At 39.3% G+C, this 281815-nt stretch overlaps 2 protein-coding genes across 10 annotated transcripts; one reads left to right on the top strand and one right to left on the bottom strand.

Annotated features, from left to right (window-relative positions):
• Positions 1 to 28781: 28781 nt before the first annotated feature.
• CD36 (CD36 molecule (CD36 blood group)) lies at positions 28782 to 71252 on the top strand. 9 transcript variants are annotated; one of them, XM_064444029.1, is made up of 15 exons: positions 28786 to 28918; positions 30025 to 30076; positions 46698 to 46931; positions 54064 to 54224; positions 56354 to 56498; positions 59930 to 60109; positions 60243 to 60334; positions 60777 to 60823; positions 63094 to 63163; positions 64835 to 65022; positions 65812 to 65930; positions 66755 to 66828; positions 67592 to 67646; positions 67840 to 68004; positions 68800 to 71252. In XM_064444029.1, the coding sequence occupies exons 3-14, from the start codon at positions 46812 to 46814 to the stop codon at positions 68002 to 68004; spliced, it is 1416 nt and encodes a 471-aa protein (XP_064300099.1). In that variant the 5' UTR covers positions 28786 to 28918; positions 30025 to 30076; positions 46698 to 46811; the 3' UTR covers positions 68800 to 71252. The 9 variants fall into 9 exon arrangements, with proteins under 9 accessions (XP_064300051.1, XP_064300099.1, XP_064300072.1 ...); XM_064444002.1 differs by having other exon boundaries at positions 46695 to 46931; XM_064443981.1 differs by lacking the exon at positions 30025 to 30076 and having other exon boundaries at positions 28782 to 28918; positions 46695 to 46931.
• A 22984-nt stretch (positions 71253 to 94236) lies between these two features.
• SEMA3C (semaphorin 3C) lies at positions 94237 to 221690 on the bottom strand. Its single transcript, XM_064443947.1, has 18 exons — positions 221211 to 221690; positions 218007 to 218147; positions 150295 to 150455; positions 147784 to 147846; positions 142217 to 142336; positions 138399 to 138489; positions 134611 to 134730; positions 133228 to 133370; positions 131108 to 131222; positions 128006 to 128075; positions 125167 to 125311; positions 119881 to 120103; positions 110114 to 110202; positions 107900 to 107941; positions 106481 to 106638; positions 103461 to 103528; positions 100063 to 100193; positions 94237 to 98128 (listed from the first exon to the last, which is right to left on the bottom strand). The coding sequence occupies exons 2-18, from the start codon at positions 218107 to 218109 to the stop codon at positions 97715 to 97717; spliced, it is 2256 nt and encodes a 751-aa protein (XP_064300017.1). The 5' UTR covers positions 218110 to 218147; positions 221211 to 221690; the 3' UTR covers positions 94237 to 97714.
• Between the last annotated feature and the right edge of the window lie 60125 nt (positions 221691 to 281815).

Here is a 281815-nt window from a genome sequence, read left to right as displayed (position 1 = left end):
AAGAGCATTCTCCCAAGTTATACTTTCCAGGTTTATTTTGCTGCTACCGGTGTGCGACCCTGATCTTTCAGTTTACAGAACACTGCATACTGGAGCTCCTTCTCTCTGTAAATGTGGCAAGTTGCATGTGATTATGCCTCCTTACATTCCTTAGGAGCCCTCTGACTTGCAGCCACTTAGCCTTTTGCTGTTCAGAGAAATGGCCCTCTGTCCAGCACAACCAGCAGCTTTTAAGTTCCCACTGATTTTGTTGGCATTTGCACACTTCCTCCTAAAGACCCTAAAAAAATTGATCAAACAGACCTTGAAAGATTTATTTGTTTCTTTAAAGGAGTACTTATTTCAGGATAATCTGGAACTTTTCTGAGATAACACAAAAATTGGGGAAGGGGATATGTTATTGTTAGGGTTTTTTTTGACACTTTCTGAATGCAATTGCGATCTAAAATATACAAAACAGTGATCAACATGAAACTTCTATTTGAAAACAGGTATTTCTGTGACCTCTGTAATGCAAAAAAAAAATCCAAGTCAGGAAAGTCTGAAAAGATAGAGAAGGAAAACTTAGCAGTGCTTTGCTAAAATTGAAAAATGGAAGCCTGGTCCTGGCTTTTGAACTACTGTAATAGTGGTATTATTCTACTGACTATAGGGAATATATTCCAAATCTGCTCTGCATCAGTGTAGAATATCCTTCTGTGTACTTAACTGTTAAGGCAAAAGAACATCAATGGTGTTGCTGAGGATGTGCAATACCAAAGCTGCAAGAACAGCAGAAGGCATTTAATTAGCCTTAACATGCTTTTGTAAATGTAATGAACCCAGTCATGGAGTACTTGGTTGTGTCTGTTTTCTCCCTCATGCTTTGTAATTATAAGAGTGAATTTGAGAAATTTGTTACACTATAGGTGGATATAAAAGGGTGTGAGATCTAACAGTAATTACTTTACTATGGCAAGGTGAGCAGATTGTTCTTTGTAGTAAATTCTTGCTATCACATAGTCCCACAGATAGTGTTTCAGGGGAGCAGTTATTCTGGTTTCCCTGCATTTCCCACAGCTATGGTTCAGCAAAACTCAGGGATGTTACTAGAGCACAGGTCCTTCCCCCTGATTGCTCACTGATTAGATTCCACGTCCGGCTTAACTTGCACATGTGATTATCCTTCAAGATGCAGGAAGGCTCAAATTTATACACAGTTGGAAACTGCACAACTTTTTTCCCCAGTAAAAAAACAGGGACAAACTGTTTATAGAAATATTGGCACGATGTTCCTGGCAGCACTACATAAAATGCAGCTGGCCGGCTGGCAGTTCTGTACTGCTCCCAGAGGCACAGCTGGAGACTTAGTAAAGAAAACCTGTTTCTACCAAGAACTACAGAGAAAGGAAGCTGCTTTCATGGCCACAGCAGCCATCTATAACATTTTCTTTAAAGGTAATAAAACCAGTTCAATTTTGTGAGAAGAACTTTAGTCCAGAGCTCCTTTAAAATAATTATTATTTTAGAATAAGGCTACTCATGCAATTGCTGGACTACACATTTCAAAACCTCTGACACAGCAGTAAGTATATGTTATGTTCTCCATAGTTCCTCATGCAAACAGTTCTTACTGGCTATGACCCACTACAGCCAGTGGAAAATTCATTGACCAATCTCAGGGTTTGTGAACAGCTTTTGCTAATCGCAGGAGGTCACAGAAGAAGTTTATCATACTTGGATGACTGAAGAACCGAATTCTTCAGCCTCACACATTTAGTCCTAAATCACTCACCTAGGAAACTTTGATGTAGAGTATTTCAGTCCATGCAGCAGCACATAATCAACTCTGTCTTTTTTAAAGCAACAGGCTCGTTCTGGCGACATTCCATTACACAAACAAAATATCTAAAGACAAACCTTTGAGCACTTTAATCTATAGTGTCACTTTGCAAAGCAAGCAGTGCACTGGATTAATAATTTAAAAGATTGTTCATAGCATCTGTAATTTTCTGTTGTAACAGAACACTGGGAAAAAGCTGATGCTGTTCGATGAGATACTCTTCAGTTAGCTAGCAAGTAGGCGAATGGCTGGGCTTGCTGGGCAGGGTGCATTCAGGCTGCTCAGCTTGCTGGCTGCCCTGCCTTCAGCCCAGCTTTTTCTTGCAGCAGTTCACGTCCATTTCTTCTGTAGCAGATTTTTCAGAAGTTGCCTATATATACATTTAAATTTTACGTATATATATTTTTAATCATTCACTTCAATAATGACAAATGTATTATAAATTTGTACTTCTAGATATATGTGTGTATTGCACACACTTTACAGTGTCCTGTCAAACAAATGTCAAAACTCCATATGAATTATCTTTTTTTTTTGCTCTTGATGAACATAAAACATAATACACACCTCTTATATGGCATATGCACACATATAAAAAAGTCTGTCACAAAATATTCAATAACAGAATGTAAATACCTTTTTCCACAAAAATGGTCTCATTTCTTGATCAAGACTGAAATGCCATTTATATGACCAAGTAGTAAAGGTCATGTAGAAACTGCAAGCAATATTCGAAGTGCACCTTATTGCTTGGCAGATTCCCTCTACCTGATAAGCTTAGTTAAATATTAAAAAAGTTTTATCTGAAATTCTCCTTGCTAGATTTTTTTTTTTCTGACCTGATATAAAACACAGGGACAACTAGCATGTTCTCTGTGCCACTGTAAAATTTAAAGCTACCTATTATTTCTTCATGTAGTAATATGTTCAGTGTAATCACAAACAAAAAGGTGGGGGAGCATTGGTCTCACAGCAAAGGGAGGGAGTTTGGAGGTTTGATGTCACTGCTGGTACCAGCTGTTTGTGTTCTGGACCAGCAGGTCCTGGTTGAAGCTGAGGCACCCTGGTGAGCCTAAGATGGGATTAACCAACCAACTGACCCCTGGCATATTGGAGCTACAGAATTGAATGTGGTTACTTTTGAAGATAGCAGAATGATTTGGGCTTCATGAGAACACACTTGGTTTTCACGAAAATATATGTATCTTCAAAAGTGGATTTCTGGGTTAGAGCAGAAGAGAAAGTCCAGCAGCATCTGGAATAGACACGTCTTTGGCTGCGAGCCAGTTTTGAATCATGTGTTGCAAATGCACCAGTGATCGGTAATCAGCTTTTTGGCTGAGGGTTGGCTTTAAGATAGCGCTTGTTTACAGCTAAAGACTGAGGTCATGATACTTTATCTAAGTCATGCACATTAAACAGAGGAGTGAATGATAATGAAATTACGAAAACATGTGGAGGCAAATTTAGCTAGCAACTCTATGCCACTCAGTTGAACTGAAATAAACGTGTAGCCATACTCACTATCCACTCTTCTTGAATCTCTAAGAGAAAGGAAGAGCATTAGAAACAGGAAAACTGATTCCACAAAGCTCTGACTGGTTTTCATGACTTTCCTGCATGCATTGTCATAGCATGGGCAGCAGTACAGTTTACAGACTGGGTATGCTAGGTGCTTACCACCAAGAGCTTCTGTTGGAGCAACACCAAGTTGCAAGATTTTAGTCTGTCAGCATAATCTATGCCTTTACTAACACAATCCTGACAGAATTAGATGTGCCTAAATTGGAAGGCCCCATAGGCTTCAAAGCCTGAATTGAAAAGTGGGAAATGGCATCAAAACTAGTGCAGAAGTCCTGATCACAAACTCATGTTCCCATGGAAGGTTTTTGGTCGGAGGCGAAGATAGTATAGTGCAAACAAACCAAGAAATTTTCTAGTATAAATGTGTAAAACTGCATTTGGTGTGCCCAATTCGAATGTGACACCTCACGTATGTGAATAGAGACTTACTCTTGCAGTTCTATAATTTGCATCCTAGCCTCTCCCCTTGGTCAGCATGGGCTAGTTGTGAAATTTTCATGACATCTATTTAACTTTCTGCCCACAAAAAACTGATGGTAAATGTGGTTGTAGATGGTAGTTTGCCCTGTAGTGATCATGAGACAGCTGAGGTCAAGATTCAGAGGAAGGTGAGGAAGAGAAACAGCAGAGTCAGGACTGTGGACCTCAGGACAAATCACTTAAGCTTGTTTAGGGAGCTTCCAAGCAGAATCCCCTCAGAGGGTGCCATGAGGAGAAAATGCACTCCAGAGGTCTGGCTAACTTTTAAAGAAAACTTATTGAAAGCTCAAGAACATCCCCACACACCCCCAGGCTGCAAACTGACCCGCTGAGCTGTAAACTGGCTGAGAAGGCTATGGTGGACACCAAGTTGAATATAAGCCAACAGCGTGCTCTCATTGTAGGTAAGACAAACCACTTATTGAATAGGAAAACATGTCCAAAAAATCGAGGAAGTCATTATTACCCTCTGCATGGTGCTTGTGTGGATGCATATGAAATATTCTGTACAGTTTGGGGCCATCTCACCCAGTCTGGAAACTGGAGAGAATCCATCCAACCACTAAGATGGTTAGGGCCCTATGGCGTATGACTCATAAGGAGAATTTGAAGTAGATGGGCTTATTTAATCTAACAAAGCGGAGGCTAAGGGGCGATGTAACCATAGCTGAAAACGACTTCAGAGGGAATTGTAAAGCAAAAGCCAAAACCTTCTCTATAGTGGCAGATGTATAACAAGAGAAAAGAGGCAGAGGCTGAAAATTTTTGAACATTAGGAAAAGCTTGTTTACTTAGTGGCGGTGGGATAATGCAGCACTGGAAGACTCTATGGAGAATCTGCCCTTGGAGGTTTTCAAGGCAGAATCAAAGCCGCAGCTGATGCAATATAGCATTGATGAAACTCTTGGTTTAAGCAGGAAGTTGACCTGAGACCTCTGGACATACCCATCCAACCTAACATTTCTGTGATTAGCTTCTGTGGTCGATCTATATTCTGTTCAAGTTCAGGTGAATGTATATTTACTTGGTCTATCTAAAGATATTACACTGAAAAAAAGGAGTAGGAATTCACTTCAGTTAGTAGGAGATTGTCCTCTGACTTATATCTGACTGCAGCTTGCCACTGTCTTAACGCATTTTGCAACATGATCTGAGAACACATTACATTACATACAAAGGCAAGAGTCAAACAGTAGTGAGAAGGTACTATAAATTCAAAGTGGGAACCTCTCTCTGTTTAAACCTATGACAGTTTCACATGCCTAATGCTTGTGGGGAAAAAAAAAGAAGACTAGACACTAGATACAGTGTAATCTGATTATGAATTCTTCTGCCTGTTGCCAGCAAACAAATATTGAGCCATACCCTTCATGATCAGACAATGCAGTTGTGTGATTACGCAGTACTAGTTGCCCAGATCTCTTCTGTGCCTACATAATCCTGTGTGTTCCTTCAGAGCTATGAATGAGAAGAAAATATTTGTCATCTGGTGTCATGCCGCTGTAGTTAAGGAGGTGGGGAATATTGCCAGTAATAATTAAGCTGTAGTGACACTGCAATATATGCCATTAGCAACTCAATCCTATCCTTTATTTCAGTCTTTGGTTTTTTGAGTGGTCTTGGAAGTTGCTTTGATTTAGACTTTATTTTATTTTATTTTTATTTTAATTTTAATTTTAATTAATATTTTTACTATAAATCCTCTTGCTGTGCGGATAACAGTTTCAGGGGCTGTTATTTTTACTATATCAAACTTTGACTCTGGCTCATGCAGCTGTATTTCACTTGACAGATATTATTGCTGAGTCAGTTCAATCCTGAATTCCAGCATACCTGGGCTGGGCAATATGAGCTGGTAGATTAACCATAGCAGCATGAGCAGGAGTTTGGCTTTATGAAAATGATCCTTCAGACAGTCTTCTACAACATATATAGGTATGGCTTTTTTTATTCCCTGGGTGGAGACAGGAGAGAGGTGGTGATATTTTGGATCCAAATCTCTTTCTGGATCTGATCCTTAGCTCTGCAACAAAATGTTGCCCTAAAGGGGAGCTGTGATAAAATGAAATAGAATATGAGCTGTGATAGAACTACAGTTTAATCAATAGCGAGTGATGAACTGATGTTTAAAATGAATTGTCACAACATGGGTATCCTTCCAGATGTCTAGAAAGCCCTTATTGATTTTGTTTGATTCTGAAGAAGCCCTACAATTATCTATACTATGTTGCAAACCTAAATATCAGGATAGGGTTAACTTGACTGTTCAGCTGCTGGAGGCCATGTTTAGATATTTGGCATAAATATTAGATATGCATTTAAACTAATTAACCAGCTCCTACACTCTTACCGTCCTATGTGTTCCCTTTGTTTGTACTGCTTCAAGTTCACTGTTTTAGGGAACATATCCGGCTGGAAACTAACCCAGAAAAAAAGGATTTTTGTTTTAATGACCCAGCAGAAGGGACAGATCAAGGGCTGAGAACAACTACTGGGTGACAGATGCGAAATTCTTAAAATAACACAGCCAATGAGGAAACGAGTGCTCAGGTCTTCTTTTTGTACGTATGTGCTGAGCTAGTTTTCTAGGAGACATTTTGTTACAGAAAAGACACTTCAATGTCCTCCCCTCTGCAGAAACCCTTTGCTGCCCAGGAGAAGCTCATTTTTCAGTTCTGAATTGCAGCAGTTAGTGAGCTGTACATCTGCTGAAGGGACATTCTCATCACTCAGGAATGGTGTTCAAGCTGACCATCTGACATGAATAGTCTCACTGTTTAATTAACAAAAGTGTGGCCATCACCATCTAAACGCTTGTAACACACAGCTGCAATGTGTATAACCTCTTCCTTCTTAGACAGATCCTCTGTGCTGTTACCTCTTTACGTCTATCATCCCTTCGACTTAGTACTTAGAAGTCAGAATTCTTAATTTATTCCCTTCAGAGAAACTGATTGTTTTTAAAAGCACTTATAATTTCTCCACTGAGCCTTCAGGTGAATATATGGTGATAATAGTAATTAACTAAGCATGTTCTTTCTGAAGTTCTAACAGGTTACAAAAGCTTTTAAGAAATTAGGCCTTAGAACATCAAGGTGATTTGGGGAAGATCTATTACTTTTTTCTGATTAAGAACATTAAACTTGTAAAAGAAATCCCTTGTTGAAGGTCCAGAAACAAATTCTGACTGAGTACAGATTTGGAGTTCCATCGGAAACAATGAGTTTATCCATATGCTGTTCATATCAATAGAAACAAGCTTGCCCAGACTTTAGTTGGGCTGACTTCATAATTTGACTATAAATTCTTAGAAAACTAGAATCCTAGATAAAGGCTTGGAAAGATGCATTCAAGTCTTTCTCTTCAGGATTTAGTCTTGCTCTTGAGTACAGAAAGCTGTAGGATTGTGCAATCCACAAAGCTGTAGGATTGTGTAAAGGGCAACAAAAGCAATCATTTTTTAGGGTGGACAATTTAGGTCCCTGATCTGTGAAAGAAACTGGAATAGCAGAGTGTAGATTGAAGACTGTACAACTCAGGTTTCCACCAACTCAGGAAACTGCGGGATCGAGTCTTTCAGTATAGTGTAATAGAAAAATTACTAATTACCAAATGGCAGTCTTAAAGGCATAATAATAACAAAACACTTAAAGGGAAAGAGAGTTAAGAATCACAGTAAAAGAGCACTATAAATTGGGACCTTTTAAATAATGGAGTGGGAGTGAACAGCGAGATGAGCGTGATCTCGCTTGTGAATTTGGTTTCAAACTGATAGTTAAGGCTTTCTTGGTGATGGGAATTTAGATTATCTTGCAGAATAATTAAATCTACAATTGCCACATCCTGTGTGAGTACACAGATTGCTTATAGAGACACCCCTACACACATATTTACGAGGAAAAGTACTTATGATGGATAGCGTTGAATTAATTTTACGTGATCTGTAGATATTCACACAAATCCAAGACTTTTCAGGATCTCAGTGTGAAACAGACAGACACATATTCATCTTGGGCAAGGCAACTGTGTTCCTAATCAAGTAAAGGAATTTAGCTTCTGGTATTCCAACATATTGTAGCAGGGCAGTAGGTTGCTACACATCCTCCTTCATATGACTGTATAAGGAGATTTATTACTCCCTGTGTAGTAATTCAGACCACGTAAAGAGTCACTCTAGATGACACTGGTCTGAAACCAGCGTAATTCATTTTATTGTCTTTGTTCATCAGTGGCTAATTAGCTGTTGTGCACAAGTGCCAGAGGGGGTTTGCTATTCTCTGGGTCTGTAAAGGTTAAAATGAGCTACTAGCCCCCATTATGTACTTTCTGCCATGGCCCATCTGGTTGAAAGCCAACACTAGGCATACCTTGATCCCTAAAAGCAATTTTTGCTTGAGTTTAAGCTTATATACTTTTTGCAGTTAAGCTAGGATGTCTAAATGATCAGCTTTGAGTGAAAGATATCCTTGACTGTGTCTGTAAGTAGTTTCATATGTAAGTGACCATTCACTGGTGGTTTTCCTGTCATGAGTCTTACTCATAATGCACAAGCTGTATTTGTGCCTTTTCTGATACTTCCTCTTACAATTTCTTCTTTGTTCATTTACCCTAGAGATCATTTTGCTAGAGCAGATTTCCTTATATGTGCTTATAAACTTTAACCTCAAATCTGGCTCCTGAGGATTCCCAGGTTCCCATGATGTAGTTGGTACAGATTCTGTCCTGTGCCTCAAGTCTTTGTGATACTGTAAATCAAATTTAGAAAGTCACAGATAGATTCAATCTTTTCTAGCATCTTAGGACTCCTGAAAACAGGATTTGGATGCAGCTTAAGCCATGCTGCATGCTTGCTGCATTTTAAAATGTTGTAATTATTTTTATTTTTAAACTTTGGCAGCTAAGTCCCATGTTTGTTATCAGCACAGCTGAAGCAGTCAAGTCACCAGTGCACAGGATTTAACTTCTTTTATCTATTTAACCTAGCAGAAACTACGGGATGCTCCATAACCACCGAAAGTACATTTTAAAACAGGTGGAGAAAAATAACTTACATTGGTTGTGATTTGAAGTAGTTCAGGGGATCACAAATATAGTTTTTGTATATAGGTAATAGAAGATAATTAATTATGAAACAGAAAGGTTTTACACTGTGGCTATGTCAAGCAAGTCAAGTTTTCTGACCTTCCCCAAAATACAGCGGTTTTGTTTTTGAATACCAGTCAATTTTATGCAAAAATACTTTTGCCTGACCAGGTCAAGTCAAAGTAGAATCAGTGCAATTTTTGCTGGAGTTAGAAGGTTTTCAGCCTCCATGCTCATATGGTGATTCTTGATTTACTGCAACTTTTTTTTTTTAAACTCTGTAGCAGAATGACAAACATCCCATTCAGTGTATAAAAACAAAGCTGTCAAACCTAATTCATGGTTGCTAAAGTGTTGGTGTTTATTTGGTTACTAGTATGAATTCTGAGGTGAGGTTTTGAGATAACTGGAAACTTTTAAGTGATTAATAATGACATGCTACCTGTAAAGTCTCATAGTGTGAACCTAATTGTAGGGAATATCAGGAGTAAGCCAGCAAAACTCCATGTATGTTACAGCATCGTTCTGTCAAATAAATGATGACTGAAGCAGAGGGAGAGGATGAGGGGTCAAATGAGGCTTGGGTTTGAGGAGAAAGGCTCTTCAGGCTGGGCAAGGTCTTTCATCTTCATCACTCAGAGCCTTGCACTTACCTCTGCTCCTTTTTTTTTTGCACCTCATGCTTGTTTTGGGGGTTGTGACGCTTCCAGAAGATGTTTCAGCCTTGTTTCCCTTCCTCTGCCCATTTGAACACAAAGGACATACTTCCATGTGTGAGGTGGGAGAGGAATGGTGGAGTGCCACTTCTCACAGGGGCAGGTCGATGCATCACAAAGGATGGGGGACTGCTTTAAATCCTGGAACTAAACCAGAAGAAGGTCTGTGGAGGTCTGCAGGTGGTTTTTTGTCAGGATCCTGAGGACACCAGTAGGCCTTATTGTCCTTGTCCAACCCCTCCTGGGGCCTCCCCCACCCTGTCTGTGGCCCAGATCCCCATTCCAGCTCAGCCCAGTGCCATCAGCCCCTGTCCCAGCCCATGGGGAGTTGACCTGCACTGCTGCAAGATCTTAATTATTTTCTTTGTCTCTCTTGAATGCATATTTTAAAGAGCTGGAGCTTTATGAAAGAGTCATTGCATACAAGAGGATTTAGGGATGCCACCTCCTTGGAAAAAAATAACACAAGTGATTTTTGCATTCTTCCAAAGCTTTCAATGTTAAGCACTGCCTTAGAAGGTGCCAGGTTGAGAGTTGCCATTTCTACCTTTAGCTGTAGGCATTGGTACAGCTTATGAAACATGCAAAAGAAAAAGCACCCAAATTAAAACAAAAACAAACAAAAAACTCCCCAATAAAACAGTGGGCATTTTCACCACTGTCCTCAAAAAGAGCTGAATCAGGATTGCAGATTCTGTACCGTTTGCCAAGATGATGCTCTGAACATGGTGAAGGTCCAGAACATGCAATCTGGGTAGTGGGGAATATTTGGTCTGTACCCTGCAGTTCTGGATTAGGGAGCTTTGTGTTAATTAAACCATATTTTGTGCAATGTTCTTATTAGGAACATTTATGGCTTTTTCTTAATGAATAATTATAATAGAGTAATTAGTTACTGGGAATACACTGTTTTTTCTAAATTTTTTTAAACTATTATTAGTATATTTTGTAAGAACAGTTTATTTCATGCATCTTTTAAGAAAAAAAAAAAAAAAAAAGAATGGATCTTGCGTTCCAGCTCTGCAAAGGAAAAGAAGCAGGTTTCAGCACTGGAGTAAATGAAGTCAAAAACTCTAAAAAGAAATAATATGATGAGGCCTTCATATACTCAGAAAGATCCCAGTGGCTTTTCTCCACAATGAAGGTACAGAGTGAGAGTCCTGGCCTCATTGCCAAATGTTACAATATTAATCTTTAAATACATACACAGCACTCATTCTCTGCTCTAGTCCCAGTCACTCTGCTTCTTATACCTATGTATACATTTATCCCCAGTGCTAGCGTGAGGAAGGAAATTACCCGTAAGTGGATTTGGAGGCCAAATCCAGACATTTAGTGGATTCAGTGAGGTTAGGAGGTTAGTCACTTCAGCTCCCCCCTGCAGTTTATAGAAAGCAGAAAAGGACTAAAGGCCCAAAGATCAGAATTTCTTCTCCAGCTTCCTGACTTTCTCCAAAGAGCAGAGAGAAATTAATGTAGCTACGCTAGTGATGTCTGGGGTACCTTTTGCAACTATTTAGACATCACAAGCATCCTAAAAAACTTCATTCACCTAAGGCCTGGAGAAGTCTGTTGATACTGCCAAATAAAAAGGCATCAGAATCAAGTGAGGACCACTGAGGCCAAGTGGCACTGATTGTCCTATATCCACAGGGTTAGAGCTAGTTGGACTGGTTCAAAACAGTCAAGGAACGGTTACACTGACAAGTGCTAAATATAGACAAGCAATGCTCACACTCACTCTTGAGGCTACCCTGGTAGCTGGTCTATGGTCTTGGTGCCTGAATTTCTTCTGTCAGAGTATACATGTTCAAACCTGCCAAGATATAAGGTGGAGTCTTAAGCTTGGTAAATCAGGTAGGTGAAAACCGTCAATACCTGATCCTTTCAGTATCCCCTGAGCAGCACTATAACAAAAGACCATCTGTTACTCAGAGGTAGGCAGGGAAGTATGAATTGATTCAAATCTTGAAATGGGGGTGATATTGACTACAGTCCTACTTAGAAGGAACAACTGCCCAAGGAGGAGTCCATCTCCAAAGCTGAGAGTTCATGGTTAAACATCCTATGTTGAATGAGGCATGTATCTAACCTGCGCTCCCTTTCTTCTGCCTTTCTTGCTTGGGTAAGTTATGCAGCTGTTCCCTTGTTTGTGCTTTATATGAGGGACACAAAGTTCATGCTAGGAATGACATGAGATGTTAAAAATTAGAGCATTGCAACACTTAAGTGTGTTATGGAGGTATGGAGTTGAGCAACTTGCGAACGTCAGTCAGGAGATCTGTGGAAAATCTGGAACTTAACTGGGTCTCCCAGAGCACAGGGAATCCTAATTCCCTGTTCCCTCTTCTCAAACTAAGCCAATACTGTACCTTCTTATGTACCTCACACTGGGGGTCTCTTCCTTCTTTAGTGCTTTTCCCAGTCTTTGACACTTCAGATGCTTGTTTGATATTTCTGGGATCAGATGAAAAACCAAAGTATTGGGCACCAGAGAGCTCAAAGGCAAAAGGATGGCAAGTGGGAAAAGGTATTCTAGTGGGAAAAGTCTGGAGGATATTTTGTGTAGCCAGGGTCTGAATGAGCTTCTGGTGATCCTGTCACGACGTTTCGTATTAATGTCTGTGCTACATTTATAGCATCCTTCCCATCAGGGACTGATATAACAGTCAGTTATCTTGGTCAAAAATCCTGATGTACTTTGCAGGAATTAAAACTAAGGGAAGCATGACTTTGTGAACTCAGAGCGATTCACTGAGTGAGTGAGAAAAAGTAACAAAACATCATACTAGTATGAAGACGAAGACAAGGGGATTACTACTGCAATACAAAAGAGAATAAGGAAAATACTAGGAAAACATGTTATTGTGCAGAAAAAAAAGTAAGAATTACTTTAGAGAAAGCCAGATTTCTTTGTAGATTTCTTTTAGAAGGAAAACTAAAAATTGGGAGGTGATAGGTAAAGACAATATGAATGGCTATTAGTAAGAGAGAATCATGGAATAGAATAGAATAGAATAGAATAGAATAGAATAGAATAGAATAGAATAGAATAGAATAGAATAGCTTACATTGGAAAAGACCTTTAAGATTATCAAGTCCAACCATTAACCTAGCACTGCCAAGTCCAACACTAAACCTTGTCCCTAAAAAACACATCCAAATGTCTTTTAAATACATCCAGGGATGGTGACCCCACCACCTCTCTGGGCAGCCTGTTCCAGCGTTTGACAACCCTTTCAGTGAAGAAATTCTTCCTAATATCCAACATAAACCTCCCCTGATGCAGCTTGAAGCCGTTTCCTCTCGTTCTATCACTAGTGACCTAGGAGAAGAGGCTGATCCTCACCTCACTACAACCTCCTTTCAGGTAGCTTTAGAGAGCAATAAGGTTCCCCCTCAACCTCCTCTTCTCCAGGCTAAACAACCCCAGTTCCCTCAGCTGCTCCTCATAAGACTTGTGCTCCAGAGCCTTCACCAGCTTTGTTGCCGATCTCTGGACAAGCTCCAGCCCCTCAATGTCCTTCTTGTTGTGAGGGGCCCAAAACTGAACACAGGATTCGAAGTGCTGCCTCACCAGTGCTGAGTACAGGGGCACCATCACCTCCCTGCTCCTGCTGGAAACGGTTTAGAAAACCATTACAGAAAACTAGTAGCAGGGTACAGAAATTAAACTATTAGTCATATAGAAGAAGGATCTATTTTAAATAAAAGTTCTTTTGATTTTTAAAGGATTAAACAACAGTAGAAAAGCAAAAAGCAAATTGGAAAAAAAGTTGATGGGGATTACTTGTGAATATTAATGGCTCATTTGAAGGCTACCAGAATATTTCCTGAAGACTTCACTCACTTTTGTAGGATTTTTCTCTTCTCTTTTTAAGAAAATCTAAATAGGAAATAAAATTAATCACAAAAGCTACACTCTTAGAGCCTTGAGACTCTCGACTTATTTGTCAATTGTATTTGTGAGTCCCTCTGAAAGAATCCCCTGTAACAGTGAAAAACTTCACTCTACTATTAAACATCACATGTGGCTCTGTTTTGTAATTCAGAATCAAATGAGATATTCAAACAACTAACATACTCACCTTTCATTCATGTGTACTCATGAAGAAACTCTTTGTGACTCCTTTAATTAATCCACTCAGTTTGAATACACTTGTCATAGTCTCTAGGGGTAGAGATTCCTTATCCACTATATACATGAAGAGAGGCACACCTCCACGACAAATAAACATTGGAGTGCCAAACATCTAGCAGCAGTCAGAACATCTTCATACAAGACCTACCCCACCAAGTATTTGTATCTCATAATTTTCTTTAGTCAAACTCCTCTTCAGACTACCCCAAAGTGAAATGAGTTGAAATAACAGAAGGATGCCTGCAGAAGAAAAGAATATCTGCAGTGAAACAAGCGAGCAAAAGAGACAACAAAAAATTCGTAAAGAATGTCTTGCTTTTAGCTCTCTCCTGTTTACATCTAGAACTGCTTCTCTGTTCTGCTGAACTGTGACATTTTACTTGTCATAACTGGGAGAGGACTGTAACTGAGAAACTGAAAGCTCATTTTACTCAGTTTAATTTGAGTAGCCAGGATTGAACCAATGAGATGTACAGTCAGACTCGCTAATAGGATATGAAATATCCAATTTTTCATAAGGTTGTAAAAACAACAGAGCAAGATCAAACTGGAAGTCCATCTAGCCTACTATCCTGAACACTGGCAAATAGGAAAAGCCTACAGAATACTATAAAAGAGATTTCTCTTCAGTAATCCTTCAGCCTATACCAGGCTGTAGCTTACTGAAAATGAGCTTTTTGTGCTAAATAGCTTTAAATGTGGGTTGTTGTTTTTTTCAAGAATCCTTTTCTGTTACTTTCTGAACCCAAGTAAATTAATAGCAGCAAGTAATTCTACAGCTTAACTGTATAAAGGCACACCTCCTTTTATTTTTACCTTTTTGTTTTGTTTTGTTGTTGTTTGTTTATTCCGCTTTAAGGGGTAGTAGGTTTCATTCCTTTATTGGAAGAAAGAACATTTTCACTTTTATCATGCTACTTACAGAACTCTCATGTCTTACCTCAGCAGTCTCTTTTGCAGAATAGAGAATTCAGTACAGTTCCTAACATTATGTTTTCTATTCTGACTGTTATTCAGAGGACATGTTCATGGAACTGCCTAATCTGGCCAAAATTGTTCATCACTTATTTTCCTGACTGATAACAGCTCAATTCCAGCATTTTTAGGACTCTTTTATGTACATCACTTATATTTTAAAAAAAAAATTATTGCATCGCGTTTAATGTCATAACATTTTTCTGTGACTTTTCACACACAGTTTTCATATTTCCTGCCTGAATAAGTTTTTATTATCACTAAATTTTTCAATTCATTATTCCCCATCTTTGCCTAACCTTTAAAAATTTGCTGACCTCCATAAGCACAAATCTAGGTGGAATTCCTACTTTGTCAAGATCATTACAAAACTGATTACTTCCTCTTGCTGTCTGTTGCCTATCTTTTGTGCAGTTCTTCATTTAAGCATTTTCCTTCTCTTGCTTTGCCACTTTGGTTTCTTCAGGAACATCTAATGGATGGTTTTGTTGACAATTTTTTCAAACTGAAGTGACTAAGTACACAGGATTTCCCATGTCCACTTTTGTTCACTTCTTCAAAGAAAACTCTGAGGCATGACTTGCCTAGACAAAGGTGAGGCTTTTATTAACTCTTCCCTGCTATTTACCAATTTCCTTAAGTTATGTTAGAACAGAGTTCACATCATCTCCCACCTTCAGATTAACACAGACATTTTCTGAGTACTAAGTAAGATTGGTATCAGACTACTGGGTTAGGTACTTGCATGTGGACCTGGAAGACTGGATATTCAAAAAATGGTCAGCCTTTTAAAAATAATAGAAACCATTTAACAGTTATAATAAAGTTCCCCTCAACCTCAGCTACTTAAATATAAGGTAAGAAGCTAAGAAGAAGAAACATCAGTAGTCCCAGAAGCAGTTCTTCATATTCTGACACAGGACCAGAATATAAATGAGATTTTCATCCTTTCAGATTCCAGAACCAGTTGTAGGAGTGGGATTCATTATACTGGGATATACACTTATTGAATGGGATGAAGCTAAGCCTGGGTGCTAGGCTGTGCTCTTGGCAAAAGTAGTTTCCTTTTGTGTAGGATTCTGGTGGTTAAGGATGTAGTGTTAGAGACTGGACATCAAAGTTCTGATTCTTTCTCAGCCTGTCCCATTTCGCTCCTTTGCTGTCCAAAACACCATGCTGTAGAACAGCAGAGGGGAAGCTGGGACTTAACCATCATACAGCCAAGTCAGAATATTCTGAAGACAAGAATCCAAGATTTTAGAATAGCTGTGAAGTAGTTCACCTTGGCAGAAGACATGGTTACTAACAGGAGATGACTGCCTATTTTTACCACCTTATCAAGCCTTCCCCAGTTTCTCATTGCTGTGGGTTTCCTTCCCTTTTAAGTTTTCTGTGCAGCCCTTCCCTTTCAGATCTCTGCTTATAGCAGCTGTCTTCTTTGGCTGTGTTTGCGTGTTAAGGTTGAGGATTCTTGTATCTTTTCAATGAAAGTTTTATTAAGGTCCATGCTTGCACGTCTATGCTACTCAGTGGTAATGTGCTGTAATTTCCAGTTGAATTTGTTATATCTTGCATTGTAGCTGGGCCTCTCCTCTGCACATTTTCCTCTTTCCTTCCTTCCTCCCTCCCTTCTACCTGCCTGTCTGGACTACTGCCCAGCAGCACTTACTATGGGTTGAAATGTGCCCTGGATTGCCAGTTGTGCTGGTGTACTTTCCTAGAAAATTACTCATCTCCACTGGGAAACTGAGAACCTGGCAGACGCCTACAACCAGAAGAGTTCTGCTTAGTTATTCCAATTGCAGCTGTAAAGTTATGACTTGTTTCTTCAGCATGCTTTCAATTGTTGGTAAAATTACTATAATTATTGTATTTCACTGATTTAAAATAGAACAATATTAGCTTAACCCCCTACCCATAGAAGTTGGACTGAATTCTAAACAATGGATTAATCCTTTACTGTTTTGATTTATTTCTATGACCAGAACCATAAAAAGATAAATGTTCCAGAGCTTTTCTGCATTGTATTTTTAACACCTTCTACTCCATGTAAAGCAGAATAAGCTAAATTCCATGTCTTTACAATGACATGGAATATTGGAGGATAACACAACTGTCCTGGCTCAGATAGAGAATTTTTCTGTTAATCATTTGTGATCATGTTTTTTCCCAGACTCTGAAAGACTTTGAGCACTCTTTATTGTATCCTTTCTCAGATAAAATCCTGTTGCTAGAGAGTATTTCAGGCTTTGCCTTACAACTAATCTTTTAAGTAAGTACTGTGTCCAGTTTTGGGCCCCAGTATAAGAAGGATGTGGAACTCCTTGAGCAAGTCCAGCAGAGAGCTACCAAGATGATCAGAGGACTGGAGCATCTCCCTTATGAGGAAAGGCTGAGAAACCTGGATTTGTTCAGACTGGACAAGGGAAGACTGAGGGGGGATCTCATCAATACCTATAAATATCTAATGGGTGGGTGTCAGGATGATGGGACTGGGCTCTTTTCAATAGTGCCCAATGACAGGCCAAGGGGCAACGGGCACAAGTTGGAACACAGGAAGTTCCACCTCAATATGAAGAAAAACTTCTTTCCTGTGAGGGTGCCAGGGCAGTGGCACAGACTGCCCAGGGAGGTTGTGGAGTCTTCTTCCCTAGAGACATTTAAACCTCACCTGGTTCCTGTGCCCCCTGCTCAAGCAGGGGGGTTGGACGAGATGATCTCCAGAAGTCCCTTCCAACCCCTACCATTCTGTGATTCTGTGATTCTGATTCTGTGATTTGTTTAACTATATAAATTTCACATTCTCACTGAACTGGAGAAATCCCAGTCACTCACCGCACTAGGTGTTGGACTTGCTATTGTGCGTTGAAGCTTCTGCCCCAGCCAAAAATAATGTATTTTCCTACATGCAAGGGACACAAGGACATACTGGTATACTTCTCAAAAAGTGATTCCATTTGTGCACAAGTTTTGGTCTATACAAACAGGGCTCATGTACTTACTAGGATTTTGGTGTATATAATTTAGCATAGAAATCACAAGCTAGACACCCCAAATAAAAATTTTAGTTTCAACAATTGCCCACAGCAGTTGCTCAATTAAAAAAGTGCCTAGCTCCTCTCCCTCCAATCAAACCTGAATACAGAACAGACTCTTCAACCATAGGTCACATAACTGAGCTTTCAGCTTTCTTCAAACATAAGTTGAACAGCAAAATGCCAGTTCTCACCCTCCACCTCCCATGTCCTTAACTTATATGTATTCAGAGGTGACACCAGCTGCAGATGAACAAAACTGAATCTGTGTTGGAGCACCCTATTAGCATTCATTCTTCATGCTGACTATGAGAAAGAAAGAATCTATTAAGTCAGATTTTGTTCCTATCTGCTGAGCCTCACTTGCTTCAGTGGTTTCTCCATCACAGCTGTCAGGAAAATGATCATTTAAAACAAGCGTGTTAACGTGGGAGGGAAGGAAGGGCAGGATTTGCAGTCATCAGTCAGAGCTGTCAGTTCAGCCCAACATTTATATTTAGTTGAAGTCATGACTTGAGATATGAGGAGAAATGGTTTATACAATGTGGAAACCTTGGAGTATAATAACATACTTAATACTGTTCAGCAGTTCCGATAAGTCTTTTTTTAACTAATCCAACACAATAGAGGAGTTCAAAAAAAGTAATAATGCAACAATGCCAGTGCCATGTCATGGAAAACAGATACTCCTGGAAGCTCTCATGACATGGCAAAATTAATATAATTTCAAAATTCTGTTCACTCCCTTGTCCCTTAGCAAAACACCAGGATTTACAATGAAAACATGCACATATCTATTTATCACACATGGATGAAATTAATCTTTTCAAGACAGTTGCAGAGTTGTATTATCATCAAAATTAGTATGAACTGTCTTGTAATAATACATCTATACATACACTTGATTAAAGTGTAAGTAAACACTTATTGAAGGAAGTTTTATTGCTATTAGAAGAGCTTTTTCTACATGTAAACACAGCCTACACTGAAGATGTTCAATTTCAGCTACTGCATTTATAGGTTGTTTTTTTCATCAAGCCTTTGGCTGCTCTTGAATTATTCTTTTTAAATAGAACTATACTGAATCACCTACATGGTTCGAACTAATTACTGATTCAGGCAGCAATTGCAAGTGACAGAATTTCTAATTGCTAGATGGATGGCAAGCTGCTAGAAATAGGCAATGCACAAAAACCAATTGAGAAATCCTCTCTCACACTTTCTGTCATCTTAATGACTGAGACAAGGTCAGGCCTGTCTGCTTCATGATTAAGGGCCATGTTCCTCATTTTTTGTCATGTACTTCTCCGTGCAGAGAAACTTTGTGACACTGGGGAATCATCAACAACATTTTCCTCATAAGCAATGCTTTTTAATTCAATTTCATTCACTTTTGTTCACAACATTTTAAAAGAATAGCTGGTTCCTTAGGTGCTATTGAAATAGATGCAATCTCCAGAACATTTTCTTACTTTTTCTGTTAGATTATTGCCAGAAAAACAGTGCAAGGTTAGAAGAATCAGAAGTGCTAATCCATCAAAACAAGGCTGTTTATAGAACATTTATTATAACAATTTCCTGCAGCTGTGTGATTAGAAGTCCGTAGGAAAAGGAGTTCATTTTCAAGGGCATTCAGAAGTGGTGTCCAAAAGTCTTCTGAGTAAAAAGAAATACAAAAGTTGAAAAACAGAACCCCCCACTGAAATGTAACAGATCTTCAGTGAAACCAAAGGAGGCAATCTGCCTCTCCAGGCACTTTATGGAAGTCTGTAATAATGTATTTTAAGTAAACTTATATGCCTTATTTAAGAACCTCTAATACAGCACCCACTCTTGTAATCTGTTTTTCATTTCTTTACAAACAAACTGTAAAAACCGGATGCCTTTCTGTGTATAGATCTCAAATTATTACCACCCTGTTAGAGTTATGAGAAACAGGAAAACTAATTTAAAATTATTTGGTCTCAAGGATTACATAATAATAATATATTTCAATATTTAAAATGTATTACTAGAGTTCCCACAACATTGATAAGACCTTGCAAACATTGGAAATTTTCAGCACACACAACCCCACCACACCACCCAGAAATAATAAGTTAACCTTGCTAGAACTAGGAGATTGGTTTCACTGCAGAATTATTTTTTTTTCTCTATCTATAATAGCTAGAAATGGTTTTTTAGGAATGAAAGCTGATACTAACACTTGACTCTATAAATAGTAGTTTAACTGTGCCAAACATTGTAAGAGCCACAATATAATGACAATAATATTGGGTAATGCTGATTTCATAAAAGTCAAAGTTACGTAAAATATTTCTATTGGTTTGCTCTTTCATATGCCCACAATAATATTTTTGCCTTTTTTTTTCTTTTTCTTTTTTTTTTTTTCCTGTATTGGGTTTACATGGCAAGGTTATTGTAGCTGGAGAGGGAAGGCTCTGCGAGGTGGTTTCTGTGAGAATCTGCTAGAAGGTGTCCCCATGTCTGACAGAGCCAGTTGCAGCTGGTTCCAAAATGGACCGTAGTACCTCTGTGATAACATGTTTAAGAAAGTGTAAAAAAAAAGCTGTGCAACAGCAGCTGGAGAGAGGTGTGAGAATATGTGAAAGGAACAGATCTGCCGACACCAAGGACAGTGAAGAAGGAGGGGGAGGAGGTGCTCCATGTCCAAGAGCAGAGATTTCCCTGCAGCCCCCAGTGAAGACCGTGGTGAGGCAGGCTGTGCCCCTGCAGCCCATAGAGGTTACGGCGGAGCAGATACCACCTTCAGCCCGTGGAGGACCCCACGCCGGAGCAGGTGGATGTGCCCAAAGGAGTCCGTGACCCCATGGGAAGCCCGTGCTAGAGCAGGTTCCTGGCAGGACCTGCAGCCCTGCTGGGGACCCATGCTGGAGCAGTTTGTGAAGAACTGTAGCCTGTGGGAAGGACCTACATTGAAGAAGTTCATGAAGGACTGTATCCCATGGGAGGGACCACACAATAGAGCAGGGGAAGAGCATGAGTAGGAAGGAGTGAGAGAGATGAAGTGCTATGAACAGACCACAACCCCCATTCCCTGGGCTGCCTGGGGGGAGAAGATAGAAGAGTTGGGAGTGAAGTTGAGCACAGGAAGAAGACGGTGGGGGGGAAGTTGGTTTTCGATTTGTTCTTATTTCTCATTATCCTACTCTGTTTAATTGGCAATAAATTAAATTATTTTCCCTAACATAAGTCTGTTTTGCCTGTGATGATAATTGGTAAGTGATCTCTATGTCTTTATCTCAACCCGTGAGCTTTTCGTTGTATTTTGTTCCACTGTCCATTTGAGGAAGGGGAGCGATAGAGCTGCTTGGTGGGCACCTGGCGGTCAGCCAAGGTCAACCCACCACACTTGTTTAGTTTTTTACTTTCTTTGTTATTTTTAGTACATTTTTTGAATCTTTACTTTTCTCCTAATTTCCTGCCACAACACAGTCATGCTTGAGGATTGTTAGTCTATTTGCTGTCAAGTCCCTTGAGGCTGTTCAGATAATACTTAAGGCTGGGTCTGCCTTTTTAACATCAGAGTTTCCTTTACCCTTTTACATACTCTTTAGAGTTGAAAATTGCCTCCCAGCTTTCCAACAATTAGGTATTGTTTATACATGCTTGGAAAAAAATGATTAAAAATTAAGAGAAGCCAAGCATCTTTGGGCTACTGGCCTCTGAATAGTCATTCTTGGCACTTAATTTAAGTGACTTGTGCAGCATCAAGACCTTTCTCAATCCCAGTATGTTTCTTGCTCTTGACTTCTTACTTTCTGGCACCACATCAGCTGCTCTTCTTCCCACAGTTTCTGCCAGAGCCATTAGAGACCCAAAGTGCATGTGTGGTTCCAAGTACTCACAAAGAGCAAGAAGCATTCTTGTGACATTTTGTTCGTATCTTCCTATTTTAACATGGATCTTTGTCCATTACAGCTGCGCAGTAGGGTAGATACTCTTTGAGCACAAGATACGGACATTTCCATTCTTCACATTGGAGTCTGCATTCTGACCCTGATAACAGTGCAAATACCAGAGAATTTTGGCTTCTCATTCATACCAGAGGATTTGGGCTTCTCATTAATTAGAAAGTCTGCATATTCCGTAAAGGAAAAGTTCATTCAGATGTTTAATCTTGCAAACTTTGAAATAACAGAACAGTTATTATAGATATAAATAAATCAAATTCTTAATGCTGGTCAATTCACAGGGGAACACTGCCTCAAAGGAGCAAGAACAGTTCAGGCACTTGTTTAGCTTGTTAAAGGAGCTCTTATTTCAGAAATGCAACAATCAGAACAGTGAAGCTTATAGCTTCTATATAAAAGCTTAAAAGATACAAGTTGTAAAGAGTAAATTCACATATTAAGGTGTTAGTATTAATGGTATTCTCATAATGATATGATGATACACCTGTGGCCTGATTTTTAAAATAATGTATTTTGAGTGGCTTTATTTTTTTTAGAGTATGTCTTCTACTGAGTGTAGCTTCAGATGCAAAGGCTATGAGCTATTCTATGAGACCTCTATGAAAAATCTTGTTTTCTTGCATTTGACATTGCTTTTTCATTTTTGGCAGGAAAAAAAAGGTTCATTTCAGTTCTTTGGGACAGCAGCCTGTTGCCTGAATTTTGATATCAGGCCTTCTTTCATCTAACAGTGTACATGATTTGTGCATGATAAAGTAGAAAAGAACTGTTTGTCAGTCCTTTGTAAAGCCTATGGCTTTATTTGCTGCACCTTCCTATGCCCTTGAAGATATATTTTGCAAATCAAGAACTCCCAGACAGAGATGTTCCAAGAAAGGATGTGGTAAAACACACACGGGATATACTGGAAGTCAATGCTTTTTCAAAAGACGTAAGGCATGCTCAACCTTACATTTTCATCAAAAGGTGTTTTACAGATATGGTTCTTGTGCTTGGAAAATAGAAACGAGATGCCAAAGAAATGAAAGCTAATTAGAGCCTGCTGAGATGAAAAACATGTTAGGGATCTTTCCAGTACAAGAGGCGCTAAGCACTGTGAGTGTCCTGGGAACACTCTGGCTGACCCTGGTGGGCAAAATTCTGGGTGATGTGCTGGGCTAAAAAAATGACAGAAAGTCTTTTTGCTTCTGTTTTAAGAGATAGCAGAAAACTACCCTCCTGTACTCGGCACTGGTGAGGCCGCACCTCGAGTACTGTGTTCAGCTTTGGGCCCCTCACTACAAGAAGGACATCGAGGTGCCGGAGCGTGTCCAGAGAAGGGCAACGAAGCTGGTGAAGGGTCTGGAGAACAAGTCTTATGAGGAGCGACTGAGGTAGCTGGGGGTGTTTAGTGTGGAGAAGAGGAGGCTGAGGGGAGACCTTATCGCTCTCTACAGCTACCTGAAAGGAGGTTGTAGTGAGGCAGGGGTCAGTCTCTCCTCCCTAGTAACAAGTGATAGGACGAGAGCAAATGGCCTCAAGCTGCACCAAGGGGAAGTTTAGGTTGGATATTAGGAAAATCTTCTTCACTGAAAGGGCACTGGACTGGAACAGGCTGCCCAGGGAAGTGGTGGAGTCTCCATCCCTGGAGGTATTGAAAAGAAGGGTAGATGTGGTCCTTGAGGATATGGTTTAGTGGTGGGCTTGGCAGTGATAGGTTAGCAGTTGGACTCGATGATCTTGAGGGTCTTTTCCAACCTTAACAATTCTATGATTCTGTGACTCTATCCACCTGAACAATCTAGATCTGAGATTTATATATCTTGTTGATTAAAAACAATTGCTATTTGGCAAGATTAAAATAATCTAAACCAAAAACTTTATTTTTCACAATGTAGACACTATAAAAAAACTTCCATTTTTTAAGTAACCAACAATTTTGGGTTTTTTGGGGGTTTTTTTTTGGTAATACTAATCTTTCTGTTTTGGAGAACATGGATCTGATTTTCCAAAGGACAAATAGCAGTCTTCATAAACCATCTATGTAAATTTGAAGGCATCCAATATAATTTGTGACTTCCAAGAACAACATTTTTAGGATTCACGTACATTAGGATGTTGCAGTGTTTAGTTTACAGAAATAAAGCAGAGATGCTGTTCTCAGCCATGCTAAGATTTTAAGAAAATAGATGGAAATAAATGAGCTTTATCTGTGAAAAACTGAATAATACCACGGAACTTCCGATTTTCCACTCTCTTATATAACTTCATTACTTAGGTGATGTAAGATCTTTTGGATTACTGTGATCTGTCATTTGGTCTGGCTCCTGCTTCTGAATATGTCCAGACTCAGCTGGAGCGTAGGACAGTTGCTGGCACCAATTCTGGGCATGTAGACAGCAGGCCTATGCAACTGGCCTAAGAAAAATTCCTATTCTGACATTTTGCTTTGAGACATGGGAGTTTCCAGTCTCACCACCTAGACTTAGCAACGATGCCAACTCTCCCAGCTTCCCTGCAGGGTCTGCAGGGATTCACTGTGAACACTCAATTACCTGAGTAAATCTGGCAGGGATGGGTTGTCATTAAACAAGGATCTACGCCACTTTATAGTTTCTAAATTCAGACTAACTTTTAACTCTTGAACATGCATAGAAATTATTAACACTGTATAAGTTTCTGTTTACATTTTTGTTCATTACTTTAGAGACTGTTAGGCTCTTTATTAACAAAAAGCAGTTAGAATACTACTTTCAAGGGCTCTGAATCTTTATAAACTCTATAAAAGTCCATTTCTTATGTCAGAGACTGAGCCACTGAACTCTTCAGGAACTGTTTTGATTTTTCATTTTTAAAAAATCTTGTTATCCTACTGTTTTACTTGAGGTGTCAATTACTCATGCAATGTACAGTGTAGGCAAACTCAGTGCTGTTGTAGTTTCTGAACAGAAATGCAACATCCTACAATATCTCCCATCTTTTCTTGTTATTAGAGGTGCTATACAGGAAGACATGTGTGTCAAATATTAGTTAGTGTAATACTTTTTCATTAATATCACTAAACATTGCATGGTGTGTCTAGATTAGTGTGCTCTTGCTAAACCTTAATAATGAACTAATTTATATCTTAATATCTAATTAATTAAGAGCCACAATTATTTAATTCATATGGTGGCTCCTTTATGTGCTTCTAAAACTGCTTGAAGAAAACCACTGATTAGGATTCCATCAGCATTTCATGAAGCTTAGGCTTCATGCATTGCAAGCACAGAGTTTTAATAGTTCATTAATTGTGTATTAAATTAATTTTTACTAATTACAATATAGTGGAATAAAGAATATATAAGAATACAATAATAAATTAAAATAAAAACCAATCAGGCAGAATAAGACAATTTTGTGTTGTGATTATTTAGTAGAGACTCATACAAGCCCTTTGAACTGTGATGAAATCCACCCTGAGCAAAACCCAGAAACAATGCCTACAGGCTGCTAAATTCAAGTTATGCCACTGTATCAAGTCTCGCTAACTACAGTCACTTTTTCAGGATAAAACTCTCCCTATAGCAAGTAAATCCCAGAATCAAAGAAGTCCAGATTGCAAAATGGAGACTAGGTCATATAAAGCTTATATTATAATTTTATTTGCTTCTGCTCCATTCTAATGCCTTATAAAGTTGAAAACAAGTTAATTCTGAAATCCTGAAAATCCTTCAAGATTTTTGGGATGCATCTTTGCATGTCTTTCTGAGGGTATTATATTGAATAATACTAATAATTTTTTTGCTTAGGGTAAAAGGAGAAACTTCATCTCAGTGGGAAATTTTCTAAGCTAAATTTTTGCAGAGCAATAGACAGTTGTATCAGGTAGCTCAGGAGAGTTACATATCATATAGTAAGGATGAAAGGACACAAGTCCTAGAAAGGCATATTTTTCTCTGTAGACAGTGAAGGGATGTCTACGTTCAGATGTCTACAATGTGGACAACTAAATGTGAAAAGATGAAGTGTACCCAGAACAGTAGTTCATTTCTTTTGCTCCAAAAAATGCGTATTGATTCAGAATGCACTAAATATTTAAAAAAAAAAAACCAAACCACTATGGTCTGCTGTATGACTTTTGTTGGTATTGTGTTTTGTTGTTTTTTTTTTTAATTTAGATTCGTTAACTTTTAGTCCTGAAAAAATTTACTGAAGTTCACACACAGAGGAAACAGTACAGTAGCTCAGTCCTCCTGGGAGGCTTGAGAGTTGCATATCATCTTCACAACAGGGAACAAAAACAGCGTGAAGATTTCCTGCAGTAAGGTGGAAGACATCACATATGGAGACAGGTTTATGCTGGATTTTGATCCTTAGAGCTGTAAGATCCAAACAAGGATCAGGCGATCCAGAAAGATCTGGAAGTGAAATCAGGTGATGCGTTGAGACAACTGATTTGCATTGTGTCTTTACTTTGGAAGTTGGTCTTGTCCCATCTATAGAATGTGCACTGGGCACATGCCCGATGTGTGATGTGAATTAAACATGAACTAGCAAAATAGTATTTAGATGAGGCTGTAAAAGTGGGAATCTGTTCATGGATTAATTTCCTCATAAGAAAAGGAAGGCTACATAGAAATACAGCAGCCACATTAAATAGGGCTGTAGCACCTCAGAGAGCACCTAGGCTTAAGCAATACACTAAGAGTGGCAACATGCCAGAGAAATAGGTCTCTATTGCTGCGCCATTCTTCAGGTGAGGAACCTGAATGGTATGAAAAGTATGACTTGGTTAAGGCTGTGCAAGGAATTATAACACAATTTCCAAGGTCTGTGTAGGCACAAATCCTCCCAACCACATGAATTTCAGTGAGACACACATGGAAGTTTCCAAGGAAAAGGTGGTATTTTTCAGGGTGTTTACCTGATGGAAAATGGCAATAGGCAAGGTTGCAAGAGGCAAAAGAGCTCAGCTACACACTATGTTTCAGAAGACATTCTTTGAAATTGAAGTTGAAACAAGGCACCTGCATGTGTGCTCATGTATACATGCAAGCATGTATAAATGCTTAAATATTTCTTGGGTCAAAAATGGAATATTATTGTCCTTAAAGAAGAGGACCTTTGCATTTACTTTGGCATAGGAAAGTAAAAGATCCCCAGGAATATATGTTCTTAAGTTTACTATACAAGAAAAGACAAGACCCTCTCAAGCCTCACCAATTCATGAGGCATGACATAAGCCTGTCATGCCAAGATGAAAATTCTTATTACATGCAAATGAAGAATCAAAATACTGGGATCTGCTGTCTCCAAATGGCAAAAAAGTTGTCTTTTACAAGGTTTTTTTATAAGCCTAATGAATGAGAGCTGCCTGTTAGGAAAGCTGTTGGGAAGCCCTGAAAAATCATCTCCACTGTAGATATTTTTGTCTGCTATAGGAAGACTCATACACACTACTTAAATGTGCATACAGACACTATTTAGGCATGTGTACATTAGAATCACAGACACATTAAAACTATAGACAGATGCATGGTAGGTAAACAGACAGCAGCTGATAGATGTTCACGGTGTTCAGTCAAGATACTGGCATGCTCCCTTGGGTGCACGGACTTTGGAAAATGCAGTGTTCAGTAAGACCTAGAATGTGTAACTGTTTTTAAAACAGTGCTCACACGCATAAGCTCAGTGGAAAACACTTCCCCATTGCGTGAAGGGGCAATGCTGAGATGAGCATGTCAGTCTGCACATCTAAGACTTTTAGGGGTACTGTTCTGATACAGTCAAGTTTTATTTTCTGAGAGGAGGTAGGCAGACAGCCTGATAGCAAGGCTTAGGGGAAGGGGAAGAAGTAGAGGAAGGGGGGAGAAGTCTGTGTTAGAGTCTGGCAGCTGAGAAAAGGAATTGTGAAAGAAAGACTGGCAAAAAACTAACTAGAAAACCACTAACAGAGCAGAGCACAGCATGGAAGAAATGGTTGCCAGAAGCTGAGTGACTGAGCATTTGTATGTCTGTAATCCTGTGGCTGTTACTACCCAGAAAGTCTTGGGAGTGTCCTGCTGAATCCTCTCCAACACCATTTTGGGGATCTGATAAGTGACTATTGTTACTTTTTACCTAAAACCGAGAAGCCTGAGTATAATTAGACGGAGGGTGTGCACTCTGCCACAAACATGCCTAGGGTGTTTCATGTTGTGATGGCATGTTTACAATTCTGTAATCTTTATCCTATGTAATTTTAAGGGTTGCTTTTAAACGCTAAACACTAATGAGTGCCCTCACTTCTCAAAGCATAAGAAAGAGGTGAAGGATACATCCCATTTCTAGCTGTTGTGAGGTGGAAGGAAGGGCACAGCACTGGTTTTGGTAGTCCAATACGCCTGCTCTGCCACCGAACCTGTCTGATCCTGCATTCAGAGAAGTCTGAGTTGTTTCCAGTCCCATCTCAGATCCTCTCTCAGTTCTGGTGCAGGTAAGTCAAGGATAAGGTTTACTTTTCCTTTCCTGGCACATCTGCTGCTTTGAGTATGGGTGAAGCTGTTCAATATTAATTTTCTCAGGAGTGGGAGGACTTCAAAAAGAGTGCTGAATGACAGCTGGGCAGGGAAAAGATAATGGGCAGGAATACCATGGGCTTTACTGTTATGAGGCTTTAGGAAGGAACACAATAACACATTACAGGATTAAGTTACCAAACTTAAATTGTTATCTATAACCAAGAAGCACTGATAAATCTGGCTTTCAGTTACAACCATCTTTTTGATTAACTGATAGTGTGAGATTATATACCAGGACTTCAGGCAGAAGGAGAAGGGGAGTAGGCGAAGAAAGAAAAAAGATATCATGGGAGATCTGGGGAAACATAAACGTTAATGTTAAGGGACAAGGACAGAATTGAAGGAAAGCTGTAAATTCTGGGGAAAAAAACCTACAGGATAATCCAATGGGGGAGGAGACAAACCAGAGGAGATGCTTGGTGGAGGAGTGACTGCTGAGATGATAGGGTGGAAGGTGGGAGAGATATACAAAGAGCTGGAGGAGGGAGGAGATTCTTGGGGAAGGAACAGGAGTAAAAGGAAGCACATGGAGAAAGAAAGGCAGAAGGGAAGTCTGCTAACAAGCTGGAAACTGCAGCTGCGAAAGACACACAGGAAGAAATCAACAGGACTCCAAGACGACCAAAGGTAGAACAACAGCATTTCCATAAGAGGATATGTCAGAAAATATCCAGATTAATGGAAATTTCAGGAATGTTTTTGTTTCCTTCCTTTACCTTGTCACTTCATTTTCTGACTAACTTCAGAGAAGGAGAAACTTCATAGAAAGTCAGGCTAAGAGGTTTATGCCATGCGATGCCACTTGAGTTACTACATGTGGGGCATAGCCTTATAGCTCCTGTCATACTGGTTTGCCTCGGGGTCCTGTTAACCCTCTGGGACAGCTTTTATCTTAATTATGAAAGGCCTTGGCAGAGATGCTGCTCACTGTTGCTATTTGTCGTTACTGTCTGGAAGGAGGCGTCTCAATCTGTTGTTTAAATTAAAAAAAAAATACAGTGCTTAAAATGTTAATACTTTAATAGTTTTTTAAAAGTATTTTAAACAAATAATCACTGCTATGATAAAAGGATCTAGCAAGGATCCAAAAGGATAGGCAGAGGAAGCAATAGCACTGTCACTTGGCTCAGATGTTCATTTAGACAACAAAGTTCTGAACCAAAAGAATCCCATGAATATGAACAGCCCTATTCACAGCTGTGTTCCCTCATTCTGCTCCTTCTCTGTGTTTTGTGTAAACAAGTATAATAAGCCCAAATCTGAAGAGTCATCTCTAGTATGAAACTCCTTACCTGGCTTCCAGTGTGTTTGGAGGATTAACTGGGATTAGACTGTGTTTGCAAAGAGTTATTGCAATGAGCAAAGTCAATTAAGCTTATTCTGGACAGGCAACAGGGACCTGATACATTGCCTCCAAGTGCTGGGCTATTGCAAAGGGTAGAGAGATCAGAGGCACAGGCTGGCATTGAAAGACTTTCTTAGAGCTGGTCTTTCTTGAAATCGTATGTGAGAAAGAGTAGTACCTTTGGCTCAAAGGTCCTATAATTCCTTATCACTAAGACAGCTTAGCTACCAAGGAGTTTAAAAGGTCTCTGAAACTTTCTGTTTCTCTTTGTGGCTGATGAAAGATTAACAGACTTGTAGGGCACTGGGCAGCCAGGGTTGCTACAGCATTGCTACAGAAACTTGATTTTTCTGTGAATAAGGAGCTAACTTAACAGGTTCTTCTGCAGCTCTCCAGTTCCTGGTGGCAAGAGTAGTGAGAGCAGCTCTCCCTCCATACAGGTATGTGACCCTGCTCCTGGATTAAATGCAGTTTCTCAGCACACAGTTGGACATTGTATTCGTTTCTTGTGAGCAAACTATTGCACTTGGCTGCTTATAATTCTACGAAAAGCCCATTCACTAAAATTTAGGAAGAGTAAATATACAGATAATCAAATTATTTCACTTGCATATTAGTAGCTTGATAATATATTGCTAATATTTCACTGTACATTGCAATTAAAGATTAATGTATTCATATTTTAAACTTAAAAAGTGTATATAATCATTTGTCTGTGGATCATTATCTTATATATAAAAGCCTGTAATATAAAAGATTATATACATTTATTATAAAAAATAAAAATTAATCAAGAGAAATACCAAGTGTACAGCTGATCATAAATGCATATGCTTTATACTTCTGTTATAAATGAACATCTGAAAATACTGTAGTAATTATTAATTATAGGAAAAGGCATATATGTGCATTTCTGTGTAGATTTAAAATTATAATTCATGTTCAGTAAAGACATTGATGTAACATGTCTTAAATTAATTTTGATATGTAAGCCCTGAGATCAACTCAATAAATATAGCATAGTCATGTAAATACTAATAACTTGTGCTATTTTCGTAATCTGTTTCTCTTTAACAACCGATACAATAACTATGATATTAACTCAGTGATTTAATTTTTTTTACTTGAAAAAAATGTCCTGTTCATAAAAAACGTGTAGTCTGTAGTTGTCTAGTTTTGGGGATTTTTTTCTGTCCTCAAGTGATACTTCAGAAGCATTTATATAATTGGCACAACCAGGAGAATGATCAGAAATGTAGGGGTCTTTCAGTTAAATTATAATATTTTGGAACTACTTTTTCTGTGTAGCTGACAGTTATATGCATTTTTCTGTAACATGGTTTCATTTGAAAGAATAATGCCATATCTTAGCATCAGAAAATGACATAACTTGAGAAGTTCAGGGTATCTAATAGTTGCCTGCTTCATTAACTGCTAGTACACAGAAATCACCACTAGTACTTTTTCTATTGCTTTGTTCTTCATAGCTGTTAATGTTTTTAATATGCAATAATACTACAAAATTTTCCTTATCTCTCAAGACCTCCAGCTGCTGCCAAGGTACTTCTTGTGGCAAGCATGGTTTTATTTTTCAGTTGTTTTTTTTTTGTGTGTGTGTGTTACCTATGTTTTAGACTTTCAGTATAGCAATTAAATACCGTGTCAAGAAAATATGAAAAAAGTAAAAATTCTTTTTTTTTACGCATACAAGAGTAGCATATTCTCACTTAGAATTATGAAGAGAAAAAGCATCCTCTGCTATAAGAAAATTTGTATAATAAAGTTTTTGTATAATAACGTAGTTTAAATAAAGCCTCGCTCACCACATCCATAGGGAAAGGCTATAAAAGGTAAAAAACTCCATGTAGGTCGGCGCATATTTTCTTGAAAATCTGAGCATTGCTTCTTCACCCAGACCAGTAGGCAAGAGCCACATGGTCTGTACCTCCGCTGCCAGCTAGAGGGGACAATCTGCTTTTCTGAGAGTGTTTCCATCAGGTCCATCCATCAGTGCTACCACTGCTGTAGTCTTTGAGATTTCCCCTGAGGGAGAAAGCTTAATTGGGAAGGGCTTTGGCATGTATTAATTCTCCAGATTATTTTCTATGTTGCCCTTTCTTTTGGTAGAAAATATGCGTCTCACTGGCAGAGGCCTGGATCTCCTGGTACTATTCCAACCACCGATTCTGATTCCCAAAGTGGGGCTGGGGAACTGTCCCAGGACATGGGACTGGTTAAGTAAAGCTTTCTTCTTGTGCTGACCTGATAAAAAGCAGGTTTTGTTCTGGCAGTAGGCTCATAGTTTGGCTTTAACACCTTGTGTTGGAGGCTGAACTGAAGTCCCAGGTAAGATCTTCTGCATGTTGCTCAGGCCAAGGACATGTCTCCAGGTCTGGAACATGTGAACTGAAAGAAAAGGGTGTCAATCATTAGACAGGTCTCGAACTCTTGAGAAGTCACCAAAAAAGTTGACCTTAAACTTACCTCTTCATTAACTGGAAAAAATTCCCTGTTCATATGTTGTTCTTAATTATTACACAGACAAAATTATGGTGTAGCTGGTAGGCAAATGTTAACGTAAGGACTACGTAGTCATTCATCAAAGCCACTGCCATTTCTTGTTTGGGGTGATTCACTATGGTGACTATTTGTAAACCTGGTATTGCACCAGCGAAGTTTTGAATTACTCCATTATTCTGTGACTTCTAGGCCAAGGAGAAGAGTTTTGCAAGAAGCTGAATATATCCAAGTAGGGACAAGATTTATTAAATTTCTCTTGACTTTCAGAAAACGTCTGCTTTCAAAATTTGTCTCCCCTAACATTGGAGCCTCCTCTCTGTGCCCTCCTTAGGTTTCAGTAAGAAACGTCTCTAGCATTAATAGACTGACCCAGCCCTTTACGTAACATATTTCTATGGCTCCTTGCTGCTTCAGACTCACCCAGAAGCTGAAGTTATTATATTACATTTCTGTATTGGGTTCAGTTCTACAAAGTTCCTTCCTATCTATGTTCTGAGTGACTCTCACATGAACCCACAGGAGTGGAAGAATCAAAGTCAGCTCTACCCCTGCCTCTGTTGTGCTTTCTTCACCTCATTCCCCTGCTAAAATAATTTGAAAATAATTTTTAGAAGTGATTTTGAGGACTGAGAAAGGCAGCAGTTTATGCATGCCATAGTCAGTGAAGAAGAGCGCAGAATCAATATTTCTGTGCAGAAAATGAACAGAAGCAGCTGCTGGGTTTTCCATCATCAATTTTCCTTCAAAGAACCTAGTTACAATATGACAGAGAAACTCATAGAATCATAGAATCGTAGAATAGTTTGGGTTGGAAGGGACCATTAGAGGTCATCTAGTCCAACTCTTCAGCAACGATCAAGGACATCTTCCACTAGATCAGGTTGCCCAGAGCCCTGTCCAGCCTCACCTTGAATGTTTCCAGGGATGGGACATGTACCACCTCCCTGGGCAACCTGTGCCAGTGTTTCATGACCCTCACCATGAAAAATTTCTTTCTTATATCTAGTCTGAATCTACCCTGTTTTAGTTTGAAACCATTACCCCTTGTCCTATTGCTACACATCCTGTTAAAAAGTCTGTCCCTATCTTTCTTATAAGCCCCCTTTAAGTATTGGAAGGCTGCAAGAAGGTCTCCCTGGAGGCTTCTCTTCTGCTTTCTGAATAACTCCGACTCTCTCAGCCTGTCTTTATAGTGGAGAGGTGCTCCAGCCCTCTGATCATTTTTGTGGCCCTCCTCTGGAACCACTCCAACAGTTCGATGTCCTTCTTGTGCTGAGGGCTCCAGAGCTGGACACAGCACTGCAGGTGGGGTCTCACCAGAGCGGAGCAGAGGGGCAGAATCACCTCCCTCGACCTGCTGGCCACACTTCTTTTGATGCAGCCCAGGATTCGGTTGGCCTTCTGGTCTGTGAGCACACATTGTCAGCTCATGTCCAGTTTTTCACCTACCAATACCCCAAGTCCTTCTCTACATTGCTGCTTTGAATCCCTTCATCCACCAGCCTGTATTGATACTGGGGGTTGCCCTGACCTAGGTACAGGACCTTGCACTTGGCCATGTTGAACCTCATGAGGTTCACATGGGCCCACTTCTTGAGCTTGTCCAGGTCTCTCTGAATGGCATCCCGTCTGTCAGGTGTGTCAACTGCACCACTCAGGTTGGTGTCATCTGTAAATTTGCTGAGGGTGCACTCAATCCCACTGTCTATGTAATTGATGAAGATATTAAACAGTACTGGTTCCAATATGGACCCCTGAGGGATAACACTCATCACTGATCTCTGTCCTGACATTGAGCCATTGACCACAATTCTGGATGCAACCATCCAGCCAATTCTTTATCCACCAAACAGTCCATTCATCAAATCCATATCTCTCCAATTTAGAGAGAAAGATGTTGTGCAGGACTTTGTCAAAGGCCTTACAGAAGTCCAGGTAGATGACATCTGTAGCTCTTCCTTTGTCCACTGCTGTAGTCACTTCATCATAGAAGGACACTAGGTTGGTCACGCAAGACTTGCCCTTGCTGAAGACAGTAGAAAATATATTTATTTTCGATCAGTGGAAAGAAGGGCCTATACCGCATGTTTTAACTCAGAAAATTTATTTTCTATGGCACATGCCCTGCAAATCAGCAATCTGTATTTTCTTTGCTCTATTTTGACTAAGCTGTTGCCAAAGATGAAGTCCAGTAATGGAGAAAACACTTAATATCAAGTCCCACTGTACATGACCTGTGAACTGCTCCTGTCTTTCAACAGCTTCATACAAATGCTCACATTAAGTCATCTAGGAGTTGACTGACCTTGATTCTGGAGAGCTCAGCAATCTTGCAGGTGATTATTTGGAGCTACATGGGTACTCCCCATTGACAAATGCCATGGAACTTATAATTTAGCATCTGGTGTGTATCAGTGATGCACTTGGATTCCAAAGCAAGTGACAAAATACAATAGCTAAGACCCAAATGGTCATAGAGTAGTTATATTCATTCTAGATGTACTAGATTCTGGTAGATTTTGTATTACTTCCTTAGAAGCTGGGTAAATACTCACGCAGTTAGGTTTTATTAATATTCATTATTACATAATTCAAGTGTTAGTAACATGTGAGCTGCCTCATTTAGTGCCAGTATGTCTACTTACACTGTATTCACAGAATCACAGAATGGTAGGGGTTGGAAGGGACCTCTGGAGATCATCTCCCCCTGCTTGAGCAGGTACACCCAGAGCAGGGGGCACAGGAACCAGGTGGGTTTGAATGTCTCCAGGGAAGGAGACTCCACAACCTCCCTGGGCAGCCTGTTCCACTGCTCTGGCACCCTCAACTGTAAAGAAGTTTTTTCTCATATTTAAGTGGAACTTCCTGTGTTCCACCTTGTGCCCACTGCCCCTTGTCCTGTCATTGGGCACCACTGAAAAGAGTCTAGTCCCATCCTCTTGACACCCACCCTTCAGATATTTGTAAGTATTGTCAAGATCCCCCTTCAGTCTTCTCTTCTCCAAGCTGAACAAACCCAAGTCTCTCAGCCTTTCCTCATAAGGGAGATGCTTCAGTCCCCTGATTATTGTGGTAGCTCTCCGCTGGACTGTCTCCAATAGTTCCACATCTTCCTTAAACTGAGGAGCCCAGAACTGGACACAGGACTGCAAATGCAGTCTCACTAGGGCAGAGTACAGGGGGAGGATAACCTCCCTTGACCTGCTGGCCACACTCCTTTTAATACACCCCAGGATACCATTGGCCTTCTTGGCCACAAGGGCACAGTGCTGGCTCAGGGTCACCTTGCTGCCCACCAGCACTACCAGGTCCTTCTCAACAGAGCTGCTTTCCAGTAGTTCAGCCCCCAACGTGTACCACTGCACGGGGTTGTTCCTCTCCAGGTGCAGGACCTTGTACTTGCTCTTGCTGAATTTCATGAGGTTTCCCTCGGCCCAGCTCTCCAGCCTGTCCGGGTCTCGTTGGATGGCAGCAGAGTCTTCTGGTGTATCAGCCATTCCTCCCAGCTTGGTATCATCAGCGAACTTGCTGGGGTTACACTCCATCCCATCATCCAGTTCATTGATGAATATGTTAAACAGGACTGGAGCCAGCACAGGCCCCTGGGCAACACCGCTAGTGACAGGCCTCCAGCCAGACTCTCCTCCATTGATCACGACCCTCTGAGTTCTGTTGTTGAGCCAGTTCTCAATCCACCTCACTGTCCGCTCATCCATCCCACACTTCCTTAGCTTGTCTGTGAGGATGCTATGGGAGACAGTGTCGAATGCCTTACTGGAGTCAAGATAAACAACATCCACTGCTCTCCCTTCATCGACCCAGCCAGTCATGCCATCGTAGAAGGCTATCAGGTTGGTCAAGCATGATCTTCCCTTGGTGAATCCATGTTGACTGTTTCTGATAACCTTCTTTTCCTCTACATGCCTGGAGATGACCTCCAGGGTGAACTGCTCCATCTCCTTCCTGGGGATGGAGGTGAGGCTGACTGGCCTATAGTTCCCCTATAGTTCTCCTATAGTTCCTGTCCTCCACGACCTTTCAAAGATGATGGAGAGTGGCTCAGCAAGAACATCCGCCAACTCCCTCAGCACTCGCGAGTGCATCCCATAGGGGCCCAAATTTGCCAGGATCCATTTTGCATAGGTGGTCTCTGACGCAATGCTCCTCAGCCAAGGGGAAGTCCTCCTTTCTGCAGATTTTTCCTCTCTTCTCTGGGGGCTGAGGTGCCTTAGAGCCAACCTTAGCAGTGAAGATCGAGGCAGAGAAGGCATTCAGTAACTCTGCCTTCTCTGCATCCTGATTCACCACGGCCCCTTCCTTTTTCAGTGTTGACCCCCTGTATCCCCAGTCTTCCTTTTGCTGCTGATGTATTTAAAGAAGCCCTTCTTGTTGTCTTTGACATCCCTTGCCAGATTTAATTCCACATGGGCCTCGGCCTTCCTTGTCACATCTCTGCCCACCCTGACAACATTCCTATATTCCTCCCAAGTGGCCACTCCCTTTTCCCACATGCTGTGAACCTCCCGCTTCCATATGAATTTCTCTAGAAGCTCTTTGCTTATCCATGCACATCTCCTGGCTCCTCTGCCTGATTTCTTCCTCCTGGGGATGCACTGATCTTGAGTTCGGAGGAAGTGGTCCTTGAATACTGTCCAGCTCTCTTGGACCCCCCTGCCTTCCAGAGCTCGAGCCCATGGGATTCCTCCTAGAAGGTCTTTGAAGAGGCCAGAGTTGGCCCTCTTGAAGTCCACGGTTGTAATCCTGTTTCTACCATGCAGAATCCTGAACTCCACCATCTCATGGTCACTGCAGCCAAGGCTACCCTCAGCTCTCACGTCCTCAAACAGCCCATCCTTGTTTGTTAGGATAAGGTCAAGCAGCATGTCTCGTGTCCTTGGCTCCTCTACCATCTGCATCAAAAATTTATCCTTGATGCTCTGCAGGAACGTCCTGGAATGTGTGCGTCTCGCTGTGTTGCTTTTCCAGCAAATATCTGGGTGGTTAAACTCCCCCATGAGGACCAGATTCTGCGATTGTGAGGCTACTTCCAGCTGTCTGTAGAAGGCTTCATCAACTTCCTGTTCCTGATCAGGTGGCCTGTAGCAAACACCCACAACAGTGTCACCCATATTTGCCTGCCCCTTAATTTTTACCCACAAGCTCTCAGCTTGTTCTCCTTCCACCCCCAGGCAGAGCTCGATACATTCCAGTTGCTCCCTCATATAAAGAGCAACTCTCCCACCTTGCCTTGCTGGTCTGTCTTTCCTGACAAGCCTGTAGCCATCCATGACAGCATTCCAGTCATACGAGCTGTCCCACCATGACTCTGTGATTGCAATGAGATCATGGCCCTGTGACCGCACACAACCTCTAGTTCCTCCTCTTTATTCCCCATGCTGCGTGCATTGGTGTACAAGTATTTCAGGAAGGTGCTTGACCACACAGTTTTCCCCAGAGGGGTGTACGAGGACCCACTATAGCCATGCAAACCCTTGAGATGGTTGGTCTCCTGGTTGCCATCGCATGAAGCCACCATGGCACCTTTATCACTGCTCAGGTTGTCCCGCCTTATTCCGCATTGTGTGTGATGGCATTAGCATGGTCAGTTTGTCCCCCTCCCCCCACGTTCCTCAGTTCATCACTGCCAAGTTCGTCACTGGCAGGAGCCAAATATATCACACTGTTTCCACTGTACTGCTGCCAAGTTGGCTTTAGCCAATGGTATTTTAGGATGTTTTCCGTATCATCAGAACACATTGAGAATCACAAGGGACAGCACCTTATGTCCTAACACTTCACAGACCTGGGAAAACTACAGCTGGGAGTCGTTAGTGGGCAATGAAGGAGCTACACAGCAGTTTGGAATGAGTCTTCCAAGCTCTTGAGGGGAAATCAGGTATTAATGAATCTTTGGGAGAATCTTTTTTCAGGGGGCAGAGGACTGCTTTATTGGGGTATTCTTCAGGGCATATGCTGGAAAGTCTTGAAAGCCCATACCTCTGCAGTAAAAGTCTGTGACGTGAGGTGGGCAAAAAAATGCTACACCACCTCTGCAATCTTTGACCAATCTTTCCGTTAATGTCAGGTGGTAAATATTTTGAAATTTTCTCATTGCATTTTCTTCTTGCTTAACAACCTGTTTGTGCTTACCAGAGCCTTGTGTAGCTGTCCTGGTATTGTCAACATGGTAGACAGATGAGGGGCGGAGCTGAAAGACCTTTCTGGGCAGTTTCAGTGGAATCATTTTAATTTAACTTTTACCTTCTAAAAGTTAGATGTCTAACTTAAATGAATCGTTTAGATCCTTTGTATTTAAAGGATAGATATCAGTACTTCCAAAGGATATGATACAACTTTGCCTGAGATAAACATTTCAAGTAGATGGGATGAGTCTGTGAAGTGCTCATACTTCTCCACTCAGAGGAGAAGAAACCAGCCTATCTTCCTGAGGCCAGATGCCTACTTTTTACCTGGATAAAGTTATTTGCAACAATATTTGTAGTTAACTTTAAACAAGAAAATCATTATTGCTGTGAAACTATGTCTTTCTTTTCTTTTAGGTCCTTAGAGATAATATATTAAAAGCAAAACTGAAACAACTGAAATATCTTGATACTCCCTTCTTTTAAAGTGAGGTGACTATTCCTGCCATATAACTCTGTTCTTTCCTGTGGCTTTTGGAAAATTAAGTGGTAGAAAATAGCAGTCACAGCGAGACTACCCAAAACAAAGACAGTGAACATACTATTTAGAAAAAATTATTAGTTCTATATTATTATTTTTGTAATTTGGGTGTTATGTGTTGAAGTTCTTTATAGGCAGTACCTGAAGATAGGCATGTTCACTCCGGTGTTGGCTTTTATGCAACAGAAGTGAATTGTTGAAGCTGGTCTGGGTGGATAATTCATGACCTGCTTCTTACACATTATATGATTAGGTGATGCATAGAAGGTTTTCATATCCTTAGGAAATCAAACTGTCTTTCAGGAATACAAAATTTCACTCCCTATAAAGGAACACCTCCTAGTATCTCCAACACATGCGGAGGGACAGGAGTCTCATCCAGCTGGTGGCATATTGCACATTTTCTACTGCAGATGATTCATCATCCTTGTTCTCCTCCTCAGCAGAACTAGGTGCACATGAGTGAACATGAGTGTGTTGAATCAGAAGGAGCTTATTTGGGGACAGGAGCCGCGTGTTCTTATTTTCTGTGGGTTTTCTGAATGCTACATCTTTTACTACTGAGCAAGATACAACACTTCGTGTGGGACTTAATAACTGTGGAGAAGTCAGAGAGGACCGCTGAGTGGTGGCAACAGGATTTTGGGTAGGGAGTGTATAAGATCTTGCTAATAGAATAACCCAGATAAACAATAACTTTGTGCTTTTACTTACCGTAGAAAGGAGGTAAACATAATTCCTCACACATTTATTTCAAGATAGGAAGTGTACTAAATAATTATAGAAAATCATGGTTTGAATGCTGAGAACATTAATCTTCTCTTCTGCCCCAAGACTTGGTGCTTTACCTAACAACTAGAAGGGGATTTTTTTATTTTTGTTGCTGTTGTTGTGTTTGTTTGTGGGTTTTTTTTTTTGTTTGGTTTTGTTTTCTTTTTTTTAAAGGTTAGTGTCCTCTGAAAAATTCAGAGGGTGCAAAAGTCCAGAATGGGGTTTCCTGGAATTTTCTAATCTTATTTCTAACCTCAGCCACGTATCCACATCTGACAAGGTGTTGTCATTTAACCCCAGCTAGCAGCTAAGCCCCACACAGCTGCTCACTCACCCCCCCCACCGCTGGATGGGGGACAGAATTGGAAGAGTAAAAGTGAGAAAACTCGTGGATTGAGATAAAAACAGTTTAATAGGTAAAGCAAAAGCCTCACTCACAAGCAAAGCAAAACAAGGAATACATTCACTCCTTCCCATGGGCAGGCAGGTGTTCAGCCATCTCCAGGAAAGCCGGGCTCCATCACGTGTAACAGTTACTTGGGAGGACAAATGCCATTGCTCTGAACATCCCCCCTTTCCTTCTTCCCCCAGCTTTATATACTGAGCATGATGATTTATATACTGATCTGTACTGGCTATGTCCCCTCCCAGCTTCTTGTGCACCCGGCAGAGCACAGGGAGCTGCAAAAGCCCTTGACTAGTGTAAGCACTACAGGGCAACAACTAAAACATCTCCGCATTATCAACACTGTTTTCAGCCCAAATCCAAAACATGGGCCCATACTAGCTACTACGAAGAAAATTAACTGTAGCCCAGCTGAAACGAGGACACAAGGGATTAGTGTTAGGATTGGTTTTTACAAGTTTCATAATAGGCAAGTGAAGAAAAACACTGAGAGTGCCATTACTGTGGAAACACAGGAATATAAAGCCATGGTGTGCTGTACTGTACATAAGAGAATTCCCACAGGAATGTGGGATCATTTATGTGGGCATCATCAAAATTTAAATTATATATACCATAAGGGTATGTCATCCCCTGATGGAAGGGATCTTAAAGGAAAAAAACAAAAGGGGGTGGGTGGGTAGGGTATTGGTTGTTTAGGAATTTCAGGGCATATAGGAAGATGATAACTCTCCTCCTTTGTTCCCTCTTTGTTTAGAAAACACCCCAAAGAAAGTGATTTCCAAAAGGCCCCATCTATGAGATGTCTAGAAAAGCCAGGAATCACACTCATCTCTTCAGCATTTTCTTGTCAATAGTATGTTTATTGCAGGAAATGTGGGCAATCTTCATTTGGAGTTAACAACTGCATTTGTCTTTTTCTGCTTCCTGCGGTTTTCTGTGTCTTCATCAAGCATGTGAGTGTCATTTACACTATTTCTCTTTCTCAACAGTTCCTCCTTGTAGGGTAGTTTGTCTGTTGTCGCACCACTAGGGACTCCAATAAAGTACATAATTTTTTGCTTTTTGTATCATCACTTTGTATTTTCTCCCCTATAACCTCTGAACTCTGATATGAAGCCAGAGAACACAGAAGGACCATTAAGAACTTATGGTTTGGTCCACTTTGTTTTTAAGATACAGAAATGATATCCAAAAGTGCACAACTTTTCTCTTAGCTTCAAATTATTTCTGCAGTTGAAGCTGGCAGTCCTCATATCACTTGCCAGGCACTGCTTGCTAGAAGAGATTGCTTATATCATACCTCACAAAATTTGCTGATGTAACTCAACATGTATACATTGAAAACAGAGATCCATTACATCTGCTTTAGTGCTTTGAGAATTCCACCAAAAAGACAGCAGTATGTATTTCCCTCCCATACAAATGGTGCACACTGAATCCCATACAATGCAAACAGATAAAATGAGCACAGCTGGGAACATCTCCGTGGGCAGGTGTGAGTAACTGGAATTATTTCCTCTTAGAAGAGACAAATCAGCAGTGAATAAGGCAGTGCAGCCTGGTAGGAAAGCTGGAGGATCCTGAACAAGAGCGTCTTCAGGAGAGCATCATACAAAGAGATGTCCAATAGAAATAATTAACGATAATATTCATAGAAGTAGTGCATGGGAACCACAGTGTGGAGAACTGCTTCTTTCAGCAGTTAAACTCCACTCTTTAATTAGAGATGAGAGGAAAGCAAATTTACTGCTCTTTTCAAGGTTGTGAAACTGAGGTTAGTCAGGGTCATCAACTTTCCCTGGCAGTGAGCCTCGTGCAAAGATTGGCCTACAGGTTGCTTTCAAAGGCCCAGGCTCACTTTCACTCTTGCTTTTACTATGAGGCAAAACTTCAAATTCATTAATCTTCATCCACCTTAGATTTACTTAGCAGAAGCAGATTAGAAGAAGGGACCTTCTTCCACAAAAGTTTAACTTTCAAATAGGGAAACATACAAAACAGAACAGTAAACAATCAGTCAAAACACATAGCAAATACTGAACATGTAGATCACAGCTATTCAGTGCTATACCCTGACGTCTGGACCCGAGAATCTATTCTTAGGAATACTTTCTCTCTTATAGTTAAATAAGCCAAATATAAATCACTTCCTCTTGCTGCTGCCAGAAGAATCTTTTAAAACAATCCATTCATTTAATTCACCTGGGATGAAGAGTTATTTTAAAAATATTTGTGCAAAAGCTTGCCAAACTGATGATTGTTCGTTATTAGTAGACACTGTGCTGGAGTGACACTTTGGTCTACACAGATATTAGTGTAAAAATAACTGAATTTTAAATTCATTAAGAAAAAGAAGCTTCTGAGATGAAGTTCACTGAACTTGCAGTAAAAGAGGAAGAGCCTTTGCACTTCATGAGGAAATGTTGTAATCCAACCTGTGAAACAAAATCCCTTTTAAAAATATTCTGACATTTCTTTATTTTTTGTTACTTGAAAATATTCTATCATGATGATTAGGCTGAAAAGGTGTTTAGCCTGTACTTTGGCAGAGGATGAGTGCAATAGTAAGGTTTTATTTACAGAGCAGAGCATGCTATATAGCAAAGAGCATTTGAAATTATTCTGTATCTTAAAGAAGCTGTCAGGATCTGGTTAGTTGTAACTTCCTGATATAAGAAGTTTTAAAGCAAATGGATATTAGAGAAGTGACCAAGAACAAAATAAGTAAGTTAACCTTTTGTCTCCTTGATCTTTGACTCACTTGGATCAAAATTTGACAAAGATTGCAGCTGCTAAGTATATTACCACGAGATGTAGGTAGTGGCTTTTAGTCAGACTGTAAAAATAACACTCACCCACCCACCCACCCAGCACCAATGCAACTTAACTTTTTCTTCTGGCAAAAAGATAAAGAGGGAACTGACGTCTCTTGGAATATATAAACACTCCCTTCGAGTTTAGAGGCTATGTGCTTGGTGGGGAGATTTAGCTGCTTGTCCTCTCGTAACTTGATGCGAGTCATGTGTTAAGTACTTTACGTTCAGCTGAAAAGTCACTTGCCCTTATTCAAGGTGAGTCATATGATACAACATTTAAAATCAGAGGGTTTTCCTCAGAAATACTTTTAAAATCAGTTGGTGGAAAACTCTTGAAAATATTTATTTATAATATAAAATAAAATTATAGGATTTTGCAAAGCCGTTTGCAAGAAACAGTGAAATTTTACATGTATTAATGAAATGCTTCATTACTATGTTAGCAATTGTATTTTATGCTTAGTATTGCTGGCTTTCCCAATTGCATTCTGTCTTTTAATATCTCATATTCTTGAAACTACAGTTCTGGAGTAATGTGAATTTATGAGAAATTCATCTTTTTAAAGTGATATTTGTAGCATTTACTATTGCAGATAAAAACCTCAAAACTGTAATTTCAAGGTATGTATGTCAAAGATTAAGAAAAAAAAGAAACCAGAAATAACCTCTTCCCTACAAATGTATCTCTTCATAACTTCAGCATTTTTAATCCCACTATCTGACCTCGCAGAAACTGGAATTATATTTAAAGAAACACCATGGTTTTGGGTTGAAACTCTCTTAATAGGAATTTTCAAAACCTGTTTTAATTTTCACTATACACACTGCTTCTTCCCCATGTTTCATTTGAGGCAATAAATCTGCTTCTTTGTCAGAATTAAAGTAATGCCATGTCAAGCAATGTTTAAAAATTGCTTTTAGAGCTGGAGAAATCATTAAGAAAATACAGATAATCTTTGATTTTTATAAGGATCTGCTTTAAACTGACATGTACGGAAATATAATTTAAGTAGGGAGGAAAAAGTTTAATAATATTTTTCATCTTTCCCCCTATTAAGTTGCTTATAAATTGTCTTTTCAGAGATTTGAATGGACTGTTTCCATTGCCAATATTCTATTGAGGACATTTGAAACAATATGGAAAAATTCTTACCCAAAACTCCAGAATGGGGTGTTTATTCTTATTAATCCTGTGGTCCAATATATGTTTAGTTGATACTATAGTTTCATAGACAATATCTCATTTTGTTATGGTACATTCTATTCTGCTTAAGGTAAAATATTTTTGCTTGAATATGAATTCTGAGACACAACTGCATTCTTATTGGAAATTTCTACTTTCATCTTCATATTTTGCATTCAGTTGTGATAGATGCGAATAGCTTGTTGACTTCTATGTGAAATTGAGTGTTATGTTGTGAGTGCTCTTCATTGCAACTGTGTAATGGATAATTTGTATTGCACAAAATGAGATGTCTAGACTGCTATTGCATTGTGTTTGGTAGGAGAAGGGTGAATATTTTACAATTTACAAAAGCTTGGAATAGAAACAAATTATTAGCAGCCAGTTGCTTTGTAGCTGCTTATTGTTAGTGCTCATGAGAGATACCTAGTCTGACTGACACAAAGATATTCTGTTGAAACAGCTTGTAGAAATTTAGATGGAAATATATTTTGGTGGAAGGTGTATATCTGTTGAATTTTAAAAACTTCAGTATGTAAGCCAAGGAAGAAAAGTCTGACAATGTCCAAAAGCTCTCTTTAAACATTTATGGAAGAGGCAATTTCCATTTTTTAATTTTGAAATGTGTATTTCCACACTTTTTTAAAAAAATCTGCAAGAATAGATAACACTGGGGGGAAAATTTGACCTGAAATATGTACTTTTCAGAATTTGATTTCTTTGAGAATTTCTGCTTCTCCTTAGATATATTACAACGGGTAACATCAGTCAGATTTTTAAAACCCCACATCTTCTTGTAAGGGAGAGATTCTTCTCAGTCCCTAGCCAAAGTCAAAAACTTTAGCCAAACCTGGTTTCTTTCTTTGGCCCTGGTGTGTGCAGGAAAAACAATCAAAGGGTGAAGTTTCAATGTGGCAACCACAAGGAATCACCTGGTGGCAGGTGGATGGTCTGGCTGGCTGACTTTTATAGGAAGGGTATTTTTCTGATATTGCAAGCAGTCTTTTGGTCATTCTACTTACAAGTCTCCAAGGAGAAATTATTAAAATACTCATTGTATCATGTATTAATGAGCTCAAATGTACAGAAATAGTCATTGTTAATGTCAAGGGACCTGTAAACTGCTACTAGTGCAAAAGCAGGCAAAATGTGGGTTTACAATGCAGATAAAAGGAGAAGTCTGGGCTCAGGTGCAGACATGATAGGTTTGTGAGTTTGGTAGGGCATGGGAGGAGACATTAGCCTGCTGATCATGGTACCTTATATGTCAGTGCATGATGTATGTGTCCTTTTTTTAATAAAAGGACCTCATAACTGCATTTATGAAAACCCCTACTTTACTATTTAGAAATCCATGAAGATTTTTTAACACTTTAATCCTCATGAGTAAACTGGGAATTCAGGTTGAGCTGTTCTTCCACTCCATCTCCCTGCTTTCCTTTGCTCTCTGTGTTTGGCCTTGAATGTGTAATTAACTCTGCAACTAACACCTGCTTTAAAATTTATTTAAGGAGGATCACAAGTTAAAAAACTGAAATTCATAAGAATAAAAAGGATAAAGACAGTGACATCTAAAGTAGAAAACAGCACAATTTCTGTTAGCTGGAGCTCTAAAGCAAATAACAAACTTGCAAATTCGGTGGACATGATTAATTCCTGAGCAAGAATAAATTGCAAATTAGGCAGTTCTTTGTCTCAGTTATTCATAAACAGTAAGAAATAGGAAAAAGGTATCACTGGGAGCTTATGTTTTACCATATCTCTCAACACTGGTATCATTCTGATTTTCTTTAAAATACCTTTCATAGAAGCCAGATCTTAAGATACGTCAGCACGTATCTTTCCAATATTCTTTGCAATGTTCTTTTCCAATGAGTAATTGCACACATTTTTTTTTCCTGAGACTGAATGATCTTGAAATATAAGGTGTTACATCTTTCAAATATCAAAATCTAGACTCATTTTAAGAAGTCTGCCTTTCTGTAAGGCAATTGGGATTGATGAAACTAGGTGATAGCAAGAATGCAGCTCTAAAAGGAAAATCGAGTCGTGCCTTTGTCATGAAGTTACTGAAGCAAAGTTTTATCCCTTCAGTAGTAGACTGTGAACTGACAGAGAACTGGAAAGACAGGCTTCTCATGGGTGCCCTCTGTTAGAGGCTGCCATTCCCACCAAGGTGCTGATGGACCTTGATGACTTCCTTACTGGCACAATACAGAAACAGCCTGGGTAGCTCACACTAGTAGCGTAAGCTCCTAGTTTTGCCTGTAGTGGGAGCCATGGGCATTGCAGGCTGTGATAAAAGCAGAGACCTATAGCCTCCTCTTCTGGCACAGGGAAATTTTAGAGAATGTGTGCTTCGGGAAGAGTGTCATTGGAATACTGATTATGTCAGTTTGCCCTAATGCAAGAGAGCACGCCCTCCCCACCAAAAAAAACCCACAACCAACCCCCAAAAAAAACCTAATGAAAGAACTTATCAGTCTTTTAGAGAATTGGAATAAAAAAAGATAATGATGTCTAACAGGTGGCTAGCTCACCACAAGTACATGCAACCTTTTTTTTCTTTTGGCACTGGCTGGTTTTGACTTGTTATCTTCCTACCTGCTTCACGTCATGCACTTTGTTCTTTGAGCTTTGGAATGTGATTTTTGTTCACTCTCTCCTTATGTTAGCAGCTTCTCTCAGGAAGATCAGTGAGTATATTGGGACCAAGAAGTGAGAAAAAACCATCAAGCCTTACAGCAAGGATATTTTTACATTGTTGGTCTGCACCCTGACAAAGGAGAGGAATGGGCTGTAACAGAAACTGTGGGCTCCTCACTGGGGCTGTCATCGGTGCTGTGCTGGCTATCTTTGGAGGAGTTCTGATACCTGTTGGAGATAACCTTATAGGCAAAGCAATAAAAAAGGTAAGAATTTTTTCTCTTTATTTCAATCTAAATGGTTTGTGGTTATTGAATAGTCATTATTTCTAAATCTTGTATTCTTTTTCTGTTTTTTTTTCCTTTTTTTTTTTCTTTATTAAATCTAGTTTTTGTAATATATGCAGCCAATCTTCCCTGAGAATAGATGCTGCAGCAATTTTTAAATATATTAATTATATTGTCATGTTTACTTGCTGTCTTTCATGCTTCACATGGGAAGCCAAAATATTGTTTTCGAGATGTGGTTTCAGTAATGTAATTTAGAAGTAAGCATTTTTAATTTTTCTATTATTTATTTTAGTTTCTTTATTTTTTCCCCATGATGATCCACTTAAAAAATTTTCTGGTTTTTTTTGTTTTGTTTTGGTACTTGCTCCATGCACGTATATTTATGTACTGCAAATAAACTAAATAAATTTATGATGCAGAATCTCATCTTTCACTTGCACTTGCATTCAGCTCACATTCTGTGACAGTATGATTGGGGTCAATGTGCTCCACAAGGCTAGAGGATCTGATCATATACATCTCCTTGATTCAAGTAGTGTGAAGCGTAATTGAAGTAGAGTGTTGTAGACCTGGCAGACACAATATTTTTTCTTTTTTTTTAAAGACTGTTTTACTTCTCTAAAATCTAACTTTCTCATGAAAGAAAAATTGAAAGTTGATTTGTTAAAACTTCGGTGAAAAGTGTGTATCACTGAGGGTCTAAATCATGGAGTAGTCTGGAATGAAAGACCATGGAAGTCCTGGGCTGTCCACCATGGAGACATGGAGTCTCCTTGGGGTCACTGCAGCCAAGGTGGGCTCTCCTACAGTTAAAAATCTAGAAACCTTAAGGTCTTTGGGTGATGGTTAGACTTCCTAATGATCTGCTGCGGCACTGAAGACTGTGGAGATCTTGGAGATACTTATTCAAAGGCCCTTCTGGAAGACTGCCCTTAACTCAACAGCTACTGAAGTCAGTTGAGGAGGTGGATATATGAACAGACAGGAAATGTTAAATTGCCTGTTGAGGCCCTGCCTAGATTCTAACACCACTTTTTTAAGAAATTGAAAAAAAAGGCTTCTACATAATGTATTAATTTTGTCAGCAAACTCTATAAAAACCTAACTCTAGCACAATTTTCCAATTCTTATTGTATTTTTAATTATATTTACAAATTTATAGAGAACAAAAAAGTAATACCCACTAGATAATGCCTCACCCACCTTGCAACATTTTACAAAAAAGTCATGCTCTCTATATTCGCAAATAATTTTAATTGACTGACATATTGAGGAAATGGCAGATTTTCTAGAAAGCTCACAGTTTTTGAAATGTTTATCTCCTTACATTAAATATATATGTTGAGTTAATCCAGAGTGTTGTCATATGCCATTAAGTATTTTCAGAGCAAACTGCAAAAATTAGCAATGTTATGTGTTCATCTGTTTACTTATAATAATGAACCAGTTATACAGCATGGTTTGCAAATGTCTACATATGAAATTATACCTGCATGAGTTCTTAGTGGTAAAGTATTAGAGTAATTTTTTTCCTCAACCTCTTTATAATTTTCTGCATTGTTATCATGTTTCAGATGCTTGTACCTATTTCAAGGCATCTTGTTTGATACATATAAAAAGGAAAATTTCTATCAGTATTCATATAAAATATAAAAGCAAATTTGTAAAGGCTTTATTTATTTAAGTAAATGGATACTTTTTTTTCCTGAGGACAAATCATATGAGATTTTTTCCTATTTATCATGCTGACTATTTAGTGAGACTTTAGGACAGGAAAAAGCTCCTAATGAGTGAGACGTTCTCTCAGATACGGCATGTAAATATTAAAATTCCCTTTTCCTGTTGTTGCAGCAAAGAGAAATTATCTGCAATTGTATTAACAATGTCAGTTGACATTTGAGATAAGACAGAGACTTTCAGTGTATAGGCTGTCATCTCATAACAGGCAGGTGCTGTTCTCCATCCAGCAACAGTCCAAGGGCGGACAACGCGAACAAAGTCCATGTAACATCTAACACCAGGATTTCACCTCTTGCCAAGTGCCGGGTGCTGGGGCCTGCACTTGGGTCACAACAACCCCGTGAAATGCTACAGGCTTGGGGAGGAGTGGCTGGAAAGATGCCTGGTCGTGAAGGACACAGGGAGCTGGCTGACAGCCGGCTGAACAGGAGCCAGCAGTGTGCCCAGGTGGCCAAGAAGGCCAACAGCATCCTGGCTTGTACCAGCAATAGTGTGGCCAGCAGGAGCAGGGCAGTGATGGTGCCCCTGTACTCGGCACTGGTGAGGCCGCACCTCGAGTACTGTGTTCAGTTTTGGGCCCCTCACTACAAGAAGGACATTGAGGGGCTGAAGTGGGTCCAGAGAAGGGCAACAAAGTTGGTGAAGGGTCTGGAGCACAAGTATTTTGAGGAGCAGCTGAGGGAACTGGGGTTGTTTAGCCTGGAGAAGAGGAGGCTGAGGGGAGACCTTATCGCTCTCTACAACTACCTGAAAGCAGGTTGTAGTGAGGTGGATGGTGGTCTCTTCTCGCAAGTTATTAGTGCTAGAACAAGAGGAAATGGCCTGAAGTTGTGCCAAGGGAGATTTAGATTGGATAGTAGGAAAAATTTCTTTACTGAAAGAGTGGTCAGGCACTGGAACAGGCTGCCCAGAGAAGTGGTAGAGTCACCATCCCTGGAGGTGTTCAAAAAACATGCAGACGTGGAACTTACAGCATGGTTTAGGAGACATGGTGGTGTTGTATTGACAGTTGGACTTGATGATTCTTGAGGTCTTTTCCAACCTTAATGATTCTATGATTCTATTCTGTGATTCATGTGTTCGAGTTTATTAACATACAGTTGTTCTTCAATACAAAACACATTGTTGTCTTCTCTAACCCCAGACTGCATTACCTGTGTCTCAGATCTTTTTGGGATAAGCTGTTTCTACTCCTGCCTCCAGGAGGTTTAAAAAATTTCAACAATGCATATACGTTCTGTATCTTTTCAGAGGCTCTTTAAAGTAACTGTCACTTGAAGAGCACACGCAAAATGACACCACCACCAGCATCTTGACAGGGATCCACTGAACAAGATTAGTACTAAGCTATTTCAGCTCTGATACTATTCAGGGAAAGGAGACTTCCCCCTTAAAAAGTGCCTTTGACTTCAGTACCAGAGGGCAAAAATCCTAGTTTCCTGAAACACTGAATCTATCCAGAGGTCAGGGATGCCTTTCCATGATGGTCCTAGGGGCTTAGAAAACTGCCCTTGGTAAGTTAGAAGTGAAACATGAAAGCCTCAGAGCTCTTTACAAAAAATATTTTGTTTGAGGCTATCAAAATGTACCATTTTAACTGATTCCATACATTTTGGCTGCATATTATCATGTTTATTTTCATTATTATTAGACAATATCATGACTAACATTAAAAAAAAATCAAAAGTAAAGGTGAATTCAAAACAACAAATCAGAATGCTTGCATCTGATATTGTTGAAAGGAGATATTTTGATATGCCTTGATTATTACTTTCTGCTTTTCCCTCCGTTAAAACAATATTATTTATTTAGGCAAACTCCCATCATTTCAGTTATGATAAAACTTTTTTTTTTTCCACAGCTGATCAGCTTTTTTTTTCCAGCTAGGTCTAACCACTCAAACCCATTGATAGCTGATTCATTTGCCAGAAAATCTTTATCACCCCTTCTCTAAGAGCTTTTTCTTTCTACCTGAGCACATCAGCTCAGGAGGTTAACAGAAGACACATAATGTTATTTAATATATTTAATTCATGATGGATTGATAATTCAGAATGGTGTATGATTTGTCACAATACCTCAGTGCTGCATTCTTTCTATAGAGTCCTCAGGGTTAGTCTCTCCTATTTTTAGAAATAAAGCTATCAATTTTAGCTATGATTATGTTTTGTCATCTGTCTCTCTACATATCTGTTATCTGTGATTGGCCAGATTGTGTCTCCCCAGCTACTGGAAGCATAGGAAACACTTCAAATTTAAAATTGTGTTTCTGACATTGATATACCACTTCTTTATCTAAACTAATGAAACTAAAGCAACTGCTGGCTCTCAGCAGAACATAAGTGATCTAATCACACATATTCTAGCATTATCAATGATAAACTTGATTGGCTTCCATAATTTTTTACAATCAAGGACTGAAAAAAGACTAAAAGTTTTGATCCAACAAAGCCTAAATAGAAAGGCTAATAATAAGCTAATAATCACCACTTAAAAAGTAATAAATGGCTACTTGTACTTTCAGGTGCAAAATGGAAGAAGATTATTTGCTTTCCTGGAACTTAACTTATTCGGTTTTACAGAATTGTAGTTGTTTCCTCCAGCTTACATATTCAGCCCAACACATAGAGATAAACTAGTAACAATTCTGTTACAGCCTGAAGTATTCATGGCATCTCTCAGTTCCCAGAAAATGGCATCTTTTGTCCATCTGGCTAGATCCTTTGTTAAGACAGCAACTTTTTCTTACATTTTGTATTTCTTCATCAGAAATCATGGTGCCTGAATTTAGCATAAAGCAACAAAGTACAGCAAGCTTCTATTACTGGCTGCTCAGTGTTTCTTGAATTTATGTATTGGCAGTTGACCCACCACAAATGAGGGAAAAATTGTGTCAGAAACAAATAGTGTTAAAGTTCCCATTGATTTCACTCAGTCTTGCGAAGTTAGGTCAGTAGATGAACTTGGATGTGTAGCAATTACATATTGTATAGCTACTTTTGCTAACAATAGTTAACTATTGCATAAGATATTGGAGCTGATGTAGGTTGACTAGGGAGTTGAGAAGTATTTCATATTATCAACTGCAAATTAGCAGGTTCCCAAATTACCCTACCTTTCATAATATGACAAAGTATGGCAGTGTTACTATGGGAATATACAAGTGACCAGCCATGGAGGGTGGTATGTTTAGGGCTGGCCTCACCAGTGAACAGACAGCCAAAACCCAAGGGCTTGCTGGTGTGAGGATATTAGTTTTATTAAATAAAGGCATGAATAAAGACAGAGCTCTAGATTTTGTTCAACTTTAACCCACCTTTTGGACTCTCAAAGTATGTGACAGAGAATCATACACACCTCCTTTGTGAAAGAAATATTATTAACAATAATGGCTGAATGCCACCAGAAATAATGATCTTGCTCCCTTCCTACCCCTCCCTCTTTTGTCCTTCTGCTTCCCTTGTTTTAACCCTGGTTCTCATCTGATCCTTCCCCCTACCCACACCACTGAGCCAAGTGGCTCACTGGTAGAAAGGTAACACAGAAAAAAAAAAAAAAAAAAAAAATCTTCCTCCAGTCCAGCAGGCAGAAATTTCCAAATCAGGTAAACATTTCTCTCTTCACCAAGGAAATGGCCTGTCCCACACTGGATCACAACTTTAATAGAGTCTTTGGCCTCCTGAGGTTTACAAAACAAGGCTGAAGAGGATTTTAGCTGTTGGGTTTGAGTGCAAGACCTCAAGATGATAACACATTTGCTGTGATAAGGTTTCCTTCCCCTCTCACACAAATGCACATAAATTAGAGCAGCTGTTCAGACAGCAAGCTCAGTGCTTTACACCACCAGCAAGGCATTTGTAACTCCACCACACAGGCTTTCCACAGACAAAGACCTGTCTGTGTTATGAGTTCTCCAACCCATGGTACTCATTTGTAACTGCAGTTGCTCTTAATTGGTAGTATCCTTTTTTTTTTTCTTTTTTCTTGGTGGTGCTCGCTATGCAAACTCTGGAGGCAGAAAATTAAATTAGAAAGAATGTCTAGCAACTTTTAATTTAAAATGTCTTTTCTTGCTATCTGGAGGGATTCCAGCCTTTTGCTTCCTGGGGCTTTCTGAGCCGTGCAAATTAACTAATTTATATCGCACAGCTCTAATAAAAAAGCATTTTATATGTTGGAGCCAGGCAGCCTAGATTTTTCTTCTTATTGAAAATAATTTTTCTTAATTTTTAACATCAAGAGGAAAAACACTACCCTAGTGTAGGGGAATAGACAGGGATCGGCGACCGGAAGATCACGGGCTGTGACGGAAAGATAGACTCCTCCCCATAGGAGTGGCAGGAACAGGAAGCGCAAGAGCTATATAAGCGTGTGACGCAGCTAAATAAACGGACATTTTGTATCCATCATATTGATGTCTGTGCATCACTGTCCCCAGGGTGGGTAGAGCCCTGTGTCCCGGAGATATGCGGCCCAAGATAAGTTCTCCCGTAGAAGCGTACAGCTACACCCTAGGACTCTGTGAAAATCATATAGAAAGAGGCCTGATGTAGACCAGGCAGAGCAGGCACTCCCCTGACGATACAGGAAGTATACCTTCAAACTCTCCTTCTCACTGTACAGTCACAAGGTCTGAATAGGCATTTACCATATTATAGCTGAGTGCCACAGGCATAAAGGTGTTGGTTACTCTAGAGTGACTCCTGGTGTCCTGTCTTGTCCTTATATCCATATTTTTCCCTCTTTCCCTCTACCTGAGAAACCCTTCCTAACAAAAGGTTATCAAAACTGGAGAGATTTCTTAGAAAGTCTCAGTATTGGTAAGAATAGTATTCTAAAAAAACAAAAACCAAGCCAAAAACCTAACAGTCCTGCAAGAATATTATTTGCTTTCTTTGGGTGCAAAATTACTTAGTGCCTGAGTAGTGCTCCAAGATAACTCTCATTTCCCTCCACCCCCAACCCCGAGCTATTTACAAATGTATGAAAAGTGGTTTATGGATTATAAAAACTGCTAGGTATCATTCAGTTATTAAAGGTTTTCTTTTTTACAAATGATCAGTGGATTTGGCAAGTATTTGGGAACTAAGGCAGTGCCTGACCGCAGCAGTAGGAAAGTTTTGCTACCGGCTACAGAAGCAATTATATCAGCTTTGTGGTTACTTATTTGAGAGGGACTCACTTTTGCTCTCACTGAGCAGGAATGTCAGGCTGCCTTCAAATGTTGGCCAAAAATGTGTGCTGTGTGCCTCATATTCATGATAAAATAGCTTTTTTTTTCCTGTTTGTTTGGGAATCTTTGACAATCATCTGCAGCTTGTCACTCATCTTTTGTGGTTAATTTTAGCCTTGGTTTTTGTCCCTTTAGGAAGCTGTCATTGCAAATGGTACCATTGCTTTTGAAAATTGGCTTGTGCCAGGAAGTTCAGTTTACAGGCAATTTTGGATTTTCCATGTGCAAAATCCTTCAGAGGTGTTAGACCATGGAGCACGTCCAAAACTTGAACAAAGAGGACCTTATACATACAGGTAAGCAAAACCCCCTGAATATGTGACATGTCATATCACAAGTTTTGCTACAGTCAGAGAAAGTTTTGCCGAGTTAAAATTTGTTTTTGAAATTCCAGTGTCATATTTTACTCAGACTTGACAAAAATGCCTAAATCGCAGCTACACATAGCAATCTCAGACACTTTCTGTATTGGGTCTCCCATTGGGAAAACACATATAGAAATAGATAGTTGGGAGTGAAGCTGTTTGCTCTTGTGAAAAACTATTGCTCATTAGCAAGGTGTTTGCCACAACAACACACAGGAATGGTTGCATTTATTGCTGTTCAGTTTTTGCCAACTTTTTACATAGAAGAAAATATGCCAGATGTCCTAAAACTAAGACCTTTTCTTATCATCCATGTATCACATATTTATTTTAATATGCTTTGTTTATTTGCGGCTTTATGACTTATTTTTAATCTATAGCTTTTCCTTTTTCAATTTTTCCTCTGAAAAGCATTCCTTTTTCTGAATGTACTAGCTAGGGCCTAGATGCAGCGGTCCATCTCTGTTCAGGGAAGCTTTTAATCACTTGGTTAGTTTTAAATGTGATGTTGACATAGGACTAGTTGATGCTTCTTGCGTCATTAAGCCCAATACCCAGCTATCACTGTCACCCTTGTTATGAAATTGCTTTCCTTAAATGACAAGATATTCCTTTCTTGATATCTTTCACAAGATGGTTTTTCATTGCAGTATCTACAGCTGACATACTTTGATGCCTAAAACATTATTTCTCATTGGAAATAGAGAACTCTTGGTTCATAAAGTACCTGGGAAGACATAGGAAATGGTTACATGGGAATCAGGAAACTAACCAGTTAAAAAATACTGCAGAAGGTGAATTCCCACTAAACAGAAAGGTTTTACTCTGGTGGTGGCGACGGTGATGATTTTCTCAGGGACAAATCTCTGCCAGAAACTTAGATGGGACTATGTAAGAAGTAATGGCTATAGCTCTTCTCACTGCTGCAGACATACTCACCTGGGATATTGGGTCTACCTGAGACACTAAGTCTCTCCCTCTCAATCTCCCTTTAAATATTTAATTATTTATTACAATATCGCACAACTGGTCTTGAAAATGCAACTGTGCCTGCGATTCTGTTGGGAAACCCCGTTTTAGGTCTTTTGTTTCCAGTTAGAAGTAACATTAATTAGAAAAAAAAATCTCCCAAGTTTCAGGTAGGTGCTCTACACATTAAACTCTTAATTAAAATTACATGCTCACAAACCAATCTTGAGAAGCCAAGATCCAGATGTTTTTGGGGTAAGGTGCATCTGCACGGGCTACATCTGTACCATGGGGAAATGTTCTCTGAACCCTAGGCCCAGGCTGGAATATCTGATAGAGTACCCTGGAGATCCCTTCTGGGATGGAGCTGGGACAAGCCTGTGGACCCACAGTGTAGACTAAGTTATATGATGCCTGCTGGATGCTGCCCCCACAGAGGGGTCAGCAAGAGGATGGAGACTTGAAGAGTTGAGATAAAGCTAGAACTGCAGCAGCTCAGAGATTTGTACCGTAGTGATCTGCTGACAGGGCATGCTTGAGAGGCTTATGGAAATCTCAGTGGAGCTGAAAGACTGCTTATAAATTTCCACATGCATATGAAATGTTATAAAAGTGACTCCATTATGGATTTGACCTGTAATCTGTTTTGTTGCAACACAGGCTTATCAAATGAAAATTTAAGAGTGTTTATTAACCATTATGAGTCATGCCCTTCTAATTACATGCAACCATGAGAAAGCTTAGACAAAAATGTGACAAAACATAGTTAATTTAAAACAGAATATAGAGGATACAAGGTACATTACTGAAATAAAGATAAAATAGAAGTATTTGTTTTCTTTTTAGTATCAAGAAAAAAAAATCCACTAGGCACTAAGGAAATATTTCCAAAAGAAAAATACTTTATAGAAAAAGGACTTTTTACATATTTTCACCAAAAAGTTTAGAAAACTTTCAGTGGTTATGAAATGCTCAATATTCATCTACAAAAATGCTCATCAACTTTTCAAAAAACTTCAGTCAGGCATGGCTATGCATTGTCTCAAAAATCAAGTGTTAAAAATGTTCTATGTTTTTATTTGTATTTCAAGGGTGCGATATTTACCCAAAGAAAATATCACAGAAAACTCTGATGGCACAATATCCTACATGTTGCCTAATATTGCTCATTTTGAACCTGATATGTCTATTGGGACAGAAAATGATACCATCACATGCCTCAACCTTGCTGTTGCTGTAAGTAAAGAAACAAAACCAAAATGTTCACATTCAAATGTTGAGATACTGGAGGAAACAGGGGAGATGTTAACATTAGTAACACTGAAACTGCCACAGGATAGGTTTCTTCTCTGACATGAGTGTCAGCTACACTGAGGATAACTGTATTACTATTTAAAAAATATATATTCTGAGGACATATTTAATGTATTAAGGTTTCCTTATATTCCCAGGGTAATCTTAATGGTAAATGAAAATTTGCTTGTTCTTGTCAATGGAAGCAAAGTCATCACTTTGGATGGGATGTATCAAAAAGCAGCCTACTGGTCAATTTTACTGTGGGAATGAATCACGGGTTTGTGGATGGATTCCCTTTCTCTGTGAGGTACAGCATGAACACGCACCAAGGCACCACGCCTATGCGATTCAAGAAGCACTTGGACAACACCCTCAAAGACATGGTGTAAATTTGGGGTTGTCCTGTGCAGAACTTGACAATCCTTGTGGTTCCCTTCCAACTCAGGGTATTCTATGATTCTATGAACAGTACAAGAAAGATTTGTCTTATTCTTTCTATAGTATCCTCAGTCCTGCTTTGCCAGGGAGGCTATATTAAATCCCGTGCTTGGTATATCCATGGCCTCACTGCCCCAGCTACTTTCTTCCCGTGGTGTCCCTCAGCATCACACAATGGCATCCCCTGAGATGTCCTGTCATACCGAGACCTTAGTCCTTCAAAGAGAAGCATAGGGGTCCCCACCTTGAGTAGTGCTAAAGCCTTTTCAGTCCAGATGTTTTTGTGTTGTCACAGGCTGAGAATGTTTGCCTTTGATTGACATTTACAGTTTTCATATCTATATTCAGTCCTGGTTGTGTTACCTGATTGTCTTGCACTAACTCTGTGGTGTCTGCATGTGAGTGTTCAGGGTCACTGTGAGAGGGTGGGTGCTAGGGGCAGAGTGAAGAGATGCTTAGTGTTGGCACAATATAGAATCATAGAATCAATCACAGAATCATAGAAGAGCCCATGTTGGAAGGCACCTCAAAAGATCATCTGATCCAATATTTTCTGAGAAAGGGAGCCGTTGTGTTTTAGCCCCAGTGAGCAAGTCAGTCCCACACAGCTGCTCCTTCATTCCCCCACCGTGGGATGGGGGAGAGAATCAGAAGAATAAAAGTGAGAAAATTCATGGGTTGAGATAAAGACAGTTTAATGATTAATTTAATCTCATAATTAAAGGAAAAGCCGCATGTGCAAACAAAGCAAAACAAGGAATTAATTCACTCCTTCCCATGGGCAAGGAGGTGCTCAGCCATCTCCAGGGAAGCAGGGCTCCATCACGCTTAATGGTTACATAGGAAGACAAATGCCATAGCTCCAAACATCCCCCTTTTCCTTCTTCTTCCCCCACCTTCACATGCTGAGCATGAGGCCATATGGTGTGGGGTATCCGTTGGGTCAGTTGGGGTCGATGTCCTGGCTGTGTTCCCTCACAGTTTCTTGTGCACCTGGCAGAGCATGGGGACTGGCAAAAGTCCTTGACTAGTGTAAGCGCTACATAGCAACAACTAGAACATCTCTGCATTATCAACACTGTTTTAGCACAAATACAAAATATAGCCCCATACTAGCTTCCATGAAGAAAATTCACTCTAACCCAGCCAAAACCAGGACAGGAGCCTAGGTGAGATTTTCTAGAATGCTGTCCATTTGCGCCTTGAAAACCTCCGGTGTTGGGGACTCTATGACATTCCAGTGACTGACTGTTCTTACTGTACAAAATTTATTTCTTCTATCAAAATGAAACCTCTCCTAGTGCAACTTGTACCCATTGTCCCTTGTCTTCTCCATGTCACTCCTTGTGAAGAAAGAGCCTCCATCCTCTTTCTAGCCACCATTTAAATACTGGAATATTGTGATGAAGTTTGCCTGAGCCTATCTTCTCTAGGGAGAAAAGGCCTAATAATTAAAGGTAAATGACCTTATTCAGATGAGATATATTCTGCCTGTGTCCTAATTTAGGCTTGCATCTCTCTTTTGGAAAGTTGTTCTTTTTTTTCTGTACTCAGAGTCCTTCATGTCATGTTATTAACTAACACTGCCCAGCTCCCACACTTTGGACCACATAGCTCTTTATGGGCCTAAGCATAGGCTCATGCCTGGAAGCACCATGTCAGGGAAGATGGGAACAGAGGATCTAAGCCCCATTTTGCTGTTGAGAAACAAACTGGTGTAAGTCCAAATTCCCGGACAGGCCCTGCCTGTCTCAGTTGATTGCACTGACTTCAATCCAGTAGAGCCCACCTTTTATTTCAGATCCTTGTCAAAATACTCACAAGGGAATTCACAGAGATGTTTTCTATGCTTTCATAACCCTGAGGGGATTGAACCCACATCTCTGTCTCATAATCTAGTCATATCCATACTTTCTGCTTACTCTGTGTTCAAGTTCAGACGAAAGTGAAAGATTCATGGGGTTGAGGAGGGCAGGAAATGAGAGAAAAAGAGACTCTTCTGTTGCTACCCCTATAGCGATAAGTACAAAGAGATGGTCTACTAAAGGGCTGAGCACTTGCTTGAAGAGAATTACTTCTTTTTACACAGATTCAATTGCTACAATTTCCTGCTGCACCAGACAGGGCAACACAGATAATTTCTGTTTGCTTTCCACAAGCTATTCAATATCTTTAGGGACTTGACTTTGTGTTTATGCCTCTGGGAACTTTTATTACAATTACAGCTGGTAAATCTACCTTATTCTTCATTGAATTAGAAAAAGTTATCCATTATTTAGAATTAAAGCTGTTCAGAAAGGACTTGTTTGTTGCAACTATATATTCTAAGTAAAGAAATAATGGAGATTCAGCACTTGGTCAGTTTTATGCAGATACAGTTGTATTGCTGCTTGTGCAACAGCATATCTAACCCCTTAGGTAAGTCAAGTAACAAGGCTTGTATATTTTTATTTACATGTTTATAGTGCAAGTGAGTCTGAAGTATGTGACATATGGAGATGACAGAAAAGAGGTAGAAAACTGAAAGTGATACAGCCCATGTGATATAGCTAGGGATTTAAGATTATTGCTTGGAGATATTCAAAAGCTGTCTGGCCATGGAACAGGGCAACTGGTTCTTGGTGGCCCAGCTTGAGCAGCGGGGTTGGACCTGTTAACCTCCAGAGGTCCCTTCCAATCTCAGTTGTTTTGTGATTAGTGATGATCTAGTGAACTCATGTAAGCAGTAAAAAAAGCCCCGTCTGCCTTTGTGTAAGTTATGCCCAGTATTTGTTTTGTTAAGGAGTGTCAGTTTTAAGTAGAAATTTAACTTACAGTGAGCTGCAGCTCTAGAAACTGCCTTTTCCAGAGATTTCTTGGAGTTAGTCTCTGTAGTTTTGATCCAAAGCACATACAGAATTTTATGTTAAACATTAATCTTATTGCTGTTGTAGGCTGTACCTGCTTTGTATACAAACAATTTTATACTGCTGCTGTTAAATACTTGGATTAAAGCTTCTAAGTCATCCATGCTGCAGAACAGAACAGTGAAAGAATTACTGTGGGGATACAAAGATCCCTTCTTAAACAAGGTGCCCTTCCCCTTGGACCCAGTTCTGGGAGTCTTCTACCCGGTAAGTGAAGTCAATGAGAGGCAAAGCCTTCAGTTACCGTTCTGTGAATAAAAAATAAGGTGCCTGCTGTGAGGTAGAAAAATGTGACAATGCTACAATGTCGTTCAATTCCTTCTTCTTGTGTCCTTTACAGTATAATGGGACATTCGACGGACTTTACAAAGTCTATACTGGGAAAGAAGATATTAAAAAAACAGCAATAATTGAAAGCTATAAAAACAAAAGGTATCATAGCATTGTACAACTAAAAACCATATGTATTTTCAAGGTATGGCTTTTAAGGCTTGATTCACTAAGAGCTATAGATAAATGGAAAATCTTCAACAATTCAAGGAAAGCTGGATCAAGCCCTGGGCTTAGGAAAACCACCTCTCTCTTTTAGCTCTTCAAGTTTCTGTTATGAGCTGGCATTTAAGACAATTAATGATTCTTTGATACAAGTAGTTACTTCCATTTTGCTTACTTAAGTAGCCAGATCCCTTTTATCCTATTCTAATGCATCATATAATATGAATATAGATATAAATGAATAGATGAATACACTTCTCTATCCTCTTACTTTGCTAAAGGATCGCACTTGTACTGGAGCAGTTATAGTTAGCAATACACGGATTACATGGTGTAATATACTACATGCAGCGTGACTTTTCTTTTTTTTATCTTAAAGGAATCTTTCATACTGGGATGGTCACTGTGATTTGGTTAATGGCACAGGTGAGCCTATTAAAGATTTTTAAAACTTCAAAACCTTTCTAGGTATTGCAAAGGAATAATGAGATAAAAAAAACTTACTTCCCCTGAGCTTTGACAGTCCTGTATTCTGTATATTAAATGTCTATATAAGTATTAATGTATACATACTACTACTGTTGTGCATGCACATATGTGTATGTATTAAAATATATCTATTATATGTTATTGTATGTTATTTTTTATATGCATATATACACACCATCTTCAGCTAGAGTAGGTGGGGAAGAGACACAATAAAAGAATCCAGCTCTCCGTTTCTACTAATAATCTTTATGGTACAATATAACTAAGGTTCTTTTTCTTTGCTATAGCATTGCATTCTAATAATGTACATTCATTTACAGTGTTGAAAAATAAAATTAAATGCACCAGAATGGACAGAAAAAGTTTTTACTGATATATGAAAAGAAATTGAGGTGACAAAGGAGAAGGCTGTCAGACAGGTGGCTTGGAGGCCAGTAGCAAGTGAAAAGGGATGAAGAAGAGATGTAGTTTAGCTTGGGATGAATAAACTAGAGAGAAATATTTTTCAATTTGCTTTTGGAATGCGTATGGAAACAGTCGTTTTGTTTAAGACATTTGTGCAAGATGATAGTTTTCTTCTTGACGAATGAAAGCATCACTGTGAGGACACCAGAATCTGTTGAGCTGAGGCTGGCAGATGTGATGGTGGAGGCTTTTGCAGAGAACAGTAGGTCTTCAGTGAGCGAGCATCAAAACAAGCACAGATAATTTTCCTTGTAACGCAGAGCACATGGCAAGTTATTCTGAAGTATTTCAAATAGATCACAAAAATCTGACTTTCCAAAAGTCTGTGAATCAGGAAGGAATAGTTCCTTTTTAAACTATGTAAGTAATTTTATAAGAGGCAATATTTTTTTTAGGTTCTGGGACTTTCCTTCTTTCTTGTGGAGCCTGAACCCTTTTCCCAGGGTCAACTTTTTGTTTTTTCTTCTTCCTCAGCTGATGGAATAAACATACTCAGCTAACCAGACTAAGTGTTCCAGTACAGTGAAAATGTGGAGGTTTTCCTTGTTAGCAAAGCTTATCGCAGTGTATGAGAGCGTTCAGTGTGACTGCTCGGGAGAGACCGTGTGTTTAGAGAGCAGCAGGTTTAAAGAGTCTCATAAGCGTGAGAATTCCTTCTTATCTTGCAAGCTTTCACACCAAAGCACAGCATGTATAGTATAAGTAAATATCTAGATAAAAATATTAAGCAGTATTCTTGTATAGGGTTTGAAATGAGTCCATGTTTGCAAACTCTCCAAGATAGCCAAGATTTAGAAATAGTGTGTCTAGGATGATCTTGGATCTTCTTTAAGAAAAAGTGCTTCTGTCAGCAGTGGGCAACTGGCACTATGTAATTTAGCTTTCACTCTTGCCAACTAGATTCAAAGATATCACAGATGTTTTCAATCCCTTGGTTATGTCTGCTGACTAAGAAACTAAACAGAAATTGTAGCAAGAAGTAACAAATGTACTGGTTGCAGGTTTGTTACAACACCTTGTTTGGGAAAACGGCAGAGTCCTCTTACTTAACTCTGGATGCTTGCAATGCCAAAATATGCGTCTGAACTGGCTGTCTCTGGGGTTTTTTTTATCACAATCGGAGAAAAAGACATCACCAAAGTGCTATTCCTCTGGCCTATTTTGCATGTCTACCATGGGGTGAGATGGGTTGTGCCCTAGAAGTGCTCCTTTCTCTCCATTAATGATAGAGGGGATCTCATCTTACAAAGAAGAGGCCCCCTTGAGCAATCTTTGGTGAAAAAAGGTTTAGCGCTGATTATTAAATAGGGAGTTTTGAAGTCTAAAGCTGTGTTTCTTGTAAGCGCTGAGTGCCATAACTGCAGGTGAACCAAGCATCTCTAGAGAGGTTTAGGTCTTTAGACTGCATAAACCTTGAAGCAGTGGCCACAGGTACTGGGATTTGTATTAAGCAGGATTGTTTTTTGTAGTCTGCTTTTAATGGGCTTGATCATATAGCTTTGCATCTGTGAAAAAAAAAATGTCTGCCATAATTTGGCTCACTTTCAAAAACAATGCAATCTTACCTGTGGAGTGCCTGTCACTATGCAATAACCTACATCAATATTTTCTCCAAAGATGACTCATGTTGTTTACCTTTTTCACAGCTTTACGGGAAAGTAATAGCTGAGTATTGAACTAGAAATTACATAATGTCTTCTAAGTGTAATTGCTTTCAAGTTCTTGTTTTATTTTATTTACAGATGGGGCATCATTCCCACCATTTGTTAAGAAGGATCAGATATTGCGCTTCTTCTCCTCTGATATTTGCAGGTAGGCTGGTCCCTTCCCGGTGTGCGTACACACCTGCCTGTGCCACCCACAGGCTGTTTTGTTTCAGAGGGCAGCTGCAGTGTTTCTGCTTGGACTCAGGTCACCAAGGCCGTTCAACATAAACGTTTCACCTAAACACAAGTAAATCCATGAGCTGTGCTTATGATTCAGAACCTGATTCTACTACTTTTTTTTTACATCAAGTAGCAAGTTATTTACTGTGTATTTTATTTCAGCCAGTTACAGATGTATTATTCAGGAATATCTGACACAGTTGTGAGCTGTTACAGATCTGTGAAAGACACTGAGGGCCACAGGGTTCAAAGTCTTGAACTTCTAAGATCAGGACCCAGCCTACAACATGTCTTATTTGGTCTGAGAAGGCAATAGGTACAGCAGGGGCCAGTTAAGTCCATATTTGGCATTTCTGCAGAACATCATCTATGCAGAACAGGATTTACTGTCATCTACTAGATACTCAAAACTGTTTTCTCACAGGTTATTTTTGCGTATCTTTTTATGTATTTACAAACAAACAAACCTGCTTAATACATCCCATACTGATGGCTTTTCAGCCTGCTGCTTCTGCTGTGGCTATCCAGTGCCTTGAGCTCTCCAGTGGGATAACCAGGAGCAATGTTAAAAGATTTAAAGTACACCACATGGTATTTACTTTGGGAGGTTTGACCCCTTTATTTATTTTGCTGCCTGGAAACAGCTGCTTCCTTTTAACTAGGTTTAAAGTGGTCATTTACTCTGCAGACTGTTTGTTTTTGAAGAGCAGTGTTTTTACATGAAGTTAAAGTCCTTATTTTTTTTTGTAAAGTAATTGTATCCCCAAACTGGAAAGCATTTCACAAGTCATGAAAAAAAATTCTATGCAGAGGAGAAATGATAAAATTCTTTGGATTGATGGCACACAGTTTGAGAGATCCCTCTGGCCATTTAATTCTCAAAATTAATGAACAATGAAGAAGGACAGTAACAATCGCCCAAAGGTCATGCTGAAATGGGGTAATGGAAAATGGTTCTGTCCATGTTGCAAAACCCAGAACCCTTCTTTTGTTTGGCTGCAACACAAAGTGTTGCTGCCCTGGTTACATTACTGTGTAGCAACCACATCTCCATATCAGCAAAAAAAAAGCTTAAGTGGTATTCTGATTCATATGCAATGGAATAAGGTTGCATGCAGAAGGTTGCCTGCATCATAAAGCTTAGATTGGTATCATCAGGTCAGAAAAAGCCTATAGCAGACCTTAAATGAGCAGAGCAGAGCAGAGATATGATAAATATCTCCACTGCCACCCAAAAACTTTCCAAAATTTCATAATAATAGTAATTATAGAAGTGTGTAGGGAAAAGAGCTCTTAATTAATTTGTTAGATTTGTCCGTATTGCTTGTTAGTAGCGTTAGTATTTTGTCTGTCTTCTTGTGTATTCTGATGCTCACTTCTGAGCTTGTACATCCTTTTGTGGAAGTGTGGAATATTCTCCATTACAGAAGAGCGCCCCTGCAAACTGCTGAACACTGAAGGAGGCCTGGACATTGGCTCTCTGGAGTACTCATTTCTTTTAAGACACAGACAGTTGGGGAATCCTTAAGGAGTATTGCCATGAATTCAGATTTTTAATCCATATGGCCAAAACATGTTTCTCCTCTTTTATATCCAGATCAATCTATGGAGTTTTCCAGGGCAAGCAGGACGTGAAGGGAATCTCACTCTATCGTTTCACAGTTCCTCGTGAAGCATTTGCATCACCTACTGAAGTCGGAGATAATTATTGCTTCTGTAAAAATCAGGCCGTATCAAAGAACTGCACATTAGCTGGAGTCCTAGACATTAGTGCCTGCAAAGGAGGTATAGTAGTGACACATTACTGCCAAACAATCCATTTAACAGGGGAGAAAGCACGTGTCCTGTAGCTGAGGTGTTACTCTAAGATCCAGGATGTTCGTGTTTGTCTGTGAGTTCTTCCACAGAATGCCTGTGAGACCTTTCACTTTTCTGTAGCCTCATTTCCCAAAATCAGGACTACGGTGTTTCTCTATTTTGCATAGTGCTATGCAAAATGGTGATGTTACAGATTGTATACTGAAACTGAAGGAATGCATGTATAGAAGGGAAACAAGAGGATTCTATGGGCACAGTCCTTGTATTTGTGATAATTCATACACACTGTGTGTGTGTGTGTACACACAACTATATACACCTGCAGAGATTGAGAGACACTATTGGCTAAGGTTAGCATTGGTTTAATAAAATAAACAGCGTCTGTGTTTGGTGCAGAGTGGACAGCACAGGTTCCCTTCAGGCTTATTTTTTACTAAAACGAGATCATGAGGGTCAGGGGAAACAGTGACAGTCAGGTCTTCACCTCAGCATGAAACTGGGAGCACTGCCAGCTCCACAGTGTGGACACAGACAAGCAGGAGTTAAAACTACAGTTTATTTCACCACACAAATTTTCCTCATGATAGTAGAATCACAGAAATGCTCATTTAAAAATGGGGAGGTGGGTGGGACTATAAACATTTTTGTTGGGATTGTGTGTCTCTATAAAAAACTATGTTTGCATGGAAAATGGCCTCAGAAGATGAGTACTGAAACAAGGCTTAATGATTCAAGTGAATTTGTTTTTTCAAACAGGAAAACCGGTATTTATCTCTCTTCCACATTTTCTTCATGCAAGTGATTCCCTATTGCATGATGTTGAAGGCCTGAGCCCAAATGAGAAGGACCATGGGACGTTTCTAGATGTAGAGCCTGTAAGTCCAAATATTTAATAATTGTAACACAGTAAACTTGCAATGTTTAAATTTAATGGTAGTAGAGTAGGCTGCTTACTAGAGGGATGAGCAGAGGATGCAGGATTTTCATGCTTGCTTTTGCAAGGTTTGCTCACAAAAGTGTTATGGCTTTAGCAGGGGAGATTTAGAGCAGAACTTTGTCTCATACTGACCTTCAAAGTTTGGAAAATAAGTTTTATACTGTTTATTGAGAATGTGGGATTAAATAGATTCTGCAAACTTCGAATTATGCTATAGCTTTTCTATGACTTTAAAGTACTTTGAGGAAATTCTTTTCTATGAAAGTTCTTCTGTTGCCTCTATACTTTTTTTTTTCATTTTCTATAACTAGCAATTTTTGTAATTTACTATCTCAACTGAAATTAAATAAATATAGATCAGTTTATTTCCAATAAAATTTCTAGAAGTCTGAACAGACTAGTCTAGAGCAGACCTAATATAGTTTTTGTGTCTTGGCTTGTCCAACGGAGCTCCCAAAAACAAAACCCTAAAACATTTTTATATGAAACGTTTCATGACTGATTTAATAGTTTTAACCTTGTTTTCTTCTCCCTTCAGTTTTAATTGCAAATTACAAAAGTAACTATGGTAAAGCCACAAAATCAGAACTTCTATGAGAAATGAGAGACCCTTAGAAACATTAAGTTTCATAAAAATGGAATCCTTCAAAACAAAGATAAAATGATGCCAAAGTGTCTTTTTTTTTGACACAGTCCCTATTCTAGGCTTAAGCATCCAATTAAAAAATTAAAAGTAATGTTAAGGTTGTTTTCTGGTTTTAGATCACTGGTTTTACACTACAATTTGCGAAAAGGCTGCAAGTAAACCTCCTTGTGCAGCCTGCAGCAAAGATTGAGTAAGTACAACTTAATTGTTTGTTTTGTAAAGAGTTTTTTCAAAAGGGCTGGTAGGTCTACAAGAGTGTCAGTAGAAATGGTTGGGAAAAGAAGGAATAAAAATGCTTTCCCAAGGCCTTTTTGTCTTTCTTGCAAAAATTTCAGTCACAACTTTTCAGAGAACATACATTTTAGCAAAGGAGCAAGGCTTCTTGAGCAAGGCACTGCCCAAGTATTTTAACACACATTTGATTTCACCACAGAAGCTTACAAGGCAACATGTTCTTAAGAATTACATTCTTACAGAACCCAAATGGGGGCCATGAATGTATTTTCTGTAATAAATCCAATGAGAGAGAGAATTTGTGTATGCTCTGTCACTAGATGGGTATCATCACAAGGGTTGATAGGTCTCTAGCTGCTTCTTTTCTCTTCATTGGCCTGAATGTACTTGTAGAGATGTGCACTTTGGGATCCTGCACATCTGGCAGGTGAACACCACACAGATCTTCAGACCCTCCCACCAACACCTAGATGTGTCCAGCCTTTCTTCTTTCTGATTACTCTGACTACCCATATATGGAAGACTAGACAGAAAGAGATAGTTGCCAGTTATTAATTGTAGGGTGCGGTTTGTTTTTTTTTATTTCAGTCCAAAAGTATACTAAAAGGGTACATCTGGAAGTTAGAAATGTAGTTAGAGGGGAAGAAAAATGTTTAAGTATAGACTGGGTTTATGCACCAAACTAAAGGTAACATGCTGTACTTATTTTCTCATTTCAGAGCTTTATCAAAAATTAAATACCCTTATATTTTTCCTCTTCTTTGGCTAAATGAGGTTAGTATAATTTTTGTCTATTAACCCTCACTGTTAAAAAAAAAAAAAAGAAAAAAAGATTACCCAGAATTTCTTGGTGCCCAGAAATTGGGCAATTAATGTCATGCTGTGATTTGCACATGCCAAGAATGTATTCAGCAAGTGAGGGCTTGCATACTTACCTTTCACTGACATTTTTCGTGCGCTGTTTCAGTCTGCTGTTATTGGGGATGCAAAAGCAGAAATGTTCAGAAATAAAGTCACCGGTCGGGTCCAGATGCTGAGTGTGCTGCAGATGGTGTTAATGATCACAGGTTCTGTGCTGTTCCTGGCATTCATGGGTTCCTATTTCATATGCAGATCCAAGAAATTAAAATAAGTAAGTATTAATGGTTAAGTCCTCAGCAGTAGCTTTTGCTCAGGTTTTCAAGAAGTTCAGAACCATTACCTATGTAGCTGTTCTTATTTTTTAAGTGCTAGTAAATTCAGCAGTTGCGAAATGATCCAGATAATGTAGCTAATGTTTGCAAAGTCTCTTCCCAACCTTAATCTTTCAGGATGCTCTCAGCATACCCAGGAGGGGCTACTGGGAACTATATCAGAAGGCCAAGTGGTTTTTTAATCCAAAACATAACATGATTGTCATGAGTTTATGAAAATAGACATTTTATCCAAGAATGCTAAACTGTTCAGAAGTGCCCTCCAGTACTTCTCTGGGACAGAGGTCACACAGCTGCAGATTCCTGTGCTCTTCAAGGACATACCCCTGTCTGGGGTTCAGAGAACCTACTGTATATGGCAGTTTTTATTGAGTATTGGATAGGGTTTCTCACTTGTTTCTCTCAGTTGCGCATCACTGTCACTTTAGTCTAAACATCTGAAACATCTACCTAGGCCACTATGACTAAATATACTCCCATCATGGGTAGAATAACCAAAAGGTGGATTAATGCACTGATATCTAGGGAAACAAAAACACTGATTTGATGACATGATTCAGGATTTATTAGGATTTTATGATGATTGTTATGATTATGATTTATTCAAGTCATGATATGATTTAAAAGAAGTGCAGAGACATGAATGTTATGGTGGAAAGTATGCTGTAGCATAGGGACATTTTTAAGAAGACTTACATCATCACATGCTGAATTCTGATTTTATTTCACTACAGGTAACAAAAGACTTCAGAAGTAAGCAATGTTTAATTGAAATTTCAGCCAAGCAGCATGTTAAAATTCAGAGCAAAAGGTATGATTCAAGGCACAGTCAGTCCACATGCTATGGAATTCAACATGCTTTTCTATTTTGAGAAGACCTACTCACTAACCCAAGCAAGTTGATGTTTCCAAAGGTCCACACTTCTGACATCACTAAAGATGCCACCATGGAAACTATGCTTTCAAATGACTTGATTATTTGAACCATTTTACAAATTTTAAATGACACTCAAGCAGACTGAAGTTGAGATGCAGTTGGATTTTAGTCCACCCTCTGCCATTTATGCGATTTGCTACATTTTTTCTTCTGGGATTTGCAAGACTAGTGAAAGCCATTTGCTGATGTTCTGTCTCTGAGCACAGGCTGGGAATGACACACCTTTGAGCTCATGCTGTGCTCTAGATGCTTTCATCGCAACGTTTCTTTCTGTTCCTTCAAGGAATGGAAGCTGCTGCAATAGAACTGCTCTCTGTCCTCTATTCAGGGATGTGAATTGCACTGAATGTGAAGTTTATTATGTAAAGTTACTAACTGTAATACATGAAGTTAATAAAAGACTTACTAAAATAAGTGGTTTATACATTTTATATGGAGGTGGTTCATAGACACACCACAGTCACTGTTGTTGGAGCTTATCAATGTTTGGCTCCACAGCTGTTTAGTCAACTGAGCTACTCCCTACTCCATTACTCTTACTGTTGCTTCCTGTGTTCGTTTCTTTCTGGCTGTTCCTTGAATACTAGCCTCTGCTCTGCCCTAACCCCACTTTGCCCAAGGCCTCCCTTAGGGAATGATCTCATACGTCATCTTTAGGGTCAAGAGAAAATATTCCAGAATACTCCGGACACAGGAAAGACTGAGATAGTGATTCTGGCCAAACATCAGAGGGTTCCACTTCCTTGCTATAGAAGAAAATAAATGAAATCAGGTAGACCCAATTCTTTACTGATAAACCATCTTCCACAAGGAAATCTGTGCAACCATTAGTTTAATGAGGTGCATCAGCCTGTAGACAGGTACCGGCGACATCTTCATAAATGGTTTACTTTTTCATTTAATCTAAATGCCATATCTTAGAAATGAGAGCCAATGAGGCAGATGTTGAGTGTTGTGGGGTCTCTCCTGCACTCACTGAATTCAGAACAAGAGCCTAAGTTCAGAATTTTCAAAGACTTCTTCCTGGATCTTTTGTCCCCTTAAATAAGAGCTACAAAGAAAAGGAAAGATCAGAAATGGCCAGCCTTTCATACCCTGGTGCTTGGAAATAGTGCTACAATGGACTTTAAACCAGAAAGATTTGTCTTGCTATTATATACATATTTGTCTTGCTATTATATATATATTTCAACAGGTATCTTTAGTAAGGTGTTTTCACCCTTTGGAAATAAAAGGAAAGCTCCATAATAAGTTTGTTTTAATCCCATGTTTCTTGTGGACAAAGTTATGTAGCTAACAATAGAGCTGGTGAATCACAGAAATCCCAAGAGATTATTCTTTAAGGCAAGGTCTATGTGGTACATGGCTACAATCTCTTTTTCCAGCCATGAGCAAAGTAACAGGGCAGGACATGTGAAAGAGGCATGGCACTCAAGAGCAGCTCTTCTCTCACTTAGAGAGCCAAAGCATTGTGCATGCAGGTCAATGAAAAATAAGACCTTTCTCTCATCTCTGCATTATTGCTGCATTATTTGATGCTCTGTTCTCATATTAGTCTGGGGACAGTTTGACACAATTGAAGGCATCCCTAGAGTCCTATGGTCCGGTCAAAATGGTATGAGGACCACTAAAATCATCAAGTCACCTTATCCTCTGATGTACAGCTCTGCAGTACAGTTCAAGATCTGACACCAAGTTTTCATAATAAAACTAGCCTTTTATGCCAGAATCTAAAAGTGAGATCTTTTCACCAAAGGAATAACAACAATGCTCCTGTCATTTTTGATACACTATCATTTCAGCTTCATTTTGGCTTCAAGTCCATTGTCAGCAAGTTAGTGTTTGCTCTACTAGTGTTGTTTAGTGCTATGTGGTGCTGCAGCAGCAGCAATCCAGCAAGTCAGGCCATGATTATAAACGTCTCAGGGCCCAATTTTGCATGCACACAAATATATTTGTTCATATATATAATGTCATTGATCTCAATGCAGGTTTGGACTTTTAAACTATGTTCAGCACCTAGACTGCACTTGAATTATAATTAGTATTTTGTCCAAAGCATTGGTTACAGTTGTTGTTAATTCATGTTGTTAAGGTTAATGTTAAGTATTTACATTTGTTCAAACAGTGCAGGATAAACATTTATTAGAAATGTTAATGAACTCAATACAAATGAAATAAAGCTGAAACTCTTATTTCTGAGATCCTTATGTCTAATTGTAAATAAAATCTTCTGTGTACGATAATGAACTCCTTGTGTTTCTTTTCTTGTCATTTTAGGTGTGTTTTCCTTTCCTACAGATTGATTTTTATAAATTGATGAATACATGAACTTTTAGCTAACCTTGTTATGTCATTGTACTCTGGCTCATCACAGCTGCTTAGAAGTGCATATCAGGTTTCTTGTTGTCACATGATATATTATAAATACCAGTGACATACAACATTTATGCTCTGGGTTACAAAAAGGAGAAGACTTTGTGGGCAGAGCTGAGCACCAGCATGTTTAAACTGAAGCAATTCTGAAGCAATTCTAAAGCAATTCCAGGAAAACAAGCTCAGAAAGAGACCTGTTTTCAACTCCCTTGAGCTGGAGGTGCTGGCAGGATGGTGTCAGCACATCCAGCATCCTCAACTGGCTCTGCTGGCCCGGCAGGTTGGGTGGGAGGGGAGCCCGGCTACGTTCACACCTCATGTTCCCCACCCACCCGAGGTCCTTATGGGTGAAAATCACTGGTGAAAGCCAGCTCTGACCCAACATCTCATAGCCCACATACTTACACCCCAGAGCAGGTGTGCCAGCTTTTGATCTCTAATTATGTTTTCAAAGCGTTTCATAAAACCTGTTCTTCCTACCTCGCTTACCAGTGCCTGTTAAGGTAATGTAAACATGTTACTACACCCTGAAAAAGAAAGAAAATTGATGCTTTCTCTGTTCTTTTAACTGTGAGACTAGGCAAGGACTTGTTTTATTCATAGGTGTACACATCAACAGTATTAAAAAAAGAATAAATTTAATTAATAAAACTGTTAACGTGTTTATTTTTGTTTTTCAGTAGTCATATAAAACCTAAACCAAAGAGGTAAATGACTCACACCAAATGCAAACTGTCTCTAAAAATTTTCTGCTATTCATTTTCTGTTCTCTGTCCACTCTTTGCATACCAGGTGTCCCTGATGCTTTGTGGTCGCACTCTCTCCTAGCAGTACCTAAAGGAGTCAGAGACTTAAATATCACCCAGACAGCGCCAGGCTGGGACCTTTCTCAGCTCTACTGTGTAAGAAAAGAAACCAAATGCTTTGCAGTAGGCGCCACCCAAAGGACATACAGTTTTTCACAAGTTCTCCTGCTTCATTTCAGCATAGGTTGTCAAAAATAATACTGGCTAAAAATCGTTGTTCTTTCCTCTGCCAGGTGACATCAACAAAAATAATTACATCACTTTGAAAGCAGTATAGGAAAAAACACATCGTAAGTGTCTGCTGAATGACAGGTTGTGAGATGCAGCACTAAGACAGAAATTTTGGTGCCTATTAATATCCTAGAGTGTTTTGCTAAGGCCAGGGTCTCCCCTGAGTTCCGTGACTTGGTCTTTTACGAAACACATCCTTGACGTGACCAGATGCACCCAGATTTTTCGGGACTCTCTTTCTTGCCCAGCATGACTTGTACAACACCAAGGAATTGTAGACAAATCAGGACTTATGTGTGGGTCCTTTTATGTGACTGAGGTTTTTTATGCACCTTAAACACATTTGCAGTTTCAGCCCCGCTAGAATATTTGCGTGTAGAATGGGGAAAGTTGCATTTTTGCCCTTGCATTTTCCTTGGAATTTTCCCAAATGGAAAGCCCACACACATGAATGCTTCTAAACATAAATTTTTCTACTGATACTTTCTTTCATGATAGGAACTAAAAATTGATTGGCACCTCAGAACAGCAGCAGAAGGTAAAAGCTTGCTGGAGGTGCAGGTGCTTTTGGGTACTGACATATAAAGCCAGACATTTCCTGTGTTTTTACCACAAATGTGGAAGCATATACTTCTTTGTGCATTTACTCTACAGGTATAATTATTTATCTTTGCACTGGTCAAGCACTGGATCTGCTTTGCAAAACAGAAGTTATCACTAAAATTAATGTATGCACGCGCGCGCGCGCGCACACTGACTGATGTGGCAACAGCGGCATTTTATTCTGTAGTCTTGACAACCTCAGCCTGGTTGTCTTCAGCAGGATAAATTGAAGAACACTGTTGACATTCATGGACTTACAGTAACAGAAAACAAGGACAAAAGGGGAACCAGGACTTTCTAATTATTTCTATTTTTCCTATGAGCAATGGGATAAAGCACTAAGAAAGATCTTTTGGCAAAGCATATACTTTAATTTAGTGACATGTCAGTGCAGTTAAGTTAATTCAGGAAATCTATTCCAACCGCCATCTAATCTTTCAGGCAGCAGAGACTTCCCTGAGCACCCAGGAGCATCACCTGTTTTGCTGAATGAATGTACATACATGTCTCCTGTGTAAGATAATTTGGCACTTAGTACAATCCTGAAGGAGCCACATCTGATAGATGTGCACAATGCTTCTAGCAGTAAAAACAAGTTAATGACTAAAGGCAGCAGCCAGAGTGTGAAATACATGGGTTCCAAAAGCTCCTATTTTTATGTTAATCCATTTAGATTGTACTAATTCAGACTAAGAGAGTGCACTATGATTCAGGTTATTCCTTCAAATGAAGCTGAAGTCCTAGAGGAAGATGGTTGCTAATCCACAAAGATGAAGGGGATCTTGGCTCTACTTTGGATGCAGGTTGAGAGATGGAGGACTCCTTTTGTGCTGGTTTTAATTCTTACTGGGTTAAAACCAGGAAGAGTCAAAAAAATCGAGGACTAGAAACTCTCGTTCTCGCTTTCTAGCCAGGTACAGGAACTATAACATAAGTGCTAAATGCATCTTCTCCTTAAGGAAGGAGAAAGATGGATCACTTCTTGGAGTTTAGATGATCTGTTTCTTAGAACACCAACTTTTACCAATCCATATAAAGAGCCAGATTTTACCCTGTGTTTCACCTGAGTGCCTTCCTGGGGTCAAGCACCCCTTAGGCATTGCAGCACCATCTATCGAAACATTTAAGAACTTCTGTTTAATGCTGCTTTGACCTCAAAGGGGAGTACCTGAGTGAGGAGGCTAGAGGTCTCTCAAGTCTGGTCAAGTTTTACACAATGATAAAGAAAGGCAAGAATGCAGAGATGGTTTAGCATGGCAATGCCTCATACATCTGCAGAACACTTTCAAGAGAGCATTTAGCTCAAAGTCACCTGCTAGGAGTGCCAGTCCTGCAATCTGTGCTTCATGGTTACACAGACATGAGAGTGGTCAGCAGCCCTGGCTGCAGTGGTGGAGGTCAGATCACAGCACATCAAGCCACCCAGATAACAGGTGCTAGCTGTTATTCAGTAATATCTAATATATTTTTATTCATGAATAACTGAAAATTGAACCTTATTAAAATTCACGCATTTGACTGAGGCAGAACAAGTCAAACAGATGAGTTTAAAGCAATCATGTTGGTACTACCGAAAACTGATATGTTTGACTTTGCATTTCAAACTGTCTGATGTAGCACACACAGGAGAGGGTTTAAGCAACTATCTCTGATCAATCAGACCTGTTAAACGGTTCTCAGTATTGCACTAAGGGTGGTGAAATAGGTTTATTTGTGGGGTCTTTAACTCATAGTATATGGCAACTATAACAGTAACTCTTCCATTTGGGCAAAACAAAAAACAAATGAATATACAAGGAGGAGGAAGGGAGTGTGCTTCCAAGGGGCCAGCCTGGATGAAATGTGACAGGTGTTTCTTCAGATGAGCATCCTCTTCAGGGCATCCTCTCCAGTGAAGCACTGCCTGCTAATCCCATTTTCAAAGTAACTGCAGTTACACCTTGATCTCACTGTTGCTTTTCCTCCCTCGTTGTGCTAATAGAGTTGATTGACACATGCTTCAATCAGGAAGAGATTTTGGAGCTCAAGTAGGCTGCTGAGCCTTGCATGTGTACATTACTGGGAAATTATATTTGTCTATCTGAAAAACTCTTATCTGCTATGGTCTACTTGCTCCCTAATATATGGCTTTAAAGTAAAAATTACGAAGTGGGGAATGAAATGTAGAGGGAGGAAGGAAGGTCAACTCCCACAGTGATGGCAATGACTTTTGACAAACCCAACTGAACAGACATAACAGCAATTTCTGAGCAAGGCAATGAGGATGAGAGCACTCTGGAAGATCAGGACATGGAGAACAACTGCAGATGCAGGTAGGGGTGTGTAGGAGGATGGCTATAAAGGGAAAGGCAGGCTGCAGTACTCCACAGGAATGACTACAGGGCTGAACACTGTAGGCTCTGGGCATTGCACAGGTTGGGGCACTAGGAACATGATCTCACTAGTGAGTTTGTTGCCCACCATCCCCCAAGCTGCTGACCTCTGATATGTATTTATGTAATTTTGTATTTAAAATATTTGCATAGCATTCCTCCCAGATTTTCTGTTGAAAATCAAAGCTCTAACCATTAACTGATACACTGCCTTTATTTCAGAACGTGTTTTGCTTGTTGAGAAAGAAGGTTATGTTTTTGTGTCTGGGAGGAGAATACATATTAAAGGAAAAGTGGTTAATGTCATGGTTGAGCCCCAGCCAGCAACTCAGTCCTACACAGCCCAGTGGGATGGGGGAGAGAAATGAAGAGTAAAAGTGATAAAACTCATGGGTTGAGATAAAGATAGTTTAATAGGTAAAGTAAAATCCGTGCACACAAGAAAATCAAAACAAGGAATTTTTTCACTCCTTCCCATGGGCAGGTGGGTGTTCAGCCATCTCCAGGAAAGCAGGGCTCCATCATGCATAACGGTTACTTTGTCTTAAACGGCATCACTCTGAACGTCCCACCTTTCCTTCTTTTTTCACCAGCTTTATGGACTGAGATTGATGTCATATGGTATGGAATATCCCTTTGGTCCACTGGGGTCAGCTGTCCTGGTTGTGTCCCCTCCCAGCCTCTTGTGCACCCGGCAGAGCATGGGGAGCTGACTTGTGACCTTGACTAGTGTAAGAACTACTTAGCAACAACTAAAACATCTCTTCATTCTCAACACTGTGGTTAGCACAAATCCAAAATATAGCCCCATACTGTCTTCCATGAAGAAAATTAACTCCATCCCAGTCAAGATCATAGCACGGTGATGTACTGAGATACCATATTTGCACTAATATCCAATCAATAGGGTGCCCATGATAGCAGCCCTAAGTAACAGGAACTAAAAAAATAATGTAAACTGCAAACTTGACTTTGTAGCTTACCTTCAAAAACGTTTCTATAGAGTGTTCTGTAGAGTTTACTGAGTGAGCAGGATATAAGCCATTTCTGATCCCTATTGCCAGGCTAATAGTGCAAGCCCTGCTGAGTATCAGCACCTCGGCAAGCTGGTTTTAAAAGTTAGATGACAGGTTGGTCAGGTCTAGCTGAAATTATGGTTAGACCACTATTCACCTGTGGCCATTATTTATGGAAATCTTTATCCACCTATGTGCATTCGTTATCTTTAATCATAATATATGCATACTTCCTGGATTTATGAAGATCGGACAGCAGTCTATTTTTTATTTAGAAAATCAAACTTATAAAAATGTGTTGTATGTTTTTCCTTACATGATCATGTTTTTAAAGGTAAAAATATTTAAAATATAAAAGGCACTTGAGAAGACTTTTGGAATGATTTATCAAAAATAGGTTTTCCTCAAAAGAATGTTTTTAATAATTTATTGAAATAACTTTTTACTCTTGATATAATTCAGGGAAGAGATGAGAAATTTTGAGTCCCCCCTGAAATTCAATCACATTAAAATTGAGTATACCATCAAAGAAGGAAAAACAAGGTTTTGTTGGATTTGCTCACATCTTTTTCCAGGACTAATTATTTGTGGATGTGCCATAGGAGTGATATGTATATATGTATGTATGTTTTCATATACAGTTACTGACCAAAACAGACATGTTGGAGTCTGGGCCTGATGAGTCGGTCTCTCATCCCAGTGAGTTGACATCCTAATAGCTAGGTGAAAGCAATTCTCATAATACTCAAGAGACCTTTTACAATGATGGAGGATCAGTTTATTTTTCAAAATCAAACAGCTTGAATTATATGGACAGAGAGTCAAAACTAGACTCTACGTTATTCCTCAGAGAATAAGGACCAAGATGTTATATCAGAGGTTATTTGTGTTGCTAAACAGACAAGGTGCCAAATGTTAGGCTTGTTCATGTTTCCCCCTCTGTTTCGCTTTGCAACATGCGTGTGCGGATGTCCTGAAGATATGGTTTCTGTTGACTGGCCTACATCTGGTATAAGGAGGATATTTGGTGTGGGTGTGTCCAGCCATCACTGTATGTTATAGAAGTTTCTGGTAACAATTTTAGGATTTTACAGTCATTTGATATAAAATTTCTCTTCTGGCCTTCTCATATATATAATTACCAAATTGGTCTTTTCATAGATTTTAAATAAGAAATCTTGTCTACTGCCTGCAGTTATTTTTTGGCACACCTGCCCTTTGCTGAACTAAAATATGTTTTAAATATCTGTACCCAAACAAACTGAACTTGGCATAGAAATGATCCTGCGGGGGGCTGGTACTGTAGTGAAGGTTTTTGGTTTGTTACGGTTTGAGTGTTGATTTAGCAACTTGCATCCGTTATTCAAATTAGCTCTGCAAATGAACTTTGCAGCAAGTGTTGCCTGATTGAAGCTCGGCACGTGGTAGGTTGGAGTCTCTGCTGAAGATTAAGCCTTCATGCTGAGTGCCTGAAGGGCAGGGACAGCATTTCTAGGTCTGAGGAGGTGGTGGAGCAGTGTTAAAATGACAGATATGTAATGTGCATTAAACTTTCTCCATTACTGCCTTGCCAAAGATTTCACAAGCAGCTGCCATCGCATGAATTCATCTCCAGCTGCTGACTCACCAGGGAGCACATGCAGCTGCTGATACATAAAATACTGCCTTTCTCTATTCCATCCTCGTTGGTCTGCTTCTTCCAGCCTTGCCAGTGGCCGCTGATGGTTCCTCCAGACAGGCTTTCTCAACTAGCAAACATGCAAAAAGCCATACTGTGAAGCAGGCAGTTGCTGCACACATGACATCATTACCACATACCCACATAAATAAGAACGAACGATAAAATTGCACCACCTGATAAGGCTGGAACTCTCCCTCTGCAAATACACCCATTACATTGTATACTGCGTCACATCCTCCTCACCTACTTCTTCTGCCCTGATAACCACCCATTGCTTTGATGATGACTGTTTTCCAACATCATGAAACCGTATCTGAAACCTTAAACTACTTGGGGTGGTAAAATCAGGTAACTGGCAGGGAGGCAACAGAAATGCATTTGAGAAGAAACATGTACCATGGCCCTTCAGCTGTACACCGCTCCACACTTTCCCATCGTAACTCAGTGAAGTGAAGGTGAGCACAATACAGGAAAATATGTACAAACATGTTTTGGACATACTCTATCTTTTCTTCCTGTATAACTCAGCCCTGCATACAAGACTGATAATGTATCTAAGTACCACCAGTCCCTTTGCTTGAAGAAATTCATGCTTCAGTGCAAAAAGTGCATGTCCAGCGCTTTTCTGCACAGGCTATTAGTGTTTTACTCTGTGTGCCAATGGTTTGCTCAAAGCATAGGGCAACATGTTGGTGCAAAGAGCCACAGAGCCTGAGGCCATGTGGCCTCAATGCGCTCCCAGCCTGACGGCCCAGCCCTCCATTAGAGAAGGGAACAGGCTTTTTCAGGTGCCACTGATTTCTGAGCTTTATGGGATTAGGAAAAGGATTTGAAAAGAGGTATGGCAGGATTGAGGCATTTTAATAACCGTAGTATCACAGGTTAAAAACCTTTTACTCATTTTCCAGGTCATAGTCCCAGCTCTTGGCGGTCACAGAAGGGCTTTACACCTGCATTTCCCTCAGGCAGCAGTCCTGTCTTCCAGAGCTTAAACCTTCACATACAGGGCATTTAAAACCTAAAAGTTCAAAGCCATCTGGTCACTGAAGTACTGCTTACACCTATGACTCCTATTAATTTCAGTGGGTCTTAAATAACAGTTTGCTACCCCTGGTTCTTGGACCCAAAGCTCAGGTTTCTCTGGTTGTAAAGAGCCCTGAAAATGTGACCCCAGGGTGATCAATCATGAGGCCTACCAATACTCACCTAACCAAAAACAAGCAACTGATAAATATAACCCAACGCTAGACTATACCAGATGCCATTTAAACAGTACAGGTTTGGATTACAAACCATGTATAAGCTGCTGCGAATGATGACCTGGTCTGCCTTCAAATAGGTGGCCCACCCCAGCTCCCACATATTCATTGGAAAGCTATGGCTTAGTGCAATCAGTGTCAGTTCAAGATATTTTGCCTTAATAAAAGGTTTCTTGCAAATAATAACTTCTCTGCTTTGTCTTATTTCTGTGTTGCAAACCAGAAGGTACAAAAGCAGGAAGCATTTAGCGAATTTCCAGATAATGTCTCCTAGTAAAAGTTCGTACTCTTTCTTGTATATATTTTTCTACTGAAAATCAGTGATTTGTAATCAAAAGTTAACAAATGTACCAGCTTTCAGCATCTGGAGAAATCATAGTCCAAAATAAATTGTATGCTTTACATATTGTTTAGCTCTGGTGTAGTCACTTGATTCCTGAGGAATGAACACATTCTCTGTGTGTAGGACAAACTCTTCACCCTAAGAATGTGATCTAGCAAACACCAGCTGTTTAGGGTTTTAGCCAACAGAAGCAGAGGAAAAATAAAATTAAAAAAAAAATCCAGAGAGCTGTATTTACAGCTGCTTTAGCACTTAATACCACGAATTTCTTTCAGACTCAGAACAAAACTGACCTTTAAGAATAGCAAACTTGGAATATAAATGCAAAACATGGCCTGATTATGAAAGCTCTGATATAAGTCAGGTTTTATTCTTACAGAGCTTGTCAAGCCCACAGCTTGGAACTGCAAAGCTCTTTGGTTGCCATGCTTTTCTAGGCAGACGATAAATCTGCCTGCTTTGTGCAGTTTGATATGACAGCATGGCTCGTGCGATTCTTTTAAGCAATGAAAATATGCCTGAAACCACAAGATTGTGTCACAGATAAAGGAGCTCCTGCTTGCACTGTCTTTTTATCACAGGGATGCTAAGGGTATTGAAGTGGTCCTGGCTTATGCACATATGGTGACTTATTGATTGGCTCTGTAGATCCAGTTACAGCAAATGACATTACATGCCCTCCTCCCTAATTACTTAATGAAATCCCCTTGGGCTGCAACAATTTCCATACCAAAGTAGGTGGTTCATGCATAAATATAATGGCTGGAGCTGAAACAATCCTATTAAAAGTAGAAACATAAGGCCAAAGTCTATTTCCTACAATTAAATTAGATAATTTAAAATCAAGTTGGATCAGGTGGGTTGCTGTGGTCATAGAGGTATGCTGGGCAATCTGAGTTACTCTGTCAGAAAGAACATTGGTGTTGTACATCTCTTCTGCTTGTAGTGTCCTGGAAGTTGGAAAGGGTGGAGAAGGCAGTTCCTGGGAGCAGCTCCCCAGCAGCATAGAGAGGTCAACGATTACCCAGGTATATCCACCAGAGTCAAGCAACTCAGTCCTCACTGCAGCCTTTCAACTGTCCTGCCCTGTGACTCATTCTGACTCTTATCTGGCTTGCTGACCTAGACAGAAGCAGTCACTTGTGTATTTGACCAAGGCCAAGAGCAAAGGACTGCTGCTCTGGCCTGGGACCTGTAAGTACTGTTACACTGCAATATGGAGGAGGCTGATACTCTTCAGTTAGAGTACTATGCCTTTCACCCAAAGCCAAGGGAAGAGAGAAACAGGGGACTCACAGTGCACATGTCCCAGTTCTTGCCCCTGAGTGAGCTGGTATGTATGAAGTCTTGCAGCTGATCCATGGTGTTGGTGTTCCTGCTTTTCCTGCCTTTCAGTGCCTGACTTTTCAGTCATCCCAGGATGCATCTACGCTGAGGCTTATCTCATGTAGTGTTACATGTCCTTACCATAGGCATTATACCAGATGTTACACCCTCTTTCTAGTTAACAGAGTCACCCTCAGGAAATTTGCAGGTCACACCAAGTTGGACAGGAATGTTGATCTGCTCAAGGGTAGGAAGGCTCTACAGAGGGATCTGGACATGCTGGATCAATGGGATGAGGCCAATTGTATGAGGTTTAACAAGGCCAAGTGCCAGGTCCTGCACTTGGGTCACAACGACCCCATGCAACGCTACAGGCTTGGGGAGGAGTGGCTGGAGAGCTGCCTGGCGGAAAAGGACCTGGGGGTGCTGGCTGACAGCTGGCTGAACATAAGCCAGCAGCGTGCCCAGGCGGCCAAGAAGGCCAATGGCATCGTGGCTTGTATCAGCAATAATGTGGCCAGCGGGAGCAGGGCGGTGATGGTGCCCCTGTACTCGGCACTGGTGAGGCCGCACCTCGAGTACTGTGTTCAGTTTTGGGCCCCTCACTGCAAGAAGGACATGGAGGTGCTGGAGTGTGTCCAGAGAAGGGCAACAAAGTTGGTGAAGGGTCTGGATTGCAGATGTTATGAGGAGCGACTGAGGGAACTGGGGTTGTTTAGCCTGGAGAAGAGGAGGCTGAGGGGAGACCTTATTGCTCTCTACAACTACCTGAAAGTAGGCTGTAGTGAGGTGGGGGTTGGTCTGTTCTCCCAAGTAACAAACAATAGGATAAGAGAAAATGATTTCAAGTTGCACCAAGGGAGGTTTAGACTGGATATTAGGAAAAATGTCTTCCCCAGACAGTTGTCAGGCATTGGAACAGGCTGCCCAGGGAACTGGTGGAGTCACCATCCCTGGAGGTATTTAAAAGACGTGTAGATGTGGTGCTTGGGGATATTGTTTAATGGTGGGCTTGGAAGTGCTAGGTTAATGGTTGGACTTGATAATCTTAAGGGTCTTTTCCCATTTAAATGATTCTATTATTCTATTATTTCTCTAAGCATAAGACTTGTGATGAGATATAACAGAAATGAGAAAGGCTTATTTCTTTTGACCAAGGAATTCAAAGAAGCAGGTCATATGAATACCACCTCTTTTGATGTTTGGTGTGTTTAAAGCTGCCCAGCACTACAGAGGAGGTTTTGGGTATTGGTTTGGAATTAATCTTTCAAGTTGCTATGTGTGCCATGGGATCTAGCTTCAGGAGAATCGTCTCTTAAATATGTTGCATCTAGCTCTGGATGTCTAAATCAAAACTTGCACATGATCTAAGTGACATTTTGTCCTGGTTTTGGCTGGGATAGAATTAATTTTCTTCAGAGTAGCTGCCCTGGGGCTATATGTCGGATTTGTGCTAAAAACAGTGTTGATAATGCAGAAATGTTTTTGTTGTTGCTAAGTAGTTCTTACACTAGTCAAGGTCACAAGTCAGCTCCCCATGCTCTGCCGGGTGCACAAGAAGCTGGGAGGGGACACAGCTGGGACAGCTGACCCCAACTGACCCAAGGGATACCCCAAACCATATGATGGATGCCATGCTCAACATATAAAGCTGGGAAAAGAAGAAGGAAGGCAGGGACATTTGGAGTGATGGTCTTTGTCTTTCCAAGTAGCCGTTACGTGTGATGGAGCCCTGCTTTCCTGGAGATGGCTGAACACCTGCCTGCCCATGGGAAGGAGTGAATGGATTCCTTGTTTTGATCTGCTTGTGTGCATGGCTTTTGCGTTGCTTATTAAACTGTCTTTATCTCAACCCATGAGTTTTATCACTGTTACCCTTCTGATTCTTTCCCCCAACCCACCAGGTGGGGCAGGAGCAGGGGGTAGTGTGTGAGTGAGCTGTGTGGGTCTTAGTTGCTGACTGAAGCTAAACTACAATACACTTCTTGGTCACAGCCTGCTAAATTTCATCTGCCCACATATGAGCACACCAGTTACCTAAGCTCTTGGGGGTTTTGAGTACTTCCACAGCAGATACTATTCTGATTATAAAGCACGAGCCTGTAGTTGTTCTCAGACTATGTGAAACACCAGTTAAACACATCCAGAGATGTGTTTAAAGGGAGGAGAAGCCCTACTCCCTTTTCAGTCACAGGTCATGGGGCTAACTCAAATGCCAAACCTTCCCCAACCAGAAGATATTTTAATCTGCTTTTCTCAACCAGCTTGAGGCTAACTCTCGTGTTGCATATTGGGCGGGGATACCTAAATCTCTCTTGCTGAGGTTACTCATAAGCCTCATAAGACACATGCTGCAGAGCCTTCACCAGCTTCACTGCCCTTCTCTGGACACGCTCCAGCACCTCCATGTCCTTCTTGTAGTGAGAGGCCCAAAACTGAACACAGTACTCGAGGTGCGGCCTCACCAGTGCCGAGTACAGGGGCACCATCACCGCCCTGCTCCTGCTGGCCACATTATTGCTGATACAAGCCAGGATGCTGTTGGCCTTCTTGGCCACCCGGGCACGCTGCTGGCTCATGTTCAGCTGGCTGTCAGCCAACACCCCCAGGGCCTTTTCCGCCAGGCAGCTCTCCAGCCACTCCTCCCCAAGCCTATAGTATTTCATGGGGTTGTTGTGACCCAAGTGCAGGACCTGGCACTTGGCCTTGTTAAACCTCATACAATTGGCCTCATCCCATTGATCCAGCCTGTCCAGATCCCTCTGTAGAGCCTTCTCACCCTCAAGCAGATTAAAGGTAGGACACCACACAATTTGGTGTCATCTGCAAACTTACTGAGGGCACACTCAATTCCCCCATCGAGATCATTGATAAGATATTAAATGGGACTGGCCCCAAAACTGAGCCCTGGAAACACCACTTTTGACCAGCCACCAACTGGATTTATCTCCATTCACCATAGACTTGCTCAACACCTCCCTTGTTCAAGAGGGAGGACTGACATAAGCAAACCCTACATGAATGAATCAATGAGTTCTGCATTCACGTCACAGGTCCTGCTATAATTTGAAGCTTATTCCTCCAGAAAGTCTGTTAATGTTTATTTGAAAACCCTTTGACCTTATAAAGGTATTGTTTTTCTCAGCAGATAGGGCAATAAACAGCTGCGTCAATATTTACGTTAACAGAAAAGTATTGTCTCTCTATCTGTTCTCTAATTTCTGTGTGTTCTTTTCCCACCTCTGGGCAAAAAACCATCTCTTTGTTTCTTCATTTTTCAGACTGGATGGAAAAAGGAACTTCCTGCTATTTTGCAAACATGCAGCCACATTCATGGCAATGGCTGAGCTGTAATCAGCTTTCTTATGTTGCTGTGCGGTGGTAGGCATGTCGCTCCTGCATGCTTTACAGCAGTCAGCTAGCATATATCAGCAAAGGTCCAATTCATCTTCCCAAGATTAGTTATAAAATACCAGCAGCTGTTTGCTTACAAGCAGAATATGAGGACTGTATTGGTACACATTGCATTTATTTGCTATAATTCATTTTTCAGCAGTTCAGACCCTACTTTTATCTTTATGAAAAGGCCAGTATGCCATTTGGGGTCAGTGGTGATAAAAGAAATTGAAATTATTGGAAGTTAAATATCTTTGGAGGCTTACATTTTGTATTTCAGCTGTTGCTGTGCGCGTGTAGCTGTCCACAGAATAGAGTGTGAGATCTGGGCTGACATACTCATTTTGAATTACAACCAATTTTCTGACCAGCCAAATGAAAATATAAAATCAGGCTGTCTCTGCAGCTCTCCCATGCTAATTACATCACATGTTTCTTTGAGTTGGCTGACCCAACTGAGTTAAAAACAAACAAACACAGAAAAACACAGAACCACCCTGCAAAGACAGCAAGGGAGACCCAAGGGTCAAGATTTGTGGCAGCAAGGAAAACTAAACTTCACAAATGGTACAAATTACTAGACCAAGGAAGACAAAATAACCTTCAGAGATACAGAATCACAGAATCACAGAATGGCAGGGGTTGGAAGGGACCTCTAGAGATCATCTCGTCCAACCCCCCTGCTTGAGCAGGCACACCCAGAGCAGGGGGCACAGGAACGCGTCCAGGCAGGGTTTGAATGTCCCCAGGGAAGGGACCCCACAGCCTCCCTGGGCAGCCTGTGCCCCTGCTCTGGCACCCTCACAGTAAACAAGTTTTTTCTCATATTGAGGTGAAAGTTCCTGTGTTCCAACTTGAGCCCATTGCCACTTGTCCTGTCCTTGCGCACTATTGAAAACAGCCTAGTCCCATCCTCTTCACATCTACCCTTCAGATATTTATAAATATTGACAAGATCCCCCCTCAGTCTTCCCTTCTCCAGTCTGAACAAATCCAGGTCTCTCAGCCTTTCCTCATAAGGGAGATGCTCCAGTTCCCTGATCATCTTGGTAGCTCTCTGCTGGACTTGCTCAAGCAGTTCCACGTCCTTCTTAAACTGTGAGGCCCAGAACTGGACACAGGGCTCCAAATATGGCCTTACCATGGCATAGTAGAGAGGAGGATAACCTCCCTTGACCTGCTGGCCACACTCCTTTTAATACACCCCAGGATACCATTGGCCTTCTTGGCCACAAGGGCACAGTGCTGGCTCAGGGTCACCTTGCTGCCCACTAGCACTACCAGGTCCTTCTCAACAGAGCTGCTTTCCAGTAGTTCAGCCCCCAACGTGTACCACTGCATGGGGTTGTTCCTCCCCAGGTGCAGGACCTTGTACTTGCTCTTGCTGAATTTCATGAGGTTCCCCTCGGCCCAGCTCTCCAGCCTGTCCGGGTCTCGTTGGATGGCAGCAGAGTCTTCTGGTGTATCAGCCACTCCTCCCAGCTTGGTATCATCAGCGAACTTGCTGGGGTTACACTCCATTCCATCATCCAGTTCATTGATGAATATGTTAAACAGGACTGGAGCCAGCACAGGCCCCTGGGCAACACCGCTAGTGACAGGCCTCCATCCAGACTCTCCTCCATTGATCATGATCCTCTGAGTTCTGTTGTTGAGCCAGTTCTCAATCCACCTCACTGTCCGCTCATCCATCCCACACTTCCTTAGCTTGTCTGTGAGGATGCTATGGGAGACAGTGTCGAATGCCTTACTGGAGTCAAGATAAACAACATCCACTGCTCTCCCTTCATCGACCCAGCCAGTCATGCCATCGTAGAAGGCTATCAGGTTGGTCAAGCATGATCTTCCCTTGGTGAATCCATGTTGACTGTTTCTGATAACCTTCTTTTCCTCTACATGCCTGGAGATGACCTCCAGGGTGAACTGCTCCATCTCCTTCCTGGGGATGGAGGTGAGGCTGACTGGCCTATAGTTCCCCTATAGTTCTCCTATAGTTCCTGTCCTCCATGATCTTTCAAAGATGATGGAGAGTGGCTCAGCAAGAACATCCGCCAACTCCCTCAGCACTCGCGAGTGCATCCCATAGGGGCCCAAATTTGCCAGGATCCATTTTGCATAGGTGATCTCTGACGCAATGCTCCTCAGCCAAGGGGAAGTCCTCCTTTCTGCAGATTTTTCCTCTCTTCTCTGGGGGCTGAGGTGCCTTAGAGCCAACCTTAGCAGTGAAGACCGAGGCAGAGAAGGCATTCAGTAACTCTGCCTTCTCTGCATCCTGATTCACCACGGCCCCTTCCTTTTTCAGTGTTGACCCCCTGTATCCCCAGTCTTCCTTTTGCTGCTGATGTATTTAAAGAAGCCCTTCTTGTTGTCTTTGACATCCCTTGCCAGATTTAATTCCACATGGGCCTCGGCCTTCCTTGTCACATCTCTGCCCACCCTGACAACATTCCTATATTCCTCCCAAGTGGCCACTCCCTTTTCCCACATGCTGTGAACCTCCCGCTTCCATATGAATTTCTCTAGAAGCTCTTTGCTTATCCATGCACATCTCCTGGCTCCTCTGCCTGATTTCTTCCTCCTGGGGATGCACTGATCTTGAGTTCAGAGGAAGTGGTCCTTGAATACTGTCCAGCTCTCTTGGACACCCCTGCCTTCCAGAGCTCGAGCCCATGGGATTCCTCCTAGAAGGTCTTTGAAGAGGCCAGAGTTGGCCCTCTTGAAGTCCACGGTTGTAATCCTGTTTCTACCATGCAGAATCCTGAACTCCACCATCTCATGGTCACTGCAGCCAAGGCTACCCTCAGCTCTCACGTCCTCAAACAGCCCATCCTTGTTTGTTAGGATAAGGTCAAGCAGCATGTCTCGTGTCCTTGGCTCCTCTACCATCTGCATCAAAAATTTATCCTTGATGCTCTGCAGGAACGTCCTGGAATGTGTGCGTCTCGCTGTGTTGCTTTTCCAGCAAATATCTGGGTGGTTAAACTCCCCCATGAGGACCAGATTCTGTGATTGTGAGGCTACTTCCAGCTGTCTGTAGAAGGCTTCATCAACTTCCTGTTCCTGATCAGGTGGCCTGTAGCAAACACCCACAACAGTGTCACCCATATTTGCCTGCCCCTTAATTTTTACCCACAAGCTCTCAGCTTGTTCTCCTTCCACCCCCAGGCAGAGCTCGATACATTCCAGTTGCTTCCTCATATAAAGAGCAACTCTCCCACGTTGCCTTGCTGGTCTGTCTTTCCTGACAAGCCTGTAGCCATCCATGACAGCATTCCAGTCATACGAGCTGTCCCACCATGTCTCTGTAATTGCAGTCAGATCATGGCCCTGCAACCGCACACAGACTTAAAAGCATATAAAGCACTGGGGTACTGACAACTCTACCCTATAGCAACGGAAGAGATTTTTAAAATTTAAATTTTTTTAAATTTCTATGCTTAAAATCAGCTCAATATTTAGTTAATGAGGCACTGTTAGTATTGTCTGGTTCAGGGATGGACTGTAGAACTGACTCCTAATTTTTAAGTGTGGAGGCACATGGCAAAACCAAGTTTTAAGTACTCTCTGATCAACAGTAAGGACAATATGAGTCATAGGCTTGTTAATGCAATACAGAAACATATTCTTGCACCATCTAGCCAACTTCAAAGGCCATTTAGAGCCAGCAAACAGGCCCTGACTGTCACATACCACCGAACCAGCGACTAACAGTTACAGGACAGTCAGGGTTGCAAAATCATGCATGTCTCCCAGTTTGGTTCAAGGCTGTATCCACTCCTGAAAAGATGCGGTTCTTTCTGTAAGAGAGAACATCCAGGGAAGAAACTGTTTAGCTGTCTTGGTTATTACTCAGTGTGGAGGAAATAATCCAGTTATTTGGGGATATGAGTGGTTTTGGGTATGGAGATGATGGAGAAAAATTAAATTGTCATAGTTATGATTGAGATTTGTCAATAAAGGCAACAGTGGGGTGCATTTTAATTTCTCTTTTACTGCATAATGGAAGAATCTGTAGGAGATTATTTAATTCTGATTTTGGTTTTTATTTTTTTCTAAATACTATGGAGCCCATTTTCCTCTGGTTATTTTCTTTTTTTTTAAATATATGTTCTGAATAATTTCTCATTACTTTATGTTTGCAATATCCTGACTTTGTGTATGGTTACTATGGCCATAGTACCCTAAAATAAATAACACAGAAAATAGAATGTTTTTCTCAGTAACTTGGAACGAATTGGTGAAGAGAGGATATGGAGCACCCACAATCAGGTGGTGAAAAAGATTTCAAATGCAGAAGACCCTGGACACATGAAAAAGGAGGCTGCGCATGATTCTTAGAAAGCCAAATCCCACAGGCCTTATTCAGCCCTCACTCATCCAAGCTGAGTAACTAATGTGAGCAGAGTTTTCACTAGGAACCTGGCTTAAGGAACTGAGAAAGGGAGTACATTGGATTGGGCTGCAATTTAATGTGTCTTCAAGGAAATACTTGCTGGATCTTTCCTAGGATCTGGGGGCAGGAATTGCTAGATGATGTGTGCATTAGCCAAAGAGTTTATGACATTGCACAAGGCTCAGGGTATTTTAGCATGAACTCTCTTTCTTGAATTCTGCTTCTTCCATGAAAAATATATTTCCTGCTCTTTTCCAGTAGCTGAATTTCAAGTCCAGGGTATGATCTATCTCAAGGACTGTCTTGTTTAGTGAAATACACATGTGCGGAAAGCATTACAGAAACTATTCTCCCATCTTACAGCTGAAAGAGGTCACTACCAAGCATTACTTGCAAGTCAGAGCTTTCCTGGTTATTGCACCAACCTTCCCAGTGCTGTGTCCTTCTTTAGAATGCCAGTAAGTCCCAAACCTGTCTTTGTGCAACTTAATGCTTTGTCCTGGTAAAGGGACTTAAAATAATAGCCTAGACCCAATGGTTGCTTTGCAAAATTCTAGTGATGAAAAGCAGCAGTGAACTGACTTAATCAACCGGTTAAATAGTGTTTATGACTGTTGCAGCTTTCTGCAACAGCACTCTGGTGCTGGAGCGAACCGAAGAAGAGGCCCAGAGTTGCTAGTCTGAGGCAAAGGAAGGGGAACCGCACCATCTCCTCTTCTCATGCTGACAAGTAAGGCAAAAGTGGGATCAGGGGGATGCAGCATCTGGTATGGCATGACATTGTCTGCTGCAGTCAGTTCTGCCTTCACAGCCAGTAACAGCTCAGTCAACAGCAGTTACTTCAGAGGTTTCCCTCAGAGTGAGATTTATTCTTGGCATCCAAACCTGAGCGCTCTCAATGCAGGAAGACTTGTACCATTTCCAAGATTTCTGCTGGCTGACTTTACCGTTGGCTGGAGGATGCAGGGGAAGTTTCTGTTCAGCTTATATGGTTTTCGCCATCATGTCGTTAGCTCCTTTCAAAATAACAGCTTGCCTTCTTGACAGGAACAAATAAACTGGCAGGGAAATTCTTTCTTTGTTAATCTCTAACTGATCTCCAGCAACACTAGAAAACGAACCGTCTCTAACTCCATTTAGGGCTCCTTGGCCAGTGTGTACAGCACCACAACAGCCCCCATGCCAGGAGACAGCTAGCGTTCTCCAGAGGGCCAGGTCATTACCAAATGTCAGGAAACAATATTCCCTACTGCTGGAGCCCTGGATAATCCCCCAGGCATGTTATCCTGTGCCTTAACCATTTCCTAATAGACAGCTGTAGACGTCACTAGGTGGAGGATGCGGCACAGGACAGATCTATACATAGGACAAATCCATATATAGGCAAATATAATAATTTTTTCTATTCCTTAGAAATCTTGGAAAGGGAAGAAAGCCTATGAGCTCCTTTTGTCCCATACATGTGAAGGAGGTATCTGGATTTGTTGCTGTGATAATAAAGGTGATCTTTCTCTTCTATGGCAAAGACCTTTGATCTTTCCCCCCAAAGAAAACAGTCTTAGGAACACTTTTTTGTGCTCAATGTTTTGGATAGCATTTGGATTCTTTTGATTGTTGACCTTTCTGAGTTACAGAGTAATTTATCCTACAGGTAATTTGACTGAATGTATTTGTGACTGTCATTCTGTGAAATATATCTGTATAATATAATCTATTGATTTTTTTCTCTCCATCCTCTATTTTATCTCAAGTTCCTCAAAACAAAAACCTTGATCTATGGTACTTGTATTGTCAGGCGTGAAATAAAGAATGTGAACATAGTGCTGAAAAAAACACAGCAAAATACTGCCCAAACATCTTCTGAATGTGAACGTAGACATTCAACTAAGTAGTCTGGTTCTGACGTTTGTTCTTAAGGTCAAAAGGCTGCTAACACCTTGGAAGTACTTCTTTATGATTTGTTTGTTAACTGACACTACAAAGCAGACAAGCTTGATGAAGCCAATAATGTGCAGCATCTTTTCAAGGTTATAATGGGTAATATATTTCAAAGTATTGGATTGAATGGGGTTTGTAATTAAAACATCTAAATTAAAGTAGCCCCTCAGGGACCACTAGCCTGAGTTCAGCTGAGGAAAGGAAAGGAAATAAAGAAGAGTCCATACAGAAAAGGAGGAGTAAAACCCTAAAGGATGAAGAGCTTTTGAAAGAGGAAATTCTTGAATTTTTAACAAAAATTGAGAGGGGCATAAAAGCTCTTAAGAGGGTCCAACTGAATCTTTGTTGTTAGCAGTGAAAGGACATTAATCTTGGTGAGGTTTGACTTATGGGAGAATTGGACCTCGAAGGCTGAAAGAATCATATTTTTCCATCATATAACAACATGCAGTAGCAAGTCAATGCTCACAGTGTTCATGTAAGGACCATGGCATGTTGCAGTGCTCTGGTTTTTTTTCTGAGGTCCTGTTCCTCTCTGTCTGTCATTTTGAGCAAAGTCTTTAAAATGTTCGGTTTTTTCCAAATATTGTATCAATTGCTGAAATGATTCAGGCAGACATCACAGATAATACTATATGTAACACTATTTTTACTGAGGTCTTATTAGACAAAAGGCCTGAAAGGATGTTCTAGACATCATGTCCTAAGATGTCAGCTTGAAAGCAAATATAAACTGTATGTCTCTTAGGGACCTTTGAAATGGAGACAGAGAAAGCAGATACTGGAAAAAGAACTACTGCAAAGAGCCAAGGAACAACAACTATCCAAAAGAGTTGTGAACCTAAGGTTAAGTAAATGTGTTTTTCTTTACTCTTTCCCCATGCTACATGTTGCGGTACAAATTGCGCAGCTAGAAGACAGTCTTTCTTATTGACTCTCATTTCCCACGGACCACAATACTGGCCATTTTTTTATTTGTGTTTTTTTTTTTTCTAAAATCCTTTGAAAAAGTTGTAGGGCTTTTTAAAATGTTGGATATTTTGAAATCCCTTGGCCTAAATTGTCTTGAATATGGAGCTCAGCAAACATTTGGGTTCGCTTACAAGGCTGGCATTCAAATCAGGAGTAATGAAGCTGATACAGTGCTAAGAATACGTGAATGCTGTTTGCTCTGTAAAGATGTATATAGAATCCAATAATGAGTCTTGGGATACAGGACAGTCTATCACTGTAAAGTAATTATTTGTTGACTGCTGAGCCAGCTGTGTTGAATTTGTGTCTTGGAGCATTCAGAATGCCAAAGTATCTCTATATCTCAGTCTTCAGTTTAGATTAGAAGTGTTAAATGATTGCACATTTTTTATTTCTTATACTGCGCTAGTCTCCTGATTCTAAAAGGAAATTCTTGTTAAGATAGTGCAGAAGAAGGTAAGTTAGAAAGGGGAGTGATTAGAAGAAAGGCCTTTTGTCAGCCAAGTACTTGTCCTTTAAAATGCTCTCAGAGATGGTTACTGCTCTACCCACCAGCTATTGATGTCTTGGGACCGTGAGGTCTGATTTTGCCCATGTTGAAACAGAAAAAGGATATACATTAATGTCAAAGGAAGCTCAGTGGATCAGCCAGTACGGTATGGAAAGAAAAGCTCCTCTGTATGCAGGTAGCGTATGTATCTATCTAGAACCTGCTGGCGAGTGTCTGTGTGAAGTTTTACTTGGGCTCATATCACATGAGGTCACTTCTCCCCAGACCACCTTGGGGTGCATAGGAATGGCTTAGCAAGCCAGCTGCAGTGCAAAGAATAAAGAAGTATTGGTCTCCCAAGACCTAGTCCATTGCTTTAGGCAAAGCCACAATGCCTCAACCTGCTTTTACGGCCTGCCCCACAGAATTACAGCTGCTGACTTAACTCTGGAGGCAACAATTGATTCCAGAGGCAACAATCGTCCTGTAGTGTTGGGGGTCACCCTGTTGATAGCGGTGCCTCCTGCACAGGCAACACTTTTCCCTGGTTCCCTCTGGGCTTCTCTGGCTGCTTATAGGAGGCTGCACCTGACACTGCTCTGCCCCTTAGGGCTCCTGCAAAGGCACATGTCTTGCCACAGACTGTGTAAGTGTGTGGGTTTTGCATCTTGCTTTCACTTGAAGGGAGACCTTAGAAAGGTCTTGTGACCAGAAGAGAGACCTTAAAAAAAGCAGTAGCTCCTAGATTGGGGGTAAAAAAATTCCATAAGACATCTGAAAGACAAAGGAGAAAGCTCAGATCTTTGAAGATCTCAATCTGATGTCCTGAGGAAGTCCCATGTCTTGTTTTGCCACTGCTCAGAGACAAGGAATCAAAGCAACGTGTTGAACCACGCTGTAACTCTGCAGGAGGAGGAAAGAAAAAGAAGGGGGAGCAGATCAGCAAAAGACAACTGAGCAGGATTTAAAGACAGAGGATCAGATCTGGGAAAGATTTCTCAGAGTATAAAACTCTGTAAATGTCCATTTTTTTTGGAGCCTAATCCAAACATTTCCTACAGCATGTGGGAGTGCTCAAAACCTCAACTTATGACCCAAACCGACCTGAGTGCTGAGCAGGTAACTATCCAGTGTCAGCCCATCTAGGAACCAGCCAGTACGGAAATCCTGGAGTGAGGTAATCTTATCCACTCACACCTCATAAAGCCTTGGAGGAACATATCTATCTGGGAAATCAAAATCCAGGTTTAATGACCCAGAACCTTGTTGTGAAGGTCAGTATTTGTGACATCTAATTTTTAATCATTATCCCAAAAAACTGAGGAGGCCCTACGCTTTCTTGTTAAAACCCATCTGAAAAAACAGACGATAAGAAAAGCAATAATAACACTGCTTGGATGATAGATGCAGGAAAAAGGAGCATACTGTAGGTGTCAGGCAGGTTATTCCACTCCAAGGACAAGCTAGGAAATGGGAGAGAGCTGTGGCTCCCTGTGGCACAGCCCCACCAGCCTGCCTTCCCCGCAGAGCTGCTCAGTGAATGCCTCGAGTCCCAACTGAAAGAAAAAGCTGAACAACAAAATTTGTTTCATCTGCAGAATTTCACAGAATGTGCTTGGTTTTTTGTTTGTTTGGGGTTTTCTGTGGATTTTTTTCCCAGTGAAATAAAAGCAGAAAGCATTTACACTTCACTCTCCCTTTTTAAAGCTGGATATTTCTGATTGACTTTATACTTCTAGTAGAAAACCAAGTTTTCTTTTTTTCTTTTTTACAAACAATAAATGTTAAGCTGTTTATATGCAGAGTTTTTACATGGGGTCACTTCTGAAAGAATTAATCTCTGACTCTTCATGTACTCCTGGAAATCTCTGTGACTGAGTGCTCAGCACAGAGCAGGGCTCAGGACTGAGGAGCTGTAATACCTGACACTGCGAGTATTTTCTCAGACTTGTCTATGGGATTGCTTTTCAGATAAAAAAAAAGTTCCTTATTTTTAACACACATATATAAAGGGGAAAACAACAAATTTGAAGTTGTTGCAACACACTTTATTTCATCAGGCAAATAGTATTTTAGATATTCAATTAAATAGTACTATGTTAAACTACATTTTGTTCTTTCTTACACACTATATAATGTATATTCACTGTAATGACAGTTTCATCATGCTAGGAACATACCTACACTTTTAAAAACAAGACTTTCTTAATAAAACACGCATATCTACAGTAACAACAGCTGCAAAGAACACATTGTTAGGTCAAGATTTCAGCAAACTTTACAAACTACACAAAATAAAAATAGCAAAAAAAAAATCAGTACACGGTGAAGTTCTTAGCAGAGAACATATCTTTACATTTGGTGAAGTTATGCCTAGAAGTCATTTTGCTTTTGTATTTTTTTAAGGAATAAAATTATATACATTATTTAGTAATCCTCAAAATAGGAAGTATTAAATAGCACAAACAATATTACAGTCTTAAGTTTTGGTGTTACCTACAGTAGAGGGGCTACTTTAAACAAATAAAAATTGCAGTTTGTCTGTTCTGTACATTTAGGGCCAAGTCCTCAGCTGGTATAAACCACAGTAGCTAAATGGACAGCAAGGAAGTGACATTAGATTATACCAGCTGAGCATCTGGCTCCTGGCTACTCTGTACATGGGGGAAGGCTGCTAGAGCATGGAAGCTTGGACCGGTTACGCACTGACAGAAGCTTATTATATATATGGTGAAGTTTTCATGCAGCAGGAAAAATGTTAGTTTAAGTATAATCCCTTAAACAGTCATACCATAATAATGGTATATGAAGCAGCTTTAAAAATATTATTTTATAATCGTATGAAACTCTAAGCTATGCTGATTGTTTTAACGGAATCCCTTATTGCCAATATTCTATTAGAAAACAGTGTAACTATAATTTCTGAGGCCTAATGGGGGCCTATTAAAATATCACTGTACCTAACCACTTAAAGGGTAAATTGTACCCTTAAATACCTATTAATCACTGTATTCCATCTGGAAGCAATTACGATCCTCACAATAGACATTAATATCACACTAACTCCACAGTGGATCCGCTGGGAAAATAGGAAGAGCACGGCAGCATACAAGGTATATGCACTAACGCCATTCCAGGAGGTAGTTTTATCTTGTGGCACTCGAATTTTGGTTTGTCACTTACACACTTCAGAAGTCAGTCATCCTCAGAAAAAAAGATGTTGTTTGCTGCACTGAAAGACAGCTGGGGGAAAAAAAAAATCTTATTTTTCCCTTACCCACCTCATTTTCTTTTGGTTCTTGGTTTTGGTTTTGTGGTTTTGGTTTTTTTCTTTTTTGAGTCTGCTTTGCCAGCTCTTGGGTACAGATCCAAGCTCACTAAAATCAATGAGAAAGTTTCCTGATGGTTTTCTTAAGAAGGACCTTAGATAACAGTGGTTACATATTGCAGAAATATGCATTTAGGCCTTGATTAAGGAAAACACTTAATTAGACGACAATATATGAGCAGGCTGGCACTGCCATCCCCTTTGAAGCAAGCAGTAAGCACACAAATTAAATTCAAAGAGTTCCCACCAGTGTCAAAGGGACTTAGAGACAGTGTTTAAGTGGTTTGATTAATCAGGGCCCGTTTCCCAGCTATTCTGCATCAGGTGGCAACAAAGCAACACCAGAGCTACCTCCATTGCACTACATCTAGTGAATTAAGATCTTAATTCACACTGGCACAAACCCAGAGGTGTTCTCCTACACCCTGTACAGTTACTCCCAGAGTATTCGAATAGAAGCAGAATCAAAGTAATGCCCAAGGAGTCTAAACAAAGATCCATTAAAATGCATAAAACAATGTTTTAAAATACAGCACCCATCTTCTACTGGCTGGAACTAACAACTTTTTAACAATATTTTTTCATGCCTTCTCTGGGTTCAGAAATAATTTTCCCTCATGTTTTTTTTCCAGAATATAGCTCTGTTTTGAGCCGAACAATAATTTATATTTTTGTATACTATCATAAAATATCAGGGAATAAACCAAAAGTTTTCTAAGGTACTCATATATTTTTAATCCTTATTATCTGTCTCCTTTGAACAGACTCAGTGCCTTCCAGAACACTCTTACATAGTAAAATAAAGAAGATTTCTCCCTATTTTTTGGCATTAGTGTTGCTCAAAAAAGAAAGAGTGATCGTTTTTCCCACGATGGCTTGATGCACATTTACCCAATTTCAAACTAAACATACTTCATTAGACCTGACAGCTGCTTCTTAAACAAAAATTATTTCTGTTTAAACATTGTTGTTACCCTTTTTGCTTTTTGACCTAAACCCATTTTTCAGCTTTATTTTTCCCTTATTCTCTTTTTTTTTCTTTTCTTTTCCTGATCTTTTCAGCAGAAAACTGAAAATAAGAGGAAATTGTGAAAACAACATTGAAAAGAAAAAGGGTACAAAGACTGGAAAATGGAAATGGTTTAATTTTAAATTCTAGTTAAAATATTTGCAACTTTGAGAAAACAGTTGAAAATATAATTTTAAAATTTTCAAAGACACTCATGACTTTTTTCCACATTGCAGACCATCTCCAACTTAATCATGGAACATATTAAAGATAATCTATGTTTTTCATTTCTGGGTAAACACCATACAGCATACCCCCACTCCGTCCTTTGAAAAAACATGGAGTGTACTTCTTTGAAAAATAGCTAAAATACCTAAGTCACTTAGGTGTTTTTCAAAACTGTATGTATAATGAACATTCTGCTGTTAGCTTTGTGCCACTTATAAAGCTATGTAGTGTTATAGGACACCCTATTTTAATAAACATCAATATGAGCAGAGATATTTTAAGTTACATTCCAGAACTCATGAATTTATTACAACTCATACTATGCACAATAATCAGTGTTTCCTCTGATAAACTATAATTTTTTTTTGTTTTTCTTCTACTCGTTCCTTCATTTGACCTCTGAATGAATGAAACATTTCTACTATATTTTACTTGCTTCCTATCAGCACGCATTCACATGGTTTGAACAATGAGCGAAAGCTGTAAACCCCATATTGAACAGTAAACAAGAAGAAACTCATGTTCTTAAATACAGTGCAAGGAAATCTTAGTACCATCCTACTTTGAGCATGCATCTTAACCCAGGTTCTTTCACCACTGGTCTGGTTGGTACAATTCCAGAGTTGCCAGATAATGCATTGATTTTGTAAAAATTTCTATTCAACGGTAATTAAATACTGAGATGTTAAATGTGAATCTGGTTTAAGATGAATACTCAGTTCCGCTTCTAGGACAGAGCCCAACTTAGTGTCAGTAAGCATCTAGGAAAGAAAATGCTCGGCATTAATTTCTTTAGTTAAGTTACACTGCATTTTACTGGGAGGAGGATTTTTTCTGAGGCTTGTTGGATTCTCATTTCATTTTTCATCAGTTTGCTCAAATTTTTTCTCAACAAATATAAGCCCCCTACATAAGGACAAATAGATCTATTGGTACAAAATAAAATTAAGATCCAGGTAATTGATTCCTTCTATTTCTACTTTTCCTGCTATTGATAAGGGCCTTTAGCTTGCTGTAGTCCCCCCTCATCTTCTGGGATTCTTCCCTCTGCTGACCTTGCTGTCTACTGTCTTTGCAGTACTGGTTAATCATCTGCATTTCTGAGTGGCTGAAAGTTCCCACAAAGTCCTTCGGGTGGAACTGCAGCGCTCGCACCGAGCTGGCCCAGGTCCAAGGGGACCACTTGTCAGTCATGAAGGCCACCATCTCTGAATCCAACACTTTGAAATTGATCTTTGCTAAGGTCTGCTTGAAGCTGTTCTCTGTTGCGATGCAGTGGTAAAGCCCCCGGTCGCTGTCTTGGACAGAGCGAATGAGGAGCCCTTGCTCAGTAGCTATGATCCTCTCATTCAGCTTGACCTAAAGGGCAAAAAGGCAGACAGAACTTTTTAGGGAATCTTGTGGAAAAACACTATATTGGACCTCTTGGTAAGTCTCATTTCAAACACCTTTCTTTCTTAAAGGGTTTCTTAAAGGTACTATATTTTGCTTTATCACATCTCCCAGAGACCACTGTTATTGCTACTGTTAGGAGAGAACTTACCTCAAGGCAGGTAAGTGTCACTAAAGAAAATTACTGCAATATTTCTATTAGTTATATTACAACAGATTTGATCAGGATGAGGACAAAGATGCAAATCTGGGCACTACGGGAAAGACGAGTTTTCATGATGTTCAAATAGCAGAGCTGAGGATTTGCTGGGGTTACCCCCTCCCCCACCCCGAGAATGTCTCTTCCAGCATCAGAAAGTGCTGCTGAGACTCGATGGAAGAAAGGTGCAGAACTGGGGGTTGAGCTGTCATTGAACACAAGGTGACTTCTAGTTAAATATTTTCACTTTGAGTAGGTTCCTGGGACTAACTTCTGAAGAACTCTGTCTGCAGTGCAGAGCCTGTAGCCTGGTATAAAAGTTCTCATCGCAGTGGCCTCAGCTGGGACTTGGCTTATTGGAAACCAAGACCAATTTTTCTACTCTCCTATTTCCTTTCTGGCTTCAGACTCTGGAGAGTCCTGGGAAATGGTCACATCATCTGAACGATGCAAGTTACCACAGCTTGTTGAGTTATTGTCTGATTATAAATGACTGTGCATATGTCCCTTTGCATATCAGCTGTGAAGTAAAAATTGCTAATTTAACCCATTATGAAAGAACATCAGTGCTGGTATTTTTATGAATTCTTTTTCTATTTCACCACTGCACTTTGCATTATATCTGATTCTCTTGGGAATTCATTTATTTATTATGCTATTCTGTTATTGTAAGCTTTTGTAGACATTGTGGAGGTAAGATTTTCAGAAATCTGAGTGCTGGAAATGTAATTAACCCTTTGATTGGTTTAGTTTGTTGATATTTGAAACTGCTTTGATTCTAATACAGTTATTGAACATAAGAAAAAGGCAGGTGCTCTGCAGAGGGTTAAAGAATTACACCTAGATTGCCAGGACATGGCTTGAGTCTTTGAAGAGTACATGAGAAAAACAGAGTGAAAGGCTTGTAAGTCCCTATGATTTTGGAAAATGGTCTGATATGAGAATAATGCTTTTCAATATTTATAATCTATCAACAGACACTATATTACTTAATATTTCCTTTCAAAAGATGTTCCTTTTTATTCATATAGTAGCTGCCTGGGGTTTGAAATTGATTTTTTCCCCTTTTATATTACTTAAGGAAGGCACACTCCCCATAAACAATCACACTGTATATTACCGTGCTGAAACTTGAGAGCCTCAGAGAGTGCAGTAATGGAAAATGTGATTGCACCATGGCGGGGAAATGCTTTTGTCAATACGTGTTCTTAGCCTGGACTAGTTTCTTGCTAAAGAAACCTTTCACATTTCTCCCACTTTTGCCTTTTATCTCTTCAACAGCACAGAAGGGCTACTGCATGCTGACTCTTCCTGAGCTGTACACAGGTTACTGCTTTTATCCCTGTTTCCTCAGATAAATAAGAAGTCCTGAGTGCTGCAAACCTTCAATTTGCAATTAGTAAGCTGTGAAGGGAAAATTCATTAACTACTTCGACTTTAGGGGCTGACAGGAATTCTCTGATAGCTGTTCTGGTCTGATAGAAATCGCTGGGGCTGAGGAGAGAAGGCCCAGCTATACGGAAGAGTCTGCCCTTATTTATATGAGTAAAGTGCTGGTCACTGTCCTGCATCCACACAAATTCTCCAGCTTCACTGCAGGCAGACTGTCTGATTAAAACACAAATGCTCCCTCACCTTGGTCTGGGGGGTGCATTAGATGCTGACTGGGGTCCCTTCCAGAGCTACAGCTTACATTACTCACCTCTTTCCTCCTGTCATTGTCCTTCTGTAGCAGCCATTTAATAGAAGCCTGAGGAGATTTGGGTGTGCATTCAAGAAAGGTGGTGTTGTTTTTTACTCCATACTGAACTATTTCTGCAGCATTTCTGTATGCTAGAAAGAAAAAGAAAACAGGTCAGGCTACTGTGTAAGGTGATTTGATATAGAAAGCAACTAACTGCAATACAGGTAAAATGTTTGCAATACAAGTAACATGTTTGCAATACAGATAAAATGAAGTATATCTGATCCTGATATTGGCCAATAATAAGTAATTTAGGGCACAAAATTTTCAAAGAGATGAAATGAAGTGTGAAGAAGCACATCCAGTTCCAAATATCAGTGTTTTCAGCCTGACATGGTCTGTTCTGAGAGAGCAGATACCTGTGGACTGGTGAATTCTGCTGATGGGATGACTGAGCTCGGGGATATTGTTCCCTGAAATGATCTCATTCTCTACTACTACAAGAACACCTGTCTACAGCTGTTCAAAGGAGAATGAAGCATTTAATATATTTCTTCACACTTCACAGTTTATAAGTTGGGGGAATATGGTTGTACGACTCAACAGAGAGCAGCACGCCCTGCAGAAGGCTCCGACTCCAGCTGCCTGCAGTGCCACAGGGAGGCGAGGGAGGGCAGGCTTGGCTCCCACTCCTCCGCTCCTCTCACGGAGCAAGGAAGGGACTTGGCTCTAAATCTGAAAAGCGGTGAATACGCAGACAGGCCAGCAACGAAGAGCAGGGCAGATTTATAGCACTCCAGCAACACCGGGGCAAGTGCTGAGTGTATGTCATCGCTTAGGCTTGTTGTGCCCCTTTATTGTCTTGATAGATGAAAAATTGGCAGTTACCGATAGGAACTTTTAGATGCTCATTGCTTGGCCCAGATCATAATACTTGTCCTGAAAACAACACAGTTCCAGATTTAAAAGCTTACATCATATATAAAATACATTACTTTTTCTTTTTTCTTTTTTCTTTCTTTTTTTTTTAAGAGGTGCAATGGATACAAAATAGTATGCGAAATGCAAATACCTAGAGGTCAACATGTCTAAAATCAGACTCTGTTTTTGCACAGTCCTAAGATTGGTTTTCCTCAGACTCTACTTTATCTCCCATTCTTTTCAGCTTCTTTCATCAACTGATACGTGAAACTGGAATCTATTCCACTAAAGGAAGAAGACTTTTCTTGGGTTTAGCCCTTCAAAGTTTTTAGCACATTTATGAGGTTGTACCAAAATCAATTTTAACTTTTAGAGAACGACGTGGAAATATTTTACATTCAAAGGCCACAAGCTAGGAAAGAGTTCGTCTGTGGGCTGACCTATCTGTAGCTGTGGAACAGTGAGAATCAGAGCTGTAATACACTTCTGTGTTTATGTACACTGGAACTAGGTGTACGAGAGAAATGTATTTTTTTCTGTTTAACTGATCAATATATATCTAACTTCTTACCTAGTTCATAATACTATAACTTATACATGCTAAGAAAAAGATTTAGAGAATACAAAGGTATTTCTCTAATGGCCATAAGGGCTAATACAAGTGTAACAATATTAATACTATAACATAATTATTATTAATAATAATAATAATATTAAACAGAACATTTGAAAAGCAATCATACAAGCCCCTTAGTTCTTGATGATCTATTTAAAAATTGCAATATGCCAGAAATGTTGAGTTTATACATGCTGAGAGGTTTAAGACATGCAACCTATCATGTTTAAAGACTTTGTTTCAAGATTATGGTTCCCTATGAACTTGGAAGGTTTCTTGCTATTGCCTTACTCTCTGCTCTTTTTTCCTTCAGGTAAATTTCATTTTCCCCCCAGACATAGTAGTTTTGCTATAAATGGCTTTAATTATATTTTGCAAGAGTCTGAGTTACTGTTTGTTGTTTTTTTTTCCCGCTGGGGAAACAACTGCCATCTACCTGTGCTGTATCCCACTGCTGTCACCAAAACATCCTTTAAAGTTGTTAAAACACATAAACCTATAAATACATCCACATTAAAAAAAAATGGTTGGAAAACAAGAAACCTGTTTCACAAGATTGTCAAGGTTTAAACATATGTTTCCCCTCAGCCCAGAAAGCAGACAGTTGACATTCTCACATTTTCCACATCACATCGAAAGAGGAGACACCCACCCTTGGGACAGAAAATGGGTGGGTGGTCACAGCACAAGCCTGCAAGGTAGGACATGCAGCTCAAAGTACTTCATGATTTGGAGCCTAAGCTTTAATATAGCTCTCTCAGAGCTCAGATGCGTACTTTAATGGTGGGGTCATCTTTTGTAATTATCTGTTCAAGCTATTCAGCTTCATATAAATGACCTAATACTAAGTCATGGGAGAAGACCCGCTGGCGCTGTAGATTGGCATCTAGAGTAGGATTAGCCACATTTGGGCTGAGGTATCTACACCCAACTGGATGTTTGTGGTTTGTTTTGATCCAGGAGATTCTTCTGAGACCCAGTGGAGACCATTTCAGCGGAATTACTATTAATTGAACATTCCACATACAACTCCTAAAGCATTGTTCTTTTACTCAAAAAATTCAATCAAAAATTTACAATCAGGTCTATTATTTTATCTCCAGATGGTACAGTTGAGAATGCTCTTCAAAACGCAGGCTCAGAAACAGGAAAGAAGCATAATTGTCTAACACGTGCCCTTGGTTTGAATGCACACATTGCCACAGCCTAGCTCAGACATGCATGGGGTTGAAGAGGATTAAGCTGCCTTTATGTATGTGTCTACTCTTACTGTGACTTTGGCACTGATGTTCATCAACCTGGAGAAAGTGGTAGCTGGGAGGGCAGAGCATTGGCTTCCTGTCCACCTGCACCATGCCAGGCTGATTAACTGTTGCACAACTGGAAATAACGGGCTTCATAAAGAGAGTTGGAATGGTTTATCTTCACGTGTAAAGGGAGAAAGAAATAATCATAACTCAAAAGACAGGTCAAGCACCTGCTGTTTGGTGAAAGATGTGCTCTGAAACACAATATGGCCTCAATTATACAGAATAATTCTGAGGTCCAAGACTTAAATGCATGACAATGAATTAATAAAGACTGAATGGACTTAGAAGTAGAACAGCCCTCTAATCAACTGTACCTGTTTCTAGTTAACACTGTCAGCTTTTCATTTCATGTATGATGAAATATTTATTTCATGTTTCATCATTTTATCATATATATAGTTTCATGTAATTGCAAGGGAAAATGTTAAAATCGAATCAAAACAAAACTCAGACTTGGAAAATAATTATGCTTTACCCATAAACCACACAGATAATGTGAGTTATGATGAATCACATAAAGGAAAGCCATGTATTCTTTATATAGCATGAGGATCTCTAAATTACAGTACCTTTCAGGTTGAAACCTCGGCACTGAGTCAGAGGGTTTCCATGTCTCACGTCTTGCCTACGACTCCTCCTGAAATATTTTGTAAAAACAAAGTGTTATTCCAAGATAACTACATTGCAAATAAACACTTTTTTATTTGCAGGTTTGGGTTTTTTTTTTTACTAGATCAACTGTTAGGGATAGTTCATGACCTACTGTGAGTGTGCTTTACTTTTGGCAGGCTTCCTAGAGGGAAAATACTGTCTAAGTGAATAATCTGTTTGCTGAAGTTTATAAGGTGGTTGTATTTTTGGTAGGTAGTTTTGCAATGGAGGCATATAGATGGAAGGGCTATAGGTGATGCATAAAACAGAAATATTCACTGTTGCAAGACCTAACACTCAAAGCCAGAACCCCCAGCTGGAACTCCTCATCAAGGCTAGCACCTACGAATGAGATGCATAAGAATCACAGTGCTCATATCTAATGACAGAAAATTATGATATAGAGCATTTTCGCTCCTTGATTTTGGCAGCCACCTTATTTTTGGTGACTATAGCCACTTTGGTAGCAGAGTGACTGAAGCATTCATCCAGAATGGTGGAGAGCTAAGACACAGTTCTTTCCTCTACTTGTATGTGACCATTTTCCAAACTCACCAAGTCTCAGAATACTTCTAAATGAGACTTTGTTATATCATTTGGATGACAGATACAAAATCACGATCCTGTAGCAAACTAGCTAGGGAGCTTACTGGGATTGGGAATACTGGCATTTCAGTCCTCCTCGGCTAGCAGTTCATACCTCACAGAATTCAGTGCATGAAAATCTGGTACCTGAATTTTTTATTCTTAAGATATATTATTTTGTTTACTTAATTTTCTCTAAGTTAGTTCAATATTTATCAAGTTTGACAAAAAAATATATTGGTGATAGACTGTTGCAAATGGATGTTGCTGAGGTATGTAACAGCTGTACTCTGAACTATGCACTTGTGAGATCAGAAACCATAAAAAGCCCCTGGAGCTCCAGTACTTCTGAGTGAAGGGTGATGCCTCTGTGGTCACATTATACCAGGTACAGCACAAACACCCAGAGACAGAGTTTATAATCTTGTGTCACTTGATCCTTCACTGCATTGTTTTAAAAGGGAACATTTGAAAGGTGATGTTTCAAAGGAGTAATTTCTGACATTCCAAGTATATTTTTGATGTTTACCATCAAAAATATTTCATCTTATGCCTTGGGATCTTAACCTTTGTGAACTATTTATGTGAGTCAAAGGAGACAATGAAGGATTTCTGAGTGAATTATAGGATTCCTGTGCTACTAGAGCTGTCCACACTGTCAGAAATGGCACGCTGCTTGCATTAAGCAGTTCTGAGAATGTAAACTTACAGCTTGATATTTATAAAAAAAAGTTGAGAGGATGGTGTTTAGAAAATCAAGATAATACTGTCAGGTGTTTTGAGGTAAATTAATGTTGGATGGGGAACTGCAGTAATCCATGGGAGACAGAAGTGTCAAAAGATGCAAATAAGCAAATGTGTCCAGCAGATACTACTGTCTAGACTATGGGATTTGGCTCTAATTACCAATGTTTTATGCTTCATAATCTCTCTTGTTAGATAAAGGAACAACTCATTTCCTTTGCATATGAAAACCAGATTTTTTTCCATAGAGTTTTGACTGTTTATTTTGGTTTGATATAAAAAGAAACTTGCAAACAAAATGTCAGCATGAAAGGGAGCCGCATTGGAAATAACCCTGAGTGTATATAATGGGGATGCCAAGGAATCCACTGGAAACTGCACAGACTGGGTATACCTGACTGCTCATTCTATCTTTCAGCAATTACTTTAATGTAGGAGTTAGGTGGTCTGAGACTTGGGGATTTTTCTTTTCTTTCCTCCCCCCATCTTCTGACCTTTGTTTCATGGAAGAAAACACTCAGTTTGCAGACTGGAGGCTGAATATGCTGAGGGAAAGCAGTAAAAACCCTACGTACTTTACCAATTGCTACATGGCCATGTCAGGCTTTACCTTTTAAACTGAAATATGGAATTAATCAAGAAAATTTTGCAATAACAAAAGTAATTGTCTTTAATCCTAGAGGTTGACATTGCCATCCACTGGCTGGGTCACTGGAGCAGAGCCAAGCTTTGCCTATTTCTGTCTGCTATCTCCTTCCATGCAGGTAAAGGAGTAAAGCCCATTAACTGTACCTGTAACAGTTCAGGTGCAGGGAGTGAGAACAGTGGCACATAGTGGGTAAAGCTCTGGCATACATCTGAAAGGTTTGTCTCCTCTACAGTAATATGTCGTTGCATATTCGGTAGCTTTTTTTGTATATGAAGTGAAATCTTAGTAATACAAGAGCTCACTACAGCCTCCTGCTATTAAATATTTCCCTTGGGAGGAGGAAAGAGGCTCCTGTTTTGCATAAGAATTATGAGACGGACTATTAGCTCTGTTGTAAATTAAAGAGAAATTGCCTTCCCTGTCTACTTTAATAAATCTCATGTCAAAAACCCCAAATCTGCAGGCATTACATGGAAATCACATTTGCCTAAAGTTTCCCTGGAAATAATTCTTTCCATTTAGGAGTAAATGAGGAACAAAAAAAAAAAAAAAATTACTTTATTCCTCAGGCAGCCAGAGAGATATTTTGCTGTATTTAGGGCTATCATAATTACATCCATAGTAAGCAAGTGAATTTAAACAAAGGGAACAAATGTTTCATTGATTTTGTGTGCATGAGACAGAAGGTTTAATATTTATGATTCAGAATTTTTTTTTCTTTTTTAAGACCATTACTTTAAATATGAAAAGGCAAGCTCTTTAGCATACGCTCTTGCAGCATACACTCCCAGGTGATGAACAATGCCAAGCACAATAGCTACGGAGGGAGGTATTGTTTGTACATAATCCTGAAAGCAATGACATCCCACTTCTCCATCACATTACAACACCCCAGGCTACCTAGCAGAACAAAAGCCTGCCTTCCTTGCAGGCTTCACTGGGCTGCTTAATACTTCTAACCTTTTCCCTGTGGGATAGAACCTGGAGCAGGAGCTGCCATCCCAGGCGCAGTATGGATCTCGCGCTAGGCAGCAGTCAGCGCAGGCAGTGCCATAGATGTGGCAGCGATGCAAGGATACCTGGGTGACCCCTTCATCTGAGCTCACATACAACTGTTGCTGTAGAAGGAAATGGAAAGATTTATTTCAGATGTGGAAGGGCTTCACCCGAGACTTGGCTAACACACCTAAAAGCATTTCAATTAATTTTGGAATTAACTCAAGACCAAGAGGGGAACCGCTAATATGTATAAAGCCAAGATAAACAGAAGTCTCCCAGGTGAACGGGCCTATAATATTTCCACCTTCCTGTTAGAAAACACTTAGAAACACTGGGAATTGTTAACGTTTTTTGGACATTGAGCGTCATTGTTCTGTTCTGGGGCAGACAGGCTGAGTTAATATCACTCAGATTTGAGGACTTGGTTTTTATTCAGTGAGGATTATTGGCTCAAGCCTTTGAACTAAGTATTTTCTCTGCATATAGTCACTTTAATAAATATTATGCAGAGTTCCTAGTTGGATTCTCCAGCACATAGACTTCCAAGACATAAAACCTAGAGATTATGCTGAGGCTTAGGGCCAGATTCTGATAGCCTTATATACCTGGAAAAATAAGCGAACAGAACTTTTATAATAAATGAGAGCTTTTGCAAAAGGAGTTCAAAGTGAATAGGTCATCACCAAAATCGGGGCCAAAATGTCTGTTTTACTCAGAAATAATTAATCAATTATTCTTATAATATAAATTAATATAGAACAAAAACCTTGAAACTCCTTTGATCTTTTTGTCATAAAACCAAAAAATTACACTGAATTCAATTTGTTGAATAAAGTTTACTATCAGTAGTTTTGTAAAATATTGAGCAACATGCTGCTTGCAAAATCATGGAATACATATTTCTAGTTAGGGTGTTTGACATTTCAGCAGAAATCCTCTCAGCTGTTTTCATTATTCTTATTGCCATCTTTATTACTAATAAACAAACATGCACAATTGCACCATGGACCTAACGCCCCAACACTGCCTTTTTGCATGGACCAGAATTCCAAGGAAAAAATTCTATTTAGGATTTACAGAAAAAAAGGGGAGGACAAATTTCCTCTTTTTGTACGTTTTTTCCCTTACTTTTCGAACAAAACAAAAAAAATACACTTTCACTAAATTAGAAATGATACGCAATGAATAGAAATGGTTTATCTTAGTGGCTCTGGGGCACATAAACAGCTCATGCAAACTTCAGTCAAGTTTCTCCATATCCATTACGGAAAAACTCTTGCCTATATTTAGTATGCTACACAACAACTGCTATTCTAACATCTTTAAGCCAATTTATTTCTCAGTTAATAAGCACTAAAAAAGTACCCCATTTTTCATTACCTTTTTAGATGAAATCTTCATTGTTGTTATAGGAGAATTACTCTGAAAGACAAAATTCCAAACCACATTTACAAGGACTCTCTTGTTAATACTGTCCCAACATTAAAATTTAAAATTCAATAAAACCTACGCCATATCTAAGAAAACTATCACTTCTCGTAACTTGGAAAGGCTTCACTCCTACTAATTTTTTGCTATTTTCAGAATTAAACAAATGACATAAATACAAGCAATGTCTCACTAAATGTATTGGCTCAACTCAACTGCATTATTATTACTCATGTGCATCAACAAGTTTTTGTACACTTCTAGTTAGCCTGCATCTGCGTTACCTCAGCAATACAGGAGCAATGTGTTTTGAAGCCGTTACTCTCACTTTGTAATAAGAAACAACGTTTGTTCTTTAACGATGATGATAAAGAAAAATCATACAATAGCCCATGCATATTTACCACACGATCCAGATAAGAATAAGTCCTATTTCTCCTACACATTATTTACAATGCATACAGTTTGGTTACCATCCAACATATACTTTCAGATTATCACTGACTAGAATATTAAAAATGGCATGTGTGTTCTTGAATGTTTCTTTCCCAGAGACAGTACTGTATACTACTGTGTGTCATCACTGTACTCTGTTATTGCCTGTGTCTAAACCAAACGTTAAAGAGATGGAAAAGGAATTATCACATTCATTGCCTTAAGCAAGTGAAGCAATTCATTATTCATATCCAAACAAATGATAACATTGATGGCAATAAAAATGTTCAGCATTTTTTGAAAATGTAGCATTTGATCAGTCACAAAAGAAAGCCATAATGGTGGGCCAGGATTAATTGCAGTGGACTACAAGCAGAGCAGGGAGGCCAGGACTAGGAAATCTGGCTGCGAATCATGTGAATTGGCAAAGATTTGAAGGAGTTTAGAGCTGCTGTACTGTTTAATGAACTGTCTGGAGACTCAAGGTCAAATACAACATTGGATCTGATGGCACATTTTCCTTTCCTTGCTTATACTCTGGAAAGGAATCAGAGCTTTGCTTACTCTTGATATTTACTAGCACACAGCCAGTGATCTCATTCCCACCCTCTTGGAGAGACTTGTCAAAATGCTGCCATGTTGCCCACACAAACTGCAATGGCAGAGGTTACAATATCACGATTTTGATGGTTCAGGATAAAAAAAAGTCTGTGTACAGAGGCCCAGAAACTAAGTTTAGGGTCAGGATTCCTCTCAGCCCACCTATCTGCTTACTTTATTAATTTACCTTTCAGTAAACGGAATTAGTAATATTTGGGTAAAGGGTACTTTTTAGGTAATATTACTCACATACAACTTTTTTAAAGGGAAATCTTCAACAAAAGCCTAGGAAGACTAATTATGTCTTTATGAGGGTTAACACAGAGGTTTCTTAAAGACATTGTTAAAGCTGCCTGTCTAGATAAAAAAGCTTAAATTTTCCTTTTCGATTCCCCTCAATGAAATAGAAAAATACCCATGACAAAACCCTTAACTAAGTTTATAGATGCATACTACCATTTGCCCCGAGACTACATTTTTAAAGAATAGCCCATTCAAAAATTTGAAAGGGATTTTTCAACACAGGGGGAATATTTTCTTTAGGTTATTACAAGCTGCTACCTGCCAGAGTGACTGACAGAGGCTATTCCCTTATTTCTGCCTGTAGTTGTTTGTGTTTCTTTTCGGCTTATGTTGTGTTAAGCTTCTAGCTTTCTTGACTCCAGAGGCATGTGGCTTTGAAGAATTGGAGTTAAGCAAAACCAATACTAGTTTGCTTCCATTCTGCTGCTCAGAATCAGGGATATTATCAGATAATCAAAGAAGTACAAAAATCTTAGATTCAATCTGTACATACCGACATTCTCAATTCATGATGCCAATGATAAATGTTGCCTTCTGGCAGCCACTACCACATGACCTTGTGATAATGTGACCATCGAAAACATTCTAGCCAGTATAAAAACATTTTAAAAAAAAGCACCTTAAAAATAGGGGAAGAAAGAACTTAAGCTAGCTACAGTCTTCATAACAGTGGACATTTTATATTCCTCTTTGGGTGGGTATCAAGCTGACAGTATGCACATTTACTTGATCTTTTATCAAGTCACAGTTGCCCTTGCCAAACTTTCTTAGAACAAAGTGTTTGTGTGAACACACACATTGAAGAGTAAAAGTAGGAGCAAGCCAAACCTGAAAAACCTCCAGCTCTTCTAAAATGAGTTCTCCACTTGCAGAGAAGTTGGTGGGTAGGACAACAACTTTTTGGACGGTTCCTTGATCTGGAAAAGATGAGAAATGAGACCATGTGACAGAGAGAGATAGAGAAAATAAAAAGCAGACGAATCATTACCAATTAGGAAAAGAAACCATCAAAGCAAGCACTATGCCACAGAGAAAGGTTAAGAAATGCTCAGTAATTTCTAAGGTTTGTGGTCAGAAAGAATCATGAGATGATTCCTCATATAGGAATACTATATCTAGTATTATTCTCATATATGAGCATGAAGAAGTCATGGTAAGATGGGAGTTGCTGCCATTACTGTTACCATTCTGCCCACAAAGATCAATCATGTGTACAGGCACACAGACAGAGGCAGTATCTATCCTAATGATCTTAAAGTAAAACCACAGCAATATAAACAGGTAAAAGGGAGCCACTGCAGAATTTAATAGACATTCATATTAATTAATAAAACAACAACAACTGATGATATGAAAGGTAAACCTTCCAAAGAATAACTCTATCCACACCTAAACAAAGTAAGGTGAAAGGTTTGGGTTTTTTTTTTTTTCCAGGAAAGTCAAACAATAATGAAGTCTGTTATATATTTATAGGAGTTAATATTTTGGTCCACCAGGGAAAAAGAAAGAGCAAGGTGAAGATATTGTAGCTACTGTATCATGGCTGCCCTCTCAAAATACCATTCCAAGCCTCCCAAACCCACTCAGATCAAAGGAGTAAGAAGTAAGAAGGATGGGGCAATGGCAGTGTTTGTGCAGGGTAGATGTGATGAGTGAGACCAAAGGGATATTTGTGATCCATTTTCCAAATTTGCTATGCAGAAAGAATATCTGAGGTGGAGGGGTCCATCTGTGAAGGCTCTTAAAGGCTGAGACAGCCACCAAAGTATTTCTGATGTGGCAGAAAACGCAGACAGTGGAAGAGACAAGCATTTTTACTTGGAAAAATCACAGCACATAGATTTCCTCCTGCCTGAAAAGCCTGGAAATTAGTCTGAGTAGAATAAATTTATTTGCTCAATATTGATTCTGAGAAATGAGACCACATGGTATAGATTCTGTTTGACCTTCAAAAGTTTTATGAGCAATATAGACTTGTGCTGTTAGTAAAACATTAGTATAGTGCAATATAGGTAAGTATCTAGTGTATTTTTATGGATTTGTAACCGAGGAAAGGAAATCTCAGCTTCCTGCTTGGCAATTCATGAAGTAGATAATGTAAACTCAAAAAGGGCAATTTTGCTTTTGCTTTTAAGGTCAGTGACTAAATTCCATAGCTGGAGCTGCAGGGCAAGTTGGTTGCAGTAAATAATTTACATCTTCTTATTTCCCTGGAGAAAGCCAGTAAACAAGAATATATTTCATTTAAAAAATGTTTAAAGCCAGAATATTCATATGTAATGACCTGACCACACACAGAGACCACATTGCGGAATTTTGTCATTTAAAAAAAAAAAAAAGGAAAAGAGAAATTTAAAGCTGACAAGACTTAAAAATGTGCAGCTACCAATTGTACATGCTCAGGGCATGTTAGGCATGAATTTTTCATAAGAATTTTCTATGGAGAACATTCATTCTAATTATACAATGGCATGATAAACCAGTTCCTTCTGAAGAAACTTTACTGAAACTAAATCTTGTGATAGCACAGCTGTGGTCTAGACTGGGTGCCAGTATTAGCAAAGCTATGAGAACCTGAGAGAGATTTACTAACTGCCAGGACCCACTGAAGCTTTAAACTGCTGCAGATGCACCCCTCATTGGAGCTAAGGAGAAGCGAGTGCGTGCGTGCGTGTGTGTATTTCTGCTCCTCCTAAAGGGAATAACCCGCTCACAGATATACACAGCTTAGGTCCAGTGTACCTCTGCCTCTTTGCATCCTTTTATCAATGTCCTTCCCTCTAACATGACCACCATACAAAATACTGTATCAGAAGTGCCGGAAGGAGTTGCAGCCTTTCGTGGCTTTTTTAGCTGCCTGCAAAGTGTCAACTACCTGTAACACTGACATACAAGGCACTAAGCATGTTGTCAGTGACCTTACCTGCAAAGGAATGTGAGGGTGCTGAAGAACCGGTTTATTTCAATGATCCATTAGCACACATTTAAAATTCCTAAATTGCCTTTGGTCCCTGAACATTGCCCCAAACTGAAAACTGAACCTGAGGGGAGATTTTATCCTGGGCATTGGCACAGAAAATACTGATAATGTCTGATGCCAAGCCCTTGTGTCCTAATAAACTTTCCTATTTAAAAACTAGCTTCCTATCTGCCTTTTGTCACACCCTGGCAAAATACAGAGTTAAGGACTGTTTACCTTGGTATTCATTCCCTTTGACTCAATATTTTACCATTCGTTTTGACTTGGTATTGTACCATGAGGGTCAGATCATTGCAGAAAGGAATGTTCCATTGTTTTAAAGGAATTAGTAAACTTAATACAACATTTAAAATAAATATTCATGTTAGGGAAAGTAGGCAATAAAAAGCTATTCATTAAGTGAAACCACTTAAAGCAAGGAAGTCCAATAGTCTGCATATATATATACACACACACATAATTCCAACAATACATGGCTTGTCGGCTATAGCCCTCCACCTAAAGACAGTTTTTCCAAACTACAGAGAGATTTTCTACTGTTTCTCAGCCTGTTCCTTAATAAATGAAATGCCCAGAAAACACTTATTATTCATTTCTCAGTAGTACCGATATCTCCACTGCAAACACAGTAGCTGACAGATTAAACACTTAGATGTGTTTGTGTCAGAAAGCTTATGGTACATCTGAGTTTTGCTTATTTCCTTTAATGGCAAGACTAAACTCCCTGGGTCAGAAAGAAGGCTGGAAACGATGCAGCACTGTGCATTGCAGGAGATACACACAAAGTAGCAGGGCCAGAGCTGTTTCCCAGTGTATTTCATAATACATAATCTTTTGTGTTGTAAGCCAGACATAAGACATCATCAAACAAGTATAAATAAAATTTTTTCATGTTTAGGTCAACATACAAAATTATAGGCTAATTCTGTACAAATCAGGGAAGTGAACAGGACAGTTTCCTTTACCATTTACTCGTTACTTCCAGAAACCCACTTGCAAATAGTTCTGCACTGTTAAGATTTCACAGTCATGAAAAAAGCTATTGTGTCTCCAGAATATCAATCCACCACTAGAATACACAAAGTGAAGAGGCAGATTTATGCTCACCACCTCCCTGACTTTTCACCCAGAGCTGTCTGAAGCCTGCATTAGCCCAGCAGCCTGTGAGCTGAGAGCAGACGGACAAGTGAGAAGGAATCTCCCTCAAGCTGACGGCAAGAGGACAAGGGCGACTCATAATGACTGCTTTTCTGTTTCAAACCTGCTTGAATAACTGCAGTCTTCCAGCTTGTCAAGGAAGACAATGCTACTGAGATTGTGCTCCTTCTGAGAGGACTGGAGAAAGAGGAAAGGAGGAAAGTGCTAACATCCTGCAGGCTGAAAAACGGTGTAGGGAGTATGCAGAGTGGGAAATAAATGGAGAAGGCAGGCAGTCCAATAAATGGTCCAAGAAGGGAGACAAAATACTAATATTAATACTAATACTAATATTACTACTAACAGTATAATACGACAACCTTCCCTGAAATGCAGGACATGATTCGGTCTGGTATTAATCAGCTAAGCTTCAATGATACCGGTTGGACTATCCCTGATTACATTAATTCTCCTGGTCTGGCTGACCATGGGCAATGGAAAAGGCAAAGCTTAATGTACAGCAATGAGGAATACACAGGTGTTTGGCTGGAACCTGTATTCCAGAAGCTGAATCTGCAGGTCTGAATTTAAATCTCATTGTCAGAATTTCTACTAGCTTTCCCTTCCCCAGCCCTAAGTGAACACTGCAGTTTTCAGTACTGTGAGCCTCAAAGAGTTAGGACCAATCCACCCCTGAGCCACATCACATGCACAGATTGAACAAATAAAAAACCTGACTTTTCCACACTATAAAAAAATTAGTCCAATGGGCACCAGCTGCTATCCTGCCAGCATTTTCACTGAGAAGCCTCCCGCAGTAATCCCCCTCTCTGATGTGCCTGACACTGCTGGAGAACCTCTGAAAACTCTTCTCCATGTTGTACCTGTCAGCCTGATGGCATCTTAATTGTTTTTGGTCTCTGATCTGAGTTGAACCTGATGCAAACAATTAATATTACACAGGGAAAAAAAGCACAGAGTTTGCACAACGCTTAAAATCTCTCTGCTTGAGAAAATGTTCAGGCTCAGCAGAGCACCTGAGGTGGTGGCCGGCTAGCAGTCAGGGCAGCAAGCAAGGTCCCCATGCTGTCTGCTGTCCTTAGGTATCTGCTGTAAGTCAGGGCTCCCACCACAGCCACCTAACTTCTTTGTGCTTTCGTTCACTCATCTGTCAAATGGGTGTAATTTTTTTTCCAGCTCGTAGTATTGCTGTGAAACTTTGTGAAGTCATTTCAAGCTGCATCAAAGAACAAAAAGGCAGATATGAATGTCTACTGAGCTCACACTTCAGGACAAAACTTTCACATAGCCCCAGCTCTGACAATCTTCTGGGACACACTGTGATCTTGTTTGAAAAAAAAGTGAACAGCGAAAATAAAACAGGTGGAGGAATGCCCTCTTAACTTACATATATTCTTAAAAGGCTGTGAAAAAGCACTGGGTGAGTTGATCAATGAAAGGTTTTGAATGACGCCGGCAGTATGACCGAGAGGAAGAAGGAAACTGTCTGCCGCCTGTTGTGCCACGGTTGTGCAACACCATCTTCCCAAGCTCACAGACACGAAGCTGCAGCCAGCGAGTCTGTGGGAGGCAAGCTTGCTCTTCTGACCAGATTATCTCTCTCCGTTAGAATCTGTAGCTCATTACATGATTTTGGCTATTGCGTTACTGGAGGCTACTGTTGTCAGCAAGGGTTAGTTTTCCAAAAAGACAGCCATCATGTAACACCATGAAAAAGAGTATTACAACCTTATGCTCTGAAGACACTTACTGCATCCAGACTTTGAAAACAAGTGTTGCATCAGAAAAGATAATAAGAAACATTGATCAACCTCATGCCACATCTGATGCATGTGGCCCACATTAATCATCTCAATAAGCCACACTAAAGTCTGAAGTGCCTTTTCATGATATTTAGATCTTTTTACACAAAACCATATCCTATTTTGATAGCATGGAGCTGAAAAAAATCCAATTGGTGCCCATGGCTGTTTAATGTACCTAAGTTTGACCCAGACATTTAAATATTGTCATAAGATCAAAAGTAATAAAAAACCCCATGTGTCATCTTATGGTTGTGCAATCTGTGTGTACTTTGACCGAAGGCTTTCGTACTGCAAGCATTAGGTGGCATGCTTAAAAAATAAATATTAATCTCAAGAAAATGTGCTCATGCTGTTTTACTGCTGCTCTTAAAACTCACATGGAAAACAATCTACCAAAAGATAAACAGAAAATATTGAAAGCTCAGGTTCTTTAGAAATAACTGAAATGAGTAAAGTAATTACAGTAAAATTCTAGGGTGAATCAAAAACTTCAGGACTGAGCCCTGGCCCACCACAGAAATGAGATAATCAAAGCAGAACTCTAATTCTAAATTGCTGAACTGAATACGGCATAGGGAAAAAGTATCATCAGAATTGCCCTTGTCAAATATGCAAATGAGTGATTACATTATATCCAAGTAAATTATCCCTCGGGTTTCTGTTTGGGAGATGAGGTATACAGCACTCTTCCCTTGTAGCGCTGCTCTCTACCATTAAAGACTTGCTCCTTACTCTAAATCAGCTCATTTCAGGGGGTGGGGTGGGTGAAGAGATCCCTTTGGGTGGACTTAAAACTTTTGTTAAGTGCTTTGGGAGTCCTCAGGTTGGAAAGTATAGGGAAAATAGGAGATCGTTATCATTTGAAAAGCGGGTGGAATGCTGTGAGAACAATGTCTGTCCCTGGGATTTATTTTGTCAGCTATGTAGGCAAGCAAGGGAGAAAGGGAGGAAAGCAACGTATTAACTCTGGGCATGGAGCAGCCCCTGTGAGCTGAGCACTTTTGTCTGGGCGTGCAAAGGAAACACTACATTTAGTTCACATGAATGTGAAAAAATGACACAGCTGCCTATACCCTCCCATGCCATGGCTACATGATGAAAACCACTGGGGTTCTTGGAGCTTTATACTTCTGTTATTCTTCACTTGCATTCAGGAACTGATTTATTACTGAGGCTATAGAGGAGGAAGAGAGGAAAAGCTAAACATTTTGTGTGCTCTGCATCTGGCAAGACATAAAACATTCCAATTTCAAGCATGAGACAGGTCACTGACAGTGACAGACATGGCTGGCAACATCTCAGTTCAGCAGCAGTAACTCATCATCCAAGCTGAGTGTAATTGTCACCAGGTGTCAAGTCCCATTGTCTCGGGCTGTGGGGCTCCAGGCTCCCAAGGAAATTATCACATGAAATTCTCCTATACAATGTGGATTTTGCCTTTGCTGGGATGAACTGACACCAAAGCAAATCCCCTCTGCATTCCTTTTGACAGTTAATATCTCTATCGAATCCTCCTGAGTGTCACAGAAAGCAGAGGATAAAGAAAACAAGTTTCTCCTCTCAGTGGCTGAAACTTGATCACTTTTATTTAAAACGGCTGAGAAATGCAGTAACTCACATATTGCACCAGTTTCTTCTGAGGAAGACTTGGAAGCTGTTAGTGTCCTGTACCCTGCTCAGGAAGAATAATGCCTCCCCTCCAACTCACTAGAAAGCAGACAATGATCCTCATCTCCAGTGTGATGCAGAAGATAAAGCAATGAATATAAAAGTATCAAGAGCAGCATTTTACATATTTGTCCTATAATGGACACTGTGTTGATACACAGAAAAGGATTAACAAAACGTAAGAACAGGCCGAGGTACGCTGATGTTTTTAACGAATCGCAGGTGTATGTGTGAGGCCACACTGGTCACCTAAAACCAGACAGAAGCTAATCAGAGTATAAAACGAAATGAACTGTATTTATCTCTTGGAGAATTACAGAAATGCTAAATATCAGTATTGTGCATTTTCATGCACATTTCAAATTTTCAATACATTTGCATTATTAACTACCACTGATACAATATGAATCCTATATTGGTTGGGATCCTGTATTGGTTGGAAACCTATATGTCTTATATTTTCCACTAATTCTTAGAATTTTCCTCCAATTAACATTAGATGTGTATAGAGCATTTTAAAACAATGGCACCACTATATGAAAAAATGCATAAAGTGTTAATTTGAAAGATCTATACTATTCTACCAAGCTATGACTCTGGCTAAACATAGTGATTTGGCAAGGAATAAAGCTAATAGAAAACCAAACCTTCCCTTTTACTAAGAGTTCTGGTGGAGTTGTATAACAGTAGTAGGGACAATATCTATTAACACTTCTGATATTTCTACAATAGTGTACAAAGACTTTTATTTACTTCTGAGGAAAAGGAGGAAAATTACCCTAAAGAGCCCCAAAGTCAAGAACTGTAGCTGCATTAATTAAACTCAAAAGAAAATGTGGTTACATGTTAGGGAGGGGAAAAAACCCAACAAAAAACCACCACCACCAACAAAACCCAGCTCAAGAAGAAAGCCCTGTCTTAATTAGCTTAATTTGGTAGTTTCCAATGACTCTGCAAGTAGGATCAAAGAGATCTTCAAGAACACCTTAAAACTCATTTATCAGCTGCCAACCAAGAAAACAAAAATACCAAGATAAAAAAATGATGAAATTTCTAATGTAATTCATTACACGGAGCTGCTTCTGCCCTGACTATGCCTTATAGTACACTAAGCGTTCACAGTACAGTAGATGGTGACCTGGCAACGGTTTGACACAAGAACATGAACGAGGTGTTTCTGTTTTCCTATTTCCTTTCATTGAACCGCAGAACCCTGTAGGCTGGAAGAGGCCTCTAGAAGTCATCTAGTCCAATCCCCTACTCAAAGCAGGCCCAATTAAAGCAGGTTGCTTGGGGCTGTGTCATGTTGCATTTTGAATCCTTTGAGTCTCGGGGATGGAGAATTCACAACCTCTCTGTGCCTGTGTTCTGATGTTTGATCACGCTGACGGTGAAAACCTTTTCCTTTATATCTAATTGCAATATCCCACATTGCAACTTGTGTCTATTGCCTCTCACCCTGACACCGAGCACCTTGAGAAGAGTCCAGATCTGGTTTTTCCTGTTAGATAGTTGTACCCTCCCATTAGATAGTTTTCAACAGCAATAAGGTCTCCCCTTAGCTTTCTCTGCATAAACTCAGTTCTCTGCCTCTTCTCATACATCACATGCTACAGTCTCTCAGCTGATCTTGTTCCATTAGGTCAATGTTTTCCTTGCACTGGGGAGCCCGCAACTGGACACGGTACTCCTGACAGGAGCTGAACACAGGGGAAGAATCCCTTCCAGCAACCTGCTGGCTGGATGCACCTCTGCTAATACAGCACAGTGTGCAGCTGGCCTCCTTTGGCACAAGGGCACCCTGCTGATTTTCATAGCTGAGGAGGTTTTTCTAAGAAGAGTGAAGAGAGTTCCTTTAAATCCTGCCCCTATAGAAGCCTGACATTCTTGAGAGATGTTTTAGCACCAGCTTCCTAAATCTGTTATAACAGGATGGTTAATCCCAGCCCCATGTGAGTTTGCTGGCAGACAGTTATTCTACAAACAGAAAACAACCAGGACCCCAATAATATGTGAACTATAAAAGCAATGTAAGCCACCTCTGTAATTATTTTCAGGTATTCAGAGGTATATTTGTTCTCCTGGAGTACTTTTCCTTTGTTCTACTTGAAACCATCTGTAGTAAAAAAGATTAGCCTTTGTGCCTATCAACCTATAATGCCCTGTTAAGCCAGCAGGAGTTTCAGATGTGAATCAATCCTAGGGTATAGCCAGAGTACCACTACTGTGCTTGTCTGCTTCAATCAGAAGAGTGTGATTCATAGCTGAATATTTTAAAAAATCAAAATTGATCAGTACAAGAATCACTTGACCTGTTTCCTGCAGACTTCAGAAGCATAACACCAGATTGAAATTTGATGTAACTAAGAACAAAATGTAGGTTACATTAGATAGAAATGATTTAAAAATACTTGGATCCAATTCTCTGTGTCTAGTACTGCTAGGACTCCAACCATTTGTTTCTTTTTCTTTGCTAAATACTTCCATATTTTTACTTTTTTTGGTGGACTTGTTATTTCTGCCTTTGTAACATCCTTAGCAGACTGTGTTTTTCTTCAGAAGTAGCTTACACACAGCATATATTAAATAATGATGATGAGAGTACACAAAACAATACAAAGCCAGATTTTGGTATGTTTACTCATGTTAGAGAGCATCAAATTCTAATGTGGAATCATGCTGCAGACAAACCATATTAATGAGAAATATTATAATTTTGATCAAATACAATATACACTACTGTTGATTTCTGTCTCAAAATTCATATCAATACATTGTATCTCTTGCACATAATTAACGTCTACAGGAAACATATATAAGTGCACAGAAGGTAAAAAAAGCATAATTTATGGATTTCTATAGACATTTTTGTAGACAGTAAATATGTTTAAACAAATATTTCTGGAAGCTGTAATTTGTACAGAGTGGAGCTGATTGCAATTTATAATGCAGTCAAGGAAGAAGACTTGCTAAGTTTGTCTTACCTGTTCCAAGAAATAAGACATGATATCTTCCGTCAGCAGCATTCACTCGGTCCACAGCAATCTTTGTATACTTGTAGTCGGCTCCTATCCTGATGATTAATGGCCTCTTGTGTATTGGGTAAATGGGATTAAACATCAAAGGGTGATTCCTGATGAAGGTCACAACATCATCTGGAAACTCTTTGGTTGTCCGCATATTAGGTGTGAAGGCTCCTCCTGGACACTGTAAGAAACATGCACAGCAATGCTTAACAATACTTACCATCTTTCAGAGAGTTTTCATCTCCAAGTCATTTACAAATATTGACAGATAGTTGACAAATTAAGTTCCTGAAAGAGCACTTCAGACTCTGACTGAAAGTAATTATTTTCCAGGAATGGGAATGAGGTGCTTGAATAGCTAAGATTTGAACTCTCATCAGTTCAGATAAAGCAAACACAGACATATTTTTGGACTTTCAAAACCCAGCTTGATAGCAAAGATACATACTTCTGGACCTATTTTCACATTCTTTATGCTTCCAAACTGCCCGTTGAGAAAAAAAATCCAAGCGATTGGTGTGGGAAGATACTAAACTTCCACAGCTGGTATGTTATAGATTTAGTAAAAAGGTAAAATCTGGTATTAACTCTAATCTGGCCAATATCCCTGTAGTCATTATGTTGATTATGAGATGGTGAAAGGACCTTCGACTCATCTTCATTTGAACAAACAATAACATGGAGTTGATGAGTGGGACCCATGACAACTCATTTATGTCTGAGAACTGACCATTCACAGAAACTTGTCTACACCTTCCCCTATGCCCCAGAAATAACAGAGGTCCACAAATACTCTGGATGCTTCCTTATATGTAATGAAGAACCATCCAAGTAATCAGCCCTGAGGCGTATTGGGTCTCATGAGGAAATAAAAGCAATCTCAGAAATCTCAAGTGTTTACTAAGAGTGAAACTAAAAGACGACTGTGGTGAGAAATCAGGAGCTCTGTCAGTAACTGGTACAATGTTCTGGATGTACCTATGTTAATTTACATGGCTTTTTTCATCCACCATTACCTCACTTCTGAATGCTGCCCTTTTGATAAAATGAAATGCTTTCATTTTATCCCTTACCAGATTTTTGAGCTATGAAACTCTTCTCAGAATATTGGAGCTATTCAGAAATATTTCAACACAATATTTTTCCAGTTGGAAAATGTTGATTTGTTCAGTACGAAGCATTTCATGGAAAAGTGTTTATTTTGATGAGGACCATTCTTACGTTTAGGATGGAATTTCTGGTCAAAACCACAGACACAAAAATAGCTAGTAGCTTAGGGAGAGATTTACCTCACCTGACTTCTACTGTCTCAGACTCAGGCATTTACTCTTAGTTAGCCATCTAGGTTTTCTCTGTAGTCAGTAATTCAGACTAGATGCCCTGCTTTTAGATGGCTAAAATTACATACAATGAATCATACTGTGAGAGACTCGGAAACTCACTGGGGATATGTGACTCATGTGTCCAACCTACCTGAAGTGAGCAAACGTTAGAATCTGGGTCTTCACCTCCCAGGGGATCCCTCTAATCACCAGGCAGGAGTGCCCATTCTACCCTCACTGCTAAAAGCTGTTCCATCTTGTGCACATAATAAACTATTCATTGGGCAATACCAGGAACAAAGTAGGGAGGGGACTGCAGCCTAATCCTAGGCTTTAGAATAATCTTCTGGCTCAGTTAGGGTTTAATTATTTATACAAAGTGCAACAGCTCTAGTAGGAATTCTTTAAAAGAAACTGCTCTGGCATCAGGAGGGATGATGGATTAGGACCCAAGGGAATAGCCCAAAGATATGCCAGGGGAGGTTTATGTTGGATATTAGGAAAAGGTTCCTCCCCCAGCGGGCGGTGGAGCCCTGGAACAGGCTCCCCAGGGAGGCATCACGGCACCAAGCCTGGCGATATTCAAGAAGCACTTGGACAATGCCCTCAGAGACATGGTGTGAATTTGGGGTTGTCCTGTGCAGGGACAGGAGTTGGACTTGATGATCCTTGTGGGTCCCTTCCAACTCAGGACATTCTGTGATTCTATGATCAGTTACTTTCAAAAAGAAGAATCAGAACTCAGTTCAGATATGGGCCTCTTTTCCCATCTGACATCCTTGACAATTGATTCTTCTGGACTCTTATTTATGCTGAGGGTTTTGGTTTGGTTCTCATTAGAAATGACACTACATGCTAGCCGTCTAAGTCCTCACAAAACTGAATTCTGATTATCTTGTTTGCTTTACTCCTTCCCTCTGTGGCACTTCCATCCAGAGTCTTCCAGGAAATGTATGAAGCTATCTGTTAAGATTAGCAACAAATGCTGAAAAAAGAACTGTCTTCATAAACTTGTAGGCTATCAGCAAGATTATTCTACTTGGCAGTGATCTGGCAGAGCCCAGTTTCTCTCCAGAGGGATTCTGTTTCACGAGCAGTTCAAATTAAACTTTCCTGTCCCACACAGCCGGGTTAAAAGACTTTCTCTGATACTTTCTATCCTTCCATTCTTGACTTGGAGATCAGAAGACCTTTGCCTGTGACTTACTGCAAAAATATCTGTGCTATGGTTCACCCCAGTATGACCCTAAAAACAACATTATATCGTTCTGAACAAAGCCTTAGCAAACATCTTTAATCAATTAATTCTTTTGCTATCCCCCATATAAACCAAAGACAAGCAGAAGATGTTACTGAGGAATGCTATAAACTCTCCCTTTCCTGAAGGGATTGAATGTGCATCCTTCACACCTCATTCAAGGAGTTGGATACATGATAATTACATTCACAGTTGATCACCATGCAGTCAGATTGCAGAGAGAAACAGAATTTTTTACTTTACAGCATAGTCCCCTGTAGGTACAAAACTGCTGTAGGTACGAAAACTATTTCTGTAAACTCTGAAAAATGGAAACTATCCTCAAACATCACTGAATTTAGTAGCAAGATGCCAATTATGTAGTTTTTTCCCTTTCTTTTTCCATAAGTAAGTTTTGCTTGTGGAGAAATAAGAAACCATTGGTATTTAGTGAAGGGCAGCCAAACACTGCGGAGGTGATTATGGCCAAATGAACGTATTGCTTTATTTCATCCTAGTGAAGCTATGCCGAAGTCTTTTCATTGTTTATCTGATGTCCTGTGACACAATGAACATTCATTTCTGTCCAGAGGTTTAGTATTAATATCTCTTTAGGCAACTGTAAAGTAGGATTTTCCATGTCATATAAAAGGCATCCCTGTCAGTCCAGCATCCCAGAAATTGCAAAAAAAACTGTGTTCCAGAGGAAAGAGCCTCATGCCCCATAGTCTGCAAGTGTGGCTATTTAAAGTTAACCCTCTGAACACAAATTCTGAGCAGCAAAAAATCCCCATGTCCTAATTTTTACAGATGCTTTGACATAAGTGAAAAACTCCAGCTTAGAAAATACACCTTTAAGATACTGTGTTGTGGCTGAGTTGTGAGGAAGCAGAGAAAAGCCAGTGATTAGAAAACCAGCAATGATCATCTTAAAAGCATCTCTATTGGCTTTATTTTTTGTGTGAGCTATGATCTAAGAATGTATCTTCAAATTCAGGCTCAGCAGCACATCTGAAAAATGTATATAATTTCTGTCACCATGTTAAATCCAAATCTGAATTTTCTTTTCCCTTTCCGTTGTGCTGCCCAATTTCTTTAGGCCAGTCTTAAATACCTCATAAGCTTCCATGAGGCAGACCAAGAAAAACCTGGCAGTGGTTGTGGAAACACACACAGCTACAATATTCTGAAGCAGCAAGAAACTGAAATGTGACTAGTCACAAGAGTGTGAAACTTCCTTTTTAAATGAGTCTTTTTTTTTTGGTAAAGTTTAAGTGTAAAGCCTCAGTGAACTCATAAGATTAGAGCTGTATGAATTAATTGCAAATAAAGAATAATGCTAGAACTGGATCTTAGTATCTTAGTGGAATATCAGGTATTGATTAGCTAATTCTAGACATCTGGGAACATGAAGTCCTAAACCTTACAGCTGCACTAAAATGTCATGAAGAATTGTGTGAACAGGGACAGCTATTCCAAGCATCTGTGCATTAGTGTACAAGAGAGGAAGAGAAAGAACAAGATCTACAGCACAAAGACAAATATGAATGAAACAATGATATGGTTAAAGGTTCTTGCAGTGACTTGCAAAACTAAAATATATTTAATTCCCTGTGATAAATGTAAAAGCAACAGTGTTCATCTAAAAAAACCCAACTACATCATTGAGAGATGATTTATGATTCTGTGCATACTGCTTTAATTCTGATACTTAAGGAATTGTAAGACTTCGTAGGAGTTAACAAAGTCCACACTACCATCCTTCATTTAGCAAATATGGATTTAGAGAAGATTCTAGAGAAAGTTCATATATTCTTCATTAAAGTTGGAAATATTAGACATCATAACTCTGCTAAATCTAAATTAAGAGCAGTACAAATAAATAAACAAATAAAAAAGACAAAACTGCATCAACATAATTTTTACACACTGTAAAGGTGAAAAGGAAAAAAACAAAAATTTTGTTTCAAACCTTTCAAGGGATATTTTTTTAAACCTTGGAAATAGAGCTAGTTCTAATGGTGTACAAAATTTTTGGAAGATTATTACTACCCTGGTAGAGAGAAAGAAAGTCCTGAAAAAGTTTCAAGGCATGCAAAAAGCATTCTTAGCAAGGAAGACTACTATGAACTGATTGACACGAAAACTTATCTATTTCTAGGTTTCTCGTCTAAGATTCAGTACCTGACAGGATATTAGACCTAGTCAAATGACAAGTCCCAGAAGACATGTTCTTCTACTACATCTCCCAAGCATCCCATTAGAGCTGCAAAATTTTAGAGAACTACGGAAGATTCCTGCAGACTGAAGACGGACATACAGATGCGTAGATCCAGACTGCAGAACACACTCACAGCACTGTCTTTGCACACTATCTTTTGCTCAAATATACACACAAAAGGTAAATGTACATGTAAACAGCATGGCTGCCATGTAATGAAATAACTCTTACCACCTTTTGAGCAGAAAGAACAGGAATGATTAACATTTGGCACAACTTCTAATTCTGTAGATTTCCAGATACTACCTGATTTGTATGGCAAGCTGAGAAGCAAATAATATTGTTCTGAATTGTAACTGTGTCATAGTCACATACAGTCCATTCCCTTGGAATAAATAATGTTTATTTATGTATTAAACAAAGACAAGTAATTGGCAAGCCTGCATAAACATCTTTGTACTTACGGTGCCAGGTCGCGGGTACGGAATTCTGCCCTGATATGGAATCAGCTGGTGGTTTGGGCCCTCCTTGTGTGCAAATGGCCCGTTGAACACTGTCTGGATGTCTGATAGATGATACACACACACGGCTGAGCCTTTAAATATGGAGCTGGAAGACAGTAGGAAAAAATTAGTATTGAAATCCACCAACTTTTGTACAGCTTTTCCATAATACTGCATGGTCCAATAATGAAAGATACCCTTAAAGAATATATTTAATACAATTTAATGCTTCTATAGCATGGGTTCAATACATTTAAAATAAACTAATTTAGCGTCCTTATATACACCATCACTCCTTAAGACCTAGCACCTTTTTGAACAGTGAACTGAAAAATAGGAAGGTACTACCCTACTGGTAAAAATAAGAAAATTCCCTAATGTTGAATATAAAAGAAATACAATCTGGCCCCAGTTAAATCAATGGCAAAAATATTGCTGACTTGAGTGGGACAAGAGTTTTACAGACTTGTACTGCCAAGCTCAGCACAGGTTTCTAGAACTCCCTACCAGTATATTAACCACAAGACCTCCATGAGCCTCCTAAAATACATGGCTAAAATATTAATCAAAATATCTAGCGCAATTACAGTTAGTTAGATTATTACAACCAGTTGCCAGCTTTTCTAAGCAAAATGGGGACAGGCTGTGTCTGCACAAGAATTACTCCTATACAGTCCCCAAATCCACCCACAAAATTGGTTTTAGAAAGACCGCTTCAAAAGGGTTGAGGTTTGATGCTTCCTGAGGAGAATGTAGGGGGTCATCTATGAGAAGGGCATGTTTTTCCACTGCTCTGGGTTCAGAAGTCGTCTCAGATGTTTTCTTAGCCAGCACAAGCCCTGAATCGCCTCCATCACCCCATGACGATGGAGGGCAGTAGGGGAGTAATTTTTTCTCTCACTGCATATAAGGTTTGGGATATTTATCTTAACAAAGTGGAAACTCCAGACAGTCTGAAATCTTCCTGATGTTAACTGTAGTATGAAGATAATCCAAGAAAACCTCTGTTTTCAATTGAAAAAGGAAAAAAAAAAACACTCTGGAAAAAAAGAGACAACATTACACATAGTGTCTAAACAAGGAAAGTACAATCCACCTTGCTCTCAACTATATATGAGTCAGAGGAGGAACCTTTTAGTTGGATTATGGTATTTGTGGAAATTTTAGTAGGCATTAAAAGGTTTTAAGAAATTTAATTCTTCCAGACGTTTTATGTTAGATTTACAGCAGATTATGCCACCAAAATAATTTACTTTAATATTACTTGTTTTCTTTCTGTATGGTTTAGATAATTAATAATTATTAATTGGTGGGATGTTTCTCTCTTGCTACTGTTATGAGTTGGAAGCCTACAGGTGAACATAAAGGAACTGCTAAGGAGTGAAAATCATTATGAATGCTGTATTTAACTAGATAACACATCCAATCTATAATGAAACAAAAAGAAAAAAAGCATAGACCATGTGGTTCATGATAACAGAAATGTATGAGTGTAGAAACTTCAATAGAGAGAGAAAACAGCTTGAGAGCCAGGAAAAAGTGAAGTTTTCTCTTTGTTGTCACCTTATATGGTCCTGTGATTCAAACCTCATTTCCACTGCAGGAATACCAGGAGAATTAGGTAAAACTGTTTCCAGTTCAGGCATGTTGCATCCACAACCTAATCGTAAGTGTGGTTTTACTGTTAAACATAACCTCAGCATATTCTCTTTTTGTGCAGTAGGAATCATAAAATGTAGACAGCATCAGACATTTACAAGTTATGGGATTCTTTTTTTCCCAATTAAATATGATAAAATCATGTTTCTTGGCTGGTTCACACATTTGAGAAAGCAGATCCCTGGATCTGCATGAAAAAAGACAAAAAAGTGTATCGGAAAAAAATATTTTTTCATGCAAAGGTTTTTTTATTATAAATTTTCATTAAAGGAATCACTAGTAATACGTTAAATAATTTGCTAATTTCAGCAAATCGATTAGATTTAAAAAAGGCAAAAAACCTCTCTGAAGTGAAGTATAATAATACAGTTTAATAATACAGGATAGCATATCAGAAATTGGTAAGCAGTAACTCTGCTCTCCATACTAGCACTATGTGGTGAGGGCAAGAGAAAAGTGAAAAAAATAAAGGTAGAGATGGCAGAATCTGTTGATCCACCTGTCAGTCTATCTTTGTGGAGAGTTTCAGCATAGTAAGCCATGTGTAGTACTTCCACTGACCTTGGGACCTCATTGAATGCTTTCTAAACTGGACAGTAAGCGAATATCATGACTGATAACAGGGAATCTAAGGCTGCAAGGAGGTGATTAAATGCCGTATAAGCTTGTCTTTTTGTAGCCAACTGAAGCCGACGTAGTTTATTTGCTGTCTGTGCAATCATCTGCCAGCTGAGAGACTGGAAATTATTTATATGAATTCATGAAAGAATTCCTGGTTTGATCCTTCAGGGTGCTGCACGTCCTTCATGAGGTGTTAAGTGCTCTCAGATGCCACATGAGTTCACTGCACTGAAGTCATATAGCTTTCCATTGCTGAACGGTAACAAGTGGCCCTCCACAGAAATGTTTTCCCAGTGCCAGCTGATAGTATGTCAGGGAGCAGTTTGGTCCAAGCAACGCAGCTCTAACATGGATACCAACAGTAATGATACTGAGACTGTTGCTCCTGCATGCAAGCAATGGCCACAGCAGAAACACAAAATTGCACAGAACAGCCTTGGCCACAAACCACCACTTTCAGCTTCCAGACCGAAAATCGGGCAGTTCAGAAAGGTAATTTCTTTCATATCTCCCCATTTACCTTGATGTTGTAAAAATTCCATAAACAAGCGTTGTTCTGGGGTTATCTGTCTCTAAAAGAAACACATCCTCTGTAAGAAAGAAAAGGAAAAGATAAAGCATTTTGAATACTAATAAAAACTCTATTTTCCAGCTTAATTTATTACTTTATTCCTGCTAAAGTCAACAGTAATTTTGTCTCAGACTTGAATGGGAAAAAGCAGACATCGTATGAGTGGACCATATGCATAAATCTAGCATTTGAACATTCAGAAATAGTTTTGGAAATTAACTCCAAGCCATCTAGCCTTATGAAGACAAAAGGCAAAGGTTTTCAAATATGTTCAGGATCCACGTCGCCCATTTCTCTCAGCTGGATCTCATTTCAGCAGGTTGTTCAACAGTAGGCAAACATTCCCGTGTGGTAGGACAAAGGCAAAGAGTTCCCACAGACTGATGAAATCCAAAGCAGGACAATTAGGCATTTTATCATCCAGTACACACTCTAGATGCCCTCACTAGCTCATTTTCAACATGATATGAATGACACACTTTTGTACTGAAGACACAGAAATGTAAACCTCCTAGCTGCGGTTGTGTAGGGATTTATTGACAGCACTATGCAAAACTTTACCTACTCACTGAACTGAATTTGCCCACCTTTACCTCTGATCTGCTGATTTTTATTTACACTTCAGTGAAAAATACTTTAATCTCTGACAGTTTCTTCTTAGAAATGTTTGTAATAGCACTTTTATCAAACTACCTCTTAAACTTATTTTACAACACACAGAAAGACTGAACTGTTTGAGCTTTTTATCATGCAATAAGTTCTTTAGCTTTTTGTTAATTTATGTGGCTCTCATCAACCCTCTGAAATTAATAAACATTCTGTTAACTATGTCAAAAGCAAAAGACCACCATGCAGGACTGACAGAGTTACACTCTTCTGCGTTATACATGAACTTCCAGCTGTGGTTGTATTCTTGCTCTTAGTTACAGGATTGTGCTGGGAGCCGGGGACAATAACACTGTTGTAAGGAATAACAAAAAAAATGTTTTTACAAATACATTAACAACAAAAAGAGAACTAAAGAGAATAAACACCCTTTATTGGATGCAGAGGGGAACATTGACACTGAGGGTGAGGAAAAGACTGAGGTACTAAATGCTGCCTTTGCCTCAGTCTTTAACTGTCAGATCAGTTTACTCCAGGTATTCATCCTCCTGAGCCGGAAGGCAGGGCAGGGAGCAGAATAAACTCCCATAATCCAGGAAGAAGCCGTTTACTACCTGGTGCACCACCTGGACACTCACGAGTGTCTGGGGAAGAGTGGCTGGAAAGCTGCTTGGTGGAGAAGGACCTGGGGGTGCTGGCTGACAGCTGCTGAACAGGAGCCAGCAGTGTGCCCAGGTGGCCAAGGAGGCCAACAGCATCCTGGCTTGTATCAGCAATAGTGTGGCCAGCAGGAGCAGGGCAGTGACCGTGCCCCTGTACTCGGCACTGGTGAGGCCACACCTTGAGTACTGTGTTCAGTTTTGGGCCCCTCACTGCAAGAAGGACATTGAGGTGCTGGGGCGTGTCCAGAGAAGGGCAACGAAGCTGGTGAAGGCTCTGGAGCACGAGCCCCATGAGGAGTGACTGAGGGAACTGGGGTTGTTTAGCCTGGAGAAGAGGAGGCTGAGGGGGGACCTTATTGCTCTCTACAGCTACCTGAAAGGAGGTTGTAGCGAGATGGGTGTTGGTCTCTTCTCCCAAGTAAAAAGTGATAGGATGAGAGGAAAAATGGCCTCAAGCTGCATCAGGGGAGGTTTAGATTGGATATTAGGTAAAGTGTCTTTACTGAAAGAGTGGTCAGGTGTTGGAACAGGCTGCCCAGAGAGGTGGTAGAATCACCATCCCTAGAGGTGTTAAAAAAATGTGTAGGCATGGCACTCTGGAACAAGATTTAGGAGACATGGTGGTGTTGGGTTGACGACTGACGATCCTAGAGGACTTTTCAACCTTAATAACTCTATGATTCTATGATTGTCTCCTATTTGGTAGGGACCTCCATTTTCTCATACAGGAAACTAAAAGCAGTTATGCTACTGCTTTGTTGAAGAGGAGTGGGCTGGTAAATGACAGCTCTGAAAGATTAGTTGCTGTGGCAGTGCTAGAGGGGCTGGGAACTTCTGAAATTCCTCCAAGCACCTTGCATATCCTGAGTTACTGCAAGTTAGGATCTGCTCCTAGGCCCATCAGGTCCCATCGAAAATTTGAAGCAAAGTAAGTACACAAAATATTCGTAAATACAAAGTCAAACCCCATTTGCTACGATAGGAATCAAGAACAATAACAGAGAAAAGAGAGGGAGATTACAATGGTGAGAATGGTCAGACTCAGATGCAGCGCCAGTGTGGGGCCCATTAGCTATTTATACTATTTATATTTATTTATACTAATGCACATACCAGATCTCCCAATACCTGAATTCAGAATTATGACGTTGTATGTCACAGCTGTGGACAATACAGAATTCAAAACTTTCTGATAACATTATTTGGCACTTACATATCAAGATATACATCTACTAATTCCTTATACAGTTTGTGAGTGCTGTATAGGTTATTCACGGAATATTTATTCACAGTATTATTGCTGGTGCCTGTAACAGGATTTATTAGTATTATCCTGAGCTATCAAATTGAGGCCTCTACCCAGTGATCAAAATGAAAAACTGTATTGCAGAAAAGCTGTATGTTACACAGTGCTATAAGAAACAGTTTCAAAGAGATGTAAGTTAAACAACCTCTATCATAATCCTAACTAGGAGCAAAATAACAGTAGACTTCACTTATATGTTCCCTTCCAAATATTAATTCTTTACATGTATAATTCCTTTACCCAGTCAAGATTAATTACCTTTATTTCAAAGATAATTATAATTACCCAGAGAGATTTATGAATAATTTTTTAATTTCCTGACAAAAAAAAACTGCAAAGGCAATTTTGTCATTAATTTCTACAGGGCCAAGATTTTACTGTCAACAACTTGAATATGGAGCTGTATGAACATCAATAATTAAATATGCACAGGGTGCTGGATTTAAATAAATCTCTTAAGGGATTTTCTTGCCATACCTAATTCATCAAAGTATGTTTCTGTTCCATCTTCATCCATTACTGAGCATACAAGTCTTGCTTTCAGGAATGTTGTCCACTTGTTCACAAGACTACGCTGACCACCTGTGTCATTCTGGAAAGAAATACTTTTTTCAGAAAAAAAAACACAGCACAGCTAACATTTTCCTGGGCTTTCCTACATTTTCCTCGGGTTAATTTGACTCATCATCTAGAAAGTTATGCTGGTATATTTAGTATAAATATAGATAAACCTAAACTAAATCCCCTCATCTAAAGACTCCAGATACAGAAAAACAAGAACTAGTTTTCTGAGCAGACTTTCGGTGCTGGGCTAGCTGGCTTGGGCAGTAGATTTTACGCAGAAGCAGTGTGTGTAGGTATGATTGGAAAGGACTGCAGAGGTTTGTATCACTCACTGACACCTAGTGTGGAGAAGTCCATGATATCTCTAAAAGATCTAATAGGCCTATGGAGGGATGTTTCTTCTAATCCTAACAGTGGTATAGCTACATCTGACCTAGTAAGCCATGTTGACCCATGAGATGGATGCTCTGAACTAAATTCAGAAATTATGGGTAGCATGGGTCAAGCTAGTTTTGCACTGTTGGCAGTCCTCCTAGCTTGGTCCAGAGCTGGCTTGGTCATGGCTCGCTCAAGGATCTCTCCACCTCTCTCCAGCACAAGGTGAAAACAGTAACTGCTGAATCTGATGGTGCAGCTCCTGCCTCATTCTCCTGGAGAATGCCTTGGACAAGAGCAGTAGCTTCCAAACTGCAAAGCACAATGCCACGCAAGGAAAGGAAAAAAGTAAATATAGAAGCTAGGCAAATGCGATTTTGATGAAATGCTGTGCATGTTTCACTGGTGCTCCTGGAGCTGGTAATCAGACTTTTTGGGTGACCCATAAGGGGTCTTTTGGGAGGGGTCTTTCTTGGCACTATGGTATTAATATATTTGGCCAATCTGAAAGGTGGTGATATATGAATATGATGATATACAAGTATAGAACTATGACTGGCTCATATTAATTTTCATTGGCCTTGGGACTCAGCCACTGATTTCAGTGTAAGTCTAAATAGGCTGAGGCCTTTCAGAAATCATCAGGGCTTCATTATAACAGTAACAATAACAAATACAGCTATAGTCGTGTGAAATGTCTTCTTGCAAAATACCCAGAAAGGCCTTTGGGCACCCTCACAAAAAATGAAGAAAACTGAGATTATAAAAGAGATCACATGCCTCATCAAATCACTAGAGAAGGAATTTAACACAATATGACCTCACACCCATGTACAAAAACATCACAAAGCGTCAAATTCTAAAGAAGAACCAGATTAAAGACAAGGAATACACGAACGGTCACAATTATCTTCCTGAATCCTTCCAAAAGAAGGAATGAAAAAGCTAGCAGTAATTGTGCATTTATAATTTTGCTCTCATTTTTAAAAAATCCATTTCACCAGAGATATTTACAGCTCCTTCAATCATTTTTAATCTACAGTTGATTATAGATACAAAAAAGGAATGGAGACAATGAGGAGTGCTGTGATCATAAATTCATTACTGCACAGGAGTAGCCATAACTCCTGAATTTAATTTTCCTGCGCACAATTTTAAAGTTAGGCTTACACATACATCAGTGCAAAAAGTCAGAAGGAGAGATATTGTAAAAATGAAAACAACATTTGAAAGTCAAATCAACCCATTTAAAAGTTTGGCTGTGATATTTCCAATGTGTTTCAAAGATTTTGAGTGTGTGCGAAAGACTTTGTTGTCTTGTAATTCAGGTTTTCTAAGCAAAGAATGTACCTCATTTGTGCAAAGGACAGCAAGTCCGGAAATTTAACACTGGTAACTTGTCTGAGTCAGTCAGAGAAAGACACAAATTTGTGAATCTCTAAATTTTCATATCATTGTAAGTATAGCCAGGTATACATAACATGTTCATACCCTAGCTGTGTGTTCAGGAACAGCTCTTCTTAATTATGAATGTGGAAGCTGAAACAGGGTATTTATTTAAAATATAAAACAAAGGTTTTTCAATCATTTAGTCTTTTAGCTTATCAGGTCACACTAGCAGCTTGTCCTAACAACCTGGCAAACAAAATAGTTCTTACTGGGCATATTCTTGCAATCATTGAATGAATTTGCTTTGTGCTGCCACTGTTGTCTGTGAGTCTCTCTTTGAAGAAGAAGTAGATTTTGGCATCGTTGGGGTCAGTGCCATCTGGGATAACATGAGCATCCACAAAAACAGGCTCTGAAATGAAACAGTATACCAAAAAGATGAAACCATAAGATGTATCAATATAAGCAAATAATGATTTGACAGTTACTGATTTCTTCAAGGAAATGCTATATAATGCATATAGAGGTACTGCTGTGGCAGGTTAGGTTATATGCGCTAGCCTCATGTGTGGATATACTAGAGATTACCAGGTAATGTCTTCTTGCTGGCAGCCTTGATTTTCTGTGTCCTGGCATTTTACCCCACAGCAGATTTTTAGAAAAGTGATTCAAATACAGAAGCAATAGTATTAGATTACTGCAGAGATTCAAAGACTTGGAGAAAGAGGGAAGAATCAGTGTATTAACAGAGTCACTTAAGGAAAGACTTATTGAGGCAAAACATAAAAGTAGGCTGCTAAAAGACTCTTTAGGAAAAGAATGAATAAGGTACTTGAAAAATGCATAAATAAGGGGAAAATAGATGTTGGAACACTGAAAAAGGAAAGGGGAATACGCAAATGTTTGAACAGCATTTGAGTTCATATCAGAGGTTGATAAACATACAAAACACTGTAAAGGAGCACTAGTGTCCTGTAAATTGTAATGAAACTTAAAATGTACATTATGACATACAGGTGACTGGGTACTAGTTTCTTGCAACCCTTTATTAGGCAACCGCCTCTATTGGTGATGGTACCTGCAGAATGCATGTTTTTGGCAATTTCCTATGACAAAATATAAGGGACAGTGGAGGGAGTCCTCAGAAGACCTTCTCCTTTGTCTGAAGTACCTGTTCTGAGCGTATGTAATACGTAGATTTTTCAGAAATTAGGTATTTTAATGGTTCTTTTTTCCCTAGTTCACTTTAGGGTGCACACTTCAGGGTGTGCAGGTAAGAATGTATAGCAAACAGAAGAAAATATTTAGAAAGCAGACATAGCTTCTCATTCATAGTGAATTGAATTTATTCTGATTGCAATCCTGTGATTTCACTGTAGTCACTGCCACACAGGTATAACAAAAGTCACCCTAAAGATAGTCAAGATAAAACCACAGTAACTTTACTTTAACATACCTGAAGGCTTTTTTAAATTGGAACTGCTATATTAGTTGCTTTATAACCTTGGACATCTATCTCTGCTCAGAGGGTTGACCACAATTTTAATTCAAAATAGTTTAATTGGAAGGAGACAAGTTCTGTTTTTTAAACAAAACAAAGCAGAATCACTGTGAAACCAATTAACAACTCTGGTAAAACAAAGGCATCTCACCACTCAGCCACTTGGAGTTGTGCTGGTCGGTTCGCACTGCATTCCTCCTGGTCAGACTCCGAAAGATGGCTGCATCTGTCCCCATGAAATCTATATACATTCCTGAAAAAAGCTCTTCATCTGCAAAGAATTGAAAAGAAGAAAAAGCAAATGTGTTGTTATGGCTTTTGGGAAATTTGTATTTACTGATCCCTTTTTATTTTGAACTTGCCAGCTCTTTATTTACACAGGAAGCTATACAGATAAATACTGGGTCATGGGAATGGGGTCTCCCTCTGATTTACAAAGACACAATCTAGAATGCAATGCACAATCGAGAACCATCGGATTTTTCTTAAAGACTTTAGGGAACTGCATAATTAAATATAACAGCAGAACTGCATATGTAGTGAACTTTCCTTTAGTATGAGTTTAGTCGTTCAGCTTTCACTGCTAGGGATCACTGGAAAACCAGGCTAGTGTGCTCAAAAAGACTCACATTCAAATGTTTAAGTACGCACTTCAAAAATCTTTTTTTGTTATGGGAGTAGGCAAAATGACTGGGCTGAATTTGTTGCTGGTGTAAACTGGCACAACATCTATTGCAGTCAATGGAACAGTGCCAATTTTTGCTAACACTTTGTCAAGGCTGCCCCAGGCATCCTCAAGCTGACTTCAGTATCGCAGAGGCCAGACAATCATATTATTGAACTTTGCGCAGGGTAATACGGAGCAACAATTGTCCCTTTTATGTACTTGATTCTAAGTATAGGGTCATTATGCTTCAAAAGAATTAGACACGCAACTCTTACATTAACAGAACTATGAACTTCTGCCCTCTTTGCAGGGCTGAAAACTCAGTCCATCAGTCAGGATGTATAATCTGCGTTTGTGTGACTCTGTGTGTGTGCATAAATATACGTATATATAATTTTAATTCTAATTACATATACTATCATTTTCTACTCCATGAATAACCAAGCAATTTCCACTGACTAATGACAATGAAACCCCAGAGTAGAAAACAGTAGCTAAAATAAACTCTAACTCTCAGAGTGGGAGTGGTGGCTGAATACATTCCAGTACAGCTGGGTCCTTTGATTGATGTTTTTGTCTGAATTCCTGGACTGCCCAGAGAGTGTGGTCAAACTGGCAAGAGTCACAGGTTCAGAAGCGCTTGGGGCTATTTTTTATGCTTTTTGTGTGTGTGTGTGTGTGCATCAATATGGAAGACTATTGGCTCATGAGGGAATTAAAGCTCTGGAGATTTTGTTTTTCTGCTGCTGGCTAGAGCCTGAACTGAACCCCTGCAGAGCAGCCAGCAGCCACTCTTCTGCTCTCATGTCTCCCAGTGATGACAAGATTCATATGCAGGGGGTTGAAACAATGCATTCGCTGCATGCTTGTAAAGCATTTACTTCCTGAGCATGTATTGACAGAACAATGTTAGATCTATACTAATTTATAACTTAGCCTATTTGCCTTATTGCCTCAATCCATCAGAACTTTATTCTTATTATGAAAGCAATTAGCTGAAAAAGATCAGGCTTATGGCTCTCACTAAACATTATGTGCAGTCCTATGCATATACACACACTTTAACAATAGTACTACACTATGTAATTTTAATCCTATTACATAACAACGCTATTAGTTATGTCTTAAGCATTCCTAGCGTCTACTTGCTAATCATGTATCAGATGATATCCGTCAGCTCCACTTCCTTTTGGTTAAATTCTTAAATTCCACATAGCACTTGGTCTGCACAGCACAACTAGTTCACACTACTTCTCTTTGTTATCAGGGAATTACTGAATTGATGAGGTATGTCTGCTTTTATAAATATCTCGGAGTCTTGGTGGGGAGAGAGACATGCATCCTCAATGTTATGCCAAGCTTCTTCAAAGGACATTTTTCATTGCTTTGATGAAACAGTGTCTTTGTATAATGGCAAATTGTACCAAGTTCAAATTTGTTTTCATAACATCACTTTCCTCTGAGGGGTGAATCATCTTTCCTGTTCTATTCTAGGCTGGTGGTGCCCGAAATTGTCAAGAAATTGCAGCTATATTTAAAAATGGTTCTTGTGTTGTGGAAGAGTTACCCGGTCTGGCAGTATTTCATATCTTCTGAAGTGAGGGGAAGGAATTCCTCCTGCAGAAGAATGCTCAAAGGAGAGTCCAGTACATGAGCTCAGTCCTCGCACTTTAACTCAAGCTGTGATTTACAAAATCTTCCTTTTTCCAGCATGGATATTGAGGCTAAATTCATTTAAGCTTAATGTTTTGAAGTGACTAGACTTAGTAGTAACACGGAGAAAGTATAAAACTCAATCTGTGGGACTCTGTTGAAAAAGAATATGACCTTTGCAGAATAATTTAGACTTTGTAGGTGAACTGTGTTATGAAAGATAAGTCAAACACTAGGGAAGGTCTCTTCAGTCACATAACTGAGAGATCAAGGAAGATAACATAAAGTCTACTAAGATGAACAAAGCTGCTATAGATCTATGTAGAAAAAATCAGCTTGCTGTGTACAAAGTAATTCAGAAGCAATGTACTTTAATGGTGTTTCATAAAATCCAGAAGGAACAAGGAAAGGAAACTTTGGTTTTTAATGACAGTTGATTCACTTAATAATACCAGAACAGTCCTTTGTACTTTAGTCCTTTGTACTAAATATATTCGTAATGAGGAATCAAAAAAAAAAAAAAATTTATATTTTGAACAGACCATGGAGGAGACTATGTGACACTTCCCTTAAGCTCCATGAGACTCAAACTTTAAAGGAAATATCTGGCACAATATTGCCATTGAGTGGCAATAGCGGAATGGCAGAAACACTGCATATCTTCCCCCTATCAACCTTGGGTGAAATAGGCAGTACCTGTGTGCACTAAGTTTTATTTGCTAAGAAAGCCTGAAAAATCTGTGCGACTGCTGTTCCCTTCATAGCCAAAAATATAGCAAGGAGTAGGCACATGTTGAAAAATCAAGGATTTGGCACTAGAAGTCTGTGAACATGCTGCAAACGTGAAAGGTCGGGCTACGCTAAGTATATATAATGTGTCTCCTGGTTAGGGAACAAAAAAGTTTATTTTACTGATGACTTAGATTACACAAAGCATATGCCCCCTTTTTGAGTTTTCACTTAGGTTTGCAATGGTCACTGCAGTAATTCTGTGTATGGGGTATACCTCACAGCCAGTGAGTACAGTCACCACCAATTCACAAAAATATTTTAGGTGTATCAGTTGTATCACTTTCTGGCCCTTCAGATGGAAGAAAATTGCAAAATTGGTTGGGTATAAAGCTAACTGAAGAATGAAGAGCCTTGCAATAGCTGGTGGGATCTACAGCAGAGATGACAACAAAAATGAAATTCAAAATAATTAAAGTCTTCAGGCTCTCTTTCCCTGGCTACTCTGAGATTTTATGAATAATTAAATGAGACACAAGTGCTGTCTAGGAGAACAAGGTCAGAAGCTGTTCAAACACAAAATGCTAGACAGGGTAATGCAAAGTTGAAACTAACCCTGGGAAAAAATGTGTAAGCTGGAAAAGGGACAATCTTTTGTTTTCAGTTTCTCTCTCTCTTTTTCAACAGCTTGTTTGTGCATTTCATTTGTACACCCACCTTTAGCTTCGTGTAAACCTTGTAACAAGGATAGACCCAACCCTTGTGCCCATCAGCCAGACACAAGATACTGCTCCTTGGAGGCTGAATTCTGTGTCCAGCTCATTTTGGGCATCTTGTCAATCCACACCACACAGGATCATATGTGTTTAGACCTAAGCATTTTTACTTACTGATCATAACAGACACCGTGTTCACATTAGGGTTGAAAGAACAGCGCCCCTTTCCTGATTCACACTTTGAGTCGATCTTGAAGATTTGTTCCTGCAATGTAGATTCGTGTGTCACTTCTCATTTCAGAAACCATCAGACGTAAAGTGATTTTTACGCTTGGCTGTTTCCATCATTAACAATGCTCAGCACTGCTGGGCACTTTTGCTGTACTATCAGCACTTTAGCTTTCCTATTCAGAATATCATCATCTTTTTAGGCAACTTTGTCATTGGTACCCAGTTATTTTCAAGACTCGTTATAAATTCAAGACACTGAAACAAAGAGTTTTTTCTTCTAGCTCAGTTAAGCTTTGGAGAGGTTGACTGATCTCTGCAATAACATCTGTGGAGATTAGTTCTGTATTTTTGAAGTAATTTATCCTTTATTTGCTGAATCCATTGTGATACTTATACTAGTCTAGAACATTATAATAAAGCTACTAGAACAATAATACATACTAAATAAAAATCTCTTACGACAACTGTCATTTGGTGACAGTATAAAACATTTGCTCTTTAATGAGCTATCAGACCTCCAAAAATCCCCTAAATCACACTTATTTTCTTCATTACCATCTCTTGGATTACATGTAGAGTTCCAATTCCATAGCAATAGATGATTTATCAGTATCTCTTGCCATAGCCTGAAATCTCTTGGAATTTTTATTTGCTGTTTAGGAATCTTGGTATGGGTCTTTGTTTATATTTTATGTGATTTATAAATAGGAAATACATTGGGCAAAGTAGAAGCAACCTGGACTACAGATTGAAATATAAACAATCCGAATGTCTTTAGAAAATTCGCACATCTTGGTGCACGTCTTCACTTCTTGGTTCCCAGCAATACTGAAGAGCACAGTATGCTGAGCAAGAAGAGACTCTTGGGTCCAACTCCCTTCCCTAAAAACTGCAGTCAGTAATGGTAAAGGCTTCAATCCATAGCACATCCACTTGCATACCATTGTTTACCAAGCAAACAACTCGTTCCTAGCCTCCTGTAACAAACTTCTCATCTTTAAGGCCAAAAGGTACAACTGCACGGAAAAAACCACCCAAACTTAAAACATTTCTGTTTCAACAGAAAAAGGTAGTTGACAAAAATTCCGAAGAAAGGCTTCTGTGATGTAGATGCCAATGTATTAGTTATTCAACTGAGGGCAGCAACTCTTTATATTCCCTTTAACAATTAATGTAAATCACAGGGGAATGGGGATGCCACACAGATCACTGAGCAGTTATTTGGCGACAGTGAACTGGAGACTCGACCAACCTGAAACACTCAGCCACATCAGGAAGTTTTGATATCCATTGTCCCCTATCTCTTTCCCTCCTTTTCTGTTTTGCCTATTTTAATGACAGAGATCTTATCTACTGTTTCAGTAATAACGTCTCTAAACAATGTTAAAACATAAGTATAAAGTCTCTAATATGATCGTGGGGTTTTTTTGTTGTTTTACTTCTAGATTAATATGCAGCTGCAGCTTGATGTTAATCCATATTTACTGTATTATACCACTGTTTACCATTTCAAAATGCCCATTACTGCACTACTAAACTAGCCCCAGGATTACACTTCATTTTCATATATATTAAACTACTTTTTAGTCTATAATTATTTCACATAGTGATTACATTTTCTTCTCTTTGCCTTTACTTTGACATTAGAATATATTTGGGTGACTAAGAGAGTCATTATCAAAGACCCAAGTATCAAGTGTGCCAAGCAAGAAAATTAATTAGTTTTTAACCTTTGTTTCAGGGAAAAGGACAACACTTTGCCTCATCAATTGAACTGCCTTTTTTTTTTTTTGTGAGATTATGTGGAATCCTGGCAACAAAAGAGCAACACAGGCCCAGTTCTTATGATTGCTGGATGTGACTCTTACTGTCAGGCTTTGTAGCTTCTAGAGAAAAACATATGTACTTTCTAAAATATCAATTTTTGCACATGCAAAAACAGCCTTCTGTGCATGGAAAACTGTACTAAATTATAGGTGAAATGATAAAAGCAGAGAAAAAAGTCAGTTCTCACTAGGCCCATCAGCACTACATAGTTCTTCATTCTGCTCTATTAATTAGTCATGCACCGATATATGCAATGAGTTCAGAAGGAAATGCTTGGTTTTAAACTGTTATGCTATTGTTGGCCTGTACAGTAATGGCTTTGAGCATGCAATGCCTACAGTCAAGTGTCTGACAGACTCCAGATGTCTGAAACAGCAGTTTAGTCAATTGATCATAGGCATGTAGCTTTACAGACACCCTAAGTGAAGTCAGTTCTGCTCTTCTGAGACATGTATCTTTATTTTTAACTTAAGAAAGTTAACATCTTGCATCATCTGGAGATGTCATTTCCTGCCCTCCCCCTTATCCCCTAATCTCATTTACAAAAACCCTAAAATATTGAGATTTAGAGTTCTCTGGGGTACAGTACTACTACTTAAGCTGATAAAGGAATATTGCATTAATTACAGACAAATGAGATCACTTTCCGTGTTTTAAATAATTTGTCAAGAAATAGGACAATGCTGAGGAAGGCTGACCTCAGTTTCAAAATACATTAAAATAAATTAATGCAGACTCCGCTATTAAGCGGGATGGATTTACTTATTCAGTTCTGCTTGCTTGTGCTTTTAAATCCAGGCCTATGAACCTCTCCTTTTAGATAATTCATTAGGACTGAAGGTGCACTGATTCAGACTACATACTCTGTTAAGGAGGTTGGAGCCAGGTAGGGATCTACCAAAAGTCACTGAGATAATCCCATGCAAACCTACCTGGAGAAACAATGATTTGTCACCTCCCTGGCAATCTTTGCAGTAGTCTTGGGTCTTGGCCAGAATTCCCACCCCTCTCCCAATGAAACCAGTGATGAACTTCCCAGCCTCTTCCCTAGTAGCCAGCCCAGCTTTTAAATCCGCCCTCACATGGCAAAACTCCAGGTAGCATGCTCTGATCTTCCCTCCCAGTACATCTGCTTCCACACTGTACAGGAAAATGTACTGTGCACCACTGTGCCTGCAGACATGAATCTGACCCAAAAGCTACTGAGGTGCTTGGTCTCAGTTAAATGCTTTTCTTTCTCCTGGTTGCTTAATTTATTACCTATTACATTTGCACATAAACGAACATTTCACTTTGAAATCAGGAAAGGTGGACAATATACTTATGAAACATCTGGTACTTTGTATATTGAAAATATACAGTGAAACTGAATATGGAAAACTCAACACCTATCTAGAGAGAATAAAATTTACACCCTGGAAGATCCCACAGTGATGAGAAAACTTATCAGCTTCATCCCAGCAGAATCTGCTTGGGCAAAACTTGTGCTGCAGATGAATATTACCTGTACTGGGATTGCATGCAGTGGGTATTTAGCTGTTATACAAACTGTTATACAAACTGGACTGCATATTTTACTTTTTATCTAACTGGCTATTACCTTTTAAGTATTTATTGGCATTTTTTTTTTCAACAAATAGCAGGAATGAATGCCCAGACAACATCAAATAAAAAGTAGTATCAAATGTAGCCCAGCATTTACTATGGCTGTGGAAATTTGGAAAAACATCGTATTTGAGGCATGGCTTTGGATCATGGCTTTGCTTCTTGCTGATAACAGGCCAGAAAACTACAGATCTTGGTTCTTTTTCTATTTAACATGGATGAAGGAACCTATTTGGATGATTGATTTTTGCATTTTCAAAATTTTGAGTTTTGCATAACACAAGTAAGATCCACCACAAAATGAGCGGATAAAATGAAAAGAAACTTACCTCAGACCTGCGTCCTCTGTTGACATACACACACACGGGGCTGAAGGCACCACTGCCGCAGACATACAGGTGTGTGCGATTGTACGACTGTATCACACGCACAAAATTTCCACAGCCATGCTGCAGGGAGAAAGGAAAAAAATAATTCCACATTGGCAAATGTTTTTAGAGGTTGGGAACTCTAGGGAATAGACATGGATTATAACTTTAATAATATCATGAAAACTGCTGCTGATTTTGGTAATCTCTGAATTTGAACAGCTGTAGACTTCTGTTTTCTTTTCATGCCATTTTGCCTAGTCTGGGAACTGGGCATTGATAGGGTGCTAGAGAGGGGTTACAGAGGAGTGCGTGTAACTTTCCCATCTCCACACAGCAATCAAATTTTCATCCACAGACTCCTCTGAACCTTGCATGGGAAGAGGCAGGGCCTCTGCAGGAAAACAAGAGGTAACCTTACAGAATTTCCTTAAGGATGCATCCAAAACAGTCTCTTTTTTCTCCAAATTTTTTCATCATAGCTGGAGATAATTAAAAACCAAGGCAAGCCCAAATCTGAGATCCCATTATTTGTGTAAAACATTTCTTTCCAAAACATTAAAACTCTGAACAACACAAAGTAAGTTTGCAGTGAATTGTTGCTTCATATTGAAGATCAATGGTAACATCTTCAAATCAGCATGAACATTAAAACAGACTGTTAAATGCCACATAATTTCACACCATTGGATTTACAGTTTTCTCCTGCCAGCATACCACTTTTTCCTCTTGTTCTTTCCTTTTTTGACTATGATCAGCTGTTAATGCATTTCAGGTTGAAAATAGAATTTTTTTCCTGAATACTTTTCTTACTGAGATCCCAAAACTGTCTTCATATTGAAGCATCCAAACCTTCACCAAAGACAGTGAGAACTGCACGTGTTTTGTAACTACAGGATTGGAAACTGTGTCATCAGTCATATTCATGAAAATCAGTAGAGTTAATCCTTGTTCAGCAGATCCCACAGTGTATTTATATTCAAAGGCACGCACATTTTTGGTTCAGCAGGAGCTGGTACCATACTACAACATCTGAAAACAGGTGCATACTTGTAGGTAGTTCAGAGTTCATTTTCTCTACAGAGAAATCCCTCTACAGAGGGATTTTCTCTACAGGGAACATTGCATGTCCTCAGTTAAGCGTTAGCTCTAGCTATATCAGAAAAACACCTTTAACCCAGTCAAAATATATTGTTTCTTTGAAGCTGAGGGCTGTTCCTAAATGTTTCCATTTTCTCATATCCAGCTACCTTAGTTTGGATCAAAGATGGCTTTAGTAATGTCTTGCTATCAAAATTGTGTTTTTCTCAGCAGTACTACCAATCCACATTACAGCAGTGGAAGGGAAAGAAGGACAGGTGAAGGTGTACCACTAGCTTATATATGCCAGGGTGTAAACTGCAGAAAACTTTTCTAGAAGACTCCTGGATAAAGGATTACATGCTGAGAAATCTCATAATGAAAGTCTTCAGGGATCAGGACTAGGAAACAATGCCTACATGGACCATGATGGTACGAGGCACTTGCCACTCTGCTTCAGTACCGTGCCATGTGCTTTCCAAAGTGACTATGGCAAGAACACAGTGGTGGTTAGATGAACGGCTCTTTTCTTTAAGGACAGCCTTCTTGGGTAGCCCTCCAGCACATGACTGTGTCTTCATGTCTCTTCACTGGTGATTTACAGACAAGTAACACAAGTTGGCTCAATACTGACAATCTCATATGTTAATGCTGTCCATCAGAAAGAACATTTTATGATCTTCTCTGAGCCTTTGCCCGTATCTTTCTTGTGTTGACCCACTGAACTTAATTTGCAATTTGCTACATGATTAATCTGGGTACTGCACTGTGACTCCACAACCCAGCAAAGCAAGATTTTTTTATTTCAGAATATACTCTGTAGGACTGCCATTCAAGAGCACCTATGCTACCTTTCCTTGATAGTAGAGTACTTTGTGCTTTTAAATCAGTCTCCTCTGAGGTGATACGAGATAGTTGTCTTTAGGATGGATGTTTGTCAAATGTAATGGCTAAACTAGTTATTCACATACTAGTGGTGCTTCTCTTGGAAATGATATCAAAACTCACTCAGTAGCAGCGTCTGGGGAACTACCATAAACTGTAGACATCTGAAAGTCAGACATCTATGCCCTAGGATATTGATACAGTAAATGGAGAGAAATAGATGTCATACTAATGTAAGCATTCAAATTAGCCTGGTGAACATACTATTTAGACTTAACAATTTATCTTCAGTAACAAAAAAGGTAGCCAAACATGATAAATTCAGACACCAATGCTCGTCTAATGGTAGGGCGAAGACACCTGCCCCGAATCTCCTTGGAAAGTAATTTGCTGATTGCATAAAGGCCTTTACTGGCTGCTCCAAGTCTATCTATTCTTCTTCTACCTTCTGATAATTACTATTCTCTGATAGGCCAAATGTTGTCATGCATTTGCCTCCCCCCCTTTTTTTTTTTAATTTGAAATTCTTAATTCTTCTGAATTCATTCTCTGCATCTTTGATTATTATCCGGAATGAAACTCCCAAGAATACTATTTAAATAGAACTATAAAATTTAAGTTGCAAACAGTGATTTAGCATTGGGTTTTCTTTTTCTCGTTATTTCAGAGAGTTTTCAATATGTAACATCATTAATTTTAGTGGGAGTAGCAGCTGTTGTTCAGTAACTTTCTTTTTCCTTTTAAACTCTTGAGGACAAATACTAAGGAACATAATGTAAACCTCTATTTTTGGCACTTAACTTTTCTTCTGCAATGCACAACTGATACTAAAAAAATCAGTTAAAGTTGAAGCACATGGACATTCTGGATTAACTACATTACAGGATATTAGCTGCACCCACAATTAAAGTGTTGTAAAATCAGAGGTCCTATCCAGAAATGTGTCCACTACTGCAGCAACATTTCATAAATAGAAGCATAGAATTATTAAGGTTGAAAAGTCCTCTACGATCATCAAGTCCAACCATCAACCAACAACCACCATGCCTCCATGTCTACACATGTTTTGAACACCTCCAAGGATGGTGACTACACCGCCTCTCCAGGCAGCCTCTACCAATGCCTGACCACTCTTTCAGTAAAGACACTTTACCTAATATCCAATCTAGACCTTCCCTGATGCAGCTTGGGGCCTTTTCCTCTCATCCTATCACTTTTTACTTGGGAGAAGAGACCAACACCCATCTCGCTACAACCTCCTTTCAGGTAGTTGTAGAGAGTGATAAGGTCTCCCCTCAGCCTCCTCTTCTCCAGGCTAAACAACCCCAGTTCCCTCAGTCACTCCTCATGGGGCTCGTGCTCCAGAGCCTTCACCAGCTTCGTTGCCCTTCTCTGGACACGCTCCAGCACCTCAATGTCCTTCTTGTAGTGAGGGGCCCAAAACTGAACACAGTACTCAAGGTGTGGCCTCACCAGTGCCGAGTACAGGGGCACGATCGCTGCCCTGATCTGGAACACTCCTCATACCAAGATTTGGGTACTTCAATATGATTAAAAGCTAGGAAAGTCTCACTACTAAATATCTAAGATTAAAAGTTCTCCAGAGAGTCCAGTACTTAGTAGTGTCTTAGGTTTTTTTTTACATGGATCACATATTTTGCGTACTACTTTCTGCTTAGAGTATCATCTCTGTTTTTCCTACTTTTGCCCTAGAAAAGTATCAACACGTATTGTAAACATGACTAAGGCTAATGAACTTCTGTATTTCAAAGAAAAGAAAATTCCTTAACTAGTCTACCACAAGTTGATGATGCAGACGACAGCATCAACTTTAATCAACATCAACATTAGTCCACATCAATATTAAAAGTTATATGTTTTATTTTACCATTTATTGCAACTTAACAGACTACCAGCTGTAGAATTTACTGCACACCGCAGTAACCAGAACAATGTAAAGATCTATAGAAAAATAGGGTATTCAACAGGAAAAACACTTGTTTTTTGCTAACCTAGCTATCAGGAAAGAAAGCAGACAAGCTGCCATACCAACCACAATACAGTTATTAAAATAAAGAATTGTTCCGTTGCTCTGCAGCAATATAGTGAATAACTCTCCCCCGTTTTGAAAAAGCAGTATTACAGTAACACTCCAGTATGCCAACCTTCTGTTTTCCTTACATTCATCAGCATTTGCAATAGATTTGTGAAATAAAACCCACACATATTCTTCTTACAGAATGGGCTCGGGTGAATTATTGTAACATTACAGTAACTGAATTGCACATCATCTGTAGGCTTAGTTAACAATACGAAATGTGTAGCTAAAATAAATCTAAATATTAGGTGTGATATGGAGATCTTTTGAAATAAAAACCATATTTTATACTAAATTCAGTGGACTTTTGAATTAATTCTATTATTTCTGAAATTAAAAGTGTTACTTATACATGTCTACTTTTGTCCTTCAGTCACTTTATTAATTATGATCCTAGATATACGCTGAGTATGTTCCAAAGACAATTATACCTAATATGAAGGCTTCTGATTTCCATAGGGATTTTTTTCTATAATAAAAATATAAGCAAAATTTTATTGTTTTTTCTTATTTAGTAGTGAGAAATTGCAATTTTCTAGCTCAGATTAGATTCTGAATTCTAACACTAAAATATCCGTTGGAAAACACCTATACCTAAAGAGCTAAAAAGAAAACCAGGATAAAGACATTTAGGTGCTGCTGAACTGGTGAAAAGTCAAAAGGTAACTGAAAGTGACTTTCTTCTTTTTGTTTTACAATTTAGCTGTCCTCTGTTAATAAAATCTAGGCATACACAGACTGTATTACTTCAGGAAGATAACCGTATTAATATACAACTCTGCCAAAGACAGTATCTGTTGTATTGTACTACTCTTTCAAAATACCTCATTTCTATCTATTAAGAGCGTATAGGGAAATTACCATCTGATTTAGGTCCTTTGGAAGGTGTCTGCATTTAGAGAGGAGAATAATCAGCTCTGGTGCAAAATGACTCAAAATAACCACCCCATGGTCTGTGTTTGCCATGATTCCAGGAAAGCATACTGATTTCCAGATACTTATTTGGGCTTTGTTTTGTGGAAGTAAGGGAAAGAGGTGTTTGGGGTGTTCCTGAGTCTGGGGTCTTCAGGCTGCAGACAGTGGGTACCACCCACCTGTAGAGTCTGTTCCTGGGGAAAGCAGACAGCCAGCGCGCTTCCCCACACTGAACAGACTGTTCGGCATCATCCCCAGGACATACATGGAAAACTACTGTTACCTAGTTTGACTAGTAACGAGTCATGAAGGCAAGGATGTGGACAATGCATATCTTTTTCCACCTGTCAATGTCTGAAGGTGCATTCTGTTTACATAGCTTGTTTTTTCATAATTGCACTTTATCATTTGGCCTGCAGAGCATTTAAAAGGCAAAACAAGCACTTCTTTCAGAAATGGTGTTTTTGGCTGCAGTCAAGGTGCTCTTCCTTTACTGCCAAGTATGTAATTTGTGTATGTGTGTGCATGTGCATTGTGAATTATAACTTACTGTAGGATCTTTGCCAGCCATTTTGCACTCCTCAACCTTATTTGCTGATGCTGGCCAGAAAATCTGTAAGGAAAGAAATACATTTTAAGTAATGTATATATTACATAACATTTTTTAATTAAAACAAAAAGCATTTCACTGCCTAACTTACAATAATAAGTTAATTTTTTGATATCTCTTATACCTTGACTGTAAGGCAAAAAAGGATTTTCACTGATAAGTGAAAACAACCTTCTGTCTAGCATGAGTAAACAAAATAAAGGACCAGGTGTTCAGCTGATATAATTTAATTTTATTAAATATTTTTAAGATACGTTAATCAATTTATTTAAACTTCTGTCTTCTAAATAAGAGATACTCTCATCATCGTCTAATTTACTGTCCATCTTTACTTTTTTGCTTCTACTGAACTTCTAGCAATTGTTCACACTAGGAGCTAGAGGACTAAAATATTGAAAGAAGAGTTCTTGTAAAACTTTTTCAGTTTTAGCCGTAAAGGTTTGGATATCTTTTGATAAAACCTGCTGAAAATCTTAAGATTTCAGACTTTTTTTTTATTTCCTTCCAAGATATCTTGCACTACAGGCAGTTTTCCAACAAACACCTTAATATCTGAATGATTATCTGATCTATACTCAAACTCTAAAGTTTTTGAGCTTCTTCCATTATTTATTTTGATTTTGAAATAGAAAAGACATCCATTAGAAATCTCTCCCTAGAAATTTAGTAGGTGTCAGAGCCTGATAACATTTAGCCTCAAGATAACATAAATAATAGCATTAAAAGATCTCTGTCTATATATAGACATGCATATATATGCAGAGAGTCGTAGGTATGTATGCATACGTATATAGGGCTTATATAGAGGCATAAGATTAGCAAAGTGAATCCATTATAAAAATGAATAAACAAACAAAAGAACGTGTGGAATTGCAGAGATTGGTATCTAGCCTAATACTGGGTGATCACATTCGCTGCCAGAAAATTTTGGGTGTTTTTGCTTTCCATTGATTTTTTTTACTCCTGTTTTTTCAGACCTAAATTGACTGTGTAAATGCCTCACAGCTTTATACTGCAGAATGTGTTTCATGCAACAGAGGCCTTCCTATCTAACTGAACTCTGCACAGAATTAAAAGCAACTTGCTAAGGGAAGGCTGAAGCGTTCCCTGTGGGAACACAGCAGCTCCCTGACAAGGGTGGCCAGATCACTGGTGAGATGGGAATTAGCAAAAAGGTCACACAAGCTATTTCAGATCAAAGAAGACAGCCCCATTTCAGAGGAAGATTTCCGTACCATTATGAGGAGGAAGGACGTGTTCACACCATCACACGAGAGGCATTTAATTTAAATGTGTAAGTTAGAGTTAGCCTCCCCGGACTCTCTGCACAATCAATTCAGGTAGACAGGCATATCCAGAGGGCGATTCAGAGCAAAGCCTAATTTAAGAGCTCTTAATCACCCTCCAGCAGGGCCTCTCTCTCTCCTGACACATTAAAAGCCTTGCCTCTTAAGGAAGGCATTTAACTTTTCTGCTGCAGGCTGGATATCCCAGCCCCTCGATACTCCTGAGGTACAGTAATAAAGCCCATAGATTAAAGGATCAGATGAATCTGTTAGAACAAGGCCCATACGGTACACTTTAAGGTAGTGTTGTAGCTGTGATAATCTAAAGATAGGCAAGGCAAAGTCTGTAGAGAGGTAATAACAGTCAGGCTTCTGGGCACACAAGTACTTCTGCAGGCCACCTACTTTAAAAGCAGAGAAGCTGGATTTGGACTAGCTCTGGGAACAAAAGAGGAATCTGTGAAGGTGGTTTAAACATATGATAAATTGATTCTTTTCATATACAGGTTGTCCACTACAGTCTGGGGACGTGGGACACAAAGAGTCCTTAGAAAATGGCATCTTGATAAGTGAGAGAAGTAGCCAGAAGAGAGGTAGCATCAAGACAGAGATGAAGATCACAGAGTCCAAAAAGCCCCAAACAGGAGGTGTCTCAGCTATGGAACTGAAGGGCAAGGGCTGACACAGACATAACAAAAGATTGGAAAATAGTTTGGTGATTAGGCTTCAGAGTACAAAAAAAAAAAAAATAGTTGAAGGTTAAAGGCAACTCTGTCCCTGTTGTTTTTTTCCTTATGGCCTGAAAATGATAACATGTATCTTATTCTTCCTTACAGGCTTCTTTTATAAGTGGATCTCTGAATGATCTTAAATTTTGGAGAGGAGTGGAAACCATTGACCCATACAAATTTTCCTTATGCGGCCAAACCATTTTGAATGTCACTTCAAAATGAGTAAATAGGTCAGTTTTTAAACAGTGTTTGAGGAGCAGCCATGGTAATAGTTTGTTCATCTTGTATCACACATGAACCAAGGACTAACAGTTCAATGAGGTGCATGCCTGGACGTTTGCCTGCTGCAAAATAGTGAAATACACATCTTTTGTCTTAAAAAGAAAGGCATATAGTAAACCAACTTTGAATTTCAAAGTAAACCTTGAACTTACACTGAGAGGGTCCTGGCTTATATTATTAATATTCAAAGACAGAATATGATCTTTGCTGCCCACATAGATCCGATCCTGATCTTCATCCATTAATAATATCCTGTAATCCAGGGGACTGTGGGATATTCTGTGATATTCGGAGGTCTTAGTTTCTTGCAGCTCTGAAATAGTAAAGACAGCAAGTTATTAAAGTGGTTCGGTTGCCTTTCTCACTTCACAACTGCAATTCTTTCTAAATAAAGGTATCTTTAAACACAAGTGGGGTCAATAAAAGAAGAAGAACCCTCATCAGCCACTTCATAATAATGTAATGGTTGAATTAAAACAAATTTCCCTTTCCCAGATTGAATGCAATTTTTTTATTCATTAATTAGCTAGACATGTCTCATAAAAATCAGGCATTGCTGTTATTCATTCATCTAATTAATTCTTATTTTAATGGATATGATTATTTACAGCATTGGCTTTTAAGGAAGTTCATATATTAAATTAATCAATGTGTTCAATTAATTTTGAAGTTTATGACAGCAGAAGATCCACAAGATCAATGAAAACTACATAAGAACAGTTTACTTTCTTTTCCTGATAGGAGACTTCACTAAGAAAAGGTTTTTATAATTTTCAAGGTGAAATTTTTTTTAGTTCTTCATCACTATGCACAGCTTATTTAAAAGAAAAAAAAATTATTCGGTCAAGCCTAGATGTGTCCATTTATTAATTTATTTATGGGATTTGGATCAAACTGTCAAAACTATAGAACTAACTTTTTTTTCCATATAAAACTATTCAATTAAGTGAAGTGAAAAACATCCTTTGATCTTAGTAATGCAGGATCAGGCATGCTGCAGGAATAGCACACGCATCTGCAATGTAAGTATTACTTGCTGCCCTTGAGAAAGCTCATCCTACCTGTCTTTACTTGGCCAATATGTTTTGACATCCACTCAGATTATTTTTCTTTTCAGTAATAACAGAAGGGATTTTCTCAAGAGATGAGAATGGAAGAACAAATCTTTAAATATCAATTTCTCCTTATTCAAATATTTAACATATAATTATGCTTTCTTATCTCATGAGCATTATTATTGGATTGTGTTCCCTGTGACTCTAAAAGGGTGGCAAATACACAGTACATATGAAAATTAAGCCCTCCTAAAATGTTTATTCATAAATCGAAGAACTGAGTCCACATCACTTTTGCAAACCGTTTGTCTGGGACAATACGTCTTGTTATTGTTGCTAAAGCCTAGTTTTTGCTAAAAGCAAGCTTTTTGCTCATTAGTACCCTACACAAAACAGTAGACGTCTTATCCAAAATTAATCATCTATGCCTTTTAAATGGCTAGATTAACATGGGCTAATGATATTTTGGAAAACAAAACTCTCAGAACAAAAATATTTTGGGATATTTGCTCTGTTTAAACAAAAAAAGTGTGCCTGAAGTATGCACTCTCTGTAAAGCACATATTTAGCCGGAAACACAATTTTTTCTTTGAAAATTACTTGGGGAGCAATTTTTGATGAGCTGTAGACAACATACAGGCAAAGGCTGCAGTATTAGGACTTTGTCTACTAGAGATGTAATGACTGAAAAAACATTTATCAGAATGTGATCTGCATTGACAAATATAATACATATTTCCACTTAATTTTTATCATGATTGTTAAACAGTTTCATAGGAAGATGAAAAATATCTTCATTTACTGGAAGACATGATGTTTTGATTCACTTAGATGTGTGACAGCTTTCAGGAGCTAAGGGTTGCCTACAGGCATTTATTATGGTAATACAAAAATCCCCAAATAATATTTCTATCTGATAAGTCCCTCAACAAAATATAAACATACAATCACGATTTATAGTCTGCACCTAAAAGCTTAAAATGAAACAATACTCATAAAATAAATATGAAAATTATCCACATAATTTTTGGAAGTCTTTCTTCAGTGCTTGAATAGTCAATTGTTTTACTTTATTTAAAAAATATCCTTGCTGTAAGCTTTTAGATAAGATTTTCAAAGGCACCTGGGAGATTCACCAGCATTCTGCCATTAAAATGCAGTCCCTTTCCCCTCTCTGAAATTCTCACACTGACCTTTCATAACAAGGGTGAGAAGCTAGCACTCATCCCTTTTCCTGGTGGCCTTATTGGTTTTATTTCTGTTAGTGCTGAAGCTTACAGTTCGTTAGTCTCTTAGGGCTATGGAGAAGGAATTTATAATTAATCAAATTTCCTTTCCATTTAACAAAATTTACCACACAATCACCCAAGAAAATTTGATTTTTTAAAATTTACTATCTGAGTGTTGTTACATGGAAAGTGATCTGTCTGGAAAGACACTTTTCATCTCCAAAAGTTTTTGTAAAGAAATGATGGAAACATTTACTGACCTTCAAATCAAATCCTATTCCATGCTTTGGGAATTTAACCAAACATTAAAGGCAATAAACCCTGTATGGATAATGATGCTGTGGACAGATCTCTGTGAACATTAATAATTTTGTTTGGCAAATAAAAATAAAAGATTATAATATATTCCATGTGCAATACTGTCATCCTTAATGATACAAGAATAATCTTCGTCCACCCTTTTTTCATCAGCCAGTGAATTTAGTTTTGGCTTTTGTCAATGATAAAGCCAATACCTGCTTGATTCCTAGTGTTAGAAATCTGATCTTAGATGACAGGTTATATAGCTCTTGTTCCTTTTAATGAAAAAAAAAAAGCTTCAGTGAACTCTCTCCCCCGAACTATTATTGTTATTGAACTGCACATTTTAGAGATCCCAAAAAATGGGTGTTTTCTCCGTACACAGCATACAGTTTACTGACACTTTAATGGCAACTCTTTAATTATCTTTCTAATCCACCACAAAAGTTAATACAAGTATTGTTTTTTAAAAAGTTGTGCTCTAGCAGGAGAAACAACAAAATATTTGTGTAATTTCCATCATCAATGTCACAAAAGCTTTTGTAATACTCAAAACTTATTGTGTTGGCCAGAACAAAACCAGTTACAGCTATCGGACACTGGAAATGCAGGAAGGTGGAGATCTCTTCCCCGCTGACAGAATGTTATACCCAAATTGTCCAACCTTATGCAGGTATATGAGCTAGACCCACTTACCAGGTTGTTCTCTGAAAGTCTTATTTAATCATTCAGCACCAAACTTTAATCACTCCTTAATTCAAACTGTGCAGTGTCACAATACTGAAAACACAGCCTGACTTTAGAAATATAAGGGGTATAATAATTCCTAATATGAAAGATAAGACCCTAATATAAGTGACTTCTATAAATATGTGACATCTTGTACTAATATAGATGTTTGATATATATGTTACTGAAAGTAATATAATTTTTAGCAGGACATTCCCCAAAAAAGATTATTTCACAGAATCACACAATAGTGGGGGTTAGAAGGGACCCCAATCCCAGAGGTCCCTTCCAACTGCTACCATTCTGTCATTCTGTAATTCCGTGATTTCTGGAGATAATCTCGTCCAACCCCCCTGCTTGAGCAGGCACACCCAGAGCAGGGGGCACAGGAACACGTCCAGGCAGGGTTTGAATGTTTCCAGGGAAGCAGACTCCACAGCCTCCCTGGGAAGCCCGTTCCTCTGTTCTGGCACCCACACAGGAAACAAGTTTTTTCTCATATTGAGGTGGAACATCCTGTGTTCCAACTTGAGCCCATTGCCCCTTGGCCTGTCATTGGCACTACTGAAAAGAGTCCAGTCCCATCCTCTTCACATATACCCTTCAGATATTTGTAAGCATTGATAAAATCCTCCCTCAGTCTTCCCTACTCCAGGCTGATCAAACCCAGGTCTCTCAGCCTTTCCTCATAAGGGAGATGCTCCAGCCCCCTGATCATCTTGGTAGGTCTCCACTGGACTTGCTCAAGCAGTTCCACATCTTTCTTGAACCTGGGGGCCCAGAACTGGACACAGCACTCCAAATGTGGTCTCACTAGGGCAGAGTAGAGGGGAAGGATAACCTCCCTCGATCTGCTGGCCACGCTCCTTTTAATGTAGCCCAGGACACCGTTGACCTTCTTGGCCACATCGCTGGCTCCTGGTCAGCTTGTTGTCCACCAGCACTCCCAGGTCCTTCTCAACAGAGCCGCTTTCCAACAGGTCAGTCCCCAACATGTACCAGTTGTTCCTCCCCAGGCGCAGGACCTTGTACTTTCTCTTGTTGAATTTCATGAGGTTCCCCTCGGCCCAGCTCTCCAGCCTGGTCAGGTCTCGTTGGATGGCAGCACAGCCTTCTGGTGTATCAGCCACTCCTCCCAGCTTGGTATCATCAGCGAACTTGCCGAGGTTATAGTCTGTCCCATCGTCCACGTCATTGATGAATATGTTGAACAGGACTGGACCCAGCACAGGCCCCTGGGGAACACCACTAGTGACAGGCCTCCATCCAGACTCTGCCCCATCAATCACAACCCCCTGAGTTCTGCCATTCAGCCAGTGATCTGTCCACCTCGGTGTCCACTCATCCAACCCACACTTCCTTAGCTTGTCTATGAGGATGCTATGGGAGACAGTGTCGAATGCCTTACTGGAGTCAAGATAGACAACATCCACTGCTCTCCCTTCGTCAACCCAGCCAGTCACGCCATCATAGAAGGCTATCAGGTTGGTCAAGCGTGATCTTCCCTTGGTGAATCCATGTTAACTGTTTCTGATAACCTTCTTTTTCTCTACATGCCTGGAGATGACCTCCAGGACAAACTGCTCCATCACCCTTATGGATTTGGAGGTGAGCCTGACTGACCCATCGTTCCCCAGGTCCTCCTTCTTGCCCTTTCTGAAGATTGGAGTGACATTTGCTTTCCTTCAGTCCTCAGACACCTCTCCTGTCCTCCATGATCTTTCAAAGATGATGGAGAGTGGCTCAGCAAGAACATCCACCAGCTCCCTCAGCACTCGCGGGTGCATCCCAATAGGGCCCATGGATTTGCGAGACTCCATTTTGCATAGGTGATCTCTGACGCAATGCTCCTCAACCGAGGGGAAGTCCTCCTTTCTGCAGATTTTTCCTCTCTTCTCTGGGGGCTGAGATGCTTTAGAGCCAGCCTTACCAGTAAAGACTGAGGCAAAGAAGGCATTCAGTAACTCTGCCTTCTCTGCAGTTCAGCAGTGGGCCCATCGTATGCCCAATCTTCCTTTTACTGCTGATGTATTTAAAGAAGCCTTTCTTGTTATCCTTGACATCTTTTGCCAGATTTAGTTCTCATTCCTGTTCACAGACCCATGTAATCACTTGTTACTGAAAAGTTCAATATATTCAAGAAAATATATCACAGAGTTTGGTAAGCTACAGCCATGGTATGCAAGCATCCCCACCCCAAGTTCAAAGCACTGAGTTTATCCACAGCTTATCTGTGGATAAACTATGATACGTGAAAGAGTACGTGCAGTTGTCTCTGCACTATACCATCCCTGGCTTTCCAGCCTAGCAGGACTTCTTTGAGCAAATCTAGGATGCTCTGTCAAGCTTTTAATTTAGGATCCCCTGAGGCAATGTACAAGAAATAATATGTTTTCCTCCTCTTTCCTGCTGGCATAAGGATTCAGTCTCAGAAGGTTGTTTATGGGGAAGTTCAGAGCAGAGGCAGAGATTTGGTATGTGTGCCTCAGAAAAAGCAGCTAGTAAAGCATAGTAACCCAGTTTCACAAAGAGCACCACAGTGAAGGGGAGAAACAGCTTTCTGGAAAGATGGGCTACATCTCCCCAGGGAACCTCTGCTGCTCAATGTGGCATGGATTTTATGTAGCCTTAGTGATTCGGAAGTCAGCGATAAAATTCTTTTATTCCCTCATGGGGTATGGGGTCCACGAATGACAGGGCTTGTGTACATCTAGAAGTAGGCTTGACAACATTAACTTCTAGTTATGGAGACTGTAAGACTCTCTTAAGCCTCATTAAACTTTCAGTTTGTGCCAACAAATATGCCAGCCCATGCCAAATGTGAAACTGCAATGTAAAATCCCACCTTCTAGGAACTGGAATGAAACAAATTTTCTTTTTTTTTTCCCCCTCTTTCTATTTTCCTTTTTTTCCCCCCTAGAAATAAATATTTCAGTGGAATAATGATTTTGCTTATAGCATCATATGGAAATGGCATCCTTTTAGTCACAGGTCACTTTAGAACAGGTGAAAAAGAAATATGCACATATAAATTTAGAGAGAGACTGTACATAATGTTGCTAGCATTGAAGAAATGGTTACATATTTTAAAAATGTGAGTGGAATCAGAGAAAGCTGAAAAGTTACAAAAAATCATTTCAAAAAATGCTTCAGCCAGAAGAAAATCTCTGTTTTATTTTAGTTTAAATATTTTCCTTTCTATTTTGTATTGAGTAACTTCTCTGTTTTGTACCTTATTAGAGGAAATGACTGGAAAACATCTAGTTAAAAGGTACCAGATTTCATAAGAATCTAATAATTTTAACTATTCCTTTGTCGACCTTATTTCTGATTTTTTTAGTGTAATGATATGGAAGAAATAAAGGTATTATTTTTACAGTTTACACAGTACCCGTGGAAAAAGTATGCTATCTATAATATTGCTTTTCAACTCTGAGGATACAGTGTGACTATTTGTTTAATCTTATGTATAGAAAGAGAACAAGGAAAGTCTGAAATATTTCCTTTCAAAACTTCAGAACAAGTCACCTTTGCACTGTCAATATTCCTTTTCTTTGAAGAAACCTGTATTGATTCCTTCTACTTAAGGGGGTGAGATAAGAGAGCTGTTAAAGCATTTTGCCACTGCTCATGCAGTGTTCAAACTAAAACCCAGCCCTCAGCCAGCTCTCAAGAGAAGCTGATTATAAATGGGTATGCAGTCATTTGGCCAAAGAGCCATAAGCAGCCAGATGTGCTACTAGTCAGTCCCTTGTGTGCCTTAACCACACGGGGCCCAAAAAGCTCAGGTGGACCTTTGACCTTTTCTTTACCTTGTTATCTCTTCTTCACGCATGAGAAGTCTTTGCACTTTTTTTTAAAATGCTGTTAGAATGAAATTTGGCTTTTTATATATGGAGGTAATAGGTTTATAAGGACTGGAAATCACAGATGTGCACACTTGCTAGCTTCTGAATCTGTCTGAAAGGGTTTTAATTGCATTTTTATTAAAAATTAAAAAAAAAGCAAGTGAGAGGGGAGAAAATGGATTTACAAGTGCTCATAAAATCACAGGCTAAGTAATTAATGAGATCACTTGAAGGATAGGAAGGAAGGGTGTTCAGACAATACAGGCCGAAACAGGAGCCCTCTTTGCCCACGGAAAAATTGTACAATTTGCTAGAAGGAAACTTACTTGCTGTATTTGGAACGAGAGTAAATAACATGGAAATGTCAATTATATCTAAATATGATCTGGGTTAAATATACACCTTGAATGCTTGTTTGTGTATTTGCTAAATGATTGGAAAATGGAATTTAAACATTACTGGACTGAGATAGCGCAGTCTTTATAAAGAGAAATAATAGCACCAAGGTGAAGGCTTTAGAAAATCAGGCCCAGAGGTAGCTCTGGCATGTCTGAAGAACAATCTGTCACCTTGAGCAGATCAACACACACATTAGGAGCAGTAAAACACTCAATGGCTCTTTGTGAAGGGGACCATGTGTTGATAGGAAAAGACATACCAGTTAATAGTTGACCTTAAGCAGAGTGTTCACATATGTCAGTAAATGAGTCCTTTTTTTACAATTCAGAAGACACACAGACATCTTAAAATCCTCGTAACTCGTAGACTTTAAAAAGATCATAATGGAGTATTAACGGGCTTTTAATGTTGGGACTTTTAAAAAGTTGTACTGAAAGGGGAATCACTCATGACAATGATGTTTTATTAAACCTATCAAAAACTATCAGAGAATTTTTCATCTTTGATTTGCTGCTTTGAATAATGAAGAAGGAGGGGCAGATCCACTGAGGTGTGGGCAGCTGCCAGGTTTGTCCGGGAGGAATGTGCTTTCTAAGCACAAGAAAATGCATGATGGGAGAAAGTCACTTACTTGTCTGTGGCAAAATGTATTAACATGGCCCTATGGCACATTCATCAAGCCAACATACCCTACAAAGTTAAGTGCATTTTTATGGAAGCTTTACATTGTGAAGAACAGACACTCTTAAAATGCTGATTTTTTCTGACTTACATAGATATTGTCATGATGAAATCATACCACATTCCACAACAGAAACCCCATTCCAAAACAAAGAGGAAAAATATGTCAACTTCTTCCAAACTGCAGTTGCATAGCTATTCCAAGTCTTGCCAAATATTCCAGTACTGTGATTCCTTCACTGAAAATTATGCAAGACCACCCATACGCTCCAGCCAGCCAGTCTCACTAGGCTGTAGACACTTCTTGGCATAATTTTCAGATTATTCCTCCACTTACCTCGCTGCAAACCTGAAATAACTCCTCTGAAGTCTGTATAGGTATTTCAATATAAACATTGAAAAGTGGGCTTCTTATTTTTCAACAAACAGTGTGCAGTTATATTTTTACTGGTCATCAATGTTATCCCTTTACATAATTGCAATTTGTGGGGTTTATTTCAGAAGATGTCACAAGTACTGCCACTCTACAGAACTTTCCAGAAGATATCTGATTTTTCAAATATTACCTTGTTCATTTCTGCCCATTATTAACCTGTCCAGGCTTTATTCTCATTTTTGGTCCCAAAACCAAAGAGACAGCTTTGGCAAAAGTGGAGAGCCATAAAGATGGGCCAGCTAGGTTTAAGATTACTGCAGCTGAGTTAGCCATCTTAGATGGGAGCCAGTCTTCTCCGTGTCTTGTGTATAGACAGCTTGTGTATAACAGCTCTGCAGTGTGCAAACTGCTCTCCAAGAGTTGTAAGCTGCATACTTCAAAGTCTGCACAGTTATACAGAGTTTACCCTTTTGTTTCTTTCCAAGAAACATGGAGATGGTCTGTGCCACGTTACCTAAGGCTGCACAAGCTCAACACATCTCACTAGCCTGGATGCACACAGTGGCTTTGCCATTGATGCCCAAGATATTTTTGTTTTCCAGATGCAGGAATGAGAAGCTTTCAGTTGCCAAATATGACCTTTTTTTTTTTTTAAATGGAGGAAGGAAAAAAGCCACACCCATGAAAAAGTCAGACAAATTCTATATTATTTCACTTCTGGGAGCAGTATATCTTTTCATTGTAATCTCTTGCATTTTCTCTCTTGCTTTTTTTCTAGTGGACCAGCAATCACATCATTGGAGGAACGGCTGTGCTTCCTCCCGTGATGCTCAGTTACACAGAGAAATGTTCCAAGTAGCTATCAGACTAACTGGCCAGTTGAAGAACTGACTGTGTGCAGACACCAAAACACTTTGATCCAAATTTAAAGAAAGACATGAGAAATGGAAGGAAGTGAATTATTGTAATTGTCTGTCCAAAAAAATTAATTAAAAATTAATTTTCCATTTCTGGAAATTTCCATTGGCTATTCTCCAAGTCAGAACTGGGCAACAACATGAGATGTGTGAACTGTTCTCCCAATTCATTAATCTTCACCCTATTTGCTGCAGTAGGTTGACCTTTGGGAGGAGAATGAGGTCTTAGTGGCCTTCTCGTTAGTTTTGCATCTCATTCAGGCTGTTATTTTTGTGACAACAGCAAACCCTTATAGGTTAGGTTTGAGTACCTGACTAGTTACTCCCCACGAACTGATGTGGCAAGATGATGTCAGCTGGGAGGTTTTTGAGTTTTGGGGAGGGAGAGAGAGGAGCAGGGAGAGTGTAAGTAAGGTTGAATAAAAGGTACGTTGGTTTACTGCTAGAATTGCCTTTCTTTGCAAGTTTACCTTTCTGTTTCAGTGTAAGAGTATACTTTACAGGCTTACTGAGGTAGCCCATAGACAGTGAAGACATAATTTGCCCCTTGCAAAACTGACAGAGGCAGCTACTCCCCAAATGTGAGGTTTTGAGGCGTTAACACATTTTCATTGATGTACTGTCAACTGTGCCTCTGAAGTGTAGTGAAGAACAAATGTTGCAAGATATTCAACACTTTAAATAATGAAGGTATGACAGTAGTCTCTAAACTTCTTTTTTGACCAAGAAAGCTCTTCACATCAACTCACATGCATAGACTTTCTTTTTCTCTCCAAGCATTCTGTCACTAAGCTGCAGAATTACTCTTGTTGCCAGAACTAATAAAACCTCATTGAGAAAACATAGCTCAACCACTGAAATATTTCATTATGGTTTCTGCAATAAAGTAAGAAGTCACTGCACTGTGGTAAGGCAAAGGAACCCTTTCCATTATATTCCCTTCTCTCCTTCAAAGAGCAAGCTCCCCAGAGATTCAGTGAATCTCTGTATATCCGGGATTGGCATTACTACCCTTGCTGCAGTAATCCTTGCCTTCATTGATGTTACCAACTTCAGCTGCAATTTTAGCCACGCCACTTTATCCACAGACATCCTTAAAACATACTGGTCCTTTCTTCAGCAGTCACTTCTCATCCCTATGCCGTATAAAAAGGGCAACTTAGTATATGCAGGCTTGGTTACAGTTTGATTATTATTATTTTAATCAAATTAGGATTAGCTATCAGGCAAACATCAGGCATAATGAGATCAAACTAAAGCCCAAGTGCTTAGCTTTTATTCATTCTTCAGCAAAATAATGTAAAAATTACTCAGCCATGAGCTGAAGAAAGCTTGGAGAGCAGTATTTCACATTCAAAAGAATTTCATTAATAAATTCATATCAATGGATTGGTGAATTAAGGGGAGGTATTTTTAGACACAGACAGTTCTGAATACAGAAGGATGCTCATAAAAGAAGCCAAGTTGTCTACAGCAAAAATAAGGAAACAGGTATGTAGACTGGTGTGTATCACATACAACTTTGTAAATTACTGCTTCCTTTTTTAGTGTGTTTTCTTGTTTTCTATCAATATCAGTATGTCAGCCAATGGTATGCAGACACCTGGTGTCTATACACTCTTGCCTATATATCAGATAATCATCTTTATATACCAAGTCTAGAAAGTCAACAAGATCTGCTTTACATCTGAGAAGGATAAAAGAAACACTTATTTTCGCTCCACTACATGAGAAAACAAAGCAGCTAAAGGTCAACAAACGGCATCCCCCTTCAGTGAACCTTCAATGAACCCCTAGTCCAACATGATGCCAGAAGGGTCATTACATTGGAGATAACAAACTTTACCAAAAGAGACAGCTGCACTCCATTTCACAGTTCTTTCACAACGTATTTATTCATATCAACTTTTGGTATTTCTACTTCTAGAATGGAAATATTAGAATAGTAGAATACTTCTCCACAATATTCTTCATTCCTTTTTCTATATTTCTTTGTTGATCTCTATGGTTAAATTACCCCTTGGAATCCAAATTGGGCTCTTTGATTAAATTTGATTTTGCATCCAAGAGGCCACCCAGCCTTTTGCATTGACAGGAAGTAAGCTGCTTTCTGGGTGTGGGTGTTTGGGATGCCTCCTGAAGCCAATGAAAGTGTGGTTTGTGAGAAAAGCAAAGGCCAAGCCTATCCTTAAATGTTTTCCTGTTGTTTTTTTTTTCCCCTGAAACACATTTTTTTGATATATTAAAAGCATTCACTCCCATCAGAGGAATAGCAATGTGGTTTCAACAGATTGCGCATGAAGCTTTTTTTTTATATTACTGTAATGCCACAATCTGCTTCACTGGACAGAGGGTTTCTCTCCGACCCCAAAGGACTTCAGAGTTTGGAAGCAACTGGAAATTATTAATTTAATCATCATTGCACACTGTTTGCTTTGCTGAACACTTATGATTGTTTTAAGTATTTTCAATAGTATTTTCAAATATTATTTTCACAGAGTCCCCTGGGAGGCAGCCCTGAAGGGCAAAGGAGTCCAGGAAGGCTGGACATTCTTCAAGGAGGAAGCCTTAAAGGTGCAAGAGCAGGCTGTCCCCATGTGATGAAAGACAAGCCGGCAGGGAAGAAGCCCGGCCTGGCTGAACAGAGACCTTTGGCTGGAACTCAGGGAAAAAAAGAAGACCTTTGGAACTCTTGGAAGAAGGCAAGTCATGAGGATTACAAAGGTGTAGGGAGGTTATGCAGGGAGAAAATTAGAAGGGCCAAAACTCAGCTAGAGTTTAATCTGGCTACTGCTGTAAAAGACAATAAGAAATACTTCTCTAAATACATTAGCAGCAAAAGGAGGGCTAAGGAGAATCTCCAGCCTATATTAGATGTGGGAGGAAACATAGCGACAAAGGATGAGGGAAAGGATGACGTACTTAATGCCTTCTTTCCCTCAGTCGTTAATAGCAAGACCAGTTGTTCTCCGGGTACCCAGCCCCCTGGGCTGGAGGACAGGGACAGGGAGCAGAATGGAACCCCCATAATCCAAGGGGAAATGGTTAGCGACCTGCTACACCACCTAGACACACACAAGTCTATGGGGCCAGACGGGATTCACCCAAAAGTACTGAAGGAGCTGGTGGAAGTGCTCACCAAACCGCTTCCCATCATTTATCGCCAGTCCTGGCTAACTGGGGAGGTCCCAGTTGACTGGAGGTTAGCAAATATGATGCCCATCTACAGAAAGGCCCAGAAGGAGGATCTGGGGAACTACAGGCCTGTCAGTCTGACCTCAGTGCCAGGGAAGGTTATGGAGCAGATCATCTTGAGTGCTATTACGTGGCACATGTAAGATAACCAAGTGATCAGGCCCAGTCAGCATGGGTTTAGGAAAGGCAGGTCCTGCTTAAGTAAGCTTAAGTAAGTTGATCACCTTCTATGCCAAGATGACCCGCTTAGCAGATGAGGGAAAGCCTGCGGATGTTGTCTACTTAGACATTAGTAAAGCCTTTGACACCAATTCCCAAGGCATTCCCCTGGAGAAAATGGCTGCTCATGGCTTGGACAGGTGCACTCTTCGCTGCGTAAAAAACTGGCTGGCTGGCTGGCTGAACACAAAGACTTGTGGTGAATGGAGTTAAATCTAGTTGGTGGCTGGTCACAAGCAGTGTTCCTCAGGGCTCAGTGTTGGGGCCAGCCTTTTTTAATATCTTTATCAATAATCTGGATGAGGGGATTGAGTGCACCCTCAGTAAGTTTGCAGATGACACCAAATTGGGTGGGAGTGTTGATCTACTCGATGGCAGGAAGGCTCTTCAGAGGGATGTGGAGAGGCTGGATCGATGGGATGAGGCCAATTGCATGAGGTTTAACAAGGCCAAGTGCCAGGTCCTGCACTTGGGTCACAACAACTCCATGAAATGCTACAGGCTTGGGGAAGACTGGTTGGAGAGCTGCCTGGAGGAAAAGGACCTGAGGGTGTTGGTTGACAGGCGACTGAACATGAGCCAACAGTGTGCCCAGGTGGCCAAGAAGGCCAATGGCATCGTGGCTTGCATCAGCAATAGTGTGGGCAGCAGGAGCAGGGAGGTGATGGATGGTGCCCCTGTACTGGGCACTGGTGAGGCAGCAACTCGAATCCTGTGTTCAGTTTTGGGCCTCACTACAAGGACATCGAGGTGCTGGAGAGTGTCCAGACAAGGGCAATGAAGATGGTGAAGGGTCTCAAGTGGCTGCAAGAGGCTTATGAGGAGCAGCTGAGGGATCTTGGATTTTTTTAGCGTGGAGAAAAGGAAGCTGAGGGGAGACCTTATTGCTCTCTACAACTACCTGAAAGGAGGTTGCAGTGAATTGGGTGTTGGTCCAAAGTAACGCGTGATCAGATGAGAGGAAATTGCCTCAAGCTGCACCAGGGGAGGTTTAGACTGGTTGTTAGGAAATATTATTTCACCAAAAAGATTGTCAGAAATTGGAACAGGCTGCCTAGGGAAGTGGTGGAGTCACCATCCTTGGAGGTACTTAAAAGACATTTGGATGTGCTTTTTAGGGACAAGGTTTAGTGGTGAACTGGCTGTGTTAGTTTTACAGTTTGACTCGATGACCTTAAAGGTCTTTTCCAATCTATATGATTCTGTGCATTCTGTGTAATATTAAGTTAATTAAGACTTAGGTTTTTTTTTTAATGTCAACTTCAAAAACAAAATACTTCCAAGCATGTGTACATTGATTATTATTTTATTTAAGCTTCCTTATTTCTTTATGGATTTGGAAGCTGGAAGTGGGTCTGTCACTGTTAGGTGTCAGTTTTGAGATGTGGCTCAGTGGGAGCAGGAACACTATGTTCAAGCCCCATAGGGAAATGTGTTCAGTGGGTAGCATGCTTGCTGTTTAAACACACAGAACTTAACTGTATTTCACTCTTTTTCGCACCATGAAGACTGACACAAAGAATTAATTTAAGAGCACATTCCAGAGCTGTATACTACCATCAATCTTCAAGTGATCACCAGCTGGTATTTGGGTGCACAATAAAAGTCATGTTTAGTGGGCTTAGCATAGCCTGGTGGATTAGAGTCCACTCAACTCCAAATCCTATTCTGCTGGTATTTTGCTTTTTGACTTAAGACATGTCACATAAACTCTCTGAGTTACGTACGTAAAGCAGAAGTAACAGTTTGGTATTTATTTGACTGGGTTGTTTTTGGATTGCATTTGGTAATGTACAAAAAAGCCTTTGCAATGAAAATTTAATAGCTGGAGGAAGGTATTTCAAGTGTATTTCTCATGCAAAAAGAGATATTTGTTTGTTTGTTTGTTTGTTTTAATTCCAGACTCTTCAGCCTTAATAAGCTCAGCCAAAACTCTGGTTTGGATTTAAGAGATAACTTTTATGCTTTTCTGTTTAGATTTCATCTGAACAGGAAGCCATTTAAATAAATAAACCTTCTGCAGTCACTCATTCCATGTTTAAACTAGATTTGTTGTATTTATTCAGCAGGATGACCAGCTAGTATTTGGCCGGAAAAAGAAAAAAAAAAAAAAAGAATTCCCCCTCTTGCCTGTGCACTGATATAAAAAAAGATTTATATAAATCCTACTTGTTTATATTCACCTCTCAGTTATGAAGCATCTCATGATTAACACAGTACCACTTTTAGATAATGGTAGGCTCTAAAAGGAGTGAGATATTAGTTCATTTGGGAATGCTGAACATAAGCAAATAGAAAAAGGAAGATAAATCATTGCTTCCAGGTAGAATACTAGAATACAGAAGAGTCAAGAAGAGTAACGTATACCGCTAAACCTCTTACAGGTTCAGCATAGAAACAGCAGTTTCAAGGAAGGAAGTACTCACAGAGTGATCCAAATACTCAAAGGGTATTTGGATTCCTGACAGATTAAAATTGGCACACTGCAGGTATAGGACAGGAAGTGGTAGTGGGCAGTATGGGATAGAAGTCAACCACTGTCACTTATCACTGTAGCAAACTCTAATTGTAGCAGAGAATAATGCAAGTGCCCTCAGTATATGGCTCTGTGTCCTTGATCCTGAAACAAAATAAAAATTGCAGTAACTTCAAAGGCAAAATTCGCAGATTGTGCCCTTTTTTTACGCCCTGTACTCATATTTTGGAAGTACAAGCAAAATAAAGCGGCTATTCATTTAAAGCATAATATACAGATATCTAGAACAAAGGAGATTTGTTTCATGATCAGAACAGGGAACCATAAGTCAGAACTCCTGGGCACTTGCTCTCTGACCTTGAACAAATCTCTCACCCTCCATTTCTGTCAGTTTAACCATCTGCTATACGTTCATAACAACGCTTACCTGTCTTTCAGAATTACTATCAAGTTCAACTAATGTACGTTTGCTAAAAAAAACCCACAAAACACCAACAAATGAATGGCATTTTTATGTTCAAGGTATTCTAATTCATGTTCCTGCTAACCATTTAGGCTTATTGCAAAATACATTTAAATCACTCCATTTTATAGGTACACATGCTTTAGTGTTTCTGTGTCATATAAACTAATGCTGCTTAATACACAATCCATTTCAGCTCCATTAAATAGATAATGCCATGAATTCTATTGTAGTAGTTAGGAGATGTCTACCACGTGACTGTGACAGAGTAAATAGAGACAACTCTGAATAGCTTTAATCAGAATTTGTTTACTAAAGGCATGTTAAATTCTTTAGATTTGCCCATGAGGAGGAATGCCAAACAGCGACCTTTTGAACTCTTAGCTCAAATGCAAAGTATTTTTAACAGGTTTAAGTCTTTTAGCTGGTGTTTATTTAATAGTGCTTTCACTATTATATAAGATATATTTTGACTAGTTCCCTTAAATAGCTCCACTTTCATAGCAGTTCAGGGTATACTTCAAATGTTTATCAGTTATGATAAACTAAAAGCAATTCTAATAATTTTTAACTTTATTAAACTGATGTCTCACAGCTGCTCCTCTTCCTTGGCTCCGTTTACTATTCAATGCTGGGTTATTGGGTGGTTTACTGGCACTGAAAGTTCATAGAAGCAGGGGTCTCTTGCATCAGATACCTACTGAGCGTAAAAGAAATACTTTCAACTTATTTTTATGTATTTTTGGTGGCAATCTGTTATAAAGCCTAAATATTATCCACTGAAGACACTACAATCTAGAGATAACGATCTTTATCATTTGTGCTACAAAAGTTATCAAACCTACTCTTTCTATGGGGATATCATTAGCCTGAGAATTACAACATTTTACACAAACCTGGGTTTTATCATCACTGACCAGTAGCCTGTGGTCTGTCTGATGTGAAAGTCAGCCACTCACCTGATTTTCCACTGCATTGCCCCATACTCAAATAATCATTAGATATGATATTGCTATGCTCAAAAGTCTAATTCCTGAGCTGAACCACAGCAGGCAAAGTGGGCTGTCCCAGACTTGTCACTGCTTGTCAGATGATCTGTCTCTTTATCACATCAAATCAATGCACAGTAGTCCAGAAACACAACAATGAATGATATACAACTTGTAAGATAAAGTGCACACAAGTTCCTCCATCAGTGTTCCTCATATTGAATTAAATGGTCACAAAACCTGCACTGCCAGAAAATACATCATCTTCTTCAGGCTTAAAACATAAAAAGACAATGAGAGCAGAGTATTTTAGGCTTGGATGTCAGAAAAGGGAAGTCTTAACAATCGATGACTATTCTGGGGAGAAACATTCTGCTGAAGGAGGGGGAAATAAAGTAATCATTTTTAGGTGTTTTGTGAAACGAATGACAGTGACACAAGAACCTAATTCATCCACACTGACATAATTTTGTCTTTTGTCGTTGATTTCAACATTCTCCTGCAGGTTCCGCTTTGGTGTTTTTTGGTTTGGTTTGTTTGTTCATTTTTCTTCTGAAGATTAGAAAAGAAGCTTGGATGATTAACTCAGACTAGACATCTAACATTTAGATGACAATACCAGAAGTAGGTGAACTTCCTCAATATGATAAAAATACAACTTTGGCTCACCTTGTATCTCAAGGAACAAGTATAACAGTAACAGTAACCAAAAATAATCTGAAAACAGTTAACTAAGGTTTTTTGTTTGTTTGTTTCAATGGTTGACTTTGGGCCACTGAAATAAAAAAGATCTAATTCTTTACAAATATATGGAACTCAAATGCATTTGCACCAAAAACCTCCAAGCAGGACAAAGATCACACAAACAGAAGTGTGGTAAATTAACTTTTTGGATTTACCATCTTAGAAAGCAAGTGACACATGAGGAGAGGAAGGAAGGGAAAACAATAAAGTATCTGCAATTTGAATACATTTACATTCATTTACTGATAACATTAAATGTCACCTGATATCCCCCTGCCCCTCACATATTAAGCCAATGCAAACCAGAGGTACTAAAAACACTATTTATAGAAGCAATCAGAATGTGACTATTCAAAGATGAAAAAAAAAATCACATGAATAAATGTTTGCAAGTCAGGTCAGGCTGTGTGTTAGCAATATTTAGATGCTGCTCACAAAGAGCACTCTGCAGATATTATAATAAATACAGTTTTTCTCCTTCAGTTCTGCTTTCCTTTCTCCAGCTCTCTAATAAGGCAAAGGACTGTGCTTTTAGCTGGTATGAGCTTGTGCGCATCAACTGAAATGACAGATAGTTGAGGTCCAAGCATGAATGACGGCGCCCTTACAAACATTGGTTAATGTTTCTTTTCTAAAATTATAAAATGCAGTTACATAAACTGGCGATTTTTGTGCTGTGCCTTGGCCCCCAAATTATTCATATCCTGCAACAATTCTGCTTCAAGTAGCTGACACCAAAAATCCATTCAGTTTTCAAATATGATATCTTAAATACCTGACAAGGTTATTTATATCTATTGTATTATTTTAATTAAAATAAGCTATCAATTACATTAATTAATAATGGTAGTGTGCGGATGTGTGCCTAACAAGTGAATACAGAGTGTAATTTGTTTGAACTGTTTTTTCTACTGTAGTGATACTGTGACTCAGGAGACTTTAATACTTGGCTAACTTTAATTGAAAAAAGGAAACTATGTCAATAGCCTTGGGAAAAACATTCTAATCAGAAATGTGTAAGTATTTAAACAAGCTTGCCTCTGTACTGAAAAAGAAAAAGTAGAAAAGGCATAAAATAACTGCTGATGATTCAGATAAGAGGACATAAAAAATATGAATTACCATTCTGAAATAGATAAAGTACTAAAATATTCCCAGATTCTCATCTCTTTTGCTATAAGTCAAGGTAAAAAGCACTTAATTACTGTGGGTGTGTATGTCAGAATACCACACTGTGATAAGAGACATGTTATTTCTGATTCCATTTCATGACATGGGAGACAATGCTTTTACTTCTTTTGTCTCATTTAGGAATTCATTAAGTTGACACATTTTTACCTATGTCTTGCATCTAAAATTATAGTGAGTAGTTGTTGAAAGCCAACTGACTTGGCTTTTAGCTACCATTACCCAGCCTTTTCTTATTGAAAACCCACATATTTCTGGTGTCAAGGACCTTTTAGATTAACCTGAGCTCTGCTACTGGCCAGCTACAAAACTGTGAGTGCATCGTTTCATTTGTCTATTTCTCCTTCTAGCTTTGGTCTGTCTTGTTTATTTAGATTATAAACTCGTCAAGATGGGGCCACAGACTGCTTCTGAACCTCTGTGCAGAAGGGCAAGGCATATTACATAATTTCAGTTCATTGCAATATCAATGCAAAAAAAGTTTTATAGTGGCTTAAATAATTTGCAAGGCGGTTCATACAAATGCTTGCTCTTTTTTAATTAGTTTTTAAAAAGTTCTTTTGACTGAAAGATTTTAGGTTCCCAATTTGAACTCTGAACTGTGTCAGAGCAGTATTTTTATTGGAAACTTTCCTTCAGGTTGCATTCTGTCTGCTTCATTCTGTTGGGAGATCCAGGATAAATATGTTATCATTGCTATTGAGTCACTCAACCACATTAACAACTCAAACCAAAGCCAAATCCTCTGTGGCCATTAGGATTACAAACAATCTAAGCGTCATTTTATGGAGCAAATAAACAGGCAAGAAACACACAGGAAAGTGATATGCAACTATTGGCTTTGAATATTAAACAAGGCAGGTCAGTAGAAGGTCAAAAATATTTTGTGTGGCAGCACAAACCACAGACCCGAAGTTAGGTTTGCCGTTAAGTTACAACAGACCAGCAAACATTATAGACGGAGCAAACGCAGTGGCATTCTTCCAAAAACCATCACCCTTTCTGACTCACAGAATACATAAGGAGTTAAAAGGGGGCTCGGCAGGTCCAGGTTATCTGAGGGTAGGGACATGGCCTGCACTAGTCTTTCTTTTCCATTAATAAATCCAAATCCCAGGCATATGGGAGTTTGTCCTTACACTGATTGGGCAGGCTGTAGAAAGTCATACAGTTTGCTGCAAGCACCTAGTTTGAAATACTGAGTTTAGGAGCCCAGTTTCTAGAAGCTCTGTATGTTCTCACTGAGAGAGAAAAATTAGAGGGTTAAACCTATTACGGGAGTAGCTCAGATTCTCTGAAGCTCCTTCTGAAGGAACCTGCCTTGATTTATTGAGTTGAAACAGGGCCTAAAGAGATGAGGCTCTAACTCCAGTTTACAAATAATTCTCACTTTACTTGATCTGCATAAGGGCACATCTAATGGTGTGAAGTATTTTAAAATGCTGCAGTCCCATGCATAGCTCTTACAGGAATCATTAGCAACATGAGAGTAACAAATTGTAACTTTAATTAATAAAACTTCCCTCTTTCTTTTATGACCTTCCAAAGAGATTACACTTTCAGAGCTGATCCAGCCTCTGTAGATCTTTACCCCTGTGCTCACTCCTTTTGCAGTCAATGGATTCACAAGATTCCACTGAAATATTGGTAGCTGTATTTTCAGTAGGACAGGGCTAAAAGGCTGAAATATGCCAGGAACTTTTAAAGACTTCGAACAGTGTACAAGAAGAAAATAGGGGCAGATTTTCATCTGCTACAGCTGTAATATGGTCTACTCCAATAAAGAATTTAAGCATTTAGAGTTTAACTGAAAACATACAAGAAGTTCCACTAAGACTTTTCAGAAATGCAAGCTAAGCATCTTTAAATGCTCTGTTGGACGAGTCTTTCATTTCAGGTAAAAACGAAAGTGAAGAAAGATACTCATATATGAGGGAAAAGAAAGAAAACACACAAAGAAATTACAATCCTGTGTTGGTTATTACAAATGGGAATGGTGATGTCAGTGTTTTAAAATACACATCAGTGTCTTACAGAAAGATAGGAAGCTGAATTTTAGCTGGAAGTTGTAGATAAACACTGGGCTGCCACAATTATGCATTGCTATCCCAGTAGAGGAAATAATCAACAAGAAATAAGAGGGTTATGGGTTGGGGGGTGGGGGAGAGAGAGAGAGTAAGAGGAGAAAATACCATTGTAGAAATAAGATTGCCAGTATAGCTGAAAATTGGTTTGCATGCTGTTTTCTTCCTCCTGCCTCTATTCAATCTTGGTTGGATGCATTTACGAACAGCCATTTTCAAGAGTTCTTCTGGGTTAAGGAAACAAAGAAGGGTGGTGGAAGGATAGTCCTCATAAGCCCAAGATGCTAACACATCTACTTGGCAATTTATTTGTCAGATGGTGCTAATTTACTTCACATTCAAAGCAAAATTGCAATTCTTTGTGCAACACAGACATAAGGCAATCTCTGTCAGAAACAGTTGCACCTTTGTAAACAAGTCAAAGAAGAGAAATCAGAAATATAAAGAGTGAAAGTGACCTGCCAAAAGTCATCAAAGACCATAACTGAGAGGAGTACTTACTGCCAAGGCCCACTTTCATGCCCTGTAAGATCAAGGGTAGCATCTTGGCCTCTTCTTAAGTGAAGGGAGAAATCATTTGGGAACAGTCGTCCCCAAGGAGGCTGTATGTGGCAGAGCCAGGATCCCTTCTCAGAGCCCCAGTGCAAGTTGGCTCCTCTGAAGCCTTTCCAATGTCCTTGGAGGGACCAAATACTCTGGCTGAGTACTTGCATGGGTAGGAAATAAACAGCACATGCTTGAGGGGAAAAATGCGGAACCCCCTACTTTAAACAGCCATTAATGGTTTGTGGCTTAACTAAAAATAACAATGGCTGGAAACACAATCTGAATTTGTTTTTTCTGTATGGGTTCAAGTTATGCTGTGCAGTGACCAAGACATTTCAGGAGATTCAGTCCAAAGAGGTTTACATTTTACTGTCCTGGGAGGATAGGTTGGTTGAATATTCCCTGGAAACCTGTCAGAAGGAAGTTGGCTTTTACAAAGCTCATGCTAATTCACTTCACTCCCAGCCTCCCACATTACAGAAAATTGAGCTAAGACATCACTAAGCCCATCTGCTTCTCCTACCTCCTAAACATGCTTCCCTTGTGTTTTAACGGTTTATATTTCACTTGGTTAACAGCTACTAATAATAATGCTTGAGGAACAAGGGAGTCTGATGTGGGCAAAAAAAAGTATCTTTTCTCTTGTAAACTTAAAGAAAAAAACCCACCCAAACATAGGTATTCTCGAGAGAAATAAGCATGCTATCAAGCAACCCGATTTTCAGCACACAATAGCTCCTAAGTACAGCATATGAAATCGCAGACTTGTTACTTCCACACCTTGTCACAGACATCGAAGTCCACTGACAACCCCCTGGTTTTCTGTCTTGTCTTATTTGACATTTGTTACTCTTGCTATACTTAATGTGCTTTGCACTGAATGTATACAAAGCTATTTGTTATTTCTGTTTCCTATTAGCAGAGGATTTATGTCACTGCATTAGAATGCCATTACAATGAATAAACTCATCACCACCCTGAAAACAAAAACAACAGGGAGAATAGGAAGAAAGGAAAAAGAAAACCCAGATGCACATCCGGGGAGAAAAAAGTTCTAAAGTTCTCTAAAAAAATGTATATTTTGGCCATGGATGTATATCTTGGCAAGTCAGTGTCCCAAATGCAAAATGTAAGGGCTTTGGCCCAAAAAGTAGAAGAATTTTTGAAACAGCCCCATACATGTCCAACAGCAGAGATGTGCTTCAAAGAAAATTCAGAGAGCAAAGAAGAATGTAAGATTGCCCTTGTGTGCTCAGAAGGAAGCAACAGGCTACGCTGGTCTCCAGTTAACCCTGCCATCCTCTTTCACATCATCAAAGAAAGGTGTAAATTTTCATTACTCATAAATATCACTGCCTTGAGGAATTTTACACAAGTCAAAAGTTCAGAGAAAGTATTTTTTTAACAAACAAACAAAAACACTTGGCAAAGAAAGTGTTCTGAGCAACCTGAACAGTGAGACAAATACAAATTTTTTTTTTGCCAGTAATTGGCCTGCACTGATAGCGATGAGCAGAAGCATGACTAAATCTAATTCAAGCCCACTTCTGCTAAAGGAGATCAGGAGTTGAAGATTTAAGAAAACAAAGTTACTGGTACTGCAAAGATCATAAAGCAATCATGGAAACTCATGAATTATTTCTGTCTTATAATGAAAACAGAATAGCAGAAGATGACTCAATCTCTGTGAAATAAAACAATAAAACTTTCTCTATTCCTCCAAAATGAGGCCAGTTACTAAGATTCAAAGAAATTTGGTAATATCTTCCCTGAAGTCCTATTGTGAGTGTTCATTCCCACTATTCTTCTATGGCTCAGCTAGAAGAAGAAGAGCCGAACTCCCATGGGAAATGTGGTAGCACCTCCAGCTTGTTCAGAACAGGAGTGGTTTGGTATTTCCTGAAGTTCTGTAATTTTCAGAGTTACTTTTTCAGAGTCTTTCCTCTGACACGAACTGAGGCATGATTTCAGACAAAGAGATAGTCAATTATCAGCGCTGAGTCTTACACAGGGCTTGGTCCAAGCCCATTAGAGACCTCCCAAGTTTTTGTTCCTGAACATCCCAGGCTCCACACGCAGGGTCATGTGAACAGTTACATCCCCCACATCAGGGCACTTGCAGAGGGCGGGCAGGGCATGCTTGGCCAGGGGCTGAAGCCAAGGACTTCTGCAAGGGCGTGTGCTTTCCAGAAAGTGCTCCTGAGCTGTTCCTGGGGTGCAATACCCTGGTCTCTCTGATTTGCAAGCTCATTTTCCTGATGCAGCAGGAGAGTCAGTAGGTCCTGGCATACATGTCACTCCAGAGGCAGAAGAAAGCCATGACAAGGAAGGAATTTATGTGAGGGTGATCATACGAGCCAATCTTCTGTGTAAAGCACTTATCAGGTATAGTATTAGTGGCAATACAAATACTTTATAGATAAAGTAGAAATGCAGTAGAAAACATTGTTTTCAATAGGTCAGGGAGACAGTGAACTAATGCACGCTGTCAGACAAGGTGTCCCTAAAGCCAGGCAGAAGAATTAAGTCCGAGAAAAGGACTGAGTACAGATGGAATGAAAGTTGGCCTTCAAACTTCTTGTGTTTATCAGCAGCAAACCAAATCTTGACTTTATTGAGGCTGACTGAGCTGTAAAAATAGGCCACATAATAATGAGGTCTTTGATAACGTTTCCCAGCACAAATGTTTCACAGAAGCTTCATTTGTTGCCTAACACTGCATAGGGAAATCATAAATACTAGTTAGAAATATATAGGTCTTTATGGAGGCATAATACATTTGTATCTGTTACAACTAGGAGAAAGCTGTATACAGCTAGACCTGCAGGCTAAATAATAGCAGGTTTAATTAATTTGTTAAAGCCATATAAAGTATTCAGCTTTCTAAGTACAACAATTCTATTCATCCAGGCTGACTGAATACCAATTAATTGCCTAACAGCAAATCTAGCTATGAGACAATGCAAGCATTCAGCTAGAAAAAATTACATGTAGCAATTAGTTAATATGGTAAAACTAATAAAGCAAGTGTTCATAGCACAAAAAAAAGTGATAGAAGGTAGTATATAAAAATAATAAAATGAATGTATTATTGCACTTGGTAAATAAATACTTTGCCTCTCAAAAATTATTTCCTTCTCCCCCCAGAGAAGCACACAGCCTCACAGCCAGCGTCCAGGAAGAGCTCTAATCCTGCTTGCTACATACATCCAGGGAAAAAGGAATAGAAGTGACTTGCTTAATTTTTGGAAGTTTTCATCTTGAGCAGGAATGGCCTACTTCACCAGGACAAAGTGCCTCTCTGTGACCAGATCAGCTGCTTTGGCATGAAACTTAATATCCTTTCTTTTGAATTTCACTTAGGAGGGGAATAGGATGTGAAGTATTCATATGGATACTATTAATTTATTTTTAGTCGGTTCCATAAGGAAATGTGGTGGAAGGCAAGAAATTGGACCATTGTCTCCAAAGAATCAGGTTAGTGTTCTCTATCTTCTTACATGCCATTTTGAGTATTAGGTTTACAAATTTAGGTCATGTATACAAAGCAATTTAAAAAATAGTAAACAGCATTAATGTTGCAGCAGGTAATAAACCAATAACATACACTAACACTGCCCCAAGGATTCCAAACCACTTTAATTAAGTGGTTTGGAATAGCCTGCAGAAGAATGAATGCAGTATAGAGAACACATCTCTCAACAACCAGCTCCAGGTTAAAGAGAATAGCTGTTTCACACCATATAGGAAACAACACTCAAGTTTGGGGATAAAAATAAAAGTGAGTACTGAAGCCAAACTAAGATGCAGATGGTAGCTCAAACACAAAAGTCAGAGGCTTCGATTTTACACAGCTATGTATGGGCTCACACTCTATGTCTGAGTCTTCAAACTCTAGTAACCTGACATCGGTTTAACATTTCACCTAAAGGATAGCACCTCCAACAGCACAAAGCCATCAAACTTTATTCTGGCTTTTCTGATTTAGGAGATGGTCAACCCCTGAATCACCAGCCAAACTGCAGCAGCAGCTGGGTGTGCCTGGGTGTGGATCAAGCTCCAATTAACTCCATAGCCTTGAGAGCTGGCAGGATCCTTGTGCGAACCAGAGCAGCTGCAAAACATAGGTGGAGTGATGTCCTAAGCTGTCTGTAATGCACATTAATTTGCTAAGTGTGGAGAAATATACTGTGCAGTATTTATAGTTAAAAAACTACAAAGCTATGTTTTGACACTGAAGACAGAGTTCTGTGGCTTTTGAGTTTCTACTCGGAAACTTGTCAGTAATACTGGTTTATTGTTCGTGTCAGCCTTCACCCATCCAGATCTAGATATATAAAGATATCCAGGTATAAAGACTTGGAAAACCGTAGCTAGTGCTCTCAACAGTACTTGCCAAGATTGAAAATAAGCATTACAGAGATAAGTCTTCATGATGAACACTTATTAGCTGGCAAAATACTTCGGAAAACATGAACACTACAAATAAGCAAAAGGAGCTTTTTTCCCCACAAGAAAAAAAAACATGTTAAAAGGAAAATGCTTTCCATGTCAATGGATCAGTTTTAACATGCTAGTGCTCTGGACATCCAGATTTTTCTTCATTTGTTCTTGTCTGCTGCTTGGATTTGTAAGAGGTACATTGGGCACATAGCATTCAGGCCAAAATGCATATATGCTAACAGCGCAGCAGACTACCAGCAAGCATAGCTTTGGGTGGAAAAGATTTGGTGGTATAACCGGGGCAAGTGGACACAGATTTCTATTTCATTGGCATGATCTGTAACCATTAACAAATATCTGCTGCTTCTCACGCTCAAAATAAAAGCGAAATCCTCAGAAAATCAGAGGCTTGGATATTTGGAAAAGTTTTTTGGTCTTTTCATGTTGTTCAGTAAAACAAAGCCCACTCACCACCCTTGAAAAATGTCATGTCCTTGAAAACCTTTTTAAATCATCCCTTGGAAACAATGGTAACAGAGAAGTAGCATATTTGTTATTATTCACTGTTCCTTTGTAAAGGGAAAATTTGATGAAAAATAGCGTGTTAAACCTCCATAGCTACTGAGCACAGAAAACCCACAATAATCTTGGGAATATTTTTGTTATTTCTCAGTGTCAGCAAAAAAAGACAAGCAAACAAACAAAGCAAAAAAACTCCCCAGAGAAGCTAAGAAGTATTGTTCTACGCTTGACTGCATTGTGAACATGTTCTGTATTTGTGTGTTGAACTTCTTTAAAACTTAACCAGCACTGCGGAATATTGAATGAATTCATGGCCACGTGAGTTTTTTCTCTCATGTGCGTACTACTGACCAACGCTGTGTTGCCTGGTGGTAAAATCAAGTATAATATCCCCCACAGAAATAGCAAATCTAATCATCACCTGCCAATCCTCACTGATAGTCACAATACTTGCTAATTAACTACATAGAAAAGGTCAAGGAAGGAGGCATCGGAAATGAGATTCCTGTGGTGAGGTCCTACGTACAACTTGGTTGGACCAAAACAACTTACATCTGGACAAAATTAGCACTCATACTGCAGATTCTTTGAACTCCGAGATAGTGGCCAAAGTTGCTTGGGTGCAAATATATGTATGTGTGTATATATAAATACAGACGCGCACGACTCAGACTGCCAACCAAGTTTTCTGTAGGGCCAGCCACCAACACATATGAAAATCTGTGCCACATCTGTTCATGTCACACCTGGTACTTCAACCACAGGCAGAGAAAAAGCACGTAAGTGGTCAAGTGGAGGATGCATATGTGGGGGAAAAAAAAAAAGGAAAAACGGATACTGTCATCTTCAAGGGCACATTGAACAGTGGAGAGTACTAAGCTTTCAGATGTAAAACACATGGCTAAAGCTTGTAACTTACAATACAAGAGTTTAAAAATGTAAAGCATCTCATTATACCAGCCAGGTTAAACATTTAAATTCCAAGATGGAAAATTATTCTGTTGCTAGTTTTCTTCAGAGCTTTGACTTCTGTTAACTCCTGTATCCTCATCCTGACTCAGAATTGCCAGGACTGCATATATCAAGAGAGAGAAGTGATTTTAGTATGTTCTCAAAGCAGCTTTCCACCATATACAGTAACATTCTCTCACTGATTTTAACATTTTCTGGTTGACAAAGCTAGAACTTTAATTAAATGCTAAATATAAAAGACTGTGTCTTCAATATCAGTGGAATAAAGCCAGAACAATGTAACATTACTGCAAAGCTGGCACGGTTTCACAGTAACTCTATATAGCTTTCTAGATCCAAAATTGAGGTTTGCAACCAGCAAAAGACTTACTGTTAAAATGCTGGAACACATTTGTCGCTCCTCATAAAAGTGTGCAAAGGAAGGACATATGTGACACGTGCTCAGATTTCTTGTTTCCGTACCCTTTCTTCAAAATATTCTTGCAAAATATGCCACCAACAGCACGATGCCAAGTGCCTTAAGGGTCACACTGGGCTTGCTTCACAGGACTACAATGATTATATCATGGTGGCGTTGACATGCAGCCATGTCCAAACAGCTGCTAAAGAGATGACAGGATACCATCTGTCAGGAAAAACCATGCCCAGCTGCTGTCTAATCTGAAGATTACTTTGCTGACACGATGCAGATGGCATGAAAAGCTTCATTACCAGGTTAGTTAACCAAGTCAAAAAATCCAATATTACAATAGCAAAAGCCTTTCTACAGCTATAGCAATGAGGCCTGAAGAAAATGGTGTTCACGCCATGGCACAGCAGAAGGCACTACAATCCACCAGGCAGAGGATGAAAGCTATCAAGATACTAAAAGATCTGACAGCCCCCACTGTAAGACTGCTATCACTCTCTGCCAGGATAATTTGTTCTTATAAAGAAATCACATCTGTCCTCCTTTAAGTTCCCCCATGACATAGGCACATACCATGGACCTCTGACCAAGGAAACTAGCAGGTCCCCTTGTCTAGGTAGCTTCCAGCAGGCACCTCTGGCTTTGGCCCACAGTGCAAAGTTAATCCTGTGGGAGAACAGATCTCACCCAAAATGCAAGAAAGAACATTCCCAGAGGTAGCTTCGTGACACAGGTGAGAAAGGAAAAAGTGTTTGTTTTCTGGAACGTCAGCTTTATCCCTCTTACTATCAAATTGGATTTAATTTTCTTCACTGCTTTGCCTTTTAAGGAAATTGGTAGCACCTCCAAGGACTTCAAAGAGCACAGTTAGCTGACATTAACAAGCCCACTGCTTTTCTTTCTGCTGCTTCCAAGAAAAAAATGTTTGTTGTAAGCAAAAAGATGCTAAAGTACCCCTTTCGATATGTTTATAGTTTTACATTACTATGATCTTGTTTTCTTTGTGATTCACATTGCATGCCTGCTGATTGGAATAAATTATACAGATTTCATTGCTGTAATGTGAAAAGTATGAGAGGAATTTTCCATGTAAAAGGTTTAGCAGTACCACTCACTTTCAGTAAGATTTGTCCTGTCAGGCCATAATTGCTTGTGAAAACCCCACCCTCTATTACTTTTAGTAAAAAAGATAATGCCATTTCATAACACAGGCATATAGTACACTGTATTTCACAAATATGTATGGGCCTGTAGTCTCTGCCAAAAATCATAAAATAAAAAAGATAGGAAGCAATGCCAAATGCAGAAAAGGAACTTTGTTTTAATCACGTACTTAGTTTACAATTAGCAAACGCAGTAATTCCATTTAAGGTTACAAACTGTGGATACAGAACTCATAAAGAGCACAGCTAGTAAAGAAGCTGGATGAGTAATGTCTTCTTTTCATGCTTTTTCATTTTTTACGGAAGAGATTTTAAATAACAAGGAAGGCAGGGACAGTATCAAAAGAGTTGCTCTACAGCTAGTAATTTTTTAGAATGCTTTCTTTACATGCTATTTTGGTAAGATTATATGAAATACTAACTAACTAAATAAACTTTAAACCATCCCTCTCTTCCAATACACTCTGTGTAGCTCTAAAAAACTTGTGCATGAGTATACAAGAACTTGCATGATTAGTGATAAGCAAAGTAAAGATTTAGGAGCTAGAATTCCCTTTAGATGTTTATGTAAATCATAACTAGATAACACCTTAGGATGAAAGTAAATAATGGAAATTAAGTCTTGATTATGAACTCTCTGTGGACTGCACTGACCCAGACTTTGCATTACTGAATCCCTTTTGAGGTGGCTCATACACAATAATAAATGCTGGTCTTGTTCTGTTTTATATGCCTATAGTTACCATAATACCTGTCAAATGTGTGTCTTTATTCTCACAGCCTATCTGTGATGTAGCATCTATATGGATCCACTGATGGGAAATTACAGGCACTTGCTCAAAGCATCAGAGTAAAGCTGTGAGGCCGCAGGGAGGTGAACCTCCGTCTGCGGGAGGCACTACAGCTGCTCCGTCAGCCTTCCGCCAAAGCATATCGAGGCAAAATTGGCAGAAATGTAATTGTGCATCCTTTAGCTTTAAAATCTTGATCAGGGTATGTAACACATTCAGAGAAGCAGAGGGGTTATCGTTTCATGCTCGTTTCTATGTCTAAAGGAGTGAGGTAGGCTCTCTTGAATGTGGACAATTGAGATGTCTTTGTGCTTCATTTTACCTACCAGATAATGTCCCCTGCAAAGCTTCTGATGCTTCTTTCTCTAAAAACATTATTAAAATGCCAATTATTGTTATTGTTGTTACCATTCAAGTTTTTGAGTCAGCAGAACAGGTCTGAATATCTTGCAAACAACCACTGTGTTGAAATTCTTTACATACTTTTGTAGTGTAGGCTGGATAAATCCCTATCTATAAACGTAATGGTTTGCTTCACCCTTCTTTACAAAACTAGAATTTTTCAGCTACTAGGGAGAAAATATATCTTATATTTTCCAAAACAGTGTTTTGCTTTTGAGGGTAAATATGAAATTGTAAAACATATAATAAACTTTCCACTATGTTTTTCATAAAAGCTATAACTATTGCTTCATTCAAATACCAAATGCATGCTGCTAGTGCTGCTAGTCTCAGTGAAAGCTCTCCTCTCTTTTATAACACTGCTGCACTAACAACAATATCTACCAAGTGAGAAACCACACTGGCCACCCAGCATTCGCTGCAGCAAAGTCCAGACAGCATTGGTTGTCTCTGCAACATCCTAAATGCAGGAGTGAAGAGCTGCCAGTAGCCGTCCTTTTTTTTTTTTTTCCCCCCTCTGCATTTTACAAAGAAGCAGCAGCTCCAAGAACAACTCTCTGGCAGGGTGCTGTACATGCTGACTTGGAAACTCATCTCTGATTCTCATCCAAACCAGCAGGCTGTGAAGAAAACCATAGTCTCTCAAGTGCAGCAAACATTTCTCCCCCCCACCAGTCTACTGAGACATTGTGTCATCGAAGATTTTATTGTCTCAGCAGGTGGGGGTTACATACCTCGCAGATAATAACGTTTTCAATTACAAGCCAAACAAAATACATTGTTTTTTAGAGAGTCGATTTTTTGTTAAATGGTATGAAAAGCGTTCTGTACAGTTATACAGAGCCATATCAAGCCACTGAGAGAGCAGCGGGATCGCTGTCGCAGACCAGGAGCGCACCTGCAGTCACAAGTATATCTTAGGAAGATCTCCTCATATAGCTGTAGAACAGAAAGTTATGTATACAGATGTTGAAGACATATCTGATTCAAACCCACCATAATTAAAACAATTATGAAACCTTAAGGCCATTGCTGCCACCCAGTAAATCAGCTCCAAATACCTGCACAACCAGAAGATCAGCTCTGTGTCAGTACGTGCCCATTGTACCATCTCCTTCCACATTCTGCATTACTGCCACGTAATTTTCCCCTCCAAAATATTATGTTGATATTTTAAATACTATGTTGATAGACTTTTGTACATATCTCTGTACTTAAAAGTCAACAGGTAGAAGACATCTCCTCTCCCTAAGAGTACAGTGTGTGGTATGTCATTATGTGTCGATGCTGTGTTTAAAAGCGTTAACCCATCCGGGCAGGCAAGGCCTGTACCCTGTTGCATTTCTGGTGCCACAACAATTTCTGATAGAATCTAGAAATCTTTAACTATTGATTGGAAAACGTGGTGTTTTCTTGGGGCACTGGAGAGGGCTGAGATATCAAAAATGATATTGCTTAAATAGCTGAACACTCTCAGTATAGAAGCCCCTGCACTGTAGACTCTCCCTTTGCCTCCATATGGGTAACTTCAGTCTAGCACCTACATTCAGAACTGCAAACCTAGTTTGGAGCTTCCCTACATTTCAGTGCTTTTTAGAGGTGCATTCGCTTCTCAGTGCCAGAGACATATCCTGGAACCAAATTGTACATAAGACTCATAATGCTATCTGAACTAAGGCTTTTAGAGCAGCTATAGCAGTTTCAGACAGTCAAATAAATATGTTCCCCCTAGTCCCTAATATTAATTGTGGAACTATTAAGTGATTTTACAGATGGAATCCCACCAGAAAGTAGATTCTGTATACATTCAGCATATTAACTATTCATCATTCCTTGTGGGAGTACCTGATAAGAAATGCTAACAGGCAAGTGGATTTGGCGTACATGTGAGGGAAAGGCTGACCTTCACAAAAATGTGCTTGATGGGAAAAAAAAACACACCACAACCTGATGCATTTACAGCTTAAGTTAGGGATGCCTCCCATTTCTGCAGATCCAGCAGTGCTTTTGCATCACTAATTTTTTAAGCAGACACAGCATTTAGCTTACACTTCTACTAGCCAAACCCACCTCATTGTTATTAGTTCCCTGTAGCCTTTATTATTCTTTATCAGCATAATGAATCACATCAATCCAACATGAAAAATGCATCTAGCTTCCAGTTCTGCTGCGCTTACCTCACAGCTGTGGCAGCATGGAGGGGGGTCAGTCCAAGTAAAATATTCTTGTTGAACCTCAAATGAAAAATAAAACCCAACTACAAACCATCAAAACACCAAGTCCTGACCTCAGCCAGAAGCTCTCACGTCCTTCTTGTCCTTCCTTGAAAAAACCTATCGCTGCTTAATGAGGGATGGTGGCTCATCTTGGATCATTCTTTCAAAATCAGCATAATCGGTTATTTATTCACTCCTCTGCCTCTCTGTGCGTGATGTCACTAATTCAGACAAATCCTGGCCTAAAAAATTGCATACAGGTGCAGTACTAATTCCTTCCATACAAATATATTTTTTGTGTATGTGAATTAGGTTGGCTAAATGCCTCTTGTAGTATTTATCTTCAAATCCAGGCAGGTATCTAGGCTGGCTCAGTTTTTGGCAGGGAGGTCCCTTAGGCACTATTTGCAGAGGTAAAGAAATCATATTCCAGCAGATAGTAAATACCAGCCCAACTTCCATGCCCCTTCAAGACAAATTCACCAAATCAAGTAATTAATTTTTTATCGTATGTGCATAAGTTTGGTGCAAATATGTAGTCTCATTTCACAAATGGTAAATATTAGATATAGCCTATTCCAGAAACTTGTTGTATAGTAACATCGCTTACAGTTATTACTGACTTAGGTAGAGGTCAGGCCCTTTGAGATACTACAAAAATGCCACTACAGCTGTTACAGTAAGAAAGAATTATTTTCCTGGATTTCATTATTCACTGTTTGTTTGTTTGTTTGTTGGAGGGCCTAGTACATGGAGGCAGAAACTTACTTTCACACATATAGACCACACCGGCAGTGGACGAGTTTTCTGGTGTAGTTCTAGCTAACTAGCTATTGCAATAACCAATTTTAAGGTTGAAAGGGAGGAATAACACAAAATCAAGCTATATCTCTTTGCACTTCCCAGACTGAAAATGTGATCAATCCACTTAATTTATTGTACCCTTTAGAGAAGAGCACATTCATTATGAAGCAAAGTGAGGCTACTTATTTACTCATTTGCAGAACACTGAAAGTACCCTGGGTGGGATACAAAATCTGATAATCTTATTCAGTTTAGGAAGGATGGCAGAAACCACAGGATTTCATGAACTTCAGTTTAAATCAGGGTGCAAAATTTCTATTTCTTTCTTTAGTACATTGCTTTTTAACGTTTTAGCAGCTGGTCTTTAAATATACTGGCCCCTCTTTCTCTTCTGCCTTGTGTCACTGCATCTTGATTCACCCTCAAAACCCTGCTGCTGCATCCTCACCAGCCTTTGCTTTCTTCCTTTTCCCTCAAGGTGCTGGTGTCTGCTGCAGCCATACCAAAGCCTTTGCCTAATGTGCCCAGAGAGCTTACAAGTCTAGACTCTGCTGCACACTATGCCTCGCTTCCAGTATTGAAGGGGGACTGACACACTTTCACAAATGCGTGTGCAGGAGTTCAATATTCATGTTCATTTAATATTGATGACCGAAGCCACTCCAGAAGCAGCGAGCAGCGACTAAAGGTGAGAAAACAGTTGAGATCACAAAGAATGCTCTAAAGCACAAAATCAAGTTACAAACCCCCCAAACCAATAGAATTGTCATGGTAAAACTTACTGTCAGTAACAAAATTTACATTTTTCCTTTCTGGTATATATGGTTCATTCCAATAGCTCAAGTTGTATTTTCTTTGGGCATACTGTACTGCTCTGTTTAAATTTCTGGCTCAGTTAAAGTCAGGGTAAAAACATGGGACATCCTTAGAGGGATTCCAGAAACGTTAATAGACATCTTCAGTAGAGGAATCTCAACTCAGCACAGTATGATATGGAAAAAAAGAAGGGAAAAATTATGAAAGCTGAATGAAAAATGTGGGAAATGCCAGGCTTGTAATACTATGCACCACAACGCAAACCATGGGCATCACTCATAGATGGCAGTCATCCCAGACCTGTATCCGGAAATAAGCAATTTTGCAAAAGCGACTGAAAAATTAATTTTGGAGCCACCTTTAGCTCATTAAAATTCTCTGTCTTATTTCCACTGAAGTTGGTGGTGAAATATTGTCTGATTTTATGGATCTCAGGTAGCAGGTTTAGATTTGCTCATTTTCACTTTAAAAAGGGATCTATATTAGAGCCATGAATTATGACCACTAACACATTTTTGGAGGAAAGGTTTCATTTTTAAGTTTGCGTAAATGCTCTCTGCTAGACATTTCACTTTTTAATGAGCAGTCCATACAGCCCTAGCACAGCCTGTGGTGGTGAGACCATGAAAATGAGATAACTTTTATAATACATATATTATGGAAATATATGGAATACATGGAATATATGGAAATGTATGGAATATGTTGGTATTATTTATTTCCAATATATGTAAAATATATAATTCAACACCATCAAATGCCAACCACTTGTCCTCCTACAAAACTACTGTAGAAATTACAGTTTTAATTGAAAAAATCTTAGAGGTTATGGATTGCTGCCAATTACTTGACTAATTTATATTTCAGCAAAGGCAAGAAATACATGTTTTATTTATTATACCACTCAAATGGAAGCTAATGTAATGGACCAGATCAAACTGGAGAAGCAGAGTTGAGAAGGATCAGAATGCTATTATACCATCCTGCTAAGTTGAAGAAGGATCAATATATGTAGATATGATTACAATGATTTTTTCTGATAAATGTGTAATTCTCTGGGGGCCATCACTCCCATTCTTCCAACACAAGCTGCTTAATTCTGCATAAGTAAAGCTACTCCTATGAATCCCTACTGCAAATTAAGTCAATAACTCCCTGCCTTGTCCTCCATGGATGTGGGGAACTACTGATAACCCCTGTGGCTACAAGAGTTTTGAAGACTCTTATCAAGTTCTCTTCTCCGACACTACAAGTCTTCTCCTCTCCAGACTAAACAAATACAGTTATTTCAAGCTTGCCTTGCAGGTCATACCTTTTATACCTCTTATCAGTCCTGTTGCTGTCCTCCAGACTCCCTTCACTTTGCCTACACCTCTGCTAAGTGTGGTGACCAAAACTGCACTTGTCGGTGAGCAGTGTAATAATTGCCTCTTGTGCCTGAAATGCACGCTTCCATTACCTGACACACTTATTACTCACTCAGTTTGCAAGGCAGTATGCCTAACTCCAGTTCTGTGATGTTGCTGCCCAATTTTCTTCCGTTTTTCACTTGACCATTTAATTTCTTCTCCCTAATTGCACACACAGACTTTGCAGTTCTCCTTATTGAATTTCAATTTATTGATTTCAGACCATTTTTCAATTCAGAGAGATTATTTTGAGCTCTGACCTTATCCTCTAAAAATATTGAAACTATTCTCAGCTTGGTATCATGTTCAAATGTGGAAATTCTAGCCTATTATCCAAGCTGCTGCTGCAAATGTGTAATAGAAATAGGTTCCAGACAGACACTTTACGATCACCCTCAAGAAGTCTTTCCAGTTTGACAGCAAAACAGTATTCTTAAATTATCTTCCACCCACTATGTATTAAATTAATCTAGACCTTAATTCCGTAGTTTCCTTTAATGAATTTGAAATGGGGCAATGTAAAATCAAGCTGTGACAGATGCACTTCCTCACATCCATAAAAGCAGACACTCTGTCAAAGAAGGAATTTGGATCAGACTAAAATCTACTTTGTCTGATTCTGTTCACCTCATTATCCTGCCAATGCACTTAAACTGATGTCACAACATTTTGGTTAATTTGGGAGGTTTTTTGGTTCCGGTATTATTGACAGGTCTGTACTTTTTTAAACCCTCTGTTGACATCTTTACAAAGAGCAGCCTCACCTTTGCTGACGCACCATGCTCTGATCCACTCGGACATTATCATCCTCCAAGGACTCTTGAAAAGACTCACTAATGCTGTACTTAGCAAGAGAGTCCCCTATTATGTGATTAAAAATGAAGGCACAAGTCTGTAGTGTTAAACTGTGATAAGAGGAGCCTGGGTTGTTTGGGATGGAGCCAGGTATCACCTTCCCAACTAAATATCAAGGTTGGGTGCGGTGTGGAAATAGCCCCGGATGATTCCCAGCAAATGCATTGGATGCAGACGATCTCTTTTGGAGGCAAATACAATTTTTATTGGAGACCTGGGCTGTTTCATGCCCCATGACATCAGCACCCAGGAAAGTCCTAGAAAGTCATATTTAATAATACAAACATAACCTTGGAACGGAAGGATTCCTTATGCTTTCCTTAAATTTGTCTAGGATAAACTTAATCATCCTCTCACACTTGAAAATATCTAGCTGGTCTAAATATTCTTTAACTTGTTCTTCTTGTATTATGATCAGTGTTTCTCTCTTCCCCTCCACTACAATAAACTGCTAAACTTGTAACTACAATGTTTTTATTTTCTCTCTTTTCAGTCAGGTAGATTTGTACTTTCCTCTTGCATTTCCTACTCATATCAAGACCTGCAGGATAAAAAAATATTTGCAGCACTGGCATAATTCAGAATCAGGCTTACAGTAAATCATCAACCTGCTCTAAAGTAACACTTTTGAATAAGAGCAGTTCCTCCATTCTTCACTGAGTTGTCAATTAACATACAGTGTTTCTACGACAAAGTCAGGTTTTAGTGGATTTATTATTACAACACACATTTCAAAACAGTCTTGTATCATTATAGAAACTTCTCTTTCAGTTGGCTGAAAAGCACCGCAACACAAAAAGAAAGCAAGGATCTCTGATACTAGCATTAATTTGCACTCTTGGTCAATTTACTTGTAGAACTTTCCAAATTACGTGGTTAATCAGATTTTTCTAGCAGTTTAATGGCTAGAAATGACCATTCTATCAGAGTCTTATAGGGTTTGTAGATTTTACAAAGGTTACACAACACTTTTGTTTTCAGTTGCTTAACAGAAATTGTTTAGGCTACATTTTTCCATTTTGGCTGTCTGCCTTGGGCTGAAACCCTGGAAATTTTCAGCTCCACATTTCTGAACTTCTAAAAAAGGAGGCTAGGGATAATATATCATCTTGTTCATGGTAGTGTAAATAACTTTTCATATAAAAGGCTTGAGCATCCCTTCAGTGACTATTCTGAAATTTTACATGGAAGTGTCCTCTTCTGTCTTGCGGAGAAAGCACTGATGTACGCCCAAAACGTGCACCTTTGAGAAATGACACTTCACGTGTGCCCAGCAGAGACATGTTGCAGCCTGGGCCAACCACCGCATGTCAGGCCAAGACGCCAGACCAAAGAGAAACTTACCTCAGGTGAACCCTTTCTATGACCTCAGTCTTACACCCCTTCTGCCCTTCCAACACAAAGTCAGGCAGGATATGGAGGTAACCCCTTCAACCAAGTACAATGGGTAACACCAGGAGGGACATTTGCCACTTAAATGGCAGAGGATTGAATTACCTCGAAAATTGAATATAGCTTATGATTTTTATGAGCATTAGAATGACGGTAGAATTTCAGCAGGAGAGGAAGGAGGCACTCAGATTGTTTAAAACACTGTTGTGAAGTTCTTTTATTCATTCATTCTACTTTGAAAGAAAACTAATGCTGCAAATTCAAGCACTCAGAAGATGGAAACTGCCTGAAGAAAATCTAATTCGACCTCTATGTTATTGTGAATTATAATATTATGAATTATAACATATTTCTTAATTACATCAGCACATTTTTCCTTAGTACTCAATTAACTCATTCAGTGCATGGAATATTGAATAACCTTGAAGTAATTCAATATTTTTTCATCTTCATTCCTCAGGGATGGGAAATATTCAACCTTTTTTAAGACAATATTTTTCATTCCTCTGAGGTTTTCAATGCTGCTTAGTGTAGTAACTGAGTGCCTTTAGAATGTTAACTAAATTACTATTAGATGTCTATTAATTTATAGATGGAGAATTGAATTTAAGAAAAATTGGGGTATGCAACTGAAGACACAAAGGTATATTTCTTTGTAGCCTTCAATATGTAGCACTTTATATGTCCAGTTGTGTGTTGTTTATTATCAAGCCTCAGGTGTAAATATTTGTCACTTCTGCAATCAAACAGGAATCTCATGCCTGCTGAAAGCACTTTGTGACCAGCTGAAATCACTACTTCATTGGCTGGTCAGTTTTCATTGTCAGTGAAAACTGTGAAATAGACAAGAAGAGCACTCAATTTCCTCAGAAACTTTGAGTTGAAAATTTTCTCTTTCACTTTTTACTTTCTGCAAATAAATAACAGTAGAGATCCATAGCCAGGAATTATATCTCAGGCCCTGATTAACTCCAAAGATGGAGGTAGCCTACAAAAAAATGGCATGATAATTTCACAATACATGATCACAAAGCAGTTGAGTTGAATTTAAGCTGGCTGTTTCCTAGCCTTCTAGTGACTGACTTGATCATTCAGTAATGCTCTCTTCACATGGCTGGGTTTTGGAAGAGTTTTGTAATGAGTCTAATTCTCACCCGTGATCACTCATCAGTTCTATTTCCAGGCTGATGTGAAGGGGGAGCTCTGTGAATAGCTGACCTAATATACCAAAAGGCTTCACATTTCAAAGCTCTTACGCTTTCTGATCTTTGATAATATAGTTTGTCAGTTTTTCACTTTTTATCCAACCTGGGATCCTATCAGAAAATGCGGGCAGGCTCCCTTTGGGACAAGAGCCTCCACAGTAACATTTAGGTCATGGGAATCTTTCAACTGACTTGAACGGACAGTGGATGAGATTTTAAAAAGATGCCAAAAGTGGGTGTTTCTCTGAATTTCACAAGGCTATGAATGCTTCAGATCACTGTTCAGACAACAGGCAACACACAAGTTGTGTACATTGAATCGTGACAGCATGGGTCTTAGTCTGTCAGGCTGATGTATAGACATAGGAGCTCTTGACCTACTCATACATTGCAAGAGAGATTCCATGGCTCAGAGCTAAGGTAATGAAAAGCTTTGAAGTAGACTATAAACATACAGTGTGCACAAATAACCTGGTGGTTTTGTTTCTTGCTAGAGGAAATTTTCAGTGAATTTATAATGTCCTTTGATGCTCCCTGCAAATCTGCAAACAAGAGGCCACATGTCCTTTCGATGAAACTTCAGTTGTAAATATATGTAAAATAAGCTGCTGGAAGAGTTTGGAAGAGTTTGAAATAAACAAACAGAAAGAGCTGCACATACATCACCAAAACACAGCTTAGTTACATTTTAAAAGCTCAACAAGGCAAGCTTTGGCTCCCACAAGTTATAAAGGGTTGTTTAAATAGCTCCTTTTAACTAGTTATTTAAACTAAGAACACCATGTCTGAACAGGAGATTAAGATATACACTGGCTAGGCATTTCAGCACTTTTTAAACAAACCCCCACAAGCTATGAACATTAGAATTAAACAGACACAATTAGGAATGATGATCCTTTCTCCTGCATGCAATTTCACTCATTTCTAAAGCTGAACTCAAACAAAATTTAATGTGTGGATCTGAAATATTCAGACATGTTATTTTATTCTAAATAATGGAAAAGGAGTGGAAAGGACTGTTTCAAGACCTCTTGTTATAACAGATAGAAGATAACGTAGAGAGGCAACTTACCCTGACAAGGTATTAAGGGAAATGGGCTATGTACTACACACTAAGTGAGAATCTAAATAGATGCCAGCTTAACCTGGAAGTCTGGATATCTTGTTGGTCACTATTCATCATTAAAGGACAGAAATTTTGCTTCACTTGATGAATGTGTATTTTCTAGCCAAAAGCCCCCTCTTGTCCTTGCTAACTAGAACACGTACTTTAGGCGAAAAAATACATTATGGTTGTCCCAGGCAACAGAAAGGAACAAGACCCTGAGCATTACCATATAGCATATGAAGAGAAAGAAAAACCGAACATGCCTTTAACAATGTACATGTCTGCAGCTTCTTTTGTACTTGGTACTGAAGACTGCTTTCTGCTGTTCTGAAAGAGGTAGTGATTCACTGTACTGGAAGAGTTTTTTAACTCCACTGAAAGATACTAGGGTACAATGTATTAGCAGCAGTGGTTGAAATAACCCTTCTGTGGAAGCAAGCAGGATGTCACAAGCAGCACTGTGGATGGCTTTCCAATGGCACATAGCATAAAAATAGTTTGCTTCAACAGATTTTGATCCATGTGATATGTTATCATTTGCTCTCCACAACAAACCACAAAAAATATCAAGGTAGGATTCTTTTAAAAATCCCCTTTATTTTAGGCCTTTCACTTAAGCTTCCTCCTTTCAAAGCATATGGAAATCCAGGTCTTGATGATTTTTGAGTATTTTTATAAAAATCTATCCAAATTTCATACACACACTTACAACTTTGGTTTTCTGCAGATTTCTTCCAGCTTATCCAAGTCCACAGGGGTTGATGCTTGTGCAAGAAAAAGGCCTGATTTAAGCTATCCTGTTTTATGCCATCTCATAGGGTAGTGCCAATCCACTCTACAAATATGAAATTACCTTGCAGAAAAAAACACCTCGGGCGAGTGTACTGAATGGATTCCTTGGTAGTATCCCCAGTGTAGCAACAACAGACAGCCTGCCCGTCAGTGAACAGATTACCGTGTTGATTAGGTTTTACAAACATTCATCTTTTGCTGCCCCAAACATTTGAATGAGACTAGGCAACCCTTTCATCTAAATGAGTAGCTGTTGCACGGTGTACCATTAGCTTATATAAACCTGCTGCTGTAAGCATCCATTACCACAGCCTGGTAGTGACATATTGATTTTCAAGCTGGAACTACTTCCCTTGAGACTAGAGAGCATATGGCTGTTTGTTAGACCTGCTGGGTAAAACATGTGATGGCTAAAAGGAAAAAGATGGAGAAAGTAGGTGTGAGTCTTTGTGATTTTTTTAAATTATTACAATTCTTAAAATAATAATAATTCAGTCTGAGTAACTGCCTTTTGTTAGATCAAATGAACTTCAGACTGGGTCTTCCACTGTGTTCATTACACGCATAGAAATTAATGAGCACTGGAGTTACAATCGATAGTGATATCAGGTTGAAACTATTCGATTTTGAGCTAAAACAGGTATTGAAAGGCAGCACCAGGGTCTATCGGTATATATGTGTCTGAGATCATAATTAAACACCTGTTGTACAGAGCCTGGCTAGACAGCCAGAGAGCCATGCAATCTGTAGGAATCTCTCTGTGAAATGCTTAATGGACTATGTTAGAACATAAAGAAAGCTCTTTTAGCGCACACCAACGGTCTACATAGTGTCTACCCCAAAATAGCTACCCCAAAATATATATTATATAGAATATAATAGAAATTATTTTTCAAATGAGATTCCATCTTTTCCCCATAAAATGCCTCCACACATGTATAGGTCAATATTTGATGCATATAAATTTTTTTGTTTAGCAGTATAACAAGTAAAATTTATTGAAACTTTTTAGGCTGGACACATAAAATAAATTATATTAAGTGGCAAAGTTAAACATTTCGAAGAGATTTCAGCTGAGGCACTCACAAGAGCTGTGTAAAACTCTTTTAACCTCACAACTTTTGACACACTGACGAGACAAAACTCCCCCCCAAATATACTCATAAACTTTGCTCTATGCTGAACAGTAAGTAGCGTCCTGTTCATGGCAGATATGCAGAATATGTAAAGAAAATAAAAACTTAAAAGAATTAGGTGAATGCTCAGGAAACAATATTTACAAATTGTAGCCTTCAGGCAAAGGTTTTCTCATTCATGCCGTCAAGCCATGCGCTGGCAAACTCTAGTCTTCTCCGCTATAAACATATTGGAGCTTTACTACCTAGTGGGCTTCTTTTTTCATCCCTCAATTTAGATTTGCAGCACAGGACATTCTCACAGTAAACTATTTTGCTCCCATACTGATTTTTTCTTCAGGAATTAGCCTAGTAGAAGCCTGGACCAACTGCAATCCAATCTGGTCCTACTGATACTTCTAAATTTTAGACTGAAAATCATTTTACCCCCCCAAATCTTTTTATTTGTCTTTTCTAGACAAAGACTTGGTTATACTGGAAAACAGCATAAATGCAAAAAAATTAAAACTGCAGTCATTTATTCTTTAGAGAGCCAAATTTTAACTACAAAATAAAAATACATATATTGCTTGGGGTTTGTATGGGGGACAGATCACAAATCACACTCCAGGATGCTTTTTAAGTTCTGCTCCAGGCAGCATTCATTACAAGTGTTCAACAGCAGCAGAAGCAAAACATCGTATTGCATTATTTTAGTGGTTTAATGATTTCTGAGCTTCTTCTTCATGGGCACAGCAAAGGGAAGGCAGCAAAAGCAGTACCCAGTACTAGAGGGTAGGCATCAAATTGTGGGAGGAGGGCAGGAACAGTACTTTGTGGCTGCCAAAGTGCATGGGAGGAGAGGCAAAAACCTGTTGTGAGAACACACCAGGCACTGTGTTGTTCCTAACAACTCTCTGCCCCCATAAATCCCTTCAAAATACTCCTGTAATACCAAACCATAAGACAATTATGTTTCTGGACTGTTACATGAATGCTAAATCCCCTGAGAAATAAATGAGTCTCCTGTGGGAAATACTTAGGAGCATTACAGAAGGAAAAGGTCGAACACTTGAAGCAACAGGAAATTTTTATTCATCTTGAGCATGATCTAATAGATACAGTTCTTCCTTCCTTGGAAGTCAGTAAGTGGAGCACTGAGGTTAACTACATTAGACTCCATGACAGACTAACCAAAGGTTTTCATTACTCCTTTTCTAAAAATAAATAAATAAATGAATAAATAAATAAAAATTCTTTCCCACTTTAATTCAGCTCAGCACTTTCCTGACTGGTCTGCTTATTCTGAAGCAGAGTCGGCTTCTGTCTTCCACCTGCCATCATTCCAGCCATCACCCAGCACCACTCCAGCCTCCTCTCACCCCTCTGCCACCACTGCCGAGCAAGCAGAGCCTGCCACTGCAGCACACTCACCAGTGGTGCTAAATGCTTGCTCAGCCCACATTGTTCCAGGACATATGACAAGCCTCTAATCCCAGGAAAAATGGTATTCTTAAAAGCTTTCCTTTGTTAGAGACTTGAAACTGTATTTTAATCACTTTTAACAAATGGTGAGAGCTTCTACTGGGCAGAAGTAATTTCTGGACATGAGGCAACTGAATCAAACTAACCTGCAGTTGTAAGCTTGATCCACTTCATTCAGCTAAGGACTGTCAAACTAGGTTTTATTAACACTGTCAGACCAGTGGGTTAGAAAGCAAGCACTCAAGTGCTCACTGCCTCCTGAACTTTTCCTAACTGCTCCTGACACATCTTTAACTGTAAAGCTCAGAGACTTCCAAAAATACACCGCGTGAGATGCAGCTGCCCACTGGCAGTGATATCTCTGGCCAGGAAGGCTGCCTTGCACTGCACCATGGGCATGGGGGGATGGCCGTGACCCCAGGCCGGCTTACAGGGCAGCTCTGCCGTCTGGGCAAAAAGTCAAGAGAGCTCAGCCCTGGCATGGGCAGCAGCGCCGGGAGTCCTGCCCTGCCGCAGCAGCCTGCGGGATGCCGCGCTGCTCTCACGGGGACACCGAGAGCGGGCTGGGATGGTCAGATTTACCCCCACATTCACTGGCCCAGAAAAATCAAATTGCCTGTTCAGACATGGGTATGCGTAGAGTGTGAGAAGGAAATGATCAAACCAGCCTCTGGAAGAATGATCATTACAGCTCTTGTAGCATTATTAGACAAAACTCTGTATTTCATTTTGGAAAGTAATAAGGGAAAAAGGCAGGAGACAAAATTACATAAAATGCAACTGAAGATAGAATGTTTGATTTCCCCATTTTATTTTCAGTTCTGATGTCTAATCCACGTTGGAATGTAATAGTAGAGTCTTGTTTTCCTACAAATCTTACAGATCTTGATGCCGTTTCTGTAACTTACGCAGAGGCTCTCCCACATAGAGCCTCCTGATATGCCAGGTATTGCACAATGTTCTCATCCAGGGGTTTGGGGTTTTATGCAAAAACTTTTCACAGTAGGTAATGAAAAACTGCTTTAAAGTCCAAGAACAAAGTCTAATTATTCCAATGAAAACATCAGCATTTTGGATTTTATTCAATACTAATGCTTCTTCCAAGTTTTTTCATACCTTCAAGGAAGTGATAAAGCTAATGGGCTCAAAATGTACAGCCTACATCCATTTACTCAAAGGACAGCAGCATCAAATTAATTAAACATCGTTAATTAAACACCATTCCCTATTGCATACCTAAACACTTCTGCACTTTAAACCTGCCTGCTGCATGGCACACAGACATTTAACCATAAAGAAAGCAAATGAACAAACCAGAAATTCTTCCTATTTTGCATATACTATATAACTGATTGCACAATCCTTTGAAATCTATGCAAGCTATAACTGCCTTCAGGCATCTTAAGCACCTAAAATTAAAAAAACAACAACAAACCAACCCAACCAACCATATAAGTCTAATTAATTTTGTTATTTTGATTTACCTGGGTCCTATTCTGCAAGGATACATTTGCTAGGAAAAAAATATCTTAAGCATTAGAGAATACACAAGGTTTTCCTGAGCATCATGGTGAGTCTTACTTGGTTTCTATTCTTCTTTAAAAAAAGCCCATTCACTCCCTGCAAGCGCTTGTTTCTCTCTAACCCTTTTAACTCCAGCTCAAATAACTGATGGATCAGCTAAACTTTTTCTTCTAAGAGTGCAAATTCCTCAGCAGTGCAACTTCTTTTTTTGTTACATAGTAAACAACAGGCATAAGGAGATGATTTTACACGTATATTGCACAACAGCAATAAAGACTCCACTGCCGAACTACATTTTCATCTCCTTTCCATCACTATCTTCTTTCGGGGCATGTGAAAGATAATGAGTAAATGTGGAGGCTGCTTTCTGCGGAATATGCCTTGATGCCATAAAAGGGGCCAAGGAGGCAGCAGATTTCTGTGTTGTGTAATAAGGAGTGCTGGCACCAGTGACAATTGCCTGAGTAAACAATATTGCACCAAGCCTGAGGCTTACACCAAACTTCAGACCTAAATACCCTTGTTGGTTAAGTATGAGGCTGCTCAGAGCAGAAGTCTGCAGGGCTAAGTCAAAACCCTGCTTTTGAAGGAAGCCCTCAGCAGAACAGACATACCCATATGCATGAGGAATATATAGAGAAAGGATTCAGAGTTGGCAGCAAGTTTCTGTTATGAACAAATCTGATAAAATCTGCTTTCACTGGAGCATTCCAACACTAGTAACAATACTGACGGTATTAGCCACACAGTGAGAAACGCGTAACTGGTTCCTACAGCATGAGGTCCCTACTCCACTATCACAGCACCGTATCTGGACCTCTCTGCTTCTTGTCTGCATACACCAAGCACAGCAGACTGCTCAGCCCCTAAAAGCAGGGTCACGAAGTGCTATGGGGAGAAGCAGGGAGGCAAATCCCTGAGATGAATCCAATATCACCGCCTGCTCTTACCAGCAACTCAACTTAGTATGGGTCTCCTTCATTACACCTGCCAAGGTAATCCTGTCTCAGGCATCAGTAAGGAAATTCTTTGAGTGACCTTAAGGTACACGACTTCAGGAATTATTTACTTTTGTAGGTAAAACCTGAGATTTCCATCTCCAAGTCAAACTGAATGACAAAAGCTAAGATTAATTAGTTTGAAAACCTCTGGAATGATGTGCTCTCTAATTCACACTTCTGTCCTACTGCACATGTGGTGTTTAGAGGGCAAGAATAAACATGTGCCTGAATACATTAAAAAGCTGAGAGTGCAGCCCTACGCATTTGTACAGCTGGTGAGTCAATGGCAAAATGACAAGCTTCAGGAAATGATGTGCACATAAGTATGTAAATAGAGTTGTCCAAAGTCTTGGCTCTATTACTTCACTAGTACTGTGTCACTGGTGATATGTTAGGGTGCCTACAGACTTGGCTCACTGTATTTTTACTATTTCAAATCTAATACCTTAATACACAGTTAAGAAGGTGATGCATAATCACTGACTTCAAGAGAGTTAGTCTGGATTTGCACGCATTAAATTACCATTGGAACAACAGAAGCATATGCACCTGCAAGAAATAAATTTAAAACGCACTGAATTGTATTTAGCATTACTTTGAACTCTACCTGAAGGAATCCCATCATAGAACAGCCCTTTACCACCCTGAGATTATCCATGGAGTAATGACCTCCCTTGCTAACCTCTTCAGTATTAGTAATGTGAAGGAAAACTGGCATGAGTTTGGAAAACCGTAAGTATTCAAGAGAATGAAGAGACTGAATTATAAAGGAAGATCAAGAAAACATGAACAAACAAACAAACCAAAGCATGGCCAGCAAGGCCTAAAAACGATTGTGAAGCAACATAACAACAGTTTTGTGTGCGTGCTCTGTGCTCAGATGGCATAGGATTAGGATGGTGCACAAAAGTATAATTCACTGTTACAAAATACAAAACAAAGGCTTATAGTTAGAAAATAATTCTTCTTCCTGAAATAGCAGCTCAGAAAAAAGTTTCTCTCTTAGGACTTTCATTACTGAACAAGAGAAAGCACTACAAAAATGTGCTGGAGCAAACACTTTTTCAATAAAAGGAGGATTAGAGGAGTTAAAGATTTCTAATATTTCTGATTTTCAAGATTCTTACTTTTATAAGACATGTCTTTTCATTAAGACTGGATTTAAATATTGATTGGTCTATTTCTTAAGACAGAGGTCTCACAATGATGTTTAGTGACTATGTATATGTGTGAGCACACGTAGACATGGGGTAGGGAAGTGTGTGTACATATTAGGAAAAAAGAGGTATTCAGTTATCTTTCTTACCTGAGGCAAAAAATTATCAAGTGTTCTGAATTCACAAGTATCTTGAATAGATATCTATCCTGTTGCTTGAGGGAATGAGACATAAAAGCTCTAAGAAACAAGCAAAGTTAATAAACTGTGCCAAATTCTCTGCTGGCACAATTTCATTAGAGGTAAATGCAGCTGCCCCCACATACATAGCTAAGAAGGCTACTTGAATGACGAAGAGAGAAGAGGGAGTCAGCCTAAATGTGTGGTTTCAAATTGTATTTTTCACTGTCAGCACAAACTGTAATTGCAACATAGGGCAATTTTTATTAATTACTTACTTCACAATTAGCTTATAAGTATGTATTGCCTTGCATTTCACAGGTTTTAAATTAGCACCTTCAGGATTGTTCTGATACATGTATTGAGTAGGAAGTATGCCTTATAGCAAAGAAATGTACTATTTTCACCCTAACTCTTGTTTGATCTCTTTTTCCCTTTGCTTCTGTAAAAATAATTTATAAAACAACTAAATTCAGTCTTCATCATTTTATAGCTGCTTTCAGTGCAGTAGTTTCCTTCAAGTCATAAAGTAAATTGTTCTTACAAAGCACCAAACAACAATTTAATTAACCTTATTGAAGTTTTAAAGGATATTCACCAGGGCTTAAATCCATTCCAGAATATAGGCACCTCTGTGTGCCTGAATGCAGCATTTGGGGATCACCAACATATATGACAGATTTGTTTGCTCATAACAGCAAGAACTTAAAAACTCCAAGCACAGGAGTATCTTATGATGACATACACAAAATTAACCCAGTTTTGGCACCTGTGAGCCAGCCTGAAGTCAGGCCAAAGTGTTAGCAGCCTTTCAAAATTAGATGTTTCCCTACAGCCAGCCTTGGAGATGCAAGCCAACAGTTAATCTCTGAGGCCTAATCTGTGCAGAAGACAGTCAAAGAGAAGATTCTGGGGGCAGATGGCTGATGTCCCCCTTCAGTGGGCTACAGGAATCATCTGGTGGATGTGAAGAATGGAACAGTGGCTGGCTACAGCTCCGGTCTTCCACCATCCCAAAGGCTGCTCCTAACGGACAGTTTCTCTGTTTTACAGAGCTACCAGTTAGTATAAAATAAAGCTGCAATTATGAAAAGAAGAAACTGCAGCTAGGACTCAGATCTAATCTGCTCTTTATGCCTCTCAGTCTAGTTCAGTTCATTCTGCATTATTTTTTGTGTATAGTAGCAGAGCTTAAAGAGAGGAGTGAAAAATACACTTCATTGATTACCTTACCTTAAGCCTCCGAATTACGACAGCTATTTGGGAAACTAGATATTAGTTTCCTAACTACTATCATCCTCGAACTTACTTCCTCACTACTTAGGAAAATAAGTACAGAACTCTTGCCTCTCTGCTTCCAAATTAAGATGAAAATTAAAACATTTTTTCTTGCTTTTTATTATATATGATGCTGAAAAGAAAGTAATCTCTGCTCAGTTCTTTGAACGTAAGCTATGCAAACATTTCTCTTCAGGCAATGACCCTTTGTGTGGATTCCAGGCTGATGGAGATACCTTCCTGCAGACCTGAATAAGGCAACTAAATACCGAGATTTGTGTCCTATTCCTGTCCTCAAAGATTCTCCCCTAGCTACTTCTGAGTAATCTTTAAAGAAGCATGATGACTTCTGGCAGCATTTATTTATTTGACAGGGTTGCTTCAGCTCCCACTCTGAGGCGCCTAATACTCCCCATGGGCTCAAGAACAAGCACAGACACCTGACGCAGGCTTTGAATACAATCCAGGAACCAGGCACATACTGCTTTTGCCAGACATTTCAGCACATAATTCATTTGTTGTATCAGCCCTCACTTTGTAATATTGTTGTGTGTTCCAGCATATAACATACAGCAAGCAACATCATTCATTGGTAAACTAACTGTTGAAGCTCATCCAATATAAATTAATAAAAAGTTTTCAGATGCTGACGTTAGAGACCTTTGTACATGATTGTGCCACTGCGTGTTAGCCACTATACACTTTGCTAGTGGAGTGAGAACAACTTAAGTTCTCAAATCACAGCTCATCAGTTACCACAGGTATCTGTCACTCAACTGCAGTGATCTGTCCTTTATCCTAGAGCTAGCAAGGCCTGGAAAAGTGTGTGACTATGAGGGTGCTTGGGTGAGAATTTAGTGTTGCTACAGCAAGCTAATCCAATCTATCCAGACATAAAATGCATTAATTCCTGTTGCTATTAAGCTGAGCTACCAGTGCATCTACCTAAGAATCCTTTGAACACATATTCTTGTTCCAGTTCTTATTTCTTGCACTAAGGTAAAATACTTTATAGGCATATTTTTGTTCATTTAATGAGAGAGATGTGTGCTTCCACTGGGTGCTTAGAGTGCATTAAAAAAACCCATGGTACGTGGCTACCACGCTTATACATTATGTAAACCATATGGTGAAAAGTGACTGTATTCCTACACGATGGTTAAAGGCACAAAAGAACCATAGGAACCTTGCTCTAGCCTTTATTTTTGGCTTTAGTAAAACAAACCCTAATTCTTTATTTGCCAAATTACTATCTGTTACAGTTTGAACTTTCCTTAAGCTTTACTCTCCTAATGAAGTTTAATCGGCCTCTGGCTTGAAGCAAAAGAGCATTGTGTGTTCGTGTGCAGGCAGTGTGAATGTGGTTTCACAGAAAAGGAAGTCTTCTGAACGTTAGGGTCTAAAATCAATGGAAAATGGAAGCCAGCCTATTGCCATTGTTTTTCCAGCTGTCAAATTTTACTCTAATAAAGTAGATAGTATTTCTTTACAACCCCATTAGTTTTTCCTAAGCAAACTGACAATATCATTCACTGTTTTGTGAACACAATATCCATAATTTATTCTATTCTTCTGTGAGAAATACTCTGAACTCTTGTGTGCAGAAAAAAGAACCTTTTAGCAATGTGTTCAGAGGCCCAAACATCTCTTCTACTTGATTTTACTTTTTAACTTGGGCAGAAGACTAGATACAGAATGTGAATCAAATTGGAGGAGACAGTAAGTGTGAAGACTTGTCAGAGCAATACACATTTTAGCCTGGCAAAATAGTACGCAGTCTCTTAAGGAGCTCAGAAATATATAACAATAGATTTTACAGAAGGAGGAGGACATTAAAGAGATCAGCTTTATGAAATCCTTCTATAATTATACTATTTGAAAATCAGCCAAATTGGGGATGGGGGAAGGGTGCAGAAAGCAGGAACTCCTTCGCTACATGAGACGATCTATGACTTCACATCGGATCTTCATCTATTCTATTCGTCTATCAAACACATTGGATCATCAGCTTTCTGACCCAAGGTTTTATAATGTGTGAAAATTTCTCAAATGTGTTGCATTGTTTAAGATTCAGCAGGTCCAGCTATTAACAGGAGCCAATATCAGAGTAGGAAGAAAAACTTTGTAGCTACAGAAATTCAAATTTGTATTTGTAGAGAATGCAATTACCCCTCAGTACTTACATGGTCCTCATAACTCAGGTATTTACAAGTCTCAGTGTCTCTAATAAATTTTATTTTTCCAACACCCCTGTGACTAAAGAGGCAGCATTAGCACAAATGGCCCCATATGTACTATCAGTATTAAAACGATTATAAACATTGCTAGGTATCTCATGTTTCTTATGAAACCTTGTTGAGATTATTTTCATTAAAGCCAGTCTGCAGCTGAGTGCTTTGTTCTTTTCATTTTGAAAAATCTTTCCTTTTTTGACTCTGCATAATCAAACTCAAACTGGTACGGCTGGCATTTGGATTTTACTTTTTTTCCCTTTCTTTAAAGATTTGAGATGATGGGAGAAATGGTCCTACTCCAGTCTGTTTCAGAAGAATCTTATTATTATCATAATGGAAAAAAAGGCAGCTTTAATCAGTTAGGTATGAGACATATTTAATTGACTGCAGGAGAGACAGTAATGAATTATTGCTTCCCATCCACCCCCATATTATTCCCACTGCCTAACACAAGCATTAGCACTGCTCTGCTGAAAAAGTATTTTGCTTTTGATTTCACCTTCTCTTCTGAACTGTAGTGTAACATTCTCACAAGTAGGAAAATTAAATATTCTCAAATGTGAAAATATTAACTAACTGTAATGAGACAGCATAATTACAGAGAAGGTCTGTTTATTTAACCTTTGTCTGAACTTGTAAATTACTGATTACTTTTTGCGGTAGTTGCTTGACATGCCTCATTTCAGTTGCTGCCAACTGTCATAAGATGGCAAAGTACAGAAAAATTTTTCATTCTGCTTCCACCAGACAAACCTCAACAAAAAGCTTGGGTGCAGTTCTGTGGGGTAGTGGCTGAAGAGAAAAGAAGGAAAAAATAAACCTGCAAACCAACTCTGTCTCTATAAATAATACAAACTGGCAATTACTGGCATAGGCAGTGACGAAGGGACAGCAGCAGATGTGTACCCTGTCCATCATTGCCAAGGGAGTGGTCAGGCCTGTCCTGAGATGTGTTAAGTGCACCCTGTTAATGCATCCCCACTTCCACGGACTTTGAAACCTCCGAACTGGGTAAACGCTTTGTGCTGAAGTTGGGATGTAAGAAAAAATTGTAAAAAAAAAATTAAAAACAGAGAAACTCATTCTAATCTTTTTTTGGTTTCATTCTAACTTTCATTAGGAAAAAATCACTGAACACTGTCATGTATCGCTGTGTTCATAACTACACACCTTCTTTTAGGGTGGAGTGATTAAATGTAGATTTCTAATTGAAATACTGAACCCATTGGAAAAATATGATCATGATCCAAAGCTCAGTAACATCAGTGGACTTCAGAAGGCTTTATGTTTTGTTCTGGCTTTTTTCCCCCAGAAAATGAAATGTCTTTTTAGTTGTTGCTTCCTTTTGTTTTGCCAAAACCAAATGGAAACATGTAAGGCAGAGAAAGACTGCTGCAGTGCAAGCTATATGCTGTGGATAAACCTCTGCAGACCATTTTAAAATTAAAATGCATCTGTTCGAAGTGTATGGAGACACAGACGTGAACACGATTTTTTTTGTTCTGTTTTGTAACACGAAGTTCTGTAACACAATCTTACTTTACTTTCTGTGTAACATCCGTAAAACTGAACTTGGAATGGAAGCTGGAAGGAACAGCCTTTCTATGTCCTTTTTCTCCTTGAGAGCTTCCTTTGTTTTTGACATTTTGGCTTGCTCCTTTCTGAGGTCCCATTCTATCCAGACTGCCCTCGTTGTGCTGGAGCAGCAGTTTGCAGTTGTTGCAACTCTGACTTAAACAGCAAAGAAAAAAAATCATAGTAAAAAAACTTGCAGGACTTATTCTTGCATTCTGGATCACCATTGCATTCTGCTATCTAGCCAAAACCACACCAAGAGACTATGCCCTCTTCCCTGTGCTAAATAGTAGGGCAGAATTCCTGTTGGGTGGGATACATACATGGAAGCAAAAATTCTTAATCCTGTGACACCATTTACATTAATTATAGTCTACAAGCACAGCAGCACTAAATCTGTTATTCCCTTTACCTTGCTTTCAGCCTTTTTTTTTATGTGCATGAGGAGACAAGGCAGAGAAGGTGTGGCAGCTGGGCAAACAGAGGCGGCATATTTTGCTATGAACTGTGACCCCCAAATCCTAAGTAATATTTGTGAAAAAGAACAATTGCTTTATCCAAGAACAATCATGTTGGCATTTTCTATCAATACAGAAATCATCAAAGGATTTTTTTCCTAACTTTATTTAGAAGGAAAATAGTTTTATTTGTTCTTCAAAAAATATCTTCATCTCGCCTAGTCTTCTTTATCATTGGCATTTATTATAGTAGATAACAGCTGCTGAGAGCCTTCAAGCACAGAGCTTTTGAAGGCTGATGGAAGCATCAAGCTAATATTTTCAATGGCTCTGAGATCTGAACCCATATCCTCAGGATTAAGGCAGATCAAATGAAAATGAATACCTCTTTACAGACAAAATCCACCTATCCTTTACGACACAGAGAATTAACTTGTCAGCACAAAGTAGAGTCTAAAGCAGTGAAGTGAGATCTTTTCTATTTTATTATTCATATACAAGCTATTTTGCTCCTGTTTTGGTATAACCAAAACGACACAATGCTCTGGCTTCCCCCAGTGACAAGAATTAATGCACAAAATGTAAATTAATAGGGAACTGGTAACGGACGCACAGGCTTTTCCTTTTAAACTGCTTGTGTGAATTTAGTTACAGGCAGGAATCAAAAGATATCCTCAGAAAGTCATAGGAAAACTTCCATAAGAAATGGCTGGCAGGTAAGTTCCTCATGACATCATGATACCCAGCCTCAAGAAATACTCAACAACCGCAATGGGACACAACAGTCACATTTGTTCATGCTCTGGAAAAAAACCTCAGTGGTTGACTTTAACCTCACTGGAGCCAATGAAATCCTCCTTTCTATTCCCAAACTGGACACCAAAACAACTTAATAGTCATTAAGTACATACACAGACAGATATATGGTCCTGATTCTGATCTTACTCAGTTTTAAAGTGGCTGAAAGATGAACTATTGTAATACAAATGGAGTCAGACACTTCATATTATATGAGGAGACAAGTCTGGACAGGGGTGAAGTTATTGAAGAGGTGAGCAGTTATGGAAGTGAGCAGCTGACCATTGCAATGGAAGAATCATCCAAGAATAAAAATAAGCCAAAGAACAAATAAGGTTTCTGGAGCGCATGACATACATGGAGACATGAGAGAATTAGGTTTGTTCAGTTTTAAGAAGCAAAGGAAAAGGGGAAACTTTATTACTGTGTACAATGACCTACTGTAGACTACTGGAACATTGACATTGAAGGGTGGGATTTCCACCCTTGGAGTTATTCAAGACTGAAGTGGACATGTCTCAGAGCAACCTGATCTAATCAGACCTGCTTTGCATAGGATGTTGGCTGGAGGTCCTGTGATTCTACAGAAGACAGGAAAAATACAGTGGTTTTGTTAAATAATGTCAGTAGAGACAATTACAGCTTTTCAGAGAGGTTAAAGAAAGTTTCCCTAAGTCTGGACAGCCTAACAATCAATACACTTTTAATGATTTTTTTTCAAATATTTGAAATAATACAGTATCGATCACATGAAAAGAATAAACTGAGGAGCACATGTATTACTAGTTTTTTATATGCTGGTTGTGCACACGCGCGTGTGTGTGTGTGTTATACATGAAAAGAATAAGCTCAGAAGCACATATATTACTAGTTTTTTATATGTTGGCTGTGCACACTTGTGTGTGTATATGTGTGTGTGTGCGCGCGCGTGTGTGCATTTATCATTAAAAAACAGAGCTCAAGCTTGCAAACTCAGCCACTGAGAAGAAACAAAATACCATAGCTTGGGCAAATTTAGGATGTTATGCATACGAAACAGGATGTGGGCAGGTAGTTTAGAATTTTTTACTCTGGACTTTGCTATTTTAATATCATTTTTGCAAACTTATTTTGCTATACATCTGCTATACATCAGATAACATAAAACTTGCCTGGAAGTAGACACATAGACATCCACAAACACAGTATGTATTGTAGAAGTCTGCTTTATCTGTTCTATGTAACATTATTCACATGTACAGATGCAAATTTTGAAAAAAAAAACTAGAACCAGACGTCACCATAAGTGAAGATATAATGTCTGTACTGAGACTAAATGTATACTGTGAAATTTGGCCAGAAATGTCACTTTTTAAATTTAACCTTAATTTTAAGTTGGTATTAATGGAGTTCAATAGAATTTTAAAAATAAATAAATTCTGCACCTGTAAATTTAGTTACATTCTGCACACTCCGTCATAATGTGTAGTGATTTACTCACCGTATTATGAATGAGCTCAGTTTAACAAGAAGACAGTATCTTTTTCTTAAACAGAGAATAAAGGAAATTATGTACAGAAAATACAGGTAGAATCACCAGACATTGCTTTCATAACGTTTCATGTAATGCTGCATATCTAGGATTTCTGCCGTTCCTTAGAAAACGAATTTTTAGGTTTTTCTGTGCAGCTACAGACAGACCATGTTTTTCCCTTCCACATCAGGGAAATCAATTGTATTAAACTGTACGAAAACAGTTCACACAACTGTAAGGTTTCAAGCTTGGAAATCCACACTTTAGGCACAATAATTTGCAGTAGGCATCTAAATAAAAGTTCCTGGTGTTGAGTGTTTATAGAATCCATTGTGAACACAGGCTGCAGGTCATTTAGGTCAGATTTCTGACCTTTTTGAGAAAAGCTAACTTTCTTCTTCAGAACTGCTTTAGTAGATAAGCTGTGCTGGAAACCCTGCCAAAATAGATACCAACGTCTTAATACTCACACCTGCTGATTGCTGATAAAATCACAGAACCACAAAGCACCCAGGACACAAAGGACATCTGAAGGTTATGTCAGCCAAAGTCATGCTCAAAACAGAGCCAGCTGCCGAAGTGAGATGGGTTTGCACAAGACCTTGTCTAGCTGAATTTCAGAAACTTGGAGTGATGGAGAGTCCGTTGCCTCCCTGTACAACCTGTTTTAAGGTCTCACTATGCTTATGGTAAAAAAAAAAAAAAAAAAAAAAGGTCCTACCATCTAAACAGATTTTCTTTTGCTAAAACGTAAGACTTTTGTCTTTTGTTCTGTCACTGTGCACTTCTGAGAAGAGTCTGTCTCTGTCCTCTCCATACTCTCCCCATAAGACAGCTGAAGACAGCCATGAGGTGCCCCTTAGCCTTCTCTTCTCCAGGCTAAAGATACTCAGCTGTCTCAGCCTCTCCTTGTCCGCCATGTGCTCCAGCACCCAAAACAGCTTAGTGGCCCCTCACTGGGCTTCTTCCATTTTGCCAGCACCTCTTACGCTGGGAGGGCCCAAAACTGGACACAGCAATCTCTTTGCCTGATCTCTCCTCTCCACAAATTAAACCAAATAAATTGGCATGATTGCAGAAAACTTTAACGTATAAATCACACAGTAGGCCAGAACCATGCTCAATTCCTGAGCAGAAAATTAAAATTTTGCCTCCTAACTGAACCTAAACAGAATACACACGTGTAGTTTCTTCAACATAAGAAGATCTTGTATCAGATCTGAAGTCAGCTTGGAGATGAACTCTAGAGCAGATGTTAAGGCTGAATGTTTTCATACAAGGTGAGCTGGAGTGGAGTAACTTCATCCCAACTCCTTGCGCCTGTGAATAATCTCTACAAGACCCTTTCACCTCTTGGTGACTGCTTCATCACCCCCTCACTCTCCACAGAGAAACAGCTGCTTTCTTGAAAGGGCCTTTTAAAGAAAAATATCTCCCACAATCTGCTATTTCTCTCTCACACATTTCCACACAGGACTCATACCTATCAAACAAGTATTAGACCCATTTTGAACAAAACTCATTTTCATCTGCTCAACAAACAGTTTGGGGCTGTCATGGACACAGAACAGAAAAAATAAGCAAAAGGAAGAGTCAACAGTGAGTGGCCATCTTGTTTATTCAGAGTGCTGGGGTTTATTGATGTTACACACAATCTCAGGTTTAGCTGATGTTAGATGTTAGATGTTTTCTCTCACATCCAACCTGATCTGGAATGGAGTTTCCTCCAGCTGGCTAAGGAAGCTTTCAACACCCATAAGCAAGCCATAAACCCCTCCCAATGCCATTGTCCCCTCATATATAGAAAGAGAATCACCTTAAAGCAAAGGTCCTTCACAGTCACCACACAGAGTGAGAAGAAAAAACTCAGCTGCTTGCCTGTTGGATAAGTCCAGGCAGACTTCTTTCACCTCTTTAAGGAAGAAAAGAGGGGAACTGAGCAGGACAGGTTGCGTCATAACCAGCATTCAATGCCTGACTCCAATACCAATACTAATACCAACACCGGTACCAGAGTACCAATACTAATATCAACAAAAATGCACTCAACAGAGGCACAATAATAATAATAAAAAATAATGATGGAGCGGGATGTCATCACTGTACTGCAGTGCTGGATGTATCTAGAGTGGTCTTATGAGGGAAAGTTATTTGGCAACGACACCCTGAGAACCTGGAATGAAATTTATCTCTTTTTTGAAATAGCAAATGGAAATTAAGTCATCATCTGTGGCAAATTCCTGTATCTGCAAACAAATCCAACTCTTTTGCAAACTTTTTTAAAGATGAAAATATTTAATTCTATTAGATATTTAATTCTATTAGATCATCACCAACCCAGACACTTCTTTGTAAATTACCACAGTAGGCATAAAACCTGCCCTGGTATTGATTCAGCTGGCACAACCTTCCTCTATTAACCCTCTTCAGAGCTCCTGCATCAGGGTGGTCTGCTCTCCCCAGCTGCTGGGGAGATGCTGAACTCCTGTGCTTGCCCCTCTCCCCCAGCACCAGCTTTAACGAGCCTAGTCACATATATACACACAAATGCAGCAAGACTCATGCTCCTTCTTTCTATAAGTACTGTGATAGTGCTTTATGAACTCACTGCTCATCTTCAGGGTGCTGGGGTGGGAGGAAGAATTCATCAGCTGAGGGAACACACACTGTGCAAGCAAAGATTCTCCCATGTCTCGAAGGAAAAGACAGACCAGATAAAAGCCCGTTGTTTGTTGGACCTGGCTGGTGGGCCAAACCATGCTGGCTGAGTTTGTAAGTCTTCCCCTTGCATCACTTTCTGAACACTGTTAGTGCAGATAGTGGTATACCTGACTGCATCCGAAAGTTCAAATTATTTTTGCAATTTTAGGCTGTTTTGCCACTTTAGAAACAGACTTTTTCAAATGTCTGTTGGAGCTTAAGAACATGTTTACTTGAGACCACGAAATAGTAGAGAGGGAGTCTGAAGAAATATCAATGAAATTAAAATCACTGACATCTGATTCTTTTCCTACTCTGCTTTTGAAGATTATGTTTGAAAAAGTCTTATGTTTGCAAGTATGCATAAGAAAAACAAGGTTTCTACTGGAGAGATGAAGGGCTGACACCCTTGTCATTTTAAAGGGACTTATCAAAGCTACAAAGATGATAAGTTATTAAATCAGAGGTAATGGCTTTACAGGCACATTCATCTTCATATTTTATAGCCATGTAGGCACAGCTTTATTTCCCTAATGCAAATCACAATAAAACACCTCATGAGGGCTTTAAACTCCTTTGTCTTTGCTGTAGCTTTGTCTGCTTTAGGAAAAAAAAATAAAATGACAGTGCATTATTTTCAACAGTGGCAGGAAGTGGGTTTTTAGCCGAATCAGCTTAAAAAATTCCAGCTGTGTTCACGTTGAAGCTATCAAAAAGTCTAAGCCCAGGATCAGCTCTCCATGCCAACTAAATCCTTTTCAGGCCTCAAAAGTAAATTTTTGAAAAAATGCCAAGCCTCTCCTTGAAAATAACACCTTAATTGGTTGATATTAAAAAAACAAAAAGTGCCATTCTGACAATGAAAGTGGCCACATTTTTGTACACTAATTTGATATCGTGCCTTCTAAGAGCACTCGATGTATTGACACAGAGACTGTCTCAGAAAACTGCAATGACAAGCATGCAGGCTGGGTATTTCAGACAAGGAGGAATTTCTAAGAACTGTAGAAACCAAAGGTGTTACGAACTACCCTGTGGTGCTGAAACACTCTAGAAAGGCCAAAGAAGTGTGTGGCAGTGTTTGTCCCAAGGAAAGCACTGTTTCATTCCCCGGCTGGCTTTGCTCAGTAGTGGATGAGGAAATTCCACTCTTCTTGTCTTCCAAGATCAGTAGCAGTTTTCAAGAAGTTTCTGTATCAGTTTCAGGTTCACACCTGGTAAAATGTTTGGGCTCAGAAATCAGAAAATGCAGGCATACATATTGATGTATGTATGATACAGTGTTTTGAATACACATGCCCTTTTGCATTAAAAATAAATTACTGCAGTATTATGAATACATCTATCCTACTATTTTTCCCTCTTTGTTTCTTTTTACGCTATTAATTTCTGTGTGCATTAATGCCATGATATTTATCTTTTCCTTCTGCTGTTCAAAACTTTGCATTCTTAGTGTGTTACATGAGAAGGAAAGAAAATGAACCTCACCATTCCCAGCCATTGAACTGAATGAGTGATCAGACACTTGCCTCACATATTTCCCTTATCCCTGTAAATCTAACTCTGAAGCTCCTTTAAGCTGTTAATACAGATGTTAAAAGAATTGAAATATTTGCCCAATTTAATTGATTCTGAGCTGACAGAAATTGATTTATTCTGCAAAACTCAAAGCTTTTAAAAGCAAATGTATTTTTCATTAAGAATAGTAAAGGGAAATGGTATTAAGCAAAAGAAAAAAATCCTAAGAAACAACAACAAATTATCAGAAAAACAGGTGACTGAGAAAGCCTATTACTCTCAGGGAAGGATTTATATGACCTTTTTTTCAGCTGCATTTGCAAAGCAATATAGGAACTATGAAACTGCAAAGGAAGTAGTAAAAGGAGACGATAGTTGAAACAATAGGTAGTTGGAAGTGAATTTTAATACACTACGCATTTACCATATAACTCCAAAGCAAAGTCCTTTTTCACCACTATGGAATGCCAGTCTGACCCTCTTAATGGCTGAAAGTGATGCCCTTAATTAAAGAATTTGGCTTCAGCTTAATTTGGGGGGGGTTTGTTTTTATTTTTAATAAAATTAACTGCCAAAACACATTTTTTCCCATTAAACAACTTGGCAAGCCAGGGTGATTGTGATGTCTCCTCATCCACATTCTAGAAGATAATTTTGCTGAGGGCATTTATCCCAGGGCAGTGAGTAAGATTAAGCACAACAGTTCAGAAGTCTGGGTATTCATTCCAAACTATTTCAAAATTATGCATTTCGTGAAATCATATCTGCATTTGAAATTTGTACTACAAGTAAAAACTTCTCATTAAATAAGGTGTATTTTATATAAAGTATTTACTTATAGCACCCACATAAAAAATAAAAAAAAAACACCAAAGCAAAACCATTCTTCATTAAATGTCGTTAAAACTGATGTAATTTAAGTGATGTTGTTAAAATTGTCATACCACACTCCTGAGATGGTGGCCAAATTAGGAGCTCAGACCTGAAAGGTGCTCACAGACCAAACCTGAGCTCATGGTGATTTGAGGGCATCCACACACCAGTCTGGAATTCACTTTCTTTCCCTAACAACACACAGAGTTCCTAACAGACCCTGCATTTCTTGGCACTCCCTCATTGAACTCGCTGGAGCTGTGCACTGGTGAAATGCTGCTCCAGAGATTTTTCTATCAGGAGTTTTGATAGGGCGTTCCAGAAAAACAGGTTTTTTTTCAGATAATGACGAAATACCATAGGCTACAGTTTCTAGTAGATAAAATGGAAGATGGTAGCAGGACATTTCTTCAAAACGTCTCCTGTTTGCATCACTGTCTTGGAATATAAAAGGATTCTTTTAAAATCATTAGTTAAAAATATTTATACTGTATTTCTGAAAATAACCTAGGTGTAATCTGGGGATTAACTGTGATAATTGATGAGCCTTTGGAGCCCTCACATTTGCATAATGCTGGGTTAGTAGCAGATGAGAATATCCCAAACACTAGCTGCTGTACAAAGGGACAGGAAACATAACCTCCATCAACCTCACCCACATAAGAAGCAAAAAGACTTTTCCTCAAGGAGCGACAGTTAGCCTTATATTCCCAAGGATAAGAAGAAAAACTAAATCCTCTAAAGGGCATGGTGGTCCCAGACTTGGAGTGGTTTAACGAGAGGGGCAAAGCTATGACTCCTTATCTTCCTTCTGCTCTGATATCAGAGTCTTAGCTCCGGTAAACCAGTAAGCAGGATTTTTGCTTCCAGGAAGAAGCCATATCAATGGCAGATGAAATAAGGATACAAATGCAATTGCACCAAGTTTGCACTGAATAAGGATGGAGATATGAAGGGAAGGGGAGAAGGGCAGATGGCGTAAACCCTCCATTAATCACCGTCATTCACTTCATTACTGGAAACATGCACTTATCTTGATTTGCATGCTTCACAGTAAGACAGAAGATCCAACATCACACTAATTCACGCAGGTAACAGAGTAGTTTTCACTCTTCAGTTGCATCCCTGAGACCCCAACTCTGTAATCAGATGAACAGGGGAAAACACACAGCCTTCTTCTAACCTGGTGTCTGCCGCAGCCATTGCTGTCTGAATGTAAAATGAGATGAGAAGGCACACTGTGAATCTGCAAACTGTGTCCCTATGACAAAGGCCTTTCCCTGAGAAAGAGTGCCTAGTCTTTTTATTAAGGAGTGTTATTGAGAACACTGAAAAGTCAACACCAAAAAGAACAAAATACACGTGTTGAGTAAACAGCCAGCTCAAACGACAGGATATGGTCTTGGTCTATGTATTTATTCATCGCAGGATCTCAGTCAACGCACTTCAATAAAATGAGCAATTATTGTGAGTCACGTCACTAATTACATCTGATACACATAAAGGCTTGTGCAGCAGCACATATCAAAGTGCACTGTGAACTCATCCAGCATGGAAATGGCTCACAGAGGAGCTCTTGTTACTGGTACTTGAACAGTCCTGAAGAAGATAGGGTATGAAAAATGTCTATGCCATTTTTCTCTCATTGCATTTTTTCAAACATAAGAGAGATTTTTGTACAGTAAGGGAAATATAAGTGCCTATGTAGGGACTTCAGCATTTGTCTTGGACAGGCAACACAAGAGAGAATTGTAACGAGAGCGCACTGGAATTGGCCAAGATAAGCAGCTTTCTTCTATGACAAGTAGAGAGAGCTAAGATGTGTCGAATCTGTCAAAATGTTCTAAGACAAAGTTTGATTTTTCCATACCAAAATAAAAAAAACCTGGTGGTTCAGGTACAGGTCAAACTGACTGAGTTGGGGAACATAAAGATATCAAAGGTAGTAAGCCATCTCATAGATAACAGATCTACCTTTTATCATGCAAGAAACACTCAAGTCTTCTCAAACTTCATAAAATTTGGATAATTTCTTCATCCAGGAGTAGGACTAAATATATAAGCTTTTCCCCTAAATTTGGGGCCTGATAATTAACTACCTTGAAGACCATGTGCTCATTTGTGCTGTCCTATGAGGGTATCTCTTGTAGTAACTTCAGAGAACAAAGAACTGGACAAAACATTGCCTGTGACTTCAGCTTTATTGCATGATCGTTTTCATAACTGAAGCCACAGCACATGGCACAATCTAACTTCAAATACAGAAGCAATACATGAAATTGTCCTCTCCCATTTACTCATGTCAACGACAGTGAAGCCAAGTCAGTGACACTGCCACTGAACAGGAGCGAGTGTGAAAATAAGCAGATTCAAAGTCATTTGGCATGTGGGACCTCTGCCCACAGAACTCTAGAAAGAATACTGAGCTTTTGACATAATGCTTCCTTTAATATGTTTGAATATTTTTTTACCTTTAACTCATAGCCTATTCAAGTAATTCCATTTCTATACAAGTGAGATTTATTGCATTATGTCTCTGGGCTTTTTTAACAAGGGGGAGGGGGATGGGTGGCGAAGACAAAGCAAGAAAAAAAAAAAAAAACATATACAGGGAAGGTAAAGTCTAAAAATGACCCCCGAAGACTTCTATTTGTAAAGTAGGTATTTGTCTTTAAGAACAACCAAAGTTGTCAACTTAAACAAATGTAAAAATACCAACCTCACTACTAAAGATAAGAATTTTATTTTTAGTTGACAGTATTCAAATGTGAGTTAATTTTTTCAATCTCCAGTGCAAGACAATTGAAGGGAAAGAATTTTCACATGGTTGGTGTTCAGCACTTTATAAATTAGAATTATTTAGGATCCATGTGGCATGATTTCACACGGCTGTGAAAGCCACACATCAGTTATTTTTGAGAAAATCTGACCAATAATTTGCTGAAAATTATGCAACCATGTAAGCACTCAAAAGATTTCTGTATGAGCTCTGCATATAAACAAAAATAAAACCATGGTTCTTTTTTCTCTCTTTTCCTTTTCTCGATTTTTTTTTTTTTTTAATGCTTTACCTCTACTTCATTTTGCAAGTAGCTTTCATTGCATGGACACTACCAAAGATCTAATCAACTATTTGAGCATAAACCATTGCCTACTAGACTGTCATCAGCACAAAGTCCCCCAAATAATAAATGAACTTTTTATTAACTGTGGTAACATTAACATTACAATGAGGGATTGTTTAAAAACAAGTTGTACTGCTGTTGCTCAAGAGCTCAAAGAAAATGGTTCTCAGTTCCTTTATTTTTCCTTGAGGGTAACCACAGGGGTTGCATTAAATCTTTTAAAATATGTTGACAGTTGAATAAGTGCTGCTGTTGCTCTGGTGACATTTTATGCTTTTTAATTGTCATTAATGAAGCTGACTGATACTTTCTTAAAAGTGCTTTACGTGTTCTAGTAATTTTATGACAAAAAGAGGAACAAAACTGTCTGCAAATTAGCCTTGATCCACTTCTCATATGGAATTTTTACTGGAGACAATGGGAGAATCTGCATGGGAAATATTTGCTTGACCAGACATTTTAGGTAGGAATGCATGAAATGTTCACAGTGAATTGTGAAATTATCACTTGGTTGTGCATCTCTAAATAAATTCAAAGCTCAAAGAAGATTTGTTTGAGTGTATTTTCAAAAATAAGTACTGGAACTGCTTTGATTCAGAATCTGATGTTAAAATGGTATGGCCCAACATTTTCGGGTTGCAATAAAACCCAAAATGTAAATGTGAGTTGGAATGAAATGGAAGTCTGACATGACCCTGGAGTCTAATAACTCCTTTATTATTTTGATAACACTCCCACTGGATTTGAGAAAGGTTTCGCCCCTGTAAAGACTGAAGGATACAGCTCCCAATTATCTGTTCAGGAACATGCAGTAACAAGGAGGAATGCATGCAGCTTGAGAAACAGCAGGCACTATACTTGATAATCCATAAACAGATAAGGTAAGGCTTTTGCTATGGGGAGAAAATAAACTACAGTGCTTTAAATTATGATGGGTGATTTAACTAGATTAAGGAAGATCTATTCTGGGGACAAGGAGCCAGAAGAGGTAAGTGGGTGGGGAGTGGGGTGGGGTGGTATCCAAATAGTGTAGGGAGATGTGTCAAGTCCTTTGCTTCCCTGATCCCAGGTTCCCTTACTCTCACATGCTCCATGCTAAAACGGGATGATTCCCCAACACTACTGCAGCTGCTGCACTACAGACTTTGAATCTTTGCAATTTCAGAATCATTAAAAACGGAGGCAGCTTTCTTTCATCATCTGCAGCAGCTCTTCAAGTGCAGATGTTGTACGAATACTGATGGTCCAAGCCATCACAGTTGAACAGGACAATTAGGTTATGACAATCATCCCAAGCAAACTGAGACCCTCTTTGCCTGATTCTCCGTATGCCTAGTGCCATGTATAACCATGTATACCTGTGCAAAACATGCAGTTCAGCTCCAGCCTGGCCTTTTCTTTCATCTGAGTAAATGGCTATACAAGCAATAGAAACTGGGCCTTGGGGTTCTGTACAGCACTGTAGCTTTCAAGACACTCAGGGTGCACACAGCAGTAAGTCCACACTCATGTTAGGTGCACATTTAACAGTCTCAGCTAAGTCATGAACTACATTTTAATTAGACAAGGGGCCAGGCTTTTGATTTCAAAAATAGAAATTAGGGTTGCAGTCCTTCATCCATTGAAGTTAATTGCAAAATCCCTATTATCAGGCTCTTGAGGTATTAACCAGGCTTACTTTTTAATTACATTTGATTCTTAATGAATTAGATGGCAAAGAGAAAAGCAGCCCATGATTCAAACGATTCGCATTTTTATCCTTCCTGATGAACAACAGAATAGGTCAAGATACTTGCTGGATTTTCCCATGAGAAATGCTGCGATGTGAATAAGCTCAATTGACTTGCTCCTGAAGGAGCAGGTTAGCTTTGAAAAGCATCACTCATTTTCTCCTGTATACATTCTATCCCCAAAACTTATGCAAGGTAATTACAGACACCAAGCCAAATCCAATTCAGAACTTGAAAAATATCATGTAAGTATCCTAAGCTTGAATGACTTGTCTTTATTGTCCAATGTAATTTAAAACATAAGGAGTCCTAATTATAGTTTTATTTTCAAATGATGCACTTCAAAAGCGTGACAATTCTCCGTAAAAACTGACAGCTTCTCAGGGCATGGAGACAGCCAATAACTTGATATTTCTACACGAGTTAAAGCCAATAAGCTACGAAACAACTTATGCAGAAAGAGCATGTTATCACACTTGGCAAGAGAACAATGCAAAGTTTCACATTTTTCTCTTACATCAGAACCCATGTAAATAAATAAAGATTTAGAGAACAGACATTCATCCTACAGGTGGGGCCATTACCTTGTTATACACAACAACCTGCAAACCCTTTTCACATAATGAAAGCTGTTTCTTACCATCTGGAAATAGAGCTTAAAAATAAAATTACTGGTTTTATATTGTATGAAAAGCTCAGCCCTTTATTTCAGACATCATTTGTCATATTAGAAAACGCATAATTAATTTCTTACTTTTATGACTTTGAAAGACCAATTAAAAACCAAGGACTTTAAGAAGCAATTTTATTTTTTTTTTAAGGTTGAATGTTGAGATATTTTAGAGAAAGTAAAATGTCCATTTTAAGACAATCAGATAGTATTGCAAGGCTCTGCTGACACTTACTTTCCCCTAACTTTCACTGAAGCTAGACACTCTCAATTTTACCCATTCAAAGCAACACTTTAAAAATCAGGGAGAAGACACAAGACAAACAACTACTGTACTTGATATTGCAGAATTGAGCTGTAATTGAGGCAGCCCAGCACGGTTACAGTCAGGAACTGCAGAGCTGAGGGTATGTCCCTAGGGCAGGCATGGAGTGGCAGAGCTCTTGGGGGCCAAGAGCTTCACCAGAGAAAGGGGTTGCTGTGACATAAAGCTGTCGTAACCCCTCTTAAAGGACGGAGGGAAAAACTCCTTTCAGAGAGGGACAGAGAAACTAAGGTTTCAATTCACCCAGTCATTATCTTTCCTAAATCCCTAGGTTTGGGGGTTTTTGCCCTATGGGTGGTCCTGTGTTTCAGACTTGAAGGATACCTGTGATGAGCCAAGGAACAAACCACAAATCTCTGAGTCCAGGTTAAAACCATTTGCCCCTCATTATGATTCTTTCCCATTCACAAGGTTAAATACTGAAAAACCTGAACTTTTCCTACTTCATTCTCATACCAGAGATCAGGGGAAGCCTAGATTACTTTCAAGGCCACCATGGACACAATGTGGAAATCTGAATCAGCCTGTTTTGAGTACCTGTGACAAACCTGCAGGTGTAATACACAACCACAACCAAACTTGCTTCTGTGTTGGGCTGTGCTGAATTAGTACCATCTACATCAAGTCAGTGTTGCTTAAGCAAGGAAAAGAAACTCCCACCTACTTCCTCATTTGGCGGTTCCCTCTTGGAATGCAATCTCTACTATTGCTTTCACTGGAACCATGCCAATTTACACCTATTATGTATTGTGATCCTAAGTTTAGGGCCCTATACTCTACAATATACAATATCTTGATTTTGTTCAGTCCTCTGGCTGGTATTTGTGGAAGGTCTAACTTATCAGGTCTCCTTCCAGATGTCTCTCAGATTCAAGAGTATTTAGTTATGATGACTGGGACGAATAGCAGCTTGAGATACTTACTAGATATGATAATTTTTAAAGTGATTCTTTAAAGACTATTCAGAGCACACAGGATATTCCCATGGCAGGACATGGCAGTTGCAGGGCATCCCTACATTTGCGAGCCATACAAACCATCCTAAAACAGACAATTTCAGTGCAGGGGGTAGCAAGTCCTCATGCCTCAAAGACAACTGCGGAAAAAGCAGAGGGCTGAAGAAAGCCAATGCCCCTATTATTAGTGACAGATTTTTTTTGTTCAAATTTTACAGAACCAGTAAGCCCAAAGAACACACATACTCTGAAGTAGTGGCTAAAATCAGCTTTTTGGACAGGGATTAATACTGGAAGAATAATCTCCCTTACTATTAAAGTAATACTGAGGTAATTGCAGTAATAAGGTACTGCTCATCACTTCAGAAGTAAACGCACCTTTCTTTTGAAAGGTAATAATTTTGGTTGCTTGTTTACAGTATGCAGGTATCAGTGATTGTTACATGCTCTGTACAAGAAAGTGCACAAGGAATGATATTTTGTCAAAGGACTCTGTGTCTTGCTAACTATTTTGGTAAACCTTCAGGCAGCCTGATTTTCAGAGTATAAAGTGTCTCAGTTGGGCACTGAATGAAAGCAACTCAAATCATTAATAACTTCCACTACATGCCACGTGCCTCATGTGCTATCGTATTTCCAAAACAAAGTTAAGGATGAGAAATAAAACCTTTACATAATAACTTTCCAAATAAAGAGAAGGTATTATTAATTATGTACCTATAGCTGTAGTAGCAATGAACTTCAGGTCAAAATAATCAAATTTAGGCTGACAGGTACCTCAGCAACACAAACCAAAAATAATAATTGTGGATGCAGATCAAAAAGCCAATTTCTACTCAGTTACTGAATTTAAAGGGAAGAAGAAAATGTTCAATCATAACATTTGCTTAAGAATGTTTATCTTCTTTCTTACCATTGAATGTTAAAAACACCCTTGCTTGAGGCTGGGAAGATCCTTTTACACTGCTAAAGTAAATAAATATCCCAAGCAACACGTGCAGTGCAAGAAATGCCATCTCTTCAGATTTGCAACTTAATATCCAAGAAACAAAACCTGAAAGACAGAGAGATCACATTACTGTTATACAATTTTGTGGAGGAAAAACATTACAGAAAGATCTGTGTTAGAAAGCTCTTCCAGCTGAAGCCATAATATATGATAATGTGAAGGAGGTACAGCACTTCTGTTTTTCCTTTGTACATCTGAAAATGGTTTTCTCCAGCAGTCTTCTGTGATGGCACAAAAGGAGCTCTCTGCCTGTTAGTATGAACCAACAGAGCCTGAGTTTTGGCTAAGGCAGACTACAGTATTAGATTCAGTTTATTTAAATAAGGACAATTCCACCTGCTGGAAAAATAATTATACTAAATGTCAAGGCAGAGCAAAGCAAGGACAGGAGATAAAGTTTCACTAATAAAAAGCTGGCTGATATTTTTAGACATCTCTCCTTACTTTACATCATATTTGATCTCCCTCTCATATTGGGGGGGGGGGGGGGGGGGGAGCAGGTTTGGGTTGTTGGTTGGTTGGTTTTTTCTTTAATATTTAAAATCAAAGGTGCTTGGAAATGAGCTTTAAGTTTCAGTAAGTTGAGTTCTCTAATAGCCCTCTAGATCTCTTAAGGTGAAATCCTGACTATGTTACCACTTTCAAAACCATTGAAACCAAAAGCATTTCAACATGCTTGAAACTGTTAGTCAACATTTACTTTTTGGGCTAGCTCCTTTCAGGATACCTACTTGCTCTCATACTCTTCTACTGAGCACTAAGAGTAGCCAGTGTTGGACAGTGCATTACACTTTATACTTCTGCTACTCCTCCTGCACATCTGCTGAATCTACATTCGTTTTATAGGGTTTAGCTGCTGAGAATGCTGAGTTCCTCAGACAATCAGGAAACACCCCAAAACAAATCTGCATCTTTTCTTAGCTCAAGAAGTGCTTGAACTCACTGGAACCAATGGCACTTTCCTATCAATTCCAATGGACTTTGGATCAGACCCATAAAACCCAGCAGACATTAGAAGCTGAATATTGCATACCTATAAGCGCTCCTAAACTGCATCTCTCCAAAAATTGGTAAGTTCAAATTTAATTTCACCTGTGGTAACTACTTGGTTCTTCAGCTCAGCTGCAAAAGTGAGAATAAAACACCCCCTCATTTTAGGCCCATTTTACTTCCCTGTTTGTATTTTTTCTTTTCGGCATCAACAGTCCTTCTACTAGACACCACTTATTGGTTAATGCACTTTGAAGGATACAACCCCTATCACTAGAAGAAAACATTAAAGGCTATACATTTATTTCATTCAGAGTTTTGTTGCCTGCCTTACACTTCTTTACCTCAGCTCTGCTCTAGCAGTACAGTCCCTCCAGTGGAAGCCAGTATTTCTACATGCTTGTTCCTTCAGTCCCTCTGAGATCCACACCTGTCCTAAAAGAACCGGCTGTAACCACCACAGCATGGCAGGAACCAGCTGTCAGACAGGGATGACTTCAGGTCAACACCAATATGGGCTGGATCCACGCCACTGAGTTAGTGGTAAAAGCCCCATATCTCATTACTACCTCTGTCATTTCCCACCCACTCACTGTAAATCCTTTTGAAAGGCTTCTCTCCGCATGAGAACTTCATCCTAAGTTGGGGGTGGGATGGAAAGCATATGAGTGACTGCACAAGCTCTCTAGCCCACACTTTAAACTCTCCAAAATTTGATCTGGGGTACTGAGAAATACAAGAAGAAAGATCAAGCAATGCTACAACTCTGCTAACTGAGAAAAACACCAGTGTCAGAAATTTGCCAGCTACAGATCTGGTCTACAGGAGAAACATATCCACTCTGGCCCAGGTCCAAATTATCTCTAAGGGTCTGTTAACTAATTAAATGATAGTTGCAGAGCTTTCGCCAAGAATAATTTTTAAACGGGCTGCATGAACTCTAGTATTAATGCTGCTTTGTAGGCTTTAAATTTAAAACCCTGTGACCAGCCCATGGGATATCCTTTAACCTACCGCTCTTCTAAGAGAGAAATGCCATTAAAGCCTGATAAAATTTCTTTGTCAGGCCAAAACAAATAGCCAATCATACTGAACATGTGATTTAACAGATGCAATGGGATTAGCATTTTACAGCAGTAGCACTATGCTTTCTTTGCAATAGAGATAAAAAGTCAGAGAGGAACAAGTGTGTGGCTTTCTCTCTTCCCTTAAATGATACTGTAGGAAATAATAATAATTAAAAAAAAAAAACACCTTTCAGTGCTCCTTCCCTCCCACTCTCCTACCTCCTGCCAATTCCAGTGCAGTCAGGTACAGGAGTGAAACATTGCTACAATTCATTGCTCAAATTGCAGACCTTCACCATTAACACAGAAGTGACAGGCAAATATAAGATTCAAGTTCTGAGCTGCATGGTTCCTACCCAGCTGTTAGGCACATAAATAATAAATACACATGGTGCCAAAAAGGTACCTCAGGGTGTCTGACATGTGAGTTACCTAATGGAAATAGGTTTCATTCCAGAGATTTACATACCTGGTAACTGAACACAAACTCACTACAGGTTTGAACCTTGGTTTGGGCTTATATCCCAGTTCTGAATTTATCTCAGTAAGTCATGATACTATATTGAGCATGTCCTGCGCACATGATCTCTGCTGACAACCCACAGACCTAAAACCTTGCAAGTACTTTTAAAGAATTTTTTAGGACAGACAAAAAGCAATATGTAATTACAGTTCTGCTCTTATAACTTATTCTAACTGTAAACAAAGTGGCAAACCGCTACTGAAGTAAAGTGGTGAAGTTTTCCTGCCACGGAGGTCGCTTTCACCATGCTGTATTGCTTTCAGAAAGTATTATATAGCTTTGCAGTGAAGTGCTGTGCAGGTGTCACCTGCTACAGGCTGAGTCCTACCCTTAAATCCTGTAAGGAAAAATCATTCAGCAGAAGAAAGGAAAGAAAGAAAGGGAGAAAAAATCCACCAGACACAGGCTCTGCTAATCTGAAAAATATTGCTTTTAACTATCTGTGAACAGGAGGAAAAAAAAAAACCAACCATCAAACACATTTCATATCTACTACAGCAAAGATAGAGAACTTTCAATTATGCTTACCCAGCTATTGGAGGAACCAGCAATACAGACTTCTGTCTGGTTTCTATCAGTTTATGGACTCCACTCGTGTTACCAGAGCATTTTAATTCCAAACCTGGGCCATTGCGGGGAGGGCGGGAAATAAAAAAATAAAGAAAAGTCTCTCTTCCCGGTGGTTGCAAAGGTACTCCCGGTTCCTTTGTAAAATAATCCTTATAGCCGGACTCCTAAGGCACCAGGAGCGCTTCTCGCCAGCCCTCAATTAAGCACCTAGGAGTGAATGAAAAGTGGCCGGGCGGTGCCGGTGAAGGCTTTGGTTTCCAGTTACAGGCGCTGCCCTGCCCTCGCCGCCGCCGCCGCGCTAGCGAGGCGAGGCTCCGCGGCCCCCGGTGCATCATTAGCTGAGCAAATAGGGGCTGGAGCTCGTAAATAATGGCGAGGCCACACCCCGCCGAGCGCGGCGGCGGCCCGGCCCGGCCCGGCCCGGCCCAGCCCAGCCGAGCCAAGCCCAGCCCAGCCCAGCCCAGCCCGGCCCAGGCAGCGCGGAGCGGGCGCCCAGGGCGCAGCCTGCCCGCGGGCTAGGGGGGCGTGATGCAATTAAGGACTATTTAGGGGAACATCCCCCCCCTTCCCTCGGCTTGGCCCCGAGGGGGGTTCAGCGGCAGGGAGTCTCCCACCCGCTCCGCGCCGCTTGCGCGCCCGCGGGGCTCCCTGGAGGAGGGAAACTCGCCAGGAAAGTTTCTACCGCTCCGTGCGGGGCGTCCCGCGGCTCCGAGCGCGCCCGACGGCAGCGCCGGGGCTGCGGCCCAGCCCGGGGGCAGGGGGCCGTCCCGGGCGGGGAGCGGGGCCCCGGGAGCGGCCGCGGCTGGAGGGGTTCCGGGGGAGCGGGGAGCTTTCGGGGGAGGCCGGTAGATGTCACTGTGAAGAGACGGAAAGAGGCAGGGTTGTGGTGAGGAGTAGAACAGGTCGCATCCAGGCCCCGGTCAGAGGGGTTTCTTCTCTTTCTCCTCGCCCTCCTCCCACCCCGCCCCGCTCCCAACTAGTTCCTCGATTTGAACCTTTAAAAGAAAATGAACGAAGAAGAGTAAGAAACGAGCACTAGAGCATTAGCTTTGTAATTCAGCCTCCTGATTGCTCCAGGAGTTTCACCACAAGCGTTCAGAAGCTCTTCTGCAGTTCAGGAGGTGGGGAGCTGCATTTGCTCAAGCTTGTTTTTTTATCCCCGAGACACTGAGCTATTAGTTGTTGTAGATGTTGCTATTTTGGTGAGCTTTGTGCTCTCATTGCAGTCGGATAGCTTCGAAAAATTTTACCCAAGGTGTCTTGAAAATGTGAACTGCAGCATAGCTCCATAGGATTTTCCAAACAACAGTATTTGTGTTCTGGGTTAGGTTTTCCTAAGTTGTCTTGCAAATGTATTCTGGTCTAGTCTGGCCTGCTAGGTGCAAACTTCTATTGAATCAAGATTTCCACTTTTGCAGGGGGAGGTGGCGTCTGCTCCAGCTGAGGCAGTGCAGGTTGCGTGGCAGGGTACCGTCACAGCAGTACGTCAGAGGACAGCTTCTCATGATCCTCTTGCAGCTGTATCCCACAAGCAGAAGTATGTTAACAAGTAAACAAGTACCCACAATGAATCAGTGCATATGCTCAAGTTACAATTTTCTTTCCAGCTATTACACACTCTGGCCATACTAACCAAAGCAGTCAATAATACTAATGCGCTATAGCTGGAGAGCAGGGAGTAGCCTGAATACAGTGCCCTTACTAAACAAATTTTGTCTGTATGTGTGGATGTCTATGGCCAGTGTCTATAGGCTACTTGGTGTAGAAGCTAATCTGCATGTGTTAGGGTCACACATATTTCAAAGACAGCTTCTCCCTAAGGCTTCAGTGCCAGCCTAGCAAAGTTGGTGCTTTCTTCAAGCGAGGAATTCCAGTATAATAAGGCACTTATAGCCCCAGAAAACATGAAAGTATGCAATGTTCCTTCCTTTGAAATGAAACATCAGAGTTGCAACTGATGCCAGAAAAGGATTGGGTCCAGGATTTTGAAAAGCTTGACCCATTTCAGATCATATCTTGAGGATGAATTAGCTGATGCTGTCACATGAACTAAACTCTCAGATCATGAGTCCTTAAAAATATTGATCCTCTTCCAGTTCTCCTCCTTAACACAAACTGCAGAAATGCGTTAACTTTCGCTGTTCTAGAGAGCAGTTAAACTAAGGCATTGGAGAGCTTGTTCTCTCGATGGGCAGGCAGCGTGGCTGTGAACATGATGCTGCTCATCCTTGAAATGTGGTGATGTCCAAATGCCTCAGTCTGACAGCAGCACCCTGGCAAAAGGAGAAGTCACTTGTCTGCTTCGGAAAATCCCCACAACTAAGTGCAGTTAGAGATTACCGCACCAAGCAACAGAAGTGAATCAGCTAATTCAGTATTCTCTCTCTTGCTGTGGTCTGTGCAGGGTGATTCAGAGGAGAGTGCACAGAAAACCACAAAGCACATATGAAACAACCTCTCTTTTAGGAGATTTTTGAGAGATGTGTAATGGGTGCCAATACCAGTCAAAGAAAAAGAATGATACCATGAAGTACCAACACTAAAATTTATGATGATTCTAACTGTCTGCCCAAAATATTTTTGCTTAGGAAAAAACAAATATTAAGACAGTACTTTTTCTTCCTAAAATTCAGAATACTACTCTTCTGGGTAAGACCACAAACACATGCTCCTAATAATATAGCATTAGAAGAAGGCAACAAAAAGAATATGTTCAAGCATGAATCAACACCAGCATTAGTTAAAGTCACTTGTGTTTGTCAGTGCTTTTGTATGTATGGACACTGGGGAGCCATCTGGCTATCTGCATTTCTTTTTCACATGTGCTGGCTACATCAGAGATAAGGTAAAATGGAACATTGAGGAAAATTATGGGGCTTTCCGACACTCCTTCAAGGACTTTGGGTTTATAAAATAACAAATGAACTACAAAGAGACAAATGCAAAACTTTAATCTGTGAGATACCATCGCACTCGTATATCTGTTAGGCAAAGCAAGAGTATTCTAATTTTAAAAACAAAAAGTAAATTGAAACAAGAATAAGCATGCCATATTGATTTATTTGTATTTAACATGTGCATATGTGCAGGTCAGAGCATGAGAATTAACTTTAAAAAGTAGTTTGAACTTCACAGCTGGGCTGAGTGAAATGGTTAAACTTTTACTTCAGATGTTTTGTAATAGCATGTATTAGCTTCAAGCGAAACTCGTGGAATGGAAATTACTTCTCCAAACTACGAGGTGGAGTTTCAATATTTACTGGCATGAATCAGCCCTGTGAGTGAAATGAAAAGTATGCAAGACACTTGCTTTCCAGGCTGTGTATTTTACAGGCTAACACAGGGGTGAGGACAAACAAGTTCGACTCAGCTTTGCAGCTGATTTTTAATCATTCCTGTACTACACAAAGCATACAAGGTGTTGTACAATTTGCTTCTAGTTCTGATTTGGTGCATGTAAGGTTTATAACTAAGTGCATTTACTCCAGGTTGCATCACGTGTCAGGACAGTCAGGCCCTCGCTCTCAGCTTCGGAGTTGGAGCAGTTCTGACTCTTGCAGTGTGGTCCAAGCAGGCAAAACCGCATGGCCAAAACACACAGACACTGATTTTGTTATATCTGTGCGTGGTGTTTGCTTCTTACCCAAACAAATCATCCTAATGGACCCAGGCCTAGCTTTAGACTGACACACTAACTGACACCAGGAACTAGAAAGAAGAGTGGATTTGGGCATTTACTTAACGTTTTGTCTTGGGGTTTGGCTTTTTTTTTGTTTGTTTTATTTCTCCCCACTTAGATTTTAAGCTCCTGAAAAAAGTGAACAGATTATGGAAGAATCAGAATCATTAAGGTTGGAAAAGACCTCTAAGATGATCAACTCCAACTGCCAACTCAACACCACCATGTCTCCTAAACCATGTCCCAAAGTGCCATGTTTACGTGTTTTTTGAACACCTCCAGGGATGGTGACTCCACCACCTCTCCGGGCAGCCCCTTCCAATGCCCGACCACTCTTCCAGTAAAGAAATTTTCCCTAATATCCAATCTAAACCTCCACTGGCACAGCTTGAGGCCTTTTCCTCTCATCCTGTCACTCGTTACTTGAGAGAAGAGACCAACACCCACCTCAATACAGCCTCCTTTCAGGTAGCTGTAGAGAGTGATAAGGTCTCCCCTCAGCCTCCTCTTCTCCAGGCTAAACAACCCCAGTTCCCTCAGCTGCTCCTCATAAGGCAGTAGAACCAGAAGGAACACAGGTTTAAAAGAGGGAAGATGGAGAAACGAAGCTAAGATAGATGAAGATGGCAGAGAAGGAAGACAGGAGCCTCCTGAGAAACAGTTGGATTTTTAAAGACAGAACAGTGGAAGAGAATCAAATAATTTCACTGGATTGGCAACAGCTAGCCATTAAATCAACAGGCTCAATAATCAGTTTCTGCTTTGAACACAAGCACAGACTTAGAATTCAGACAAGATCAAATGCTAACTATTATACAGAAAAATGAGTAAATGCATGACAAAGTGACCATCAAATGTAATCCATTCCTTCCTTACAAATCAAAGGAATTGTGTGTACAGTAAGTGTCCAGATTCCAAGTGATGAGAGAAAATGCTATTAACTTCTATTTCCTCTGTCCTCATTTATGAGTGTCAAATCACCTTATAGAAAAGCAAGGTCATTAGGTAATCCAATTAGTTCATTGTTTTTTATTTTCTATCTAACAGTTACAAGAACTGGGAGAAATGTGAAATACGTCAGCAGTTTATTGTGGGAAAGCTATTAGGTGTTTGTTTTGAGGGTGTGCTAATATGAACAGCAATTTATATTCTTGTTCACAACAGATAGTCCAAAGATTCAAGAGATAGTAAAGATAACACTACTGGTGATACCGCTGTGTCACTGGAGATGGCATAAGGTCCTTGGACATAGTGTGCCCTACCTTGTGAATGGCCTTATTCCAGTGGGTCACATAAGGACTGCTCATGAAGAGTGAGGCTTCATCACCAGGGTCAAAGCCTTTAAAACTGCTGGCATGTAACTAACAATGAGTTGTCAAGCTGAATTAATCAGTTTTCTTTTTGTTAATTAAGGTTCTGTGAAAATCCATTTGCAGGAGACAATTTGTCTTTTCACAGTTTAAGAAAAATCAGATGCTTAGGAGCAGGATCAGTATAACCACATTAATGAAGCACTATTACCTGTATGGAAACAGAAGAAAACATTGTGCTAATAGTTTGATAAAACTCCAGTTGTCTCCAGTCAAATAGACCCAGCACTGAATGTCTTCCGTGGAAATCAGTGAAGCAGCACTTCATAGTGACCTCCGTCATTGAACAGACTGTGATTTCTGTAAGGTCGTCATCAAATAAGTACTCCTGTGTCTGTACAGAAAATTCGAGCTGGTTCCTGGTATGCTACCAGGACTTCATGCTTCCCCTTTTCTGTGAGGCAACCACATTATTGCTGTTTCTAGGAGAAAAAATACTGGTTTGGACAGATTTTCCACCTTTTAGCCACTCTGACTAAATGAGGTCAGTGATACAACCAGAATCACTGTGCTTGCACAAAGCTGGGTTTGAGTTTTTAACTAATCAGAAAAGTCATCATTATTTTGCAAGTTGATAAATAAGAATATGTATTAGGAAGATTTGAATGAAAAGGGATGGGTTGTTGGCACACCAAGGATGTCTTCAGGCCAAGCAAGCTATAAATACAAGAAGTACATAGAGGATGCAACAAAGTGTAGTTTAGTGTATTGGAAGTACTTGTCATGAAGGTCCTATGGTGCAAGGAGCTCTACAGACACACAGGGAAGTAAAGCAGGAGTGGTTGTGGAGAAGATTTTTATCCAAACAGACAAATAGAGATAGGAGGGTAGGTGAGAAGACTACTGCAGGTAGAGGGGGGCAGCGACATGTCCCTGGGCGTCGTGGCAGTTTCCAGCCTGACATGCTACTCTCTAGCCTGGTGCTCGATCCATTGCTACATGCTACAGGGCCCATAGCGTTCAAGGGAGTCCTCTCTGTTGGAAGGAGGTGTTGGAGAGATAACTTTTTGCCATTGATTCAGCTACCCCAGTGTTTGTAGAGCATTACGTGAATCACTGCTTTGGAAAAACAAAAAGCTTTTTTTTCTTTTTCCCCTGTTCATCTTAGGTTTGAAACACACTCCTAGAAGCTTGGTTATATAAAACTATCCACCCCCAGTCTGGTCCCAGATAATACACTGTTTCCCACTATCCTTCATCTTCAAATGAAGAGTAATGACTGCATACCTTGCAGTCTTTGATTGTTTTTGTTCTCTATAAGTACAGACTAAGCTTCACTGATGGTGTGTGTCAGCTAATTGCTCACTGCATATTGTTTGCATTCTGCAAGCTGTTACTTTAAAAGAGGAGCAGAAGGACCATTCTACATATGCCTTCTCTTTCCCTAAAGACGTCCTGTTGGCCAGGGTCCCTATAACTTTCCCTAAGGAAGTTTCACTCCTGCAGAAGAAATAACCGTTAAAGAACTTGTGTCTCCAGATGAAAGAAGAAAAAAAACTAATGAGAAAGGTCATAATTTAAACTATGCATGCCAAGCAGAGCATTGACTGAAACAATCTGAATAATGCTCACTCTCCCCTGGAGGTGTCACGTATCTGTGCGTATGGACCAGGGGACACTGAGGAATGGAACAGGCCGCAGAGATGTCTCCTCTCCTACTCATCAAACCTGATCCTTTTGCATTACATCCTAGCTATCACTGCAGTTGGGATTTTAAACTAGATCTCTCAAGTGACCCACTCTGATCATTCTTATGTTTTCTTTAGGAAACTGAAGTAGCAGTGGCAATTTTAATATAAATCCAAAGTACCCTATAATTCCCCAAGGTGGAAAACATTGAGATGCTATAGGATTCAAGTACTAATTCTTTACCACAGTATTATATCAGTATTAAGGAAGAGATTACTGCTTCCAGCAAAGCATTCTTTACCATTTCTTAAAGAGGCCGTCATGTTGTCTGCTATGAACCAAGGTTTGTCTCTGGAACCAGCATGGAACAGATGGTGTTGTACTGATGTTTTAGCTGTCATACTGATCATTTCAGTGCTTTGTTACATAGGTATCACTGCATTCTTCTAAGGTCCTAAAGAAGGTAAAATTGGGGCTCTGGTCTTCATTGTGTTCTATGCTGTATTCTTGATCGTGTGAACTCTCTTCTTCCTTTGTCACAGGTGTGCCTCCCAATGCTTGTGATTCATGGGGATAGGAGCCTCTGCTTTCCTTTTTTTCACTGTCGGTGCAATAGATGTTTTGAAAGGCTCTTAAAAATGCTTTTTGGACTATTTTAAGTTAATATATTACAATCACCAAAACCCTTCTTGAAAGCTACCCTGTTATATTCATTAGAATGTGTTGCGTAAAGAAGGATGAGCAAACACTTGGCCCAGATAGCAAAAGCCTATGAAGTCAATGTATGTTCAGTGGGATTTAAGAGAGGCTGTTGACTTCTTTGTACATTTTTGGGCTTCAGGACAATCAGGATATGGTTTAATTTCAAATAACATTGTCATCAGCTTAAAATCAATTTTTTTTGATTAAAAAAGGATTGAGAAGCAGTCATAGAATCTGACCTACATATTTATTGGCTATTATGGATTAAAAATATGCTTTATGCCTATTATTTTATTAATTGCCCACCCAAAGCTAGCACAAGCTTCATGGAAGTACCTGAAGCATGAGAAATACAGCATCATGTAATCTAACATTGTGAATTAAGTCTCAGAATTTTCTGTCATACTGAAAAGTTTCCATTGCTTTAGCTTGCTTCTTGCTTTCTTACTGAAAGAACCACAATTTAAAGTGAGTCTACATTTAATTTTTTTCTCAAACAACATAAACATTCCACTGAGTATTTATCTTTTTTTTAATCTGGCTCTCTCCAGAACATCTAATTGAATCTTTATTTGAATCTATTAGCAGTAGATTGTTTTAAGCCAAGAAGGCAAAAAAACTCTATAGTTTGGATGGCAGCCAGAACACAGTATCTTCTCCAAAATTACACCTTTATAACATAAAATCACTTTATTAATTGTCAGTTATTCAAAGTCATTTAGGAGGAAGAAAAGATGAAAGAAAAACAATAGATACAAAATGTTTAAGAGCTTTATTATTTGATATTTTGCTACTGCAAACATTTAAAACACTTAACTTGTACTAATTCATTTAAATTTATCTTAATGTACTTCCAAAGTATTGTGAAATTCTGGGTAAACATTTTTAGTAATATTTCACCACAGACTTGCCTGTTTATACCTTACAGTTTACTTATATTACAAACACTTCCAGAGATCAGTTAAATCCTGTTGTCAATATCAGTAAATATAGTATACACTTGCTCTTTGCTTTATATACCCTCATTTTAATTTAGCGATTGGCAAAGAACACTCGTCAAAATGTTCTAGAAATTAGTTCCTTATCCTAATTGTTAAACAAGTGCTTCTAGGACTGGATTTTCCTCTCAAATATCCAAGAAGTGGAGGAAGTATAAAGAAAATATAGTTAGTATAACTCGTTATGACTGTAATATCATGCACAGCATATTTTTCTTTTTCCTTATTTTTCCTTCCAGGATAAGTGGCTTTTTTCTGAACATAAATTTATAATGTAAATCATCTTAGACCAGATACATTTTGGGGAATCCCTAAATTTTGCCATAAGAGGGCATTATTCATGCACTTAGAATAGAAAACGCATCTCAACATAAGCACAAATGCTTTAAGAAATGACAATTCTCTACACTCCTGCACCAAAGGAGTAAAAAATATGAATATTTCTGTAATTAGGAATACTTCTAAAGAGTTACTGGGACAGACATAGTTCACTGCCTTGGGTTTTCTTACTGGATAGTCTGAAAATAAAAGGAAAGACTGAAGAGAGGCAAAGTAGTACTTTTGCAGTTCAGAAATTACCACAGAGGAAGACAAAGCCAGAAATTGGTGGTTTGACCTATGGATGCAATTCACAAAGTATGCCTAGGCAGAATTAACATTAGGCACTTGCTTATTCTCTCCATGTGAATGAAGTTAAAGCTACATTCGAGTGCTTGCCTTGAAACAAGCAGCAAGGCAGCAAAAATGAGACCCTTGAAGCTTTGTTATTAAAAAAGGACTGAAGAAAAAGTAGAGCCTGTGTGGGACAAAGGGCGTGAATTCTTAAGCTCCTGCCGTGAATCCAAAAAAAAAAAAAAAAAAACCAGAAAAGAAAGAAAGCTTAAAGCTGAGCCTCAAACATTTTTTATGAGTGATGTAGGTTCTGAGAATGGGAGGAATACAGAGATGTGCCATGCCAAAATATGGACCTGAAAAACCTTTGGGATGGAAAAGAGTTGTCTCTTCTCCACTCTCCACCAAAAAATTCGGAGAAGTTAGATCTCAAAACATGCTGTAATGACTTCTGTTAATGGTGGTGAATGTTGGATTGTTTCCCAGAAAGATAGAAAATTCTTCATTCTGGAACAAGAAAAGTTGTTAACAAAAAAATCTGCACTATGTGGGGCTTTCAGAGCCCTGTAAGACTGTTACCACGTAAGCTGCAGTTCAGCTTGAACATGAACAGAGACAGACTCAGGACCACACATATTCAGTGTCTTGGGCAGTGATTGTCTATGTCTTCCGTACTTAATTGTGGATTCTTTTAATTCTGGGTATCTCAGGACATAATTTTCTGTCTTAGTATTATTTAACATATACCAAGGATGTATTTTATTGTCCTCTGATCTCTACCTCTAAGTCACTTTCACTAACAACTGTAGGGAAAAACAATTTGACAAACAGAATACAGATTGCTTTCAGATATGTTTTGGATGTTCTCCAGCTTGTCAGATCTTTTTTTCCATTGGCATATACCAGAAAAGTGCAGAGAACTAGCAGTAATCTGTTATTTGCAGAAATCGGTAGCTGAAATGAAGAGCTGAATTTGTTAATTTTGTCATCTGGGTAGTTTTATGAAGAATTATTAATTAATATTAAATGGATTCTGTAGGAGAAAGATTTGTAGTCTTTGAATTTCAACCCACTTCATTGTATGGACATTACATTTAGCGTTGAAAAGCCAATACTGCAGCTGGCACAAAAAAATATATTGTTCTGGTAAAGCCAGTAAGTCCACTCGGTTATGAACTGACAAATAATTTCTGTTAGCACCTGCATGTCTTTATAAGAACTAGGTACATTCCCTAAGGCAATGATACCTCAGTATCTGTATTGGAATCCCTGCCATTAAAAATGGAAATCATATAATTGAAATTCTGCATCTGCAACTGCAGGTTTTTCACCTTCGTGCTGCTTTAGGAAGAATGCCAGGATTTTTGTTAAATGCATCAAGCAACAAATACTTAAAATGGCGGACTACAGCCAGGCTGAATTCCACTATACAAACTGGTGTCTTTATTGGGAACAGGTTAAAATCAGACAGCTCCATGACTGGCAGCTTTTGGGAGTGCTGCATTTTCTCTGTTTGTGGAACAACTTGTATAGATTCACATATATGCCTGAACAAAATCATACAGTATTTATTTAGGAAACATACTGGCTACTGCTTCTCCAAAATTCTTCCTGTTTTTCTGTAAATTTTTTTTGTCTTTGTTATTGCTGTGATTATAATTATTACCTACATGCTTGGTGATCTGAAGCAATAGAAATTTGGAGTTACATGTAAATTGGAAAATTACAGTAACTAACAGAGAATTACACTGATGACTGTTGGGCCTTCTTGGTGCAGCAAAGTCTTATGGCTGCTGGGAAGGCAGGCTCTTCCATCCAGGTCATCTAACACATCCTTAAGACTCAGCTGGAGATGGGCATGAAATAGTGTCTGTACTTATTTGGGAGCCTTCTGCCAGGCAATTTTCTCCTTTATATTACAAGCAGGCTTAGGTTATCTTTTAATAATAATAGTAATAATAAAAAGACAGCGTACCTCCTCTGTTGTTTTAGTTCTCTCTGTAGCACAAAGATTATGCATCCTGGGACCATGTATAAGGTACAGGTTTCAAGGTATTTTCAGTATTTTTCCAGTAACTTTAAACACACAACTGCTTCATGAAATGTTATTTTAGGCAGTTCATTAGAACTGTTTTGAAAACAGGCAGGGTAGTCAGGTATGAAAGGCCTATTACTTTTCCTCTCTTAGAAGAAATTATCTGTTATCACTTCAAGAGTCATTGGCTTCCATAGGCCAGCAGACATGCTTTCCTTCCGTCTCTTGTGGCAATGCTCTGAAGGAAAGCTACAGCCTTCTACATGCTTCAGACTTGTACTTAGATGTTCCATTCTCCTATTTCTGCCTGGGTTATGGGGCAATGTTTATTCAGGTTGCGCCTGGTCAAAAACGAAATTGGACTATAAAGAAGTATTTTCTATTCACTGCTGTAGGTTTTGGAGTAAAATCAACCAACCAACCAAACTTCCCTCCCACCCCAGCTAAAACCTGAAGTAAATGCAGAACTTAAAGTTTCTTCCATGATCTTGATGGTTAATTCCTGTGTGTCACAACTTCACCTCTATTCCTAGGTGCCTTAAGTTCACCTCCCACAGAACAGGAGGCACAAGGACTCCCTCACCAGATTTTTTCCTCTGGCTTCTCTATTTGAATAGGAAACTTTTCAGAAAGGATCTGTTTCTCAATCCGTTCTTCACTTAATGGTATATGCCTTTAGGTAGGTTCTTAAAACTAATCCATTATGACTCAAAGCAAACACTGAAGAGCTTTTAAGAAGTAATGCCAAAACATACCTATGTGTTTGATGGTGTACAAATCTACTTTGTCTGAGATAGCATCACACACTTGCTGTATTTCTATGAGACATCCTTTCAAATCAAAAAAAAGGCATGAAGTTAGCAACCTAGCTAGATCTGAGTCACTGCAGAAAAAAGAACATTTACCAAAAGTATTTTTTATCATCTTTCAAACTGTCTGTGAGCATTCAAAGAATGATTCTGATATGTAAAAAAAAAAATCTTTTAAAGTGCAAATGAATATCTGTGAGCCACCTCAAACAGCCTCGGGACTTACTCCTGCTTATCTTCATCTTTGGGTAATGACTGGTTAAAATATTTTTGAATAATGAGGGCATTATCAAAAATCAAGTCTATTCACAAATGATGCATGAAAAGAAAATGGGGCTCAAGTTGTTGAATACGTTTTTCATTCTGAATAGTTTGTCAGACTTTATTTACATCTTAGAGATGATGTTGATTTCCTAGTTGGTTTTAAAATCCACATTCACTTTGTAAATATTTAAAGATGCTAATTTTCTTTTGCTATCATAGAAACTAATTTTTGACAATAATCTTTTAAAATCATGTTCGTTAGTGAAGAGGTATTTTGGCCCTCACTGCTGACTACTTCACATGTTGTTTGGTGGTTTACACAGGTGTAAGGTAAACTGCAATCAAAAGAGAATGATTTAATTTTTAATTTATTTTTTTGTTCCCTCCACACAATTGCAATAAGTGAAAAACATGTCATTTCCATATACGGGGTTTGTAATTTCTTATGACAAAAGAACACAGAATCTGTATACGGATCAGCTGCTTTCAGTAAGCAGATGTCCCTGTGCACACAGTCTAAATAAAGGTAATTTTTATATAGGATGTACTAATATGGGGGAAACAAAGAAAAATTCATTTTGGATTATTTTTTATCACTTAGATTCCTTTTGGGGGTTATATCATTGTAGCTTATATTAGTAAAAAATAAACTGAAAATAGTACCATCAAAGGGAATTCAGAGTAAAAAGTTCACTTTCTGAAAAAAATCACAAATACAACATCTAGTTATAAGCTCTAGAGAAGTTAGAAATAAAGTATGTTTTCCTAGCATTTACACATTTAAAAAACACATCAAGATAAAGTGACCAATAAAGCCTTCATTTTTTAATCTTTAGTTCAAAACAAATTTAAATCCTTTGGTATTTAATGTATACAGAAAATCACAGACAATAAAATATTCCGTTCTTATAATACCCTTTCATGTCTGTGTTCTTTAAAGCCTACATTTTCCTTAGAAATTTCTCTATGAGGATGAAACAAAATCTTCCAAGCTATCAAAGCTGGGGCGCTAGGTCAGGAAATGTGTATTCTGTAGCAAAGAGCTGAAAGTGTTTTCTCATTCTTATGTCTGCCTAAATTGTGGATTTTATCAGCGCATCTCAGAAAAATTAGTTTATCATCTGTTGGGGAGGGGGGGCTTAAATGAAAAAATAATACTATATATTATATCATCATATCATATTAAAATATATAATGTATAAAATAATCCCAGTCATAAAGGAGTGCATGGGTTTCATTGTATAATCATGTTAGCGCAGTGTTACTCACCTGCAGTCACTGGAACTGTCTCTTGTTGACACTTTTGTCAGCTGAAAAATTAATTGAACTAAACCACAGAATCACAGAACAATTTAGGTTCGCAGGGATGTGATCTCTTTTAATCTCTTCTCAAAGCAGCACTAACACTGGAGTTAAATCCATCCTCAAAGTGAGATCACTTATCCCATCAGGTCTTGACAATCTCCAAGGACAGATGCTCTACGACCTCCCTGAGCAGCCTGCTCCTGCGCATAGGCACTTTCATAGCAAAGAATTTTTCCTCCTGTCTAAATGGAGTTTCCTTACATTGATTCTGGCCCATCCTTTCCTTGATGAGCCCCTGTCCTTTCACTGTGCTCCTGCAAGAATCTGCCTCTGCCTTTGCAATTCCCTTTTATGTAGTCAAGAGTGCTATTTGATCCACTTTTGCCTGTCCTATTTTCTAGTTCTGTTTGGTCTTCAGTTGATTCTGGTCATGGGCCAGTGGCCAGGAGGTAAAGCTGAGGATATGACTGTGGCATAGGGAGAAAACAAGGTTTTCTCTTCCATATACACACAGCAAATGGGTATTACTGCATCCACGACTAAGTGGGCATGGAACAGGAGAGAAAGAGCCAACACAGTTGCCCAATCTGTGCACAAAAGGACAGTTGCTGTAGAGAGTTAAATGGAAAATTTAAGAATCAACATTGGTTTCAAGAACTGTTTGTACCAGATGAAGCTGCCTCAGCACATCCTTGATCTAAGCAATGATATATATTTGAATTTATAATTGAGGGCTGTAATTTATAGCAGAAGAGTATGTATGAGTAGTCTCTGAATGAATACCTCACTGGCAATCTGACCACCTTTGTGTAAGGGAAGTGAACTGATGAATATATACCATATGTTTAGATTGTCTTAAGTGGAGGCAATCCTCAGTGACTTCAGAGAAGCTGTCCTTGTTTACACCAGCTAGGATCTAGCCTCGTGTATATAATTTGCAGCTGAATAAATGCAGATGTTAGCATTATACAAAGCTTACAGAGTTTCAGATTACTTTTGTTAAACAAGGCATCTAGCCCACAAGTTTACATTTGGCAGCATTGTGCTGCACTGCTGTCTCAGAAGAGACATAGGTTTGGAAGTGAACGTGGCATTTCTGAGACTTTGGAAAAAACAAATGTTCATATATCCAAACTGTACAAGAAGTCTTTCAAGACAGAGAAAGTAAGAAGATGAAAAGAAGGATGTATGGAACCTGAATCAGTGAGATATAACCGAATAATGTGAGTACCTGAAACCTCGCACCCTGCACACCCTCCTTTTGCCAAAGTGCACGGGTAACTGCATTACCTACAGCACTGGTATCTTAAGAATGCACTAGTTTACCAAAAGAAAGTTGAGCTTTTTTCAAGTTTGTGTTCAGTGTATTTACGCCCATCGTAGAAAATACTAGGCTTCCTGCAGATACTGACATTATCTAATAACAGATGCTCATGATAAAATCATGATTTGTGATGAATGACTCCCTGAAGTCAGTGGGAGGGCTCACATAATCTGAGCGCCGCACAGCAAGAAGAGTTGCAAGGACCAAACCTTTAGTTACTTAACAGCACTGGCAAGATTTTAAAGCCCATGAGGGCATGCTCGTTAGGCCTGAGAGAAATATTTGTCGTGATGATGTATTTTATTTCATTAGGAGAATATACAGTGTATTAGACTTGGCTGACTTTTTCAGCAGTGTTTGCAAACAAATCTTCTGGGATAAACAGAAGATGAATGATACTGCTGACAGCAATCTAACCAGGCAAACGTCTTTTGGTACAAACTGACACGTACAAAATTCACTGTTGCTACACCTATACTGTAGCACCCACGAATGGTTTCCTATTTCCATGCAAAGGATAGTTGGGTACTTGGCATAAAAGGCAGACAGTGTATGTCTGGTTGTGTGCCAGCTTGAATGACTGATGGATCAGGATCCAAGGCTCATTGTAACTTCAAGGGAAAGTAGGTGAATATACCGCCTGTATCTTTACTATCATGTATATGCTGATCACGATGGTATCATTACTTGAAGATTGTATGACTCATTCTCTGCTGGCTGTTTGCTGTTTCTCGTGTTTATCAGGAATATCTGTATATGCAATCAACTCAATCATAAAGCTCACAAAATCCAGTTTTGTTTCAATATACTGTGAGATTAAAATTGTAATTCTGGCCTTATGAGTCTGCATACCTTGATTAAATAAAGGTCAGTTTAGAAAAATCCTAAGGCCCATATCCTGCAGAATGTTAGAGTAGCTTGGCAGGGTGAATCCTCCAGGCCTTTTCTTCCTTGAACGTACTGATCTAAAAGTTTTTTTGTGGAGAAAATAATTATTCCACAATGTGAGAGACCTTGCCACTGACATGTTAACATCGCTGGGGAAAAAAAAAATCTCTTAAACTGTCAAGCAGTCAACAGATTTTTCCACAATATCATGTGCTTTTCTTCCCGCTTTGTCCTCTGTTTTCTGGAAGGTTTGCTCAACCTTTACGCACTGGAATAAATTCACTGGGTTGGCGAGATTCACTAAGATAAAGACAACCAGATCTGCAAAGCACTTTATGGTTTCTCTCTCTACTTTCCCTGCAAATAGGAGTTTGCTTCCAGCCTGAGTTACAAGGTTACAGACAGATCTGAATGCCAGGCAGGGACATGCTGTATTCATTTGTGTCTTTAAATAATTGCACTGTGTCTTTGACTTGGTTGCCTTGACTGTAGCTTCCTGTGCTGGTAGCCAGAACACCATGCAATTGGTATAAGTCCCTGTCTTTGATCTTCAGCTCAAACTACACCTTATTCTGGCTTTCTATCTAAAGCTAGCTATCCAACATGGCGTCCTTGCTCTTTCTTAAAGTACTTCAAAAGCAGTCACCCCCAACTGAAATGCTGGCTTTAACAAGGAACATGTCAATTCTTCTTTGCAGCTGTTTTATTTTTACAGTACTCAGAACCTTTTCCTCCTTCATATGTATTTTGCTTCTTTTCATTTCATATTCTCAGGACTATATTCTTTGTCCCTGAGTAAAAGTCTTTACACTATGTATTATAATACTTACACATTTACTTGTAAAAGTAGAAAGTGTATCACTAATCTCCCTTTAAGAAGCCAGTGAATCAACAGGGCCTAAAGAGGAGTGATAACATTTCATACACTATGCATGGGAACAGGAATCCCTGCCAAAAGCTCTTGTTGGGGCTTTGGAGAAGCTATATAAAGAGGAACTAAAAGCAGGGTGGTGAAATATTCAGATAATTCAGGTCTCATCTCCATTCTATCTTACAGGAAAAGCAAGCATTTACCCTTTCTCCTCAATCCTAATTCATATAAGAAAGAAGAAGACAGACACACAGAATTGTATAGGTTGGAAAAGACCTTAAAGATCATTGAGCTCAACCGTCAGACTAACACTTCCAGTTCGCCGCTAAACCATGTCCCTAAGTCCCACATCTACACATCTTTCAAATACATCCAGGGATGGTGACTCAACCACTTCTCTGGGCAGCCTGTTCCAAACCCTGACAACCCTTTCAGTGAAGTAATATTTCCTAATATCCAATTTAAACCTCCCCTGGTGCAGCTTGAGGCCATTTCCTCTCATCCTGTCACTCATTACTTGAGAGAAGAGACCAACACCCACACCACTACAACCTCCTTTCAGGTAGTTGTAGAGAGTGATAAGGTCTCCCCTCAGCCTCCTCTTCTCCAGGCTAAACAACCCCAGTTCCCTCAGTCACTCCTCATAAGACCTGCTCTCCAGAGCCTTCACCAGATTCATTGCCCTTCTCTGGACACGCTCCAGCACCTCAATGTCCTTGTAGTGAGAGGCCCAAAGCTGAACACAGTACTCGAGGTGCGGCCTCACCAGTGCCGAGTACAGGGGCACCATCACCTCCCTACTCCTGCTGGCCACACTATTGCTGATACAAGCCAGGATGCTGTTGCCTTCTTGGCCACCCGGGCACACTGCTGGCTCATGATCAGCAGATGTCAGCCAACACCCCCAGGTCCTTTTCTGCCAGGCAGCTCTCCAGCCAGTCTTCCCCAAGCCTGTAGTGTTTCATAGGGTTGTTGTGACCCGAGTGCAGGACCCGGCACTTGGCCTTGTTAAACCTCATACAGTTGACCTTGGCCCATCGATCCAACCTGTCTAGATCTACTCTCAAGCAAATCAACACTCCTGCCCAACTTGGTGTCATCTGCAAACTTACTGAGGGCGCACTCAATCCCCTCATCCAGATTATTGATAAAGATATTAAAAAAGGCTGGCCCCAACACTGAGCCCTGAGGAACACTGCTTGTGACCAGCCACCAACTAGATTTAACTCCATTCACCACAACTCTTTGGGTTCAGCCAGCCAGCCAGCCAGTTTTTTACGCAGCGAAGAGTGCACCTGTCCAAGCCATGAGCAGCCATTTTCTCCAGGGGAATGCCTTGGGAATTGGTGTCAAAGGCTTTACTAATGTCTAAGTAGACAACATCCACAGGCTTTCCCTCATCTGCTAAGCGGGTCATCTTGGCATAGAAGGTGATCAACTTACTTAAGCTTACTTAAGCAGGACCTGCCTTTCCTAAACCCATGCTGACTGGGCCTGATCACTTGGTTATCTTACATGTGCCACGTGATGGCACTCAAGATGATCTGCTCTATAACCTTCCCTGGCACTGAGGTCAGACTGACAGGCCTGTAGTTCCCCAGATCCTTCGTCTGGGCCTTTCTGTAGATGGGCATCATATTTGCTAACCTCCAGTCAACTGGGACCTCCCCAGTTAGCCAGGACTGGCGATAAATGATGGGAAGTGGTTTGGTGAGCACTTCCACCAGCTCCTTCAGTACCTTTGGGTGAATCCCGTCTGGCCCCATAGACTTGTGTGTGTCTAGGTGGTGTAGCAGGTCGCTAACCATTTCCCCTTGGATTATGGGGGTTCCATTCTGCTCCCTGTCCCTGTCCTCCAGCCCAGGGGGCTGGGTATCCGGAGAACAACTGGTCTTGCTATTAACGACTGAGGGAAAGAAGGCATTAAGTACGTCATCCTTTCCCTCATCCTTTGTCGCTATGTTTCCTCCCACATCTAATATAGGCTGGAGATTCTCCTTAGCCCTCCTTTTGCTGCTAATGTATTTAGAGAAGTATTTCTTATTGTCTTTTACAGCAGTAGCCAGATTAAACTCTAGCTGAGTTTTGGCCCTTCTAATTTTCTCCCTGCATAACCTCCCTACACCTTTGTAATCCTCATGACTTGCCTTCTTCCAAGAGTTCCAAAGGTCTTCTTTTTTTCCCTGAGTTCCAGCCAAAGGTCTCTGTTCAGCCAGGCCGGGCTTCTTCTCTGCCGGCTTGTCTTTCATCACATGGGGACAGCCTGCTCTTGCACCTTTAAGGCTTCCTCCTTGAAGAATGTCCAGCCTTCCTGGACTCCTTTGCCCTTCAGGGCTGCCTCCCAGGGGACTCTGTGAATCAGTCTCCTAAACAGGCCAAAATCTGCCCTCTGGAAGTCCAAGGTGACAGTTCTGCTGACCCCTCTCCTTGCTTCTCCAAGAATTGAAAATTCTATCATTTCATGATCGTTATGCCCGAGATGGCCTCCAGCCATCACATCATCCACAAGTCCTTCTCTTCGTTAACAACAGGTCCAGTGGGGTGCCTTCCCTAGTCAGCTCATTCACCAGCTGTGTTAGGAAATTTTCTTCCACACACTCCAGAAACCTCTTAGAGTGTTTCTTCTCCTCTGTATTATATTTCCAGCGTACATCTGGTAGAATGAAGTCCCCCATGAGGACCAGGTCTGGCAGTTGTGACGCTTCTCCCAGCTGCTTGTAGAATCTGCCTCTTCATCCTGGTTGTGTGGTCTATAACAGACTCACACCGTGATATCTCTCTCCTTGGCCTTCGCCCTGGTTCTGACCCATAAACACTCAACCCTATTGTCACCATCATTAATCTCTAGACAATCCAAACACTCCCTAACATGCAGAGCTACCTCACTGTCTCTCTGCCTTGCCTGTCCCTGCTGAAGTGTTTATAGACATCTGTTGCAGCACTCCGGTTGCACAAGTCATCCCACCATGTTTCCATGATGGCAACTATATCACAGTTTTCCTGCTGTACAATGTTCCTCCTGTTTGTTGCCCATGCTATGTGCATTGGTGTAGAGGCACTTCAGCTGGGCTGCTGTCCGTGTCACCTCCTTAGAGGAACACCCCCTGATTCCTTTGAGGTGTTTCACTGGTGTTCCCCTCTTGGCTCCTATTTCCTCAGCAGCCCCAGCTCATCTCCGAACAACTTCAGCTGTGCTCCAGTGAAATAAGCGCATCTCAGAGACACAGGCTGAGTGCCCTCGCTAGCACCCCATCCCTCTAACCTTGGTGTGTCGTCCCTCAGCTTGTCTTGGACAAGCCTGATATTAACCCCCTCCCCCTTCAAGTTTGTTTAAAGCTGCCAATGATGAGTCCTGCAAGCTCATGAGCAAAGACCCACTTTCTCCTTTGCGAAAGATGAATCCCATCAGGTGCCAGCAAGCCTAGTGCAGTGTAGGCCATGCCATTATCAAACAAAAAGACCAATGTCTGTGGGAAGCAGCATAAAATTACAACTTCATTATCTGGAAAAAAAAACCCAAACTGAGCACAAAATGGGAGATACTGGCACTGTGGTTGCTGTTTGGTGCAATGTAGTGTTGAATTCAGGTGTAGTGTTTCAGCGGTGGGTTAGAAAATTGGTGGAATAGTACATATTTTAACTAAAAAAGAAACCAACATTTGCAGCATGTAGGAAGCCAGTGACCACAAAGTGGTTCTGCAACACCCAGAAAATTAGTCAAATCAAAGCACCCAGAGCCTTGTTAATGTGGTTGTTTTACTATCATTTTCTAACACAAAAGCAAGCACTTGAAACTTTTTGATTGAATTCCTAAGCCTCTGTCCCAGTTTTTGGCTGAGCTTTTGTTTCAGCAGACAATGAACCTGTAAGAATTTCAAAATGCTGGGAGTGCTGTTGTTTTCCTCAGATGTCTCAAGACAAAGGTAGAAATTAGCTCTTGGGACTTTTTTGAGAAAATACAGCTGTAAATGTGTTGTAAATGTGGATGCCACATAACTGTACAAATGTGTCATAGAAACCTACCATTTACCAGCCCTTATTTATAGGGAAGTCTAATGCTGCCTTATCCTCTTCATAATACCACACCTCGATATAGCCAGGCGTAATTACTCCAGTACCAGATCTGCTGTAGATGATAACTTCTTTGTCAGCTGAACATCTCTGTCTCATCACTGAAACATGACAGCTAAATTCAACAATGAAAGCTCTACTATGTAGTCATATAGTTATTATCAGAACTGCTTAGCGCATCACTACTTTGAGTAACGTCTCACAGGTTTAAAATACAATGAACTAATTCTGTAATCTTTTAACCTCCCTGATACAGTAGTTCTATGGAAACATGAGCTCAGAGTGTTGCAGTGGTCAAAAAAGCAAATAAAATATAAGGAATTGTTAGGAAAGGAATAGAAAGAGAAGTAAAAACCTGTAATTAAGCTAGTACATGATTCCTTGTTTCATAATCTATGTACTTTGCTATCTCGAAAGAAAGGAACATGGGCAATAAGGCTGAACGAAGATACAGAGCAGCATTCATACAAGAAATAACTGAGTATGGTGGACCTCCTCAGCCTACAAAAGAGAAAGTTTAGGATTATGATAAAGATCTGCAAAATAATGAGTGCCATAGAGAAGGTAAATAGGGGTCTATCCATCCATCCATCCATCAGATGGTCCCTCTCTATTATCATCTAGTAGCAGAGAATTTCAAAACAAAAAAAGTGGTTCTTTATGCAACATGTTTTATGACTGTGGAGTTTTCTGCCAAAAGATGCTTTGTTTGCAAAACATTTATATAGGTCAACAGACAGATTGGATGAGCACTTCGGAAATAAATCTGAAAGTAGCTGGAGGCAAACAGAATATTATGAGTGAAATATCATACATGCTTGCTCTGATGCTCTTTTTCCTTATATGTCCACAGGTGGACACTTCTTGAGGCAGTACTGGTCTAGATGGACTCTCAAAGCAGTGTGGCTGGTGTTATTTGTGATGAAAACTATGACAAAAGATGTGTCTTAGAAGTACTTACCTGCAGCGATGCTGCCATCAAAGAATGTGGGTTTCCCAGTTGTCTGGAATTTAAAGAAAAAGAGGAGGGCAAATTCAGGATAATATTTTGTGTTTAAACATGCATGACCAGAAAGTTTTCCACATGGAAATCACTTATCTTGCATTTCATTTTGTTGTCTTAAGAGGACCAATTTAGTGTAGAATTCTAGCATAATGTGCCTGGGGATATTGACTCATACAGCAGATGGACATATAGGAGCTTTGAAAATGAGGAACAATAAATAAGTCTTCTTCAAACTTTGTAATTAAATTGATCTTACTCTCTTCTGGTAGTTTGATGGTGATCCATAAATCTGGGCAAGACATAAAGCTGATCATTTGCCATTATTTAGTGCCCCATAATATTTTAAACTCTGATCTTGGAAAGTGAAAACACCCCTGTAGCATCTAAAGACTTGCACAATTGCAGGGCTTAGCACTTATCCAAATTGGTGATTAGCAAGTACAGAGATGTTAGCCCTATGGTCCTTGGCAAATTATAACAAAGTGAAAGTACTGTTTATGGTAGTGCCTACATTTTCCCTCTGGTGTTATAGGGATACAATATTATTCAAACCTCCTCCCAGAGAAGTAATGTGCTGACGAAGTCAGAGTGATTCATGTTTCATACCCTATGTGTGGATGTATTCCAATAAAACAGAAATCCTGAGAAGGACTGAATGGAAGTACTGCAGAACTGAGCTCTACTAGATAAATATTAAGTGTAATGCACTGGCTTTGTATAAGGGACCCAAACATAAAGCACTTTTTTGTCATCTGTCTAATATATAGACAGATAAACAGACTCTACTGAATGGCTTAAAATCATAGCCTGTGACAATAGATATTGTGTATTCTGAGTATGGAAAAATAAGAACAAGCTTTTCCTATACAGCTCATTAAAATGCTTCATGAGCTTTTGGTGAGGGAATGGCAGAACGAAGAGCACTTAAGGGGAAGGAATCCTCACAGCATAAGAAGGTCACTTATTGAACTTCCCTAAAATTCAAGGAGAAAAATAATTAAATCATTTCTTTCCCCATCTACTCACATATTTTTTTATACGCTTATAAAAGGATATATAAAATTTGCAGATGATACAATATATTTCCCATATTGGCAGCTCTGAGCATCTTGACTGTAGACAATGCAGTCAGCAAATTCAATAGGATGATGTCAGTTTACTCCTGATGAAGTCTGGGTATGATTTTTGGAGCCTTCATAATCTGTCTGGACCATGGACACAGACGTATATTTCACATGACATCTGGATAATTTAAAAAGCTCTTTTGGATTAAACACTGCCATGATATAGTAAAATATTAGGAGATGACTGCAGTTATAAAAAAAATGTAGCTTTTTTTAGAAGCTATCTCTGGAACCTTTTGACTACCAAAATAAGATCTAAGATCTTTCAGGCCAAAATCTCTCAGCAAGCCCAGATATGGGCCTAGTCATTGCATCAAAGACAGAGGGATGAATGTGGATTTCTGGTGGTGCAGCAGAAGAGGGCTTGCCTGTGCAGGCTGCGAGAACAGCCCAGCAGCTTTCCCCTGTCTGACTCAGCACGTGTTTCCATGACAGTCTGGGCCCCAATGTGGGGAATGCTCTGGGGTGAACAAGAAGGGCCAGTTTTACATTCCCCTTTACTCCACTGCTGTGACTTTTACATTCCTCACTTCTGTGTGTTGGCAGCAAGTATTGATATAGATTTGAACTTTCAAGCTTGAATTATTTTTATTAACAGAGAGTTCTCTGTACCAGGCTGCTCTTAGGGTGGGAGAAAAGAAAAAAAAAATAAAATTCTAATTCTGCATAGTCAGTTCTCACCTCCCTGGCAGAGAAGCAAAAGATTTCAACAAGTTTTTTCATATGTTGTGCACTTGACCTTGTGAATTCTCCAAAATGTTTGGCAGCAAGCTCTGGGTTGCCTAAACCCTGTTTCTGCTGGGAGTTGTGTTTGGTTCACTATAACAAATCACAACAATATTTTGAAGCATAAACGCCACTGATAGTTCCTGTATTTTATTTTGCTAAGGATTTAATTCTCACTGAATGCCCTTCTATACCAGAAATTGATTAGTAATTCTAGTGAAACCCCAAGTAGGTAACCTGTGCTTATGTCTGATTAATAGAGAACAAAAGGTTATCTCGTTATACTATACTTCTGCAGCATTTTATGATCGTGAGCATAGTTTGATTGTGTTGGGTTGATATGAATAAACTATGTAATACCTGATGTTCTTTTGTTGGCATTAGATTTTTATGATTTTATGTTTTTGAGATGGTAAATAAAACGTTTTAAATTTTTTTATTAATGGCCGTTATTCTCAGTAACATTGCACGGGTGTACTTGAGGATGTACTATGAAGGCGATGGGGTTGTACATGCGTAAACAAAGGAAAAATATAAGGGTAATAGAGGAAAAGAAATGTGTCTGCAGAATATTTATGAATATTGGTAATGCACAAATGATGAAAAACAAAGATTAAACATGCAGGCCGTCAGCTGCGTCTGGGGACAAGAGAAGGAAAAATAGCTTGGAAGTTTGCTTTAGCAATAATGAAGACCTTCACAAGTTAAAATAAAATTGAATTTTTAAATAAAAATAGCAATTAAAAATAAAATTGGATATATGAAGCATTGGTACCTGCTCAGGTTAAAAAGAGTACTGATTGTTATGCCTGCAGTGTATTCTAAATCGTTTGCTCCCTGTGCTTGTGACAGTGTATCTATTTGTAGTCAGTAAAACAGTTTGCAACATCAAGGAGTGAGATTTTTGAATCTTTTAGCTAGAGTTCCATTGTTTGTATAAAGGTTGCTGGGGTTGTCTCCCCTTGCTTTCCTAGTAAAATAATTACATTTGTTTAAAAGCTGCACAGAACTTCAGTAACTCACACACCAAACAAAATGTAAATGGTTCCATGACCCTGTTAACCCACTTAAGCTGACGTCTATTATTACCAGTTCTGCTTATGGTTAGGGGAAATTGCTGCTTTTTTTCCTCTGCAAACAGTTGTTACATCTTGGGTCAAGCCAGTTGTTCAAGACCCAAATAAAGAGGAAGACTGATTTTATGGTATGAGTCACTGAGCTTATGATGCAAGTGGTGTCTTTTTGTTTGTGCTGGGAAGTTTGAAGGGTAAATGAGTGAGCACAGCATCAAACTGTGTATCCAGTAAACACGTCGGGATACTCGCCGTGACATACATAGGCAAGACCAATGACATCTATTCTGAAACTTCCCACTGATAATTGAAACTGGAAGAATGTCATGCTGCTTTTTCTAATAGTATATAGATTCACAATAGGTTTCTGTTACTGTGTTGAACTTTGTCATGTCAGCTAAGTTTAATGAATATTAATGCAACTTGTAAAAAAATTAAAAGTGCTTCAATGTTTTGGTATTCCCATTTTGGGTTTTGTCTGCTTTTGGGGGATATAGTACATCAATTTCTATCCAAAACACAGATGTGAAATTCTTAGCATCATTACAAACTCTTTAAATTGTAACGTTTTATTTTTCGTATTTCTCCTTTTTCCTTTTTCCTGTGTGAGATGGAAACTGTGATGAGAACTGTAATCCTTTGTCGACTGCCATCTTCTACTTTTGGATTGATGATTTATCTGAGAGATTTTTCAAAAGGTATATGGACACACAGGGCTGCCACTAAAGCACTTAATGGGATCTTTTCAGAAGTTTCTGATCTACCTTGTTTCACTGGGAGATAGGACCATCCTACTAGGCCACCAGGCATTGATTTGTTTCTTCATAACCCTGCCAAAAATGTGTTATAAACCTGGCCTTTGATCCTTACTACTGTAAGTATCTAATCTCATTATATTTATACACTATTGCACATGGAGTCTGGACGAAATCTCTCTCTTGGGAACTTACTATTTAGTCTTCATATTTCTATATTTTTCTTCCATGTGCTTTTTCCTTGGTTGTTAGTGACTACTAAACCTGCTATCCAGACTAGGGAGAATCCCATAAAAGTACCTTCTTTTTCTCTCCGACTCTTAATTGCCCTTTTGCCTCACCCTTTCCAGATAAGTGATAAGGGAAGGTGATAAGAGTGACCCCTCAGGCCCTTCCCAGCAGAGGAAGACCAAAAGCTAACATGTCAAGTCACCTTAACCTCATCAAGGAATAAGCAGAAGAGCTCATCTGGGCATTTTCCAGAGAACCAAGTCAAGAAATGCTCTGGCATCTGAGGAATTGCACCTACATCTGTTGATCATATACAGTGTAGGTGACAAAGATAGGGTCTTCCTGCCTCTCTGCCCACATACCCCCTCCACCTACTTGACAGATTGCAAAAGCGAAAGGGTCTTCTTTAAAAGAGAGGCATGAACTTCTGCCTCCTCTCCTCCCTGCAGTTCTGCTAGTTGGGGATGTGCTCAGTAACTCTTTGCCTCTGCCCTCTCAAAGCCTGTATGAGGGCTTCTTTTCCCATGGAGGTATGCTGTGCTTCCCACCATCTGCAGCTTTGTTGGGGAAGTGCTACCATAGATGTGTAATGCCATTCTTGTGGTAGAGGAATTTTGTTTTTATTTGCCCTTGGAGTTGTGCTCCTGCAGCCATACCAATTGCTCCAATCAAAGCTAATCCTTAATCTTTCCAATTTCTAATTCATCATATGCAAATATATGCTAAAGTCTACAAAGTTTGCTTGAATTACTGTGCTGCCTTCTTCATAGAAGTTGATGGTAGAGTGATTAAGGGTGAGGAAAGGGTGCTGATATGGATTTTTTTCTCTTACTGTAAAGCAGCTGACAAGACAGCAGAGGTTCTTCTGGCTCTTTGGAAATACCCAGCTGTGAGCAGCCAGTTCAGATTCACTCAGCAGTGATCTGGGCATATTTTCCTTCTCATGGCCATGTCCCAGGATCATAAGAACTGGAATGTGGTTTCTGTCACACATACAATGTGTACTAACTGTTGCTAGGCTGCATTGAGCTACTTAGTGGCACCAATGTACCATAGAAAGGAAAAAAAAAAGCCCTCTGCTACGATTCATGTTTTCTTACAAGAAGTAATTTCAAAACATAACTTTGGGACTAAATCCTGAAGATTCTCCATACCTTTACTGATATGCCCAGGACCCTGATTTTTCATGGCTATTCAATATCTAAAGCCTTTCTTCAGCTCATTGTTGATAAATACTAGAAAAGATGTGTCTGCTTCCCAACATCTTCAGAAGCAAGCTCAGTATCCTATAGGGTTAAACATTAAGACAAGCTGTCTTTCCTTCTGTGTTATTACTTAAGTGGAGGAAGCTACAAGAAGAATAAAAAAATAGCACTGAGATGTATGCAAGTTGTAATGCATGCTGGCAGAAAGGAAAAGCCCTTACGGTTGGAAATAAACACAGAAGTGTAGGTCTTTCTTTTTCATCTGATAATTCTTTTGTTAATGTCATTTCTGACTGGTTTTTACGTTTTAGCAGCAGTGTAAATGCTCTTCAGCATTCTTGTTTGAAGTATTTACATCAGTGTGATTTGTCAATGATATGCTAATTTTCTTTAGCATTATACTAAGTACATGTTAGCCTAATTTCGAAGAAGAGCACTAATCAAAGCCTCTGAACATTAACATGTAGAACTGTTCTTAGAATCTGTTACAGAGGACAGCTAGTGTAAAAGTACAGAAGTGTCCAAGCAAGGACTCCTGATTGTGAAGAATTCATGGTAGAAAATAAAGTAGTTACTCTACAGCTAGGTTATAAAGACAACCCATAATAGTTCAGTAGAGTACATCATCTGGATCTAAATAATTCCAGACTTACTAAGTATCTTGCAGTGGTGTTGTCTTTTGTGTTGTTTAGAAAACTATTGCCAAGTCAGAGGTCTGGAGCTTACTATAACTGTGTGTCATATATACAATAAAAAATAGCTGATTGAAATCTTAACCAAAAACAAGAAGCAAAAACTGCCTTGATGATCACAGACATAACAAGAAATAACAGGCAACTCTTTGTGTAACCACTGTCTTTGAAAATGACTTTTTAGATTTATCATTGCCCTTTTACACAAGGTTATGAGTTGCTAATTTTTTTTCTTAAGAAACTGCCTTTAGAAACAGCCACTGTTCTGACAAAGAAGTCTTTCAGACATGCTCTGTGCCTTTGTTGGATATTTAACCTTTTTCCTCCAGGAGTGGCAAAAGAGAAATAGTGTTGATTCCACTTTTTATAAATGTACCTTTATACAATGTGTAGTATATATAGTTCTAATGATGCACACTTGCAGACCTGGCAAGACAACTAAGACAAAGCATTTATAAAACATGGTCCAAATTCTCAGGTTTATTAAAAAAAATGCTAAAAATAAGTTTTAACAAGAACTGAGAGAGGACAATTTAAGAAAGTGTGGGTAAAGAAAGTTGATAAAACATTTTACATCCCACTAGTTGTTTTAGGTGTTACCCTACTCCTGCAATTCCTGAGGTTTAAAAAGTACATTTTTATTTTCAAGAGTTTTCCTCAGTATTTGCAGATCTCTGTGGATAATAAATTATACCCAGCTGTGGACAGAATTCCAATTTGCTTGAAACTATTAGTGATAAATCTTGATATAATTTCTAGAAATTTGGAAAGATTATTTGTAAGGCATTACAACTTCAAATCCTTTCAACTTGATCAGAAAATAGAACCCTCATTTTTTGACATTAAATTGCTATATTAAACAACTTTATTATCTTATGAGCGAATCAAATTACTAACTTTTGAACCCATAATAAGCTTTTTAATTGATGCAAGGACATAAAGAATATAATGACTAATTCTTGCAGTAAATCTTTTGTACTCAGCTATTGCACTGATTTTAATTACCTTTTCCTGAGAGCAAAACCTGCACTGCTGAGCAATAGCTGCAGTTACAGTGAGCTACATTTATCATAGAATCATAGAATGGTTTAGGTTGGAGAGGACCCTTAAAGATCATCTAGTCCATCGCCCCTGCCATGGTCAGGGACATCTTGCACTAGATCAGGCTGCCCAAAGCCCCATCCAAACTGACCTTCAACACTGCCAGGGATGGGACGTCCACAGCCTCTCTGGGTGACCTGATCCACTGTCTCACCACCCTCATCATAAAATATTTCTTCCTTATGTCCAGTCTAAATCAGTTTGAAACCATTACGCCTTGTCCTGGCACTACAAACTTTGGTAAAAAGTCTCTCTCCATCTTTCTTATAAGGCCCCTTTATATATTAAAAGGCTGCATTAAGGTGTCCCAAGAGCCTTCCCTTCTTCAGTCTGAGCAACACCAACTCTCTTAGCTTTTTTTCATAGCAGTGTTCCAGCCCTCTGATCATTTTTTTGTGGCCATTCTCTGGAACTGCTCTAACAGGTCTTCTCTTTCTTGTTCTGGGGACCCAAGAGCTGGATGCAGTGCTCCAGCTGGGGTCTCATGAGAATAGACTGAGGGGGAAAATCACTTCTGGCCATGGTTTTTCTTTATGCAGCCATGATATGATTGGCTTTCTGGGTTGCAAGTGCACATTGCTGGCTCATTTCTAATTTTTTCATCCACCAGGATCCCCAAGTCCTTCTCAGTGGGGCTGTTCTCAATCTCTTCATCCCCCTTTTTGTACTGATACTGGGGATTGTCCTGACCCAGGTTCAGGACCTTGTACTTGGCCTTGTTGAACTTCATGAGGCTCGCATGGGCCCACTCCTCAGGCTTGTCAAGGTCCCCCTGGGTGGCATCCCTTCCCTGAAGCCTATCAGCTGCATCAGTCAGCTCAGAATCATCTGCAAATTTGCTGAGGGTGCACTCAATCCCACTGTCTATGCCATTGATGAAGGTATTAAATAGTTTTGGTCCCAGTATGGGCCCTTGAGGGACACCACTTGCTACTGATCTCCATTTGACCATAGGGCCATTGACTACAATTCTTTCGATGTGGCCATCCAGCCAATTCCTTATGATCTAATAGTCCATACAACAAACCCATATCTCTCCAATTTAGAAGTAAGAATGTTGTGGGGCACCATATCAAAGGCCTTACAGAAGTCCAGGTAGATGTCAGTTGCTCTTCCCTTGTCCATTGATGTAGCGAGTCCATTGTAGAAGGCCGCTAAATTTGTCAGGCATGATTTGCCCTTTATGAAGCTGTGTTGGCTGTCTCTAATCACTTCCCTGTGTTCCACATGCTTCAACATAACTTCCATGAGGATCTGTTCCATGATCTTACTGGGCACTGAAGTAAGGCCAACTGGTCATTAGTTCCCAGGGTCATCCTTACTACCCTTTTGAAGTCATGGATGAAGTTACATTTGCCTCTGAGCTAAATAGAGAACTCTCTTCTAAATGTTTTCCAAACCTGCTGGCTCAATGCAAAGATGAATCCATCTTTTTCAACCAGCCGAGGTGGCATTTTTGTCCAGTGGCACTTCCAAAAGGTAATGGAAAGCCAACTAGTTAATTTAGGAGAGTTTTAAGTTCCTGTTTTTAGTCAAGAATGTATTTTTCATCTTACCTCCACCATATAGAGCAGAAGGGAAACATCAGTTTTATATTTAGCCTCTCTACCTTTGAAAACAGGTGCTTTCTGAGCACCTGCAGGTGACTTCTGACTTTGCCAGTCTTGGGATTTTCACACAGCTTTTCTTAAATTCTGAACTTGGAAAAAGCGTGAAATGGTTTTAGTTACAATTTTATGGACTGTGCAACTTTTCTTATTTACAGAATTTTTTTGGTGGTGGTTTAATTTGGTTTTAGTCTTTGTGAAACAATAACACAAGAGTTTCAAAACCATTTTTTCCATTACATTTTTTACTTAAAAACAGATTAAAGGGGTTTGACAGTGGACACATTTTTATGTTGAAAGAAAAATCTGAGGAAAAAGGAATTCCTGTAATTTTAAATTTTATTAATTTTAATCCAGCAGACTAATGCAGATCTAAATTGTATTACTGAAAAATTGTAAATGCACATGCGGGAGAAATTAGTCCTTAGTTGTGTTCTTAAATACAATTTTTGTTCTCCAAAATTAAAATTTTAGTGTTGTAAAGTAACACGGTAAGTAAGGCAAGGGGCAACTAATAACATCATGTGCATTTTGATACATTTGCCTAGATGAGAAACAGTTTGCTTTAATCTTTCCAGCAAAATAAGTCTTGTTTCTCTTCTCCCATACATGTACCCTATATCTCAGCTGACTTCAGGAGAGTTACTGTACCATTAGAAATGTATGTGGTTCCTAGCATGGGTTTGGCATTTGGCTTGGGCAAGTTTTGGAGGGGATTAATGTTTATGTGTACCAATGTTATGAGAACATAAGGTAAGAAATGCTAAATATGAAATCAGAGTGAAAACAAAGATTTGTTCCATATCATCTGTCTGCTGTTCTAATAGTTCTGTCTTCCAATGTCATTATTTTTTAACTGCAAAGATGTCTGACAAGCTTTTAGATGCTTTGATAAACATTAGGCTCTTCTAGTCTTTTTCTGTCCTTCAGAAGATGATCTTAATAAAATTTCTATGCATTCACACTTACTAAAGCTAACACAGCTTTTACATGAGCCAAGTAAGAATAAATTGGTATGTGTTTCTTCCAAAGATATGATTTTTTCTTTGCCTTGCTAATACCAATAGCATTTTTTTTTCTGTGAATTTAGTTTAAATTGGCTGGAAAATTAAAGCTGAAACCAAGAAGTTGACCTGAAATTCATTAAAAGTATATATAATCTGTTTATTATAAATTCTGCCATTACAGGGAATGAAAATGAATTCACAAAGTTGGGACACACAAAGCTAAATTGTTACCAGATTTTTCTTCCTACCTGAAAGAAATCAAATTACAGTGTTCATGTGGGAGAAATACGTAGCCAAATACATATGCACATTGCCTTGCTTTTCATTCCCTTCCAGCCAAGTATTTTCTCCTTTCACAGCTGGCTGACCTAATGGAGGCTCAAAGGCTAATGCAGGAATCGTACCCTGAAGGATTAGCTGTGCCATTTAGCGCTGGCTCTCTGCACAGGGAAGCACAGCTCCATACCTCTCTAAAAGGTAAACTTCTAGCACAGCTCTCTGTGTATTGTGTCATCAAACATGCCAAGCCAGAGCTTTTGGCTTGGTTTTTTTTTTTTTTTTGGTCTCCAGAATATTCAGCTTCCTTTCCTTTTTTAGGCAGTGAATATGTAGGAAGTGGGGTGAGCTTCTAGCCTGAGCCACTCCCTTCCTTTTTTAGGCCATGCGGCTGTGCGTTTGCTTTTATGAACACGTGCAGATAGACTTGAACTTGTTTTGTCTATACTTCAGGGTAGGTGGATGTAAGCCAGCTCCAGTCTGTCAGTGAGCTGGCTACGTTAGTATAGCACTGTACTGAACCTGCTGAGCTCTGCTGAGACTCTGCAGTTATCGCTGATGTGCAATGACACGCTCATGCATCTTCATAGTTTAAGAGATTGGATAAGGGTTGGGCCTGGCCAAATCAAAATCTCGATAGAGTAAGTATAGATGTACTCCCAATTTGTGTCTACATCTTTATCCCACTGTTGCACAAGGGGAAAAAAAAACAGAAATGAAGGGAAGCCTCCTATACATACTTCCATTTCCTTGCTATTTAAACTTCAAGCAGTAGGGGGTCAAGCTAGCCCTAAAAGAGCTGTGAGAGAAATTAAGGACCATTTGTGCTTATTTAATCAATGGAAAATTGTGTTTGGTTTCATTTTACATTGCTTTTGTCTTTAATTGGTAATAGCTTAGAACAGACAATTTAATCAAGCTCCTTTAGATTATTCAGGATGTGTCTCATGGATATATTTAGATATTTAGTGCAGATGTCAACACCTATGCTTTAGGTGGGTGTCTACTCTGGTATCTAATGCTGTAATTAAGCCCTCTTCCTTCTGAGATTAATAAACCTATAAAGAATAGATGTCAGACAAAAGCATACTGTTAGAAAGGGGAACTAATTGTACTGTAATTATATCAATAGCACCTAGGAGTGCCAGATAACAGGTGACATCTTGTTCAAAGACATATGTGGGGAAATATGGGGAAGAATGTGAATTTGTATAAGATTCATGAAGCCATGTAGTCATTTTGTGTCACAAAAAACCCCAACAAACATGTTCATCCTCTATATATAATCCTAAATAAACTTAAGTTGAAAGAATGAACTATCTTGAGCCACAGTACCAGACAAGAACAAAATTATTCCCCCAAAGTTGTGATTTGGGACATGAAAATTATTTATGCCTGTAAGGCTGCCAGTTAATTTTCTTCCTTTATTCTGAAGAGAAGATGCTCCAGGGCTGCTCCAATAAACAACACAGATGAAACTGCACCAGATTCAGTTCCCTTATGCTACATGCCCCTTTCATACTACACCAGCAAGCCTCCATCCCTACCTGCTTCCAGCAACACAACTCTAATGTCATTTCACACACACTTCACTGAAAAAAGCTATACATATAGTAGCTCTGTATTGAGAGAACAGAAGGAACGCATGCAGCCAGGGATTTGAGTGTCTCTCCAGTGCTTGTAGTGTGGTTTCACCAGTGTGCTTTAAGGAAAGTATTAGCATGTTCACAAGCCACTCTGCATTATTTGGCTTGGAGAATCAGGGACTGCTGCCTGGCAGAAGCATTTACAACAGTAAGTGCAGCAGTAATATATTTTAAGATGAGGTTGTATAAAACACCTTTAATTCAGGTTACTCCATTCTGGCTACCTGTATTTACAAAGGGAACTCTGAACTTCAGAACTGAATCTCTGAAATATCATTTGGCCCAGCCAAAAACTGATGTAGTATGAAATATAGGTCTCAAGGGAAGCTTTGGATGTCAAGGATCTGCCTAAGAAGTAGCACATTTCAGCAACTGAATGTCGAACGGAAGATGGAAACAGTATGTAGAAGTGCGAACACACATCTGTGGATCTGTAAATACTTCATTCCCTGAGAAATGTAATGCCATTAGTCCCAAAGCTATTCAGACCACAAGTTTACTAACTGCTTTCTTCTGGAAAAAGTCAGGGTCAGATTTGGAAGCAGGGTGATGGAGGCAATGTGTTGCATGCTTTCTCCTTTATAGTCTGGACAAGCCATTCACCCACCACTCCCAGGTACTTCCACTCTCCTACAGAAATATGAACAGGGATTTTCAGTCTTTCAGAAAAAATCCCTTATCCTTTATGCTGCTGACTTTCTTGAGCTGGTTATTCTTCTGCCTTTCACGTTTCAGCTGTCTCATTTTGAGTAGAATGCAAAACCAAGGAGAATTTTTTGTTGGCTTAAACATTGCCACATTCCCTCAGAATGGTTTATCTTTCTAAATGTTTCATAATTTTTACAAGATAAAACATGACAGAAGAAGACATTAATAACGCTGAATGACAGAATCCCTGGGATCTAGCAGTTGTGGCACTTCCCTGGAAAGTAGGAAATGTAGTTCAACACTCAAAAGGAAAAATTAGCCTGAGTCACCCTTATAAATGTAATGGATATCCAAGTGAAATCTTTATTTCAGCCCAAGCTTTCCCTCCCCACCCCAGCCTTTTAAACAAAAGTAATCTTGTGTCAGGCGTAATTTTAAAGGGGGGAGAGGACTGGCTTGTCAGTTAGAAAAAAAGCAACAATTGCACAGTCCATCTGAAGGGAAAGACCTTACTGAGAGAGGGTGGAAATATAAACATTGGTCTGTTTAGATTTAACTGATCTAAAAATTGGGATGATTGGTTTTGATACTTGCTCACAGCTTGCTGCAACTTACTGATATTTTTTTCTTAATTACATTTGCAAGCTATTGTTCAATTGGAAATTATTAAAAAATTACTTAGGAGAGATATGGGTGGCATCCTCACTTCGGTAATGTCAATGGAAATATATCATTGGGATAAGTTTAATCCGATAAAGACAAAATACTCAAACTGAAGCTGATTTAAACCATACAGCTTGGCCGGAAATTGTTTATACATATTATACATTGCAGAGCAATGTGGAGATTTCAAAGCTGTCATTAAATTAGTAGGTTCAGTCTTGCTACAGCGACACAGAAGCCAACACATATGTTGGTGTCTAAGCAAGTGATGCAGATAGCCTGAATTAGATTTATCTTAACAGCTGCACCTTCCTACCCAATACCTAGATAGTTATCTAAGGTCTGTTTGTAATCTTTGAAGAATAGAAACTTAGGGAACAATTAATCTCCTTGTAAAGTAAAAAGCTAATGTAAGTCAGATGACCTGCACCCCACCTGTTTATTTCTATTGACTTTGTAGAAATGGTGACTAGATCAGATATACAAAACTATTATATACCTGCATAGATACGTGGGTGAATAGCACTGTCCTTGTCCTTGACCTTGTCTTTGTCTCCTATGCATCTGTGAGATTTTTATCTCTTTGTTGCTTACAGCTGCACCAAAAATACCTTGAGCCATGTCTTTCTTCAGGGTCTTTCTTGAATTGTTTTCTTATGGATCTGTCAGAGGTAGAAATAGGCAAATCCAAGCTTTTATGAAGTTTCATGGGTCTGGTTTGGAAATAGAGAAGGAAGGGGAATGGTTGGGGAATGGACCCTTAACTGTTTTTTTCCGGATGCTTCACCACTCTGAATGAACTGGAGTGCAGCACAGTGACACACCTCTCTGTAATTGTTATTAGAAATCATAAGGCTGCAAACCTTCATTAATTTTAATAAATGGGGATTGCAAGAAAGGCAGTGCAATGCCTAAAGGGAAAGGTTTTAATTTCTGATTGCGTCTTCATTCTTTAAAAGAATAAATAAGATTAATAGTGTTTCCTTGTAGTTGGTACTGTTCTTTCCAGTATGATTGTTAGGAAACAAAAATTCAAAGTTTTTTAATTTAAAAAAATAAAAACCAAACTAAAAATTAAGATAGCTTTTAGCACTTTATAAGAATTCTTTGGGCCTTCTGTGTCTGCAAAAACCTCATGGAAATTTCCCAGTAGAGGACTGTATCATGTAGTTTCCAAGACTTAGAAATGTTAACTATACTGCAATTTCTAGCTAACAATTAAAAATGCATTAAAATAAAAAAAAAAAAATTACATTAATTTTTTAAAATTTAGTTTTAGGTCAGATTGGCCAATAAGAGGAGTGTCTTTTAAATTATTAATTTTTCATTACTCTATTTATTATTCTGTTGGATTTCCAGTGACTACTTTTTGCTTTCACTTTGAAGGTATTTACTGTATTTGGTATTTAAAAAACCTTAACAGCTATGTTCCCTTGCACCAATGGTTCCCATACAGTTCAAGTTTAGATCCAAATTTGAATCCAGACGTGAGGAAATCCTACATCAAAGGATTCTGAAGCACTTCTAATTGGTACAAAAAATGGAGAACATAGTTGTGCGGTTGTCTCCTGAAAAACCTGGCATGATGAGCAGTATCCCAGAACTACTTGGTGTAGTGAAACCAACCTAGGCTGTCTCTCATACTACAGCTTGAAGAGTCTCATGTAAAATACTTTACTCCTGGGGCTTCCTAAACCTCTGAAGCAATTAAAGATTATAACTATGAGTTTTGCATTCAAGGTTTAAGTGGTGGAATAAAGAATACAACCTTGAAGTTTGATTTGCAAATTTTCAGGATTTTTAGTCTGAACATAGTTACAGGATATCTGCTTTACTCAAAGCGTTCAGGAAGCAAAACCTAATTTTCCTTTTTCCCCTTAAATATAGGAATTCATTTGAATGGATATACTAATTTTACTGTTATAACTAAAAGCCATGGTAGATTGTCATTCCCAGTTTAGATTCAAATACAGGCAACTTTGGATATAAAACCAAACTGAATCCAAACTCTATTTTTTAACTGAATCTCAATTCCAAATTCTTAGATTTTTCTCTTCCAATAAAATTAATGAAAGACATATGAAAATATGTTAAAGGAGAAGAGTATTCATGCTGAGTTAAATATGAAAGCAGTTGGGAAGCCTATAGGCTCAATGCCAGCTGAAAGATCTTCCAAATTCTGTCTGAGCATCTAGAGTTTGAGACAGATATGGGATTTCCAGGCCTCAAAATGCGTATTTATGTACCAAGGGATGACAGAGTTAAGAAGGTGAAGAGGAGTAAAACAGTCAGGAAAGTAACAGGAAAAATGATCATTTTACACTGCACATTCTTTGTTTAGTGGTCCATACAACACCTCAGAAGCTGCCTATAGACTTGGCAGCAGAAGAGGAAGCTAATATGAGTTCTATGTTATGCTCAGAGGAGAGGAAACAATAGAGACATTAAAAATAAAAAATTCCTCCAGATAACCAAGTGCCAGGTTGTGAAATAATATTTGGTGCAGCTCAAGAAGAGTAACAGGGTTTTAATCCATGCCAGTATGATATGGAAAACCTGTTTGAAACTATGCTCAGTCCTGACCTCAGGCTGGAGGACCTCATCACTAGAACACCGTTCAAGGGTTCAGTGTTTTCAAGATTATATGGAATCTTATTGTGAAACAGCATCTCTTTTCCAGCCTGCCATGTATGGACACTGCAATTTTGCAGTCAGAATGCTTTTTGGCAGAATAATGTAATTCACATCCACAGTAGATTATTGTAAACCGTACAGACACCTTTTATGAAGGGTTTCGTTGTCCACTTGAGAAACAAATCTGGAATACAAATACAAACATTTCATGTTTTTTTTCCCTGGGAAAATAACATATGGATGGACACTGTAAGTGAGAAGAGAGGAAAGGGAAATACTTTCAACAATAGTAGGATTGTAAAATTCCAGGGAGTAGGAAGGTGGTTGGTTCACACAGCTAGAAGATAGACAAGGTTGGCTATAGACTCCTTATAATGATGTTAAGTAATGGACATGCATGCTATGTCTTTAACAACATAAGGGAGAAATAAAGCATCGCCAATATAGTTGAAGTGGTTTTGTACCATGAGGTGTTTCAATTTGAAATTTTGAGCTGCTGTGTCTGTCTCATTCACACTGCACGACTAAAAGGTGCAGGGTTTCATAGGTCAGAGTACAGATAAGTCAGTGTTAAGCATTGAAAGGGGAATTTAAATAAATTTAAAAAAAACCACCAAACCAAAATTACTTGGGTTTGTGAGAGTGTGTTTAGAAAATATTATTGTATCTTCTGCCTGTGGCTTGACTAGTCTGTCAGACTTCCAATGACATTCTGAGGTCAAGCCACAAATTTGTATTTGTAAACAGATTCACTTGTCTGTAACGTGTGCTAATGGGAGAAAGACAATGTGCCCAGGCCTTTGTGTTCTCCTTTGCAGAAAATGGTTTTCTGATCAACAACAGAGTACTTATGTCTTATGTGTTGTTTTATGTAACAGTAGTGGCACTTTGCTGCATAAGCATGCAAATATGGATGTAAAAATAGTTTCAAATATGTATGTTTATGTATATATACACGTATATATGTGCACATATATATGTATGTGAATGTGTACATATACGTATATTTGTGTATGTGTATATATGTATGTACATACACACACACGCTTACATGCAAATATATTTTTATATGTGTATAGACATATGCACACAAACACTTAAGCCATTTCTTGCTCTTCTGTATTTCCATAATGAGAAATCTGTTTCACAGTGTGTGAAGCTACTATATTTGGAGAAAACAGATTGCTGTAACTAAGCTAATCGATTAAGGTTATTTACTTATTTATTTCTTTCTAGATCCAGTCCTGTTTTAACTGATTCCCTTTTGCCACTGACTTTATGTGTGAAAAGGGTGGGCACTAAAGTCTCATTGAAGGTCCAAAGAAATTGATGAAAATAAGTGTTGCATTAGACGGACTTGAATGGACATGGATTGCTTGCAGTAAGTAAAAGTATTTTTAGATACAAAATATATGGCTATAAACTGCAAATGAGTTCAAATCGTCTGGAAAGCAAAAGGTTTCTATGCACTAAAAAGATGTTTTGAAGCATCCAGTACATAGACAAATTAGGATTACAAGTGGTTTTAGGATGGTGCTGGAGAAACTTACTAAGGAGATTATATGATATTGTTGCAAGTGGTAACAGTAGACTGGATTTGGTGCTTTTGGTCTGTTTCTCAAAGTTTATCTCTAACTGTTGTTTATGTTGTAATTCTTAGAGAGACAAAAGTTTTACAAATCTTCAGTCAGCTCTACTTTTGGGGCTTAAAAATGGATGGGCTGGTTGAGATTTCTTAAAATTCTGCCTTCAGACAGAGGTAGAAGGCAAGATCAGCTGTTCCAAACAATTATTCTAGTTAGAATAAAATGATCAGAATTAATCAATGAGAAGCATCCAGTAAATGGTAGTTTTAGTGGCAGCTGTTTTTCAGATTTGTTCTTATATATATCAGAATGGCCATTTTGAAAATAGCTAAGAAATATCGTACAATTTTTCAGTGTTTGTAGCTTTACTCATTTTTTAAACATACTCATCCACACTATTAAAAACTGGTCATAGGTCAGCAGCATAATTAACTTAGGAATTACATACAGATGGTATATCCCACTGGTTTGAACTATATGGTGCTTGAACTTGGTAGTGCTAGATTGATGTTGCTAAATTCTTACGTGTTTACCTTTTGCCAGAATGCATTGGACTAAAGCACATTGCTGCCATTTTCATATTTTGGCTTCACCAAAATGACAGGCTAGCCTCAATGCCTTTTTTTTTTCAGCACCCGTAAACATTTTATAATGAACTTTCCAAGGCCAATACATTTATGACTTAACAATTACATTTATGTAATTCTCAACCTGAGAAGTCACAAAAACAAGGGTTTGGTGGCTTGTGTTCATGCCTATTTGAATCACTTTCATCTAAAATTTGAACTGCAAATCTTATGAGAACAGGCTCTCTTGAGCTTTCCAACACTAGTCCTCAATCCAGTTTGGAAATCATTCAAAAACAGCTTTATTTTCATTATTTTACAACTTTTCATTCTCTTCCTGTGTCAGAACTTGATAATGCAGACCAAAGGTGGAAAGTCAGAGACTTATAGAAATGAAATTCCCATGTTAGGCAGCTGAGGTTTCTTATCCGAGTTTGGGACTGTAGGCTTTATTGTTGTTGTTATTGTTGTTGTTGTTATTGTTATTATTATGGTAGTAGTAGTTGTTGTTATTGATATAGTTATTATTAGTAACACTATTATTCCTGCTTTAATTAATGTGGATATTTGTAGGAATTGTCAAATAAACATAATTGCTGCCAAAATTTGGTCCTAGTGCATATTCATTTCTATTAGATTCTTTCGAAATTACTTATCAGTGGCAGTGTTTTGAACCATGTCTTTTCCCAAATAGTTTTTTCATAAATTCTGTTCATTTTTATGTTACTGATTAATGCATGTGGTACATGTTTGCATCAATTACTAGCTAAACTGCAATTTGTAACAGAACCATAACTTTTTATGCAAGGCTTCATTCCCTTGCTATTCATTTTCTTATGACATAACTGTAAAATCTAATGAGTATTTTATTAAGGGAATGTTTTCCCTCCCAAAATTTGACAAATGCCTCAGTTTATTTCTGAACAAGGCTCTACTGTTTGACTACTAGCTTTGTATCTGACGTAATGGTTTATAATTATGGTACCTGACATACATCATGTTAACTAGTACATGTAGCTTTTTTATTAAATATATGCAGCTTGACAAATCTAGAGGCTGTCCTACATACGATGCTTCAAAACAGCATATCCTTATTGTCTATCTTCTATCTCTGTCTTGGCAAAACTCAGTCCACAAAGGTTTCAATGCCACCATTTACTACAAGTCACTGAGATATAAAATTATAAAATAAGGCATATGTGTCATTTAAGAGAACAAGAGAAAGTCAATCTGTCTTCATCCTCCTGCAAGAAGAAAAGGCTTTTTTATTTTAAAATGAAAGCAAGGCTTTAGAGATCACTTGCTATTTACTAGAGCTGTAGCCAAAAAATATGACACAATGTTGAAAGCTAAGCTTTTTAAATAATTTCAGTGGAAAACTCTGAGATCAAAGTCTAGAGTAATTGCCCAAGTGATACAATTAATAGCTACAATTCTTGAAACTAGGCACCTAGGTTGTAAACCAGCAGGGAAATTAAGAATAGCCAATGTGGCTGAGACTAAGGCATCTCTGAACTTCAGCTGGACTTTAAGCAAGAGCTCCATAGCCCAGGATGCTTCTGTGCTGCAAGGGTGGGTAGGAAACGTGGAAGATTAATTGGAAAGTGTTTGATAAGCATAGAGTGCAGAGCTAGAATATGGGTTTTGTGTGTTATGGTACTGAACTAAAGAGTATACCTTTTACTGAAACTCTGTCTTAGGTGTTGAATTAGGCACTTCAGGTCCTTTCTTACAAAACCATCAGGTTATGCCAATAACTGCAGTTTAACTTTATAAACTATAGAATTTAACTCTATATCTGGTGATGAATTGCTTTCCTTACAGGCAAAACCAGACTACTTTAGTAGCCTTCATTCATCGTATTAAAACAGTTTGATCAATTGAGGCAATAAATCTTTTGTATTAGCATACGTAAATAAACATAGTGTTATATAGCCAAGTGGTCAGAACATATGAAGATTTGCTTTGGACTTACTCATTCCAGGGTGACAAGAAGGGTGAAACATTACAAAGGCAACCTTGATGGTTCAGTAATTTGCAGATTATTGCTTTCTCAATAGGTGAAATACAGCAACGGTATTAAATAATTTTTTATTATGCCAAGTTTTCTTGGAGAGAAAAAAAAGAGAGCAGTAACAAAATACTGAAACTGAGAGAAACACTTGCATTTTTAAACACCTACTTAAATTACAAATTTAAAGTCAAGTGCTAATGTTTGTGTAAAATGAGTTGCCTTTGAATACATAGAAATACACTACTAAGCAGGGCAAAGTTTGCAGTCGGCAACAAGTTTTTACTAGAGGAGGTGTCATCACTGGGGAAAAAAAAGTTGAGAAAGATTGCTCTGGGTTTTATTTAATTATTTTATTCAATGTGATGGAAAAGCAGTCGGTACCTGTGGAGCAGAAGGGAAAGATAATAAAGGCATTAGACTTGCCTTGTGGTACAGAAGGAGAGAGCAGGAAGGGTGAGGGAGAAGAAAGTATTTTTTAAAAATCAGTGTGATTTTGTTTTGCATTTCATCCTCTAAAATTTGGTCTTGGTCATTAACCACCATTTATAGCAGGGTGTACTACACCCTGTGGTAATGAGCTGAAATCACAGCCACCAATTTCAGTGAGCTTTGTGGGCACAAATATATAATTTTGTTGTCTATGTCATGGTCGCTTCTTTCAGGAAGAAAGATGAACACAGAAAATATTGCAGAAAAGGTGCTCTATATCACATTATTTTGGGAGCTCATAATTCCACAGGATGATGAGTGGCATTTCTCATTCTGGTTCAGTTGTGAGTGACATGAAATGAAGTTAAAAACACCAAACTGATATGACTTTCATTGTTTTGGGTGTAATTCCGGTATCATTTTCCAGCTGAATCATAAGGGTGCCTAAAGAAAGATGTCAGAGATGAGCTTTGATTTTGGCAAAAATATTTATTTTCCCCATATCCTAATAAACACAGTCATGTAAAAGAGACTGCAGGTGCTGCTCACCCTGTTCTCTTCAAAGGTTGGACTTAACCCAGGTCAAAATTTTGGCTCTATGAAGTCAGTGAGAAAACTCCCACTGACTCTGCTGAGGTCAGGAAGGGTAACACTACGTAATTGTCTCAATGCTCTCTTCCCTATTGTCTCAACAGAATAGGTAAAAAATAGTTCTAACTCAGATTTACAGATGTATAATCTTCAAGCCCAAAAAGTTGTTGAATGAAAGCCGAGACACATGTTCTTTAAATGACTGTAGTATGTTTGGGATACAGTTAAGCTACAGGGTGTGTACAGCAGGGAAAAACACTGTGTAGATTAAAAATTGTTTACCCTGCAAATCCTAGGCAACAGCCCCCATTTTTCAGAGTTATATGTGAGTGGTGCAGGATTTCTCAGAACTAACAAGGCAAAAATCAAATAGTAGCAAGATGACATGTAAACATGTATTATAAGCGTGTACCTATAAGTTGTAAGGGTTTTTTTCTCATTTATTTGGATGGAAAAATTACCTTTTACACTATAATTTGCACTAAAGTAGAATGGAGATTCTAACTGTGTTGGCTGCTGAAACAGCTAGGGAGTAACCAAGCAAAGAAGGAGGAAACAGAGACAAAAGAATGTGAGTCAAGGTCATGGGGTGTCTAGGTCAGCACTATACAGACAGTTAGGGACAAAACTGAACCAGGGCTGAGGATTAAGGGTGTTGTGTCCTAGAGCATATGCAGATGTCAACATATAAAGAAATTGAAGTCTTACACTACTGTACATTGACCTATACATTACCTATGAAGTGATCCCATTTTACCAAAGCAAAACTATTAGACTTTTAAATTCAAACAACATAGATTGGCTGAAGTTAAAATAAATTGGATTTTGAGTGTACTGGCAGATATTTAGCAGGCAGTTTTCTGAATCGGCAAATTTGAAATGATCACAAAAGATACCTCAATTGACATTAATTTTAGGATACCTGTTCCTGCTCAAGTTGATGAATGATGTTTTTCACCTACCCAGAAGCTTGGTGTCATAAAAGGACAAAGTTTGGATGAAAAGAAAATCCAATAACCAAAAACCTTAATCTAAGCTAATGAAAGGATAAGGCAATATTAAATACCCCTTAAGGGAAACAAAACCAAAAGAAAGATCTTGTTATGTAGAATTTTGGAGTATGAATATCCCTTTAGAAGAATGCAGTTTACATAGAAAAAAAAGACATAGATGACTTCTGAAATAACAAGCAAGATAGAAAATGCAGAAATCAAATTTCTTAAAAAAATACAAGAAATCTATGTACTGTCTGGGCACTAGACCAGACCAATTTGTGTGAGGTCATCTGAATGAAAAAACAGTGTGCAGCTCTAATTGAAAGAAGGGGAATTTGGCCCACAGAGTCATTGTTTATCAGTCAAAACAGAGATTTAAGAAAATATAGACTTGCCTTTATTCTAATTTTTAGTTTTGGAGTAAATCAAGGAGTGCTCTGTTTGGATTAGTTTTTGCTGAATGCCCCTGTTTACTTGAGCTAAGTGCTGCTCAAGAAATAGAAGAAGACATAGACCAGACAGTCTATAATTTAAACATTCTGATAACAGACAACATACCATATGCTAAGGGGAAGTGTCTGTTGATTTTCTTTACTTTTGATTCATTTACTAATTTAAATAGATTTTAAGCCACCTGCATAAATTTGAGCATATTTGACTAAGAGCTGGCCAAAGACCAGAATATCAGCAGAAGCAGCTCAAGAGAGGGAAAGTCCTGTTTGTGGATCTAGAATTAAGATGAACTTCAGCAGTACAAATGAACCCATGGAGACCTGCAGACTAAGAAAAATTATGTTCATGACACAGGAACTGTTTAATCAGGAATTATGCATAAGTGCTGTGCTGAATTAAAGCATAAGGCATAGGGTGCAGATGCAGGCATCTACAAGTAATGTAGCATGGTGCCCTGAAGAGTGTCACCCTGGCCTGCAAATGAACCAGAATTCTGAGTGAAGCTCACTGACTCTCCAGTCACTGCATGGAGAGAATTTAGAAATATCAGGGAGGTGACCCAAAACTTTCACCTAAGCAGACATATATTTAGCACAGAGCTGCGTCTGCACTCTTGCTTCATCTCTGGAAGTTCCAGAACCAGGCTTCTTTGTCTGCTCAGCACACATGGGTCCAAATCCTCTGATAGTTTATATGGTAAAGGCAATGTATGGTAAAGAACAGATTTCATCCTACCTGCTGAAAGTGAGAGATCAAAACGTAGTCAAAGCCAGGATACGAGAAAGCGTGACTCTGTACTTGGTGTTTAAGGTGCTGAACTTAGTAGTTTAACTTAGTACAAAACTTTCATAGCTGTGGCACTGAGCTGATCTGGGCTGCGATCCCAGATGCTGGGACTGCAGCCTGGAAGGAGTCATGCATTCCACCCGCGCCCTGCGATAGCGCAAGCACTAGCAGAGGGGCTGTGTTTCTCCAAGGTTAATGCCTTACCACAGGAAAACAATCTGTTTCCCATCTGCCTCTCTGACCTCTTCTCCTCCACCAGTGAATCCTGGAGCAATTTCAGCAGTAGGCATGTGGAGTGTGCTTCCTTCCCCGAACCACAGAGTGATTAGGGCACTCTGCTGAGAGATATGGGTTTGAATCCCTATAAGGATGTTAAAATATTATTACAGTTCTTTTTCATCCAAGTCCTGGGGTGGAAAGCCAAAAGTAACATCAAAGCAGTATCATTTCCTTCCTATGTTTAGCAAAACTTATAGTAATATGATGGTTATACAGTGCTCATACAGTCCTCAGTCTGATCTTGCTGCCAGTATGGAAGATGTATGCTAATTGTAGTGAATTCAGTTGTCTGTCACTCAAAATGACTTATTTTGAGGATGATGGAAAAAATCATCCCTCAGGAATTCTTTGCCTTGCCTCTTTTCTGAATGGATTGTATAGGAAATAATTTTACTCAGTGTTGTCCCAGATTAGGAGACACAATCCTTTCTTCTTTTCTGGATACACAACACCCTCCAGGCACTTTCCACCCCTCTGCCCTGACCTCCTTCATTTTTGAAAGGTTTTTCTACTTGTACTGAACTCCCTGTGTTAATACTCTCCCTGCTGGAGCACACTGGTGGAACGAATAGTCCTGTCCCAGATACAAATGTTTGGCACAGTGTTCCCAGCTTGGAATTGACTGTTTATGACTTCCCTCAGCAGCACGACAATGCTCTGTGATTAAATATGTTCAGCTTTCTCTCTGTCCTGCTTTAATTTATGTTGAGCAAATATATGACATTTAAATTCCCCTACTTGGAACTACACCAAAATCAATCATCACTATTTTGTTTGAAGTCGTGGCTCTGGACACGTCAATAAACTCCTAAGAAAACAAAGCTACAGTGAGATGTAAATAACAGGCGAGAATCTTTCTACATGCAAAATGAAGGTAGAATCTAAGAGGAGTACAATGCTGGGCAGATATTGTGTCCATGTGCTGGGATGGAATTTTCATTTGTTACCAAAAAACTTAAATGTGACAAGATTATTCTTAAGAGTTGTGTGAATTTGGTCACCATTAGGGTAATTTGCTGTAAAATATGATTTAAATCAGTTCAGCTCTATTCACAGACTGCCTAAGTTTCCAGGAGGTTTTGTATAGTAAAATATGGAGAGAAGGAGAAAAGGGAAAGGAAGTGGTAGCAAAGGAAGAAAATCCCCCTTATTCTGTAAGTGACACTTCAAAACAGTCACTGTATTCCTAAATTTGTCTGAAAATATTTCCATGGACAGATGGCTTCTGTTTTTTACAGAAAGGCCTCTATTCACCATGTTACAGTGTATACAGCAATAGAGCTAACAGAGTTTTTTGCATTGAGTATTTAAATACTCAGTAGAACACAGAAATACCTAACAATGATTTTGCTACTTGACAGTAGTTTGGACGCTGATAGTGCATAGGAATCTGGATTTCTTCCTTTAGTTTAGGGAAATGTGTGTGTTTGTACAAAGTATAACTGTAGCAAAGGAAAACATTTTCAGTCAATGAAAATTTTCCTGAAAAAACCAAAAATGTTTCAGTAGAGGTTACTGTAGGAGAATCATGAAGTGACTGTTCTTCAGCTACATAATGCACAGTACCACCTGTAGAACGGGCTGTCCTGTAAATAAGCACCAGCTGCTATCTATCCTTTTAGATTAATGATAAACTTTGTAAAGACAAAGTGTGACATCATCAGGTCCCAAAATCTTGTTATGTCAATTTTGTGCTGGTTTCAAGTCAAGTTCACAGAATCACAGAATCACAGAATGGCAGGGGTTGGAAGGGACCTCTAGAGATCATCTTGTCCAACCCCCCTGCTTGAGCAGGCACACCCAGAGCAGGGAGCACAGGACCACGTCCAGGCAGGTTTTGAATGGACAGGCAAGGAAGGAGACTCTACAGCCTCCCTGGGCAGCCTGTGCCACTGCTCTGGCACCCGCACAGGGAAGGAGTTTTTTCTCATATTGAGGTCGAACTTCCTGTGTTCCACCGTGTGCCCATTGCCCCTTGTCCTGTCCTTGGGCACTAATGAAAACAACCTAGTCCCATCGTCCTGACACACACCCTTTAGATATTTATAGGTATTGAAGAAATCCCCCTCAGTCTTCTCTTCTCCAGTCTGAACAAACCCAAGCCTCTCAGCCTTTCCTCATAAGGGAGATGCTCCAGCCCCCTGATCACCTTCGTAGCTCTCTGCTGGACTTGCTCAAGTGGTTCCACATCCTTCTTAAACTGGGGGGCCCAAAACTGGACACAGTGCTCCAAATGTGGCCTTACTGTGGCAGAGTAGAGGGAGAGGATAACCTCCCTTGACTTGCTGGCCACACTCCTTTTAAAGTAGCCCAGGATATTGTTGGCCTTCTTGGCCCCAAGGGCACATCGCTGGCTCAGGGTCACCTTGCTGCCCACCAGCACTACCAGGTCCTTCTCAACAGCTGCCTTCCTGTAGTTCAACCCCCAACATGTACTGGTGCCTGGGGTTGTTCCCCCCCAGGTGCAGGACCTTGTACTTGCTCTTGCTGAATTTCATGAGGTTCCCCTCGGCCCAGCTCTCCAGCCTGTCCGGGTCTCGTTGGATGGCAGCAGAGTCTTCTGGTGTATCAGCCATTCCTCCCAGCTTGGTGTCATCAGCGAACTTGCTGGGGTTACACTCCATCCCATCATCCAGTTCATTGATGAATATGTTAAACAGGACTGGAGCCAGCACAGGCCCCTGGGGAACACCACTGGTGACAGGCCTCCAACCAGACTCTGCTCCATTGATCACAACCCTCTGAGTTCTGTTGTTGAGCCAGTTCTCAATCCACCTCACTGTGCACTCATCCAACCCACACTTCCTTAGCTTGTCTATGAGGATGCTATGGGAGACAGTGTCGAATGCCTTACTGAGGTTGAGATAAACAACATCCACTGCTCTCCCTTCTTCGACCCAGCCAGTCATGCCATCGTAGAAGGCTATCAGGTTGGTCAAGCATGATCTTCCCTTGGTGAATCCATGTTGACTGTTTCTGATAACCTTCTTTTCCTCTACATGCTTGGAGATGACCTCCAGAATGAACTGTTCCATCAGTTTTCCAGGGATGGAGGTGAGCCTGACTGACCCATCGTTCCCCAGGTCCTCCTTCTTGCCCTTTTTGAAGATTGGAGTGACATTGGCTACCCTCCAGTCCTCGGGCACCTCTCCTGTCCTCCACGGCCTTTCAAAGATGATGGAGAGTGGCTCAGCAAGAACATCCACCAGCTCCTTCAGCACTTGTGTGTGCATCGCATCAGGGCCCATGGTTTTGCGAGGATACAGTTTGCCTAGGTGATCTCTGACCCAGTCTTTCTCAACCAATGGTAAGTCCTCCTTTCTGCAGATGTTTCCTCTTTTCTCTGGGGGCTGGGATGCCTGAGGGCCAGCCTTAGCAGTAAAGACCGAGGCAAAGAAGGCATTCAGTAACTCCGCCTTCTCTGCATCCTGCGTTACCAGGCCCCCTTCCTTGTTCAGCAGTGGGCCCCCTATATCCCCAGTCTTCCTTTTACTGCTGAAGTTCTAGAGTATTTGGATGCAGTTCATTTGACTGGGCTCATAAGCTAGATCTTTCACAGCTTTTTTTTCTAAATCATTTGGGATTCAGCATTGAGAGGCAAAGGTAATAGCACAAGCATGATCTAGCAGTGAAAGGCTGAAAACAAGGGCATCTAGGCTCAGATTTTAAAGGTTTATGATTTTCAGACATTCCTCCCTGGGAAATATTAAAAAGTGAGCATTCAGAAGTTAGCTGTCTCACTGCTGAAAGACCTGTCCCTGGTTTCTGGTTCCAAGCTTTATCTGGCTGCTGTTAAAGTTGAAAACCTGGTCATTTGCTACTGCTCCGATGCAAATTATTGAAGTGGCCCAAGAAACCCTTAGAGAATTGCTATTTACAAAAAGTTTCTTTGACTATGGCTGTTTCTGTGGAAGCAAACTACCAAACTTAATAATTTATCTATTTTCTAAATTTATAATAAAATTAAGCTGATATAAAAATTAGGTTTACTATGAAACAGGAACACCTGCAAGAAAGTCTAAGAACAAAAGACTGCCATAGCCAGGAAGCATATATGAGAGTCTGTACAAGTCTTGCAGTGTCTCAGGACAGACAGATGAAGCCTTTTTTACAAAAAGCCTCTTTAAGATCTAGTCTGAGGTTTCACTTCCTGCCTGTCCTGCTCCACAGGCCAGTGGTGGTCCAATCCAAATGGCAGAGGCATCCCAGTGAACGGAAATGGTACCAAGGGCTGGATGTCCCAAGTCTGGCATCCCCACCACCAGCCATACAGTCAGACTGCCCTTTCCCCTCTTTGTCTTGAGCTGTTTCCCACACAGCAGTGCAGGAGCAGCTGTCTGCACTTTGGAGGGTGGGTGGCTGCTTGTAGCCCCTTCCTAGAAAGTTACATAGGTCCTCCTGGAAAAGCTAAGAGACATTCCAGTATGTTAGTAAGAGAAGAAAAAAGAAAACACACCAGCTACCTTATTGACTTCCTAGGGAAATGCTATAATCAATGGATTATTAGAAGGACAAAGAAATCCTTTTCTTGTGACATGTTCCTGGGAGAGGACTTCAGGGAAAAGAAAAAAAAAAAAAGAAAAGAAAAACCACCTGCCAATAGGGAGAGTGCAGGGACAGAGGCACCTCACTGTGGCTCTACGAATTAAAAAATGCTCATCTGCCTCCATCTTTTGTGTTTTAATTGCTCTGGGTAGCTACAAGACAGTGTTAAGTTGGAAACTTCACAGCGCTCACTGTGTGGCACCGAAGTCTCCACACCCAGCAAAGAGGGATTCTGGGCATCTAAAATGAGGTTTGTTACTCCATGTCAAGGGCTGGAGTCCTGTCTGGGCTTGACCATTGAATCTTCTATTTTCCCCCTAATACAGCTTATAGAATTAGAAATTTTGACTTGTCAAGAAGCAGATTCTGCAGCGCAAGAGAAAGTGATACAGCTATCAACTTCATGACAAATGACAGTGGTTATATCTTAGCAGGACATCTGTGACTAATTTATGGCATCACAGGTGCACAGAAGGCAGGGGCAAGTAAGGCAGTTCAGTAGGGAAAAGACCTGTAGCAGTCTCTCCATAGGGACTTCCAAGGTTAATTGCTTAGGGAACAGAAAAATTAGAGACTGTAATGATAATTGGTTTTTATATCAAAATAAAAAAATGCTTAGCAAAATACAGGAAGGAAGGCAGGAAAGAAGGAAGGTAGGGAGGAAGGAAAGCAAGAAGGAGGAAAGGGAGGAAAAAAATAAACTATAAATGAAGAGTATTTTTTTCTTTAAACTACCACATTGTTTCTTTGTTTAAAATGTTTTTAAAAGGCAAAGAAGTATTTTCAGTTAAAATATTTTCTTCCATTATAATAGCCTGTAGGAAAGCACTGAACAGCTGTAACAGCTATAATGTAATACACCCTGTAGCAAGTAAAATATGTACTTGAAACGAGTGTTGGACAGCGAGTGTAGGCTGTCCCAGTTCAGCAGGGGACACCTATATGACCTAAGGTCAAAACTCCTTTTCCATGATTTAACAACAGGTTAGCATTATCTTCAAAAGCAAGTCTGCTTGCTTGCTTGTGACTTGGAATAAGCTGATTAAATTTGCTCAGTAAATGGAAGGACGTCAAACAGCTACGCCTGATCTGTGGTCTGATTCAAGCCCAACAAGGCAAGGGCCAAGGAGCCACTCAAGCCTTACTCCACCAGTGGGACAGTGAAGAAAGCATCACATCTGGCTGCCTCTGACTTCTCAAGTAGGGACCCACTGATATTTGGAGATAATGTTGGGAGAGTCTTTGGAATGACTCACATTTTTGGTTCTGTGGGACCTTAATGATTCTTCTGTAATTCTCCTAGGCCCACCAATGCATGTGTCCTTCAGTGACAAAACCTGCATAATATTAGTAGAAAAAGTGAGAAATCAGATGCTAATACTTGCTCTATTCTGGAATCTTGGAAAGGAAATTTCTGATTTCATTATCTGAAATACATGCTTAATAAGAAGAGCTTTAGTAGGTAAACTGTCTTGCTTAAATATTAGATTTAAAATAGAAAAATGTTGAAATATTAATTTTGTGCTATAAGTTTTAAATTCTTTACATTGTCTTTGTTAAAAGATGGTACGGTTTCTTTCATATATGCATTTAAAAATAAAATATTTAATAATATTAATTTATATTACTGAAAGTTTAGTCAGTGGAATTGGGAAAAGAATTCTCAAAAAGCCCAAAAATTTTTGAAAAAGGCAGTTTGAGCAGTATTCTTGTGGTTGTCTGCTGCATTGGTTTATTTCTTTTTTTATAATCGCTGAATTTTCTTGGAAGAGTGAGAATGCTTATTTATAAATAATTTTTTTAAGCACTCCTCACTATGTCTCCCAGATCCCTAAGCATGGATTAGAAACAGATTTCATATACAGTATGACCATAGTAACTAGTAAAAGTAATGACAATTGTCATTGCTACTTCTTTTGTTTGTTTACTGGCCAGAAAAAAGCCATTCATTCAAACAAATAATCAAAACCTGAATGCACTCCATTAGCTTATATTGCGCCCAGAAAACTGGATCGCCACTCTGGGCAAGGGATTGAAGAAAGCTCTGTCTCATAGTCCCAGAAAAGAGATTTGTTTATACATTTCCTTGTAATGGCCATCTTGGTAGATTAAGCTAGTCCAAAATATAACAGCTTTATCTCAGAATCAGTGTGTGTCTCTCAACAGCGGGGTTAGTAAGGAGTAGGTATTCTACTTCAAGAGTCCATAGACAAACGCTAGGGCATAATCCTGCAGGCAGATTCACACAGACTGACCCAATTTCATGCCTATGCGTTTAACCAGCATTATCACTTTCAGTTGTAAAAAACTCATGATCCTTTTCTAAAATCATGATCTGCCCATTAGCCAATAAATGCATGCAAAAAACAACAACAAAAAAAACCCAAACACCCTTCTGAAATACTTTTATTTATCTACAGGTTTTAAAATTAATTATTATATTTCCATGCTTTTCAAAATCAGGAAAAATGAAAGATTTATAAAAAATTAAATTGAAGTAGTCATCCTAACGTAATCAGTTGTTTCAAAAAATTGCAACACCAATAAAAAATATCTTAAGTGACCTTAAACTTAGAATGGTTATTGTCGGTGCCACGTGAAAATACAAGCATCAAAAGAACAAATTATAAAAGAGAGAAGTAGGGATTCAATTTGTTTGAGCTTGAAAATGCAAAGAAATCATCACAGGCATTAAGATCTTTGCTCTGCCTTCAGTGAAAATTTTATTAGTTCACTGTGATTCTATTATATATTTCTTTTTGCATATAGAAAGCTCATTTTCTTGGACCTTCTTTTTGGTGCCTGATTTGAGGGGTCTGTGGTTAAAGCGAATATTAGTTCTTGTTCCTTGACTGGCTGAGCTTCTCTGATTTAGTCAGAAAATAGGTAAAAACTGTTACTTTTACTCTTGGTAGCAGATGATCTTTGCAATACTGATTTTTCAGAGATGGGTGAATGCCACAGAAACTACCTTTTTACAGAGAGGATTCAAGGAGCTCTAGAGATGGTATTTAAACAGATGATTGCTGAGTAACGTTTTCCCCAAGGTGTGGGTGGGTCCAGGAAAGAATTTGCTGTCCTGATAATAAGCCTTTGGACGTTCTCCCAGGTAGTGGAACTAATTCATATGATATATTTGTATGCCATTATAATCAAATTGAGATGTATTAACCTACTTTTAGAAAAAAAATGTAATGTTTTAAAGTTCCATTCCTAAGCCTGCACTTAAAATCAATTTCATTACCCTTTCTGCTGTGGCACATAGAAACTCTTATATCCAGGGTGACTTTTTCATTGCAAAAGTATTTGAAAATATGGTTTGTTATAAACTACCAAATAGAAAATAAACAGTGTGATTTCAAATTTAATCTTCAGGTACTTCTGAAAGAAACTAAAAACAAATGTATGTCCGATATAATATTTTCCTTATTTACATTGGAAACAGCTTTAGGTGGATGAGGTCTGCCAGTGACGTACATATGAGAAAGTGATATTTCCCTGCGTATGGATCATGTTATACTAAACGATAAATATGACTGTGAAGATTAGACTAGCAGCTTTATAAATACTCAGAAGAGGTAACAGACTCGCTAGCAATGATCTGCTTGTGCTTATTCAATTTTCCTGCTGAGGGGAAAAATAAAGGAGAAAAAAAGTCTTCTACCTGCACAGAATTGATAAATAGGGTATTTATTGCATAAGTACATACTCAGTTACCTCTTGACCTGGGTAGAGTGCTAGACATGAACCATGTATTTAGTTTCTTTCTTTGTCTTCTTCCTGAATTATAGGTTAACAAATCATGATTTTGGCCTGTGGACTATATGCTATCTGCTTTCACTGTTCCCTCACTGTTCTTTCTTTGTGCTGCTTCAGTGGTGCATGCTCTCCTCTGCTCCATTGTTTTACTTGAGGATGTCTCAAAATGTAACTCTAATGCAAATTGTCTTGTAAAATATATTTGCATACATAATTTTCAGTTTTATACCATCAATCCAGAGGAAAAATTGTTTTCACAGTTCTAAAAAAAATGAATAAAGAGTGATTGTGAAACGTCAACACAATTTCCTACAGTTGTAACATGAATTCTGGACCAGCATTGCAAAAATAAAGAAAAGGAGACATTTAAATCACTTTATATGTCTCCTTCATCTTCAGATCTTAGAGAAATAGAGGTGAGAAGGAGAATAGAATAGATGAATTCAGGAGATACACTGAAAAATTTTAAAAAAATATGAATACCCAACAAAAATGAAAGACAGAAAGTAAAGTCTGAAATTGTTGGATCTTTCCTCCATCTCCATCAAGCTTGCCCTAGTGGTGTTTTTCTCATTCCTGACAAACCTGACTTTGTATTTGGGCATTAAAATAGGAGCTGTAAGCTCAGCTCTGAATTTATATAGGCCATAAATTTCAAATTAGAATTCAGCCTATCCTCATGTTTGTGTTTCTTGACATTTGAAAGAACGGACCTTGAAAAATCACTGCTCGAACTGGAGCTCTCTTAATTTAGCTGTCAGAACAAAAGTGAGTTGTATTCAAGCTACAGAGCATTACTAAATCTCTACTTTAAACTTCATATTTGCCTAAATTAGTGCAGCTGTGGAGTGTGGTTGTACTTAGTACAGGTAGGGAGAAGGGACTACACAGAAGTTTTCTTCTCTCCTATAAGGTCAGTGAGGGCTGAATCAGCCCGTATACAACATAAAGCAATACTCAGCTGCTGGGACTTCCTTTTTGTTGACCATCAATTGCTTCTGACATGCACCTGATAAATATAGCAGAAAGTGTTGGTATATTGTAAACCAGACCAGGACCAGTTGAAACAATGAACATTTCCCACGTTGTGAATTCCAGTTGTGTGGAGCAACCACTTTAGGGGTTGAGGGGTTGTTCCTCACTGTCCAAATGGTGGATGGAAGATATCAAACATGTGAAGGGTCTTTGTACAATGACTCAAGTAGAGCATGACAAAGAAATGAGTATTTTTGTATCTAATATCCTCTCAATTAAAAGGTAGAAAAAGAAAAAAGAAAGAAAAACCCCAGAAACATAGCTTTGACATTTAGGGAGGTGAGCATCAATGCTCATAGCAGATTAATTTCTTTGGGTAGGAAGGTTCTAGGATAGCTTAACGGCTTAATTAATGTTGTTTGTCATTGTGGGTTGCAGTTGTTTGAAAGCATCCAGATTAATTTGGATGGACTGATTTTATTATGGTTAGAAATTGAAATAAATGGTTGCAAATCTCTGAACATAGAAGCAGCGACAGGTAGTAGAGAAAAGATGATGAGTGAAGAAGACGAAAAAAAAGAGTCAGGAAACAAGTGCCCTATAAAGAAAGACACACAGGTCAGAAAAGTGAAAGGAACCAGGTGATGGTAGCGATGACTGGAATTGGGAGAATGAGCCCAAGCAATGGGATTTATAAGTTGGTTGCTTCTGATTATTTACTTTTGAAAACAGAATGAGTTTTTTTTTACTAAAATCAGCTAGGTTAGGATTTAGCTCAGAGACTAGAGCCGGTTGTGGCCTAAATTAAGACAAGGTAAAAGGCGTGTCAAAAGGGCAAGTGTGAAAGCTGGTAACAGAGCAATTAACGCAACTTGTTTATAAAAGTATAATTGGCACAGGAGAAAAATCAACGGCATGGTTAACAGGAAGCCATGTTATTTTTCTTCAGTTTAAGGAAATAAAAAAGAAACAAAACAAAACCGGTTACGTTTGCATGTTTTTATGGTTCCATATTCTGAGAGTTATGTATTTCCAGGGCAGCCTTCAGGCAAAAAGAAAGGCAGTTCCTTAGACAGGTAGAGGTGGGAAAAGCAAAGCTTTATGTTTCCCTGTTTCTGGGAGAAGAGGTGGTCTGGGAATATCCCAGGTGTAAGGAAAATTTGTGGGTAAAGTGAAGGCTGTCTGTTTTCTTCTCAGCACCTTTCTCCTGACTAATGAACCTAGAGCTATGCTGGTATACCTATGGCTGTTATCATAACAGATTTGGTTGCTTCATTTCAGCTCTGGCAAGAAGGGAAGAGACAAAGGCAAGCACTGAGCTTAACCAGGCACATGGGCAACATGATCTCAGCTGCTTGTTTCTGCAGCCAACACCTTCTCTTGGTCATTTTGCCAAGCCACAAAATCGAATGTGAATGTCTTAAGGATTAAAACAAAATCCTCTGTGACAGTAGTAAATTTGTACCAATGCTGGTGAGAAACACTGACACAGGACTGTATCCGACAGTTACAATTTTATGTTACTGCTGTCAGTGGAAACAATAATGAAAACATCATCATTGCTGGTTTCATTGAGGGAAGTACTTGAATTTTGTTTCTTTTCCTCCAAATGCTAATAATAACAAAATGTCAACACAATTCCCAAATGTATATCCTTTTAAAAGTCACCAGAAAGTGGGCTTAGAAATAAATTGCTATGTGATTAAAAAAAAAACAAAACAAAACAAACAAAAAACCAAACCATCCAGCTGGTGCAGAAGAAAGCAAAAAAATGTGTGTCAAGATCTGTGTAAGACTGTCTTGGCACGTGAGGAAAAGTTCTGAATCCATTTTTCCCCTGGATGGGTAAAGAAGCAGCATTCCATTGCAGAGACCCACCCTTTTGAGATATTCAGTATATATCTGATCTTCTCTGTTATATATAAATATAGTGAAATTAGATAATGGAGGCATTTGCTTTCACTTCTTATTGACTCTACCTCTGGAAGACGATTATCCAAGTTTCAAGAAGTGAAGTCTTTGCCTGGGAAGCAATGAAGCCTTCCAGTGTTTCCAATTTTGTAAGATCCTTCTTTATATTTTTCTATTGCTGGTTCTTTGCTATGTCTGATTTATTTTTTCATCCAAGTTAAAAGAAGGAAGATAAGAGTTTATATCTGGAAGCAGAGTTTGTAGGGAACACTGCAGGGAACAAAGCCAGTAAAAATTCTAATTAGCCAACTAAAACTAAAAGGATTTCTTCTTTCTGACCCAAGAGAAGTCTGTTTTACTAAAACACAGGTATCAATAATATTATTAAAAGAGTAACATTTAAGTGTTATTACTGAATATTTGCTATATATTATAAAAATGTGATAATATGGAAGAACTAAGACATTAGAAGAAATGAGTTAGCAAAACAATGATCAAGCAAAGGGACATATCTTTCCTGGCCAGCAAATAACACTGAGGACAAAGATGTCATAATGTTTTTAACTAGAAATCAAAGAGTTTGCCCACCTTCCACCAACCACCTATACTCACATATATACACATGCGCTACATGCATTCACACAGACAAATTTACTTCTCTATCCTCCCAGGGAGGGCTGACGCCCAGTCCGTGTTTGCTGCCTGATGGCATCCAGAAGAGTTTTGAACCTTGGTGTTTATTTTCAGAATTTTTGGAGGACACCAACAGAGTTTGAGAGACAACTTTTCCTAAGATGTGGCGTATTCTTTGTGTAATCAAAGTATGAAGAAAAAATATCCACATTCTGTGTCAAGAAATTGGGCAGTCTTCGTTGTTTTCTGGTAAGTTCTAGTTGGGTTTGGCACTTCCTCTACTAAAAAATTAAATGGATGAATGACATGCTCCAATTGTCATGACACAGGCTGTGCTGATGTGCTAAACTCTTATTACCAAAGCCATGGTGGTTTCATCAAAACTGCTTTTTAGGCATGGTCTTTGGTAATAATTAATCTCCAAAACTTGCCCTTACAGTCATCATGCTAGTTGGTCCAGGCCAAAACCAAGTCAGGGATAATGCTAATAAGTCAGTAATAGAGATGATGATGCAACTGAGCTGTGCTTTCATGCTAAAATAGTTCTACTAGACGAGCAGTGCAGAGAAGGTGCCTTTTCCCGTGGCTGAAGGTTGTCCTGCTGACAATGACTTGTGTATGGGCATAGAAGTGATAAAGCAGCAATTGATTCTATTTTTTCTAACTTTTACAGTTATTTTTTTGGCACAACCACAGTTTTCTTACTCAGTCTCTACATCTCAGTTCTGTTTGATAATGCTTCTTTAAAGGGAACATTAGTTAATGGGGGATAATTCTATTTTTAAAAGATTGATCAGTACACTGAATAAGGCTAATAAGGAGCTGGATTTAGTAGAGAGGAAACAAACAAATAAATGAAATAAAAATAAAGCTTTTCTTCCCTCTAGCAGTCTTTATTTATCCATGTTTTATTTACGTATGTACCTTTTATCCACCAAGATTACTGAAACTTGTGGATGAACCTATGAAGATATCTACTGCAGCCTCAGCAGGGATAAGAATGCAAAATTTAGATGCATGCCCTGGTACTTATCTGAGCAACGGAAAACCTCCATAGCTCAGTCCAGTTTTCAAGGGCAACTGGACTGGGACAACATTTTGATATTATTTTCAATACTGCTTCATTTCTGTTTGGGCTAGACTTGTTTTCTTAGGATACCAAACCACGAGAAAGTAGAAAGAAGAGCACAGAAACGGTCAAAGCAGCACTCAGTGAAAAGAAAGTGTGCTGCGTGTTCCCCAGTTTCACAAGAAAAAGCCCTTGAAGAACTCTGTGAAATAGGTATAATTGGTCAGGGAAGTAGATGTAGACTCAGTTCTGAATGTTATCTTTCAAAAGTAACTTTACATTGTACTTCTACTGCACATAACACAACACAAATTACTTTCCCAGCAAATAGCACCCCAGCCATAATAATATTGCACAGGATTTTGAACAGGAGCTTCCTGAGGGGAGCAAAGAAGAAAGTTACATTTTATTTTAACTTGGTGGAAAAATTCCAGATTCATATGACAGTAAGCTGGAACACAATTTTGGCCAGAAGTTCTCAGACAGTGTAAGAGATAAAATATTCCCCTTTAACAGAAAAAAGAAACAACCCTTGTATCCTACTGTAAGGAAATAAATAGGGATAAATTAGCACCCCAGGAAGGTAACATCAGTTAGTACCATCTCATCCAAGAACCCAAGGTCTGCACAGCTGTTACTCCACCACCCAGTTCAATGACACCAGCTTCTCTTGGGTAAACTAATGGAGCAGCTATGCAAGCACAAAAGGCAGAAAAATATGGATTAAGAAAAACCCAAGAAACCAAAACACCCTCTCAAGATGCCAAACACACTTTAAATTCAAGCCAGCCTGGAAAGCCAGCAGATGGAGAGCCAGCGCGTTACAGAAGAAAGGGAAGATGCAGTGACACAGAATGAATGTGGAAACTTGAAAATAGACTTGGCACCAACTGAATAGTTGAAATTATGACCAAATGATGGATGGGTAATATAAAGTGACACTGAACACAGAAAATTATTTCCCTGGGGAGCAGGCCTTTTTGGGTAAACCATCAGGATATTTGCCTGTAATCTATTTTTGTGTGTGATTCTGCAATTAATCATTTCATCCTGAGGCATCTGCACCAATTTGTGATGCCTTTTCTGCATGAAAGCATAGAGCTTTCTATGTAGGTTTCATGTAACTATCCTGGGTTTCTTCTCCTGATGCTGACACCACATTAAGAGCTAAGTCTTGCTTATTACACAGAGGTGGACAAAGGATGTCTTGAAGGTTTCAGCTTCCATATCATTAAAGTTATCTGTTCCTACAAACCAAAACTGCAGCCTATATATTAAGAACTTTAAAAAAACTGTTGTTTTCTTGTTTATGTGGACTGTATAAACAGAGGAGGACAGAAGCGTCTAGAAAGAAAAGGTTTACCAATCAGACACTGCTTCCTTAAATATTTTGAAGTCCAATCTATCATTAAAATACAGAAACTTTTGAAAAATGTGGTTGCACATAACACCTGAATTTCCAATCTTTTCACAGAGTCTTTCATAAAACATAAGCTTTGAATGTAGTTTTGGACATGGTTATTCACTCAAAAGCATTAAATTTTTGTGTTACAGGAACTGCCTTTTCGAAAGTAAAACTGCCTAGGCAAAAAACTGTATGGTAAATCCTTTATGAGACAAATATTTCTGTGGAAGGCGCAGAGAACCTACATTACAGCCAGTTCAGCGTGGAGCAGCACTCCAAAGGGAGGTGCTGGGCATCTATATGCACAGAAACACATTTTTATCTAGTCGTCTGTTTCCATTGAAGGGTATTTTGGAGAAAATACTGTGAGTTAGAAAAAAAATTAAGAGATTTTATTAGTCTCTTGGATGGAATACTTCATTTATCTTTTCTATAAATTAGATTTAATATTAACTTGCTAAATTAAAAAACATGCTAAACAAATAAAATATATGTCTGTACTAGGCCTTTTAAACCACATCAAGAATAGAGCTCAAATTACAGTAGCTGCCATAAAAAAACCTTTTGTGTAGAGATTCAGCAATTTTATCCTTCTCAGAGACAGGAAGATGATATACCAGATATTCTTGGGTGGCATTGCTGAGAAATGCTGACTTTGTAATGGTGGTTGTTGTGCATGCAGAGATGTAGTGCAGTACAATTAGAAATGCTGTGCAGAATTTAAGAAGAGGGAGAAGCAGCTGACAGCCAGGCAGGACATTCTGGCCACCAGATCCGTTATCATGAGGAATTACTTAGTGATGCCTGAACATCTGTTGTACTCTTTTGTTGTATTTTATCATGCATTTGATTGTTATCTCTTGGAGTCATATATTGCAATTTATGTGATGTACCCTGCTGTTAATCCAGACTCAGACTTCTTACTAAATCTGCTGCAAGAAGGAATAGTGTTACTAATGAAGACTGAAGGGATACTGCCTCATTTCAGTGATGCTGCATGCGGGTTGCCTGGGGCCCTGGCACTGGAGGAGCTCAGGCTCCTGGCCCCAAAGGAGGGGAGGGGGTGGACTACTGCTTTTAGCTAGACAGGGGCCCCATCGCACCCCTGCTCCAGCCATGCTCTGAGCTCACTGGTGGAAGGACATTTTAGCAAAACTTCACATGAGAGAAAGGTACTCAACCCATAGCTTGATCAGTGGCATAACTTATGAAAGCTGATGGAGGTGCAATCCGTAAGTGCTACTTTTCCATATTTTACATAGTTTAATGTTAGCAAGCAAAGTGCAGAGGAACACAAAACTACATGAGTTCAAAATGATTAGGTATGCAGTGATATTTTTGTTATTAAACACAAAGATGCAGTCCATGGCAGTATACTGGAGCACTGTTACATGCGTGCCTTTTTCTTAAAAGTTTATATGTGTCCACTGTTTGTTAAACCTTTGGCCCCATATTATACAGTTGCTCTTCCATAGTCATATAAGGTTATATAAAAGGCTGGCTGGATTACCCTTACCCAACCTATTTTCTTCGCAATATGTGTTTGTTTTAGAAAGTTGTTTACTGTGTTGATTCCCATTTACAGACAACAGGGTTTTCGTCATTTCTCATAGCTA

This window comes from Phalacrocorax carbo, chromosome 1 (genome assembly GCF_963921805.1).
Source record: "Phalacrocorax carbo chromosome 1, bPhaCar2.1, whole genome shotgun sequence".
NCBI lineage: Eukaryota > Metazoa > Chordata > Aves > Suliformes > Phalacrocoracidae > Phalacrocorax > Phalacrocorax carbo.
Note: the sequence above shows the minus strand (reverse complement) of the source record. Positions and strands in the feature narration are given on the sequence as shown.

What these genes read in the sequence shown, in the direction of transcription:
- SEMA3C (XM_064443947.1), bottom strand. Translation starts at nt 218,109, where the DNA reads ATGGCATTTCTTGCACTGCACGTGTTGCTTGGGATATTTATTTACTTT. An exon ending in GGAATTTTTACAACATCAAG is followed by an intron (nt 125,312 to 128,005) that starts GTAAATGGGGAG and finishes ACTGTCTTCCAG; the next exon opens with CTCCATATTTAAAGGCTCAG. An exon ending in TGTCTTATTTCTTGGAACAG is followed by an intron (nt 110,203 to 119,880) that starts GTAAGACAAACT and finishes CATCTTTTCCAG; the next exon opens with ATCAAGGAACCGTCCAAAAA.
- CD36 (XM_064443981.1), top strand. Translation starts at nt 46,812, where the DNA reads ATGGGCTGTAACAGAAACTGTGGGCTCCTCACTGGGGCTGTCATCGGT. An exon ending in AGAGGACCTTATACATACAG is followed by an intron (nt 54,225 to 56,353) that starts GTAAGCAAAACC and finishes TTGTATTTCAAG; the next exon opens with GGTGCGATATTTACCCAAAG. An exon ending in TGATTTGGTTAATGGCACAG is followed by an intron (nt 60,824 to 63,093) that starts GTGAGCCTATTA and finishes TTTTATTTACAG; the next exon opens with ATGGGGCATCATTCCCACCA.